The following is a 288,358-nucleotide window of genomic DNA, read 5'->3' on the forward strand; positions in this document are numbered from 1 at the left end:
TGTCTCTAAGAATAGAATTCCTCATGGCTGGGGACCAGACCATCTTCTGGCTATCTCCTCTCTATCTTTCAGTCCAGATGAAAGGTCTCAACCCAAAACATAAGCTGTCCATTTCCCTCACAGATGCTGCCTGACCTGTTGAGTTCCTCCAGCATCTTACTTGTTGTTCCAATTATTTCCAATGCTTCATTAATGATTTTCCCTCCATCTTGAAGTTTTTCAAATATTGCACAGCATTCAATTTCAATTCCTCAGGAAGGGAAGCAGACCTTGCCTACTTGCGATGCACATGGACAATATTCTGGCTTGGACTGACAAGGGGCGAACATTTTTTTTTGCTGTGTGAGTGCCCATCAATAGCTACGTTCTATGAGAAAAGTGTTCCTTTGAGTAGATATTTGCTGCTCCACAAAACTGGGTTGCCTGCAGCATTCCAGGAGAGAACCAGGGACCCATGGAAGTACTTGGAATTGAATAGATCAACAGAAACACCAGTTTACCAATAGTTTTGCACGCCACCAGTTTTTTCTTGATCTTCCACTGAATTACTTATTTCACAGAAGCACTGTCCCTAATCCATTTTTGCAAGGTCTTTATTTTGAATGACATGGAGCAAGGAAATGAAATGCTGATGTTTAAGATGATGGATGAAGTGAGAGTGATTTGTTTTGATTTTAAGATCATGTTTATCAGCAACTGGGATTCCTTGTACATTGAAATACAATGGGAATCAAGGGCAAAACTGTTGGTTGCAGTTGCATTTTGCACAGAGAGAGAGATGGTCAATTATTTGAGCCCCAGGACCTCTGCAACTGTTCCTTTAATCAGTGTCCTTGGTCCAACCAACTTCAGCAGCTGCCCCAATGACCTTTCCTCTGTCATCAGATCAGAAGTGAGGGTGTTCATTATTAACTACACGATGTTCAATTCCATTTGCACTTCAGGACGTGGAGTAACTATGTCTGTATGCAGAAAAACCTGGACAACATGCAGGCATAAGTAGTGAGAACTGACCATCTCTCAACAAGAATGAGTCTAATCACCTGCCTTTGGCATTAAGTAACATTATCATTATAAGGGCCCTACATTCAAAGTATTATGGTCATAACCAACCAGTAGTTTAATCAGCACTGCCTCTTATGTGCTGTTGTTACAAGGAGAATTTTGTGCTGAGTGACTCACCACCTGCCACCCCAAAGCCTTTCACTATCTACAAGGCATAAACCAGGAGTGCGGTGGAATAATCTGTACTTGCCTGGATGATTGCCGCTCCAATAATGGACATTGACCATAAAGGAGTGCATATTTGCTTGACACCTGGTCTGCCACCCTAAGCATTACATACCCTTTACCACCAGTATATTGTGACTGTTAGTGTTCACTAGCTACAAAATGCAATGTGGTAATTGCCAAGCTTTTTTGATGGTACTTCTCAAACCCAGACACACCACCACTTGAAAAACAAGCATAGTAGATAAACAGAGACTCCACCATCTCACTCCCTAACAGTGTGGGAGTTCCTTTAGTGCATGGACTCCAGTTCAAAAAGGTGGCTTATCAAGCAGGTATTAAATGCAAATCTCTTCAGCAACTTCCAGATTCCATGAATGAATAAAAACAGTCTAAGTAGCAATCAAAATTAGCCACAATTATTTGTTTATCCAAGTCAGTTGCTCATTTATGGAAGAGATTGTTGGGTCAAGTAGGACCCACCAACATGCTGTACAGTCACTAATGAGCATTCATGGGAAATTTAAGTGGCAATTAGCTTCTTGAGAACCCTCTAGGTTGCTGTTTCTATCATTGGCTTCATGTTGCTTTAGCAAGATAGTACCTTGCACTAAACACAGGCTTTCAGGTTAACTCACCAATATTGTTGTCCTAAGATGATCTTTTGCCCCTGGAAAGTTTTCCTCACTGCTCAGTTTGTGGATCTGTCTGTTATTAACAATGCAACTCCCTTGGTACATGACTTTGTGCTGATTTTCAGCGGGTTAGGCATTCTGAATGAAAAATGATCCCAACAATTTGACAGGAGATACTGGGACCAGCCATTGATGACGCTCATTGTCTCAGCCAACTTGAGAGAGTTTGTAATCATTTTCTCTGATTTGGTATTCTGCCCAATTTAATCCATAGTCTAAATAGTTTACTCATCCTTGGAAATTCACTTTTCTAAACTGATTCTGACATATCAACAATTTCAAACAAAATCCTATCTAGGCCAAAGAGATAAAAGTACTAAAATGTCACTGGAGGTTTGGAGGAAAACTGTGCATCAGTTTGCATGGTCTTACAGTCAATCTGAATACAACTTTGGTATTACCAGAAAGTTAAAAATATTATCCTTTACATGTTTGGAAATCCCTCAGTACGATCAAGAGCCTCACTCGAGTACAGTCAAAGGTTCCAATTAAAACCCTGGTGGCAGCTTGAAGTCCATGACAGTAAGTTCACCTGTCAACCAATTAGTTTACTCTCATCTTTGATTAGAAACCGCTACAACCTCTTGAAACCCTCCCTAATCAGGAAAAGTGCTTTCCTTGTCAAGTAAACAGCCAAAGAAAGAGGAATCACTACAAGTGTTCCCAGAGTCAAAGCTTACTTTTCACAGAGGCATGCACAGCACCAAGCCCACAAGCAACCTGCAATAAGAGTGTATCGATCACGTAAGAATAGTCTCATTACAGGGTTATAAAACCCTCCGGGGTCAAACTGGAATCTTGGACACTCACTAAGCATTACCTGATTAATATTTCCAATGCTATACCAAATGATATATGTAAATACTTCTGTGCCTATGACATTGAATTTTCCAAAAAATTAACTTTATTGTAGTATTTAACCCTGTAATGGTACAAATTACATTGCTAATATAATTACTGTCTGTTTCTGTATCTTTCTCGCCAGCTTCATCCTTGGTGACTGACAAATGTGAAGTACAATATACTTAGTGGTGTGTTGCAGTCATGCTGTGATTCATTTGGCTTTGTCACTTTATCAATATAATTTGAGATCTGTAAAACATTCCTAAAGTGAGTTAATTTAGAGACCTAATAAAACCAAAAGATAAACCTCAAAACAATGTACTGATGTGTATATTAGGAATTTAGTTTATACGTGGATTTTCAGATATATCAGTCTAGACTTTCTAATGTGATTTCACCGGAGAAATGTAACTGGAAACTGCACTTTGAGGTGTGAAACTCTAAACCTTGGGTGGAGTAAACCTTTGGTGGCACGGTAGCGTAGCAGTTAGCGCGACGCTATTACAGCGCCAGCGATCGGGGTTCAATTCCCGTCGCTGTCTGTAAGGAGTTTGTACGTTCTCCCGTGTCTGCGTGGGTTTCCTCCAGGTGCTCCGGTTTCCTCCCACATTGCAAAGACATACGGGTAGGTTAATTTGGGTTTAAAATGGGCAGCGCAGACTCATTGGGCTGGAAGGGCCTGTTACCACGCTGTAAATAAAATTTTAATTTTAATTTAAATGCATGATCCATCCACAAAATTTGCTCCTAAACAAATGCAGGGTCTCGATCCAAAACATCAACCAACCCTTTGCCTCCACAGATGCTGCTTGACCCTTAAACTGTTCCAGCAGTTCATGTTTTGCTCCAGATTCCAGCATCTGTAGTCTCTTGTGTCTGCTTACTTCTAATCAGTGTTTGAGTGCTAAATTTGCATGTGTCTATGTTAGCACCGCCAGGCATGTTTAACTCATGGTAATAATCAATCAGCTCCAAATTACAGCCTGAAGTCAGACTTTCAAACAGGCATGTATTATTGTCACAGCACCGCAGAGTGCCTATTTTCAACCTCCCGCTGGAATAACCCCCTTTGTTTCACTGTCTCTCCCTGAGGTTTCTGGCACTCAGTGAAAAGGATTGCAGTTTTATTTTGCTACTGTTCATGTTTCTGTTTCCACTTTATTCTATTAACAGCCTATGTTTTCTATGAAAACCACAAATAAATGACCTCATCATTCCTTTACCTACATATTCAATTTAAAAACTTTTTATTTTTTAAAGCCAAGAGCCACAGTACAAGAGAAGTAGCTTTAAATAGTGCTAGGGGAGGAGTCATGATCAGGAATTGAGTTTGGTGTGTGGTAGCACTGCAGGGTGAGTAGTGGTACAGTGGTTGCCTTTGGTTCTGAATTAGAGGTAACTGATGGGGCTGCTGTGGCTTTCAACCAGTCAAAGTCATTTATAATCAATGATTTGGATAAGAATGTACAAGGCATGGTTGGTAAGTTTGCAGATGACACTAAAATAGGTGGTATAGTGGACAATGAAGAAGGTTGGTATTGGTTTATTGTTGTCACTTGTACTGAGGTACAGTGAAAAGCTTGTCTTACAAACCGATCGTACAGGTCAATTCATTACACAGTGCAGTTACATTGAGTTAGTACAGAGTCTGTTGATGTAGTACAGGTAAAGACAATAACAGTACAGAGTAAAGTGTCACAGCTACAGAGAAAGTGCAGTGCAATAAGGTGCAAGGTCACAACAAGGTAGATCGTGAGGTCACAGTCCATCTCATTATATAAGGGAACCATTCAATAGTCTTATCACAGTGGGGTAGAAGCTGTCCTTAAGTCTGGTGGTACATGCCTTCAGGCTCCTGTATCTTCTACCTGATGGAAGAGGAGAGAAGAGAGAATGTCCCGGGTGGGTGGGGTCTTTGATTATGCTGGCTGCTTCACCAAGACAAGGAGAGGTAAAGACAGAGTCCAAGGAGGGGAGGCTGGTGTCCATGATGCGCTGGGCTGTGTACACAACTCTCTGCAGTTTCTTGCAGTCCTGGGCAGAGCAGTTGCCGTACCAAGCCATGATACATCCAGATAGGATGCTTTCTATGGTGCACTGGTAAAAGTTGGTGAGAGTCAAAGGGGACAAACCAAATCTCTTTAGCCTCCTGAGGAAGTAGAGGCGCTGGTGAGCTTTCTCAGCCATGGCTTCTACGTGATTTGACCAGGACAGGCTGTTGGTGATGCTCACTCCCAGGAACTTGAGGCTCTCAACCCTCTCATCCTCAGCACCATTGATGTAGACAGGTGCATGTACACCGCCCCCTTTCCTGAAGTCAATGACCGGCTCTTTTGTTTTGTTGACATTGAGGGAAAGGTTGTTGGCATGACACCATTCCACTAAGCTCTTTATCTCCTTCTTGTACTCCGACTCATCGCTGTTTGAGATACGGCCTACAACGGTGGTATCATCTGCAAACTTGTAGATAGAGTTAGAGCAGAGTCTGGCCACACAGTCATGAATGTATAGGGAGTAGAGTAGAGGGCTGTTATCAAAAATTAAAGGGGGATCTTGATCAGCTGAGTAAGTGGGCCACGGAATTGCAAATGAAGTTTAATTTGGATAAGTGCCAGGCGTTGCATTTTGGAAAGTCAAATCCAGGTAGGACTTTCACAGTGAATGGCAGGCCCCTGGGGAGTGTTGCAGAACAGAGGAACCTTGGAGTACAAGTACCTGGTTCACTGAAAGTGGAGTCACGGGTAGACAGGGTGGTAAAGAGCACTTTTAGCACGCTGGCCTTCATAAGTCAGGGCATTGAGTATAAAACTTGGGAGGTCATGGTGCAGTTGTACAGGACACTGGTGAGGCTGCAATTGGAGTATTGTGTTCAGTTCTGGTCACCCTGCTATTGGAAAGATTAAGCTGGAAAGAGTGCAGAAAAGATTTACAAGGATGCTGCCAGGACTTGAGGCACTGAGCTATAGGGAGAGGTTGGACAGGCTAGGACTTTATTCCTAAGAGAGTAGGAGACTAAGAGGTGATCTTATAGAGGTGTATAAAATCATGAGGGGCATAGATAGGGTGAATGCACTCAGTCTTTTTCCCCAGAGTTGAGGAATCAAGAACTAGAGGGCACAGGTTTAAGGTGAGAGGGGAAAGATTTAAGAGGAACTTGAGGGGCAACTTTTTGACACAAAGGATGGTATATATGTGGAATCAGCTGCCAGAGGAAGTGGTTGAGGCAGGTACAATAACAACTTTAAAAAAGCTTTTAGGCAGGTACATGGATTGGAAAGGTTTAGAAGGTTATGGGCTGAACAATGGCAAATGGGATGAGCTTAGATGGGATATCTTGGTAGGTATGAACCAGTTGGACTGAAGGGCCTGTTTCCGTGCTATATGACTGTATGAGTTTAAGAATTTGATGACACTGAAAGGTGGTCTCGGGCTTGGGAGAATCCCTGGGTGGTTCTGCAGTTGCATTACAGTGAACTGGAGCTGCTGAGCTTTGACAGACTGAGGTATGTAGGACCAGCAAGAGAGCACGTCTTGTGTTTGCCTGCACAGGAAGGAGGCCTTTGGAGTTTGGGATGTTAGAAAACTGATCATTCGTAAGGCCTGCCCAAGGGGATCTTGCAACATGATGACAGGGAGCAGGGAGTGCAGGGGGGTAAGGGTCCTGAGGTGGTTTGGATGGGGTGTGGGGCAGGTTGAAAGTTGGCAAGTGTTTTGTGGAAGAAACAATAGTTCGCATGGCACTGGATTCTGCCTGCCTTCTGTTCTCACCTCTCACCCACCCCCACTGGCCGAGGATGGGTACAGAGCGCCAATCAAACTGAACCTCATCCCCAGGAGGTCCAATCACCCAGACAGATGCACGGCTGGGGGTGGGGTCTCTGTCTATTACAGCTCTCGAGGCTCAGAGGGAGATTTTAAATGTCTGACAACGAAGGACCATTTATTAACATGACTTTAAATGATTAACAAAATCAAAATATTAAAAAAATAATTAGAATACCAAATGCCAATTTAAAACTGTGAAATAAAAACTGAGAATGCTGTAAGTACGGTAGCATAGTGGTTAGCGCGACGCTATTACAGCGCCAGCGATCGGGGTTCAATTCCCGTCGCTGTCTGTAAGGAGTTTGTACGTTCTCCCGTGTCTGCGTGGGTTTCCTCCGGGTGCTCCGGTTTCCTCCCACATTGCAAAGACGTACGGGTAGGTTAATTTGGGTTTAAAATGGGCGGCGCGGACTCATTGGGCCGGAAGGGCCTGTTACCACGCTGTAAAATAAAAAAATAAAATAAAAAAAATTAAAATAAAATTTAAAAAAAATTAAAAAATACTCCAAAGGTCAGGAAGTAGCTGTTGTACCAGCAACATTTGCAGAGTTCCAGCACCTGCAGCCATCTGTTTCCTGATTTAAAAACTGAGCTTCAGCTCACTTCATTCACCTTCTCCCGCCTGTCCGACAGGGCTGAATGAACGGGGAATCAGATCCTATGCCACATCCAGCAGCTGCCAGTGTAATGCCGGAAAATCCCATCGCGACTGGCCTCTGCACTGGATTCCACATCGAGTCCAACGGCAGAAGAGAGAGACGGATTTGCGGGCATCTGTCACACAGCATGTACCAAAATGATGGTGAGTCTGTGTAACTCTGGGACTAAAGTAGAATTGTGAAACTTCAGTGGTTCTTTTCACAACTGCCACTCATATCCAGCAATATATGGTTCACCGAAGTGAAATTTGTTGTTCTTTATATTGTCAGAAGCTTTTGGAAAGTAAATAACTAACAGGGCAAAATCCTAGATCTAATGACCTCCAGAAACTGATGTATAATAATACCTCTGGGGGGGAAAGACCACTGTGGTGGTAAGGTGAGCCATTGTTTGCCAGGACTTTTAGAAGAGTTTCTCCATTGTGCTCAGGGCAGTTGGGCAGCCACTGGAATCACATTATGTCGACTGGAAAAGGCTCAAATGCATCAGTCATATATTTCCAGATTGCTGATATCAACCCAATTCTTCCAAATAATGTTTTATCTTTCTAATGTTAAAACAATTGCAGTCCTAGCTTGACTTCAATGCAATTTCATTGGAGCATGAGCAGGAAAAAACCTGAGACCTAGCCCCCTAAAAAGTGATTAGAAAAGATCCAGAGCTGGATGGCACAGGTAGCCTGATGCCTTCACAAGACGTGAAGCTTTGCTTAAAGGGGACCTTCCCAGCCCCTGGATTCAGCACGGGGAACCCACCTCTATAAGCGACATAATTGCCTCTCATGGACTTTCCTCAACCCTCCAGCCTCAGTAATGATCCACATCCTGATTACCAGCCGTGCTTCACCAGCAGTTAATTGTGACCACCCCATAACCTTCAACTCTCAACTTGGGTCTGTGTCCTACTTGTCCTTCTTTGTACACTCGTACCTTGGCGTGTACACTGATGGTGGCATGACTAAATTCAGGAATTCAAAGCTCTTGAACTGTAGTGGGAGCAAAATCAACCAGTGGAGAGAGAGGAAAGAGTGGATGCAGAAAGATTCCAACAGAGGCACTTTTTCTGCTGCTGACCCTCAGTGGATCCTTCCAAAGATCACAACACATAACTTATATTGTCACTTCTGGCCACCCCATTATCTCCTGTCAGCTTTGACTGGCGGATTTTCCACTGGGTATGTTTTCTCCCAAGTTCCAGTGAAAATATTGTTGAGCAAAGAACAAACTGCTGGAGGAAACATTTAAAAGACTCTTGGATAGGCACATGGATGTAAGAAAAATGGAGAGTTATGGGCTGTGTAGGAGGGAAGGGTTAGATTGATCGTGGATTAGGTTTATATAGGTCAGCATAATATTGTGGGCTGGAGGGCCTGTACTGTGCTGTACTGTTCTATGAACTCAGTGAGTCAGGCAGTATCTGTGGAAGGAAATGGACAGTTGACGTTTCAAGTCGAGACCCTTCATCCATCGGAGTTTTGTTTTGCTCCAGAATCCACCATCTGCAGTTTCTTGTATCTCCAAAATATTGTTAGATTAGGCCCCTGGCTAACTTGAACACTGATGCTGAGAAGAGAGTAACCTCAGAAGGTTGTCAAATTACCAATGTTAACCACTTCAAGGTGCTATCCATGGGGCAGGGGGTTGGTGTGTGGATTGAGTTGTTAACATTGACTCCTCAGTCTCACCAGAAGATGTTGATGCAGAGTATAAAGGTTATTTCCTGAGGCCAAAGCACTTGCAGCTCCTTTTAGTCCCGTATGAACAACTTGCATAACCATTGAGGACCTGGTCAGGTGTATAAATTTGGTGTGGACTGCACGTTTTGACGTTACGCACAAAATTGTTGTCAGCATTTGAGGACCTTCAGGACCACACACTTAAGGCCTTAACCGAAGGATTGAGGCTTGATTTAGGCTTTGGTAAAAGGGGGCCTGACCCCACCTGCTCTTTCACCAGGGAGTCCAACTTCTTCCAGGTCAATTCTACTTTAAAACTTCTTTTTAGTCATTGCTTCCACACCTAATCTCTTATGACCCAGGATCATCTCTCTGACCAACCCCAAGCTCCCTGATCAAGTCACTGAATGTCACCTCAATCATACCTACACCCCAAGATCCTCTCTAATCCGCTCTCCTGTTATTCCAGTGATTTTCTTCTTGGAAGACTTTTGTGCACATTTAACTGAGCAAGGTCTGTTCTATTCTACACAGGGCCCTGGGTCATCCGTGAGATGGTATATTGCTGCTGGGTATGTGCAGACTCACACAACACTGGCACAGACAGCCCGCAGACTCCTCCCACCCCCCCCCCCCCACCCCCAGGCAGAACCATTTTAAAGCCCTTCTCAGTTACAGTACAACTTCCAGCACAGTTTTTCTTTAGATAAGTAAATAGCACAGTTGCATGATTTAGCACTCTCAGTTCTGCCTTTGCCTCTCTTGAAGAGCAAGCACGTGTGCCGATTTATTAACAAGAGCGTGAGAGGGAGAAGGTGAGTCTCCCCATTCATGGTCTCTGTGAAAGGACGCTCTTGACTACAATTATAAATTACATCATTGAACCTTCACTTTCCTAGGATAAAAGTCAAAATGTTATGCTTTGGATAAAATCCTATTCTGAGAATTTCTGCAGCGCAACGTATGAGCCTGAATGAACAGCACGAGTAACCAGTTTTAGGTGTTTATGCTCTATCTCTAAGAATTTGGTTGAATTCCCACCAAAATTAAACTCGTGTTACAGTAGAATCAGGAGTGATCTGGCCTCAGGTATTTATTATCAGGTGGAATAGAAACAATTCAAAGTCAGGCCAATTTCAGAAGAAAGCCCAACTATTTTATACAATGGATGATATTGATGTCAATTGGAGTAACGGAGACACAAGAGATTCTGCAGATGCTGGAATCTGTTGTAAGTTGTACACACTTCATTAAAATACAATTATTTATGGATATTTTCTTAGGCTTACCACATCCTGAGGCAACACTGAAGAAGCATGAAGAGCAATTGTGAGAAATTATTCTGAACTGCCAACGGTGTGAGAGGGAGTCAGAGCCAGATCTGTGACAAATAGTTTAATGATAATAACTATGCGATGTTACAAAATGGAAGATACAGCTGATAATTACCGTTGTCTGTTCTTTTATTTTTGGCACGGAGGAGAAAAACTATTAGACCCATCTTACTCATTTGTCAACAGCTCGTCCTTTGCCACATTCAAATGTTTCTTAAATGTTTTCACTTGTCTCCTCTCCTCACGTCAGCCTTTCTGAAGACCTTTCTGCTGTCAGCCCTCAGGTTCCTTTATGTTCCTTTGACCCTGTGACCCTTGATCTGTTGCCAGAGGCTCATTAAGAGCAGTGTTTGCCTTTTTGACACCATGTATGGATGCCTGATGTTTCTCTCAATCACTCTTCTCGAACAAAAGTTTGCATTTCTTTTGAAAACTTTTCTTAAAGGTCTGCATTTCCTTCTCATGATAGGATCAATTCCATGGCTCTTCTACAACTCATTGCAGGGTCTGAGTATCTCCCTCAAGTCTGAACAAATAGAACTGGACTCTGCACTTAACTGATCTGTACACTTTAACCTCTGATTCAACATCGCAGGTGTTTTAAAAACAGAAAGTGCTGGAAAAACTCAGCAAGTTAAAGGGAGCATTTGTGGAAAGGGATACGGTCAATGTTTTGCATCCATGTTGCACAGCTACTGCCTGACCTGCTGAGATTTTCTGCCTCAGAATTTTTTGTGCCTCAGAGATTTTCTGTTTTCTGTTTTTATTTAAGATTTCCAGCATTTGCAGTTTTTCGTTGATTTGCTTCAGCTGTTTTGTTGATTGCTGTTTCACTATTTGGACCTTTTGGCTCAGAAGTTTTGTGCAGTTGTGCAAACGGAGCATTACCAGTTTGGCAGCCTCAGAGACAAGCAAACTTACTTTCTTTTCTATTGACTTCACTTCGTGAAACACAACTTAAAACTGGCTGCCTATCACCTGTTTTCCACCCTGGTCAAAGGTACATGCTGTTCAGTGGTGAATCTACTGATGGCCCAACATTTCTCCAAATTCACTGATCACTACTTGTATTGGTGCATTTGTTTACACAGACAATTATTATTTGACATCCTCTTAAGTACTTACATAAAAGACTGACAAAAGTAACAAAAGCCCCAAGGTGCAGTTGCTACAAAATGCAGAATTCCTGCAGGGAGCCTCCTAACATTCATTTAACAATATAAGATTTCTTTATCAGTCACATGTACATCGAAACACACAGTGAAATGCATCTTTTTGCGTAGAGTGTTCTGGGGGCAGCCCGCAAGTGTCACCACGCTTCCGGCGCCAACAAAGCATGCCCACAACTTCCTAACCTGTACATCTTTGGAATGTGGGAGGAAACCGGAGCACCCGGAGGAAACCCACGCAGACACGGGGAGAATGTACAAACTTCTTACTGACAGTGACCGGAATTGAACCGGGGTCGCTGGCACTGTAAAGCATTACGCTAACCACTAAACTACCATGCAGGCAGCAGATACTTCAGTTCTTCACTATATACCTGCCTTTGCACCACAGTCTTAATGGATCTACTGTGTGGGGAGGGTATGTGATTTAAAGCCCTTGTTAATGGATATATGGCTTTTTCCAAAATTGAGAGGAATAGTTTAATGGTGAAGTAGCACAAAGGAGATGTACAAAATAGAAACAACATTAAAAATTCTCAAAATGCAAAGCTTAAAATACTTTCTAGAAATATACAGCAGGTCAATCAGCATATGTGAGATTTAATTTGATTGCTCACTTTACAGGAAATAGAATGCGTTTCCTCATAAACCAGAACAAGCTTTTAGAAATGAAATGATTTTATTTATTGATCGTGCCTTGTGCTGTGTTGTGGCAGGGAGACAAGAGGGACTAGACTTTAAAATGCCACTAAAGGCAAAGGATTAGCACATTCAGCAAAAAATGAACCGTTGAAGGTCAGTGGATCAGGCAGCGTCTGTGGAGGCAAAGGGATAGTTGATGTTTCAGATTGAGAACCTGCATCAGGACAGAGGGTATAGGGGGAAGATAGCCAACATAAAGAGGGAGAGGGAGAGGGAGAGGGAGGGGCGAGATGGGGGCCGGTAGGTGATAGGTGGAATCAGGTGAGGTGGGGGAATAATGGACAGGTGGAGCCAGGTGGGGGAAAGGGAGGTGGGGAGAGGCTGGTGAGTGACGGGTGGAAATAGATAAGGAAAAACAAATGGACAGATGGAACCGGGTAGGCGGAGAGGAGGGGGAGGGTAGAGACAGAGGCTGCAAGGTGATGTGCAATCTGATAAAGGAGAAATGGTGGGCAGATAGACCCGGTGAGGAGGGTAATGAATCTTGGTAATGGGGGGAGGGTGCAGAATGGAAAAGGTAAACAAAGGAAGAGAGACCCTCGAAGGAAGAGTGGATGGTAGGAGAGGGAAAGGAATGCAGGGGGGTTAGATTAACTGGAATAGGAGAATTCAATATTCATACCATTGGGTGTGGTAAAGGGAAGGGGTGTTGAAGTGACAGGCAACTGAAAGCTGGGGGCAGACCGCAGGTTCTCTGCAGATCAGTCGCATGATCGACCCTTGGTCTCGTCGATGCAGAGAGTCCCGTCCCTCCCCTCCCCCACCTGTCTCCATCTGCCCATCACCCACACCCCCCCCCCACCACCTCACCTGGTTCCACCTATCACCTACCAGCCCCCGTCTCACCCTGCCCTCTCACTTGTATATTCTGGCTATCTTCCCTCTGCACTCTCAGTCCTGATGCAGGGCTTTGACCTGAAACGTCGACATCACCTTCCCTCCGCAGATGCTGCCTGGACTGCTGAGTTCCTCAACTTGTTTTTTTGCTCCAGGTTCCAGCAACCGCAGTCTCTTGTGCCTCTGATTAGCATATGCATTTTGGCTTGCAATGCGTACAAGACAAGACAAGGCACCTTTATTAGTCACATGTACATCAAAACACACAGTGAAATGCACCTTTTGCGTAGTGTGCTGCGGGCAGCCCACAAGTGTCGCCACGCTTCCAGTGCCAACATAGCATGCCTACAACTTCCTAACCCGTACGTCTTGGGAATGTGGGAGGAAACCGGAGCACCCGGAGGAAACCCACGCAGGCACAGAGAGAAAGTACAAACTTCTTACAGATGGTGGCCGGAATTGAACCTGGGTCTCTGGCGCTGTAATAGCGTTATGCTAACTGCTACACTACCGTGCCTGCCCTTAGGAATAGTAAAGGGAAAAAATAACTGGTAGGACTTGTCTATAGGTCACCAAATAATAACATTACAGTGGCACAGGCAATAAACCAAGAAATAGATGTAGCAGAGGATGCGGAGAGTCTACAGAGAGATATAGATAGGTTAAGTGAGTGGGCAAGGGTCTGGCAGATGGGGTACAATGTTAGTAGATGCGAGGTCATCCACTTTTGAACTAGCTGAATGCAGTAGATGGAGCAGATTGACTCTTGTGTCAGCCTATTCATCATTATTGACGTGATATTGGCAGTCCACCAGCACAAAGTTCAGGGACACATGTCTCAAAACCCCAAAGCAGCAATATTATGGAGTCAACAAACAGTATGTCTTGCTGTGATGGCCCCATCACCCATGGTATTATTTTGTAGAGAATCCTTCTGATGACCACGCTGTCAAAGCTTTGATTCGTCTACTAAACCTAAGAAGAAGAACCTAAGGGGCAGGCACGGTAGTGTAGCAGTTAGTGTAATGCTATTACAGCGCCAGCGACCTGAGTTCAATTCCAGCCACTGTCTGTAAGGAGTTTGTACGTTCTCATCGCGTCTGCGTGGGTTTCCTCCGGGTGCTCCGATTTCCTCCCACATTCCAAAGACGTACTGGTTAGGAAGTTGTGGGTATGCTATGTTGGCGCCAGAAGAGTAGAGACACTGCGGGCTGCCCTCATTGTTAACACATAAAGAGCATTTCACTGTGTGTTTCAATGTACATGTGACTAATAAATATATATGATATGAGATCAAACTTGAATACTTTTAAACCCCAGTTTGTTAAATAACCGAGCATTCTTATTAACAAATTTAACTCTTACTGAATATTTTGACCTGGACTTTTTTTTGGGGGCAGTGACTCCTAGTTACCTCATTAATTATCAGTGACAGGCCCTTGTCCAATGAAGATGCATCTTAGCCACTCACCTCCTGGAGTTGGAGGTTTCATACCTGGATCAGTTGCCCTGGAAAAACCTTGCCTTGGTCCCCGGCATAAGTTACTGCATCTTCAGCAAAAGTGTTCAGCATTCTAATCCAGCAGCAGCCTGGACCACAGAGAATGCCCCTCAACCACCAGACACCCCTTCCTGCTGGGGTTAACTTTCTCACCGGCACAGTAGTGTAGCAGTTAGCGTAATGCTATTACGGCGCCAGTGACCTGGGTTCAATTCCCGATGCTGTCTGTAAGGAGTTTGTACATTTTCCTCAAGTCTGCGTGGGTTTCCTCTGGGTGCTCCGGTTTCCTCCCACATTCTAAAGACATACAGGTTAGGAAGTTGTGGGCACGCTATGTTGGTGCCGGAAGTGTGGCGACACTTGCGGGCGGCCCCCAGAACACTCTACACAAAAGATGCATTTCACTGTGTGTTTCGATGTACATGTGACTAATAAAGATAAAGATATCTCATCTCTCTCTCTCACTGGCCTTATATGGAGAGCTGGAGCCTCTGTCTCTCTCAAACTCCATGGCAACCCAGGAAGGTCTAGAACCCAACATACTCATGCTTGGGCCTGATTTATGCCATCTCTGACAAAGGATATTCCTTTGGGTCCTTCCTGTACATAAAGCATTCAAGCCTCTTGTTGTATTATAAGTGCCTGCCCAGCTTTCTAATCTTACCATAATTCAAGAGAGTTCCTTAACTGTGGTTCAAATTTCCATCCATCTGGGCAGAAGATACAAAGGCCTGAAAGCACGTACCACCAGGATCAAGGACAGCTTCTATCCCACTGTTGTAAGACTATTGAACGGTCCCCTAGTACGATAAGATGGACTCTTGACCTCACAATCTACCTTGTTATGGCCTTGCACCTTATTGTCTACCTGCACTGCACTTCCCTGTAGCTGTTACACTTTATTCTGCATTCTGTTATTGTGTTTACCCTGTACTACCTCAATGCACTGTGTGATGAATTGACCTGTATGATCGGTATGCATAAGACAAGTTCTTCACTGTACCTCGGTACATGTGACAATAATAAACCAATACCAATCACTACTTAGTCTTTCTACCATTCATCTTCTGCATCTCCCTCTCTCTTCTTGCCCACCATCCCCACCCTTACAGACATCTATTACTAACAAAACTATGGACCATACTTCTTCCCATGCTATTCTTTTGCGACATCATACTTTTCTCCCAGTTCATCCAACCCCCGTTCTTTAAAGATACCAACTCTGTAAGAGAAGTTGTGCCATCTCCTTGTACTACCACAATTGTAAGCATGAAGCATTTTGAGGCAGAAGGGTGTTGTCCAATAGGAGGACAACCATACTGTGAGCCTGTGAGTCGAACACAGGTATTGCACAACACATCAACAATCCACAGAATATAACAAGGAGTACTTTGCTGGCAGAAAGAATGAACTATGAACAGTTTAACAAAGCATGGTGCAAGAGAATGGTTTAAGCATATTGTATCAACTTTAATTGTTGTTTTGCTTGGAACACTACCTTACTTTTGAAAAACACCACACAGATCGATGTAGGAAGAAGTGTGTGAATGGTGAGGCTCGGCAGAGATAGATTTTGGATTCTTCTGCTGAAGTTTGGGTGCCAATGGCTGTGTGCCCCAATATAAGATAGACAAAGTCCCACCAAATAGCACACAGTATTCATGTGACTGAGGGACCAGTAACATCTGAGTCATGAGATTGAATCCAAGTGGAGTCATGAACAGGTCGTCCAACAAATCAAAGAGGAGGTGACAGCAGAGCCAGTGTTGTGCTGCTTCACTGACAGAAAAGAGCTGACTTGCTCAGAAATGAGTCCTGCTGCAGCTATCATTCAAGGAGGGCCAAACAATAGCGAGGGAATGGCGCTCTGACAGACACTGAGACACACTGCACTCAAATTGGAAAGGAGCCATTGACTCAAGGCTCCCACCAGTACATGTGCAAATTGGTCACAATCCCCCTGAAGTAATTGTATATAGAATCTCTACCAAGTCACACAGAGTTTACAAACAACTGGTTCTTTGCCTACAGACAAATAATACACAGATTATTTACCATCCATGCATAAAATATATATTGCAGACACACTGTTTTTTGTCTCTTCCTGCAGAAAAGACAGACGACAGACACACAGACTGGAGTGAGGGAATGTGCTGAAGGATCTGTAACAGCAAAGCCAATGATGAAGCAGCAGCAGCATATCAGTTGATACAACACAGCAAGAACTGTTCAGAGGGAATGTACAGGAGGGCCTTGCCCAGTCCTTCCACATTCCTGATGCGCTTGGCATGTGAGGAGTAGTATTTCGGAGGTGAAGGGGTGGTGGTATTAGAGTCTACAAGGAGAGAAATGCCAGATTACATACCTTCATCACATCTGGGAGAGAATGAATGGTTGGGGAGAGCTTGTGTTGCCGTGTACTGACCAGGAATGACCGGAAAGTCTTCACATAAGGATGTGGGAGATGCAGCAGTTTCACCATCTTGCAGCAGGCCTCAAGCAGCCTCACCATCCTAACTGCACAATGGGAGCTCAGTCAGCATAAATGAGTTAACCTGTTGCAAGAGTTGGGCACCACACTCACTCAGCTTTGAAGGAAGAGTGTTGAGTTTAATTACTTGAACCTGTTCCATCAATTACCTCACAGCCAAATTGAACTGGAGATTCATTTACCCGGCTTTCTTCCATTCTCAGTGACCAAAATCTCAGGCCTGACCCAGCACCCACAGCTCTGTGAGCAGTGAGTCCCAGATCCCCACCACTGTTCACTTGGAAACTGCTTTCTTACTTCATTCCTAAATCGTTTAGATCTAATTCTGAGATCGCATCCTCATTTTTTCTGGATTCCCCCTCCAGAGAATTACACATTAACATTAAACTATCCAAAGAAGTCTTAAGAAAAGAGGCGTAATTTTTCAGATGGTAGTATATTTTTACTCCATTCCCATCCCGTAGAGACTGACTAGAATTTACACAACTACTTTTAATTGTGTACAATTATGTAAAATTATGTTAAGTGTACAATTAGAGTGAAGTGAAATCATAACAAAGGTATTAGCTTTCAGAGTTGTTAATAAAAATAATTGAAACTACTTGAGCATTGTACATTTCTTGTTCAACATATATTATGATAAGAGAAATAAAACTAAATTTATACATTTCATTTTAAAAGGGTATTAATTCAAGTAATAAAGGATTTTGTTGTGAGGTCTCTTGCTAGATAATAAACCAGCACAATTGTACCAAAACTCCAGGCTAAAGACTGTGAAATATCACGATTCATCACATAAGCTGCTGTTAAATAATACCAGTGTACTACTTTGACAAATACAACATTTTACCTTAAATCTTGCTTCAGGTATTTATGAGGTCCTCAAAAGGAAGAAGACAGTTTACAGTTCTTGATCACATATGCAGGAGGTCCCGGGTTAAGTTTTGTTCTGTACTGAGGAGCTTACTCAGGTGTTGCAGCTGGTTTCCGCACCCTTTGGTCAGTGTACATTAAGTTCTGCTTCATGTATTTCATTATGCTAGTGGTATTACATTAAATACCGCTTCCAACCTCAGTTTGACCCTATCCAAATTTGCTTCTCACAGGCTATTTATACCTGAAAGGGAGTAAATATTTTAGCCCTTTTGATCCAGGTTCCCATTTGCTGCTGAATATACAATGTTTATGTAGGAGGAAATGCACTAACTTTTAAGGTTGCAGTACATGTATAGCTCAGAAACAGGCCATTCAACCCCATAGGTCAATGACTGTGTTGATGCTCCTCAAAAACCTCAATTTTTATCTGATTCAGCAATGTATCCTTCCAGTTATTTCTCACTCATATCATTATTGAGCTTCCCCTTGGATAAATTCAACTACTCCACATAAGTGCAAATTCCGCATTTTAACCACTGTGGTTAGAGGAGGTTTTTCCGAATTTATCCAGTGGAGTGACTGCCTTATTCTTATGGCCTTTATGCCATTATCCTAAGGCAGCATGTCACAGCATTGCAAATTGACTAAAAGAGTTATAATCTAGTTATGAGAAGATTATTGGCATACACAGTGAATGTTTTCCTGTTGATAGCATTGTTGGGTAACCAGTAGACTCTACAGATGTACCTTGCAGCATTTTCTCCATTCCTTTTTAGATGAAAACAAAAGTTTGAGTTACTAATTCAGTTCAGTAAGTACCCAGTGATTTTAATTTTTAGTAATTTATAGAATCATAAAAAGTACAACACAAAACAGGCCCTTTGGCCCACAATGTTGTACCAACATTTAAACCTCGCCTAAGACTATCTAACCCCTTCCTCCCACATATCCCTCTATTTTAAATTCCTCCATATGCTTATCGAGCAATCTCTTGAATTTGTACCTGCCACCACCACTGCCCCAGGCAGCATATTCCATGCACCTACCGCTCTCTGGGTGAAAAACCTCCCTCTGATATCTCCCTTGACCTCCCCCCCCCCCCCCATTACTTTAAAGCCATGCCCTTTTGTATTGAGCACTGGTGCCCTGGGAAATATGACTTAGAAGTATTTGAATGAATTAGAATTCAGAAAGTTTATTAATAGATTTATTTTTTTCTATTTAATGGAAGTGAGTTTTCACCATATTCAATATGTACATTAGCAGATTTGTTCGGGTACTATAAAAGATTCAAGAGTCCTATGTAGTACTACGTGTATTCTATAAAACTTCCTGGATGATTGCTTATTATGCACTTCTGCTAAATGTATGTGAGTTCAACTCCACCCATCAGCTGGGGAGAATGGGTATTGCTCTATAAAACGTGAGCTGTATTAGATACCAGCATTTAAAGAACAAGAGGTTTTGGGATAACAACATGAATTCCTTCTCAGGTAAATATTTGTTTTACACTTCTCTTCTTTACAGTGATTAAGAGACATTGAAAATTAGGAACAGTTCAAATGAATCTTCGTTCAGATGTTTTATTGTCTATTATTGTGCCTTTTTCTCCCCTTCAAAATTCAGTGCAATTCTGTCTGCCAAGTTATGTAAAGGTGTAAGCAGTAAAACACTGAACTAAAACAGATTTATTTCTGGATTTGTTTTTGCTTAATGCTCCTAAAAAGGAATACAGATTATTATGTTGCTGTAACGTTTCAAGATTAATACCTGAGGGCTAGAGATGATGTTAATCATGCAGAAGATACCAGTTAAGTCTACCTGTTACGTTTAGAATTTTATATGAGCACAGAGAAACACTGGATGAAGGATTCTGTCAGTGTTCAGTGTGGTTAGAGATTTGACTTACACAAACCATTAAGTGTAGACTAGCTTTACTCAAATTCTGTTCCCAAGGGGATTTATCTGCTTGTGTAGGTTTGCTGTAAATTGTGTAAACATTCTGTTTGCCATTGTTTTTAATAAAGGGAATGGAGACCTCACATAAATGATACTTTAGAAAATAGATAGATAAAACCGGGATAACAAATCATCTCATCATTACTGTGTCGGTTTCCGAAATACACATTTCAGCCTTGCCTGACATTCATCCTAAGGATTCCACACACAATTTTCCAGGTATTCTAAGTTACAAAGAGAGGGATATTTTAAGCAGCTGAGATTAGACTGGATTGGTTGCCTTATCTTCTGATGGGTGCTGGACCCTGCCTTTGGAACAGATTGGGACTGAATGGATATGGGAAAAGTATACAAGGTTTACAGGCACAAAACAAAAATACAGAACATCGGTGACGACTTCATTAGGGTCAATTTACTGCTGCATTTCTTTAAATATTTTTGTCATCTCATGACCCATTTTCTCACAATCTCACACACAAGCAGGCAGTTGTAGAATTTCCTAGATCATGCCTTCCATGCCATCTGTCTTTCACTTGCGTTGTAACCACATCAGAAGTACAATGGAACCCCATTTCCGTGGTGTAAGAAGATTCCTGGCCCTTATCCCTAGTTCCAAAGCCCAAACTTAGTAAAGACGTCGATCAGTAATCTATCCATTCAGCAATAAAGCCAACATTTCCGGACAGGTAATTACTCCTCTGAAGAGCAGTTCTGCTTCAAGTAGATTTCGAGCTGTGGCCGATTATATGCGCAATAAAGGGAAAGGTAAACTTGATTGCTGAGAGGATGCTCAGTGCCTATATAACTGCAATAATTAGTCAGTTCACAATGGGCTGATAATTGTTTTGTTCACTGGATTGCAATGGCAAGATTCAGTTAACACCCAAGGTGCCAAGTCCTACCAATCAGAGCTTGCATGTCCAAAGCTTTTCCTTCACATTCTTCACCAAGCTGGAATACATGAAGGAGACTGGGAAAATCCGGAGTTGCAAGGGAGACAGGACTGGTATGAAGGGCTAGGGATTGGACGGAGAGTCAGAGCTGATTGTTGGGTGGAGGTGTTGAGAAAGGGTTGGTCGTGTGGGGTATCTGGGAATGTTTAGCAGAAGTCAGGAGAAGAGAGGTTGTAACAGGGAGAACTAATGGGGCGTTAGTTAGAAGATAAGATAAGATATCTTTATTAGTCACATGCACATCGAAACACAGTGAAATGCATCTTTTCGCGTAGAGTGTTCTGGGGGCAGCCCACAACTGTCACCACGCTTCCGGCGCCAACATAGCATGCCCACAACTTCCTAACCCGTACGTCTTTGGAATGTGGGAGGAAACCAGAGCACCCGGAGGAAAATGTACAAACTTCTTACAGACAGTGGCCGGAATTGAACCTGGGTCACTGGCGCTGTAATAGCATTACGCTAACCGCTACACTAGTCCTGGGAGAAGTCACTAACTAGGTAAGGGTTTGACAGTTGGGGGTAGGATCAGTGGTCAGGAGAAGTTCTGGTGGTTGTTGGTGGGGTCAGTAATCAGGTAAGGCTTTGACTGTTGAAGTTGGAGTCAATAACCGGGGAGGTTTCAATAGTTGTGGCAGGCAGGGGTGGGATCAGTGGCCAAGAAGTTTGTGTAAGGTTGGCACATCTGTAGATGCATTGAATGGTTGGGGGACAGATCAGGTCAGTTAAGTAGGTTGGTGGGTGGGACTTGTGTTGGATAATGGTCATGTTCTGGGGGCAATAAGATTGCCATTTGGGTGGGGACGGGATGTGGATGGGGGGGGGGAGAGGCTGGGTAAATAAATTATTTAAGAGTGAACCCAGCTGATGTGGGTTCACCACAAGTAGATCTCCTTTAAGTCATGATGAGGCACTGTGATGACCTGCTGCTCCATGCGTGGCCATGTACAAGTGAATGGAAATTACAGAAGCAGTGTTCAGCCAGGCACTTGTACACCGTTGAATACCACTGTGTCCAACTGAGCTCCTCCCTGCAGTTGTGTATCAGATGCTTGAAGAACCTGACAGGAAAATCCTAGACTTCGTGCAACTCGAAGAAGATCACTGATTTTCCAACACATGGTGTTTTTCATTGAAGTTGAATCACATGGTGCACTAAAACATGGGGTTTCACAATCTAGGTTCCAGGCAAGTATCAACAACTGGCATTACATGGTGACTATAATGAAGAAAAATTTTCCCAAAGCCCAGTAAAGAGCCTTAGGAATTACAACAGAAATGACGGCTTAGTTAGTGGTTAGCTTACCTGACTGTGAGTCAGAAGGCCGTTCATTCAAGCTTCACACGAGGACGACCCACACACTGAAGCAGTTATTTTCATCTAGTGTTGAGGGAGTGCTGCCTTGTTAGATGCATCATTGGTTTAACGAAATGCTAAACCAAACCTGAGGATGTTGCAGATTCCATGGCAATGAGTGACGAAAACGAGGGAGTTCCTTGGGCTAACATTCCTTCCTTAACCAAAGTCACTGCAACAGATGACTGAGCTCTTCATCTCCTTATCTTACAATTATAGCTTAAACCTGTATTTTTGAGCAAAGGCTATTGCACCCCTTGACATAATTGTCAAAAAAAATGATTATATACATTAATTACTCTTTAAAATAAAAATTCCAGTGATAGGAAGGAAAGGCATAAGAGACAGGATCATATTCTTCAGAATATGATATTGAATTGGTTAGAAGGCTGGAGGAACGCCATATTTCTGTTTTATGAGGTAACTACACTGGGCTCAAACACAGATCCCTGCCAGGAGATGCACAAAGTAACACAGTTATTCTGCATGGTGATATTACCCTGCCATCAGATCACGGATCAGGAGTGTTGACTATTGAAGGCCACTCCGTGATGCTTGTCATCTGTTGGATGGCTCTGTGGAATTAGAGGATTAGCTTCTTCAATCCCATTTTCAGAAGGTGAAGCAGATGGGAAACCGAGCACAGTGAGGCCCAGGAAATAACAGCTCCCCAGTCTCCTGCTGAACCAGCAGGGGGCAGCTTCCAGGCATAGATGCACGGGACAGGATTGATGGGAAGCGGGAATCATGAAAGCAGAATGAGGACTTCCAGATAGCAGCGCCATGTAACGTGGAGCACTGTTTCTGCACCAAGCCCACAGAAGTAATTTGACAATTACCTTTAACAAGACCACTCTCTTCCAGTACCTACTGACTATGCAGGGATCTAAAATGGCAGTTGGGGTCCCACTTGTATCAGGATTATGATTCCCATTTTGAAAGCAGCCTTCACCCTTGAAACAGGTAAAAGTTTTGGAAACCCAGCAACAGGCAACATAAATTAGATTTGTATCATATTTTAGGATGCTGTATTGTGGTGTGAGTTGTAAATAACTGTAGCAAGACTGCAGGGTAAAGGCAGGCTTGATTCCCAAAGTAATCTGCCACTTCTGCATGGTGATATCTCCCTGCCATCAGATCACGGATCGGGAGTGTTAACTATTGAAGGCCACTCCGTGACGCTTGTCACCCGTTGTAGGCTAACTAATAAGCATTGATGCCACAAGTAGCCAATCTTGTGATTACTGGGAAGGTAGGAAGCGAACCGGATGGACTCTGGTCTTTATTCATCCTGCTTTTCCTCAGTTCCAATGTAGATCTGATCAGACTCCCAGGACACTGCTGCTAAAATTCATTTAGAGTTTGTTAGTGTCAGGCATGGCAAGTACTGCTTGCTCCCTTTAAATAATGAGAAGGGTTGCTCAGTAACCTTCGGCTATATCCAATGTGGGACTAAACAAATTCTTCAAAATGAAAACAGCAAAAAGATTATCATTCTTTTACAACAGTGGGGAATCTAAAATAACAAAAAAATCTAAAAAAATGCAGATTAGCACTTGGAATATTTTGGTAAAAGAATTACACCAGGAGATAAGTACTGACATGGGTGCAACCGCTGACAAGATTATGAAAGGGATATCTAATGTTCACCCACGTACATACCCCTCCCACATTCCTGGACTGTGTACACACCCCAATAACTTTTCATTAACCTCATTATTGCCCAGACAATCAAATGATGGTCTGTCTTGCAGACACTTTCAACACAATTATGTTTGCAACAGTCTGAACCATACAGTTTGAAGTAAAAATGGAAAATGCAGATCTATCAACATCTACAGTGAAGAGGAAGGTTAGATTAATACTTTTAGCACAGTTAGAACAAATTAAATCCATGTTTTTGGTGGCCAATATTATTCAGCTTGGATGTTGTGGACTACAGTGGTGAGTGAATGTAGCAGGTCTTAATTACGTTTTCATCTGTAGGGTTTTGTAGCACAAATTCCTAGGATCAGAAAGACATTTTGTATCTCCACCTTCCACTGAACGGGAACCTGGAGTCTTTGTGAGCTTCTGACTGTCGGCATTCTTGTACTCCTGACTGTCAAAAAAAAACAGGAAAACATGGGGGCCCGCTGTGGAGGGTGTGGGTGACTGGTTCTGGTAGAAGTGGCCTCTTCAGGGGGACCTAGCCGAGACTGGGGTCTGAACTCTCAAACAGAGGGGACCTTCTAAAAAATCTGACCTGCCCTCTTTAAAGGAGATTGTGAATGTGAGAGGGATGGTGAGGTGGGATCCAACATATTGGGATTGGTTTATTACTGTCACTTGTACCGAGGTCCAGTGAAAAACTTGTCTTGCATATCGTTCGTACAGGTCAATTCATTACACAGTGCAGTCACATTGGGTTAGTACAGGGTGCATTGATGTAGTACAGATAAAAACAATAACAGTACAGAGCAAAGTGTCACAGCTATAGAGAAAGTGCAGTGCCATAAGGTGCAAGGTCACAGCAAGGTAGATCGTGAGGTCCATCTCATCGTATAAGTGAACCGTTCAATCGTCTTATCACAGTGGGATAGAAGCTGTCCTTAAGACTATATATGTTTTCCAGAGGGAGATCAGTATCCCCATCCTTGCCTAGTCATGGCCTGAGATGACCTGGGAAGACAGGGTCACTTTTCACGGCTGTACCCTGCCCCTTTAAACTCCAGCAGGATTAGTGGTCATGATAGATGAAAGATGACTGCCCATTCATTTTCAGAAGTATAATCTCCTCGGTAGCAGCACAGAATTTGCTCTCTGTTTAAACACATTATCTACCCATTTATTTCATTGCTGCTTTTGGCAGCAGCAAGTTGGCTGCTGAATTTCCCATGTTCCAACAGCAAGTACAAAGGGAATGCTTCATTGCATGTGAGTTGCTTTGGGATGTTCAGAGATCACAAAAGATGCTTCTTATATGCATTTTTTTTACATTTCAGTTGTTGCTTCGGTTACCAACTTATGTCATCCACTGTCTCCATTCAGCGTTCCCACTCTTCATTTGTGTGATCAATTGCTTGACTTGTCATCAGTTGCTGGAGGTGACTCAACTTTTGAATCTGTTGACAAAGGATCATCAGAAGCAGAAGTCTTCTGATGTGCCTGATCTGCCATTTCCTGCGCTAACTTCACATCTCTTGTTTCCCTTAATACCTGAAAACTCATTAGTCTCTGCCTTGGACACGTTGAACAGCCGAGCCTCCACATCTCTCGAGGGCAGAGAATATTGGCTGAAGAAATTTCTCTTCAACTCTGTTCTGAATGGCTGGCCCTTATTTAAAGATGGTGACACCTCATTATAGCCGGGGAAACATCAGCTCTACATCTAACATGTCAACTCCCTTTTATATGATTTTATACATTTCAATGGACTCTTCTCTCAATCTTTTAAATTTGAGAGAGTTACTCACTGTTCTTTTTTCCAAAATCCCTCCTTTCTTTCTGCTTACATGTAGCTCACTTGTAGCTTGTAATTCTGTAGCTTGCTTCTTAAGGCCACGGTTCCTTCTCTAACCTCACCGAACATCAGGTGGTTTCCATGTCTCTGTACTGACATCCAAACCTGACCAGTCACTCACACTGTTGCCTGCCTTGTTTATAAATAGCCAACAGCAAACACATAAAGTTCCTTCTCCTGTGTGCCTTTCTTATGTTATTTCTCCAATTCTTTTCTTTCAGTTTTACTCTTTGTTTTGGTTTCCTCTACTAACCTGTGGACATGAAACTTGAAATCTGTATTGGTTCTCCAGCTCTAAGAGTCTTATATCCCAAGGTGACCAAGAGTACATCTACGCCTTGGTTTTCTGTTAAAGCAAGGAAATTAGTGCATATTCAGGAAATTTGCAATTGCCTTGGATGGATCAATCTGTAATGATCAACATTTTATGGTTTTGGCAAAGATACTCAATAGGCCAAGGAAATTAAAATGGAATATGAATAGTGAATACTCATTTCCCTTAACCTTTGGGTCTAAAATGGTTAAAGCTGAAAGTAATAGTACAAAAAAGAAGCAAAAGATGTGAATGGTGTAGGTGTAAATAGAGTAGCAGAAATCATTGAATTTGGTATTGAGTCCCATAACCTGTAGTATACTTAATTTGAAAGAACTTACTCTGAGTTTCAATGGAACTGTATCGAAGGATGAAGGTAGAGAGGTCACAGTGGTATAGGATGGAGAATTAAAGTGATAGGTGACCAGAAACTTGCTTGCAGATTGAACAAATTCTATTGTTCTATCGTTTACTTTCTCTATCCCTGCCCAATACTTGCTTAAAATGACTTTTTAATTCTCCACCTTCCTCAAAGATCACCAACCTGATACCTTAACTTTATGGCTCTCTCTGACATATAAGGACTCTGACCTACTAAGTATTTCAGTGTTGTATGGTCTTACAAATTTCCAAAATCTGTTGCCTTTTGGTCTTTAAATTGGTTCTGTTATCAGCTGTTGAGTGAGGTAAACGTGTGCCTCCTGTTGGGAAAACCTCCAAGATTCAGTCTCACAGCCTGATCATAGACTGATAAATTGTCTCCTCTCAAGGAGAAACTCCCTAAATTACACCGAATAAATTACACAAATTAGCAAGCTCTGTTCCTGCCCTATGGGTCTGTTGGTGTTAGTCCAGTGTGCTCCTGCTCGTTCAGTCAGAGTCCTTCTGTCAGAAGATAGAGAAACAGTTTAACCACATCATCATTTATAGACTGTCTGATCTGGCTGTAAAGAAATTAGATCCAAACCTGTGTTTTAAAGCTTTCCTTTATTCCAAAAATACATGCTGCTATGATGTGGCTTTTAGATGTTGGTGAGGAAACATTCACCGCTCCCCATAACTGTGCCTTTCTCTCTCTGGAAGGCAATTTACAGCAGTTCTACTGCTGACTTTAGCTGGGACAGAATACTCATTAATTCAGACCCAATGATTGTTTGAAACTGGTATTGAGATAAGAATGCAGGCTGTCACTTGGAACAGTTACCAGCTCAATCCTATTCACTGTGCAAATGTTGTCACTGTATTCCAAGCATTCTACAGAAGGGGCAGGGCGTGCCTGCTGGGGAGTGGGGAGGAGGTGGGGCGGAGGAGGTGGGCAGGTAGTTTGTGAGATGGCACACTCCTTCTGCTGCTTGCATGGGGGCTTCTGTATGCTGCCAATGCATGGGCTCGAGGTTCTCAGTACCATCCCGAATGCTCGTTCTCCACTTGAGAGGCCATGGGGAAAGAACCCGTGGGAATGTTGTATAGTTTCCTGCGACAGATCGTGGAACAGCGTCTGTTTTGGGAGTCTGGTGTTGAGCATTTGAATGATGTTGGGTTATTGAGTGTTAACTCCATGCTGGGGATGTTGGCATGAAAAAGGAAGGTGTTGTTGGAGGAAACATAAAATGAAGGTGAATTTCTGTCAGCAGCTAAATTTACGGAAGGTGTTCCACAGATCCACTTGAATGATGGCTTGAGTGAGGTTGAGAAAGGCCAAATATCATGGGTGGTCTTCTCCCTACCTTTTCCTTGGAGTTGTCGCATGGTGAAGATCACGTCCGCTGTGCCTTTGGGTGGATGGGATCCACACTGCGATTTGTGGAGCAGCTGGGGTAAGAAGGACCTGGCAATGACTTCTGCTGTGGCGAGAGCAGGGAGACTCCTCCATAGTTATTAAAGATGGACTCACTTGTTTCTTGAAGGTATACCTACAGCCCAGTAAACGCCTCTAACGGATCCAAGTTTAGTGATCGTGGTGTTACCAGTCCAGTCCCACTGTTGTCATCATAAAAAAAGGGTAGTACATAACAACATAAGGAATGGGAGCAGGAGGAGACCATCCAGCCCATCAAGCCTGCTCCGCCATTCAATAAGATCATGGCTGATCTGGACATGGACTCAGATCCACCTAACTGCCTTTTCCCCATCACCCATAATTCCCCTACTGTGCAAAAATCTACCTAACTGTATCTTAAATATATTTAATGAGGTAGCCTCCACTGCTTCCTTGGGCAGAGAATTCCACAGGTTCACTCCTCTCTGGGAAAAGCAGTTCATCCTCATTTCCATCATCAGCTTATACATCTCCAGATTATTTTTCTCATTTCATTCCCCCAATACTGAAACTTCAAAACTTCAAAATAAAAGGCAATGGAAGTTAAATGTGCATTACCTCTCCCAATACAACACATTCAAAGAAAATGATTCAAACTTGGACAATGTCCTCATATTGATTCACCATGTATGATTGACAGCTCCTTTGTAAACTTGTGTGGTGGCTTCTACACAGGAGCTCCCTTCCAGAAGAAAATAACAAAGAGCAGGAGTAGGTCAAACAGACCCTAAGCTTGCTCTGTCGGTAAATAAAATCATTGATCATCTTTCTTAATCTATGTACCTTCTCTATCCTCACATTCCTGAATTCCCTTGCTGCTCAAAAATCTATCAATCCTGGTCTTGAATATACACAACAAATGCAAGATTGTGGAACTTGAAAGGAAAGTCATGCTGGATGTGTTTAGTGTGAAATTTATTGTAGGACTGCAACAAATTGTTTGGTATACTACTAATCCATAAGCCTAGGCTGGAGGCACAGGTGGTACACATTGCCTGAGAAGACAAAATTATTTTGTGGATGGAAAATTTTATGTAACATTTTCAATAAAACAGAAATTATAAGAATGTAAGGTGGAACATGTACACATTTAGGAATTGATTATAAAGCAAGAATCCAGAGACTGAGGTGCAATTCAGACATGGTTATCACGGAGAACTTTTTTGTTATATTGTCAAAGTGCTTCAAATCTCGAGCATCGATCTGCATTCAAATAATGACATTGCACATATTAATAAATGATTACATTTTTATTCTTGTTGATCATTGGCATTTCAGAACCGAATCTCCATCCCTTATAACATGTTATTTTGGTTGTTTCCTGCCAGGGTTTTCCAGCTTCATGCTCTTTGTGTTCCTAATCCTGTTTTGCTCCAATGGTGTTATAACGCGCAGCATCCGGAAGCTCCAACGTGATAATAGGGATTTAAACAGTGAGTACTGAAGTAGTTTGCACATATCTTGTGGTACTGTAGCAAAAAAAAATTATAGTAAAGGATGCAAAAAAAGATTTACAAGGATGTTACTGTTACTGGAGGGCTTGAGTTACAATGAGAGGCTGGATACTCTTTTCTCTGGAGTATAGGAGACTGTGAGGGTGACCTTACAGAGGTTTACAAAATTCATGAGGTGCATACATAAGGTGAATAGCCACAGTCTTTTCTCCAGGGTAGGGGTGCCTAAAACTGGAGGGGAGAAAACTAAAGTGAGAGGGGAAAGACTTAAAAGGGAGCTGAGGGGCAACTTTTTCATGCAGAGGGTGGTGAGTATATGGAATGAGCTGCCAGAGGAAGTGGTAGAGGCGGGTACAGTATGGATAGGTGAAGTTGAGAGGGGTATGCGCCAAACACAGGCAAATGGGACTAGCTCAGTGAGGCAACTTGGTCAGCATGGACAAGTTGGGCCAAATGGCCTGTTTTCCATGCTATATAATTCTATGACTCTATGACTTACATCCAACATGGCAGCTTTGAAGAAACATTTGAGTGGACTGCATCTCAGGTTATAGTCCCTTTTATGTTAATTGTCAGACCAAGGCGTGGGAAGATTAATGATGCCAACACCAAGTGTGCTCACTTGGTACATGCTTGACATGAACTATGCTGGTGAAAATTAGCTTACTGAGTGAAGTAAAATTGTAAAAAATTACCAATAAAACCATTCACTGAAATGGGAGGTCTTAAGTTAACCAGAGTATCCTGGAGTGAATTGTAAAGGTTCTACACCAATGCCACTTGCCAGGAACTATACACTGGGGGAGATGTTTACAGGGCTCCAGATCCTGATGGAACCACCCAAACCAGAAAAATTGTACGTTCAGAACCAGATTTTTGGCTCCATTTTCCCTTTCCTTTCTCTTGTTTTTCTGTCTCATCGTCCTATTATAAACAACACATTACACAGACAAAGAAGCTTCATCTGATTATAACTGTCGCATCAGGTCACCTATGAGAGATATTCCCTTTGTTTCAACAGCCCCCCCCCCCTTCTCTGCTACAAAGTTAACTTGTTTTCTGTCTTTCCCAGGTCCTGGACCTGACATGTTAACAATTTCTCTTTCCACAGCTGCCTGACCTGCTGAGTGTTTCTGGCACTTTCTGTTTTTATTCCAAACTAGAGGTAGTCCACTGATCCTCCAGGTCAACAGTTCTAAATCTGGCACCCAACTAGATTGCAGAAATTTACATATATTGTGCAAGCAATCAGAAATGAGAGAATTTTATTTCAGATCTTCCTTTGCTAATGGCAACTGTGAATGTTAGAGTCTGCTGAATTTAAGGCAAGAAGTTGTGCTCAGGGACAATTAACTTGCTCTGGAAAGATGGCAGCAGATGATTATTTTTCCTCTGGAAAGTCAGAGAGGAAAAGCTCATTTAAAAATTGACTAAGAAAATTAGAGAGTTTAAGAAAAAAAATGAACCAGGCTGAAGAGATCAAATTTGACAGATCTGTCCTCAGAGATTCCATGGCATTATCATAAAGAACAAGAAGCTCTCCTAATGTAGTTTCCAACATCCCTCAGCCAACTGACATCTCAAAGAAACATATTATTATACATTTTGCTGTTATCTGTTTGATCTTACTGTATCAAAAAATAGTGCCTATGCATGCTATACATGAATCATTTCCAAGAAATATAACAAGATATCAAATAAATGCACAAGTTTCTTTTTAACAAGTTAACAAGGAAGCAAAAAGTAGATACTTTTAGCTGTGCTGAACTCATGTCACAGAAAACTTCTTCAAACTGGTTCACATTTTTTCTTATGACAAACTCCTTTTTAGATGCACCATTAGCAAAATCTTTAGCACGAGAATTTACTGATAGAACTGAAATAAATATTCTTCTTTTTCAATGGAAATCTATTTTTTGATGGGCTCCAAAACACCATGAGTCCCACACTACAGGCAAGAGTGCAGTGTAGTAAGACTACCATGCACCTGCGTCTAAACCCCTGAGGTCCACAGAGAAGAGATGGGGTAATTACCGTACATGAGGCAGGAGCGTCCACATCCACATCATGACTGAAAGGTGTCACATACTTAAAGGGATAAGGGTAAATTACAATATTTAATTCTGGATTGGAAAAGAAATGTGAGCCAATTAAGCTATTTCTGATATCAATAGTCTTTGCTGGTCTTTCCAAAGGTTCAGTATGGAACCCGTTGGGACCCTCCACTGGTGGACATCTCTCTAGCCTTAAAGAAATGGGTGTACTCCTAAACTAAGCTCAAATTTCTTAGTGAACGTAGGAAGGGTGTATGGCAGACTAAAGCAATCAGGGGAAGACGATGTATATGGGAAAACCCAGCTGATCCTCCAATGACTCCAACTTGCAGACCTTCTCCTGCCCTCCTTTTCTGTTCTTATACCCTAGAAGAACTCTGTCTATTATAAAGCGGATATTACTTATAATAAGTATCATTTAATTTGATGACAAATCAAGTTATTTCATAAAACTAATTTTGTTAATTGAGTCAACACTGGCAGTTTTCCTGAAGATTTGTTTTTAAAAGCCATATTACACAAGAACTAATCCCAGAATTTAACAGAACTGCATCTAAAAATGACCATTTTGGTAGTTTTGGCCTAGAAATTCTTGTGTTGCCATTGAATGTGCAGACTGAGGTAGGCCAAAACCTCACCACTGCTAACTTCTAACGTGGATGAGGATTAAGGTGATGTTCACAATAGAAAAGTCCTTGCTCATTTTATATACATAAAGGGCCTTTACACTGGCTCTTCCATTGTGGGTGAATTGTGGTTGGGGGCCCAACAGAAGCCAGAAGCGGGGGCAACTGCTTAGTAAGTGCCAAATGTCAAGGATTGGATTTCGTGGGGGAGGTTCCCTTGGCAGGGCGTAGCTCCCACTGTAAAGGTGTGGATGCAAGAATAAAGATCATGGAAGTGTTATCCAAATACACGTTAGATGGTCTAATGCATGTTTGGCTGGCCTCCTGTGTAGAGATGCCACAGTCATGAGGACCCTGAAGCAATTTGGTGTCGTTGCTCGAACGTACCTGATTGGTTTTAGCAACTGATTTTCTGATTAAGTTCTTTCAGATGATGCGCATAAATGTCGTGTTACATGATAGAATTTCTAGGCCATCACACTTCAATTTTTTTTCTCCTCAGTCAATTAAGATTTAATTAGATCGTGCTTTGCCAAATGAAAATAAATGTCCAATAATTAAAGTTTTCTGTGGAGAGCAATTCTGTCATTATATTGCTACATGATTAACAGTTTCTGCCACTTAAAGGACAAGGGGGAAAATAATGATAATGTTCTAACAATTATATTTGTAATTAAATAGATCGTCACCTTCCCACTTTCTTTGAATCAGTACCACAGTGCAGTAGAATGTACAACCAGTATGTGGTAAAAGCAGAAAAGGTCGTGAGGCCTTTGAAGTATCTTCCTTGGATAATGATGGGACCTTTGAAACACTCCGGAGTAAGGTAAAGTTTCTATAAACTGAAATTACCTTTGGTGGTATTAGTTGACAAGCATTTATCATATCCAAATGCCAATTTCCTGCTATTTTGCTGGAGGTGTAAAATTGATTAACAATACAATTAAATTGTTGGCAGAGAAACGTTAGAAGTATGTGTTCATTAGAAAATGTTACCTTTACTCTTATTTTCCCTATAAGATGGGTGATTTAATGTTTTTTCTTGAAAGTTCAATGCTCTGAATACCTGTTTCTAACAAAATACAAATATTTACAATTCAATACGCCACAGTTCAGAAATTTGTAGTACAGACCATACCTGGGTAATGAACGGGTTCTGCTTTTACAGATGTCCTCAGATCAGTTTTGTCCATAAGTCAGAAAATACACAAAAATCACTCTATATGGCAACCACACTTCCACAGTATTGTAATGAATGACATCAAAAGCACATAAGACTAATAAGAAAGTGCAATTACTAAAAATCAAGAGAGAGAGAGAGAGAGAGGAAACTAGTTCTGCTGTTCGTAGGAACAAATGTAGACACATACATTGAACTTCTGAATTTAATATTACGGAAGCTCGATCACAGGTAAGGGTGTCCATAAGTCAGAAATTCATAACCCATGGATGGCCTGTTTTGCCTCTAACCCCTGTGTGGAAAAAAAACCTTAATCATTTGGTTGTTTTTCCAGCCTGTTGTTGTAGGCTAATGTGCTGTGAACTTTGAACTTTCAAACTTATAAAACAGTTGTTCTTATTGGAGCATCTGGATTTGGCCTAATTATTCACAAGTTCCTGGCCCGGGTGTTGCCTCCTACTGGAGGACAAGTGCACATCTGGTACAGCTGTAACTCTTATCGGAGAGCAGTTGCAAATTAAAGGTGAGTTGGCATAAATTATAAAGCAGGTGATTCTTCTGTTCACTGAAGGGTGGTTCAACAGGTCAAATGGAGCTGTTCATCCATTGATGCTCCTACTGTCAGTAGATGAAAAAAGCAGATCTCCCTTTCTGTAACTGAAGGACCCGTTCCTCACAAAAACATAATGTAGACTGCAGAGAAAGAGATAACAGAAAAAGTGAATGCTATGCTCATGTGAAAAATGTTCAGATCAACTCATTCATGGTTTTCCACAGTGTGGGAAATTTAGCCCTATCACAAATTAAGTGCCACCTAGAAAGTAGCAGAGCAAACTTTGTAAATAATGCTCAAAAGAGGGGAGGCTATACTTTCCATTCTGATCTATTAGCTGCTGGATAGGTGTACCTTCCCTTAATACAGAGCAGGTAACTCACCAACCTATTTCTATGTGTTGAGCCTCCAAAATTCAGGCTTTGTTTGTGCTGATGAGATCAGTAAGTAGAGAGCATCATTTATACCTCACCTTCTGGAGGAATAGTGAAAATCTGAGACTTATTCAGTTTGTGTTGGCCAGTCTCAAAGACATTCCCAAATCAGATAAGGTTTCCAATAGTGGCTACAGTGCTTAGTTTCATAGACAGTCAGTTCAACCCACACGCAACCCTACTCCCAATCCAGGAGATATCCGAGTATAACATTAAAAGTGTAGAGATCTGGAAAACTGGATCAATGCTTGCGGTACTGAATTATGCTGTAGAGAAATTGTACATTACTGAAGTATTATCAAGTATTAAGTATCACTGGCTTGGGTAAATTTACCAAAGACATTTTAGTAAGGTAACATTGATAATACACTTAACAAAGGCTACTAATGCTGACAAATGAGCAGTAACAAGCTTCTGGCTCTATGATCCAGGGCTGAAACTTAGATCAGCGTAGATTTTGAATGGTATCAACCCTTTATTTTAATAACAGTTCAATATGAGCACAGAATATTTCATATTCTCACTGAACTGTGCTGGCAATATTGTGGAAGGTCTGTAGAAAAATGAAGGGAAGTTCTTTGAGGATGTGACAAAGTACATTGATGAAGGTAGAGCAGTGGATGTGGTGTACATGGATTTTAGTGAGGCATTTGATAAAGTTCCTCATGTAAGGCTCACTCAGAAAGTCAGGAGCATGGGATCCAGGGAAACCTGGCTGTGTGGATTCAGAATTGGCTCACCTCATAGAAGACAGAGGGTGGTCTGTCCACCACTCTCCTCAACCGCTGGGAGAAAGAATATTTTGCTTCTTCTACACCTTAAGTGGATGACCCCTTATTTTTAAATAGTGACACCTAGTTCTAGATTTTCCCACAAGAGGAAACATCCTCTCCACATCCCATCCAATCAAAACCCCCTGCATGTTTCAATCAAGTCACCTCTCTGAACTCCAGCAGACACAAGCATAACCTGGCCAAACTTTCCCTCATTAGAAACAGAACTTCCATATGTAAACTCACCAATACTCTAGATAATGAGATCCATACTGCAATGAGAAGATCAAAAACAATAACTTGCACTTATAAAGCACATTTACTGTGATTCATAGGACATAAATAATTAAAAATTGACCTCAGGAAATAATAGTACAGATGAGGGAGAGCTTGGTCAAAAAGATAGGACTTAAGGTATATCTTAAAGGAGCAGAGAAAGGGAGAGAGACAGAGCTGGAAAGAATTCCAGAACCTGTTCCCAGGCAGCTGTAATCATGGAGACACAAGAGATTCTGCAGATGGCAAAATCTGGAGCAGCACAAACAAAATGCTGGAGGAACTCAGCAGGTCAGGCAGCATCTATGGAGAGGAATAAACATTCAACATTTTGGGTTGAGACCCTTCATCAGGACTACATAGGCATTTATATATTGGAAAAGAATATAGGCATTTCTCCACATCTCCATCTGAATGTGCAACTCCTTATCCTGAGACAATTCCCCACTCCTGCCTCCCAAGTTCCAGATGTCCCAGGGAGAGAGAGCAGTCTCTTGGCATCTGCATTGTTAATCCTGCTCAGAATCTTGTATGTCACAATGAGAAGAACTCAGTAAGCATGAGGATGAGAGAACCAGAAGGTTATGTTGATAAACTAAGAGGAACTATGATGGTGAGTAGCTTATATAAGGTGCTTTAGTGCTTGGAATCCATCTTGACCATCCCTTCAGCACCTAACATGTTTGGTAACATTCGATTCTTCTATGCTTTATGAATCCTGCCAAAGGCGAAGTGATTTAATTGATATTGAATGCATCCTTCTTCCTAAAAGTCAAAAATAAACCTGCATATGACATAATGGCCAATTTTATAAATATGAGCCAATCACACCATTTACTGCTGTAAATTACAACAGGATATTGATAGAATACAGAGCTGGGCTGAGAAGTGGCAGATGGAGTTCAACCCAGATAAGTGTGAAGTGATACACTTCAGGAGATCGAATTGAAAGCAGAATACAAGGTTAGTGGCAGGACTCTTAGCAGTGTGGAGGAATAGAGGGATCTGGGGTCCACATCCAAAGATCCCTCAAGGTTGCCACACAGGTCAATAGGGTTGTTAAGAAGGTGTATGGAGTGTTGGCCTTCATTAGTCGGGGTATTGAGTTCAAGAGCCATGAAGTGATGTTGCAGCTCTATAGAACTCTGGTCAGACCACACTTGGAGTATTGTGTTCAGTTCTGGTTGCCTCATTATAGAAAGGATGTGGAAGCTTTAGAGAGGGTGCAGAGGACATTTACCAAGATGTTGCCTGGATTGGAGAGCATGTCCTTATGAGAATAGGTTGAGTGAGCTTGGGGCTTTCCTCTTTGGAGAGAAGGAAGATGAGAAGTGACTTGATAGAGATGTACAAGATGATAAGAGGCATAGATCGAGTGACAGTCAGAGACTTTTTCCCAGGGCGACAATGGCTAACACGAGGGGACATAATTTTAAGGGGATTGAAGGAAGGTATAAGGGGGATGTCAGGGGTAAGTTTTTTACACAGAGAGTGGTGGGTGTGTGGAACACACTGCCAGCAGAGGTTATGGGGGGGGGCAGGTACATTAGGGACATTTAAGAGACTCTTAGATAGACACATGAATGATAGAAAAATAGGGGTCTATGTGGGAGGGAAGGGTTTGATAGATCTTAGGGCAGGATAAAATGTTGGCACAATATTGTGGGCCGTAGGGCCTGTACTGTGCTGTAGTGTTCTAAGTTCTATGTTCTATGTTCTACACCAGATGCAGACTGGGAAACCAGAGGCATAATTCCCGAAATTTCCCAGTTTGCAATCTCAGCAGGAGAGATGTTTGGTGGTGAGTTTGCACTGTGGATTTGGTCATTATTATCTGCCTTTTATTGTCACTGCCATACATTGTTATATATATGTGCCCAATACTTTGTTTCTTTGCACTGATGCCAAAAATTGCTGTGTGTACCAACGTACCTCAGGGAGGAACATAGATGCTGTTTATTGGACTATTGGCTTTTCTACCTTAACAGTGTTTGTCTACAAGCCACTATGTAATTATCTAAACACCTTAATGCCTGTAATCAAAGGTAGCTCCTTTATATTTAATGTCTTTGCATTAGGTGTTTCCCTGTCTTGCTGAAGAAGTAATTTTGGTTGCACAATTAGCTGTTTACTGGCGTTCCACTTAGAGTATAAGACATAACAACGTGACACATGTCTTCCGGCATTGGGCCAGTTTGCACTTGACAGCATCTTACTTCGTGTTTGTCTGTGTGGAAAGCAAAGTTGTTACAAAACCAAGACGAAATGACTTGAGCTATGTCTCTCAAAATTATGGATGTTCCATGTTCAACAACAATTAAGATAAAATAAGCTAATGCTTAAGAAAAGAATATAGGCATTCTTTTTTCATTCAAGTGCAGTAACTAATGTGACAGTCTAGTTTTTGAACTGACTGCCCAGAATTTCTTAGTTGTGAAATGAACACTGAAAATCCTACTTTTAATAAATGGAACACACTTGGCTGATCTATTGGGAGACGAGGAATTGAATCTGAACTTGCAGTACAGGATGGGGATGAAGGGAATGCACAAGAAACTCTGGAATTTCTTTGATAAGTCTGTCAATGACTCTTTAATTCATGTTTTGAAATGATATTGAATTGAAAGACCAAGTAATGAACTGATTAGACCAACTATGAACTGATGATTCTCATGAACCTATTTCAGTTCTTTTCATTTGCAAGGATGAACGGCTAGAAAGATAAAGTTTAAATGTTGTTGGGCAGTCGATTGTTTTGTAATATTGTGCTCAAAGTGATACTGGGGTTACTAAAGCATGGAGGGATGTGTTATTTCCAGCTGACAGGGTAAGACCTGACTATCTGCCACAGATAGTGGAAAGATACCACCAAACCTGCTTCTGCAAAATCCTCTGGATTCACTGGAAGGATAAGTGAGCCGCCATCAGTGTCCTTCCCCAGGTCAACATCACCAGCATTGAGTCCCCAGATGTACTCATTCAGCTGCATTGGCAGTTATGGCATTCACATACATCACACCTGATTCTTGAAACAGATGCTCTGTCCCGAGTTCCGTCATGGAAAGAGATTGCTAGATGGAGAGAGAAAAAACACTCAAGAATGTGCTCAAAGCCACTTTGAAGGGATGCCGCATCCCCACTGACTCTTGGGAACCACTGGCCCACGACCACTCAAGTGGACAAAGGAGCATTCAGGATGGTATTGAGAACAACGAGTCCATGCATCGGGACTACACGGAAGCTAAAATCAGATGTGTCGGTATTATGGTTGAGTGAGGGTAACTACCGAGGCATGAGAGAGGAGTTGGCCAAAGTTGATTGGAAAGGGGACTCTAGGAGGGATGATGGTAGAACAGCAATGGCAGGAGTTTCTGGGAGTAATTCTGAAGATGCAGGATCAGTTCATCCCAAAGAAGAACATTCTAACGGGAGGATGAGGGTAACCGTGGTCTGACAAGAGAAGTCAAAGACGGTATAAAAGCAAAAGAGAGGGCATACATTATTTCAAAAATTAGTGGGAAGCTAGAGGATTAGGAAGCTTTTAAAAACAACAGAAGGCAACTAAAAAAGCAATAAGGGGAGAAAAAATGAAGTATGAAGGTAAGCGAGCCAATAATATAAAAGAGGATGCCAAAAGATTTTTTCCAGATATATAAAGAGTAAAAGAGAGGCAAAAGTGGACATCATACCACTGGAAAATGACGCTGAAGAGATAGTGATGGGGAACAAAGAAATCGCAGACAAGCTGTATAAGTATTTTGCATCAGTCTTCCCTGTGGAAGACACCAGCAACATGCCAGAAATTCGAGAGAGTCAGGGGCAGAAGTGAGTGTAGTCGCTATTACTAAGGAGAAGGTGCTTGGGAAGCTGAAAAGTCTGAAGGTAAGTGAGTCACTTGGACCAGAATGACTACACCCCAGGGTTCTGAAAGAGGTAGCTGAAGAGATTGTGGAGGCATTAGTCGTGATCTTTCAAGAATCACTGGATTCAGGAATGGTTCCAGAGGACTGGAAAATCGCAGATGTCACTCCACTCTCTAAGAAGGGAGGGAGGCAAAAGACGGGAAATTATAGGCCAGCTAGCCTGACTTCAGTGGTTGGCAAGATGTTAGAGTCCATTATTGAGGTTTCAGGGTGCTTGGGAGCTCATGATAAAATAGGCCAAAGTCAGCATGGTTTCCTTAAGGGGAGATCTTGCCTGACAAATCTGTTGGAATTCTTTGAAGAAGTAACAGGCAGGATAGACAAAGGAGAGTCAGTGGATGTTGTTTATTTGGATTTTCAGAAGGCCTTTGACAAGGTGCTGCACATGAAGCTGTTAAACAAGATAGGAGCCCATGGTGTTACAGGAAAGGTACTAGCATGGACAGAAGATTGGATGACTGGTAGAAGGCAAAAAGTGGGAATAAAGGGGGGCCTTTTCTGGTTGGCTGCTGGTGACTAGTGGTGTTCTGCAGAGGTCGGTATTGAGTCTGCTATTTTTCACATTATACGTTAATGATCTGGATGACCGAATTGATGGCTTTGTTCTGGCATGCTATGTTGGCGCCGGAAGCATGGTGACACTTGCGGGCTGCCCCCAGAACACTCGACACAAAAGATGCATTTCACTGTGTGTTTTGACGTACATGTGACTAATAAAGATATCTTATCTTATCTTAAGTGAACCTTGCAATGATAAGGATATCAGAGGAAATCTGGCCCATAAAATGCCTGCTGATGGTGGATTTGACACATCAGATTCCTCCTCCTTAAAAGTTACGAAGTTATCCATCAGCACAAAGCTTTTCACTGAAATGCCTCAGAAAAGCAGCTGCCAAGTTGCAATACATTGATAGATTTGCCTTTCAATTCTGCAGGACCCTTCCCTTGTCCTTACCTCAATTTTAGTAACAAGTGAAGCAAGGAGACCAGAGCAACCATAGCCATGCAACATTGCTCTAACTGTGTGATCAGTGTATTGAAGGTGGCTACCCAGCTCTCCAAAGGAGGATGTTCACATCAACCTGTGCTTGGGTTAAGTGCAGATGGAGGTTGGTGCATTGGAGGAAGCTTTCCGATACTTCAGCATGTTTAAGCCCCTTTTGAAACCACTTGCTGGATCACATTAATTTTAGGCCACAGAGCAGAAACATGATTCAGGTGGTGATCTATAAAAAGAAAAATCCAAGGTAGTGTATAAGGGTTAAGTACTACCACCTGATAATGCTCCTGTGAAATACCATGCATTCCTCTCCAGTACTTGGGATGCTAAACAAATTGTATTTGTTGTGTTGGTTTTGCATCGCCATTGAAGTCGAATTTTGCCAATCTTTAGTCAGGTAAACTTAAAAAACCCAAATCACCATCTCCATTTATAATTACCACCTACTTTACACATCTGGTTTTGGTCAATGTACAGATAGCAGTTTAATTTAACTTTTTCTCTCCAGTCCTCCTTGCTGGACATTTCTTCATTATTGGTATTGGTTTATTACTGTCACTTGTACAGAGGTACAGTGAAAAATTTGTCTTGCATACCATTCATACAGATCAATTCATTACACAGTGGAGATACATTGAGTTAGTACAGAGTGCATTGAAGTAGTACAGGTAAAAACAATAACAGAGTACAGAGTAAATGTCAGTTAATTTGCCATGGATGAGTCTTGATGTGAAATGTCACCAAGGTTATTTGACTGTGGGTAGAGATCCTTGGGTATATCTGACTCTGTCCCAGCATAATATTAATTGAATGGGTGAGCTGACTGACTGGCACTTTCCCAAACAAGAACTCCTGAGTCAGTTGTGATAATTCCATTACTGATGTCAGCTCACTTGAAAATCCAATTTTGTCAAGAAGACAAACTACTAAATGTTACTACTTTTACATCAAGAGCGATCTTAACATTTACAGATTTTCTTTCATGAAAAAAATGGTGACCCTTTATCATAAACCTTTTCAAAACCAAAACTGTCTGTTTTTTAGGGTCACTGTGGCAGGTGGACAAAATGTCTTATTCATAAGGGAGTAGAAATTCTTGCCAGGATTGGTAAATCTAAAACCGTGGTTGAGGACGCTAAACACTTGGCAAATGCATGGAAGGTATTTAACAATCTTTTTGTCGTGCTTTTATCAAAGAACACTCCATGTTCCAAAGATTTGGTCATGCAGGTGTCATGTCTTGGGCACGAACTTGCCCACTAAACTTTCATTTTTGTGGGCAGTAACAGTGCAAACTACTAACTTCTTCATAGCACTACAATGAGCACAATATTTCATAAATATTTTGCAGACAGGGGTGCATGTTAGAAATTTTTAAAGGCCAGAATAACTCGCTCAAACAAAGATCCTGCAAATCTTGTGATTTCCCCAGTGTTTCAGCCACCATGGATGGAATTCGTGGTGTAGAAGGTCCCAAACTTGCATGAAAGTAGAGCTGAGAAGAGCAGGAGTGCTATGGTCAACATATTACCTCCACTACCTCCTGATCCAACTGGTATGCAGTTTATAATCCAACTGCCCACACATTCATTTACCTGGGGGCTAATGTACCCATCAAGTGCTCAATCTTTAAGTATTCCGATGGTTCTTGCACAACAGTCTGGCTCCAATGAAATGAGAATCTGTGCCCAGTGGTGGTGTTGCCTCAGGCGTCACCATTAAAGTGCATGGATTATAAACTGCACACCTTCCCCACGTCCCCAACCTCCTAATATGCTTCTAAAAGTGGATGTTCTTGGAACCTTAAGCCCATAAATTCAAACTGCATGAAAATTTGGATTTAAATTTTTTTTGATAACTTTATTTTTGATTTATACTGTGTAGGTAGAGGAAGAAAGACCAGCATATAAAAGAAAAATGCTTGAATTATCCGTGCTTGTGGTGAAGATTATGATGTTTTAAACAGACAACTGTCACGACTGTACGGAAAGAATGATGGAGCTGGCTGGCACATCCTATTTTTAGGCTGTGATCTTTTTAAACCTCGTTTTGTAATCACCTAGTTGTTCGCTGACATCAAATCACACTGAGACTTTTGGTTATATTTTAAAATCTATTTATTTTTTCATAAATAATATACTTTATCAACCTTATTTTCTTGTCCTATTTCCTGCTTATTGTTATGAAGATATTTTAAATTAAAAACTTAACTATGAGAATAATATTTTGAATTCTAAAGTAAACGTGTATGGCATGCAACTAACTCTATTATATTTAAGCATTTTAAAGTTGGTTTAATCTGTGATTCAGAGTATGCAGAACAGAACACATTAATCCTTCTATCAAATGATACAGATCTTAGCAAAATAATGGAGACAAAAGAGGAACTTTGTCTTGCACTTCCTCTACTTGTGAACAAATCATTGGGTATTAGTCGATTTCCACAGGATTGAAGCAAGCAAGTATAAATTTTATATTTCAAAAAGCAGGAAGCTAATCAATCACTGAAAAACAAAGGACTGCAGATGCTGGCATCCAGATGAAAAAACAACAAGATGCTGGAGGAACTCAACAGGTCAGGCAGCATCCATGGAGAAAAGCAGACAGCCACCTATGCCTGCCTTTTTGTTGGCTACATTGAACAGTCTCTGTTCCAAGTCTACTCCGGCCCCATTCCTCAACTCTTTTTCCGCTATATCGACGACTGCATTGGTGCCACCTCTTGCACCAGTGCGGAACTCAACAGCTTCATAAATTCCGCCACCAATTTTCACCCAGCTCTCTAATTCACTTGGACTATCTCTGACACGTCTCTCCCCTTTCTCAATCTCTCCATCTCAGGAGATTCATTATCCACCAACATCTTCTACAAACCCACTGACGCCCACAGCTACCTTGATTACAGCTCCTCCCACCCTGTCTCTTGCAAGGACGCTATCCCTTTCTCATAATTTCTCTGCCTCCGTCGCATCTGCTCCCATGATGAGGCTTTCCACTCCAGGACATCTGACATGTCCAACTTCTTTACTAACTGTGGTTTCCCTCCTACTGTGGTCGAGAGAGCTCGCACCCGTATCTCTGCCATTTCCCGCACCTCTGCTCTCACCCCCACCCCTCCCATTCCCAATAGGGATAGGATCCCCCTTGTCCTCACATTTCATCCCACCAGCCTATGTATCCAACACATCATTCTCTGCCACTTCTGCCATCCCCAACGGGAGCCCACCACCAAGCATATCTTCCCCTCCCCAGCCCTTTCTGCCTTTCGCATGGACCGCTCTCTCCGCGACTCCCTAGTTCACTACTCCTCCCCCCCACCCATCCCGCTCCCACCCCAAGAACTTTCCACTGCCCCTGCCATAGGTGCAACACCTGCCCCTACACCACCTCCATCCAGGTACCCAAACAGTCCTTTCAGATGAGGCAGAGATTTACCTGCACCTCCCCTAATATCATCTACTACATTCGGTGCTCCAAGTGTGGCCTCCTCTACATTGGTGAGACCAAACACAGACTAGGTGACCGTTTCGTAGAACACGTACACTCCATCTGTAACCACGACCTGCATTTCCCTGTTGCCAGTCACTTCAACTCCCCCTCCCACTCCATCACTGATATGCCAGTCCTCGGCCTCCTCCACTACCGGGAGAAGTCCAAACGCAAACTGGAGGAACAGCACCTCATTTTCCGTCACGGGACCTTACAGCCAAACGGGATGAACATCGAATTCTCCTACTTTAAGTAAACCAACCCCCCCTGCCTCCCACCTTGCCTCTTTTCTTTACTTCCCTTTCCTAGCCTCTCTCTCTTTTTATTCTCCTCACCATTTTTTTCTCTCTCCTTTTCCTCTCCTCCCCTCCCCCCATGCCACCTGCCTCCATACTTCTGACCCATCCCCCAGTGGATCTGCTCTCCCCTCTTCCCCCACAACTACCTATCATTATCTCTTACCTGCATCTACCTATCACCACCTCGTGCCCACCCCGCCTCTCCTCTTTTGTCCACCTATCACTACTCTGTTTTACCACCCCACCCCCCCATACATTGGGCTTCACCTTATCCCATCTTCAGTCCTGAAGAAGGATCCTGACCCGAAATGTTGACTGCTTGCTTGCATCCACAGATGCTGCCTGGCCTGCTGAGTTCCTCCAGCATCTTTTTGTTTTTTCAATCAATGGATAAGAATTTTAATTCTGGGGCATATGTATACATATACTATAAAAAATAGCCAGCATCAATTTGTAGAATTATGATCATGTTTGGCAAAACTCCTTAACAATGAGCATTGAATATTTATTTAGATTGTCACATGTTCCTAACAAGGTTCCACATGGAGGATTTTTAGCAGTGTACAACATGTTGGTAGATTAAGTTAAAGAAACTGAGACCAACCTTGAGAGGTGTAATGCTGCGGGAGCTGCGAAGTGAAGGAAATAACAGGCCAATGACCAGATACCTGCTGTTTCTTATCTAATAAATGATTTAAATGCTGAAACTAGATGTGAGGTTCTTAAATTAAAGGTGAACAGTTGGTGCAAGAGACATAGTTAACACTTTATACAAGAACTTAGATCAGTTAGATAGCTGAATATGGAAATGCAATTTGATACTGGCAAAAGTAAAGTGAAAAATGAACAATATATCTTTACCACAAAATGAAGAGAATCAGCACAAAAGACTTAACAAGGAGCAAAGAAGTAGAATTAATCTAATCACTCGTAATTAAAAATACTCTGGATAAGAAAATAAAACAAATAGATTGTTAGGATACAGAACCAGTGTTCAGGAGGGTAAGGATGCAAGGTTATGTTATGGCTTTATAACATACAGACACAGGTTGTAAAATTAATATGTTAGAAGGAAAGATGATAGAGATACAAGTTTCACAATCTAGAGAAAGATTTAAAGAAGTGGAGCTGATCTCAACATGTAAGTTATTAAATAATAAGTAAGCTGAAGCCAAAATATTATCTCAAAATAAGTAAAAATGATGAGAGGATATAATTTTAAATTAGTAAAGATTAAGGTAAAATGAGATTTAATCAAGAATTTGGAACATTTTACCAACAGAGGTACGAGATTCAAGAACATGAGTATTCAAAATGGATCTAAATACAAGGTTTGAAAAGCTACCTAGCTTAGATAGGCTGAATAGTCTTTTCTGGTCCTCATCTCTTCCTTATTTTCTTATAACATGAGAGATCACCTGCTTGATCAAATTTACAGCTGCTAAGAATAAATATTAAACTAGGCTCATTGCTATCTGGACAGATATATTTTTAAGAATAACTGTTTGTTCTTTCTAAGGGATGATACAATCCAGTGAAAACATAAAAAGTTCAGAGAAACTAATATTTTGGCTATTCAAGTAAACTGCTGGTACGTTAGTACATCTGCATCACTCAGTATGATATATATAAAATCTGTTGTTCCATATGTATTAGTAAATTCTTATGGTCATTTCCTGCTGTCATGCTTACTTCTTCAGTTACTGGTGAAGATTCGCCTGATTTCTAAATCTAAATTCAATGGCAATCCCTAATCCACAGACTGTAAGGAATACAAGTCAGTTCTGATCTTATTAGGCCTGAATTTGTAGTTGTAATGAGGGGAAACTAACAGCTGTCAATACACTGTAAGGCACAATTAAATGGAGAATTCCAAAAGTTGCTGACAGTGATAGTTTGTTCCTTCACAGATTGTACTGTTACAACCTGTGCACATCTCTTCTACAATGAATCATACTAGATTCAATTTCTTATATTCTATTCTCTTGACTTAATAACAGTTTACTGAAATACTATTACTGCTGAACAACCTCTCTGATCCTGCAAGACCAATTAAGATGTATAGATTGTCATTTTATGAGATGCAGTATAATATTTAGAAATTCTTTTGTTTTAAAGAGAATAAAATCAATAAAAATTGTTTATGTTTCAGCTTTAGCTTTAATCCCGTGTGCATCTCTCAACTTTTAGTTCACTTTTCATAAAATGCTTAAGACATTATGAAAAATTTAGTGTTTTTTTTATTTTTAATCCTCAATCTGATTGGCTTGTCAGACAGATTGATAACATCCCTGTTGCTGGATACCACAGCTGCCTACAGAGAGCATCAGATGGTACACTATGCCTGGATGGGGGAAATCCATGCCATAGAAAATGATAAATATCTGTAGCCAGTTTTCCTCAAGGTCAATGCCAAGTGATACCTCCTTGTTGCTGACTGGTTTAATTTTCCAATCCATTTTTCACAAGGTGAGCACTCCAATACTGCACATAGTAATTAGTTCAAAACACATGAATCTCATTTATTGGCCAGCTATAAAAATAGATTTAGTCTGAATCAGAGTTTAGTTTTCCTCAATTTCAGCAGAAAGAATCAGTAAAATAAAACATTATTCTTTCCGACAGAGCAACTTATTGTTTAATATACTGACATCTTTCCTGACTGTACTTTGTATATAGATTCAGCAAGTAGAAGTATCAATTCTTTCCATCTTCTGAAATCACCACAGGGTTTGGCAGGTTAGCATTTGTTGCTTTTGATCCCAAAATTTGGACCCTGTCCACTGGATTTAAAACATGGGACATTTTTAGAATCTGTCCTGTACCTTACCATACAGACTTGAGATGAAGGACAGATTGTTGGGAGATGACAGAGTGTAAGCAGCCCAATTAGTGAGGTCTGAAACTATTCATCTTGTTGTTATGGTGCAAGTGAAAGCTCTTTTATTCTGCAAACTGTAACTTATTTGCAGTCTTATTTTTGGATACAAAGCCACAATGAAATTTTATTTTTCAGTTGTCAAAATTTGGCAATTTTATTTAAAATTTTACTAATGGGGACATAAAATTCATAAGTTTGATACATGAATCATTTGTGGTATTATAAAAGTACACAACAAATAAACAAGTTCAATGAATGTAAAAGGTGATATTTGTGCTACATTAAAATGTTACCAGCTCTCAAAGTATAAAAGAAAAGCCATGGATTCCTGTGTCCAATGAAGGAATCCATTACATGTACCCCTGTATGAGACAATGGCTTAGAAATGATAGTGCCTTCAGCACTATACATCATCATACAGTTAGAGTTTCAATTGCAGTCATAACATTAAAGTGCTCCTGACACAACATATTTAATTAAATTGCACGGTTTCATACAGGTTACAAGCACACAAAAATACGTATAGTACAGGTCCTCTGCAGATTACGAATGCCTGACTTACGGACAGCCCATACATATGAACGAGCGTTTGGGAGACCAGCGGGATGGATTTGCCGGCCACTGTTGGACTGCAGGCATCTTCTGCTGGGTGGGAACCCAGTCTGCAGCTCTGGATCACAGTACATGTTCTATCTTCATATAACATGAATGAAATAAACCAATCCTTTATTCCATCCAGAGCACTAATATTACCGTGTATGGATAATAATTTTCCAGCAACAATGATATCATTGCATCTTGCAGAGAAATCTTAATGATAGAGTCAAACACCCTGGTTTAACTACACTTTGTCCTTGGTTGGCTTATGCTTTTATTTAAATAGATTGCTGGGCAGCCTCTCTTCCCGTGTCCTCTCGCTCTCTTGTAACAGCTGTTTCTGTGATCTCCCATACACACTTTTTGTTCATTTCTGACTTACGAACTGTTCGTGTTGTGAACAGAACTCAGGAACAGAACCCAGTTGTAATGTGGGGAGGGCCTGTAGGTGCCTGGAAACGTCAAACCCTGGACAATACTAGTTTAACATCTTCCCAGGCAACCATTGTATAACATACGCACAAGAATCTATGCCTGATAGAAGGAAGAATTACATAGTACATAATAGATATCTTTATTAGTCACATGTACATCGAAACACACAGTAAAATGCATCTTTTGCATAGAGTGTTCTGGGGGGCAGCCTGCAAGTGTCGCCACGTTTCCAGTGCCAACATAGCATGCCCACGGCTTCCTAACCTGTATGTCTTTGGAATGTGGGAGGAAACTGGAGCACCCGGAGGAAACCCACACAAACACGGGGAGAACGTACAAGCTCCTTACAGACAGTGGTGGGAATTGAACCCAGGTCTCTGGCACTGTAAAGTGTTACGCTAACTGCTACACTACTGTGCCTGCCATTCAGTCCCTTAAGCCTTCTCTGTTGTTCAACAAGATCTTGGTTGATCTTCTATCTCAGATGTCACATTCCTGTCCTATTCCTGTGTCTCTTGATTGCTTTAATATCCAGAAATGTGTTTTAAATTCTAGTGAAGAGAATTCCCACACCCCGTTCTCTTTGAAGGGTGCTTAATGGTTTTCAGGTTTGTTGGGGATTGAGTTGGAAGGGGTGATTTCATTGCATTCAGCAAGGCTGTGGAGTAGTGCTGCGCAACTGTGAGCATTTGTGCTGAAGACTGAAGTATTGGTATTGGTATATTATTGTCACTTGTACTGAGGTGCAGTGAAAAACTTGCCTTGCATACCGATCGTACAGGTCAATTTATTACACAGTGCAGTTACATTGAGTTAGTACAGAGTGCATTGAGGTACTACAGGTAAAAACAATAACAGTACAGAGTAAAGTGTCACAGCTACAGAGAAAGTGCAGTGCAATAAAATGCAAGGTCACAACAAGGTAGATCGTGAGGTCATAGTCCATCTCATTGTACAAGGGAACCATTCAATAGTCTTATCACAGTAGGGTAGAACCTGTCCTTAAGTCTGGTGGTACGTGCCTTCAGGCTCCTGTATCTTCTACCCAATGGAAGAGGAGAGAAGACACAATGTCCCGGGTGGGTGGGGTCTTTGATTATGCTGGTTGCCTTGCCAAGTTTGTCAACAATTCGCAAAGTACAACAGAAAAGCCACCTCTTGAGCAGAAGCCAACAGTCAGCATGAGTGTGCAGTTCTAGCAGGATGTCAGCTTCTCAATACTTCAGGGACTGACGGATACAATTGAACATTGTTAAAACAAACTAATTAAACATATTTATCTAAACATTTCAAAAACTGTAAATTATTCATAATCTGTTACTGTTTAACGGTGTGATTAAGACTCCAAATAACTTTAGATTTCTGCACTGCAGTTATTTCTCAAAGCTACTTCAACAACAGAACTTGTGGCACAACTTGTGGAACTGCTGCCTCACAGCTCCAGTGACTGAGGTTCGATTCTGACTCCCGGTGCTGTCCGTGTGGAGTTTGCCTCTTCTCCCTGTGACTTTGTGAGTTTCCTTCAGCATCCACGCTGAAAGTGGTGTCGCAGGTAGACAGGGTGGTGAAGAAGGGTTTTGGCACGCTGGCCTTCATCAGGCAGGGCATTGAGTATAGAAGCTGGGATGTGATGTTGCAGTTGTACAAGAAGTTAGTGAGGCTGCATTTGGAATACTGTGTTCAGTTTTGGTCACCCTGCTGTGGGAAAGATGCCACTGTACTGGAAAGAGTGCAGAGGAGATTAATGAGAATGTTGCCAGGACTCAAGGGACTGAGTTATGAGAGAGGTTGAGCAAGCCTGGACTTTTTCAATGGAGCATAAAAGAATGAGGGGTGATCTTCAAGAGGTGTATAAATCATGAGGGGCTTAGATAGGGTCAATGTACACAGTCTTTTTCCCAGGGTTGGGGAAGCAAGAACAAGAGGCCGTAGGTTTGAGAGAAGAGATTTAACAGGAACCCGAGGGGCAACCTTTTCATCCAGAGGGTGGTCAGTATATGGAATGAGCTGCCAGAGGAAGTGGTTGAGGCAGCTATATGGAGAGGAAAGATTTAGAGGGATATGGGCCAAGTGCGGGTAACTGGGACTAGCTGAGATGGGATTCTTGGTCAGCGTGGACCATTTGGGCCAAAGGGCCCATTTCCATGCTGTATGATGCTCTGACTATGGCTCTATCCCAAAAATGTGTGGGTTGGTAGGTAAATTGGCCACTGTAAATTGCCCCCTAATATATTTGTGAATGGTAGAATCTGGGGGTTAATGGGTATGTAGGGAGGATAAAAAAGGGCTTAGAGTAGGGCCTGCTTCTGTGCTGCATGACTTTATGACCTCTCAAACTCACAACCTCCATCACCAGGGAGGCCAAGGGCAGCAGGCTCATCAGACACCACTGCTTGGAAATATTTCCCTGTTCTTTCGTCATCACTGGCTCTAAATCCTAGAACTCCTTACTCAGCAATGTTGTGGGAGGACCTTCAGCAGACGGACTGCAACAGCTCAAGACGGTGGCTCACCACCACAAATAGGGATGGGCAATAAATACTGGTCTTTCCTGTGATACTCAAATCCCCCAAAAATGAATAATTAAAATAATTAAAGCACAAATGCTCTGACTCCACTCATCCAGTGAGAGGGTTGCTCAAGTAGATCAGAGATAATCACACTGGGCTGCACTTCCTTTCATCAGTACTCTAGGTCAGAGAGTGTGAATGGATAATTCAGTCATTAGAATAGTGAATATGTTTTGTTTTTTGTGATTTATATCATTCATTTTATCTACAAGAGGAGAATGACTGTACTCAAAAATATTTTGGGCTTTCCTGTTAATGTGATGAAGTGCCGTGTAAACTAAAATTCACTCTTTCTTTACAATTTAAAGATTGACAATGATATAAAAACTCTATCTGAGTAGAGGGCAGACTCAAGAACACTCAGGCCAGGAAGTACAGATAAAGAGGTTAAAAGAGGAAAGAACAACTTTAGGTCAGTCAAAATGAGTGCTCAAGGTAAGTGGGGGAACCAGTAGCAGTGGTAGCAATGATAGTTACAGTGTCCTCATAATTAGAAATAAAACTAACCTGAGCCAATGAGGGTGAGCAAAATTTGCAATTGTTAAAGTATTTGAGAAAGATGGGGGAAGTGTGGATATTCCAATACCAGAATCTTCCTTATAGATATTATTCATATTTACTGGAAACCTGTTACTTTCCATATTTCCCATGCTCCGAACTGATCTTATACGTGAAGTCCAAAAGCAAAATAATGTAAATGCCTACAAAAGTACAGAAAATGTTGGACATACTCAGCAGATCAGGTAGCATCTGTGGCAGCATAATGGAGCTAGCAGTGACCTGACATAGACACCTTTTACCATTATGCTAGGAATTTGTAGAGGACAAATCCCAGATTGGTCAATGAACTATAATACTACAGAGGTTTGCACTAGAAATAGTTGAGTAATACAGATAAGGGGAAAAAGGCAATACAAGTTTTAACTGATCTTTAAACTGGCTGTGCTACAGCAATAAATATTTTCCTGTAGTAACTTTAGAATGGAGGGCTTGTGATGAAACATTTTGTGCAAATTTGAACCTCATCTGTCTTACAGAAAATTGAAAACTGAAGAAAATGGGCCAGCAGACTGTTAGTCTTTAACTTAATGTCTAAATTTGCATTTAAGGAAAATTCTTAATTAATCAAAAATTACATACTTTGATAAACTTTCTGTAGTGATAAATCTAGGAATAAAACAGATATGAACTCTGTAAATTAGTGCTGAACGATACATGACAAGATTGACTTAATTAGATTTAGATAGTTTATCCATGTGTTGCTTAGACTCATTGACCAAACAATTCATTTTTCAATCAACAGGGCTAAATCATGAGCACCAGCCTGAGGTGCATATTTAGTTTTGCCTGCCAGCTGTGAAATCACAACAAAGCTTGCTCTCCACAACGACAGCAGTTCTGGATTCCATTTTAAACATTCTAGTGCCTTGACTATGCTGGACCTTCATATGAAAATGAATTGAGTTAAAATGAAATGTACTATGTGTACTTCTGGTTGGGACAATAGTCGTCATTCCTTTAAGGATTGTGTCATGTATTCAACAGTTTCTGGACTGCAACAATATTTACAGAAGGTTCCGGGGCAGTCTGAATAATCCTTGTGCTTCGCACCCAGACGTCTGTACATTCTGCCACAGACTCCATTAGGGCACATTGGCAAAGGCAAAGAATCATGGCCACCAAAAGTGACAAAGTCTTCATGGACATGAAATGACCAGATGACTGATAGGGTGAATGTGAGTAACTCACGAAGGTTTGTGACAAATCTGAACTGCAAATTTGAGCATACGGGAAATAAACAAATGCCTGCAAATTTGTTATAAGTGAAGAGGCAAGCTTAGTAATTGTTGAAGTGGAAGACGGTTCAAAATGGCAATCCAGTCCCAGGATGGTTACGTTAAAAATCTTGGTAGTTATGACAAATCACAGGAGTTCTTCTGTTCAAGGACACCATCTTCAAATTAGATGGTGAGGTGAAAATAATCAGAATAAGGCCAAAAGCAATGAAAAAAGAAGTGATTTTATTCGTAGAAGCAATGCCAGATATTTATGTGATGATGGCAGCAGAAAGACTAATGTTCCATTTAACAAAATAATAGAAAAATTGTAAAATCACTTCAATGTGGCTCTGTTGAAAATTTGGAACCTTTAATCAGAAGTCAGAAGAGACAATAAGCAAGAATATAGTCATTATAAAAGATCTGCCGCAGCATTGCAACATCGATGCCTTCTAGAATAGCACACTGTCTGCTGAGCTTGTGTGAAGACTAACTGATGAGCATATCCAATTCAAGTTACCAAAGGTCCAATATTTGAATAAGCAGGAAAGACAGCTGTATGTATGGAAACAGCTCTAAAAATGCAAAGAAATTTGAGCCAGTATGGAATATCAGCGCAAATATGGTATATGACCAACTGTGGGTGCCATGGCTCTTTTGTTGAGTCTGGATCTCATGAGTATGAGCGGTGTGAAAAGAAGGTCTGATATGAAACCTTGTTACCATTGCCAAGGGAATCATTCAGCACAAGCGTGTTAATTCGGAGCAGCGTTGTTTCAGTGAGGATGCATTGTGTTTGTATGCAGGCCCGAATGGTGTATAGAAAGCTTGTGGTCAAAGAGTGTCCCATTGGAAAGGGGACCATACAGTGGTGTGCCACAGTACGAAGACTTACTGTACATAACATTGAGAAGGATGAGCACTGTGAGAGTGTGCTTCAAGTAGCATACTTGTGGTGTTAAAAAAACTCAGCAATTTCAAATCAAATATTAACAATCAAGACATTGATAAAAATAAATACACAACTATCCATTGCTCCATTATAGGAAGGGATAGGCATTACCAGAAGGCCAAAAGGTTATAAGATATGTATTTAATGTTGAATACCTATACTGGCAAGATACTGAGAATATTAGGACAAATGGAGCATATAGTACTCTATGATGTGAAAAAGGCAAGGCTTTTGATTATGGGGCTGATTATATGAATAAATCAACTCTGTCAGGAGAAGAGTGGTTGTATGTGTTGAGGATGGATTGCTAAAAGCATTATTAATGTACATAACAACTGTGTTTAAATCAGCTTCTGTGACAATATGAAAACATGTTTAAAGAGTCACACATTAGCATTAAAGGGTACCGTGCACATGTATGTATCAAAACATTGCCAAACTAATCTATACCAAGACCCATACCTCATACACTATAATCCTAGTTAGAAGAGTCAAGCAAATTGGAGCAACTTGAGGTATTGGTGAAAGTGTCACTGAGGGATTTTATATTGGTGGTACCTAAGGTAGGTAAGGCTGCCTGGCTCTGTGGAGACTATAAGGTGATCCTTAAAAGAGCGGTGGATGACAAACAATATACTCTGCCCACACTTCCAGATTTATATGCTGAAGTGGACAGGGTGAAGACCTTCACTAAACTATGCCTGTTCATGCCTATTCCCAACTTAATGCAAACAAAGTAAATCAACATCACTTCACAATTAACACGGTCCAGTACTCATATACCAAGCTACCACATAGGCTGAAATCATCACCAAAAGTATTATATATATAAAAAAATAAAAGGACAGCTTCTACCCCACAGTGATAAGACTATTGAACAGTTCCCTTATACAATGAGATGGAATATGACCTATGACCTCACGATCTACCTTGTTGTGACCTTGCACCTTATTGCACTGCACTTTCTCTGTAGCTGTGACACTTTATTCTGTACTGTTGTTGTTTTTTTCTACCTGTACTACATCAATGCACTCTGTACTAACTTGATGTAACTGCACTGCGTAATGAATTGACCTGTAAGATCGGTTCGTAAGACAAGTTTTTCACTGTACCTCGGCACAAGCGACAATAATAAACCAATACCAATATATTGCATGACCATGTGCTGCAAAGGGTCCAGCACAATGCAATCAAGATGATACTCCTGTGACCACCACAGAAGAGAAAAACATTTGAATACTTGAGGAATTGTTCAGATGACTTCATCAACAGAATGTTGCTTAATGCGCAGAGGGAAGTGATTTATTTTGATCTGTGAAAACAACCTGCAGCCTGTTGAAGAGAAAGTTGAGGCCATCATCTGAGCCAGAAGACTCGAAACCATTACTGAGCTGTGATCACTTCTTGGTACATTCCTACCACAAGGATTTCTATGTGACCTTGCCATAGTGTTCGCTTCACTTCAATGAAAGACAAATAATAGTAATAGGTTCAAGATTAGCAAAAGTAATATGATTTGTGTATGAAAGGCCTCAGTAGCAAATCCTTTGATACATCACATCAGCAAACTGTGTGCTTAAATTTGTTGCGCTGTTTCTGAATACACCATTGGGGCATGATTAGCCATGTCGTGGACGCTGGCAATGAAAAGTTTATTGCATGACACACAAAAATGAATAAAAAACCCTCAAATAGAGAAGGAGGTGCTGCAATAAATTTAAGGCTTCCTTGATTCTTCTTGGGAAGACCATTCATGTTAGTTACTGACCATTTGCTTTGCTGGCCATTCTGGGACTGAAGATTGCTATTTCCATGATGGCAGTATCATTGGAATCTAGATGAAAAACTCTATGATGCTGGAGGAACTCAGCAGGCCAGGCAGCATCCGTGGAGAAAAGCAGGTGGTCAACGTTTTGGGGTCAGGACCCTTCTTCAGGACTGAAGATCGGAAGAGGGGAAGCCCAATACAGAGGAGGGAAAAGCAGAGCAGTGATAGGTGGACAAAAGAGGGGAGGCGGGGTGGGCATGGGGTGGTGATAGGTAGATGCAGGTAAGAGATAGTGATAGGCAGGTGCGGGGGAGGAGGGGAGAGCAGATCCCCTGGGGGGTGGGTCAAAGTTAAGGAGGGAGAGGAAAAAAAGGCAGAAAAAAAGAGGCTGGGAAAGAGAAGAAGAGAAAAGCATGGTGGGGGGGTGTTTGTGGGGGGGGGTGTTTGTGGTGGGGGGGTGTTTGTGGGGGGGGGTGTTTGTGGTGGGGGGGTGTTTGTGGGTGGGGGGGTGTTTGTGGGGGGCGTGGTGTTTGTGGAGGTGGGGGGGGTTTGTGGGGGGGGGTGTTTGTGGTGGGGGGGGGTTGTGGGGGTGGGGGGGTGTTTGTGGGGGGGGGGGTGTTTGTGGAGGTGGGGGGGGGGGGTTGTGGGGAACGGGGTGGGGATTACTTCAAGTGGGAGAATTCAATGTTCATGCTGTTAGGCTGCAAGGTTCCAAGATGGAAAATGAGGTGCTGTTCCTCCAGAATGCAGAAGCCTCCTGTCTCAAAACAGCAACGAAGTTGAGTACAGAGCACTAAAAAATAGCTATGTCAGCTGCCTTGTGAGGACTTTCTTTTGAAGAAATCACGGCAGACAGAATATAACATTTATACTCTACAGGCAGAAGTTGATTTTGCTGTCTTAGCAGTAGAAATAGCTAGAGCAATGCAGAAGGTCCTGGTTTGAGGCATGTGTATGAACACATGTTCAGGGGATGCACTGATGCAAACATAGGTCTGAATGAAGACATGACCCTGTTTCATTGCAATGTTATTGCTTGTCTACCAGTCAAGGGTGCAAAACAAGGGAGGCACAGGGCGGTGATAGTGAAGGAACTGCAATGCCAAGTTACAATAAAATTCCATGCAGAATGACTGGTAAGTGAAGTCAACATGATAGCAAGGTCAGTTAGAAGTCCAGTGTGGTAGTATGAAGAGCAACAGAAATAAAACATAGTTTCACTTCTTACCACAGAGCTTCAAATGGGGAAGTGAAAAGGTCAGTTTGCATAGTAAAGGAGGTATTGAAGAAATAGTCAGTAGAAGGCTGATTGAACCTCACCATGAAATGTTGGCTTGTTCTTCTAACTATGAAACAATGCCATATTTCACAAATATACTCCAGAAGAAACAACAATGACAGGAGATTTAGGACATGGTTGAGTCTCGTTCAGCCCAATTTGGAAGCAAAAGTGGAGAAAAGACAGTTCAAACAGAAATAACCTGATGATACAAGCTGCAGGGAGAAGACTGTCAGTCTGCCTGATAGAGTTCCTCCATAGACAGCTCCCGGATGGTCAGAGGTGAAAAGATGGGACATTGGGGAATAGGAGGAGTAGATAGTTCTGCAAGTTATGTTGTGAAGTTTGGTGACAAAGACCGAAAAGTTCACAAAGACCACTCATTCCTAGCAGATGATGCCCAGGAGACTAACAGAGGAGATCAAAGACTTTCGGGGAGGAAGTGACACATCACATTTCCAGTGACAGTCAAGATAAGACAGTAAAAGTCCAGAGATGGATGATACTTGCAACAGCATTTCATGAATGTACCAGTTCAAAACCAATACCACTGGTGCTGTTAAGAGTGGGAACACCTGCACGGTTACATTTGTAAATATGTTAAATCATGTTATGTTTTCCTTATTTTTTCAAAAAAGTAGTGTAATATGTGTATCATTGGCTTTGAAAAATCATTGATACTTTAAGGCCATCATCCCTTTAAGGATTGTGTTATGTGACTTGCTCCCTCTGGGTTGCACAATATTTATAGATAACTTTAGATTCAGACTGCGAAGAAGCCTTAAATAAAATATATAAGCTACTTGTGTTAAATGTGCAAAGGTCTGTACATTCTTGAAGAGGTTCTGTAAGAGGTTAAGAACTCAATGAGCAACAAATATCTCCTGAAAATAGGCGGTAGATTCTGATGCAGAAAACTGTGCCCATTGCTTCCAATGCTGACAGCATACCAAATTTGTGCTGTCAATAGAAGTTAAGGTGATTGCTGTATGCAGCCTGTGCTAACCATATTGTTGAGTGCTTGCATCCCTCAATGCGGGAACCATTTAAAGCCAATCTGCGTCCATTAAAAGGGAAGACCTTGAAATTCTACCACATCACAGAGCTTCTTTGTGTCCAACACAATAGAATTGTGTCAAAAAATCTTGTAACTAAATGTGAATGTCATTTGAAAGGTGTGCAGGAAGGATGGCAAGCAAGGGTATGCGTCCAGCTTTGGGAACACCATGCACATGCTTCTTTAATATTGTGCTGTGGACGTGCGTGCATACATCCATGATCTTATGTCTTGATGGACAGTTGGGAGGGAGGGGCAATGTCACTACTTGTCCCTCTCGTGCACAAGCTATGATGGGAAAAGAAGTGGGACAGTTCAGGTGTTCAAATTAAGCAGTTCTCCTGACAATTTTTACTCATGCTTATTGTAAAAACGTTATTTTTCATGGATAAGCTCAGATTTCTTATGTACAAAAACCAGACCTGTGACAGACCCCAAGTGTACTCAGGGAATTTTAATACTACTGACATTTGCACTGAATCACAGAGGCATAACAAGTCAAGGCAAGTAGCTGGTGGTGTAGAAAACCATACTGCTTCCAGGTCCTGCCTGCGCATTGATGCACCTGGATATGCACAGTAGTGTCGCTGACTGAGAACCAATTTGTGCACATGTGACTCATGCAGAAGCAGGTTTTCACAGCCCATGATGAGGCCTCCTTCTGTGTAACTTAAAGTCGAACCAGGTTAGCTGATCTGTTACCATTGCTTTGATGTTTGGATTTTCTAGAAGATAAGTTATCCTTCAAGCAACCACAATTTATTGATGCACCATAGAAAGCATCCTACCTGGATGCATCAGGGCTTGGTACTGCAACTGCTCTGCCCAGGACTGCAAGGAACTGCAGAGAATTGAGGGCACAGCCCAGCGTGTCATGGAAACCAGCCTCCCCTCCTTGGACTCTGTCTTTACCTCTCGCTGCCGTGGTGAAGCAGCCAGCATTATCAAAGACCCCACCCACCCAGGTCATTCTCTCTTCTCTCCTCTTCGATCAGGTAGAAGATACAGGAGCCTGAGGGCACATTCCACCAGGCTTAAGGACAGCTTCTATCCCACTGTGATAAGACTATTGAGCGGTTCCCTTATATGATGAGATGGACTCTGAACTCACAATCTACCTTGTTGTGACTTTGCACCTTACTTTCTACCTGCACTGCACTTACTCTGTAGCTGTGACACTTTACTCTACTGTTATTGTTTTTACCTGTACTACCTCAATGCACTCTGTACTAACTCAAAGTAACTGCACTGTGTAATGAATTGACCTGTACAAGCGGTATGCAAGACAAGTTTTTCACTGTACCTTGGTACAAATGACAATAATAAACAAATACCAATACAGAGTCTCCATTGAGCCTCCCATTACTGTAACCAATCTGATCATGCCCTGAACATAGTTCCCCCATCCCAGTATTTGCAACCACCACTCATCTACCAACTGCAATTCCCCTTGCCCGATGCCCCAACATGACCTGTAAAACCCTAATCACCATCTGATTGTATCTGTGTTCTCCCTCACCCCAACACTACTGTCCACTATTATATACAACTTGAATTCTGCCACTAGCATAGGAATAGGGAGCAAGCAGAGGAAATTTCTTTCCCCATGTTTATTTTTGTAAGGAACATTCTATTCTCACAATGCCTTGGGCCGTTGCCACAGTGGAATCTTTTTCTTAGGCAGTTTCTCAGGGTCGAGGATGACTTTCTTTCCCTGCAGTTCTGTGGTTCTGAGGCAGCTGCTGAGTCTTATTCAGGATCTGCAGACCCTGCCACAGAATGAGGCAGGTGGAGCTTGACAGGGCCGGTGGATGGGTTCATTGCATTCCCAGATTCTGCTTCCACTGTTTCCACTTGGACCCCATATTCTCCTGTCAGAGAGACTTACGTGTTGGTGCTTCCCATATACATTCCTGACAGTCTGAGTATTTGCTGCGTCAAGGATTCTCTAGCATTGAACAGGATCAGAGTGCATGCTTTGGGAGTCTGGTGTCGGGTGTGCAGACTTATTTAATGCATCAGGCTGGTTGATCATGGCAAGGGCTGGAGTGCTGGGAATATTAGCCATGGGGAGGAAGCTGACTCCGGTCGACCTATCCTGCGGTAGATTTGGAGGATTTTGCGGAAACAGCGTTGGTGGTATTTCGTCAGTGCTTTGAGATGCCTGGTCTAAGTCGTCCTTATCTCTGACAAATACAGAAAGGTGGGGATTGCTGCTGCTCAGTTGACCGAGGTGCTGGATGTGAGGTCTCAGCTTTTAGACATTTTTCTCACAGGTGGCTGAATGTTGTGCTGGTACACTGGAGGCAGTGGTGTTGCCCTCACTGAAGGGTGGTTCACGATGAATGGAATCCATGTTTCTCAGGTTGTCACCCTGGGGTTTGATTGTGCAGTGAGTGTGGTTGCTGATGAACAGGTGGGGCAGGTTGGTGAAGGAGCTTGGCCTTCCAGATGTTTATATTAGTAACCGTCTTCTTCTAAGGTATAGTGAAGGAATCAACGACCATTCAACCTGCAAGAGTACATATATGTATATTCAGTGATACCTGCTTACTTTTAACTCCCTGGCTGCAGTTGCTTTAATTCGTTATATGTCCCGTTGTCTAACCCCAGGCAGGATTTTGCTGGCCCCCTATTCCTATGCTGGTGGCAGAATTTAAGTGGTATATAATAGTGGACAGTAGGGTTGGGGTGAGGGAGAACAGAGCTACAATCAGATGGTGACTGGGGTTTATATGGGTCATGTTGGGGCATCGGGCAAGGGGAATTGCAATTGGTAGACGGGTGGTGGTTACAAATACTGGGATGGGGGAATTATGCATCCAGCCAAACCCCAGCTTGCAGGGCAATCCATGAAACCCCGCCCCCAGGTCCGGCCCCTGTAGCTCCGCCCCCTGGGCCGGGCCCCTGTAGCTCCGCCCCCTGGCCGGGCCCCTGTAGCTCCGCCCCCTGGGCCGGCCCCTGTAGCTCCGCCCCCTGGTCGGGCCTCTGTAGCTCCGCCCCCTGGGCCGGGCCCCTGTAGCTCCGCCCCCTGGTCGGGCCCCTGTAGCTCCGCCCCTGCCCGTGCACACGCCCCGCCCCCCGCCAATGCCACGCACGTCATCAGAATCGTCTCTCCGCGCCTGCGGGAATAACTTCCGGGTCGCTGCCCGGACGAGGAGCGCGCGCCTGCGCAGTGTGCGGGGCCGGGTGTCGGGCGGTCCGCGGAGGCTGCGTTCCTGGGTGAAGGGGGGACCGGGACCGGGACCGGGACCGCGGCGGGGGCGGGCGATCCCCCGCGGGCTCTCGCCGCCCTTACCATGGCGATCAGCCAGCTCCGAGCGCTGAGAGTGTGCACCTGCTTCGCCTGGCTGCTCTCCCTCTTCAGGCGGCTCATCTGCAGGCAAGTCCGGCGCCTCCGCCCCCCCCCCCCCCCAACCGGCGGGCCGCTGCCCTCCCCCCCCCCCCGACCCGCTCCCTCCCCCGGCGGGCCGCTGCCCTCCCCACCCCGACCCGCTCTCTTCCCCTCCCCCCCCCGACCCGCTCTCTTCCCCTTCCCCCCCCCCCCCCACCCGCTCTCTTCCCCTCCCCGACCCGCTCACCCGGCGGGCTTCTCCCCCCCCCCCCCGCTTCTTCCGCTTCTTCCCCCCCCCGCTTCTTCCCCCCCGGGCGCACGGAAATGCACCGGCCCTCGTGGCAGCCGCCGGGAGTTACCCACCAGGTGTCTGTCCGCTGTTTATTCTTCAGTGAGCGCTCCTAGAGAGGGTTGTGAAGTGTGGTATCTTGCAGGCTGTGACCTGGCATCTGGGGTTTCTTTACTGAAACGACCAGTGCGTTTAATATCTGTTCTCAGTTTGGCTGTAAAACATTCAGGGGAACGTAAAGTATTCAACGTGAATACGTCTTACATAAGCAAGGTGAACAAGTTGCATTTGTCATCGTGACTTCCTCTCGCAACCTTTATATTTCAAAACTTTTTTTGTTCCAATATCCGTTTTGTTTGGTTGACATTAATGGTGCCCGTCCGATTAGTATTTAAAATCCGTATTTCTTGCTACTTTCGCGTTGACAGGCGATCAAAGTTTCAAACAAACTTTCAATTTTACCCGATGCTTTCCAGCGAAATTCACAGTTTGGCTCCTTAAAGCTTATTGTAGAGCCATGTTTATTACCACAGTTTCTGGGTTTTTGTCAGCAGTTTAGGATCAAATGTAAGACATTTTCAGAGGACAGTACTTCAGTGAACAAATGTTTTCTTTTCTAGTCGCATTTGATGTTGTTTGACTTGAGAAATGAATTCAGGTGTTGAGATCAGCAATTGTAATGGATGCTGTTAGTTTTGATTTGTATAAATCTGAAGCTAATGTTGTTACAAGCACCAGATGATTCATTCAGAACACTGCTCTATCATATTTAGGGCCTTCTGGTAATTAAGAATTTGATGTTAACAGCTGCTCATGCATAAATAAAACCTTTTTCAACCAAATTTGTCATTGAGTCATATGGTGTATTGTAATTATTGGTTTATTATTGTCACTTGTACCAAGGTACAGTAAAGAACTTGTCTCACAAACCGATCATACAGGTCAATTCATTACACAGTGCAGTTACATCAAGTTAGTATAGAGTGCATTGATGTAGAACAGGTTAAAAAAAAACAATAACATTACAGAGTAAAGTGTCACAGCTACAGAGTGCAGTGCAATAAAGTGCAAAGTCACAACAAGGTATTTCGTGAGGTCATAGGTCATAGTCCATCTCATTGTATAAGGGAGCTGTTCAATAGTCTTATCACTGTGGGGTAGAAGCTGGCCTTAAGTCTGGTGGTACGCGCCCTCAGGCTCCTGTATCTTCTACCTGATGGAAGAGGAGAGAAGAGAGAATGTCCCAGGTGGGTGGGGTCTTTGATTATGCTGGCTGCTACACCAAGACAACGAGAGGTAAAGACAGGGTCCAAGGAGGGGAGACTGGTGTCCGTAATGCGCTGGGCTGTGTCCACAACTCTCTGCAGCTTCTTGCGATCTTGGGCAGAGCAGTTGCCATACCAAGCTGTGATACATTCAGCTAGGATGCTTTCTATGGTGCATCGGTAAAAGTTGGTGAGAGTCAAAGGGGACAAACCAAATTTCTTTAGCCTCCTGAGGAAGTAGAGGCACTGGTGAGCTTTCTTGGTCATGGCATCCACGTGGTTTGTCCAGGACAGGTTGTTGGTGATGTTCACTCCCAGGAACTTGAAGCTGTCAACCCTCTCGACCTCAGCACCATTGATGTAGACAGGTGCATGTACACTGCCCCCTTTCCTGAAGTCAATGACCAGCTCTTTAGTTTTGTTGCCATTGAGGGAAAGGTTGTTGTCATGACACCATTCCAGTAAACTCTCTATCTCCTTCCTGTACTCCGATTCGTTGCTGTTTGAGATACAGCCTACAATGGTGGTATCATCTGCAAACTTGTGACCAAAATTATGACCAAAGGTTTGTTCAAAGAGGCTGGTTTCGAAGAACATGTTAAAGGAGCAAAGTGGAAAGTATTAGGGAATTCTAAAGCACATGGCATGAACAGTTAAAGGCAAGGTTGTAAACAGGAATAATTACATTTCTAAAGAGAACAAGGTTAGATTGAAGGAGAGTAGAGATTTTGGAGCTTTTTGGGATTTAATGAGATTATGGAGGGGCAAACTAATAATGGCAAAAAGGATGAGAATTTTAAATTAGTAGTGACTAGTTGAGGCTAAGGACAGGAGAGGTGAGTGGGTGTGTCTTGGTGCCTGGTAGTACATGGGCAGTGGTTTCAAATGAGCTTGATGGAAGATGGGAATCCACTGGAGAGTGTTGGATTGTAAAGTTGAGGCATGAAGGAAACTTTTGACAGCAGTTAAGATGAGCTGGTGGTGGGAAGAAGAAATTTACTGATGACACAGATGGGTAGTCAGAGGTGCACCTTGATGTGGATTTGATACCAAGTTTATGACCCTGGTTCAATGTTTGTTGTCAGGGAGAAGGATGGAGCTGGTGGCAAGAGAACTTATTTTGTGCTGGGTACCAAAGTAAATGGCTTCATACTTATGCATATTTAACTGAAGAAATCGATAGATGTGTCATGGGACTTTTGCTTTGAGCAAGTGATGAAGATGACAGATTTGAAGTGAAGACACAAGTGTACAAGGGAAGACAGGCTAATAATATCAGTTAATATCGGGGCCAGGACAGGAAGTTCTGTGGTTGGTAGTTTGGAGAACAGGTTAGGAAATGGGAAGTGAGATGAGTTTGAAGATGATGGATGGGCAGACTAGCAATGAGGGAAATTAGAGGAAGATGCATCTCGATCTTGATGACATTGATTTACTTCCAAAAGGGCATGAACCAAAGAAAGGAACTGACACTTACTCTCAGTTGGTTTGGTTGATAAGTAAAAAAAAAAAGGTGATCTGAATACTGGGGATAAAAGGCAATATATTGTGGATCAGACAAAAGTCTCTATCTTGCTGTAATATTCTAATACCAGCATGACTGGAAATTCTACACTACTGGTGAGCTTACAAATAAATTGTACTTCTATGTATATACTTCCGGTAGCTGGCTTTCCAGTGGGGTCACAGAATTGCCTCCTGTAATTTCCAAAGTGACGTCGGGGCCTAGCATTTCTCGTGCCTTTTGAGACTCATTCCTTCAGGAGTGTAAAATGTACTCTCAAATTTTTAGTTAATATTTGTAAATTATTTGGTCCCGACTGCATATTCGGGTAGAGAAATACTGTTTATTGATGCATCGACTTTAGTTGTGGAAAAATTGTTTAAGGTAGTTGATGGAGTCTCATTCAAATGGGCTGGATGTATAGAGTTACGTTGGAGCTAATATATTTGGGGATATTGGGATGGATAAGGTGGTTAGATAAAATAATAAAAGGTTGTTAATAGGATATTCTTCATTAGCCGAGATACAGAATCTAAAAACAGAAGTGTACTAGAACTTTATAAAGCACAGTTGGGGCACAGCTAGAATACTGTGCCTGGTCTGGTCACCGCAGTATAGCAAGAATGTGGTAGCGTTATAGAGGATGCAAAGATATGACGACGCTGGAAGAAGAAATTGTCTAGTTGTAGGCAAAGATTGACTAGGCTGGGTTTGTTTATATTAGGATGGAGAAAGTTCTCTTAAACAGGCTGCATAAAATTCTGTCTATACCTCTCTCTGATTTGGTGAAGCACCCACCCACCAGGGTCATTCTCTCTTCTCCCCTCTCCCATTAGGCAGAAGGTACAGGAGCCTGAGGGCACATACCACCAGGCTCAAGGACAGCTTCTATAAGACTATTGACTGGTTCCCTTATGCAATGAGATAGACTCTTGACCTCACAATCTACCTTGTTATGACCTTGCACCTTATTGTCTGCCTGCACTGCACTTCCCTGTAGCTGTGACACTTTACTCTGTATTCTGTTATTGTTTTTACCCTGTAGTACCTCAATGCACTGTGCAATGAATTGATCTGTATTAACGGTATGCAAGACAAGTTTTTCATCGTACGTGACAATAATAAACCAATATCAATTTATGAGAGGCCTAAATAGCAGGGAGATCAACCATTAGTGATTATAGACACAGAGTAGAAAGCTTAGAGGTGAGTTAAAAAGATTTTTTGCTTGATGGTTTGGAACTTGCTGACTAAAAGGGTGGTAAAGGAGAAACTTTCATCACGTTTACAGTGGACCTTGATGAACACTTGAATGTAATCTAACCTACAGGCTAGTTAGTGACTGAGAGCTGGGAAATAGTACATATAGGAATAGCTCCTTTTCTACTGGCATGGATAGATGGGACTCTTCCTGTACCATAAATCTGATTTTTGTGCTCCAGACAAGTGGAGAGTATTTCATTGTCATCTTTTGATTATTTTGTGAATGGTGGAAATCTATTAGCAGTGAGTCATTATGATTATTCTATATTTGAACTGTTCTTGTAACTGTACTATTCATCTGGCTCGTAGAGTTGGTTCCAGTCAATGATAATCCCCAGGGTGTTAATGTTGAAGAATAGGCTGATTATTTAATAGTGAGGGGGTGGTTAGATTTCATTTTGGATACAACCATTATCTGATGGCTATATGCTGTGAATTTTAACTTTCCACTTGACCCAAGTCTGGATATTGTCCAGCTTTTTCTTATTTGGGAAATTGTGAATGGAACAATGCAGTTCTCACCAAATGTTCCTACTTCTAGTCTTTCAATGGAGGGAAGTTTTTGAAGCAGCTGACTGCTTTGAGGAATGCTTGTCACATGAATGACCTGAGGCTGAGGTGAATGGCCTCCAGCCATCACAAGTTAGTTCTGACTCAAACCAGTGGCAGATTCTCATTTTCAATGTACCTTGACATTGAGTTTACTAGTGACAATTATCTTCTCTGTGGCAATCAGTTCTTTTAATGATGGGAGTAAAAAATCTGAGGTTAAATGTTCATAGGCCCAAAGTGAACAATATGAGTAAACACTTGATGCAACTGAAGACCCCCTCTATCACGCTTGTTCATTGAGAGTGGATTGATGCTGGATTGGATTTGTTCTCGTTTGTGGATGCAATAACTGGGTAACTTGCTGCTGTATTGGGTAGATGCTTGCAGCTGTTTGTGACAGTTAGGGTAGAGGTTCAGCCATTTCAGGAGCTCAAAACTTTAGCTGTCTGGCAGTGATGCTGTTGGGGCCCATATTCTTTTGCTATTTCTTGATTTCATGGAGTGAATCAAACTAGCTGGTGATTAGTTCCTGTGATGGTACAGATTTTGGGAAGAGGCTGGAAAAATCTGGCTGTGACTCCTTGCAAGTGTTTCGGCTTGCTCCTTCACATATTCGTTCTTGGCTCTTCATCTTCGTTCATCATTGAGGATGGGGATGTTGAATGATCCTCTTTCTGGCAATTTAATTGTCCTGTTCTATTCATGCCTAGATATGGTAGGATCTGGAAAATTTTGATCTGATCTATTCTTTGAGATTTGCTTAATTTTATCTATACCTTGCTGTTTCTGCAGTACAACACACATCATCTGGTGGTGTGACTTCACCAGAGTGGCATCTCTATGTTTCGATAGGTCTGGCTCTCTAATGCCTCTGAATCCTTCCTAAAGGATGTCATTCAGGAATGGCCACTATACTCCCACTGGTATCTAACATTACAAAATTTTAACTTTTCTTTAATGCCCGTTTATGAATACTGAATTATTGATTCTGTTTATAAAGCTGTGACTGGTGTATGATGTAGCTGATATAGATTTTGCACATTAAACTTTGCAATGGTTTTTATTAAAGCTATAGTTTAATTTGGAACGCCGGACATGAAACATTAGGCCCACATTATTTTGCATGCAAATGTGTTAATGTAATTTATTTTACCATGATGCAATCACCTAGCAGATTATTTTTTACTGAAACTTGAATGAACATCGTGTTCAACAAATTGAATTGCATACTGTAGTCATCCCATTTTGTGGAAAAAAAATGATGTTCTGTAATAATCTGTCAGTATATTTTTCATATACTTTTACTTTCTCCACCGGTATCAGTTATGACCATGTAGTACTAAATATCTCATGTTAATCAAATTTGGAAAAAGACTGTACGCAGCTGTACTGGATTCCTGTAACACTGCTCTCGTACGTTTTCCACTCCCTCGTCTGCTGTTTCCAAACCGTTTGTCATCTGGCAGTGGGGGAGTCCTTTAGCAGAGGGTCCTCTATATTGGGAGCCATTCCTGTTTCCTTTGGGGACCTGGGCAGAAAGTGTTGTAAAGAACAATCCTTTTTGTTTTGGAAAAATTAAACAAATTCGTGGATTCTAAGCAGCTTTGAATTTCTGCAGCCATGAGGAGTTTGCGCCATATCTACCTGTCTTGCAAGAGCCTGTTACTGTTCACTTGAGTATTTGAAGTACTGATGTTTTCCAAATTTTGATGTACTTCAGCTACAGACTCCTGATCTTTGGGTACCCAGGAAAAAAAAATGCCCATCTCTCCACTCACATTTCCTTCATTAAAAGCTCCTAACAGATTAAAGGTTAGGATGGATATTAATGATTAAAATATTATCCTACACACGATGATCTTGAGAGTTAATGTAATTTATAAAGTCAGGCATACAGCATGAAGGTTTGCTTGATTTAAGTTAGTGATTTCAGTGTTTTGCTGCCTTAACTTTCATCTTTAGTTCAAATGGTTGTGCTTTAAATCTCCCAACTATGCCAAAAGCAATTAGCAGTAATAGATCAATTGTGATAAACTGAAACATCCCCAAGTACCAGACAGAAGTGTAGTCAGACAAAAGTTCACATTAAACCAAAGTAGATGGGATCCAAAAGCATGGTCAAAGACCTAGTTTTTGAAGAGTATCTAAAAGTGGGAAAGAGAAAGGTTGATGTGTTTAGAAAGTGCATTGTCTCAAAGTGTGAAAGCCCACACATCAATAGGCAAAGCATTTTGCAGTCAGCATATTACCCATTACAAGTTGTCCTGACCTTCAGTTAAATACAATTCTTTAGTTTTCTTGGGTAGCTTTGTGATCTTGGAGTACTGCTGCTCCAGGCAGAATAATGTTAAATGGTAGGATTCCATATCAAAAAAATGTGTAACTAATTAGTTTGTATAATAACTTACCAGTTGTACTGGTGACAGTGACAATGATTAAATTACTGGACTAGTAATTCAGATATCTGAACTAACAGTTCAGGGTCATCAGTTCAAATTCTACTATGGCAGAAAGGGAATTTCAATTTAGTTAAATAATCTGGATTTTTTTATTTGGAAAAAGCTAGTAATGGTGACCATGAAATTACGAGATTGTCATCAAAACCCATCTAGTTCACTCATGCCCTGCACTGTGGAAATACGCCATCCCTGCCTGGACTGACCTTTATCTCACTGCAGAGCCATAGCAGTGTTGTTGATTTCTTACCAAAGGCTTTCTAAAATAGTAAAGCAAGCATATGGTTGTATCACAACTGCTGTTTAAGGCAGCTCATGGTCATCTTTACAAAAACTGTTGGAGAAAGGCATTAGATGCTGATCCTGACTGTGATATCAACCTCCTGAAAATGAATTTAAAAACAAATCCCCAGCTTTTATTCTCAACCTGCTAAAAGATGTAATTTGAATTTTGATTCACTGGATTATCTTCCCAAATCTGTGGATTACTTTATTGATAGCATAATTACTACTTCATTGTAGCTCAAGTCATGGCCTTGTTTTAGTTGGGAATACTTTACTATATTAAAGTTGCTATATTACTGCAAACAGTTGTTGTAGATATTTGGGAGATCTCAAGCACAGCCATTCGCAATATTGATGAAAGATTCAAGAAGGCAAAATTCTGTTTTCTAAGGCTTTATTTATCCATATTTGCAAGACCTATCAGTACCACACCTAATCTTTTTGAAATACTATATCCTTTGGGTCTTACTACTTTATATTCTTCCCTGTTGATTTTTTCCCCTCCTAATTGTCATTGACTCAGAATTGTCTGTATTAAGTTATTTCTTCTAATATGTGCAGTCATTCTGCCAGCCTGCATCTTCTCAAGCCATTCAACAGATATCTTTGCTATCTTCCAAATCTTCAGTTTTGTTTGTCATCAAATTTTGATAGCTTGTTCCATAAATCCAAATTCAAATCAATATCTAGACAATAAATGTGTACTTTACCTTTGACCCTCAGAGTGCAGCAGTTGCTGCCCTAAATTCTCTACTGTCATGTGGCTAATCTTTGATTTTACAGTTCCGGTTGTACGATGCATCTGAAATTTTGAATTGCAGCAATCACCTGAAAATCCATAAACCCATGGTTTCTCCAGTGAGACAGTATAAATTAATATTGGAGAAAGTAGTTTCTTTGGATCAACCAGTTAATCTAGTAAATAATTCATGCACAGGAGAATACCATATTTGATTACAACAATATTGGTTTGCTTATTTTGTATGGAGGGGCAGTAGGTACACTTGAGTTTGAGCGCAATCCTGAATTGGTAAAGGAAATAATGTCTCTGGATTAAAGGTGGGTTATTGGTGACCAGATGAACATTGGAGATAACAGGTACCCCTGGTACCTCATTCTTCTAAGTGCTAGGGGTCATAGGTTTGAAAAGTGATGCTGAAATATTCTTGGTAAGTTGCTGCAGGGCATCATGCTTCCATTAGGATAATTCTGGGCATCTTTTAAATAGTATTCACTACACTGATATTTGAATAGTAGTAGACATTTTGTTAAACTAGGTATTAGATTTCTGAGCAAGAGTATTTCTTTGTTCTAGTTGATGTCAAGCTTGGGTTGTTACAGTTAAACCCAGCAAGTAAGTGAAGGGGATTTGGGGGGTGCCATTAAGGGCAAGGTTGACATCAGCAATGGTCCAGGAACCAGGCCTGACATTGAAGGAAGAGGTCAATCTCACATGGGCGGATGGGTGATCCAATGTCTGAGACTGTGGCAGGTCAGATGTGGCCCCAGCAGATCTTGGAACCCACAGTTTGGGAAGATTGATAAACATACCAATGGGTAAATATAGGTCCTCTTATTGAACTCTTAATTGATATAGATTTATTTTTAAATAAATGAAACTTATTTTTTGTTCTAAAGATTATTGAGAAATGAGGTATGTGTATTTATCTGATCAAGCAGTGGGGCTTGTTCTCAAACTAAAATTGATAAATGGGTTGATCTTCATGATGTATTTCTGTTATAAAATAAACAGCTTTCTTTTGAAACCAGAAGGGATTACATTTTCCTTTTTGGGTCAAGAAAGTACTATTCAGTATTTTGCAGACACAGTTACTTCAATTCTGCACTGGTTTTCTCCTGAAGTAATGTTAATGGTTGGTGACATTCAGCAGGGAACTGGCAATCTGCAGGAAAGGGCTTTCAGCTCTAACTAGGTCACTGATTCTGAACCACTTTTAATTGACACCTGAGTTTGGAAATTTGGCAGAAATCATATGATTTGACAGCAGTGACACCTGTATGTTAGTGGCATGCTTTGTTTTAATTGTAACCAAATGATTAAGTGTTTAACCTAACGTGATGCTCAAATTAAGGTAAAAACTTTAGATTTTCTCTTGCTCCTCTTGTAGTGTAGCAGTTGTTTTCATTCTTCTGTTAGATTAACCTAAGCCACGATCCCAGAGGGCATCTCTTTCATGTTATGTTATTGAATACCAGTGGCTACCAGTCTTCTAGTTCTTTGCAAAACAAAAACATAGGAAGTTTATTGAAATAATAATTCTAAATACTTTTGAAGAGTATTATATGTTCCACATCATGGTATGCTAACATTGCATTATTTTTTCCTCAAGGTCTGGAAGGGGTAGGAAATTGAGTGGAGATCAAATAACCTTGCCAACAACGGTTGATTATTCATCTGTTCCTAAACAGGTATCCATTTTGAAAAATAGTCTCACCCTCAAGTAGTCAGTCTTAATGTATGGTTTATATTGCTGTTACTTGGTATAAGCTGATAGGAATTTGCAAGTTAATTTAAATTGACTTTTCATAGTAGAAAGTAATTGCTGTAGTTTACTGGTTAAATTTGGAAGCTTCTATAGAGCTAAACATTCCTTATTTTGGAATCTGTGGAATTGTAAATTTTTTTTATTAGTATGAATGGTAGTGAATCAATCTTTCAAAACTTAAAATCCAAGATAACCTGCATATTTTTTTGTGATCAAATTACCTTTGCTAAAATGCTTCAGTGAGCACACAGACATCCTAGAAATGTATAAATATATTTTGAGATTAATAGTCTGAAGTGAATAATGCAGATATTTGTACTCTAGCCCTTTCCCAGTCCTCTGAAATGGGATTGCCTTAATTTGCAAATGAACTGTTGTGTATGAACATTTATTCTGGAAAGGAAATCTGAGAATTGGATAAAAAGCAAAAAATAGTACTTCTTGTTTGAATATACTTGAGCTCTTCCTATACTATTTCTTTTATTTAACTGTATCTGGCTCTGTTACATTTTGCATTAGTGACTGTCTTGGATAAAGCTTTAAACTTTGGCTTTAAATAGTAAGTTATACGGCGCAGAAATGGGCTCTTCAGCCCAAATGTACTTGTCAACCGAAGTTGCTTACCTGAGCTAGTCCCATTTGCATGTGCTTGGCCCATATCCTCCTCAAAGCTTTCCTAACACGTACCTGTCCAAATGTCTTTTAAACGTTGTAAATTTACCTGCCTCTACCAGTTCCTCTGGCAGCTTGTTCCACATACCCACCATCCTTGCTATGGAAAAAGTTGCCCCTCAGGTCCCCTTTAAATCTATGCCCTCTAGTTTCAGACTCCTCTACCTTGGGGGAGGGAAATGTGGGGGAAGACTGCCCTTTCATTTTGTCTATGCCCCTCATGATTTGATATACCTCTATAAGATCATCCCTCGTCCTTGTCTGCTTTTTAGTGGACTAGCTCAGTGTTATTTACTGTTCTTTGCCCTTCATGATTGTGCATGAATATCTTAGCCAGTGCATGCATTGGTCCAGTGCCTCATTGAACTTAGAACCAAGTATTGAGGATAGGAGAATAACCATTGGAGCAGAGATGTCTCATTACTGTTGTACGTGCAAAGTGCTTACAATCACCAAGCTTGGAGTGATTGACTGGATTGGTGGGGTGGATTAAATGTCATAAAATGGGCAGAAGGGAACTATTTCGGTGGAAGCAATTCCGTGTTTCCTGGCACAGTATAGGTAAGTGCAGCTGTCAGTTACTTGGTCTTCAGCCTTTGCTGTTTGGAAAGCAAGAAAAGTTGGCTGGGGATAATCTTGTTGTAATAATATGCTATAGCATTTTAGATGCTGCTTTCACTATATTTGTCTCCATGCCTCCCATTCTGGAAATCTACTTTTTCTTTGCCCTTATGCTCACTCATTATAATCTCTCACTAACATCTTTTTTTGACATGCGCTTTATTTGTCACCTTTTGTATTAGTTTGCCTGCAGTTATTTTTTTCTCTCTTGTATACTTTCTGCTGGCCCAGTTGCCCTGAAGGGAATTGCTGCTTGTAGTTTCTCCATTCCTGTTCTTGCTCGGTCTGGATGTAGACAGCCCATTTGCTGGCTTGTAGCGTCCTGGATTTCAATTGATATGGTCTGGATGGCAGCAGGGCCTATGAGGCAATGAGAAAACCTTAAACCCTTGCTCTGCTGCCTGTCAAAATTGTAGGTTATTTAATACTAATTAAATTACTTTGTCCTTTTGAGACATGTAAAAACTATTAAAACTGAAAGAACAAAATTTAAAGACTTAGTTTTTAAAAAAAACTTGTAACATATGAAAATTAACAATTTATTTTGCTTTAGTTTGATATTTTTTAAACTGTTTACTTGAAACAACTTCTCCCTCGACCCCTAATTTCTAGCCCTAAATCTCCTTTGAAATCAATGGTTCTACCAATGCTGCACTTGTGCAAGTGTCGGGGAATTGCGACACAGCTGGGCTTTGCAGTGCACTAGATAAGAGGCCCAGTGACAGAGTGTTGCTCACAGATTTGGCATTCCAAGAATTCTGTTTTTGGATGCAGTAGATAAGTTTAACAGTGTATTTGCAATTAGCTTTGCTTTACCTGGTGTCACCTTTTTAGGAGTAATTTAAAAATAAGGGATGTGAAAATCTATGGAGTAAGCTGCTTTAATGAAGATTTTGATTAATGCCTGGCCTGCAAAACTTTCCACTTGTCAGCATAATTCAATTAACAGTTGATTGCAATGATATTTTATTGAACAAACATATTACTGTTTACCTCCCTCCAATAAATGTAACAATTCTTGGGAATAAAGCCATCAGAGCCCAAGTATCTCAATCAGTGTAGTTGCATTAGGCCACTTAACACTGCTCTGTGAAACTAGATGATAATGTCCTTTGGGGTTTGGTATAGATGGTGTAAGTTTTCTTTGGACACAGCTTCTAAAGAAGATATTGGTATTATCTGTCTTCTAAGTGTTGGAAGGTGAATGTTGATAATAGTTGCATAATTTCCTGGTACTTATTGTCTGATCCTTAATTTTTCCCTGTTTCTCAGAATTGTTTATTCATGTATTCAGGACTGGAGTTAAATAACATGTCCTTAACTAAAATTTGTCATTCTGTTTCTTTGGCATTCCTCAGCCAAATGGTATTTTTCAAAGGAGGCAAGTATCTTACAGAATCATCTGCAGGTGGGCTTTGCAGGGGCCAACAGATCAAGAGGTTGCAAGGGAAATGCATTTTGGAGAGAATAAATGCAACATTTTGTGATGTGAAGATCTGAAAGCCAGAATCAGTGACACTAAGTGTTCTTAGTACATAGGCTTAAGTTCAGTGAGTCCTTGTTTCTTCTGTCTGAGAAGGATATGGAGTCAATTTTCTTTTTAATTCGTGCTGTGTCTGAGAGCTTGTAATAGTTACGGGTCAATTTCCTGCTGTGTTGGTGATCAAAACAAAATTTCTCTGTGCAAACTTCTTAACAAGCCCCCTTAGCTGTTGCTTGTCTGGTGGAAAATACCTGATCTAATTTAGAGAGGTTTGAATAATTAAACTTGCTGGACAATAACTTTGTATTTGAGCTTGCTAATTTTGAATCTTTACATATATGATAAAGCTTTAATATATTTTATCATGCTGCCAATGCATTATTGGCTGCGTATTTGATTCATGTTGGGTCAAGGAATTCTGCTCAATAAGAGATTTGTATCTGTTCTGGACCTGACAGTTTTGGTGATGCCTTTGAATTCATTCTGCTCAGCGCAATAGTATAAAGTGCCCTTCTCAAATGTCAGAAATGTGTTTCTCCTACCCTCTAGTCTCTTAATGGTCCAGTCAGTCTTGACGGGTCTCACTTCCACAAGTTAACCATAAATTTTTCCAGCTGTGCTTATTGTTGATACCAGTGGTATATGTTGGGTTTTGACTAATGAGTTATTATCTGTACCACTCTCGCAAAGAACTACAAGTTCTAATTGAGTCTAGTGCTCCACAGCCCACCCCCAGACGAGTCCAGTTGCCACACAAAAAGCCACTATCCAGTCCCTCCATTGCTGCCACACTGACTGTGGAGCATATTGTCCTTACCCTTGGTTACAGGGCTACCTGCAGAAACTGAAGTATAAGTGTTCTTTTATCTTTGTGAAATTTGCCTGTTTCCCCAAAACTGTTGTAGGCTGAAGATGACTGTGAACAGCTAAGTATTTTGCTCTGCATGTAATGTATCAGAATTCCTTTGTTTGGGAAAATCTGACCTTTCATATGAACGCAACACAAAACACTGGAGGAACTCAGCAGGTCAGGCAGTATCTATGGAGGAAAATGGACAGTCGACATTTCAGGTCGAGACTCCTCATCTGGACTGAAAGATAAGGGGAGGTGGCCAGTATAATAAGGGTGGAGCCAGAGCTGGCAATGATAGGTGGATCCAGATGACAGGGTGATAGGCAGAGGGGGGAGAGTGGAATGGCGTCAGAAGCTGGGAGCTGATAGGAGATTATCCCAAGTTTTCACGTGAATGTGCCTATTACTGGTGATACAAAATTTTGCAGCATCTAATGTGTTAATCCAATTCTACTAGACCTAATCTTGTTTAATAGTCTGTTCTGTGGCATCTTTTCAATGGCTAAGTGCAAGTCCATATACACCACATCCACTGGTTCACCATCAACTCTACTGGTTATAATGTCGACACACTCTCTGACATATTTGTCAACCCTGATTTCCCTTTTCATAAGCCACTGTTACTCTGGCCTGATCCTATTATTTTCTTTTAAGTGACTGGTTACCTTTTTTGATTATTAGTGAAATATTGTAGCATTATCCTTTCTATTGATGTTGGGCTAATGATCTGAGGTTCCCCCGTTTTCTCTCTCTCCCTATTTTGAAGAGTGGAATTACATTTGTTACCTTCTATTATGTTCTGGACTTCATAGGATTTTGGAAGTTTAACATTGATTTTATTTTAATTCATTAATTTTTACAATTTTATCACTAATGCTAACTTTTTTCAGCTTCTCATTCTCTAGACCTGTCCTCCACTATTCCTGGAAGTTTCCTTGTCATTTCTCAGGAAGACAGGCACAAAATATTGGTTAATTTCTTATTTATAGGACAGTCAGTGACAATTTCCATCACATTAGCTGATGACTTGAGAGTCCTAGCTATATCATTGGTTTCCACATGGACCATGGCACCTGGTTCTCTTTCCAGCAAGCCTTTGAGACTTGGGTCTACAGCTTCAGAGACCCGGATCTATCCTTCTGCCTATATTGTCCTCTATCACTACTACATTCTTTCACTCTCCAACTTGAATAACACAGTGCTGTGGTCTGTTTGTTTATTCTCGCTGCAGTCTCTGCTTTCTCCCACACAGGCTGTAAGAATTTCTTACCTGTTGGACAAGTCAATCAGCACAGCTTTGTGGGTGGGAAATCATGTCTCACCAATTTGAGTTTTTTGAAGAGGTGATGAAGAGTGTTGATGAGGGCAGGGTGGTTGACATTGTCTACATGGGCTTTGACAAGGTCCCGCATGGCAGACTCTACTAGAAGAGTAGATCATATGGGATCCAGGGTGTGCTAGTCAATTTGATGCGAAATTAGCTTGGTGGAAGGAGTCAGAGGGTGGTAGTGGAGGGTTGTTTTTCGGATTGGAGGCCTATGACTGGTGGTGTGCCGTAGGGATGAGTGCTGTGTCCACTGTTTGCCAGCTATGGTAATGGTTGATCAACTGGGAAGTGGGCCAAAGAATGGCAGATGGAATTTAACTCTGACAAGTGTAAGGTGTTGCACTTTGGAAAGTTAAACCAGGGCAAGGCTTGCCCAGTAAATGGTAGGGCCCTGGAGAGTGCTATAGAACAGAGAGACCTATGGGCACAGGTACTTAGTTCCCTGAAAGTGAAGGCACAGGTAGACCGAGTGGTGAAGAAGGCTTGCCTTCATCAGTCAGGGCATTGAGTACTGGAGTTGAGATATCATGTTATAATTGTACAAGTTGTTGGTGAGACCACGTTTGGAGTATTGTGTGCCGTTCTGGTCACCCTGCTACACGAAGGATGTCATTTAAGCTGGAAAGGATGCAGAAAAGATTCATGATGTTACCGGGACTGGAGGGCTTGAGTTATAAAGAGAGGCTGGATAGGTTGGGGCTCTTTTTCCCTGGAGTGTAAGTGGCTGAGGGGTGACCTTCAGAGGTATGTAAAATCATGAGGGGCATAGATCAGGTGAATGATTGGTATCTTTCCCAGGGTAGAGGAGCCTAAAACTAGAAGGCATGGGTTTAAGGCGAGAGGGGAAAGGTTTAAAGGGGACACAGAGGGTGGTGGGTATATGGAATGAGCTGGCAGAAGAAATGGTCGAGGCAGGTACAATTACAACACCTAAAAGATATTTAGACAAGTACGTGAATAGGAGAGGGTTAGAGGACACCTTGGTTGGCGAGGATGAGTTTGGCTCTGTTTTCATGCTGTATAATGCTTCATCTCTAAGTGCAGAGCTGAGGCTCTTCCAAAGCTGCCCTTTGGATCCCCAATCTTGCCTCACTCGTAGTACCATCCGCTGTTCCTCTTGACCAGTTCTGCAGTACTTAATTCTAGGTGCGTTAAAGCTTCATGGAACAAAATGTCCAGTTAACTTTGTTCATCCCTATTGTACCTGAATCTAAAATTTGAGCTCATCATTTCTGGGCCAAAGTTGCTCAAGGTGTAGATACTTATTGTGGATATGATCACCGTCATTCACAGTGATCTTCCTCTGTTTACACACAATATAGCTGCAGCACATTACCTGTGAAGCCAAGCCTGTCTTAATTTTACTTAGTTTATATATTTTTTTTATTCCCAGGTACTACAAGTTATTACTTGGCTGTCATAAAATTCAGTTGATCAGATGTAGCTGGTTAATTAATTTTAACTAGGGGTCTGGCAGCTGCTTGTTCATTACTTTCTCCTACTTACCACTGCAAATGAAAATCAAAGGGTCAAGAAAATCTAATAGTAGAAGTAAAATAAACTTGAAAATGAAATCGCCTATTCATTCACCAGTATTAATAGTTGGGAAGCTGTGTTATAACCTGTATGGAAGGATAAGGCTAAGTCGTTGGAGACGTGGTACCAAGGATGAAGGATTTCAGTTATGTTGAAAAATTGGGGAGGGTGGGATTATTCTCCTTGAACCACAGAAGGGCAAAATAAGATAGAAAGGGAAAGAGATCTGAAATGAAAGGACACAAATTTGAGATGATTCACAAATGTCCAGAGGCTATATGAGGAAAATAAACTTAATGATGCTTTGTGATTTTGGAATGCACAGGTTGAAGGCAGAAGCAGATTCACTGATACCTATCCAAATTGCTTTTGAAAGTTAAAACTTTAACTGAAAACAAAATATAGAACGAGACATAGAATGAACAGGCTAAGCACAGTGGACCAAGTCGCTGCCTTCTAAATTAGTTGGTGATTTGACTTGATGAGCTTTATCATATTTTGTTATTAGCACCCCAACATACTAATCTAACAAAGATTGAGGTGGCACGGTTAATTAAAATGGGCCCATTTTAATTAACCGTGCCACCTCAATCTCTATTAGATTAGTGCCTAATCATAGATAACTAATTATTATCAATGTCTTTCCAATTTGAAAAATTCTTAGATTTTTGAGTTTTTGCATTAAGTTGCTCTCCCTTTCACCTTTGATATTTTGGTTTTGCTATTTGGGGAAAAATAATGGCAGTAGTGGTAACTTTGATTCCAAGATGTAGTTTTTTCCTATTACATTTAATTTGAATTAGGATGGGATGAAATGTTTAAAATTGATTTTGCTTTGGAACATTGGAAGAAGATTTATTCTTTTTGGAAGAGACTATAATCCGACGAGCAAGTCCACAATGTAATGCTGTTCCCTTATTAAAATATTGGATTAGATCTGCTATTCAAAGAGTTGATGTCTTTCCCAGTTAATCCTGTAACCCATTGCTATAATTGGTCCAATGATCCTGATTAGGCAAAGAGCAGGAGGAATATCAGGGCTTTTGGTTTTATAGGTGGGGTTAGAGGAATGAAGTAACTGAAGTTTTAAGTTACTGTTTCACTAAGCTAATTTGTCCCAACTTTTCAAGGCAGTGTTTCATTTATTGAAATTTGTGTGGAGTAACTATGCTCTCAACATTGCAAAGTCTTTGATCACGTGATAAGATGGAGGCTTATTTAGATTTTGTTTCTGTTAAATTTCAAATGTGTGCATTTTTTTTTGTATCTTCCAAGCCTGAAGTAGAAGAATGGAGTTCCTGGGATGAGGATGGTCCAACCAGTATTAAGATTGAAGGGGGCAATGGGAATCTGACAACCCAACAAAATGGCACTGGGGAGCCCGAAGAACCTGATTACTTTAAGGATATGACACCAAACATACGAAAACCTCAAAAGGTGAGTGTTAATAATAAATTTGAGTTATTGAAAAATAAACTGCATAAAATGTCCATGAAAATTGTTGTAAAATTTCAAACATTTACTTTTGGTAATTGGTTTATTATTGTCACATGTACTGAGAGTGGAAAAACTGTTTTGCATGCAAATGATCTATACAGATCATTCAGTACATCGAAGTAGTACAAGGGGAAAAGCGATAACAGAATGCAGAATATAGTGTCATAGTTAGTGCAATGCAAGTAGACAAATAAGATGCAAGGACCACAACGAGGTATATTAAGAGATCAAGAGTTCATCTTTATCGTACAAGAGGTCTGTTCAACAGTATTATAACAGCAGGATAGAAGCTGTCCTTGAGCCTGGTGGTGTGCATTTCCAAGCTTTTGTGTCTTCTTCCTGATGGAAGTGGGGAGAAGAGAACGACTGGGGTGGGAGGAGTCTTTGATTATCTTGGTCACTTTCCTGAGACAGTGGGAAGTGTAGACAGTCAATGGAAGAGAGGCTGGTTTTTGTGATAGACTGGGCTGCGTCTACAATTCTTTGCAATTTCTTGCAGTTTTGGGCAGAGCAGTTGTCATACCAAGCTGTGATGCATCCAGATAGGATGCTTTCTAGAACATAGAAAACCTACAGCACAATTCAGGCCCTTTGGCCCACAAAGTTGTGCCGAACGTATCACCTTTCTATGGTGCATCTATAAAAATTGGTGAAGGTCAACAGGGATATGCCAAATGTCCTTAGCCTTCTGAGGAAGTAAAGGTGCTGGTGTGCTTTCTTGGCCATAGTCTCTATGTGGTTGGATCAGGATCTGCTCTTGGTGACATTTACACCTGGGAACTTGAAGCTCTCAACCATCTCCACCTCAGCACCATTGATAGACAGGGTGTGTGTACTCTGCCCTGCTTCCTGAAGTCAATGACCAGCTCTTGTTTTGCTGATATTGAGGGAAAGCTTGTTGTCTTGACACCATGTCATTAGGCTCTCTATTTCCTTCCTGTAATGTTTGAGATCTGGCTCACTACAGTGGTGCCATCTGCAAACTTGTAGATGGAGCAGAATTTCTCACAATATTAAAAATGTAATCGAGTTGGATATCTTTTAAATATTTTGTTACTGAAGGTTGAAGTGAAGTTTTACTTTGAAAATGAACTACTGACTTTGGAGCTTCAGCAATTTTTATTATGCATTTAAAGATCTTCATTAAAGTGTGTATGTATTTTTTTAAAAAACTAAAAATCCTATCTTATTCAGTATTCTTGTGTTTAATCTAAACATTATTATTTTAGATTATTATTAAGAAGAAAGAACCTTTACACTTTGGAATCCCAGATGGCACCATAGGGTTTTCTAGTAGGTTGGCAGCTACGCAAGATATCCCATTCAATCAGCCATCAGTAAGTAATTCTAGGACCTTTTCACTTGCACTTTTTCCTAATATGTGTTACTAAGAAAAATTGAGCAGTTTTAGCATTATGCTTTAATGTTTAGAAGAGTAGACTTCACATTGCAGAATTTAAACCAATAGTTATTCTGCACAGGAGCATCCCAGTTGATGATTTTTCTTAACAATTTAAAGTCTTTTGTGTGTTTTGTCCTCTAGTGTTTCTAATTGCAGTAAAACAAAATCATTTGAATTAGAAGTGAAGTTCTTTAGTTGTCAGATAATCCAGATTTTTGAATAAAACAAGTTAGAGATGTATATTTTGAACTTTAGAAATAAATCCCTTCTCAAGTTATTATAATTTAATGTTATGACAAGTGGCCAATTGTTTCAAATTCAGTCCTGCTGAAAAGAGTATTTTAGACAGCGAGATGATGAATTGCAGCTTTTAATTGCACAAAAAGTTACTTGCATAATCTGCTACTTTTCTAGCCTGAACTGGGAGATTTTGACACTTGGCAAGAAAATACTAATGCATGGGAAGAGGAGGGAGATGCTACCTGGGAGGCAGAAGAAGTGCTGAGGTAACCAAATTTGTTTTTTTTTAATTCAATTGGAAGTTGGATGGAATAGTTTACAGTATTTTTTCCTAAACTTAGCACATAAGATATTAAACAGCAATGTGCATGCATAAACTGTATAGAGACAGATGCTAGAATCCAGAACAGAACAGTGCTGGAAGAACTTGGTGGGTCAAATGGCATCAGTGGAGGCAAAAGGTAGAAGTCAACATTTGGGGTCAAGACCCTGTATCAGGACTGAGAGAAGAAGAAAGATTGCCAGTGTAGAGTAGTACATTTTGGGGGGGGGGGAAGGAATATAGGTTGGGAGGTGATAAATGGAAGGGAATGATGAGCAGATGGAACCAGATGGGTGGAGAGAATGGGAGGGATGAACAAAAGGACAAGAAAACTAGGTGGACGTGTGTGTGTGAGGAGAACACTGGCAGTGTGGGTTACCTGAAATTGGAAAATTCAGTATTCATATCATTGGGTTGGAATATAAGATGCTGTTCTTCCAATTTGCTTGTGGCATCCCTGTAGCAATGGAAAAGTCTGAGGGCAGACTGGATAGTCTGGGAGTGGGAAGGATGGTTAAAATGATGACCAGAAGCTTGAGATGGCCATTGTTCTGCAGAGCACCTGTGCTCTGTCCACAGTCTCCTAGTCTACGCTTGGTTTCACCAGTGTAGAGGAGGCCACATTGCAAGCACTGAATGCAGTAAGACCAGGTTGGAAGAGGTGCAGATGTACCTCTGCCTCACCTGGAAGGGCTGTTCAGGTATCTGAATGATGGTGAGGGAGAAGGTGAAGTGTACATCTCCTTTGGTTCCAGGGTAAAATGCCAGGGGATGGGGAGGTGTGATAAGGAGAGTCCTGAAGAGAGTGGTCCCTATGGAAAGCTGAAAGGTGGGATTGCATTGGAGCTGGCGGAAAAGGCAGAGGATGAGGTGTTGGATGGGGAGGCTAGTGCGGTGAAAGGTGAGGACTAAGGGAACTCTATTGCTGTTCTGCCTGGGTAGGGAAATTCTCTTCCACTTTCTACAGGTCAAAGGGGTAGCTGTGGACACTTGCCTGGGCCCTGGCTATGCCTGTATTCTTGTTGGCTACAAGGAACAGATCTTGTTCGAGGCCTGTCCCAGCACTCCCAACTTTTTCTCCACCACTCGGTGACTGTATCGGTGCTGGGTTCCCGCACTCATGTAGAACTCGTCAATTTCATCACCCTCACCACCAACTTCCACCCTGCCCTTCAATTCACCTGGACCATCTCTGATACTCCTTCCTTTTCTGGGTCCGTCTCCATCTTAAGAGAGAGTCACTATTGATAGCTTCTATAAACCCACAGTTACCTTGACTGTACCTCCTCCCATAAGGATGCCATCCCCTTTTCTTAATTTCATCGTCTTGCATGTGTTCTCAAGGTGAGATCTTTTGCTGTGGATGTTCTGAAATATCCTCCTATCTGCAATAGTTGTTGGGGCCCTTGCAGGCTTTGCTTCCATTTTTTGCACCTCTGCTCTGAGCCCCCCTCTGTCCAGAGTGAACGGTAATAGAGTTTACTTGGTCCTTGCCTTTGAGCCCGCCAGCCTCTCTGCATTCAACACATGTCCTCTGCCTTTTCCACCAGCTCCAATGCAATCCCACTCCCAATCACATCTTCTCCTCAGTTCCCCCTCCCTTCACCACTACACCACTCCTTCTCCTTTCTGCCTTCCAAAAGAGTCCTCCCTGGTCCAATCATCCCTGCTCAGCCATCCCTCCCCATCCGCTGGCACTTTTCCCTGCAATCGAAAGAGATGTAACACCTATCCCTTCACGCACTCCCTCACCACCATCTAGGGACCTAAACACCCCTTCCAGGTGAGGCAGTGGTTCACCTGCACCTCTTTCAACCTGATCAACTGGATTCAGTGTTCACAATGTGCCCTCCTCTACATTGTTCTATGGTGAAACTAAGCATAGACTCAGCAACAGTTTTGGGGAGCAACTGTGCTCGGCCCACAGTGGCCATTTTGGGCTTCCAGTTGCATGTCACTTTAACTCCTTACCGCTCCCACACCACCCTGTCTGTCCTGTCTTTTCCATTGCCACAGAGGCCACATGCAGATTAGAAGAACAACATCTCAGTGGTTTGACTATTGAATCTCCCAGATTCGGGTAACTCGTACCCCCTGAGCTCTCTTCCCACACACCCAGGCCAGACACAGGTTGGAAGAACAACACCTTGTATTCCACCTTGGTAGTCTCCAACCTGACGGCCTCAACGTTGCTTTTCTCTAACTTCTAGTAACCCCTCCCCTCCCCCCCCCTTTTTTTTCCCTCCTTCCCCTGCCCTCATGAACTGCCCACCTCTTCCCCACCTTCCCTTTATTCCATGCTCCACTCCCCTCTCCTACTGGCTTCTTCCTCCTTCAGCCCCTTGGCCTCTTCCACCTATCACCTCTCAGCTTCTTGCATCTCGCCCCATCCACACCCTGCCCCCCCCCCCCCCCCCCCAACCCCATCACCCGGACTCGCCTATCACCTGCCAGCATGTGATCCTCCCTCTTCCCCAACCTTCTTATTCTGGCTTCTGCCCTCTTCCTTCTAGCCCCGATGAAGGGTCTCGGCCTGAAACGTCAATTGTTTATTTTGCCTCCATGGATGCTGCCTGACCTGCTAAGTTCCTCCAGCACTTCTTGTGTTGTGTGTGTGTTGTTCCCACACATCTAGTTTATCTGCCATCTAGTTTTTTTTGTTCATCCCTTCTTGCCCATCCCGTCTGGTTCCACCTATCACCCTCTATTCCAGCCTCCTATATACTGGCAATCTTTCCTGATGCAGCATCTCAATCCGAAATGTCAACTTGCACCTTTTGCCTCCACAGATGCTGCTTGACCCTCAGTTCTTCCAGCAATCTGTTTTTGTTTTAATGTGCATCTGTATGTTGTTTTCAACATTGTAAAATGCACCCACATTATATCATAGGAGCACTGTTCAACAAACATTCACATCAAGCCAAAGGTTTTCTTGGGTGGGTGTTGCCAATGTTGGAACAATGATACAGGACCAGAGTTAGAAAAACACTCGTTCTCAGTTTTTTTTTCCCACATTCATGCAATATTTTGATATCATTACAAGTTACCTCCCATGTGAATAATCAGTAAATGCTGGCTGTTTAAAATTTTCACATGTCAACCTTCATTTTGACCAGAATCTATTATTTTCCCCTTATTGGAGCTGTAGGCATGCTATGTTGGCGCTGGAAGAGTGGCGACACTTGTGGGCTGCCCCCAGAATATTCTCAGTAACGCAAAAAGACGCATTTTACTGTGTGTCTCAATGTACATGTGACTGATAAATAAATATCTTGTATCTTAATTTTATTGTGGTTTTTGTGTTGTGCTCTGGTACTTCGAAATTTTTTTCTTTGCACGCTACTATTTAGCTGTATTTTTTATTGCATGGATGTACTGGTCTAAATACCAACTGTTCTTCTTTGTTATGAACCATTTTAAAATAATTTCTTCTGCTCCTTCAGATATTGTACATCATTACCACTATCTAATTTTCCATACAGTGCACCTCATTTAGAATGCTGTTGCCTTGGTTCCTGGCCTCCTTTCACTTTAACATCCTTGTTCTTGCTTTCAAATATCAGCTTAGCAGTGGCTTACACTACTTGAGTGAAATTTTAAAAAGTTTAATGTTCTATGATGGGCTTCAAAAGCTGAATTGTTTGCATTCCACAGAACTTTTACTAAAGAAAGTAAATCCATTCTTAAATTATTAAGAATTACATTATTCAAAAAGTGGCTTCTGAACAATTCTAAGTAATATCTCATGTCTGGAGATTGTACCGTTCAGCTTATCTCCAGCACAACCATCAGTGATTTGACTTTCTTCATCACTAATGCATTAGAGGATTAGTAAAACTCATACAGGTTGAAACACTGATCTTGCATTCTGTCGTCTGGCAACTTCAGTGGTCTGGCATGTTTTGGATCTGTAGTACAGATCTGTACTAACTAATTATTCTAACTAAGATTTAATTATAATCTTAAAATAATGGAGGTCTGTACCTAATTAAACTACCAGTACAACTTTTGCAATCTCAGCTGGCAGCGGTTCCATCTTATGAAACTTTGGGTTAGCAATTAGTTCTTGAGATCAGAACCCTTGTGTAACCTGGGAAGTGTCCTGTACTTAATTTGTTTTTTAAATTCTCTGCCCCAAGGAAGATGATCGGGGCAACTTCTGTGGTCTAGTACCAGAGTTTCAACCTGTATATTGATTGAATGTGACTTCATTTAAAAAAAATTCATTAAAAAAAATAATTAGTAATTTTGTGAGTACGTGTGTATCTTGAATGCTAACTTGTGCTTGAATTTTTGATGCTCTAATGAGCATTGATATTGGCTGACTCAATGTAATATACTGTAATATAATATTTCACTATAGAGGTTTTCTCCTTGAGTTTTTTGCCAGTAAAGCCATTTTATTAGCTTTCCTTTTTCTGCTAAATAAGATGTTCATCTGTTTCTTGTGTAAATATATAATTCCTCCCTCCCTTTTCCTATTATTCCCCACCCCTCAGGCAGCAGAAACTTGCTGAGAGAGAGAAGAGGTCAGCTGAACAGCAAAGGAAAAAGATAGAAAAGGATGCACAAAGGTTACTGGAGAAAGGAACAGAACAAAATTGCTGTAAAACTTTCATAACTGTAAGTGATATGTGGACACGTCACTGTCAGGACAATTGCAGTATCTGTTACCTCCAGTGGTAACTATGACCAGTATATTTGGCGAAGAATGATTTTTAAGTAATTGCTACCGTTGTGCAGTTGATCAGTGCACCTACAGTTTTGTTTGTCACCACCTGATGCTTGGAAATCTTCCTAGATTACTGGAAATCATTGAGATAAAGGATTTTACAGTGTATACATTTTATTGTCAGCTGTCCAATCAGTGCATTGTTGGTGCAGTACTTTACTGTACCAGCTTCTGAAATCCAGGTAGATTATTTACAGTAGTCCTTCAGGGTTGAACATAGGAATATTTGTAGTTGTATGGCATAATTTATCTGTGTGTAAGATATCTTTCATTTGAAATTATATTTAAGCATTAAAAAAGTGGTCTGTTCCTTTGCTTGTCTGGATTTACTAGTCATCATTTAGTTCTGCTATTGTTAGACAATGAGATATTACCAATGAAATCAAGGAATTATCAAAAATATCAGAGTTTGTGTTGTATATATTTTTTAAACAGGTTCCTGAGAGAATGGTATGAAAACTAAATACATTTGTATGTATCTGGTAAAATATCTCCGAGTTGCTAGCTAGAAATTTAAATAGACCGTTACTGAAGCTCACTTTTAAAAAAAAATTCATTACTTTTGGCTTTCTGGAAGTTAGCATTTTGGTTGATTTACTGTACAGATTAAAATATGTCTGCAGGAGCAATGAAGAATGTAACTATTATTAAGCTTGATGTGTATCTATATTTGCATCTAGGTTAATTGACACTGCTTCAAAATTTGAAATTTTATGTATTTATTGTTCTGCAACATCAGGCCTTTTTTTTAGGAAGCCAGCAGAATTGGCTTGTTTATTTTTGTTAAGCTGTTTTGCATATTTCTTAACTGCTTTAAAATGACATGTTGCCTTGAATGCAGTTTGTACCTTAAATGAAAGTTATCCATATTCTGCTCTAAGTAGACAACCTATTGATAGTCTTATAAATTCTGTAATCTAAAGTGAAAAGAACATCTTTAATATTGTCCAAAATAAGATGAAACTGTTGCCTAATCCACAACTGGAACACATTTTTTTAAACTTTATGCTGTATTGCTATTCCTGCCCACATGTCTTGAAATGTGCTAATTAAAAGGTGCTTAGTCTACAACTAAAATTCAATTAACTGGCAATGAGCATACCTTTTTTTCCCATAAATAAGGTGCCTAGATATGTTTTACTATTCCATGCATTCAGGTTTTTTGGACAAAATTTCAAAGTAAAAATGTATTTTATGTGAAGGACTTTTAGTAATTAAAAATAATTTAACATGAACCATTAGTTAGACTTGACTCTGGTTCAAACAGGGTCTTTCCCTGCTGATTCTGCAAAGCTGTTCCCTTGGCTGTGGTTTCTCTAGATCAGAGTTAAGGACAGTGGGAACCTCACTCATCCATTCATGCCTGTCACTAATTACATAACAAGATATTTGGTTACTTTAATGTCTTTTAAGGTTTTTGCATAGCTTGTCTACACACATCTCTAGCAGAGCTAAAGGCCAGCACAGAAACTAGAGCAGAATCTACCAATGAGACATGTTGACCACCAGGAAACAATGGCTTGAGCAATGACCATTAATTAACTGATTATTATGTCATATGATATGTTTATTTTTAAAAAATGGTTTTATTACGAACAGTTGTTAAAAATTTACAAAAATTGCCCTATAGATGGAAATGCACTATATTAAATTATAAAATATCAATATTCATAGATTGTAAAACATCAATGTACCTTGGATAGCTGCCTTTTGTGATTGAAGAGGCAAAGCTATTGGAATACTTGACCTCTGGGCAGTTCACAAGTGAGTGATTTGAGAACAAATTTTCCTTGACACTGGTAACCAGACCAAATAATTCTACATTCATCACCTTTTAGCAAAACTGTTAAGATTGGTTCCATATTGGCGTGTTTGTGTGCTTTTTTCATAATGAGCAGCTCCCGAAAGGCGCTAACTGTGGTGACATCCACAAACAAGAATGCTGTTTTCTTTCTTAGAAATATTGATGATCCATACTGTCCCATTGCCAATGATCCTAGGGTGCTTAAAGATTGTCCAACCATACTTCGATATCTCCTTCCTGTCTTTTGATTCTCAGGATCTTTAGTGCAGGGCAGCAACCAGACAGGTGACCCAACAATTCAAGTGCTAGCCTGATGTGTCTACATGTTTTCTCATGTACTGGCATGCCCATGGCCAGATTACAAATGACCAGCTGTGTATTTTCAATAAAAATGAATTAATAAGATTAGACTGTTTAACTGTTCCATACCCTCTAATTCGGGTGTTACATTATTTTCAAAACATGAGATGTTTACACTCTGGTGAGGGAGCCTTGCCTACCTCAAATTCCTTGACTTTCCAATTCTGCGTAATTTTTGGTAGGCTCTTATTAACACTGTCATCACCAGAATCCTCGACGTTGGTTCCTTTTTGTGCTTTGACAGTGTTAACCCTCTTATCTCGTAATTGTAGCATCCAGATTTATGCATGCATAAGCAAAAGGAAGAGATAGCAGGTCATTTGCCTGTTTAAAACCTCTGCCGAATCTCAACAACAACAATGGGTTTCATCACCCTCATTGTTAACCATTCTAGCACGAGGGCTAAATCTTGATGATTTCTATAGTTTTAGGTTTGCTGTAGAAAATTATGAAGCTAATATAAGATAGTTCAGCCTTTGTATACGGGCTGAACTAACATATTAGCTTTTGTGTATGGGCTAAACTAACATATTAGCTTTATCATTACCCATCAACTGCCTAGCTTGAGCATTCTTCCCTGTACAGTTTTTGAATCACTAAATATTGACCTCCTGCATTTGGCATACCTTTTCTGGGCATCTGAGTTGTTACTGATTCACTAGTCCTGTTACCATCAAAACCTTTCCCTAGACTGATTTGTCAACACTCCTTGGTATCTTGTTCAACAACATCATAGAAATAGATGAAAGTAAGTCTAGATATTGTCTCCTATTATTCTTCTTACCAACCAGAATTGATGCTTTATTAACTAGCCGAACAAGAGATAGCCTATCACTATTCCACACCTACTGGTGGTTGCCTTAGCTAACTTTATTTCTAGCAAACTAGATGCTCCAATAACACCTATCAGCATCCTCCTAAGGCAATTCTTCAAATGCATTGACAGCTTCACTGGCCATATTCTCTACCATTCCCAATCTAAATTGAACTACGAGCAAAGAACTTGGCTATGTGACTCTTCTGATATTAGCCTTAGTAGTCAACTCACTTGATATCAATGTGTTTTGCATTTTTTCCTGCCTATAAACTTCTACAGTCACTTTTTTTAAACCCTCCTCGTCTGCCCAAACTAAGGAAGGTTTGCTCTCTTACTCAATCCAGCAGTCCTGGCTTTCAACCTATCAGCCTTTGTGCCCATGTAACATTGTGGACTGCAGGCTGGTCATATCTCGCACGCTGCCCTAAACCCACTGAGAAAGCAAAAGCTTCATTGAAATAACTGTGCTAAAGAAGTTCACTCAGCCTTGTTCCCTCAGTGCGATTGATGTTATTAAGGCCACCTTTACACTGGGAGAAGTAACATGTTAGTGTGTGGAACATTTCAAAGTTACCACACCTGGAGCTTAAAATATTAATTGATTTACAGATGCTTTCTATCCATATGCTTCACAAACTCATTCTAATTAGAAAGCTCTCCTTGCATATGTCAACTGTTTAAAAGGAGCCACAATCTCTCTATTTTGCTATCAGCATCCAGGACACTTGGGCTCCACTGGCCTCCTACAACCCTGTTCAATGTAAGACCCAGCATCCTTGCTATTACAATTACCATTACCTCCAGAACCCCTGCCACTAACATTACTTCCATCCCTACCCTCTCCATTTTTATTCACAACTGCATTTTCATGTCCTACACTTGTTTGTTCTATATTACCTAGGTTTCCACAGCCATACGTACCAACACTAAAAGACCTCAAAGTAACAAACCTAAATTCAAGTAGGCTAAAATGTCAAAATCTGTGTTTTAAAATATCCTGCATTTCAGCCAGGACCTTGAGCCTTGCACTGTCCTCACCAGCATCTTCTGCCTTAACATCATGGATAAACTCAGCTGGAGGAACTTGAATGTTCAGGGAAACTTTAAAAATACTAAAATAGTCATCCTCAGAAGTTTGTTTACCTGAAGTAGTAGCTACCCTAGCCAGTTTTGAGCAAGTCTTTCCACAGATGTCAAGAAAGAATCTTGTGTAGATCTCGGTGGGGTTATTGTTTGAGTTCCGTTGCATTTGAGAGTGCCACTGAGGAGGCCGCTCGCCATCAGTTCTTAATGTCAGGTAGGCAAAGTCACTCACTGCCCAGCAACCTCTTGCAGAACACATTAACTGGCAAAAGTCATTGCCCAAGAGGAATGCATGAAGGTGGAGCAGACGGCTATGAAGTTTGGTTTGCTGTGCCTTGTGGTAATCTGAATTGTGCTCAGTGGATGGTGTCATCACTTGTGCACACCTTGATTAATGCCCCCCATCTCAGTAATCTATTGTAAGTGATTTATTGAAAATCTCTTCTTTGGCTAGGTACGTAATCAGTTTGCAGCTAAACATCTTTTTCTGATTCAGTGGTACTTAAAAATATGCTAACCACTTGTATCAAATTTGGTGAAAGTATTGCAAAACTCATGAAATTATCCCTTGTATCCAGAGCTATTCAAAAGTTTTAGTGTTGGCTTTAGACTGTAAACCTAATACCTACATGGTCACATCAAATACCTTTGGCTATAATTATAATAATATAAATCACTTCTCAAGCTGGTAATCATTGATCCATAGAAATTGTTTTCTTTGCCATAAACAATTTTTTTCCTACATACTGCATTACTACTTTTAGCGACCTTTGTACTAAGTAATGTAAATTGTATAAATTTTTTATAAATCTGTAAAATACCTGTTTAAATTATTGTACAGTATTAAAGAGGGCAGTTGAAAACTCGTGGTCTTTTTGTTCTACTCCGACCCAATTTGAGCGCTAAAGGAAACTTGATTCAAGATGTTAAACATCTAACAAATGTCATCTGATCTTCCTGCGAAACTTGCCTATTTTGTTTTCCCCTTGGGGGCAACCGTCTGCATTTTGTGATGATTTCTTTGTGTTTGTTTGAATTTGCTGAGAAGTAAGATGTTGCTTTCTTTTGTACTAACTACATTGTGGATTTAACATAATCTCCATAAGCAATTTAAATGCACACTATTTATGTACTTTTAAGATGCAGTTTATCCTGGCACATCATGGGAAGGTTCTGAGATGCATTGAGGAGTAACTACACAAAGGAGCAGTTGCTTCTTTTGTAAAATAATCAGACATTTTAGCTGTGTCCCTAATGGGGTTGAGAGTTTATAACTGATTATTTGACTGGCTACGTCTGAATAAATACTGTTGGAACGGTATTTGTAAGAGGCACAAAAGTTTGATCCTGATGCTTTGGAACTGGCTCACTTACCAACATTGAGAAGCCTAAACAGCAGATGGTAGAAACCTGAACCAAAAACAAAGAATGGTGAAATACTCAGCACGTCAGACAGCATCTGTGGAGAGGGAAGCAGAATTAACATTTCCAATCGATCTACTGGTATCTGTTAAGTTTTTTTTATAGCCTGTTCTGATGAAAGAAACTTCAAGCAAAAGGAAAGGTGTGTGGGGAATGGCTGGGGTGAGAATGAGGTTGGATAATGTTAATGTCACAGCTGATTCGCCTGGCCCTTTAACACACTGGAATAGCTTCCCAAGTCCTGAGATGCTGGATTAATAGAGTTTTACTATATACTGGTAAGGATAAAGGAAATCATAAAAGGGAAGGTAAGTAAGTTTGAATAATGAGATGATCGATATGTAGATAGGATCCATCCTCAGCTCCTGATGGATTCTCAAATGGGAATAGCAGAATGTCTGCCCACAATCCTGCATTATTCTTTGGCAATCCTCCAGTCCTAATTCCAATGTTGCGCACACGCACACACACAGAGCAAAGGGATAAATCTGCTAACTGCAGATCCAATAGCTTGGGAAAACCACCAGAAGTCAATGTTAAGGACAAAATTAATACACATTTGATGAAGTAGGGGTTATTTAGGAACAGCCATTTTACGCTGGTTAGTGGCAAATCATATTAACCCAAGGAGCAAGGTGGTAGAGATTTAGTGATTTTTTTTGTTTCATATTCATGTACTAATCAGGAGCTGGAATAAGCCATTTTGTTATTTAATAAGACTGTGGCTGATCTAATTGTAACCACAGTCCCATTTATGCCACCCCCCCCCCCCCCAGTTTATTAAGCATTCATCTATCTTAGAATTACTGAAAGACTGCTTCCTCAGCCCTTTGAGGAAGAGAATTCCCAAGATTAACAATCCTCTGATAGAATAAAATTCACCTCATCTGTCTTAAATTGGCAACTTTTATTTTAAAACGGTGATCGCTGGTTCTAGATTCTAAAACTGGAAACAGCATTCCCTTTTCAATCCCCCTCAAGGTCTTGTTTCAATCAAGTCCCCTCTTACTGAAGCAGATACAAGTCAACCTTGTCCAACCTTACTTCATAAGACAGCTATTCTATCCAGGTGGTAGTCTAGTAAGTCTCTGAACTGTGTCCTGTGCAATTTTCCTTTTGATAAGGAAACCTAGACTGCACGTAGTGTTCCAAATGTGGTTTAACCAATTCCCCATGTACAACAGCAGCATTACCATTTTTATCATTTATTGCAAGGGAAATTGAATACCTCATCTCAATTACTCATAGTACCTGCATAATAGCCTTTTGTGAATATTGTAGTGTGACGTACTGAGAACTTTGCAGTTGCTCACCATTTAAAAGTTATGCTTTTTAAAAAAAAAAATTTCCAAAGTAGACAGTTCACATTTTCCCATTTTTGGAATCTGGGCATTGTTGAATTTATTGTCTGCCCTTAACTGCCTTGAGAAGGCAGTCACAAGCTGCCACTTTGAATATGCATGTAGATACAAACTTTCAAAAGGTACAACAGATTTATTCTGAAATTATATCTAAATGATTTAAAAGGTAAATGGTAATGGGTGGATTTGCACTGTTTCTGTGCTCAAGTTGGTTGATAACTTCATTGATTCTTGAGAAATGAAGCAGAGTGTAAATGAGAAACTCTTCCAGTCAGGCAAGTTGGGATGTAGAAGATACCATCAGACAAGTTGATGAAAGTTGATTTCATTGGAACTTCAGATGTTAAGGATTTGACAAGGACTAATTATTAGGGTGATGGGGAAAACATTGGAGGGGTGGACTAAATTGCTGTTTGAAAGACCTGGCTTAATTTCTTCTTGAAGTATTGTAAGTTCTATTGAGAAAGAACTGTCGCAACGTGGTGGAATTACACATGAGCACGTAGGAGCAGAAACCCATCCTTGGTCAAGGTGTTAAACATGCAGTGTGGTACTCTGTTTCCAAAATTCATTCATATTGGCTTCCATGGAGGCAAGTTTCTGGAGCATGTGCGTACAATCTGTTCAGCACATGTGATTCCAGCACGGGAACTAAACTAGTTACAGCTAAACCAGAGGCTAGCCTTGTGTTTCTTTGCCAGAACACCGACTGGCTGATGATAATTCAATGTGCAGAAATACACAGTAATGCATTTTGGTAGGAAGAATTAAGGGGATGAATAAAGCTTTATTTGGTGGGACTAAGAACAGAGCATTCCTTGATATTTATTTACAAATCGTGAAAGCTGATTGGACAGGTCAACAAAGCAGCTAATCAAATTTATGGGACACTGGGCTTCATAACAGGCACGGAGTGAAAAGAAAGCGAAGAACCTTTGCAGAATTGGCATTAAGGCACATGATTGGCCCCAGCAGGTGTATTATGGGCACAGCTTTAGAAGAGAGGCAAAGGTTCTGCAGAGGGTTTAGAAGAGATCTGTTCAGATTGTTCCAGGGAGGCAAAGTTACAGTTACATTGGACAGTCAACAGATGCTATGATTGTTCTCTTTAAAAAAAACAGAAGGTGAGGAGATTTGATAGAAGTTCAAAATCATGGAAGATTCAGTTCAATTGGATGGAAGCTGTTGAAGGCCAGAAAATGTGGATTTAAGGTGATTGGTGAAAGAACCAGAGGTGAAGTGAGGAAAAACTTCTTATGTAACAAGAGGTTTTTAGTTAAGTTGCACTTCTAGGGTTGTAGAAAGTGATTCGGGGTAGCTTTCAATAATTGAAGGAGTAAAACTTGCTGGGATACAGGGAAAGCACAGGAGGTAGGATTAACTGGATTACCTGCTGAAAGTGCCTGCATAGACTCAATGGAGGGAATAGTTGACTTCTGTGTTGTACTTTATCATCTCACAGGATTTCCAGTGTCCTTCATACTTATGCAGGCATACTTACCATCGGATGGAAAATTGGATGTTCTATGGGTTTGAAAATCCACTAAATGTGAAGTGCATATCTCTGCCTTTCCATGGGGTATTGGGAGGAAAATGTTGACCCCCAGAACCTCCAATAGCTTGAATGCTAAGAGTGTGCAGCACAGCGGTTAGTGCTGCTGCCTCTCCGCTCCAGCAACACTGGTTCATTGCTGACCTCCACTGCTGTCTCTGTGGAGTGTGTGACTACATGGGTTTCCTCCAGCTTGTCTGCTTACGCCCACATCCTCAAAGGTACGCTGGCAGGTTAAGTGGCTATTGTGAAAATTACCTCTAGGGAGGTAAGTGGCAAAAAATGGTGAGTTGATAGGCATGTGAGAGAAAATGGGTTGCAGGGAATTAAGATGAGGAATGAGACCGATGGGATTAGTCTTCTGGGAGCTGCTTGGACCCAATCGACTGGATGGCCGCCTTCTGTGTGATAGGTAAGTAAGGAAGCATATTTGAATTATGGAGCACCTTTAAAAGACTGGCTATCATGCTTGTCTCAAGGTGTCAGGTTAGCTATATATTATCCTTACTCATAAGACTGGCGAACACCTAGAAAGCTACCAAGCTAAGTCTAGCAATTTTAATAAAAGGTTGTTGACCTGAAATGTTAACTCTGCTTCTGTCTTTGCAGTTGCTGCCTGACCTGTTGAGTACTTCCAGCATTTTCTTATTTCAAATTTCCAGCATCTATAGTATTTGATTTGAAGCCTAGTTGATATAGTTCCACCTAAGGATGGTAAAATCAAATTCCAGAAGACCTTTAAAATGAAATTGAACATGCAATTAAAAGTGACCAACTTTGGATGGCCATGGGGAGAAGGCTAGGTTGTGTGCCAAAAACCTTATGGCTCATTCAAAGAGCTGGAAGAGGTGTGGTGGAGAGATTGATGCCCTTCTATATTGTACTAGATATGCATGTTGCAAAGATTTTGTATTTGTTTCAGATTTTGTTTTAACCTACAATTGAACTAAAGTTAGTACAACAAGCCACAGTCCCTGCTAAAAGTTAGTGACTTTTCAACATATTATCACAGAGTTAGAGAGTGATTATAGCATGGAAACAGTCCCTTTGACCCGATGAGACTGCACCGACCGTCAACCACCCATTTTATGTTAACTGTACATTAATCCCACATTCTCTTCAACACCCTTCCATATTCTACCACTCACCTACACTAGGGCCAATTAACCTCCCAACCCGCACATCTTTGGGACGTGGGTGGAAACTGAAGCACCTGGAGGAAACCCACATGGCCCACAGAGAGAACGTGCAAGCTCCACACAGACAGCACCTGAGGTCAGGATTGAACCTGGGTCTCTAGCGCTGTGAAGCAGTGGTTCCACCAGCTGCCCCGTTGCCTAGAGAATGTAGTTTATTTGAATAACCAAGCTTTTTCAAGGTTGTCTATCTTGATTTAAACAACACAGTATTAGAGTACATAAATGAAGGAAACTGCCTTCCCCTCCCCTTAGTTTACGGTAAAAAGCAACAAACCTAACCTCATTCAGGCAACTTAATATTAACTCATAGCTATTTAAACTAAAACTGTTTGCATTGAATTAATATTTGAGCACTGTATGAACACATGCATGCTTATGGCTATTATCCAGAAGGTAGCTGTGATACTCCCATTGTGCATGCCACACACGTCTGTACTGTTTGACAATGAAAAACTCAATGGATGATTCTTGGATTAGCCTGTGTAAATATGACTGTTATCCCTCAATCACAGAGCATTAAAACCTGCAAAGGTAAAAACAAAAGGTTCTTATTTAAAGTGTTTCTGATACAGTGAATTAAGAGTTGGTGTTAGTGGGGGAAAAAATGGCCACCAGGGGGACCTCTTACTTGTGTAGGTGATCTTCTGTTGCTTTACATCCCCAACCTGCCTGATTTCAAAGATAAAGAGACTTGATAATGAAGCAAATAAAAATGAAAGGCAGCTAGTATTTTTGTATAAATCGTGGGCATAACAGCCATAAGGAATATGCAAGGTTAGGCACCTTAGTGCATTGTGTTAGTTTCTCGTTTTAATGAGATCATTGCTGATCTGCACGTCAAATTGCCTTTATCCAAATTTGTTGAAATTGTTAATAAAATCTATTTCCAATTTTTTTTCTCTCTATTGAGCTTGGGGGTGGGGTGGGGATTTCCAGATTTCTGCTCTACATTTTGTGTGACAAAAAATCTTCCTGGCATTAACTTGGAACAGCCTAGCTCTGATTTTAAGATTATGCGTTGTTCTGGACTCAATCCTTTAAAAGAAGTAGTTGCAATCTATCCATCCATTAATTGTGTTAAATACCTCAATTAGATTACACCCTTAATCTGTTAATGGAACTTTGTTTTTCTGTTAAGGGAACATAATTATGAAGAGACATAGATACTTTAATCCTTTTAACATCCATATCATTCTGGTCAAGCTACTCTACACTCCTTCTTTCAAGGTCAATGTATCCTTCCTCAGAACCGAAGCAGTACTCTAAATGCCATTTAATTAGAACATTAAACAACAAGAACATAATTTCCTCCTTTTTTCTATTCCCTTGAGTTATTTAATGAAGCTCGTTTTTTTAAAGGAATCTCTTTGGTTCTTCTGAGGAGCAATCATTCCTCTATCTGGATGAGGTGTTGTGCTAAGCCTGAGAGGGTTCCCTACCATCCAAGTGGCCTCCCTCCTATTCGTGGCAAATTCTGCCTTAATTGAGGATATGAAGCAAACTTTTTTATTTCACATGTGTAGGCATGATAAATTTGTGTGTGTGTCAGCGTTGAAGAACGATATTTATAGTGCTGAAGAGGTCACCTTGACATATCTGGTGATATTATAATATTTTCTCTAGCTTTAGTCCAATATAAGTGGGTTCTCTCTCCCAGCCTGTATCACACTCCAGCACATCGACACCTCTCTCTTAGATATGCTGCTGCCCTCCATGCACTCTTCAGCCTCTCCTTCATGGTGGCTAAATGTGTGTTGCTGTTCCCTGGCTGCCATGTAGAGCATGTGTCTTTAAACACTGATGCCCTTCTCTGATGTCAGCGCAGTGAAGACGCAGCAGCTTGTGGTGAACTGTGAGTGCTCCAGTTCGGATCCACAGTGGTCACAAATCAACACATCTTTCTGGGTGGAAACAACACTTGCTCTCAGGCAGTTTCACAATCATTTTGGGGAATGTATGAAAACATGTTTTAGCATAGAAAAAAGGATGTAATGCCTTTTCTGGATAATTGAGCAACCTGCCCCATGGTTCAGTGCTGCAGTTTCTAACTAACATGAATAATCTGGATTCTAAAACAGTGAGAAATAGGCAAATTTGCTGGTAATACCAAACTGAGGGCATGTGGGATCAAAGATGTCACCTCAGGATCTATGAATTATAGCAAATTAAATTTAGTGGATGTAAAGTATTTCATTGACCCAGGAACTACATATATGATGGCTTAAGGCAGGAAGTAGGGAGTCCTGGTATGTGGCTGTTGTCAGACAAAGTGTGATGGACAGTGGTGTTCCACAGGACTCAGCATATTAACAACTTGGATGTGGGTGTAAAAGGCAAAATTTCAAAATCTGCAAAGGTATCAGATAGCTGTCATAATGGGCAATCAAATGGTAGATGAAATTAAGTGCAAAGTACTGTAAAGTAATACATCTTGGCGGAAAGGACAAGGAGAGAATGATGCATTTCTAAAGGGTGTGTAGGACCAAATGGACCCAGATACATATAAATGTATACATTTTTGGAGGTGGCAGTCAAGTTGAGAATAAGTTAGTAAAACAAGTGGAATCTTAGTTACATAAAAGAGGCACGGAAAACAAAAGCAGGAATGTTCTTTTAATCTGGTTGGCACATAATAGGGCTGATAATTCTGGTTGCCATACTTTTGAAAGGATGTAAAGTTGTAGCGACAATGAATGCGAGATTTACCAGAATTATTCGAGGGATCGATGTTAGACTGGAAAAGCTGGGGTGGTTGCCCTTGAAGCAAAGAAGGTTGTGGCGAGATTTGCTAATGGTCTGCAGGATCCTTGGAGCAAAAAACTGCAGATGATGGAAATCTCAACGAAAGCAAAAAATGGCAGAAGTGTTCAGCAAGTCAGGCATCTGGGGAGAGAGAAACTCGTTCAATGTTTCAGGTCAATGATCCTTCATCAGAACTGGAAGAGTGAGAAACAAGCTCGTTTTGTGCTGCAGAGCAGATGAGGGATGGAGAAAACAGAGAATGATGTGTTGGGTTCTAGACCAATGTTGTCAAGGAAACCATGACTTTAAGTAACAGCAGTTAGTGATATGAGACAACAAAGACAAAAGAATAAATTGCAACTGAAACAACCAACAAACACAAAAAAAGGGCTTGTTACTGGAAGTCATTGAATTCAGTGTCGAGTAGCAAGTGTTGCAACACGCCCAGACAGAAGATGAGGTGCTGTACCTTGCACATACGTTGGGCATCATCGGATCAATGTAAGAGCCCCAATGCAGAAAGGTCAGAGTGCGATTATGAATTAAAGTGACAGGACATGGAAACCCTGTGTAACTCTTGTAGTCTGAATGGAGGTTTCCGGCAAAGCTGCCACCCAATTTGTTTTATTTAAACTAGTGTTTGTTTTCTGTCTGCAACTGCTGATATTTGAGGTATTGGTTAAGAGGGATTTAGACAGATACATAAACAGGGATACAGACCAGGTGCAGGCTGATGAGATTAGTTAAATTGGCATCATGGCCAGCACAGAAATGGAGGGCCGAAGGGCCTATTCCTGTGCTGTACTGTTCTCTGTTACAATGACAACTTTGGTTTGCAACCTGCCGGAGAATTCCTCTGTTGTCTCCATCCCTCCCGATGCCTGCAGTTTAAAATACGCTTGTCATTTTTCAAGTTCTGTTGAAAGCTCATTGGCCTGAAACACTGGTTTCTTCTGTCCATGGAAGATGCCTGACCTGAGTGCTTCTGACATTTTCTATGTATAAGATCACGATGGTTCTGGACAGGGGTAAATAGAGAGCTGCTCCCACAAGCAGGAGGTTGGGACACGAATCTAATGACTAAAGATTATCTGGATCTCGCTACCTATAAGGTTGTTGGAAACAAAATCAAGGTTTTCATATGGACTTGAATAGGGTAGGAGGAAAAGTGAATTCAAGGCTCTGAGAAATGTGGAGGGAAATAGAATGGACCACAGTGCTATAAAGAGCCAGCTGGACTCAATGCGCCAAATTGCCTCCCAATGCTATGATTATTTGACTTTGAGTTAATGCAAGTAGCTTGGGACATTAAATTTCAAGCTATGATGGTTCATGAATGATGTCAGATATTTAATATTTTTATGTACTTACAAAAGTTCTTAATTTATATTTTAATATTTTCTCAACATAGTTTAATATTTTTTGCTGGGTCGGTTCTATTTTCTCCCTCATCAATTTTCAGGTCACCCTTTGCTACATTCCAAAAGCACCTTCAGCCTTAATTCTCTTTTGCAATTATTTCATGTATATTAGTAAATACATGAAATACAGTAAATAAGATTATTGAGCTGCAGATACAAAAAGGCACATGGGATTGGAGACCTTGCATAAAATAGGACAGGGTTGGATATTAAAGATTCCAGATGTTATTCAGGAAACACAGGTAAATATGAACTGCACAGTGGTGCAGCCAGTAGAATGGCTGCCTCACAGATCCAACAATCCAGGTTCGTTCCTGATCTCCCATACTTTCTGGGTTGATTTGCACGTTCTCCCTCTCACTGCATGGGTTTCCTCCCACAACCCAAAGGTGAGCGGGTTGTTAGATTAATCTGCCACTGTAAATCACCCTCAGTGTAGGTAGGTGATAAAATTGATGGGAATGCGGTGAGATTACTAGAGAATTCTAGCGGGGGAGTAGGATTGCTCTGTAAAGTGGCATAGACCCGAGGGCCAAATGGGCAGCGTTGTGGGGAACTATGGAAGGAAAAGGGATGGAATGGCAGTATGAAGGAGAATCTTGAAGTGCCTGAGGGAGAGGTGTCCTTGGATTGAGGGATAAATCCATATGGCTATAGATGCCAATACTCTTCTGGGTGCATTCTGTGGTTCACTATTTTATTTATCTTATAAATTATTTTAGAGAAATTATTTAGATGTTTAACGGGGTAGCTGTGGAAGGAGCATTTATGAATTTTCAAAGGTTAATTCAAAATTGTGCTGGACGTGATTGGCTGCTTAATGTGCCCACCCACCACGTATTTGCCTTTTCTGGCATGTGGAGGGTTGAGCTGACTCTCCGCACCAATGCTGTATCATACAAGTACTGTACTACTGGCCAAGAAACCAAAGTTGTCCCTGTTTTTTGGCCAATACTAATCCTTATCATCACAATGCTGTTTTGGGGATTTTTTGCTGTGCACATATTAGCTGTCACTGTACATTACAACAATAACCACTCTTCTAAAGTACTTGGAGACACAAGAGACTGCAGATGCTGGAACCTGGAGCAACCCCTCCTCCTCACCTCTTTATACTGGCTACCTACCCTCTACTCTTTCAGCCCAGGTGAAGGGGCTTGACCCTAAATGCCGACTGTCCATTTCCCTCCACAGATGCTGCCTGACCCACTGACTTCCTCCAGGAGCTCATTTATTGCTTCTAAAGTACTTCATAGGGTGTAAAGTACTTTGGGCAATCCTGAAGTCACAGAAGTCATTAAAAGGTAGAAATCTTCCTTCAGGTGATGCATTATTTTGCAGTTTGTAAAGCAATCTGAAAAAGCACAATATGTCTCCAAGTTTTCTTTCAGAAAAGTCTGCAACTATATTACAAGATATAATTGGTTTGCATGTCATGATTATATCTATTGTTTATGGACGATCGATTAAATTTTGTAAACATACTTACAGCTTGAAATCATTAACATTTGTGTTCACCATAAAATTTGCTACTATGTAATTAATTAATATATTTTGATTAAGGAATTATTATTGGTTAAGAAGTAAGGGGCAACACCCTTGCTGTTCTTCAGACTGGAGCCATTGGATCTTTTATGGCTCTCCAGAGGGAAGACAAGGCTTCAACTTAAAATCTCATCCAAAGGGGACCACCTTCATGGTGCAGAACCCTCTCAATACTGCGCTGAAGTGTTAACCTACACTGTGCTCCTGTGTTTGGAATGAGGCTTGAACCTGTAACCTGCATTAGGAGAAAATACTTGGATGGTGTAAAGAAAATTCAAAGATCAAGATTTTCGTACATTTAAAATATCCCCAGATACCTCTAATTATATGCTATAAAAATATACTGCAATGTATGGTTGCAAATTAACAATGATATCCTTAAGTATCAATTCCAAACACTTACAAGCTAACCAGACTTAGGAATACTACAGTACTAATCTTAATTAATTTATTAATGTTTACAGCCATGAATTGATACTAATTGCTAAACTCCGTTAAATACCTTTGAGTAGCCACTGTGGGAGATGGAAAAATCTGGGGCTGTTGCAGGATGTGAGAGTTCTCTTCAATGTTTGAGATTGAGATAAATTATGCAGCAGAGTACAAGTTTTTATTTGTAAATTTGACCATAAGCATTTGATAGGGACAACAGATTTCTGATATTAATAAGGATAACATTTAGACAAAAATGGTTTTAAAACTATATTTGGACACAAGGCAAGATAAAAGTTTAGAGGAGACACGAGAGACAAAAGTTCGGGTGACTTTTTGGCATGCGTTAATTTAATAAATTTATATCCTTTAATATAGAAACATCTTAAGTACAACGAAGAAAAGTTATTCCGCAATATTGCACATGGCTCGAAAACAACACATACATAATAAAAATGCTATTTTGTAAGTAGCAAATACAGAGAAGCATTTTGTTCACTACTTTTTAAAGCATGTCCATGGACTGTACATAGCCACACTCAGAACAGGTCACTGTCACATAAACTGCTCCAACTAGTTGATGCTTGTCTTGATGCAACACAACAGTTACAAGGGTCCGGAACACACTGACAGCAAAAGGCCAAGAAGTTTTGGTTGCACTCCATATTATCATAAACATAAAAATACAGCATAGCCATTAAACTGCAGCTCCTTAAACAGCGACAATATATACAGCTGAATCATAGCAAAAACTAAAGATGTTTGAGCCGATCGTGGAGCCAGCTGTCTTAGAAGGATGAATACTTCTGTTCAAACCTTGAAGGCAGCTTTCACTATTGAGAATTAACCTGTGCTTAAAATCGTACTTTAGTTATTGTAATAGTGTTTAAAATTGAATTCCAGCTTGTACACTTAAAAAGACTCCACTTTCCCATGCTTTTTGTGAAATATAACCTCTACAAAGTATTTTGCTACATTGCTCAGCAGTGGGTCAGCTTTGGCCACTTCCGTTTCTTTCTCTCCTTCATTCAATAGAAACATTCACATTTATAAATTAACCATTCTTCAAAAGCCACTTGCAACACTGTAAACTCACATCACCCGAAGTCAATATATCTATACTTATCAGCAGTGCAAATTAAATCTCACTGATGTGACGAAACACATCTAGCCACACACGAACACAACTCAGTAAGCTAATTCCAGTATTTTTTCAAGTGTCCTAAACTAAAATTTAAGTGCAATTAGTGGATTCATTTTTTTAAATGAGGGGGAAAACATTGTGTGTGCTGCATGCGCAAAGAGTGCAAGGCCACCAAACAGCACCCACGCAGCAGAGCCCCGATATTGTACAGTGCCCCTGATCCTCCTCTGCGTGTGGAAAATATCCATGCCAAGGTGGGCACTACAGGTGCAGCTACTGCCAACAAATCAACAATAAAATGCTTGCTCCAATAACTTCTCTGACACACTGGCTGATCCTCTGAGACACTAAATTCATTACTATCTGTTTGATCAAAGGCAGATGTAAAAGTAGGCTCCATCATACTAGGTTGGTATTGTGCTTGTTCATTGCAGGTGTGTGCCTGAGGGCTCTTGAAATGGTTAACAGATTCTAATCTAGATACCAGAATTGTGGTATTAGGATTGTTTGGAGTTAAATCCATCAAAGTATCAGTGGCTTTTGTTTCAAACTCTGATGCACATACTGCTTGGCCAATATCTGACACCCAGGTTGAAGATATTGGGCTGATTGGGCTATTATGTTGTGATTTTAGAATATGCAGAATGAGGCTCTGTACATCTGGACTATATGGTACTACATCAGTCTGAATAGCCTGTTCCCTGACGAGCCTATTATCATTCGTCATAAAGATAATACTTGGAGGAGAAATCTCAAAGGCTGCACTGTTGGCAAGGATTGCCTGCATTTCATTGGCTTGTGCCCAATTACCATCTCCGGAGCTACTATCAGTGGGTTTTGACTTCAGTAATTGGTCAAAGAGATCGGTTCTGCTTGCCATATCATCATTGGCAAGCAGACCACTATCAGCCATTTCTTCAACAGCTTGGTCTTCAAGGCCCATGGCGTCAGCCATTTTTGTGTAGGTTGTGCTACGGGCCAATGATTTCACAGGTGATGGACACATACAGTCCAATGATGAATCATCCCTTGAAGCACCATTCTGAGCCAACTCCATGCTCTGTAGCAAAGACTCAAGTTTTTTGTTTTGGATATTAATGTCAACAAAATATTTTTGAACCCCTTTATCCTTCTCTACCAAACTGTTCTTCATGGTGTCAATCACCTCACGGAGTTGTTTAATCTCCTTCCGAGCTTCCTTCAGTGCAAGCTGAGCTTCAACTCGGTGGCACTCTTCTTCAATCCAGTCTTCCCGCATGCGAGCAAGCTGGGATTTGAGATCTGCAACTTCAGATTCCCTATTAGAAAAGGCAATGATGCACATAAGTAACCTTTGGAATAGTTACATTTTCAAAGTAACATAGGCACGTTCAAAAAGTCTGGAGATTTGGATTGTCTGTAGTTTGTTTCTTTGGCACTCCCAAATTTAAACAATCAGCTGACAAATAGGGCAATTAAAAATCTTAGTAATTTGCATAAAAACATTTTAAAATTAAACAATTTGAAGCCTGTTAGCAGGCAGCAGCAAGTCTGCTCACTGCACCATAATGAAATTCTTTGCTCTGACTTTTGCAGAAGATAATGCTGAGCTGTATCAATATTCTGTAGTTAAACTAATTTTATTATTTCTGAAGCCTAAACATAGAGCTTTACATAAAAATAATTAATTGGTAATTAGTTTATTATTGTCACATGTATCGAGATACAGTGAAAAGCCTTGCTTGCATTATTCAAATTACCTAAACCTGTTCAAGTGCAACATTTTTCTCTGTCTTCCTCACTGATCAACCGCATAGTACGACACTCAAGCTTATGTTGAAACCAAAATTTCTATTCATTTACTTTTTAAATTTTGTAGAAATGCTTCAACTAATTGAAATTTCACCAGCTTATAAGTAATAACATTTTGTGTACACTTTAGGTTTATTTTACCTACAAGATTATGTTATCTACAAATACATATATCCCAAGGCGTCAGTGGACCAAAAATCGGCTTTCTAATCTCCTCGCCCAAAGGCAAAGGTTAGTAGTTGGAGCTAGGTTACATAGATTTGCTGCAGTTCCACTGAATCGCAGAACAAGCTTGCAGGGTTAGATAATCTCCATTGTTCTTATTTCAAATTCCTACTGTAGCCAGCATCACGGGCCTAAAGTTCCAATAGCATTCTGTTTTGATTTCTCCAACAAATAATTTTATGGCATCTATATTTTTTGGATGTGGATTTACATTGGTGCACACAGTATTCCACTTGTGGACCAGCATTTCCAATACTCCAGCCCAGTGAATACTATTGCCAGTACAAGCATATAAAACTTAACTGATTTGTTTGGCACACATTTGTGTACTACTTTAATGTGAGTATTAACTTATTGCAAATGGATGGATAACTACTTCTGCTGAAACAGCAGATTGATTTCAGATACTGGTGATAATTCAAGTGTTGTGCAATGCAACTGGAATTGATTCTTTCAATGTTTTGTTTGCCAGAATCATTGTACCACTGATAAATATGTTAACTCTTCCTAAAAGTAAATCCTTCATACTGAGGGTAGAAAGTAGAGTGGCATAATGGGGAGATTCAATACCTCTGCACACTGCAGTGCAAGCTACATCCAACAATCCGCTTAACCGAAAAACAACAATTAGTCCAATGTGCAGAATGTAATCTGCCCACACTTCTGTACCACAGAAAAAAGTTTACATGATCTGTGGTGATAAACACCATGATGAAACCACTGCAAATGTTATGATGGAAGGCATGCAGTTCAGGATTTTCATGAAGCTGCATAAACAACGATATTGCCAAATTTAAGGTGAGCTCAATCAAAGCAGAGATCTCAGGCACACTGTTCTGATCCCAGTTACTAATAAAGGTGATTGAAGCTACATGGAATTTTAGGTAGCAATCAACTGCTTCCAGCTTGATACTCTTCACAGCTCCAGAGTTCCAGATTCAACACTGAACAAGCAATCTTCATTTTGTCTTAACTGGCAAGGTGGAGCTGGAGTCAAACACACGCCAAAACCATTCTTATGCTGAAGGTCTAAGAGGCTACCAGAACCATGGCAGGTCTTCATGTTCCTAGGTTTCACACCGCTACTATTTGGCTTGCAACATCTTCAATTGTCCATTGACTTGCAAACAAGTCAGAATAAGACCCAGGAACAAAGCAAGTGCAGAAAATCATCCAGTCTGGGCGAGTGACGCAAGGCAGTGTAGAGTTGATGGCCTTCCTGGTGAAAGGTCTATTTCCCACAAGCCAATTACATTCTAACACATGCCTCTGATCAAGCAAAGATCTGGCACTGTTAATCCTTAATAAAGAAAGGTACCTCATTATGTATCTATTTAATGTAACCCATAATATATAATAATAGTGGACAGGAAGTCCTGAAGAAGTGGTCCTGACCCAAAACGTTGACTGCCTGCTTTTCTCCACGGATGCTGCCTGGCCTGCTGAGTTCCTCCAGCATCATTGTGTTTTTCATCCCACTCAATAGTATTTTCTACTTTACTGTTTCCAACCAACTTGTACTGCCGTGTCTACAGGTGGAAGCCATGGGAAAAAGATCAGGAATGTGAGCAGGCATTTACATTTGAACCTGTTTTGGGGTGGGGGGGGGGACTTTAAACTTGTGTGTACTATATGTATATGCACATGTCCTTAAATGCATTGGTTGTGATCTTTCAAAATTCCCTAGATTCTGGAAAGGTCCCAGTGGGAACCACACAAAAAATGCCCTGATTCAAAAAAAAGTAGGAAGACAGAAAACAACAAACTCTAGGCCAGTTAGCCCAACATCTGTCATTGGGAAAACGCTGGGAAATCCATCTTTTAGGGAACAGTACCAGGATATTTCCAAAATCATTAGACTGCTCACAGAACCAACATGGCTTTATGAAAGAGGAATCATGTTTGACTAATTCATTGTAATTCATCTAGGATGTAACAAGCAGGGTGGATAAAGGGGTACCTGTAGATTTAATGTATTTGCATTTCCAAAATGCATTTGATAAGGTGCCACATAAAATATTACAGCACAAGAGCTCATGGAGCTGGTGTAATAGATGGATACATGTTTAACTAACAGAAAACAGAGTCAAAATAAAAGGATCACTTTCATGTGGGCAAGTTGTAACTTGTGGGGTGTCACAGGGGTCAGTGCAGTCAACATTAATGACTTACTTAGTCCCTCTATCTACGTAGTAGACCGATTTACTGAGAATTATTGTGATAGGTGTAAAGGCAAGTTTTGTGAAAGCCACAAAGAGCCTGCAAAGGAATATAGACAGGTTAAGAAGCAGATGAAAATTTGGCAGATGAAAAATAATAAAGGGAAATTGAGGTTAAGAACAAAAGGAAAGCAGGATTTTTTTTTTAAGTAGGAAGGGAGCATATAATGCTGATGTACAGAGAGACCCAGGTGTTGTCATACTTGAACCACAGAAAGTTAGCAATGAAGGCACAGCAAGTAATTAGAAAGGCAAATGGAAAGTTGACTTTTATTGCAAAAGTAGGGATCTCTTGTTGCGTTTGTACAGGATATTGGTGAGACCACACTTGGAGTACTGCTTATTGTTTTGGTCTCCTTATTTGAAGAGGTTTATATTTGCATTGTAGACAGTTCATAGGTTCACTCGATTAATTCCTGGCATGAAGGGATGGTCTTGTAAGGAATGGATTGAGCAGATCGTATGAGCCACAAACTTATTTAATGGCAGGGCAGACTTCAAGGGTGGGACCGCCTACTCTTGCACTTATTTCTCCCATTCTTAATGTGTTTGATCATTGCTGTGAGTGCTCATGCCCATGCGGCTCGCTCGCTTCCTACACTCTGCAATGTCCCCAAGGAAAACAGAGGGAAAGAACGGGGGAAGACTTTAATAAAAACACAAATTTATTCTGTGAATGCAGCCACATTTTTAAATATGGCCAAAAACACAAAATCAACCGTTTAGGGAAAAAGACAGAAGTGAAAATGAGAGAAGAGCAGGGGTTCCTCAAGCTTAAGCAAAAATAATTAAAGAGCAACATGTATGTGATGAAGTAACACAGCAATACAAATGCTTGCTATCAGCACTCAGAATTTTTAATTAGTGCTAGTGCTAATATAGGACTAAATGGAGAAAAAAAATCTGCAATAAAAGTGGAAAGACCATGTCATTAGGCAATTGCTTTGCCAAACTGGTCTGTTCTATCCATGGAAGTGAAGACACTCTGGTACATATGTCAACTCTCCTCCCATCCTCCCTTCAGCTGCACCATCTCTGGTCACTGACAGCACTTTGATAAGATTCTGGTTATACAGTGAACCCAGACTTGTAAAACTGCAAAATCAGTACTGACCTGGGTATGGGTCAGGTGTGGCTTTGTCTGGAAGCTCAGGGGTCTGGCAGAACTTTGCAAACGTAATCATTCTGCTCAAAGGCAGGGGAAGCCAACTGAAATCAGTGAAGTCAATAAAACAAAACCCTGCATCTTAAAAATTCTGGTAGGGAGCAGGAAGCAAAAATATAGAGAAATTCACTTGTGTAGTGCCATTATTTTCACTGCTATGAGAAAGAAAATTGTGTATTCCAGAGTAAATGCAATGGCAGTAGTTTCCAGGTCATTCTGTGTCACTCAGAAAACTCGATGCTGCACTTCCCTTCAGAAGCTGCAGCTGTGCAGGTGGTAAGTTTACAGCAACAGATACACATCCGAGTACATCGCTGGATATATGGCACTGTTTTTAAATCACAGCTGCATTAGTCGTCGGTCATTGTCACCGTAATCCTATTTCAATCATAAGACCCAGACCACATTACTCAAAGAGCCACTCTTAAGTTCTATTACAACTTCTGCAGTCTGCAGAACTTTGCAGAAGTCTCCAACATTGGAGATTGAAGACCCAAAATGAAATTTTTTCCTATTGACCACAGGTGCTAGCCTGGCGCTCCCACTGGTTTTGCTTTTGCTGGATAGTTTCTAGCTGCAGAAGGACACTGCAGTGTCACATGCATGGTTTGGGGACTTCAAGTGACAAGGTACAGATATGCACATATTCACAGACCATATCTGCAAAAGCATCTACAGGGACCCACGCTGCAGTCTCAATCTCCCTGAGCAGCAAAATCTCCGAGGCTAAGGTTTACCACAGCTGTCATCTCAAAGATTTGTGACCTTTTGCCGGCAGACCTAAGGTATTGCACCTGTGCCTAGACTGCTTTGTCAGTTGTTATCTTTGGAATAAGCATATTGTCATTGTTAAGATCATACACTTATAGTAATTTGATTAATGCTTCTATCAAATTTCCCAATAAAATGATACTGATTCATGCAACAACGAAGTATTTTAAGTTTTATTGAGTCATAAATTTTAAATAAGAATTTTTTTTGTACAATTTAAACATCAGTACGTAACCTCCTGTGTTGCATGAGTCGGTTTGACAAATCTGGATGCTTATGCTGTTCCTTTCTTTAAATTTTTCAAGTCTATTTTTGTTTTTAACGTTATTTAATTTTTTTTCACATTTGGCCACAATATGCTTAAGTCTGAAAACCAACAATGACCACAGGATGCCCACAGAATCTACTGTCAAATTTTCAAGTACTTTTCACACCTTATGCTCACCATAGGACTTTACTCAGGAAAGGATATGCAAATCTGACAGCAAAATCTAAGTTGGATGTAAACAACTTTTTAGTTGTTAGAATTAAAATAATTACCACCTCTCTTGAAGGTTGCTTTCAGAATCCTTTAGTTTTGTCCTCAGATGTCTAATGGTAACCTCCTTTTGCTGCAGTGGGGTCAAGTACTGCTCCGGGTTTGGGGGTTTAATGCCATGATTATCACTGCAAGAGGTGTATTTACCAGACCGCCTGGAAAATGCAGATAATGAGAGTAAAAGGAAAGAAAAGAGTGAGTTATTGAAGCCTAGGCGAACAGAACAACTGAGGGATTCTAAAGAGGAAATCTCACAGTCAGTGAACTAAATAAAAAGTAATTACTAATTGCAAAGAGTCCTTATATTCCCTTTTTCATGTCCATTTTTTATAATCTGTGTGATTGCCAGTGGTATTAGGGAAAATCTTTTGGTAAAATTTGAAACTTGTTATAATTTACAGTAATGAGCAGTAGTCTGCAATTCACAGTCATTCTCCAGTCCTGTTACATGTTGAACAACACGTGTTCACATGGTTAAGATTAGTATTCTGTTAGAGCCAAATGTTCCCATTGGTTTTAATGCAGGCAAAACTTCCCATTTGGTGTTTTATTCACCCAGAAGTTGAGTTTCGATTTATTTTGAACAATTTCCTCTGAAATTGACAGTGGAAAGAGAGGAAAAGGAAAAAAAAGAGAATAAAATGATTGCAAGGAAGACTCTGTGCACAGCAATTTTAAAAAGATACAAGCCACAGATTTCTATCGTAACCACATAAACGGTTCGACACAGCAAATTAAGTAAACTACTTCAGACAAGTAATGTTCAAAGATTAATCTGAAGTGACTTTCACAAACAGCTACGTCCATCATCAGCATCCTAACCTTGCATTACTTTATTCTAGGTTCCTTAAATTTAATTTTATCTTTTTGTATCAATCTATAAATGTACAAAACATCATATTTTCTGCTCTATAATCAACAAGAGCATTTTATCTTTATTTACACACTGGCAGACTGCCTTTTTGAAGCAAAAACATACTATTTTGATAATGGTGATTAAAAAACAGACTATTTAGTATTAAGGACAGTGGTCAGGTATTCTTCCTTGAAGATCTTCTCTCTTTGATGCTTAATCAATCAATACCGATTTCTGTCTGGAATGAGAAGAATGGGGAAGAAAATGTTCGTAGATCTTAATCAATAACATTCTGTAACCACAGTGCTGTATCCGCAACAAAGGAATATTTTATTATTCTTTTTGCTCCATTCTTCATAAGTTCTGCTCACCCAAAACGCTGTTGCCTATATTCTAACCCATGCCAACTCTCACTTACCTGTGTACTCTTGGCACCACTGGTTCCTGCACCAAGTGCTCAGATGAGAATGCTGAAATCCTTCCTTGGCTTTGGTTTACCCCAGTTTTGTTTTCTTCTGCATGCTACAATTCTCTCAAGGTGTCTGCTCATCCTCATCTCAGGCCTCTTGGCCGATCTTCATGGTCCCACCACAGACCTTCAGCCTTTTTTTCCACCTCTCTCCCCTTTCAAGCCTTACCTCTTTCACTATGATTTTAGGAATGTGTCTATTTAGTTTTCTACATTAGAGGTTCTGTAGGTAAGTGCAAAGCTTCACCCAACATCCCTTGTGGTATAGTAGAGAGGATACATGAAAATACATTTATAATAACACCATGACATTTTACACTCAGGAAAATATTAAAATGGTATGTGTGAAGTTCTCAATGGGACCATACCAATAGGCAGTGGAGAGCACAAGCCACAAACCACCTCAAGAGAAAGTGTATTGTTAAACGCCAGGTACGCTCATGGACAGTGTTAAATTGTAATTACCAGGTCCCTTTGATTTCATACACAGTCTCATTACCATCTCTGTTGCTGTGCACTATAATGGTGTTTTGACCAGAGCTTACAAGTGCAACTGTCTTCAGTAGCTATCAGGACAGACCACCTGTTTATCCCTCCTGAGAAGAGATGGATGTGGAAGAGGAGGGGTCACAAGAGGGAGGAGGAGGAGAAGATGGCTGGTGATGAAGAACACAGTGCATCAATGCACCCGATATTTCACAGCACCTCCTCAGAGTCTGGCACACAAAAGGATGACGAAATTAGGTCAGAGGGACACATGAAGTAGAAAAATACCAGGCAATAGTAAGTTAAGGTCTGGCATGGGGAATCTTTGGTGTGGGGGTTCGTCAGTGGCTCTGCATCCGTAACACCCTAGGGATTCAGAAGAAGAGGATCATGTCTGATGCACAGCAAGATGGTTAGTAGGTTATTGGGTCTGCCCCACCGAATGCAGCAGATGACAAGAACTATGGAAGAGTATGTCTCCAAGCTCTCAGAGAAGACTGCGAAGAGCTAGGAGACCATGACCTCTAGTCTTCTTTGCTGGGTACCAACAACAACCTCATCAAAGTGGTCAGTGTTACAGGTAGCAGCTGTTTGGATGCACAGACAGAGGTCAAAGTCTTCCTGCTTCCATGCAGTTTCAGGCTGATCTGTCAAGAGGTCTGGTCTCAGCTACACTAGGGCAGCTTGGATGTTAAAGGAACAGCAATCTGCTAACAGGAAACAGATGTCTCGCTGGGCAAACAGAGATGGCACTGATGAGTAGATCACTTCCTCAATGAACAATGAGATGCCACTTGTGAGCAGAGAGCTGCTGTCAATATCCATAAGCAGCTCACCCGTAAACAGGAGCAAAAAGATAATACAGATTAATTGCCCACTAACACAAAGCGATTTCAAATAAGCTTATAAAATTTAATTATAAATATCATGCATTACAAGTTTTCAGAAGCCATAGTAAGTGTTTACTTTCGCTAAAAGTGCTTACCCAAGTGATCTTTAAAAATGAATGCCCTTAAATCATCAGAAGTACTGATTTGCTAGTGGAATGCTCAATAAACTATTATAAGCTATATATTCCTATTATAAAAGTGACTAAAATCAAGCCCACAATGCGTGCCACATTTTCAAGTGCTTCAATGTATCAAACACATTTTGTTCTTTCAACAACGTGTGCTATACTTCAAGTTGTATTTATCCTCCCAGTCCAAAGTGAAACCGCTTGCACTATTGAACACAGACTTGTATCTTAAGCTTAAAGTTTGAGAGAAAAAGAGAATCAGTGTGTTTGCGGGAGCTCTGCTGCACAAAATGAGTAACAGGAGTGTGGCCTCATCTCCTGGTGTTAGGAAATCAAATTCAATCAAGACTTTCACATAAAACTACACAGCTCTTCAGAAAGTACAAGATACAGTATATTAGAAGCATTTTGCTACCTTGTCACAGAATAAACTTGGCAGAAGGAGCCCAGTTAATAATGGAAAGATTTAAACCAAAAATAAATTAGAATTAAAATACAAGCAAAGTGTCTGATAAACAGCAGTCAAAATGAAAATTAATTCTGGGCAGTCCCAAGTTCAAGGAGTTGTTAAGGAGTTGATGACAGCAAGTCATGTGATGTCAGCATTTTGCACTATATATAGAACATACAACGGGGAATAGGAAATATTCAGACATCACAGAAAAAGCCAGCAGTTGCCAGTGCAACATAGAATCATGAGTTAAATCATCAGGGATTAGCTGACTTTGCAGCAAATGTGAATGGAAAGAAGGACGGCTTTTTTTGCTTGAAGATTTAATTAAAATCAGCTGTAACCAAAGCCATAACTGGTGTTTGACAGGAACTAAAGGCTGTGCAGAAAGGGCCATGATGAATCACTGAAGCAATTCCTTCCAGACATTAATTAGGCTTTTTTTCATCACAGTGTCCACCCTGAAAGAAAGCCTGAAACCATTAATTTTGATAATTTGTGATTATGATGCATTTTTAAATTGAAAATTTTTAAACAAAATTATAGAAGTACAAAATTCCTCACCTGAAATCTGTACTTCTCATCCACATTTTTACCTAATACCTGCCTTTACTGTATTAATTATTGGTGATTCCAAACCAGAAATGTATTCATAGTTCCATGACATTAGTTTTTAAAAATTATCCCTCTCTCCTTATGTTCTCTGATCATACTCCACCCTGATAGCTGTTTTTACTACCTCAGAGTTTATCATTATCATCAATTACAGCTATTTGAGTTGACTTTTCTCCTCGGAGACACTGTAAGGGCTATTGATGCTGGGATTGGAGTAACTAATGTTTTGAGTGTCCAGTCAACATTCCAAGATTATCACGGCATGGCACAGTTAGACGCTCAACACCATCCTGGAAAAGCACCTTCACCAATAGTATTCTTCTAATCTTCGTGCAAACTACAAAGTTAAAATCATCAAATAGGTACTATTACGAACAGTTTTCTCCTTGGGTCATTGTGTATTATTAACTGGATGGAGAGTTTATGAGCCTATTTTGCATAAGATTCATGCAATAAAGAGCGAAGCATGACATCTCTCCTTCTGGGCTACATTGGAATTTTGATTCCTGACATGAAGAATTCATATCTAGCCTCGGCAGAGCCTAATCTTTTCATACATACGTTATGTAACAATTGTATAATGCTCTGTAATATTCTTTCCTCCAAAAAGGATACCAAATCAAATTTACTAGAAGTCTTATTTTTTTCTTATTTGCTGTTTTACATTTGTATTACTTGAACCATTACCATTTTCAGCTTGACTGTATGTACATCAACGTCAAATGTCAGAAGTATTACGATTTAAAAACATGTACTTATGTTAGAATTCAAAATAATTCAAGCTAAATTCAAGACTATAAAATAAGAGCAGGGGAGTACAGCTAATTTCAAAGATCTTTCATGGACACATGAGACTGCAGATGCTAGAAATCTAGAGCAAAAATAAACTGCTGGAAGTCTATCAGCAGGTCAGGCAATATCTGTGGAGGCAAAGGAATGGTTGGCGTTTCAGGTTGGCACCCCATTATCAGGACAGAGTGTAGAGGGAGGATAGCCAGTATTAAGAGGTGAGAAGGAGTGAGGCAGGGGCTGGTAGGAGGTAGGTGGAACCAGGTGAGGTGGGGATGAGGGCAGATGAAAGTGGTGGGGGGGAGGGGAGAGTTTAGAGACGGAGGCTGGTGGGTGATAAGTGAAAACAGATAAGGAAAAAAATTAGACAGGTGGAGCAGGTGGGGGAAGGAGAAGGAAAGAAGGGACATAGGCTGGCAACTGATAAGTGGAACCAGATAAGAGAGGGATGATGGGAAATTGGAACCAGGAGGGTAGATCTTTCACAGATTCTGCATACGAACTTTTGTCAAAATGACTTTCTTTTGCACAATTTTACATTCGCCTATTAATTCTCCTATAATGACCTCTGTTTATGAAGTGACCCAATGGCAATGATTTGGCGATCAGAGGACCACCATTCTATATCAGAATCAGGTTTATTATCACTGACTTATATAACATGAAACTTGTTGTTCTGTGGCAGCAGTACAGTGAAAAGACATAAGAATTACTATAAATTACAAAATAAATAAATAGAGCAAAACAGCAATAACTATAACAATATCAACATTATAACAATATCATTATTGCTCTCTGTTTGCACTTTCTGTTTATTCTGCTGATATAGCTGCCACTTTTGACAGTTAAAAACAGCAAAACATAATTTTTAAACACAAGTGATCCTATGACAGACTATCAAGGCTGCAGAGTCTTCAATCTTCAGTTGACCTTTATTCTACACAAATCAAAGCAGAAAAGCATAGTTTTATTAGTTTCGGGGAAGCCACCTGCCCAGTAGGAATGCACATTATTGTAGGCAGTGGTCTCCCATACCTTTACCATTTAACCCCAGAGTTAAAGGCACAAACAAAAGGAATGCTTTCCCAGGACCACAAGAACATCCTGGGCCATTACTGCCACCACTTCCCCCAAATCACCACTCTACAATCATTCTTCCCCAGGACATGCCCTCCTGACTGGTCCAATATAATTCAGAAGAATCCTGCTAAAAATCCCCTTTAATTCGATAACCTTCAATTAGAACATAGAACAATTACAGCACAATTCAGGCCCTTCAGCCCACAAAGCTGTGCCAAACGTGTCCCTGCCCTAGAAGTTACTAGGCTTACCCACAGCTCTCTATTTTACTCAGCTCCATATACCGATCTAACAGTCTCTTGAAAGACCCTATCGTATCAGCCTCCACCACCGCTGCCGGCAGCCCATTCCACGCACTCACCACTCTCTGAGTAAAAAACTTACCCCTGACATCTCCTCTATATCTACTCCCCAGCACCTTAAACCTGTGTCTTCTTGTGGCCACCAATTCAGCCCTGGGGAAAAGCCTCTGACTACCTACCCTGTCAATACCTCTCATCATCTTATACACTTATAATTATTGATAACAATGCTATCGTGCACCTAGCAGTACCCTTTACGAATCCGTAAGTGTAACCTGTGTCACCTCTTGTTTATGTCATCAAAATACTCCATTACTCCACAAATCTGTACTATCTTTATATTTTTAATTCTTACTTAACAAAGTGATAATTTTGTTGGTGCAATTTTAACTCTGAATGTTTCCCCACGAACACCATTGGGCTGACTATTTGTGGTTGCTGGGCTTATTCTTCTTCCTGGACAGGTGTGCAACATTTGCAATCCTTCAGTCCTGTGGGACCATTCACATCCTTCGAGAAAACTGAAACATTGTTTGAATCTCCATCCACAGTTTCTTCAGCTACCTGAGATGCATGACATCCAAGCCCGATGACATTTCTATTTTGAATGTTCCAAATTTAAGAACTTCCTATTTTATCTCTTTTCATTCCATCTAATTTTCCTGCCTCCTCCTCCTGCACCAAATCACGACAGTTTCTCTTACTTTGGTGATGACAGATGCAAAGTATTTAATTACTCCCTTTGGCATGGGCTTTACATCTATAAGAAGGTCTTTCAGTCCATACCTTTCCTTTGATCAGCTTTTTAAGAATTACATGTTTGTATCAGACTTTTGGGTCCCCTTTTGCTAATTTATCCTTATGCACTTGCTTTGTCCCTCTTATTTCCATTTCAGTTATATATTGAACTTCCTGTATCCAGCCTGGTTCTCTGCAGTAATGAGGCTAATATAACTCCTTTTCTGTTTAGTTTTATTCCTGATATCATTAATTATCTAGTGAATTATCCAATTATCCACCTCTTGTTAAAAAGGCAAACCCAGAGTTTTGTTGTCGGCAGCATCCTTTTGTCTGTCGGAGATGATGGATACAACATCCTAAGTGTCTCTTGTGACTAATAGTCCAATTATAGCTTAAGTACCCTTTTAACACCACAGTAATTCTCAAATAGTCCCAGGCAGCCTTTCTAGCACTGAAAATTTACAACAATATGTAGACTCAAACTTTCATAGAACCATAGAACAATACAGCACAATACAGGCCCTTCGGCCCACCATGTTGTGCTGACCTTTAAACCACGCCTAAGACTATCTAACCCCTTCCTCCCACATATTGCCCTATTTTAAATTCCCCCATATGCTTATCTAACAATCTCTTGAACTTGACCAACGTATCTTCCCCCACCACTACCCCAGGCAGCGCATTCCATGCACCAACCACTCTCTGGGTGAAAAACCTCCCTCTGATATCTCCCTTGAAATTCCCACCCATTACTTTAAAGACATGCCCTCTTGTATTGAGCACTGGTGCCCTGGGAAAGAGGCGCTGGCTGTCCACTCTATCTATTCCTCTTAATATTTTGTACACCTCTATCATGTCTCCCCTCATCCTCCTTCTCTCCAGTGAGTAAAGCCCTAGCTCCCTTAGTCTCTCCTCATAATCCTTACTCTCTAATCCAGGCAGCATCCTGGTAAATCTCCTCTGCACCCTCTCCAATGCTTGCACATCCTTCCTATAATGAGGCGACCAGAACGGGACACAGTCCTCCAAGTGTGGTCTAACCAGAGTTTTGTAGAGCTGCATCGTTACCTCGCAGCTCTTATTATCATTGAAGATTTATGGAAAAATAAAAAATTAAAACATTTGTGTCTGTTTTCTGATCAAGCCAGTAATGGTTCATTTTCATTTACTTCATTTGTAAAAATGTAACATAATTAGCAGGGAAGGAGTTAATAGGACCATGCTCCATCTATAGAGTGACTATATTCTGGCTCAGCACGACTTATATGTTATCATAAAATGAAACTTGGTTAGCGAGGGCTTTTCTCCCCCCTAAATCGAAGTACTGAAATTTAAATTCTTCAAGCAAAATGCAACCATAAAATATGCAGAAGGCAGGTACAGAGAATAAATTGTGAACTTTTGATAGCAAGATGAAAGGTAGCCTTTTGGTCAATTCTCACCAGCTTTCTTTGCCATACCTGATAGTTGGACTGCTGTCACTGCCTTTGTATGAACCAGAGTTACTGCTGCTGCTTCGAGATGAAGCTCCATAAACATCACGGATGTTGGCTGTACTTTTATACACTGCTGACACTGGATCTTTCTCCCGAGTAAGAGTTGGGCTCCCCGACTGTTTGTGCCCACTAGAAGTACTACTTCTTCCATGTACACCACGGCTGGCATTGAAAGAAACATATAATATAAAGAAGTTATTATGATGCCCATACCACATAACCATAAAATATGCACTCTCAAAAAGTAATCTCTCCATTGTCAAAAATATGTATATTAATAAATCCTATATAAATTTTAATTTGTAGTATAGTAAAATAAAGATGAATGTATGTACATCTATTTAAAAGCCTGTAAGATCTATTTTGTACAAATATTGTGAAAGAATACCACAACACAAGACAATTTTCTCAGGAATCAAGCTACAGAAACATTTTTGCATAGTGTGAAGACCAAAAGCTTCAAAGAGTTAAAACATTATGACTGCATTCCATTGAAAAAATTCAGGAAGCTTGTGAAATCTGCCTCCAAGCAATTGAAAGCATTTTCCATGTTGACAAGGAGTTAGGTTTGTAAATAATACCCAAGGTTAGAATTGCTTTAAATAGGAAAATTCTACATCTTAAAGACATTAGAATAATCAGCATTTAGAAACTATCCTCTTGGGGGAAAAAAACTCTTCCAGATACTTTCAAGACAAATCTACTTTCATAAAATATCCTTCTGTCTCACTTGTCAAATAAAAATGAATGTAATGCTGATAATGCAGAGCAGATCCATCCATCTAGAGAAATAGACATAGCAATATTTCAAGTGCAGACCTTTTCTTATGTTCTGAACAGATCTAATACCCAAATCATTAATCTCTCTTCCTTTATGATTGGCTATATATCCATAGCACATACCATTTAATTGATAATGATCATGTAGCCCTTCCGTGACATAATAAATGGGAAAGGTACCACACAGGCAATATTTCCATTTATGTTGTTACCAGAGTGAATGTTTATCATGCTGCATCTGGGTAAATTATTGGTGTAATATCTACTTCCAGGCAGCCTCAGACACATAAAACAGGGTAAAACTTAATAAGCTGGGCACATTGATAACCTTTCAGACAATTCCAATGGCAAGTTAACAAATTAAGGGACAGTTCAAAAGCATGTGCTTGCTTTTAAGAGGCTTGAAAAATTCAATGTTTCAGAATATATTACTGTAATAATTACGTCACTTTAACAAAGTCTGAGTCAATTTGGTTTTCACCTGTCAGAATACTCATTCCCTTATTTAGTCATTATACATAAAGAGTTAAGTGCCAAATTCTTTGCTTTTTATATTTCATTTGCTTCATAACTGATTCAGAAAGTAAACTGATCCTCTGTTATGAATAAATCACTTGAATCTTGAATTCACTGAAATTACTCACAAAAAAACAAATGAGTGTGTGAATATTTTAATGAGCTTAGTAAATCAAGAAATGAATATCTATTTTACTCTTCAGTGGCATTATGAATCTGTTGTCCTTATATTGCTTATTGAAATTTTCCTCTGGATCGTGCCTTGCAATGCCAGTTTTATGTGGCGACAGAAGTTGAAAATTACTCGTGGACAATCAAAAAATTAAAAGTGGATTCAATTGGAAAAAATGCTACTAGAGTGATGGGGTGGAAAGGAAGTTTCACTGCAGAGTTTTTAGGATTTTGGAATTTATTTTTGAAAAGCAGCGGATAGACAGGGAATGGGACAGAACAGACTTAGAGTATTTTGCACCTCTTGTTTCCCAAGCAATATGCCTGAAAAATGCACTAGTTAAACAGGAAACAGCAGTGGCTGGATACTCTGCTGCATGAAGAGAACAGACAAAACTCTGAATAGCGAGATATGAAGAACTTACTTCAAGTCAAATTGCACAAAGCAAGCCCTTTGGCCTACTGAGTTCATGTCGACCAGCAAGCACCTGTTTATACTAATCCTATTTTATTCTCTCCACATTCCATTCAACTCTCCCCAGATTCTACTTCTCAACTATATACTCGGGGCAATTTACAATGGCCAATTAACCTATCAATTTGCATGTCTTCGGAACGTGGGAGGAAACAGGACACCCATGCAGTTGCAGGTAGAATGTGCAAAGTGCACACAGTCAGCATCAAAAGTCAGGATTGAATCCAGGTTGCTGGAGCTATGTGGCAGCAGCACTACTGGCTGCATCACTGCTGCTTATCAATTGTCTCTAAGTTAAACTGTGCAGTATCTTCAAGGTGTCCTAAAAGGGGAAGAATACAAATCAACTTGCCTCTTAAGTAGGCTTTATTTGGTTATCAAAAGTTTAGGAATTATCCATTTAAAGACCTTACTATAACCAGCCTCCCCTCCATGGACTCTGTCTATACTTCTCGCTGCCTCGGTAAAGCAGCCAGCATAATCAAAGGCCCCCCACCCCCCCGGATATTCTCTCTTCTCCCACCTCCCATTGGGTAGAAGATACAAAAGCCTGAAAGCACGTACCACCAGGCTCAAGGACAGCTTCTACCCCACTGTTATAAGACTATTGAATGTTCCTAGTACGATAAGATGAGGACTCTTGACCTCACTATCTACCTTGTTATGACCTTGCACCTTATTGTCTACCTGCACTGCACTTTCTCTGTAACTGTAACACTTTATTCTGCACTCTGTTATTGTTTTACCTTGTACTACCTCAATGCACTGTTGTAATGAATTGATCTGTATGAACGGTATGCAAGACAAGTTTTTCACTGTACCTCCGTACACGTGACAATAATAAATGGATTTATCAAATTTATTGAGCAGCCAAGTTTTCATAAGTTTATAATTAAAATGAATGCTTGCTACATGACTGAATTTCCATCTGATTGTTGCAAGCATATTTATTTTTCAATGCCAATAGACCTATGATGCCTGGATCACTGCTTAGTTTTTAACAGGAAAGCAGAGCCTACCTGCGAGAAGCCGAGCTTCGCTTGCTCCCTGAACTGGACATAAGACCTTCAGGTGCTGAAATGCTGCCTGTGCTGCTGGATGAACTAAAGTCAGCTTCACTCCCTGCACAAAGGAACAAAAAGGTATTCATGCAAAAAAAAATCACTGGCGACATGATCGCACAAATACAATCTCCCACCATCACAAATGATGCAGCTGACTTCTCCGCATTTGGGGAAATCGCAGGTAGCAATATATCAGTGGTGCAACAGGTTACCCTGTATCTCAGTGACTCTGTATCGACAAAGCCAAAAATAGTGCTTCAGAGCAATCTGCAGTAAGACAAAAGTAAATTTGCATGTACTAAATCAGTTTAAAACTGAAATAAATTATTTTATCTTTTAGACAATTAAACTAAAACTAATTAAATTATACACATACACCCTCTGTAGCACAGAGCTGCACAATCAGTTTACATTTGTACTCAGTCATAAACAAAGCCGACCACGTCTCTTCAGATCATTCAGTGAAAGCTGCTTTGACTTAATCTGACAATTGTGGTTTGTCATCAAGATGACTGCGAGACACAATCAATCCCACTTAGTGGAGACCCGCTCTAATTACATAAATGGATCAGATTCAAGTATACCCTTTACTGTGAGTAATTGCTTGCATTGGTCCAGCACATGCTCTGTTACAGCACTAACATTGCCGTCAGCCATTCCACAGTCAGGCTTGCTGAAGCTTAGACTTGATGAGATTATTTTCCTACAGCCTTCTGAAGCAGCTTCTTACTGTTGCCCGCAGCAGAGATCAAGAAAACCGCACCTAATGTAAGTCAAGGAACCTGCTTGGTCCAATTCTAAACCCCACTCCCAAAAAGCTGCTTTCAAAAATTAAATTAGTAATTCAAATTGCAACATGGATGCTGCTACAAACCCAGAATCCGCGAGAACCAACCTCCTTAATATTGTTTGCAGAACATGTCCCTACATGCAAACTATCCTCCAGGGATGGGCTTTATGCTGGAATAGTGCCAGCTACAATTTTACCAAGAGGTAGGGCATTAGGAAGGGTGGCAGTGTGGAAGAGGAGAGGAAAAGATGTTAGATTTCACTTTCTCATTACTGCCTATCGCTTGTGGTATAGACAGCTTTATACACTAAAGCCACTTTTTGTGCTGGTTTAAATCAGACATTCACAAAGCAATACCATATAAAACACACACACACACACACAAACACATGAACTTGCATTCCTATAACAGTTTCCATGACATCGGAACTTCTGAAAAACCGTTTGCAGCCAGTGAAATCCTTCTAAAGTGTAGTCACTGAAACAGTGTAGGAAACAGGGCAGCCAACTTGTATACAGCAAGGGCTTCAAAGTGACCATGTGCTAAACAGCAATGTGACATTAATCAGACAATCGGTTTTAGTGATGTTTAGCGAGAGATAAACACTGACCAGGACACTTATGAAATAGTGCTAGGGCATTACAAGAATAAACATGGCCTTAGTTCAATGTCTCAGCTGAAAGGTAGCATATAAGCAGCACTAAACTCCTTTAGTAGTGCACAGCTATGCAGATCTAATTTTTGTCCTTAAGTCTCTAATGGGAATTGAATCCATTTGGATCAGAAGCAGTTACAGCAAAAGTTACGCAGCCCTTCAATGTTCCAGCTCCAATGACAGAGGTGCTCCAGAAATGGCCCTGCCTTTAATCAGCTGTTCCAGAATGGCATTATCTGCATCAGCAAAGGTACTTATTCAACTGAGCTAAAAATTGGCCAAGTATGCTGTGTTCATAAAAGATGAATAAATCCAGTCTAGTTAATCTGTCTAAGCTTGTTCATCTGGAAAGTGAGAGCAGCAGTGCTACCAAAATGGTTTTACTTACCAATAGCTGATGTAGTCTGAGTTCCATCATGACTTCCGAACTCCAGTTCTCAATTAGATCTGGGTTCAGGATCAGAATCAGGTTTATTATCACTGACTTATATGTTGTGAAATTTGTTGTTTTGCGGCAGCAGTACACTGCAAAGGCATAAAATTATTATAAATAACAAAATAAATAAATAGTGCAAAAAAAATGGAAGAACGAGGTAGTGTTCATGGGTTCATGGACCGTTCAGAAATCTGATGGTGGAGAGGCAGAAGTTGTTCCTAAATCATTGAGTGTGGGTCTTCAGGCTCCTGTACCTCCCGCCGATGGTAGTAACGAGAAGAGAGCATGTCCTGGATAGTGAGTGTCCTTAGTGATGGATGCTGCCTTCTTGAGGCACCGTCTCTCAAAGATGTCCTCGATGGTGGGGAGGGTTGTGCCGGTGATGGAGCTGGCTGAGTCTACAACCCTCTGTAGCCTCTTGTGATCCTGCATGTTGGAGCCTCCTTACTAGGCTGTGATGCAACCAGTCAGAATGCTCTCCACCGCACATCTATAGAAATTTGCAAGCGTCTTTGGTGACATACCAAACCTCCTCAAACTCCTAATGAAGTAGAGCCACTGGCATGCCCTTCTTCGTGGATTGTAACAAGAACTGAAGAATTAAATTCCAGAAATAAGGTAAGAGCGAGTTCCCTTGGCATGAAACCAAGTGTGAAATCAAGAAGCCTCAGTAAAACTGAAGTTAATGGGAATCAGGGAGAAACTTGATCAAGAAGAAATCTCTCCACTGACTGGAGACAAGTCAGTATGAATGAAAATTGTGGCACTGCTGGTGGACAATCATGGTCCAATTACTGCAGATATTTCTCACCTTGAAGCTCCAAGCCTTACCTACCTCATCTGCAAGGGACTTCAGGAATATGATACCATACACTCCAATCAGCTGGATGACTGCAGCTGCAACAACGCTCAAACTTTGACAGCTTGCAACTTGAAAGACAACGTGAAAAATGCTCTTATCTACCAAGTTAAACATTGATTGCCTCAATAAACCTCGACCATCAACAAGATGAATTGTAGCAACTCACTGAACCCTTTTTGACAGCACCATCTGACATGCATCTTCTAGATGGACAAAGGCAACTGAAGCACCTGCAAGTTCCCCAAGTTACAGACCATCCTGACTTGAAAGTATATCGTCATCCCCTCAAGATCACTGTCAAAATACCGGAGCTCCATATTTTGCTGGAGGCATTTTTTTAAACATTTAATGCAACAGTGCAAAATGCCAACTTACCACCACCTTCTTCAGGGCAATAAGCACTGGCCCTGGTCACAGGATGTGGCACCACATCCCACCAATAAACAAAAATAGAGGCAGGAGAACTAGCACTCAAGCCTTGGCTGACACTAATTGCGAACAAATTGCCGCACACAGAAAATGTCTCTCCAATCCACGAAAATGTTGCATCTGTAAATTTCCTCTCAGACAAAGGGAAAGGCTCCTTTGTCTGAGAAGAAGTTTACAGACCATTGGTTTACATAGCCTGGTCTCTGGTAATCCAAAGAAAGGTAGGACTATTGCAGAAGCAGCTTTCAGTTAGCTTAAAGAACATTGTCAGCAATTGTGAAAGCCAACGAAAACACACATATAATATAAATGAAGAGTGATGCAGATGACACAACTAAAGGCAAATTATTTTGAAGCCCTGTTCCAACAATAAAATAAGGAACATCTATGTTGAAAGATCTTCTTAAAAAAAACTGAAGCAATACAAAATGGTATTGCATGATACATAAATTTATTCCCCAACTTCAAACAAAGCAATTCACACTGTACCAGTGAAAACTTGATGTAGCTTCAAATTTGTGCTCAACTGTCACACGGATTTACATCTGATGACCAGCAAGAGCAGTCTTTTTCCAAGTTCAAGCAATTCAAAAGATTAAAACCAATCTGCACTTCATTGCTGGTTCACTGAACTCAGTCTGGGTGGCTGAAAATTACATCCTGCTAGCAGCAGCATCAATGGAAATGCTTTTTCTTCTCATTTCATCATGGAATAGATGTATCCTTGTCCTGTGTGTAAACGTTTAATTCTACCTGCCAAATGAGGCATGGAATTAGTATAATAATTTAATGATACATGGATTGTAGTATTAGTTGGTCAAAATATTTTCTGAAAGGATTTCATTTTGAAATTAGGATAATTAACCAAGTATCCTTTGTTTGAAGTATGACTCAGCTGAAGATTGTACAATGTCATTGACAATGACTATACAAAAGTTACTGATCCACAACATCCTACCCTCCCATAAAGTAGGAAGTGGTATAGACAACATCTGATGATTTTCATTTAAATAGAGAAATTATGCAAAGGAGAATAACATTTCAAAAGATTTTTAAAGCAGAATATTACACTGAATGCTTTCACTGATTTAGATTTAGCAGCAGCAAAATGGATGCCAAATCCGAAAAGACTCTGATGAAACGTTTGCTGATTCCCTCTCCACAGATGTTTCCTGACATGCTGTGTATTTCTAGCATTTTCTTGTTTGAAGGGTATCAGAAAATTATCTGTGCATCTTGGCACTAAATTTCCTGTACTTAGTGGCTAGAAATCACGCTCCCTTACTGAGCATTCTAATAGATGTCACTGATAGAAGAAATACTGATACTGATACCTCCCAAAACAATTTACAACATATAGAACTATATAAATGCAACACACATTATACTCCTACTGTAAACAAGGAATTCTGTTTTAAGTAAAAATCTAATTAATCAGTAACTCAAGATTTTACTGATAGTTCAGTGAGAATTCGGCGACTTTATAGATAAACAATGAAGACCATTGAATTTTGTAGAATTACACAGCATGGTACATTACTATCCACATTTATAGACATCCTCCATACAAGCAATCTCAATCCCATAGGCCTGACCTGTTCCCTTGATCACTTTATCTCTCAAGTTGATCACTTTATCCTTCAACTACATTCCAATTTTATTCCTTTACAACTTGGTGGTTATTTCATGGTGATTATGGCAAAGAGATGCTTGGAAGGGGTGGTGAGGTGGTTTGAGATGCTGGGGGGCAGGAATGGGAGGATGGTTGCAAATGCAGTTGTCTGCTTAGGTTTTAGGTCTTTGTAATCCTCATTTAAACCTATGTTCTGTCCAGAAAGGACAGAAACAAGGTGCAAAGTATTGGCAGACAGGAAACGATTACCCCTTGATAATCTGACAGCTATCAGGTTAGTTACTGATGGAGGTTTTGGAAGGGTCTCGCACACGATAAGTCATCTGCATCAATATGGTTGGTTTGTACAGTCTTAGGGTCATTCATAAAGAAAAAAGGTTACATTGTCTTCTGGAATATGCCAAATACACAATGAACTCATCACAAGAGATAGAGAGAAACAAAAAGGAAGGGGGGGTGGGGAATGGTGGTGAGGGAGAACTCCCTCAAGGACAACCACCCCCGCTTCCTGGCAGTGTAGTCCCCTGTGCACAAGTGGTGAGGTCTGAGTAGCCCTGAGCCTCAGACCTCACCATCACTGTGGGGAAAAAAGTAAACTCTCCATGATTGGGCTGCAACTGGCTGCTCCCCCATTTTAACTTTAATATTTTCATTTCTTTATTTTTATCATTAATCTGGATATGCCTGGGGTATAATCTACAAATTTGCAGATGGCACAAAGATTTGCAAACATCGTGTCGCAGTAGAAGAAATTTGACTGCTTCAGCTGGATATTGATGTGTTAGAATCATTACTGTGAAATTATATTTAATTTGGATAAGTCAGTGGTTCACAAAGTACTTGAGGGGGGTAGAGGGTAAAATTAATAGCTCAAAACACTCCGTTAAAACATGTTTCACATAAATGGATGTAGTGTACTGTCTAACTTTTTCCCCTATATAACTCTCTCTCATGCACTCCTATTTGGACAGAAACATTACACAGGCGAGTGTCATGTGAGGGTGGTGTGTTCTATACCATTAGAAAAAATGCACTGATAGATATGTTGGCAGGATTAAAGTTCAACATTCAATCATCCTTTACTGAACATCGTTAGAGGTGGAAGACAGATCTGATCATCCTAGTGTATCGATCATTAAGCAGCAAGAGCAATTGCTTGATAAAACAGAGTTGGGGTACATTCATCAGAAGATGAGGCCTTGCACAAAACCTGCTTCAAGTTTCATCTGGAATACTGCATGCAGTTTTAGACTCCTCATTTTAGTAACATTACACCTTTCGTGCAGACAAATGACACCAATTCACTTCCCAGTAAATGCATCTTAATTGTTAAAAAAACACTGAAAAGATGGTACTCTGAGCTACATAGAATGAGGGATGTTCCGATTTGCGGTTCAGAAGATGACAAAGGGGGTAGGTTGTACTCCACGTGATTTTGTTACAACAGGATTACTATCTAAATTGTATAAAATGCAGATTATGGATGTCTGAAACCTATTGCCATTTTGTGCCACACATTCTGATTTGCTGAATTTTTTCAAGCTACAGCTAGGTGTGTTTCTGGTTGCGATGTGCATCACTCCTTTCAAGATCTTATTTCAAGTAATTCGAAGTTTTTGATCACATATTGCTCCTGCATTACCAATTACTGATAGAGAAATAAATTAATACAAAAATTTCTGATGTGATCAGTAACATGATAAAAGAATGACTTCACAATTGGTGGCTTCCCACTGTACAATGTTTTTTCCCAACCATCAGGTGTCAACAGGCTAAATCTAATGACTCTTCTCTCTACAGTTCATAATGGGGGCAAACACATCCTTCATAAACTGATTTGAATGCAGATCAGAAAAGTTGACCCAATATATTTCTAAAATTTAGCATTATGAAAGCCGGTAAGTAGGTGACTAAGCTACATCAACAAGCAGGGAGAGATTCACATTCATTTTCAAATGTCAATAAGATGCAATCTTACTAGTCAATCAACACAGCTTTTACCTGGTCTACAATTATAACACCAAACTGAGCCTGCTATCTTGGAGCATTTCCTTGCAAACAGAAGATCTATCGAGAGATATTTCATAACGTCAGATTAACGTACTTCGAATTCTTACCCCAGAATTTACCAAAATTATTTTTTCAAAATGGCTAAATTAGCTCATTATAATCCTATTTAAAATTAAATAATTTTTCTTTACAGCGTGGGTTCCCAATCCTTAGCATTTATCACCAACAGCACTGGCTAGCATGAGAAGAAAATCCTACACAAACATATAGATATTCACTTACTGTATATTAGGCTTTGAGGAATTCCTATATTTCAAGGAATTATACTTGCCTGATTTTCAATTTCCCATCATTTCTGCATTTGAGTATAAATTATAATATAGATATTAATTTATAAAAAGGGCAGAATAATTGTATTTAAATGAGGACCGAATTTGCGCAATACTGCAGAAAATTGATTGATATTAAACTAGTGTGAAGCTTACAATGTTTAATTGCAGACAAAAGTATACAAATTACATCTCAAAGCAGTTAAATCAGGAGTTCATGTACTAACCTTGAGTTTATGAGACTTAAGAGAACGCTATGGACCAACAATTGTTTCACAAATTAATTTTGCTTGAATATTTAAAAGAAACTTAGCATTATAGAAATAAATCTTTCAACCCTCAGTATTAAAGAACTAAATATATCAGAAGGCCATTACTGCTACAGTAATTAAAATGTTAGCAGATCTTAACTTCACTGCTCTAAAGAGAACAATGCCAGCTTCTCTTGTCTCTCTACTTTTTTCCCCCCAGGGAAAGGGAATCGAGAACTAGAGGGCATAGGTTTAAGGCAGGAGGGGAACATTTTAAAAGGGACCTGAGCAGCAACTCCTTCACACAGAGGCTGGTCCACATATGGAAAGAACTGCCAGAAGAAGTGGCTGAGGCAGGTGCAATATCAACACTTAAAAGACATTTGGATTAGTACAAGGGTAGGAAAGGTTTAGGGGGTTGTTGGCATATGGAACTAGCTCAGGTGGCACCTTGGCTGGCATGGACGGATTGGGCTGAAGGGCCTGTTTCCGTGCTGTATTACTCTATGACTACTCTACGACTATCTCAGCAATGTAACTGTAAAACTGTACCTACTGTTCTTTAATCATATCAAATGTATCATTCTTCTAACACGAGTGAGGCCAATTCTATGCAAAAGTGAACCGTGATGAATCTTACATTTCTGGGACAAATACTGAAAGACATTGAACTAGAAGAAATTAAGGATATATGAGTGGTGAGAGAAAGAAAAGGAAGTGGTTGGAGATGAATTTGTCTGTGTTCAAGAAATAGTAGTAAAGAAGTCACTAGAGATGGCCATATCAACAGAGTAGTTATGAATATGCATAGAGGAGTTTATATGCAGAAAGGCAGAGCTTAAGGGAGGGCGTGAGCGCAGTAAACACAGGAGAGAGAGGAATTGGGATGAAAATTTGAATCAAGGGTGAGTCATTGCCAAATATAATCCTGTTATAGATAATCTCAGTGAGAAACGTGGGGTGAATCATAACTTACAAAAACCATAATAATAGGGTGAGGTTAGGGAATAAACTTACAAAGTCTGAAACCTTCAAAATAACTAAAAGAGGAACACTTGCATTTATGTAGTGCCTTTCACCTCCCTTTGAAAATGTCCCAAATAGAAGAACTTTTGAAGTGCAGCCACCACTACAATGGAGAAAATGAAGATGCAACTTGCACAGAGCAAGCTCCACATAAAGCAATGTGAAAATGACTGGTTAATCTGTTTTGTCTTGTTGACATTGAGAGATAAATATTGGCCAGGACTTTGGAAAATAAACATTTTCACCTTATTCTGTACCAAGATGAGATAACTGAACACTAATCAAATAGAAGACTTTTTCTATTAAATTAGATGAAGGATAGAAGGAGACTGAATGCCACATGAATATGCTTTATGTCTTGTGCTTTACCAGGCAGTGAAAGTTTAGTGTCCTCCTTTCTACTAGGAATGCAAATGCATTTTCCCTGGCATTTGTCACCTGTTTGGCACACTAACTAGTTGATCTTGTAGACATGGCCTGTCATGTTTGGTATCTTCTGAAGGAAAATAGGTCAAATGCTTTGCTTAGACTGAATTGGACGGCATGGCTCTGAACAGTTTTGCTCATAGAGATGGGAAGATGGGTTCTCTATCATGCCTGTAAGTGTGTGCCTTAATGAACGCTTTCCAAATAATAATTGACATGAGCATATTCTCTCAAGTGTCAACATTACAACAAATATTTTCCAAACCCCCAAGAATTCAAAAAATGGTGAGCTCTACAGAAACAAAACTAATCCAGTAAGCAGAATAAAATTAAATATTAAAGTTCACTAGAAAAATAAATCACAGAACTTTCTGCAATCAATCCAAGTCAGTTACATTGCCTTGATCCCTCTCATTGTTGGGGAACTTGATGATTCAATTGGTTAGAGCAACACATTTCTTATGATTAATTTACATCAATTTTTTTTATTGAGAAAGTTTAGAAATGGCCATCAATTTAGATATATCACACAGCCCATGGTAAAGTTGATGGAGATACACAACCCTGCATGGAAATTAAATATCATTCATATAGAAGACACCACACTGAGTCTGGATGCTGTGAGAGTAGCTGGATGTGAATCTGGGCATCTGTGGAATTTAAAAATAGCTCATTTTGGTATCAAATTATTTCCTCCCATATTGTCCATATATCCTAACAGATTTATAATGCCAAATCTTCTAAGGAATGCTTGAGGTGAATAATTTATGTATTTTACTCATGGGTACTATATATATAGCCATATAATATATATATAGCTAAAATCTAGTGCATTTCAATGCGGAAAGTCAGTGCTTAGTTACTAAAGTAGAAAGCACAAGTGCAAATGTAATGCATCTTACGTAGATAAACTGATGTAAAATATATTTCATAATTCTGAGCATGGGTAAGTACTTGGAACTATGACATGGTGGCCATTACAGAGACTTGGCTGTCGCAAGGGCAGGAATGGCTGCTGGATATTCCAGTGTTTAGATGTTTCAAAAGGGATAGGATGGAGGTAAAAGAGGTGGGGGAGTGGCTTTGCAGATCAGGGACAGTGTCACAGCTGTAGAAAGGGAGGATGTCCTGGAGGGATCATTTACTGAGTCAGTGTGGGTGGAAGTCAGAAACAGGAAGGGAGCCATCACTCTATTGGGAGTACTCTACAGACCCCCAATAGCAGCAGAGACGCTGAGGAGCAGATCGGGAGGCAGATTTTGGAGAGGTGCAAAAATAACAGGGTTGTTGTCATGGGTGATTTCAACTTCCTTAATATTGCTTGGCACCTCCTTAGTGTAAAGGGGATAGATGGGGCGGAGTTTGTTAGGTGTGTCCAGGAAGGATTCCTGACACAGTATGTGGACAGGCTGACTAGAGGAGAGGCCATTCTGGACCTGGTACTAGGCCTAATCAGGTTTCAGATCTCTCGGTGGGAGAACATTTTGGAGATAGTGACCATAACTCCTTGACCTTTATCATAGCCTTGGAGAGGGACAGGGGCAGATGATATGGGGAAGTATTTAACTGGGAGAGGGGAATTATGATGCTATTAGGCAGGAACTTGGGAGCGTAAATTGGGAACAGATGTTCTTGGGGAAGTGCACAGCGGAAATGTGGAGATTGTTTAGGGAGTACTTGCATTGGGTTCTGGATAGGGCTGTCCCATTGAGGCAGGGTAAGGATAGTAGAGTGAAGGAACCGTGGTTGACAAGAGCTCTTGTTAAGAGGAAGAAAGAAGCAGAAAGCACGGATCAGACAGGGTTCTGGAGAGTTACAAGGTAGCCAGGAGGGAGCTTAAGAATGGACTTAGGAGAGCTAGAAGGGGGCATGAGAAGGCCTTGGCGAGTAGGATTAAGGAAAACCCCAAGGTGTTCTATGCGTATGTGAAAAATAGGAGGATGACTAGAGTGAGGGTAGGACCGATCAGGGATAAAAGAGGAAACATGTGCCTAGAGTTGGAAGAGGTAGGGGAGGTCCTTAATGAATACTTTGCTTGAGTATTCACCAGTGAGAGAGACCTTGATGTTTGTGAGGATGGCGTACAACAGGCTGATATGCTGGGGCATGTCAATGTGAGGAAAGAGGATGTGCTGGAACTTTTGAAAAATATTAGGATACATAAGTCACCGGGGCCGGACAGGATATATCCAAGGTTATTACGGGAAGCGAGGGAAGAGATTGCTGCGCCTTTGGCGATGATCTTTGCGTCCTCACTGGCCACAGGAGTAGTGCCAGATGATTGGAGGGTGGCAAATGTTGTTCCTTTGTTTAAGAAAGGGATTAGGGATAACCCTGGGAATTACAGACCAGTGAGTCTTACTTCAGTGGTGGGCAAATTACTGGAGAAGATTCTTACAGACAGGATTTATGGATTTACAGACAGATTTACAGCCTATGGAGAAGCATAGGCTGATTAGGGACAGTCAGCATGGCTTTGTGAGGGGCAGGTTGTGCTTCATGAGCCTGAGTGAATTCTCTGAGGATGTGACAAAGCACATTGATGAAGGTCGAGCAGTGGATGTGGTGTACATGGATTTTAGTAAGGTGTTTAATAAGGATCCTCATGGAAGGCTCATTCAGAAAGTCAGGAGGCATGCGATCCAGGGAAACTTGACTGTGTGGATTCAGAATTGGCTCACCCATAGAAGACAGAGGGTGGTGGTAGATGGAACGTATTCTGCCTGGAGGTTGGTGACCAATGGTGTTCTGCAGGGATATGTTCTGGGACCCCCGCTCTTTGTGATTTTTATAAATGACTTGGATAAGGTTGTGCAAAGGTTAGTAAGTTTACTGATGATACAAAGGTTGGTGGTGTTGTTGGTCGTGTAGAAGGTTGCTGTATATTACAACAGGATATTGATAGAATGCAGACCTGGGCTGACAAGTAGCAGATGGAGTTCAACCTGGATAAGTGTGAAGTGATACACTTCGGGAGATCAAATTTGAAGGCAGGATACAAGGTTAATGGCAGGACTCTTTGCAATGTGGAGGAACGGAGGGATCTTGGGGTCCACGTCCATAGATCCCTCAAGGTTGCCGCACAGGTCGATAGGGTTGTTAAGGAGGAGTATGGTGTGTTGGCCTTCATTAGTCAGGGTATTGAGTTCAAGAGCCATCAGGTAATGTTGAATATAGAACTCTGGTTAGACCACACTTGGAGTATTGTGTTCAGTTCTGGTCGCCTCATTATAGGAAGGATGTGGAAGCTTTAGAGAGATTGCAAAGGAAATGTACCAGGATGCTGCCTGGATTGGAGAGGATAGGTTGTCTTATGAGGATAGGCTGAGTGAGCTAAGGCTTTTCTCTTTGGAGAGGAGGATGAGAGGTGACTTGATAGGAGTGTACAAGATGATAAGAGGCATAGATCGAATGGACAGTCAGGGACTTTTTCCCTGGGTGACAATGGCTAACACGAGGGGGCATAATTTTAAGGTGATTGGAGGAAGGTATAAGGGGGATGTCAGAGGTAAGTATTTTTTTTGTACACAGAGAGTGCCGGGTGTGTGGAATGCACTGCCGGCAGAGGTCGTGGGGGCAGATACATTTGGGACATTTAAGAGACTCTTAGATAGCCACATGAATGATAGGAAGGGTTATATAGATATTAGAGCAGGATAAAATGTCAGTACAACATCGTAGGTCAAAGGGCCTGTACTGTGCTGTAATGTTCTATGTTCTATAATAAATACTATGAACAAATGTAGGACTGAATCTCCATTTATAAATTATAATGTTCAAGTTGAATCTCTTGTAACATTCAGCCAACTGACTCCTGTCACTTTAACATTTGTTTTCTGATCTCTTGATTTTAAAATCAGAATGCAAAAAGATAAAAACCAGAGAGAAGGAAACAAACTCTCATCTAACTCAATAATTACACGGGGCAATTTTCACCCACACTAGGCACATCAACTCCTGAGGATAGCATCTGACCTTGGGTCTGTGTTGAACACTACTTGTATTGAATACTTATGGGATAGTGCTTCATTACACAAAAGCAAGTTGCAATTGTCACGCTTAGTTTCTCTCTGTAATAAATTTCCATTGTATGCGAGCACTGCTCCCTGCATTATATACTGTATGTCTGTTTGGGAATTAAATGCTATAAATAGCTAGTTAAATAACTTCTTTGTATTCACTAAAATTAGAGGGCGATCACCATGCTCAAGATCAAAGGCAGGATTGTCAAAGGCTTCAACTGCACATTAATGAAAATAATTCTGTGCTGGGTAAATAAGATTACATGAACCCTGAATACACATCAGACTGAAGAACTTCCCAATATAGGATTGGTAACTGAGCTCCAGAGAATATTGATCCACTCAGCTTCTCCTCATAAGACATCCTCTTCTTTCAGGATTCAATCTTTGAACATTTATGTACCTACTATAAGGCAAATACATCCTTCTTTTGGAAGGAATTCAAAGCAGCCTGTGGTCCCAAAGCCCTTTTAATTGTATGAAGACTTCCAGATTCTTATATTTCAATCCCCTTGCAATAAAAGGTGAACATGATGTTTGCTTTCCTGACTGCATACTGGACCAGAACTGTAACACTGTGATCCTTTCACAAGAATAACCAAATTTCTCTGCGTATTAACACTTACTTATCTCCTATTACCAGAGGATAATTTTGCATTTCCTCACGTTATGCCACCTGCCAGCTTCTTGTCAATCACTCAGTCAGCCGACATTCCTTTGCACCTTGCTTTCCCAACTAAATCTGCATTATTGGCAAACGTGTATACATTACAGTTAGTCCCATATCTCAATCACTGAGAAGGTTTAAAGCTATAGCTCAGAACCATACAGGCAATAAACTTGTGCAGATATTTCAGCCTAGAAATTGGACCTATTTGCACTCAGTTTTATGCATAAAGCGTGAATAATAATCAACATGCACATCTTTTAATGAGTGCACAATCTTTTAATGTCCAGTGGAAACCTTGCCTAATGGGAAGGCATTTCTGGTCTTGACTCACCCTAGGATGGGTGTCATTTCTATGGTCTCACTTGCATATAATTATGTTATTAATATGATTCTCCTTTCTGCCCTTCCAACAGAAACTGAAGCGAGAGTGTGTTGCCACAACCTGTGTTTTTGGCTCCCAGTAAAACAAGAAGTGAACCTGTCAGAAAGTTAACAAGCAGGCATCATGAAAGTGCTCTACTGGACTCCGCTGCTTTGATTCAAACAAGCGCCTGACTGAGATGGGACCCCCCCCCCCCCCTTACGTTGAAAATAGTTGCGGTGCCTCATTATGGCAAATGTTCATAATCACATTACATAAACGTGATCACTACAAGCTTATGAGCTTGTTCTTCACAGGGGCGATAGGCCACTCATGATACAGGATATATTCCATGGCACCCCCTTTTTCTTACAGCTACTGTAGCTACCACCAAGATTCTCTTTGAAGGTTCTGACCCACTTCCCATTGATCTTGGCAGCAATAAAGTGGCAGCTACAATGTCTGCAGGCAACTGCTGCAGTGAATAATGCACGTCATGTTTTAGAACACTAAAATGGGGAAAAACTGCCCTAGTGACTTTTTTTTCCCCAAAGAAAGGTGAATTTTTCTAATTTAGTAATTTGAAATAGGTCCTATAATTGGGCATTTAGGCTAAATGTAGCACACGTTTATCACATCAGCATTGGGTGAAATCCAATTTCTAAACATCCTTTAAAGACAGATCATCAGGCACAGCATGCCGAGCTGCTGCCTTACAGTGTCAGCCACCTGGGTTCAATCCTGATCTTGGGTGCTTTCTACGTGGTGTTTGCATGTTTTCCCTGTGACCGTGTGAATTTCCTCTGGATACTCTGGTTTCTTCCCATATCCCAAACAAGTACGAGTTGGTAGGTTAATTGGCCATCGTAAATTGCTCCTAGTGCCGGTGAGTGGTAGAACCTGGGGGAGTTGAAAGCATGGCACTTTGTTGGGTTTGTGTGACGTTACCATAACTAAAATTACATGAAAGTCGACTTCCTATGCATATTTAAAAAATGTACTAAATACCTCAATACGGTAGTGTAGCAGTTAGCGTAACGCTATTACAGCACCAGCAACCTGGTTTCAATTCCGGCCACTGCCTGTAAGGAGTCTGTACATTCTCCCTGTGTCCGCATGGGTTTCCACCCACATTCCAAAGACGTACGGGTTAGGAAGTTGTGGGTGTGCTATGCTGGTGCTGGAAGCGTGGCGACACTTGTGGGCTGCCCCCAGAACACTCTATGCAAAAGATGCATTTCACTGTGTGTTTCGATGTACATGTGACTAATAAAGAGATCTTGTATCTTATATCAATATAGATATTGCCACTTCAAGTAATTAAAATTCACAATCCCCTCTAATATGCAAATGAAAGGACAGTAATGGAAGAAGTCTGACCGCAAATTTTACATAAGGAACTGCTTCTCCACTGGATGCACAACTGTAAACTTCACCAATGCAATATGTAGATATCAGCTAAATTACAGGAAAGTCAGGAATTTCTGAACTGATTAAAATAATATTTTAATTTTCTTTCTTAAAAGATTTTTCATATTTCAGTTTCTACCTTAATTTCATGAGCAAGATCCATCTTTATTTTGCTGTAAGTTATATATATATTATTTTCTGGCCTGCTGTCTGTGAGAAGGTTTCAATGTGATTGGCTGCCTAGCCTGCTTGATGATGTCATTGTTGCTAGACACCACAAATCCTCTGCAGGAGATGTAAAACAGCAGCACTTGTCATGTGAGAAGAAATCTGCAGCTCACAGCTCACTGAAGCATTTTGGACATGTTGAGGATAGTGACAAGCACCATTCCTTTACTGCTGATGGCTTGGGTTTTTAAACCTGCCAATTTTTAAATGGTCATTCTACTAATAAATAAACAAGTTGAATAATGATTAAAGCCAAACAAGGCAACCTTTAAGAGAAGATATCTTTATTAGTCACACATACATCGAAACACACAGTGAAATGCATCTTTTTGCGTAGATTGTTCTGGGGGCAGCCCACAAGTGTCGCCATGCTTCCCACGCCAACATAGCATGCCCACAACTTCCTAACCCGTACGTCTTTGGAATGTGGGAGGAAACCGGAGCACCCAGAGGAATACTGGATTAAATTCAGATTGAGTCAAAACTAACTATGGAGAACAAGTTTCTACTTCTTTATTTTACCACCATTGTTTTCTATGAGCATCATAATTACATTCAAACTGTGCAAGGTCCTTCCTGTTCTTTTCCTTCCAGCCAATTCACAATACTTTGCTGTTATCCAGAGAAAAGCTCTTCAATATTTTAACCATACGATTTGCCATGACAACAGAAAATGAAAGGGAAAAAATGAGCCTATCGGAAAAAGGCCAGCTCTTGAGGGAATGCAGCTGATAAACAGCTCTGTTCATGCACAGCAACAGATTACTGTGGTCCTAGCTAAACCAATATTGAGGAGGTAGATCCCTGTTGTATCAATGTTCAGTTTTCATTTTGATCATCATTACCTATATTACATTGCTGATAATATTGAGGTTTTTGTCTGAATTCTTTTTCTTTCCTAATTCATTAAACTCCTATAAGTGAACAAATTGCCTGAAAATATAATAAACTGAAGATAAAAATATATTGATTTATTTCCCATAATTAGATTTGATTTATTTGATGGATTGGCATGGATTACTCCACATTTGCAAATCTTCCAATAGGGATTGTGACCCAGCATGTTCTACTATTGAACAAAACAGCTGAACTTTATCAAAAGCCACAGAAGTTCAACCTTAGAAATATCAACATGCCTCACCCACAGTGATGTAAATTATAACCAGATAAATAGGAGAAATTTCAGGGCTACGGTTTTTAGCCTTTGCTCCCAATGCTGACACATTATCCAAATCCCTTTTCACTAAAGACTTTCAGCTGATCCTAAATACATATTGACTTCAGCAATTTGTTTGATTTAAATCTTGGTGTAATTATCTTTCTACTATACAATAGACAAACACTTTAAAAAATGATGGACATTTTAATATTTGCCATACTAATCATTTGATCATACAGTGTATCATTATTTACATTAATGTTCACATACAAACAGGCTGTGTAAACATGTAATATTTAATAATAATGATGATGATAATAATAATAATAATAATAATAATAATAATAGAGGATTCCTGTTTCGGGTATGTAAGATTTCATCTCCTTGTAAGACAAAGTTAATCTCAAGTATCACCAAGCACTTGTGAAAAAACATACGCACCTGGGTGCAAAATTGGGCAAATTGAACCGCTGTCAGGATCCCAAGAGAATGCCCCCAGCATGCTAATTGCTCAGGCAGTGGAATAACAGTTGGGAAAATGAAAAGCAGCTTGATAAGAGAGACCGTAGGTTTAACAGTCATGCTCCTGCCCCTAGCTGCTGTTCTTAGCAAGTTCTAGCTGGCAGCAAAGCTCAACTATAATCTCCTGGGCCTGAGGGAAAACTAACAGAGTGAATGTTGATGATGCCAGAAGTGCCTGATCTGCATGTTTAAAGAGGATTCTGCCCAGCCTGGGGTTTGAGCCCTTCCTTCAATACAAAATGCAGTTGGAATGGGAAAGGCGGCCATGCCCACACTCCATTTTAACTACACTCCTGCCAACTTATACTCACCACAGAGGAAATTAAAACCAAACGCTTTTGGTTGTCTGCAACAGAAAATAGCAAGATCCAGTGCAGGAATTATACAGGGAGACAAAACTTTATGGACCCATCTTCAAATAGAAGCTGCTGCAACAACAACACTGTAATGTGCAGTCACCTCATTCAATGCCAGGGAGGATGCAAATTTTATCAGGGAATATTGAAAATGTTGAAAACAAAGTATTTACACTCATAAAATCCATATTGACCAATAAACTGACCATCAAACAAACCCCTGGAAATGCCGAAATTATTACAAAATAGAAATCAAAATTCTGTCAATCTTACTTGGTTTGTCTGCACAAACTCAATGATAGGCAACTGCCATTAAGTTCATTACCACAGAGGTGTACGTTCTTCCTGTGACCTCTGGGTTTCCCCTGGGTGCTCCGGTTTTCTGTTACATCCCAAAGACGTGGGTCGGCATATTGATCAGCCACTGTAAATTGCCCCCAGTGTGTAGGTGAGTGGAAGAATCTGGGGGGAGAGTTGATGAGAACATGAGGAGAAAAAAAGGTATTAATGTAGAATTAATGTAAATGGATTGTTAATGATCAAATGGCCTGTTTCCATGCTGCTTCCCTCTATGACTCCATGGCTGGGCCAGTGTCCTGGTGAATTGAATAACTTGGACTGTAGATGAGGTCTTAAACTAAGTAGTAAGGAGGAGGGTTCAGGTGAGGGGAAATTTAAAAAGGTAAAGAGAAAGAATAGGGTAATATTCCAGGAAATAGGAAATTATAACACGAGTGTGAAAATCAATTATTGAAGAGGAAGGTAAGCAATTTGGGCTGGTACTACTTGGGGTTTAGCTGGTCTTATTGAGGCAGACACTTTTGAGGGATGTTGACAAGGTAGCTCTGGAGGAATCCAGAATGAGGAGGATTAATTACCGAACTTGTCAGAGGAAGTAGTTGAGGCAGGTACAATAGTATCATTTGAGAAACACTTGGATACGTACATGGAGGAATGAGGCTTGGAGGGATCTGGGCCGAACACAGGAAATTGGGACGAGCTGGGTGGGCACCGTGGTCGGCATGGACTGATTGGGCCGAAGGGCCTGTATCCATGCTGTATTGTTCTATGACTCTGAGAGGAATTTTTTGGCTGGGAGAGCTGTGCAGCCAAGCAAAGAGAGGAGGCGGCAACAACTTCCACTGCATCTCCGTGCTGAGCAGTTGCAAAATCCACCTGAGTCTGTCCTACACCATCCCCCAGAGGCAGCGTCTTCACATTGAGCCAAGGGATGATTCACTGCTGAATTTGCAGCAGGGTTCTCAGCACAGTAGTGCACAGCTTCTCTCTATATAATGAGTAATGACTCTCTTAGTGCTGATTCCATTACAACTCACATTCCTGGGAATACATCCCAAGCACTATGTGAGATACAAAGTTGGAACACTTTGATAAGGTGCAATTTACCTATTGAACACTTATCATTCAGTGCCTTATAACCATGAATAGTGTCATAAGAACTTCACTAATTAATACACAGAAAGAGGCAAAGTGCAGTAATAATGCTTTGCAGCAGTTGTAAATGAATCTCAAGTTTGTGGAGCATAAAATCTGTTCTTGGTTGCTTCTGCTAAACATATAAAGTAGTAGCAGCTATGCAATGTACTCCTTTGAAACTGAATTTTGGAACTGGGATGCAAGTTGCAGCCACATCATTTAGTTCAAGTGAAAGGAAGTTATGATAAGATATCTTTATTGGTCACATGTACATCGAAACACACAGTGAAATGCATCTTTTGCGTAGAGTGTTCTGGGGGGCAGCCCGCAAGTGTTGCCACGCTTCCGGCGCCAACATAGCATGCCCACAACTTCCTGACCCGTACGTCTTTGGAATGTGGCAGGAAACCAGAGCACCCGGAAGAAACCCATGCAGACACAGGGAGAATGTACAAACTCCTTACAGACAGTGGCCGGAATTGAACTCAGGTCGCTGGCGCTGTAATAGTGTTACGCTAACCGCTACACTTGCACCAGGTTTTTCAACTGCAACATAAAACTGACAAGGACTGTCCAACCGGTAATGCTATATGATTAAACGACAATTAAGACTGGATAACTTTACTTGCAACAAATAGAAATTCTGGCCTTAAAACAGAAAAGCCACCTTCCCCACAACTGCACTGAAGCAGCAAGAAATACATGAATTGTGCATTTTTTATTTAATAAGTTTGCCTCCAGCAATCAACACACTATTGGATTCTTCGTGAGCAATGACCTGAGAGATCATAGCTGTATACTATAAAAATAGTGTCCTCCATACTTTGGACATCACACTTTATATATGCAAGTATTTGAAATATGAACAGATCAAATAATATCAACAAATCAGACTATGTGCAGTGAGGAACTTCTTCCAAAAGATGAACCACAATCACCTGAACAAGAAATCAGCTTTATACAAAAAGTACCAAAATCACCCTACTAACAATTTGCTTTCAGTAGGAATTATCTTTGAAAACCTTAGCGACAGGGTCCTTGAATGGATTCCCAAAATCATGAAGAACATAACACATTCCTATCCTTCGCAGGGCACTGCACCCAGCTCAGACCTGGTATATTCCTTACTCATCTTTTCATTCATTCATTACAATGCCATGCAAGTCCAAAATTATACCTTCATTCCACTCCTGTTTAAAACCACTCATACATCAAATCTTCAACTATTCCCACCTGCGCAGAACCTCGTTTAGTACTCAGGATGCAGACCGAGGAAGGCGAACCTTAATGGAGTCAGTACTAGATAGGGTCATTATAACATCAAACATACAGATATAATACTGACAATGCTGCTGTGCTGGGAGCCTGGTTGATGAGTCAGTCATCCACTGGTGCTCCCGCAACAGATAGATAAACCAACTGCCTCATGGCCTGGTGTGGAGAGAGCCACCAAGGCAATATACAGAGGCTTGCTATGGTTTTTAGGCAGACTGGGGTTGGCAAAGCTGCCACTCGGCACTGAGATGAAGAGCTCAGGGCTGCACCTTTGCTGATGTGTGCAGTTGCACTGAAATGACAGCATTTTGAAGGTATAATTTTGGATTTGGATGCCGTTTGTTAACAGACTGCTTGGATCCTACAGCCTCTCTCATCAGCTCATGTTGTATGCAATGGAAGCAGCTGTTTTCACCTCCTTGCTTTGCTGCGTTGCTCTCCCAGTCAAGGAGTCTTCGAGATAGAAAGCTCAACAACCAGCTACTGCCAGTGCATTGCTGGGTGAATGCCACATGTCCTTCTCTCCTCACCACTCCACCCACCCCTTCCAAGTACAGTGAGGTTTGTACCTGCAAATGTTCAGACTCCATGACCAAGAACAGTATAGTGAATCAGCACTCTGTGGAGTAGCACTAGGCGGGATACCAGTGTATAATCATCCAAGGACTCCCCAGAACCCATGGCCTCTCTTTCAGCTCCAATGATATGCTAAAAACTATCCAAGTTCCAGACTCCCTTCTCACCACACTCCCTCTCAGTCCACTGCCACTTCAGAACTCCTAAATTTCAAACCTTTAACATCACTTACAGTTTATCCATCCCTCTCCATAACTTGAATTTATATTTTTATTTACTTTTGTTTTCACCTGTCATCCAAATCATGACTCCACTATCTCAACTCAGCCACTACCTGGAACCTTACCTCCCATATCCCCTACTAAGTAATTTCAGATTTCGGGATTTCCCTGTTATGTAGCTGTCTTGCAACATCTCATGTCTAATACTCCGATAGCATCTTCCTCATTTCTCCCACATCCAAATTTCTCACACACCTAGATTCCTGTGCTTGTCCTTCTAGGTGGTCAGTTTGGAAGGTACTGTCAAAGCACACTTGGTGAATTGCTGTACAGCACGTTGTCGCTAGTACATACAGCAGCTGCAGTGGAACAGTGCTGCCAGGAGTGAATGATTAAGTTGCTGGACAGTGTTAAGCAAGCTGGCTCTTTTGTCCTGGGTGATATCATGATGTTAAGCCTTTTGAATGTTGCGGGAGCAACATTCCTGCAGGCAACTAAATGGAATTCCATCATTCACCTGATGCTTGAAGGGCTTTGGGGAAATCAGGAGATGAGTTACTTTTTGCCGAATACCAAGCTGTTGGTCTGTTTTTGCACCACAGTAATCACGTGGCTTTTCCGGTTATGTTTCTGATTAATTTCACTTGCACTAGTTTGTTAACAATGGGAGTTTTGACCAATGTCGAGGGCCAGCTGTTAAGCTAGCTTTCACTGGAGATGAAATTTGCCTCATATATGTGGGTGACTGTTGTTTGCTACTTTCAAACCCATTTCTGACAGTGGTCTCAGGTGAGATATGGGGACACACTGGCTCATTTGCAGAGAAATGGAGATTCTACCCAGTCCTGTCTAACTGAAAGTATATGGTAGGGAAGAGAAATACATTCTTTATTATATCAGGCCTTTTGTTCCGATGGCATGTCAGGAATTGATCAAAATGCAACTAGAAGGATATTAATGCGCACATTTGTTTGCAACACAATATTAACTTCACAGTAAATCATCATATTCTTTTCACTGGCACTTGATCCTTAATTTGCTCTCTTTCTGCAGACTAAAAGCTACAGTCCGATGTCTTGCTCCCAGATACTCTTTTCAAATGGACTCCAGTCCAGAAACCTTCCTTCAAATGCTGCAATAATGCTGCTGGTCTGAAAGCTCAACTGTGCGCTGTGCTGTCATATGACGTGACCAGGATAAACCCAATTTACAAGAGCCCCTTAAAAGAAATAATTATTCATACAAAACATTTTTCCAGTTTAAGTAAACATTATCACAATCATCATGCTTTGTAATGATCAAAATTTAAAGTTATCACTACTCCACAATGTCATCATACTTATTTAAAATATATGATAGAGATCTAGATTTATAATGCCAAGCATCCAATTGTACAAAGCTCCCATGACAGCTCTAAATCAAAAGAACAGCACCAATACTTAAAGTATTTTCACATTCTCACCTATGAAATTATAAGCCATTGTTTTAAAAATAAACTTCAAAAGCAGTTCCTTACCTGGCTGCACCAGGCATGACTTCTGCTCCCTCTTATGTCTAATGTGCTGGATGTTCCAATCAGTTACAGTTCCAGAGTGAACTTTCCTTCCACTCTCTTCTTCATTCACCGTAGGAATGGTTAACAGAATACTGGCCAATTTTGAAGGGGATTTCACTGGGGACACCGACTGGCTGCTGGGACATCCAGTATCATCTGCTCAACAAGGTCAACAAAGAACATAATTATATTGAAGAATATAACAAGCAGAAAATGAAGGATATAAAGAAAGAGTAATTTTTTTTAAAGACATTTATAGTCCTGACTTTAACTGCCTCTTCAGTCAGAAATAAGTGACATTGGAATTAAAAGAGGTCAAATCACTTACTCTGTGCTTTACTGCCTTCCCATTAAAGAGAAGATTAATCTTCTCTTTAAAGAGGCAAGGAAGACAATGATCACAAAGGAAGCAAGTTCAAACTGGATTTTCAATCTGAACCTTGGCGAGTGGCAAGAGACTGGAGGGATGGGGGCTGGCACAGTGGTGACTGCTCCATCGAGTCATCCCATTGGGAGTCAACCTGGGGTGTAGGAGGACCAGACGTTGTGTAAAGGGTTTATTTTGGTTTCCTTGTGTGCTTCAGATATCCCACCTCCATTGTCACCCAGCCTCCTCCACCAGGATTCACTCAATGACTGCCATCGCCTGTCACAAATTCTTACATCTTTTAGTCAGGACGCTAATCTGTCCAGTTGACAGCACACTTTATTTAAATGAGGTTCAGCTTCAGGGCTTCTGTGGAACCACTGCCTAGGTTGCTCCCATACACCTTTCCATCCTTTGATAACTGACACCATTACCCTCTCAGGTTTTTTGTGAGATGACTTCAGGACAATCCTGAATTGTCCTGGGGAACTTACACCCAGGAATCGCTGCTTTACTTTTCAAAGGGCCGTCAACCACTCAAAAGAAAGCCAGTATTGCAGTAATTGCAGGAAACTTGATTTGTTGGTATGTTACAAAGATGTTCAAAGTCACTAAACACTGAAAAAAAAAGAATATTCTGATAGGTTCTCTAAAATTGTAAAGTCTATGGACTGGAGTTTGAAATATGAAAATCACAAAAGGAGAACTATATTAGAAAGGTTATGCACGTGAGTATATAACGAGATAATAAAATGTTCATTTACTTCCATTATTATCATCTATTTGGAACATCAGATTTGCAGCTTTAATTTTGAGTCACAAAACTTAAATGTTTGTGTAATTCAATGGCACTTTGAATACATCAAAGTAATTTTTGAAATAGTCTCTTTGGAGCTTGCAGAGTGCAAATGCAGCATTTGAATTGAACTGCTGTTTATAATGTAGTAACTTTGGTACTTTCATCAATTTGAGTCTTGCTCTGTCTTCTGAAGTGTAAGCTGCTGAATACAGGGTTGAGAAACTGTGCAAATAAATTTCTACTTTAACATCACTGAGCAAATACTTTCTTGGTTTTTACTGCTGGTGTGCATGTTCTACCTGCTTTACTCTTCTTACTGTGCTCAAAATGGAAGTCCAACATTTTGTGCTCACTCCAACTCTATGGTATATTCACTAATTCCACTTGACAAAACTCCACAGAACTTCTGACAAATATATCGGGGTTATCTTGGGTTCATGAATAATGAGGTTTGGCATCTGGATCTTAAAGTATTAGGCTACTATATCAAAAGATCAAAGTAGAATAATTTGGATAGATATAAGAATAAATTGGATAGATACATGGACGGGAGAGGTCTGGAGGGTTATGGACTGGGTGCAGGTAAATGGGACTAGCGGAATAAAGTTTCGGCACAGACTAGAAGGGCCGAATGGCCTGTTTTCTGTGCTGTAGTTCTATTTCTATGGTTCTAGTTCAGAACTAGATTTTTCAAGTGACAAATGACATGAAGATGGCAACTCAGAAAAAAATGAGAACCCAGGAGATGAGTAGGACATCAACAAATAAAAATTAAAAGATTAATCAATTAAAAGGCATCTTATACTTAATAATTAACTCAAAAGAGGAAACCACCTTCTGTCTACAGGAGACAACAATAACTTGGGTTCAAAAAGGAAACTGGTAGGTTTCTCTTTCAACTTGGTGTCCTAGGGAGGCACGGTGAAGAATTAAAATGTAGAGGCACATGAATTAGATAGGCCAAATAGACCATTGTTCTTTCTGACGTATATTAATAACCTTAACTTGAATATCCAGGACATAATTTCAAAGTCTGCAAATGATATGAAATTTGGAAATGTAGTAAACAATGAAAATAGTAACTGACTTGAGGAATACCTGGTCAGGCAAGCAAAATAAACACTTTCTGATAGATGAAGTGTGAACTAATATATTTTGATTGGAAGAAGGAGGAGAAAGAATATAAACTAGGTAGGACAATTTTAAAAAGGGTAGGAACAGAAGGACTGATGTAATTTGCGTTTTCAAGTATTTAAAGGAGGCAGGAAAAATTGAGGTGTTTAAAACATGTGGAACCCTAGATTTTACAAATGCAGCACAAAAGCAAGGATGTTGTGCTTGACCTCCATAAATAAATGCTAGATAAATCTCAGCTGAAGTATTGTGTTCAGCTCTGGACCCCATCCTTTAGGCAGGATGTCAAGGCCTTAGAAAGTATGTAAAAGAGATTTATTAAAATGGTACCATAGATGAAGGAGCCAATTTCAAGGAATGATTTGAAAAGCTGGGGCTCTCCTTGTCAGAGGAAATTTATTGGAGACAATCATGAGATGCTTTGATAGGATATACAAGGAGAATCTGTTTCCAGTACCGGAAGGGCCAGTAAAATGACAAGGCAGGCTTAAAGTAATCAGCAAAAGAACCAAATGTGAAATGAGGGATGGTTATCTACACAGCAAGTTGTTGGGAAATGGAATTCACTGTTTAGAAGCATGGAGGAAGTAGATTCAAAAGTAAAATTGAAATTTGAATAAACACAATGGGAAAATTTTCACTGAGCTATGGGGAAAGAGCAGAGGAGTGGGACCATGATGGACCAACCAGCTCTGTTCCATGCCATGTTATTCTATAACTTTACTTCCCTTAATGCCCCTTGCTATCATATACATAAGAATGATACTGTCACCAAATTGGCTGAAGAAAAATTAATTAAAATTAGATTATACAAGAATAACTCACCAACTTTCAAATTATTGAATTTTATTAATTCACAAAGTTCCTAAATGTTTATTTAAAATAGTATTATGTAGATGAGAAAGATAATCTCCTCTTCTTGTCATTTAGCAATATAGTAGCTTTCTCAAGTTCCTCTGCAGAGCAGAATTATAATAAGAACAAAAAATGTCTAGGAAGCCAATGCCTTTCATGTAATTTTGCTTATCAATGTTTTATATTTATAGAGTAACTTAACACTGGAACTATTCATATATGAATACTGATGCCAACTGAGTTATTTCAGCACAACCATTGATGTACAATGGGACATTGTTTTCATGAATGACATAATAACTGTTGTTATTTTGCATATTTTGTTTATCGTGTAAAACTGAGGTCTATTTAAAATGTTTAACTATTTTTCTTTAGTGAGGAGACTGATCCCCAAATAACAGAAGTAACATCTTGAGCTGTGTGAGTCTGAAAGAGTTGTAGATAGTGAGAGAAATCAAGGGAGGAACAAGGTTAGAGAAAACACCAGGAGACTGGTACCACGTGGGAACAATACTGCACTGGGTCATGGCAGTACGAAATATATATGTTATTAATTTCAGAAATAATTCATCGCAAAGGTACCAGTCCACTGATTTCTCATCTGCACTAAAATCTTAAGTATTAACTATTTCATTTACATAATCATAAACTATATCCTTATTTTAAAAAAATCTTTGACCTACAAATTGATAAAATTGTTAATTAGTTAACAAGTTAATGTTGCACCTAGCACCAATCTCATATTTAATTATGTGCAAATGAGCTAATACCACCAGATCAATAAGATAACCTATCTCCATCATTTATTGAGCGTGAAAATGCCAGGAATTGTTTCTGTATGTATGCGTGTTTACACGTGAGAGCGAGGCATAGTTTAGAATGAGAAATGGCTGGTGCTAGCGGAGTATAAATAAGGCAAGGACCTAAGAAAGAGAAGCAGCAGCAGGCCATTTGTTACCTCATGCTTGTTCAGCCATTCAGTAAGATCATGGTTGATCTGTTATCTTAGTACACAAAGCCTATATGCCTTGATTCTTTTAACTTACAAAAGCCTTTGATCTCCATATTGAATATGTTTGGTGACTGACCTACAGACCCTCCAGATGCATCTTGCATAGAGAATTGCAAGGACTTTCTTCTCACCTCAATCTTGAATGGCCAACTCCTTATTTTAAGACTGTGATTCATGGTTCCAGACACATTATCCTCGCATTTATTCAGCCAAACACCATAAGAATTTTGTGTGTTCGAACGAGATCAGCTCTTATTCTTCTAAATTCCAGTATAGGCCTAGTCTGCTTAATCACTCCTCATTAGAAGACTTCCCCATCGCAGGTGCCTCATTCCCACTCTCCACAGCTATTCCAGAAGCTTGTCCGCTCCTGCACCATTTTGAGGCATTCTCGACACTACACTGAAGCCTGGGATTTAATGGGTGCACGTGTGCAAGCTTTCAGGTTCCTTTTTTCTTTCTGGGTCCCACTGGAGCACTTGCACCACAGATAAGACATGGGCCATAGACCCTGTGCACAATTTTGTAGACAGGTCCCCAAAAGCATTAATGGTTAAAAACCAATTTTAACACTTGGAGGGTAATCTGACCACTATAGAACACTCCTGGCTTCAATTCTATTACAAATGTCTTAAAGTTGGCAGGAACATAAACACAATCTAGAAACAGTTTCCAGCCACAGAATCTGTTACCTAATTAACTGGCTGATTTTCAACCAGTTCAGATTTAGCCTGCATAGTTTTGCAGTTTCTCTAGTCAGATTTTTGCTAGTTGGATTTTGTAATCCTGAAATCAAAAATTAGTAAACAAAGCAGGAAGGATATGTGAATTTGCTATTACTGTAGGCACCTTCCTTGTTAGGAATGCACACTCATCTGAGATTTCACACACTGCAAATTTCATGAGAACAGGAGGAGTTGCTTCACACACAGTAGTTCAGAGGCACATGTGGGGGAGGGATGCAATCTGTGGCAAAATAACTTCCAATCTCTAGTTAATGATTATCTTTGTTTTAGGTCTGGGACATAGGGTCCTCATATAACCTCTTAAACAGGGAATATCATTTTCTTCAGGATGATGGTGGGGAGAGGAAACAGCTGAGTAGAACACAAATGTATGTTAAAATGGAGAAGGACTTTTGTTTTCTCATTGGTCTCTCAACATGCATTTTTAATCTGTGTTTTGCCTGGAAAATATTGATAAATAATTTAACATTTTAATTGAGATATAAAAACTCAAAAAAGACTAAGTTAAAAACATTCTTTAGCTGGAAACCCTGGAGAGAATTCTGCATAAAAACACTTAAGTATGATCCACTCTTATTTTTTTACTGTACCACAACAGTCTTATTTGGCCAAACGGACACCCTTAAATATCTTCTTGTCATCATCAGCCTTACCTGGTTCAATGTATCTGTACCTGCTAAGAAGTTACAATCATAAGCCAATGATCTATTTTTTAATAAATATTATTTAATGGAAAAGCTCAGAACATTATGCAAGTGACACTTCAACTAAAAATTTCTAAATATTACTTCTTGATTCCAAAACAATGAGGCTATTTAAAAAAAACACACACATAGTAATTAGGTTCCTTGCTTGCTAACCTCTGATATTGTGCAAATAACAGGTACTGCTGGGATGCAAATGGGTCCAATGTCCAATAACCATTTTGGGATTTACACTCTTCCCATCCAGGTTTCACAGTAATTTCTGCAACTTAACATTTATCAAGTGACTGATATCACCAAAATACAGCTTTACTCTGATTTCCCAATATTTAAAACTAGCTTTTTGTTAAGATTGCATGTCATTAAGCTTTCTCAATTCATATACCTAAGACCATCACTTAATACTTATTAAACATATTACACAGTGCACGGTATATAATTGAGCCAATGTCACCTTAATTAATTATGCAATATAGCTGTGAAAAAATAAGCATTAGTTCTGAAGTGTTGGCATTGATAAAACTAAAACCCAATAAGTTCCAGTTCAAAAAGGCACCTAAACATAATGGGCAAGTTTCCAGTAGAAAAATGATTCAGTTGCATTCAAAATACTAGTGTAGAACAAATACTTCAACTTCTGGACCCATAAGCACAACTCCTTGAACTTACTTGTTTTAATTTGAACTTGTTTTGTGATATTGAGTAACACCACTTCAAACATATTAGGACATTCCGAGACAATAGACATAATATTGCTTTCATTTCCCTAGGCCAGCCAAAAATTACAACCTTTGATTGAGATAATAATTCTGAGGAAAATAATCGGTTCCTACACCTGAATAAACCAGCAAAATACAAGGCCACAGAGTAAAATGGTGTTCCGGATCTAATTTTGCACATAGCTGAAACAATGATCTGTAGGGAAGAACATATTATTTGTATTTTACAATGAAAGTGGAGATCTTCATATTGTAAAAGAGGCTTGCCCTTTTCTTCCATTTTGAAAGCCAGACCAGTTACAACATGGCATGACAATGTAAAGGAACAAAAGTTGATTAAATCAAATCAGAATTACAGTTTATATTTACGTGCATGGTGGATTCCAAAGAAATAACACCATAGTTTGGGGATTTGTGGGGGTTGGGACGCCGCCGGTTTAAATAGTTAAAGCTGGAATCGCAACCAATAATATTTTGCTTCCGAATTCCTCCCTCTTTCGAAGTGGTTCCATCGTTTTATCTGATACCACATTATCTTGACCTTGACAGTGATGCTCTGGACTGCAGTGACCGCAGTCATAAAACGTTACGTGAGAAAGTCTTTTACCAAACCAAATAATAGGTAAACACCTCCCACCCCCAATAAAATCAAACGCCTATCATTTGCAATTAACAAGTAGGTAATATCATCGGCGATGTAAATCTTGGCACAGAAAATCAACAATCCTTCATCATCAGAGGTACCTGAACAGAAACTGATGCTACTGACGGTGGTTGTGGATCTCCGTGACTGGCCAGAGCTCAGGTCGTAATCGCGGCTCTCTTCCTCGGACAAGGGGGATTCAGACGAAGGCGATCCCTTCTGGATGTGAGAATAAGGGCGGAGAACCAGTCTGGGGATGCGACTGCGTGGACTTCGCTTCTCTCGCACCTTCTGATCCTACCCAAAAGAAAGCATGCATGGTTATCGATCTCGATCCTGCCCCCAACCAATTAAACACCCCCCGACAGCAAACAAAACAAAAACACCAAAAATGTTAGCTAAACGTAGAAGGATACCTGTTCCATTCCGGAGACGCTTGCATCTGGATGCCAACTAGGTCTGTCTAGAGCGGTGTCTGCAGCTGTCAGCTTCACGGTTAGACATTGCGGGAATAGCAAGGTGCAATTCTGCGCACAGCCCAAAAGGCGACACCAGCACTAGTTTCACTCACCACCGTCCTGAATACAAATGCTTTCCGCCCCTGGCGATTGCATCTCCCAAACCCGCAGGAGAAGCTGCTATTTCATGACCTCAGTAGCTGCGCAGCGCGGTTGCTGCCCAAACAAGTCATCTGGCCCACAAAATGACATTTAGAGACACATGATGTTCTTAGCAACGCGCTGTATTTAACGTTACACTTGCAAAGCAAAATCCACCAAATGACTGCACTGTCTGATCGCCTTTTCACTTGCAACTTATCCCCCAGTTTGCATTTAATTATCCCAGTCACGTCAGCTCCCCGAAATTAGGCGGAATGTTAAAGCGATGTTACCTTGTGATATTCATTAAACGGTCCCATCCCGCCTCTTCCTCCTGGAACCTGTCATTTGGGATGAAAAGAGATACATTAGGCGCATGCGTGTTGCTGCAGCAGGGGCAGCACACGTGGCAGGGTGCAGCCAGGTCTGACCGGCAAACGGAGCTCACGGCAGGTTACATTCACCTGCAGGACACATTCACCCAGCTTCTTATCAGAGTCACCCACGTTCAGTCAACGCCGCGCCCACTGTGCAATGCTGATGTCAGTCCCGCCTACTTTCACACATCCGATCCCTTGCAAATACAACTTTGTACTTAACCCAAGCAACATATATTTTCAGTTTGACTTAAAACTAAAATAGATTCATTTTCAAAACGTCTACCCTTGGATAAGTGAAGCGAGTTATAATAAAATTACTGGAAGCACAGAATGAGCCAGTGTTGGCATGTACCCAATTCAACTGATTAGGGACTGTATCTCATGCCAATACTCTGAGCATCCACGCTGTAAGTATTTAAACATGTCGCCGGAATGAACCAGCAAACTCCCAGTCAGCTTGGAATAAGAAAACATGGAACTGTTAATACTTTTCAGCACCTTTCCCCATTCTGCACCAGCTTGGATCAGGTCAGGTTTATGGCTATTTTGCCTTTGAAGGCACAGATTCAAGCTGCACTTGAGGATTTGTGCACATCATTTAGTTCAGATGTTGGCTTTCAGATGAGATGATGATCAGAGACTTGATCTATTTCTCTAGCTGGATGTAAAGGATCCCATTGCTCTCAGGGAGTTGTACGATACAGAAACAGGCTCTTGGTCCACCACGTGAATACTGCCCTTTTCTCCCCATCTACACAGATCCTATTTGCTCTCATTACGACGACATCCTTCTACGCCTGTCTAAATGCCTCTTAACTGTAGTAATTGTATCTGATTCCACCACCTCCTCTGGCAGACATCAACCATTCTGTGTAAAAAAAAACTACCCCTAAGATCTCCTACCTTTCACCTTAAAATTATGCCCTCTTGTTTCTGATACCCCTACCTTGAAAAAAAATTACCTACCCTATCTATGCCTCTCTTAATCTTATATACTTAGGTCACTCCTCAGCTGCCTTTGCTCCAGGGAAAACAACCACATAACTGAAGTCCTCCAGTGCAGGGAACATCGTGGTTAATCCTCTCTGCACTCTCTCCAGCGCAATCACATCCTTGCTAGAGTGTGGCAACCAGAACTTCACACAACGCTGCACACAATACTCCAAGTGCGGCCTAACCAGTATTTTGTAAAGTTGCAACATTATGTCCCAACTTTTAAATTCTTTGTCCCAACCTATGAAGGCAAGCACACCAGATGCCTTCTTCACCACCCTATCAACCTGTGTTGCCTCTTTCAAAGAACAACGGACCTGGACCCTTAGGTCTCTTTGTTCATCAACATTCTTTAGTTTCCTGTATAGGTCCTACACTTATTTGGCTTCCCAAAATGCATCACCTCACACTCATCGGGATTAAATTCCATCTGCCAATGCTTCGCCCAACTTTCCAATTGATTATAACCTGCTGTAGTCTCAGACAACCTTCCTTGCTAGTCACAGCTCCACAAATTTTCGTGTCTTTCACAAATGTCACAATTAGCTAGCTTGTCTTGGATCCCATTTGCCTCAACTCTCTGGACCAGCCTACCATGCAGGACTTTGTCAAATGCCTTACTAAAGTCTATTTAGACAACATCTACCACCACGCCTTAATCAATCTTCTTTGTTACCTCTTCAAAGAGCTCCATAAAGTTATTAAGAAAGGATTTCCCCTCACAAAGCTATGCCACCTAAACCTAATTGGTCCCTGCCTTTCTAAATGTATGTAAATTCTGTTCCTCAGAATTTTCTACAGTAATTACTACTAACATAAGGCTCACTGCTTACTTTGCTTATGCCTACTGACCTTCTTAAATAAAAGAACAACATTAGCTATCTTCCAGTCTTCTGCTGCTATGCCTGTGGCTAACAAAAATGCAAACATCTCTATCAGGGCCCCACCAATCTCCTCCCTTGTTTCCCACAGCATTGGTTTACTTCGAAAATCCTGAAGGTTCTGTGGACCCTGACCCAATATATATTCCTAAAACAGTCCTGGAAAAAAAATCTGTGAGAGACTATTTTGGAATAAAGAATATTGCAGAAAAAAGTGAGAGGTCAGACTGGGGGATAAATCAAGACAGACTATGACAGGTTTTGGGTATATGTGTGTAAATTTTCAGAGCATTGAACTTGGGAGACGCAGAATATATGGGATTATGGTCCAGTGAAAATAATAGAAATGTAGATCAAACGAGGGCAGAATGGGAATTAAATATTCCTAAAACAAGAACAGAAAATCCTGGAAATACTCAGCAGGTCGGGATGTATCTGGGGGAAAAGAAACAGAGTCAATGTTTCAGGTCAGAAACCCTTCTTCAGAACTGAAAAGGAGATAAAAGAAGCTTCTTAGGGTGGGGGAAGGGAATATCAGGGTGACCATCAGGATAAACTGTACCAGGTTATCTGGTCAATGAGTGAATGGGAGCAGTTAGAGTGTGAGGACATAGGCATAAGAACCCAGACAGAAGAACATGGGAGTTTCGAAATGCAGAGCAGGGGGACAAGCCCGGCGGTCAGAGTGGGCACGTCCTCCATTCCCAGAGAAAAAAGAAAGGAAAAAAGAAACAAGTTGAGCTCAAATTACAGATTCAGACCGAGAACTTGAGATACTAAAGTTGTAGAATTCAATATTAAAAATTCCAGGCTATAGTATTTGAGCCATTCAGGAGAAATGGGGAAACAAAAGAGGAGAGGGTAGTATTGTAGATCATCCCCTTCAATAACCTTTGAATATAGAGGAGTGGAGCTGATGACATAAGAATGTGTTTTTTTTAAATTGAAGAAATATCAGTCCAGTTTTTTTTTCTTTGAAGTTTTTGGCTTGCTTTTGTTTAATATTATACATTTTTTTGATTTGGGGGTTTTCTCTTCATATAATTAAATTTCTTTTCAATTTTTTTTCCCATCATGTACACTTAGCAAGAGTGTGGGAGGTCTAGATTATATATTTTACTCCTTGTGAGTATAAATATTAACTGTCATTATTGTTATCCTGATCTCTTTGTATCACATATATAATTATTAATATTATGTACATCAATTTGAATCAATTTGAAATTCAATAAAAAGATTGAAAAAGAAAAGTATTGTAGATCACATTTATTGTCACAATTCTGGAAAATATTGTGAAGAACTGAAAGACAGAATCTCTCTGAATGGATTTAAGGAAGAGAAGGGGAGTTGTTATGTTGCAGGGTTTATGCTACAGGGCATCAAATTGTGGGAGGAAGATGGAGAAGCAAATCTGTACGAAAACCTGAAAGATACAAAAAAAAGCAATAATGGGAGACTTGAGTTATTCATAACAGATTAGGACAAAAAAAGAGAGAAGAACAAGATATGGATGGATTTCCTGAAATCTGTAGGGGAGAGCTTTCTTGGTCAAAATGTATCCAGCTCATCTAAGAAAGAAGCAAATGCTGGATATTGTTCTGGGAACTCATGTTTGTTCATGTTTCAGGAGGTGGGCATTGCTGGCAAGCTACTATTTGTCACCCAAACTTGATTGCCCTTGGCGAATCAACTCATTAAACCATCAAAGTTGTTGTGGTAGGAAGTACTTCCATAATGCTGCTAAGAAAGAATTTATACCAAGCAACAATGAAGAAACAATATATTTTGAAGTCAGAATGGTATGCAACTGGGAGGAGAACCTCCAGGTGGTGATGTGGAGCACATTTCAGCACTTATCACAATATTAAATTGGTTGAGAATAATTATGTAAAAAGACAAGGAATCGTCAAAAGTGAAGACACAAAATGGAAGAGCATTAACAGCATATATTTGAAAATGGATCTGGCCATGAAAAAATAGAAACAAACACCTTCTGGTAAAATACAGGCAATTGGAGCAAATTCAGAAGTTCATCTATGTAGTTCATCTACAAACTAGATGCATTTCTAATGGGCTGAAAAGAAAGAGCATCCAAAGGTAGAGGTCCTTCGATGACCAAAGAAATTGAAAATAAAAGGAGCTTTATAATAAATTACAGGTTCATCGCATGATGGGGAATTGAGGAGAATAGAAAAAAAAATCAGGGAACTGGAATGGAATCAGTGTCAAAGAATTTAACATAAAATATTTATAATAAAACTCTGGTAATCTGGGATGCTCAGGACTGAGGTAATGTCAGACTAGCAGATTTTCCAGACTATCAACTTTTATTAATACTCCAACACACTTCATCCTTTTTCAATGTTACACAGCAGAATAACACATTTTCCAGTGAACTTGTTAAATTTAAAGGGAGCATGGGAAATAAGACACTGGTAAGTTTAAAGGGTGGTTAAGAAACAGAACCAGGTGACTTAAAAGGGAACAAGAGAATCAAGACCCCATTGAATGGATGGGAAGTGTGGCAAATATTAACTGGTGAGTCAGATACTGAACGATCAGAATTTTCAAATAGTTGGAAAGTAGATTATTGTAGTTTCACTGCACTGAGTAACTTAAAAAAGAATAATAAAATATTGTACGAATGTATACAGAATGGTCAAAAGGTATATGGGGCTAGATAGCTTCTTCTGAGAGCTGAACTACTAAATAAGTAGTCTTCACCTATCTTCTATCTTTTTTATATTCTTTGACATCAGATTTTATTGCACATTCCTCATTGCCCTTTGTAACGTAAACCTTGTTGGGCCATTCTAGAGGGCAGTTAAAGGTCAGACCAGGTAAAAACAGCAGCTTTTTGAATCCAAAGGACATCATTGAACCAGACAGGTTTTATAACAGTCTGGTTATTTCATGGTCACCATTACCAATAGTACATATTTATTCCAGATTATTTAATTAACTAAATCCAAACTCCCAACCTGTCATGGTGGAATTTGAACCTTTATTAATCCAGGTCTCTGAAATGTTAATTAACATGGTGCCACACCATTTAAAGAAGAATATACTACACTCTATCCAGTAAGGGAGGAGTAATAGAACATAGAACATTACAGCACAGTACAGGCCTTTTGGCCCACGATGTTGTCCCAACATTTTATCCTGCTCTAAGAACTATCTAACCCTTCTCTCCCACATAGACCTCCATTTCTCTATCATTCATGTGGCTATCTAAGAGTCTCTTAAATGTCCGTAATGTATCTACCCCCACCACCTCTGCCAGCAGTGCATTCCACCCACCCATCACTCTCTGTGTAAAAATGTTACCTCTGACATCCCCTTGTACCTTCCTCCAATCACCTTAAAATTATGTTCCCTCGTGTTAGCCATTTTTGCCCTGGGAAAAAGTCTCTGACTGTCCACTCGAACTATGCCTCTTATCATCTTGTACACCTCTATCAAGTCACCTCTCATCTACCATCTCTCCAAAGAGAAAAGCCCTACCTCACTCAACCTATCCTCAAAAGACATGCTCTCCAATCCATGCAGCATCCTGGTAAATCTCCTCTGCACCCTCTCTAAAGCCTCCACCTCCTTCCTATAATGAGGCAACCAGTACTGAACACAATATTCCAAGTGTAGTGTGGTCTAATCAGAGTTCTCTAGAGCTGCAACATTACCTCGTGGCTCTAGAACTCAAAACCCCGACTAATGAAGGCCGACACACCATACACCTTCTTAACAACCCTATCAACCTGCACGGTAACCTTGAGGGATCTATGGACGTGGACCCCAAGATCCCACTGTTCTTCCACATTGCTAAGAGTCCTGCTATGAACCTTGTATTCTGCCTTCAAATTCAATCTTCCAAAGTGTAGAAATGTAGAAATTGGATGGAATGATAGCAAAATCTTTGCCCACATCTTTCAAACCTTTGATATGGAAATACTTCCAGAGGACTTGAGAGCCAGAACTGGTCAAAGCCCTGTTTCAAATGTCAGAACCTATCATAATTTTGATCCGCCTGGTATGGAGGCTCCGATGCGCAGGATCAAAAGATGCTGCAGAGGGTTGCAGATTCAGCCAGCTCCATCACGGATATAACCCTCCTGGCCATTCGGGTCATCTTTAAGAGACGGTGCCTCATGAAGGCGGCATCCGTCATTAAGGACCCTCACCACTGGGACATGCTCTCTTCATGTTACTACCACCAGGGAGGAGATACAGGAGCCTGAAGACCCACACTCAACGTTTCAGGAACAACTCCTCCCCCTCTGCCATCAGATTTCTGAATGGTCTATGAACCCATGAATACTACCTCGTTATTCCTCTTTTGCACTATTTACTTATTTTTGTAACTTATAATAATTTTTATGTCTTTATGCCTTGCACTGTACTACTGCTGCAAAACAACACATTCCATGACACATCAGTGATAATAAACCTGATTCTGATTATATCTTTCTACAACCATTTTACAAAGCATTTCCCAGCTTCTGTCATCTCTCTCGCATCCTTGGAACTATTTTGATAAATCTTTGTTGCATCCCCTCCAAGTGGGGAAAATTCTAGAATGATAATTTGTGAAAAACAAAGCGTCATTTGGAAGAACATAAGTTAATGCATAACATCCAACATGGATTTACTAAAAGTAAACCCTGTTTGACAAACTGGTTTAAATGCTTTAATGAAATAACAGGGAGTGTTGATGAAAGTTGATTTTGAAATGAAAAAAAAATCAGACTTAAAAACTACCAAACAGACCCTTTGTAAAATAGAGGTCTTTGGGATTAAAGGAGGGAGTGGCAGCATGGATACAACATTAGCAAGGAGACAGAAAATAATGAATGACAATTAACAGTTATTTCTCAGATTGTATGAAAAAATATAATGATCTTGGCATTTGAATTCTTGCTTTTTTTGGCATGTACAAGTGTTCTCTTTATAGAAATACCTGGCATAATATTGAAGTTTACACATGACACAATGCATGGAAATTAACAAACCATAAGATAGATGACAGCAACATTTAGGAGTCTATTAATAGTGTCGAAATGGATTGTAATAGCTGGCCAAAGGAATGAATTAGGTGATGTTGTATCTTGGAAATAAAGTTAGTAGGAACAATATAAGTTAAATGGTACAATTTTAGAGAGCTCCATGAACAAAGAGACCTTGGGATTCACAAATGCAAATCTTTGAAGGTGACAGGACAAATTGATAAGATTGCTCAAAGATCATACAGGAAAGTTGAGCTTACAATGAGGGAAAAAGTGCAAAACAAGTAAGTTATTGCAAGCTTGTATTAATCACTGGCTGTTCCTCATCTGGAATACATTATCTGATTCTGGGCACTATGGATTTGGGAGGATGTCATACACTTGAAAAGAGTGCAAAGATCTATCACAATAGTATCAAAGCTTAAATTATGTGAAGAGATCAGAGAAAATGGGATCGTGCTTCCGAGAGCAAAATTGTGAGGGGTTTTGACAGAGTAAATTGAGAGATATTGTTTCCATTGGCAAGAGGGTCCGCAAATACACATCAAAGATTTAAGATATTTGACAAAACATCCACAGGAATGACAAAGAGAATAGCTTGCAGCAAACATCCATGTATTCCCTGAAAGAGTGGTAGAAGCAAATTCAAGAACATCAACAAGGAATTGAATATAAATCCAAAGAGGAAAAACTAGCAGTGCTACTTGGAAAGAGCAGGGAAATGGGACCAATGTGAGAGCCCTTTCTGAAAGGCACAAACATGAAGATTCAAAGAGCTTCCTTTTGCACAGCCTGAGTTAGCATTGTTGAAAGGGGAAATAATTAGTACTAATAAACGTTAAGATGGTTTTGAAGGAAACTAAGGGGATGTTTTATTAAAATGTACATAAACATTGTCAGGAAACATGAAAATAAGATACTTTGCTTATAATTGTAGTTCTGATTGTTTTGAAGGGTAATCGTTTACATTTGATTAATAGCCATAAGAGAGAATGATCATTTATTGAAATGTAGGAAAGCACATTCAAATTGTGGCCATTTTTGCCTGTAATCAAATTGCAACTTACAGTCTGAGCTGCCCTGTCTGTGGGCTAACATGAGTCTCCATAACATGCAGTGACAGTGATCTTTTGTTCCTTGCTACATAAGAACAGAAGAAATAGATGCAGGATACACCATTGAGTCCTTTGAGCCTACTCCGCCATTCATAAAGTCACGGTGAAATTCAACCTCGGTGTCAATTTTCAACACCTTTATTTGTTCAATGTCCAGACCCCATTGTTTACCAAAAAGTAATCATGAAGTAGAGCAGTGTAGATTATGAACAGTTTTCTAATGGCAGCATTAACTCTCTACCAAAGTACACAAAACTTTTAACATCATCATTACAAATATGTGTAATGTAAAGGACTTTATAACACTGCTATTTGGTCTCCATGTAGCCCCAAATTGGAAATCTGGAGTCTTCAAAATACACAGCACTCCATCACAATTGACATCATGAAGTAATGTCTCTGAGAAGTCATAAAGTAATACAGCATGGAAACAGACCCTTTGGCTCAATTTGTCCACGCCAACCATGGTGCCCACCAAGCTAGTCCCATTTGCCTGCATTGGGTCCATATCCCTCTAAACCCCTCCTATCCATGTTCTTATCCAAATGTCTTTTGAATGTTGTTATTGTACCTGTCTCAACCACTTTCTCTGGCAGCTCATTCCATATGCTCACCACCCTCTGTGTGAAGAAGTTGCCCTTCAGATCCCTTTTAAATCTTTCACCTTAAACCTATGACCTCTAGTTTTTAGTTGCCCTTCCCTGGGAGTAAAGAATATGTATGTTCCTGTTTGGACCAAGACTGTGATAAGGTCTGGATCTGAGTTATCCTGGTGAAGCCCAAACTGGGCATTGGCAAACTGATTATTAGTAGCAAATGCCAGTTGATATCACTGTCAGTTGCAGCCCCAGCACTTTGCTGATGATTGAGACGAGACAGGACAATAGTTAGCTGGATTAGGTTTGCCTGGCTTTTTGAAAACTAGGCATACCTATGCAATTTTTCACATTGTCGGATAGATGCCCTTATTTTAACCATACTGGGACAGCTTAGCTGGAGGTACAGTTAGTACAAGTTTTGAGTACTATAGCTGGGATGTTGTCTGGTCCTATGGCCTTTGCTCTTTCTAGGACTCTCAAACATTTCTTGGCTTGAATCAAATTAGCTGAAGACTAGCTTCAGTGATGGTGGGTCTCTGAGCAGAAAGTGAGACAGATCAACCAATCTGTACTTTTGGCTGAATGTGATTGCAAATATATCAACCTGCCTTTAGCATGTACATGCTGGTTTCACCATTGTTGAGGTTTGAGATTTTCTTGAAGCATCTTCTTCCCGTTAGTTTTCTTAATAGTCTCCCACTACTCATGGTTAGATGTGGCAGGAATGCAGAACTGATTCATTAGTTATGAAATTGCTTTTCCCCAGCTTGATAATAATGGTATAGTAAGAGAGTCGCCAGGTCATGAGGATAAAGACTGGAATGGTTTATATTTCTGCTGCTGATGGTCCACAGCCAGTCTTGGATGTCTAGTTTTGAGCTGTTGGATCTGTTCTGATTCTGTGGAGCACACATGTAATAAAAGCGAAGAACAATTATTCCGTGTTACTACTTTTGTGATTATGTTGCATTACTGGAACATATGTTAAAGAAAAAGAAGATTTGGTTATGGAATCTACCTTTCTATAAATTCTGCAATAAAGGAAATTAGCTGGCATATCCACTAAACCTGATATATATTCATAATTATGTTATGTAAAGATTCCAAGTATAAAGACACTTCTGTATATTCTTTGTTAATAATAACTGTCAATGAGCTGATATACTTGTCAGTAGTTTTGTTATTTTTATGTTTGGGGCAGTAGCAAGTAATCATATATTTCACATTGCTTGAGCTCCTTTTCAGACTGAGCAACTTAATTCATGAATATCATTGATCAAAAGTACTGCACAAATTAATTAAGAGCTTTGCTAAGTTCTTGTTATCTATTAAGCTGCATTTTATATCCTTTTGCAGGGAAGTTGTGGAGCTGCTATACCACATTGGATTACAAGAATCGAGTAATAAATATGAAAGGTTTAAGAGATACATTTTCTAATAGAAATTCTGTAAGATTATTAGATAGGAAAGAATATTGTCAAATATTGAACTAAGCCTTTATTACACTAAGTAGTGGTTAGCATAATGCTTTACAGCGCCAGTGACCTGGGTTCAAATCTGGCCACTGTCTGCAAGGAGCTTGTACATTCTCCCCGTGTCTGCGTGGGTTTCCTCCCACATTCCAAAGGTGTACGGGTTAGGAAGTTGTGGGCATGCTATGTTGGCGCCGGAAGCATGGCGAAACTTGTGAGCCACCCCCAGAACACTATGCAAAAAGATGTATTTCACTGTGTGTTTCGATGTACATGTGACTAATAAAGATATCCTATCTTAATATTTTCTCTTTTCATTTAAGGATTTTTCATGCAGTAAATAAACATTCCAAATTGATGTACATCATAATTTTTTTATTCCTATTTGTAAGACTTCTGAGAGAATATATTAGCTGAATAAGATCACTCAGTTTCACTGAGTTGAATTGCAGGCTGACAGAAAGTAATAAGGGGGCAGTACAAAAAAAGCAGTGTCACAAGTAGCTGTGTCAACATCTACAGTGTTGACTGTGCATCCAGCACAGCATGGATTTGAAAACATGTAATTATATAAAGATTTCAGTTTGCCACAAAGCAAATCCCTGCAGAAAGCTTACTATTTCTTTACATTTTTAACAGCAGAGCCTACTGAAAGAATTTGAATATGAATAACACTATTGTATTTTTGTTATGGCAAGTGATCATCTTATATTGCATTATTAATTCACAGAATCACTGAATCGTGTGTTGAATGACCAAACTTCAAAACTACTTGATCTAAGCTTTTAATTAACATTGGAAATATTTAATTAAAACTGTATAACTTTATGGCTGTCGAAATATTCTTCATTTGCTGTACTTCTTATTGTCCAATGTGAATGATTAGCAACGCATGTGTATATAACAGAACCTCTCACGCTGGATCAGTGCTCCTCTTCCAATTCTTTTGAACTATTTTTCCTCCAGAGATTACTCTTGCTTTTAAAATTGCATGGATATGACTTTAACCCTGCTCAACCAGAAGCAACAGACCAGACAGCTCATGTGTTGCTGGCTTATTTGAATTTTGCTGCCTTTAATCTTAACCTTCCTATCTGAACAGGTGGTAAAGACAATCCCTGAAGCTGCTGGATCCTTGTTAATTATGACATTACCAGGTTTTGATCTCCATTTTAATTTTTGGCCAAAGAGATGAAACCACTTTCTCACCAGCTGTTGTTACCACAAAAGAGGATTAGTAAGTGAGAATTCTGATAAAAAGATGTTGACCCGAAATGTTAATTCTGTTTCTCTCTTTCCAGAAGTATTGCTTTTATTTAAGCTTTCCTGCAGTTACAGAATTTTGCTTCAGTAACAGAGACCTCATGAGGTTGGGTTAGTAATTTGACCAGGACCAGGGCGCGCAGACTTAATTCTATCTGCATTTTACTGAGATAGATTCTATCCTTATTTTTATACTTCCATAAGAAATTATATCCACGCAGATTTTGGAACCTGCCTATTTAAAAAAAAATCCTGTAATTACATCCTCCAAGTAATGGGTACTCTGTAGTAGCTCCACATTGAAAGGATATGATTATAGCATGACAATTTCAAAAAGGAATTTGTATGATACATGTGGTTACAGAAATTTATCATGGTAAAAGTTGTCACGAGATACAAAAAACAAAAAGCAGCACTGTAATTACAAAAAAATAAAACTGCGAATAAGAGGGTGGTGTTTATACTGGCAGCAACACTAAGCAGAAATACTAGGAGCTGATCTTAAAGAAAGTTCAAAGAATAGGATTGCAACTTAGAAAATAAAAGTGAGGCATGAGGGGGAATATTTTATTGCATGTGGTATTTAAGATTTAACCATTTGCCTAATAATGTAGAAGTCATTGCTGAAATACAGAAACTACAAATTAAAACAAATTCATTTTTGACTTGAAAAACATTTTCCCTGTGCCATACATGACTGGAACCTGGTCCAACATTATGTAATGCTATAACTGGTTTGAGAAATACAATGGCAGAGAAATTTGATCGCATGGTGCATTACATTTCAGCAATACACCATTGATAATGCACGTTAGCGGGAGTGAAATGTGATAACAGCCATTTCTGAAGGTTGTGTGCTACTCTGGAAATTCCACCAGGCTTTAGACTAAATAAGAGCTTGGGGGAGCAGTGGAGGGGGGGGGGGGCTTCTGTGAAAGGAAACATAGAATGCTACAGAAAAAAAATGCAGTGCAGGAAAGGGATTAGTGTAAGGATGAGCTAAAGGAGGAAAAGAGAAAACAGGGAACTATAGACTGGTCAGCATTAGTAGTCAGGAAAATGCTAGTGGCTGTCTTAAAAGATGTGATAACAGGACACTTAGAAAATATCAGTGGGATTAGAAAAAGCCAGCATGGATTTATGAAAGGGAAATCGTGTTTGACAAACTTAATGGAGTTTTTTTTTAGAGAGAGAACTAGTAGATGTGATTTACTTGGATTTTCAGGAGGACTTTGATTAAGTCCCATAGAAGATGTTAGTGCGCAAAATTAAAGCAGATAGGATTGGGAACAAAATACTGGCATAGATTGAAAATTGATTGACAGACAGAAAATAGATTAAGTGTAAATTAGCAACCTTTGGGGTGGGACATAGTAACTGCCTCAATTGATAAAACAGCTTTTCTGAATGTACATCAATAATTTGGGTAAGAGAACGGAATACAATATATGACCCAAAGCTAGGTGGCATTGTGAGTTGTGAGGAGGACACAAAGAGGCTTTGAGGTAATTTTTACAGATGGGATGTGTGGGGAAATACACAGTAAATACACCACAATGTGGATAAATGTTAAGCTTTTCACCTTGGTCGGAAAAAACAGTGATAGATTAGTATGAAGGGATCTGGGTGTTCTTGCACAGCAGTCACTTAAAGCAAACACATGGGTTCAATAAGCAATTAAGAAAGTAAATAATATATTGGCCTAACATGACAAACATTTTTGAGTACAGAAGCAAGGATGTCTTAGCTCAATTGTACAGGGGACGATGAGGCCACTACTGGAGGATTGTGTCCAGTTTTGGTCTCCTTACCTGAAAAAAAATATACTTGGCACAGAGGGAGTTTAACAAAAGTTCACCAGACTTATTTTTGGGATGTGGAACTGTTCTTTGAAGAAAGATGGGGTCAACTAGGCTTGTATTCATTAAAGTTTAAAAGATTAAGAGGAGAGCTTATTGCAACATATTAAATTCTGACAGGGTCAGAAAGACTGGAAGTGGTGAAGATGATTCCTGAGCTGGAGGGTGTAAAACAACCTTGACCTTAAATATTCACTCTCCCTGCTAGTGCACTGCAATCGCAATGCAGATCTGCAAGGTGCACTGCAACAACTCAAAACTATTGAGTAGAGAATAAAGAATTGAGTAGAGGCACTTTCAGCAGCACCTCCCAAATCCACAAGCTCCTTTAGATATAGATCCATGTAATAGGCATGGGAGAAAGGGAGAAAGCACGCAATCATTTCCTTTAACTTGTATTATCCTGACTTGCAAATGTCTTGTCACAGTCACTGGATCAAAATTCTGGGACTCTGCACCATAAGATTCTAAGATGCCTTCTACTAGGAACAGCAGCAGTTCCTTATTGTCACACTAAATGCTGGCCTTGCCAACAAAGCTCACGTACTGGATATGGGATAAAATATTTAGGATTGATATGAGGAGCAATTTCTGCATGAAGAGGGTGGTGGATCTGTGGAAATCTCCACCAGGGAAAGTGGTGGAAGCCAAGTTGCTGAATGTATTTAAGAAGGAGGTAGGTCGATTTCTAGATGCAAAGGCATCAAGGGGTCTGGGGTGAATATGGAATTGAGATAGGGAACCTGCCCTAAATGTGTTGACAGAGCAGGCTCACAGGGCCAAATTGTCTGCTCCAGTTCCTATTTTTCTTTCTTTCTCATTTTGAGTTGCGTTTGGGCGGCTGATGCGAGTTTCATGTCAGACACACATCAGGTGACATCATTCCTCTTGCAATGTGACCAAGTTGCTCTATGGATGACAGCGGGGAGCATTCACCAGAACAATTAAATTTCGCCATCTCTGCAGCAGACCGTGACCCATCCATACTTGGTCACATTGCACGAGGAATGATGTCACCTGATGTGCGCCTGACATGAAAATCACATCAGATGCCCAAGCACAACTCAAAATGAGAAAGAAAGAAAAACAGGACCTGGAGCAGACAATTTGGCCTGCTCCACCAACACATTTAGGGCAGATTCCCTATCTCAATACCATATTCACCCCATACCCCTTGATGCATTTTACATCTAGAAATCTAGCTACCTCCTTCAGCAACTTGGCTTCCACCACCTTCTCTGATGGAGAATTCCACAGATCCACCACTTTTCTTCTTTCTTTGAGGACTTAGACTGGTGGGGGCTTTGGGATCAGCACATCTCCTTTGACACCTCTGTTCATGCGTGGTTCTGACCTTTCAACCCCCGACGGACCCAAGCTTCTAACCGCTACTCAGTCAGCAACTTCCCAATACTCAATGGCCCCTTCTCCATCACACCAAGCCTGAGGTCTGATCCTCTAATGGTAACCTGTCACAATTTACCATCCCCGATCTCGCAGCATGAGAAGGAAAACAGGTACTGCTGGTTCTGTGGCATTCAAGCCCTGTGGGCTCACAGCCAACTGATTGTTGTTGCACCATGCAAAACTACATTATCATCGCTTGTGGCTCACCTAAATCTTAGGCCAACAAGTTTAATTGAGTAATAATTATGCCACTAAAAACAGACACAACTTCATATTTTGTATGTTATGGATGTAACCTAAGAGAATTGGCTGTTGTTAACTTGTTAACACAATTGGGTTATGCAATTAAAGTGAAATTAGGAATTGTAGGAAAAACTTCACAGAAGTACTAAATAAATCAGAACTATTATTTTGAATAGAACAGTGCTTTGCTTTATGGTTAAGTTTGTTAAAAAACAAGATTTAAATTTTAATTAAAATAAAATCCTATATTTCCATATTTTTTTTCTCCTGGAGGAAGCAGACGCATTGTATTGGTTCTTTGATTAGTACAATACAACACAACATGAGAAGCTATACCCAGCTGGAGCTTAATGACAAAGTGAACATACTCTGTAACTAATTTGTGAGGTAGCTTCCAACACCGTCAAATGCTTTGCACAACCACTAACCAAACACCAACTTATATCAGCATTAATCAGTTAATTTATTACAGAGTTCCAATGATTTAGCATTTTTCTGTTACTTATATCAGCATTAATTCAGGTAATTCATTATATAGCTCCAGAAATTCAGTATGTTTATTTATTCATCCCTGAGTTCAACCAGATAGTTAATTAAATAGAAAAACAAATATGTTATTGCTGACAAACCCAGAGCATTCAACATGAATGATTTTATAGACTCCAAAATAAAACTGTCACAAGTAGTATTTCCTCAAATAATTTGCACAATTTGAAGATGCAGTTGGTTTACAATGCCAGAAAATTAATCTGCCAACTCTCTAGGATTGTCAAATCATTCATTGTGTTTTATTTGGCCATTTGTGTGGAACAAATATATTCAAATTTTGCATTATTGTTTCCATATGAAAATTTGACTGATGTGGGTTTCAATTTTGGAATTGGAATTGGGTTTATTATTGTCACTTGTACTGAGGTACAGTGAAAAACTTGTCTTGCATACTGTTCATACAGATCAATTCATTACACAGTGCATTGAGGTAGTACAGGGTAAAACAATAACTGAATGCAGAATAAAGTGTAACAGTTACAGAGAAAGTGCAGCGCAGGTAGACAATAAAGTGCAAGGTCATAACAAGGTAGATTGTATCGTACTAGGGAAGCATTTAATAGTCTTATAACAGCAGGGTAAAAGCTGTCCTTGAGCCTGGGGGTACGTGTTTTCAGACTTTTGTATGTTCTGTCTGATGGGAGAAGGGGAAAAGAGAGAATGTCCGGGCAGGGTGGGGTCTTTGACTATGCTGGCTGCTTTACCGAGGCAGCAAAAAGTATAGACAAGAGCCCATGGAGGGGAGTCTGTTTTCCATGATGTGCTGAGCTGTGTCCACAACTCTCTGCAGTTTCTTGCAGTCATGGGCCATACCATACCAAGCCGTGGTGCATTTGGATAGGATGCTTTCTATGGTGCGTCAATAAAAATTGACGAGGATTGATGGGGCATGCTAAATTTCTTTAGCCTCCTGAGGAAGTAGAGGTGCTGGTGAGCTTTCTTGGCTGTGATGTTTACGTGATTGGACCAGGACAGGCGATGGGTGATGTTCACTCCTAGGAACTTGAAGCTCTCAACTCTCTTGATCTCTGTTGATGTAGATAGGTGCATGTGCACCACCCCCCTTCCTGAAGTCACTGACCAGCTCTTTTGTTTTGCTGACATTAAGGCAAAGGTTGTTGTCATGATACCTTGTCACTAAGCTCTCTATCTCCTTCCTGTACTCCGTCTCATCGTTACTTGAGATATGGCCCACTATGCAAACTTGTAGATGGAGTTAGAGCAGAATCTGGCCACACAGTCATGAGTACATAGAGAGTAGAGTAGGGGGCTGAGGGCGCAGCCTTGTGGGGCACTAGTGTTGAGAATAATCATGGTGGAGGTGTTGCTGCCTATCCTTACTGATTGCGGTCTGTTGGTCAGGAAGTCAAGGATCCAGTTGCAGCGGGAGGTGTTGACTCCCAGGTCTCGGAGTCTGGTGATGAGTTTGCTTGGAATTATAGTATTGAAGGCGGAGCTGCAGTCAATAAACAATAATCTAACATAGGTGTCTTTACAGTCCAGATGCTCCAGAGATGAGCGTAGGACCAGGGAGATGGAGTCCACCGTAGAATTTTTTTGGCAGTAGGTGAATTGCAGAGGGTCAAGGTTGTCTGGGAGGCTGGAGTTAATGTGTGCCATGGCCAGCCTCTCAAAGCATTTCATGTTTTCCCCAAATGATAAGTAAATATTAATACAGCCTGGTATATAAATCAATAAAATCTCCAGTGCAGCCATTTCCTGGTCCTCAGCATTCAAAACTTACTTGCCTACATTGCTCTGAAGATGCCAGTGCAAGTGAAGTTGGAAGCAGCATAAACAGTCCAATATTTTGATGAAGTCACTGAATAATATAGCAGAGGGGTTCATTCAGTCCATCTTGTTCAGCTCTTCAAAATAACAACCCATCACCACTATTCCCCTGCCCATTCCTAATAATCTGCAAATGATTATCCTTGAATTGTTTATGTAATAATTTGTGTGAAGTTACTATTCAATTGGTTTCCACCACCCTATCAGGCAATATATTCAGGTCATAAGTATTTTCTGTATGGATCAGTTCCTCTGATTTTAGACTTTATTTCTTTATTTAAACATTTTGTATGTCTTTGTACTCTGTCACTATTAAAGAAGTCAAGGATCCTATTTACTTTTATAACAACCATCTCCACTTGTTCAGCACATTTTAAAGATTGTTTTACATATAATCTTCCAGGCTTCTCTATTCCTGCATTGCCCTTAAAACTCCACCACTTGACTCATAATTCTCCTCAGACTTCCTATCAAAATATATCACTTCACACTTTTTCACTCTAAATTACTTAAGCATTTACCTGCTTACTTCAACAAACTGCTTGGGATATGACAACATTATACTAATATTTGCTCCATTTCTAATTTTCCTGTTATCCCAGACATTGGTCTTACATCTTGTGTATCCAAGTTTTGATAATTAATATTTATCTAGAAGAGCACTGGTTCCAATGCAGTCTCCTGAAGGATAACAGCTAGCTCCAGTCTGACAAAAACAGTCATTCATCCTTACTTTTTGCCCTCTTTCTCTTTGGCAATTTTATATTCATGCTGCCACTGTCCGTGTGACTCATGGGCATTAATTTAGTAAATATGTTAATGATGTGGTATTTTACCATACAATTTTGGAAATGAACTGCTTGACGTTCATCATGAACTGCCTGACGTTCATCAACTATCTTTGTTACTTCACCAAAGAACTCAGCTAAATCAGTTAAATGTAATTATAAGCAGTGCTAAGCTCACTGCTCTACTCTCTCTACCCTCATGACTGTGTGGCTAGGCACAGCTCAAACACCATCTGTAAATTCGCCAATGACACCACTGTTGTTGGCAGGATCTCAGATGATGATGAGGTGGTGTACAGGAGTGAGATAGATCGGCTGGTTGAGTGGTGTCGCAACAACAACCTCACGCTCAACATCAGCAAGACTAAGGAATTGATTGTGGACTTCAGGAAGGTGAAATTGGGAGAACACACACCAGTCCTCATTGAGGGGTCAGTGGTGGAAAGTGTGAGCAGCTTCAAGTTCCTGAGCATCAACATCTCAGAGGATCTATCTTGGGCCCAACATATTGATGCAATCACGAAGAAGGCATGCCCGTGGCTCTACTTCGTTAGGGCTTTGAGAAGATTTGGTATGTCACCACTCTTGCAAATTTCTACAGATGTACATTGGAGAGCATTCTGACTGGTTGCATCACCTGCTGGTATGGAGGCTCCAATGTGCAGGATCGAAAGAGCCTGCATAGGGTTGTCGACTCAGCCAGCTCCATCGCGGGCACAACCTTCCCCGTCATCGAGGACATCTTCAAGAGGCAGTGCCTCAAGAAGGTGGCATCCACCATTAAGTACCCTCACCATCCGGGACATGCCCTCTTCACATTACAACCATCGGACAGGAAGCACAGGAGCCTGAAGACCCACACTCAACATTTCATGAACAGCTTCTTCCCCTCCACCATCAGATTTCTGAATGGTCCATGAACCCATGAACATTATCTTGTTATTCTTCTTTTGTGCTATTTATTTATTTTTGTAACTTATAGTAATTTTTATGCCTTTATGTCTCGCACTGTACTGCTGCTGCAAAACAAATTTTACGACATATAAGTCAGTGATAATAAACCTGATTCTGATTCTGAATTTAATATCAGAAACTATTGGAAATAGCAGGACAGACAGAAAGGAACAGATTGAATATTTCGGGACAATTATCTTTTCTCATAACTGAGAAAACGTAGAAATCAAATATATTTTAAGTTGCAGAGGTGTCATGATGTAACTGGTATGAAATTAGATAAGGGGAGAAAAAATACAGTCAAGGTAGGAAGAAATAAGTTCTGTGGAACATGAAATGGATAAAATGATGGGTCTACCAGAACAGTGCTGTTTGTGGACCTTACAGAGGAGGTAAAGGAAGATATGTGTGATGTGAGGACTATGAGCCTGAAGGTCCAGTGGAAATGAGATTATTGACTCTCTGGGAGACAATGGCCCGATATGTAGTGGTGGACTCATGGTTTGGAGGGAGGTGTCACAGAGCTGGTGTTCAACCTCTGAATGGTAGAGGTAAATTTGCCAAATACCAACAACATTGGCTTTGTCCGCAGGTTTGACAGAAATGAAGAGGTCAGTCCTCAATGAAAGGAATGTTGCAAGTTCAGAGCAGGGTAAGTTAGAGACAATCAATATCATATTGGCAATTCTGAAACTAGATCTAGAGGACAGAGGGAAAGGTCAAAGTGAATAAGGAATTCTGAAGATGGAAGAAGGAGTCCTTAGTCTGGGATGAAGAAATGGCCAAGGAAATGGGAAAAAGGCAAAAATGGGAGAAGAGCTTTACATCATGTTGGGCTGCGAATTCATTGAGATGAGAAGATAGGGGGATGAAGCAGAGGCTTTTGCTGAGGATACACCATTCAGGATGCAAGAGGGGAAGGTTAGAAGTGATAATGAAAAATGTAAGAATAAGACTTGGGTCGAAAGGACAAAGTGAGCAGATGGGGTTAGAGGAAAGTGAAGGGGAAGAACTGTCTCTAGATCCCTAGTGTATTTGAAGTCAAGGGTTGTTAATGTTTGTTATCCTTGATACCAGCAATTTTGCTTTTTATTTCAGACTTGCAGCGTTTTTTGGGCATCTTTTTGATCAGTTAAACATGATTTGCCTTAAAAAATCCACGCCAGCTGCAACTTATTAAGTTATATTTCGTCAAGTAATAGTTCAGTTTGTGATCTGTTATTGTCTCTAAATTTCCTTGTAACTAGCATACATATTACTGGCTGGCCAGAGGTTATAGGTTTATCCATTCTTTTAAAAAAAACGTTCTAATTGTTGCAATCCTCCACTCCTCGGACAATGCATCCATCTGTACAGAGGCTTCAAAGTATGTCACCAGACCATTTACTAATTCCACCTCTACCCTCCTTCGCATCCATCCACACCAGTGACATTTCACTTCAGGCCCTGTGAACCTTTTAAGTGCCTTTGGATATTGGTCTATTTTATTCTATTTACATGGAAGTCTTTTCTCCAAGGGAGACTTGAAACTGCGAGGAAGTCTTAAAAACAGCAGTTTTTGAAAGAAGTGTTTATTTTTAAAATTTACTCAATGATCTATATGTTCAAACTTGTCATCTTTACTCTCATCACACAGGAGCAACTGAGAAATCAGCGTTCTTTCCATAAATCAATTCTACCTTTGATGAATAACATTTTGTTAAACAACTTAAAGCCCACTTATCAGATGGCATTGAACTGCTACTTTCCTAATATTTAAAAAATCTATTGACCCATCAGCAATATATGACAATCCATCTTAAGACAATGGAAATAAATAGTGCGTTGGATAGCTTATTTCACTTCAAAGTAACTGCCTCTCTCTATGTTCTGCAATTTGCATTTGTACTTCGGAATCTATTCAGTTTCATTCAATGAGTTCCAGATATGGTGTTAGTATAATCGTGCACTGTCTGTCCAGAAGCCTTAACCAGAATCTGAGCTTTGGATCATTGCTCACTTTCTAGCCAGAGGTTGCCCATTTCCTGAAGGTCCATGTGATCTTTCCACTGCCCATACCAAACTCACTTCTCCAGTTCCGGAAATCCACTTTGCCCATTATTTCACTCAGTGCTATGGCATCAGATACACTAAAGCAACTCAGGGGCCAGTGACGGAGCTGCAGCTTTGCTCTGTTCAGAAATCTGAGGCACGAACTTGGGACATGCTCATGTAAAAGAAATCCCCAAAGAGTTTTGATGAACGTCAAAGATCTGTACTGTTAACAATGTTTTTCCCTCACCACGGATATTATCTTTAGTATTTTCAGTACATTCTGTTTTAAGTGATATTGGTTGAAGATGGCATGTTGGCCATAACACTTCAAATGCTGCCATAGGACTGTTAATATTCTCCATAACAGACAAATCAAATCTTGCTTTAACATCTCACTCAACAATACAACAACATAGCATTTCTGCTCTGATACATTAGCTAGATTATACAAACTGTCCCTTGTTGTGAAACTTTAGAAATGGGAGTGCTTATACCTGAACCAAGTAATCACACAAATTATTAAGTGCGTACCTACAATGATGAGTCAGCCTCAGCTCTATGTCAGTGTGGGTGCTTTATCCACTCCTATAGATGACACATAACACAGACTGATTCAGCTAGCGTGTCTCCTTGAAGTTAATGCTTATCCTTTAATAAACACCACTGAAACATCTCATTGTTATTTGGGGAATTCTGCGATGTGCAAATTACAAGTCACATTTCCCTGTGTTGTAATATTGGCTATGCTTTAGCAGTGTTTAATTTATCTGTAAAGGAATTTGGGACTTCCTAGTGTTGTGAAAGGTGCTTTTTAGTTCAACACTGACTGAACTGAATAGAAGATAAACTTGCTGGCCTGCTTGACTCCATGCTTAACTTCAAGCTATACAGTATATATTTTTTCATCACCAAGTCTTCTTGTGTCAACCACAGCAACATTATTTGCTTCTGCATTTATATCAGTACCACATTTACTAAAACCTTAATACGTTCTTTCATTAGATCCAGATTGAACATATCAAGTGTCATACTCCAATAACAATTAAAACTCAGTAATATTTGGCTCCATGCCCTAATCTCATTGGCTTCCATTTAGTTTACTCTTCCTGATGCAACAAAATTTAACTCTTCATAGAGTCGTAGAGCAATACAGCACAGATGCAGGACCTTCAGCCCAACAAGTCCATGCCAACCACGGTGCCCACCCAGCTAGTCCCAATTTCCAGTGTTCGGCCCATATTCCTCAAAGCTCCACCCCTGCATGAACTTATCCAAGTGCTTCTTAAATGATACTATTGTACCTGCCTCAAACACTTCCTCTGGCAGCTCATTCCATACACTCACCACCCTCTGCGTGAAAAAGTTGCCCCACAGATCCCTTTTAAATCTTTCCCCTCTCACCTTAAAGCTATGCCCCCTAGTTTTGGACTCCCCTACCCTGGGGAAAAGACTGCTACCGTCCACCTTATCTATGCCTCTCATAATTTCGAATACATCTATAAGGTCGCCCCTCATTCTCCTATGTTCCAAGGAATAGAGACCTAGCCTGGCCAACCTCTCCCTATAACTCAGGCCCTCTAGTCCTGGCAACATCCTTGTAAACCTTTTCTGCACTCTTTCCAGATTAACCACATCTTTCCTATAACAGGGTGACCAAAACTGTATACAGTACTCCAAGTGTGGCCTCACCAATGACTTATACCCCTACAACATAATGTCCCAACTTCTATACTCAGTGCCCTGACTGATGAAGACCAGTGTGCTAAATGCCTTTTTCACCACCCTGTCTACCTGTGATGCTGCTTTCAATGAACTATGCACGTACTCATAGGTCCCTCTGTTCCATTACACTCCCTAGTGCCCTTCCGTTCTTAGTGTAAGTCCTACACTGGTTTGACTTTCCAAAATGCATCACCTCACACTTATCTGTATTGAAATCCATTTGTCACTCCTCAGCCCACTTCCCCAACTGATCAAGATCCCTCTGTAATCTACGATAACCTTCTTCACTATCAACAACACCTCCTAATTTTGTGTCATCCGCAAACTTACCGATCAAGCCTTGTGCATTTGTATCCAAATCATTTATATAAATAACGAATAACAAGGGTCCCAACACCGACCCCTGCGGCACACCACTAGTCATCGGCCTCCATTCCGAGAAACAACCTTCAACCACCACCTCTGCTTCCTACCTCCCAGCCAATTTTGAATCCACCTAACTAGCTCTCCCTGGATTCCATGGGACCTAACCTTCCAGACCAGCCTACCATGCAGGACCTTGTCGAAGGCCTTGCTAAAGTCCAAATAGACAGCATCCACTGCCCTACCCTCATCTACCCTTTTGGTTGCCTCAAAGATTTATCAAACAAGACTTTCCATGCACAAAGCCATACTGACTCCTCCTAATCAGACTGTCTATCCAATGCTGGTAGATCCTGTTCCTCAGAATTCCCTCCAGTAACTTCCCACCACTAATGTCAGGTTGACCAGCTTGTAGTTTCCTGGCTTGTCCTTGCTACCCTTCTTAAACAACGGAACAATATTAGCCATTGCATTCGCTCTTACATATCAATATATCAAATTCTAAATCTTTGTCCTTGTTTATAAATTCCTTTATTAATTCGCATCACGTCACAGGTCGTCCCCAGGTTATGGTAGGGTTCTGTTCCTGTGAACTGTTCATAACCCAGACAGTTCGCAAATTGGAAATGCGGCTGCAAACTGAGTTTCCAGGTAGCAGAAGCTGCCTGCAGCCCCTCAGCAGCCAGCAAATCCACACAGCTGGTCTTCCAGAAGCTCATTTGTATATATGAGCAGTACATAAGTTGGGTGTTCATAACCTACGGAGGACTTGTATACTTTCTCAGCATATTTCCCAGCCTGAGCCCCTTAGTCATTCAGCTCTTGTACTTTCTTTCATCCTTTCATTCTGTCGTCATTGAGATTAATGTTCACCATGACTGTATTGAATAACAGAGCTGGATTGAAGGGCCAAATGGCCCACTTCTTCATCTACTTTCTATGTTTCTGTGGCAGGGTTTGGTCTCTGAAACTCCCTCTATAAACCATGCACATTTTACAACTCCTTACCATGTTTTTAAAGTCTTTGAAAATATCTCTTCAGACCTGCTTCTGCTCAATCTTTCTTAACTCTTCTACATTCGTGTAATTTATTCTCTGTTAAACCCCTAAGGATATTTACTACATAAAAGCAAAGCTACTTTTAAAAACAGCCTATTTACTATACACTAACTTTTTTTAATTATAAATTTTGTTCATTTACTTCTCAGTATTTAAAAGTGCAAATTAAAACAGTCTTGCATTCTTAAATTGGTGATAATTGAAGATACTGTGGCATAATTGTAAATAAAACACATTTCAAGTTAGAAAGCCTGCCCTTAGCAGGAAAGTGGGAAGATTTGTAACAGTCAGGAGGATTGGAAAGCAAGGGGAGCCCAAATCATTTCAATTTCTTCCCAATTTGTTAATCCTTGCAAAAATATTTATTGGTTCCCTGTGGCCTCTGATGACTCTTTAAATCATTTCATCTTGGGCCTAATAAGTGCTTTGAACTCCCCTTCTAAGGAAGCACTAAAACGCCAGAACACTAGGATTTGACAAAGGGTTACAGCAAAATCAAAGCAACGAAAATAAGTCCCACCCATTTATGCTTATGCCATGTTGTCCATGTACATTGTTCAAAGGAGTTGTTGAAAATTCAAAAAAAACTCAGTCAAAGTGACCTTGACCTAGCAGTCAATAACAAATACCATAATTTCTCAAAATTTCCTCCAGCGTTGTCAAGTTCTTCCATTAAAGATTGAAATTGACCTAACATTACAATGTTATCTGAAATTACAGGTTGTAAGCCTATTGCAGCATTGCTCATTTGTAACATCTGAATCTCCCAACCAGTTATAGACTTTTAAAAATGCACAAATGTGTGAAATACTGAATGGAGAAAGATACCCCATTTTTGCTGTGTTTTACAGTTTTGAATCTCCAAAGTCATCAGTTTTCAATGACACTACATGCAACACTTCAGGCAATATTAAGATTTAACATGGAAAGCCAATGATGTTGTTACCAGTTCAGCAATCTGCCATAGGGTGCATGGTACTGCTATAAAACACAGCAAAAAAATGTTACCTATTACCACACAAGGAACAGGTAAGCCTTTAATGATGAGCTACAGCATCATTTCTGCCCAGCAAACTCTTCGATATTTCCAAAGCCAATTTCATATTCAACTGTAATTTCCTCGGCTAAATATTTTATTTTGGAGGAAGGTTATTTATGTTTAAGCTTCTGATTTAATTGTGTGTGGATGTTCCAATCTGTAAAATTATCTTTCTTCTTTCCTGGTTTGTGAGAATTCCTCAATGTGATTAGTTGTTAAGCCAGCATGATGTCATTACAGTTCCTGTTCATCTGGAATTTTTGAATTAAAGCCTGTCAGAAATTGACAGCAATTAACCAGAAGACAGAAGTCGATGCAATAAACCCTTATAGGCTGCTTTCTTCAAGGTCAGGGGTGAGACCATAAAATCTAAACCTCTGAATGGTGTGATCCAATAAAATACCAATAAAATTGGTTTCCCATTAACTGTAAAATCCAGGCGTATTCTCTAAAAAAATCGTCCTTGCTACCTGCATATCAGTGCTCTGCCATTCTTCATTCTGAGTTTGTTTCTGGATTCCTATCAATATTCTAAACAATCCTTCACAGTTCGTTGACCTAAAAATATAACAGCTTTCCTGCTCTCTATTGGAAAAAGGTGGTTAGGGAAAGCTTTTGGGGTGTAGGGCCAATTTTTCACTCATGGCATGGTGGAGCTGTTCTATTATCTGCAGTCTGAATTATGAGAGACAAGAGAGGAATTGGTAGACTTAGAGCAATAAGATTTGAATGGAAGATTGCCAGCAGTACCAAATACAGACCTATACATTTATCCCAGCCATTTGAAGATGGCTTTTATCTTACATTTTCACACTACATAGGAATTACGCTATGTTTGAATATAAAGTATATTTTGAGCAGCAATTTACTTTCATGAAATCAAGTCCACAATCCACATATATTTCATTTTTGTTTGTAGAATTGTAAACCAAAGCAGGTTAGGCATTTTAGCTCTGGAATACGAATCCAAACCCAGCACAAAAATGATGACATAAATGTTCTCCTGTCCTCCCAGGCAGTCTGAATCCAGCCAGTGTGCACAGACCCTGGCACAATAATTGCATAAATCTGACTAAAATAGGAAAACTCAGAGAGGCCACAGATTGGAAGGAATGAGAAATGGAAAATCTGATACTGCCAAGTAATGGGTTGTGCCTTTTTGAGGTTGAGATTTAGGCACATTTCTGGATGTAGTTAGAGGCAGCTTTACTTTGTAAAATCTATTCTGTGCACAATTTAGATGTGCCTGATAATGGTACTGGTTGCCAGGAATGTGCATCATGGCATTCCACAACATTTGCAAAAAGCAAGATAAAAAAACATTTTCTTATAAATTTAGGTTTAAATTTTAATGGTTCAACTCACGGAAGACAGAATTCACATTTCCTTCAGTCCACTGATCATAATGAGTGATTCACATGAGCTTAGACCAACTTTCATGCTGCCAATATTTTTGCACTCTGTTCACTGAGGTCCACCCCAAACAATAGAACCTGCTGATATTGTTTGGCAGAGTGTGAACACGAACCCTCTGATACTTCCTCATAAACTTCCCTGGATCATGACACTACCACCAAACAACCTATCATTTCCCAGACAATCATTACTTGTGGAGACCTTCCCTCATATCTAGGTGGGATTCTGACTCAATGGCATTCAATCATAATTCCACAAACAGTAGCTTCATCCCATTGGCTTCTCAGCCAAGCACATAAACCAAATGTCTGAATCTCTGGTTCCTCTCTTAATGAGCAGGATTATTTTTGCAGCTTCAACGAATCTCACCTGTGAATAATATTAGAAGGGATATGTCTGCATTTTATGATGCCATTTGCACAACCGGCATACAGTCCCAACGATCCTGTAAATCTAACATGCCGAAAAGGACCCATTTTTTAAGGCCCTTTATCAATGTACTCTATAAACTGAATCATTCATAAATGCAGAAATCAACTTCCTCCAAGCTAAAATTGCAATGCTTATCAGTGGATCAAAATGTAGGGTTACCCCTTCTGACATTTTAACTCCAGCAATTGAATCAACAGCAAAAATTTCAGTATTTTCAATTTTGTCTGGACTCATTAATAATATTCCTGAATTATAGTCCATCGTCAATTGGAAAAGCTTCTTGAACAGACCAGTTTAAATTTTCTAACAAGGCAGTATGACTTCACAACACAATGCTGCAATTCTGCGCAGCCTGAGAAACATGCATGATACATGATCAAAATTTTGAGGCTTTTTTTCAATAAGGTGTAAGATTCACGGCTGATGGAAAAAAAACCAGAAATGCTAGAATTCTAAACTAAAAACCGAAAATGCTGGAAACACCCAGCAGATCAGACAGCATCTATGGAAAGAGAAATGGAGTTTACCTTTCAGATCAAAACCCTTCTAGCTAACTTCCCTTCCCTATCCTTTCCGAGCTAACTTGTTTTCTCTGATTCCCAGTTCTGACAAAGGATCTTCAAGCTGAAATGTTGACTGTCTTTCTCTTTCCACAGATGCTGCCTGACCTGCTGAAAGTTTCCAGAATATTCTGTTTTTGTTTTCCTTTTGAGTCCATGGCTATGTGATTCTACCATAAGCTTTTCCACCGCACATTGGACATGCTGGGCTTAATTTCTGAACACATAACCTTGACAATGGCTTTATAGTCAAAGTGAAAAAAAACTCAATCCCAACACATTTGATAATGGAACACATCAGTTCTTAAAACATTTTATAATCAAATCTACAAATTAATTTGCCATGCAAATGACACTTTTTCCTACTCTGTCCACTGGCAAAAATACCAAGGAAGATAGCAAAACATAATTTAACGCAATGGGGTACCTCACTGACAGTTGAAAATAACATTTGCAGGGAGAACCATTTACTATCAGAAATGCTCAGTTTCCGGAACATTCAGCGCAAATTTATGATACTTACTAAAACGTACTGAGTGCAAAAATCTCCAGGGTTTTTCTAGCAGTGACAGACCACTTGCAAGTAACCTGAGAGCATGAACCTCAGTGTAAATAGAAACAAGCAAACCAGGCTGGATTCACGTCTAAAGCATCAGTGTTGTGTTTTGGCCGGTGTGAAGGACAGGATCATCCACGACCACTTCACCCGCAGGCACACACGGCTGAAGGGATCTATGTTTCTGGCTCAGACAAGGGGAGCACCACAACTTCTGCACAACATTAAAATAAAAGGCCCCCCCCCCCCCCACCACCAAAAAAAAGACCGGAAACAAATAAAAAACGCTGATATTTTCATATCTTCACCCATCTCATTAAAAACAAAGGTTGTTTGCCGTGTTCACATGATCAAGTTCTTACCGAGAAAACCCAACAGACGGGAGCGAGCGGAGCTGATAAACAAACCACTTGCCTTCAGAAGAAGAAATGCGCCGTCGCCGCCTAGTCCGAAAGGTGGTGAATCCCTGATCTCGGGAGAGAGATCGCCACACGACAACAACAACAACACAGAATCCAGCAAAGTTTCAATTTTAAAAAAAAGTCTGTTTAAAAATGGGCAAAATGACAAGAAGGGGTAAGAGGCGAGCGGGCGGCTGGTGCGGGAGGGACAACCTCGGGTGTTCAGGCGGGAGCAGGGAGCGAACCACGGCCGCTTCCTCCTCACCGCAAGTCTCCAGCCTCCTGATGAGCCGAGGCGGGCTGGAAGCAACCGCGGGGGCTTTGCGAGCGTCAACAGTTGAGTGGGGGAATTGCTGAGAGGCGGGCTGTCAGGATTGTTTAACCCAAAATATTTAGGCAGTATTGCTGCCCGAGCAACCTGGCTATTCTGTCTCTCGTATTGCATCGGAGGACGTTTGCAACCGGGTGAACAAATATATATGGATTATGTAATATAGTTCATTTTCTTTCCTGAATGAAACGGATTCTGCCATAGTCAGATCTCACCATCTGAGGTCTTGAATCATATGCACCATTCTGTCAATGCATTTCCTGACGCCTGTCAATCCACAATTCTGACGCCTGCTCACACCTGGTGGAAAGTTGCCAGGAAGGCAGGAATGTCTAAAACGCACCCTTCCCCTTGTTAGTCAAATTCAGAAAGTCGGAAACGTGACCAGAAGATACTGCAAATGCTCTGCAGTCCGGGCGGCATCTGTGGAGAAAGGTGTTTGCTTTTGGCGGGTGAGGGGGAATAAATGAATGCAGCATTCCTTCCTTCTTGTCACATCCACGATGGACCTCAGCGGGTGCCTGGGGGTCTTCCTCCTCTCCTGTCCTTGCTCTAAGGCAAGCTCGTATAGACGTCCATCAAAGTTAGATAGGCAACTTGGTGAAAGGGAGACCAATAGTCCATCTGCTTAACGTTTTAGTAAATAATTAGGATGGAGAGTAATAAGTGAAGATATGTGCTCCAGAACAACTGCACATTTAGCCATATTTGAGCAACAGCTAGATCTGGAGCATAGGTCTGACAACACTGTCATCTTCTTGAAAATATTGAAATTCCCTGGGTACATTCCATGCACAGAAAAGCAGGACAAATCCAATCTGCCTAATTACCATCCAATCAATCTACCCTCAATCATCAGCAGAGTGATGGAAGCTGTCATTGATGGTGCTATTAAGCAGCACTTATTCACCAATAACCTGTTTGGATTTTGCCAGGACCACTTGGTTTCAAACCTCATCATAGCCCTCATCCAAATGTGGACTTAAGAGCCGAATTCTAGAATTGAGATCAGAATCAGGTTTATTACCACTGATATATGTCGTGAAATTTGTTTTGCTGTTTTACTATAAGTTACAAAAATAAATAAATAGTGCAAAAAAGGAATAACGAGGTAGTGTTCATGAGTTCATGGACTGTTCAGAAATCTGATGATGGAGGTGAAGAAGCTGCTCCTAAAACGTTGAATGTGGGTCTTCAGGCTCCTGTACCTCCTCCCTGATGGTAGTAACGTGAAGAGGGCATGTCCCGGATGGTGAGGGTCCTTAATGATGGATACCACCTTCTTGAGGCACTGCTTCTTGGAGTTGTCCTCGATGGTGGGGAAGGTTGTGCTTGTGATGGAACTGGCTGAGTCTACAACGCTCTGCAGCCTCTTTTGATCTTGCACATTGGTGTCTCCATACCAGGCGGTGATGTAACCAGTCATAATACTCTCCACCGTACATCTGTAGAAATTTGCAAGAGTCTTTGGTGACACATCAAATCTTTTCAAACTCCTAATGAAGTAGAACTGCTGGTGTGCCTTCTTTGTGATCTCATCAATGTGTTGGGCCCAAGATAGATCCTCTGAGATGTTGATGCCCAGGAACTTGAAGGTGCTCACCCTTTCCACCGCTGACCCTTCAATGAAGACTGGTGTGTGTTCTCCCGACTTCCCCTTCCTGAAGTCCACAATCAATTCCTTGGTCTTGCTGACGTTGAGTGTGAGGCTGTTGTTACGACACCACTCAATCAACCGATGTATCTCACTCCTGTATGCCTCTTCATCACCAAATGAGAGTGACTGCCCTTGACATCGAGGCAACATTTGACTGAGTGTAGCATCAAGGAGCCCTGATAAAACTGAAGTCAATGGGCATCAAAGGGAAAACAACCCAATAGTTGGAGTCATATCTCACACAAAGAAAGATAGTTGAGTTTATTGGAAGTCAATCATTTAACCCCAGGGTATAATTGCAGGAATTCTTCAGTCCTACCATCTTCAGCTGCTTCATCAACTCCTCAGCAAATGAAGTAGTCCTATGTTTGCATGGTGCAGAATCTAGATAACATTTAACAATGTAGTGATGTTGAGATGGTGCTGTTGCAGAGAGAATTCAACAGTACACATGTGCCAACACTTCAGCATGACTGATAAGTGGTAGGTACGTTTGTGCCACAAAAATGCCAGGCAATGACCATCTCCAACAAAATAGTTTCTAGCCATCTGCCCATGACATTCAATGGCATTACCATTGTTGGGTGCGCCACCATCAACATCCTGGGGTGACCATTGACCAGAGACTCAACTGGACCATTCACATAAATGTCATAGCTCCAGATCAAGCAGAGGTCGGTGGTGGGGGGGGGCGTCCTTTGGTAAGTTAATTAACTGACACCCACAAAGTTTTCCATTGTCTACAAGGTACATGCCAATGGCATGAGATACTTTCCACTTGCCTGGATGAGTGCAGCTCCAACAACTCTCAGGAACATAATCCCCATCTGCGTCAAGTGAGCCCACTTGACTGGCACCCTATCCACCACAAATGATCATTCTCTCCACCCGTGGCATTCAATGGCAGCAGCGCGTACCATCTACAAAATGCCCTGCAGTTATCTGGCCAGATATTGGTCTAACTCCCACCAAGTTTCCTATCTGAATTCAATGGGCCTCTGTATAAGTTTACCTCAGGGCAAGAATGGGAGAGGAGAAAAAAACTCCAGGCGCATGATGAGGTTGATCACGGATCTCACAACTAAGAAGGGATGCTGCGTTAATTTATTCCAATAGCACCTCTCACTTCCTTGTCAGCCATGAAAAAGGACAGTGACAGCAGGCAGATAGAAATGCCATACCTGCAGGTCCCCCTGCAAGTCATATACCATCCTGACTAGGGAATATATTGCCAGTCCTTCATTGTCAATGGATCTAAATCCTGGAACTTCTTGTTCAACCCATTGGAGGACTACCTTCACCGGAAGTACTGCAGTGATTCAAGAAGGCGGTTCATCATCACCTTCTTAAGGACAGTTAAGGATGGACAACAAATGCTGGTCCTGTCAGTGATATCTTGATCCTGGAAAATGAATTTTAAAAAACCTCAAAGGACAGGGAAAATGGGACAATTAAGTGAAACTGAGACCCAGAACCAGAAAGGAAAATAGAATTAAGAGGGAGAGAAAAGAATCAAAAAAGACGAGCTAGGCAAAATGTAAGGAATTAAAACCCTCTGGGAACACTTGCCTTCCTACAGGAGCTCAGGTGTTCCTTAATTGAAGGTTGTGTCCCGTTAGATGAAAATGAACAGCATTGTGATTTACCATAACTTTGATTTTACTTTCATGATAGCGACAGTGTTCTCAACTGTATCTGTTCCATTTCCCACATTTCTGCTCCCAACCCCTGTCCTGCTACCCAGAACGAGGATAGGATTCCCATTATTCTCATCTTGCATCCCACCAGCCTCCACATGCAAACTGATGTCATCACTGGACACGCTGTCCCTTCCCCTTTCAACATTTCAAGGCGAGTATTCCCCTTGCAACAGTCTGGTCCCATCTTCCATTTTCATCAACACCACTTCCTTTCTCATAACACAGTTCTGCACTGTTGCAGAAGATACACCAATTGCCCTTTTTACCTCTTCCTTGCTCACCAACTCTCCTACCATATGAGACAGATATTCACATGTACCTCTTCCAATGTCGTGTACTGCATTCAGTACTCTCAATGTGGTCTCTTCCACATTGGGGAAAACAAAACAAATGTAGATTGGCTTTGCAGAACACCAACGTCCAGTCTACAAGAGTAACCTGAGCATCCAGTTTCATTTCACTTTAATTCTCCACCCCACTCCCAGTCTAATTTCTCTGTCTTTGGCCTCTTACACTGTTCAAATGGAGTCCAATGTAAGTTCAAGGGCCAGCATCTCTTCTTCTAACTATGCACATTACAGTCCCCAGAAGTCAACACTGAATGCAGCAATTTCAGACACTTTGTGTTAGAACTGACTAGTTCTGGTGAAAAGTCAACAACTTGAAACATTAACTTTACTTTTTCTCTCCATAGATGCCGTTTGACCTACTGAAAGCATCCAGCATTCTGTTTTTATTTCAGATTTCCAGAATTTGTATGTTTGGTCTCCCTGGTGTTTTGTATTTCATAGTAATAGCACTTTATTCATTTCCCTCATTTGGTTTCATTCATCTTCTTCTGACATGTTAGTTGAAGTTGAGTTTTACAATCTATTATCTACAATTTACAAGTCTTCACCAACCCCAGCACACCCATCATGCATGTCATTGATGTCCATCCTATCACAGACATTCTCTTTCTTTTCTCCATCCCTCCCACTTCTCTACAAGTTTAAACATGGTTGACTTCTACCTTCTCTCAGTTCTGGTGAAAAGTCATTGACTTGAAATATTAACTCTGTCTAAAACACTGCCTGACCTGCTATTTGAAGCATTCTCTCTTTTACGATTAACTTAGTGTCTCCAACTCAAAGGTCCTAATTTTTAACCCCATGCTGATTGTTGTTCATTATCAATGCTTTCCATAAATTCCATGAAATGGAATTTCATAAACAAAGATATGGCATTGATTATAGGAGAATAGAAATTATGGTTTGGGCACTGGCAGGTGAAGAGAAATAGTAAGTATTCACAAAACTGTGAAAAAGTTCCTGAATTTCTCTCCCATATGATATACGATGTGGGATGCCTGAGGAGCATAAATACAGCACAGACCTGTAAGAGCAAGGGAAACTTTCATTGAGTACCTTTAAGACAGGAATATTCTTCCCAACTCTACCATTATTTGAACCAGCTCTCTGTTACTGCACCTGCAGCTCCCCAATCTCATCAACTATGCTGCCTACATTTATGCATTTACCCTTCTAACCTATTCCAGGCTGCCTCATGTTTGAATACTCCTATTTCTGAACTATTCTGCTATTTGTCTCTACCACTCCTTTTCAATTCCACATCCCACTCCCACACTGACATGTCTATCCATGGCCTCCGTACTGCCACGTTGAGGCCAAACGCAGGTTGGAGGAACAACACCTCATATTCCGCCTTGGGAGTCTCCAACCTGATGGCCTCAACATCGATTTCTCTAACTTCTGGTAACCCCTCCCTTTCTTTTTCTTCCCCCTTCCCCCACTCCTTTGCCTTCTCTTATTCCTGTGGCTCCCTTCCCCTACCTTGATGACCTGCCCATCTCCTCTCCTCCCCTCCTCCATCCTTTATACCATGGTCCACTGCCCTCTCCTGGCAGATTCCTTTTTCTTCAGCCCTTTACCTCTTCTACCTATCACCTCTCAGTTTATTACATCTTCTCCCCCTCCCCCTCCCCCACCCACCTACCACCCCTCTCTCACCTGGACTCGCCTACCACCTGAACTCACCTACCACCTGCCTGTGTGTGCTCCTCCCCACCTTCTTATTCTGGTTTCTGGCCTCTTCCTTTCCAGTCCTGATGAAGGGTCTCAGCCCGAAACATAGACTGTTTATTTCCCTCCATAGATGCTGCCTGACCTGCTGAGTTCCTCCAGCACTTTTTGTGTATTGCTTTGTTGTACCTGTCTCTAATGGTTCAGCCGGGTCTGCATCCCCAACTAAATCAGTTTAAGTTCTCTGCAAAGCACAAATTGTCTTCCCCACATAGACTCTAGTTTTAGCTGCTGAGTTATGAAACAACAATTTTGAATAGGTACCTCTTGCTCCATAACTGACCCCTATGCCCTCAGAATGTAAGGTCTTTCCACCTACTCTGTTTTCCAGCCATTCTACCATCAGCATGCTCCATTGTGAAGTTTGGAACTGATGTGGAGATTACTACTTCTTGAAAAACAGAATTGATACACCAGGAAAGGTCAGGTTTCACATCACTAAGATCCCTTATCTCTCAGAATATCCTGGTAAGTCTCTTCTCGATTATCCCCAAAGTCTTGAGATCCATTCTGTGATATGGTGTTCCACAGGGTAGAAATTTTGTGTCTGTGGGCATGGTATTGTAATGATTATGCATTGAGTTTTTCTTCTGAAATTTGCTTGCATTGAAATGAATGGAATGAACTATGAAAAGTGAAATACAAAATGCAGAGTTGTGGACACAGCCCAGCACATCACAGAAACCAGCCTTCCCTCCATGGACTCTGTCTATACCTCTCGCTGTCTTGGTGAAGCAGCCAGCATAATCAAAGACCCCACCCACCCGGATCATTCTTTCTTTTCCCCTCTCCCATCAGGCAGGAGATACAGGAGCCTGAGGGCACATACCACCAGGCTCAAGGACAGCTTCTATCCCACCGTTATAAGACTATTGAATGGTTCCCTTGTACGATGAGATGGACTCTTGACCTCATAATCTACCTTGTTATCACCTTGCACCTTATTGTCTACCTGCACTGCACTTCCTATGTAGCTGTGACACTTTACCCTGTATTCTGTTATTATTTTTAACCCTGTGTTACCTCAATGCACTGTGTAATGAATTGATCTGTACAAACGGTATGCAAGAAAAGTTTTTCACTGTATCTCGGTACAAGTGACAATAATAAACCAATACTAATACCAATACCATACCACATGTTGTGAAATTATACATTTAATGCATGCAGCAGAGGAAACAATTTCTACCTGTATCTTTACTTATATAGCCATGGAATTTATAAGGTTTCTTTCAAGAAATTATCATCTTGTTTGACCACCTTAAAAAAATTGTGCATCTAAAGCCCCCAGGATTCTCTCCTATCACCACATCTACAATGTGTCTGCCTGTTTTACTATTTGTAACTTTAACATGTACTCTTGTACTTGTTAGCATTGGTGAAAATGCTTTATTAATTTTATAAAGTTGTCACACTTCTGTTGGTGAGTGTGAATAACAGCTGTATCCAAGACAATTTACCCTGCAAAGTTGATTCGCATTTAAGACAAATTGTAACTGGTGTTAAATAATACATAACTATGAAACAGTCGATTTAAATTGGTGAGCCACACTTAATTCCCAAACACTGTGGTATGAGGTATTAATGCAAGATGACTGAATCAGCTTTTTGTGGGTTTATATATTTCCTTTGGGAGCAGAATCAGCAACAGAATTGCGGAAGAGACTGTTATTTATGACAGGAATCGTACTGATCTTTCTATAAGCAACCTTTGAAAATCATACCCTGAAAACATTGATGTTAGGATCGTGGAAAAAGGACCAAGTTACTAAAAATATATTCTGAGACAAAATAAAACACAACAAAATACATTGTTACATTTAACATTATTAATTAAATTTTAATGACACTCTTTTTCTACCTCAACAGAGATGTGAAATTCCTTGCTTTCATGTTGCTGTGCAGATTTCTAGACCTGCCTGCTGCTCAGTAGAAGCATTTCAAATGGTGCATCCTATTTCACAAAAATGTGAAGAATATTTCCCTGAGGTGAAGGGATTTCCAGTGAAGAGTATGCAGGCTATCTGAAGAACTGAAGTGAGAATTCTCTCAGAAGACTTGTTCTAATGCACTTCCAATGAAACTGCTCCAGTGAAGCAAGTGTGCCTGTGTCCTGGATCCTAATGTTGGAATGCTTCAAATGGGGAATGATCAGCAAAAGACCCATGGGCCAAATCTGCCCCAAAAAGCTCCACTGGTTCCTTCAATTATTGCCCACCTGTGTGTTTAGCAAACTTATACTTCAGAGAATAACTTCCAGCTTTAGCAGAGGCAAAGACGAATTAAAAAATGGTTGGGGTGTGTCATGGACAACCAATCTAACACAGTCATTTTCCTGTCCTAAATCCCAACCCCAGCTTAAGCAACTTTTGCAACATGACGTGGAAATTCCTACTTATTCATTGACTTGAATCAATTTAGTAAGAGCAATCAGGAATTAATCCACAACCTCTAGGGCTAAGTAGTTTAAAAAGTCGAGAGCAAAGTATATTGTTAAATTCTAATTGAAGCAAAGGAAATAGAAATGAAAATTGGAGGCTAAAAATTTGTCCTTGGTCACATGCGCTAAATAAGTGCTGTGGTAGTGTATACCCAAGTACACCACGTGTGAATTTTAGTTCCGTGCAATGATCTTAATCACAAATGAATGAGTGGTTTTATTGTTAATCTTATCCCATTCATGTTGCACTTATGTTCTGAGTTGAATTTATGGCTATAGGAATGGGACAGATAAATGGAAGTCTCAACGAGTTGGACAACAGAGGAGAGGGAACAAGGGAAGGTCATGTGATCAGTTGTATTGAAAACTGTGAACAAGCTGCAGATCAAAAGATTCAGACAAGTACAAATTACATGGCCCCAGTACTGTGAGCAGAATATAAATTAAACAGTGGGGCCTTCAACACCACAGAACTTGGAGGTGATATCACTTTCTAGGACTTTGGAGAAGGGGAATAAGGAGACTGGAGATGGGATGGTAATTGAAGATGGTGAATTGACAAAGGGTACTGTTCATGATGGTGGTTTTGAAAGGAGGAAGAAAAACTGGGGCTATTAACAAAGCTGATTAGAAATATTAATTATGTGATTACACTTTGGTTTGGCGTTGATGGAACAGCAAGTGAATCTCAGGAGGAAGCTTTGGAGAGGGCAGGGGGAAATGTTTCAAAATGAGATGAGTCAGTATCTATGAAATCATATCAAAGACCATCTTCGAAGATAAAGGGGAAATCTAAATTTAGATGTAGATTAAATGCAAAAAGAGAAGTGAGAGACTGAAGAATAAAATCAATAGGAATAAGTATTAAATTATGGCCTTGCTAGCATTCCAGTGTCTTGTGAGTGAACAGAAAATACAGTGAATCCTGTCATGTCAGTGGATGATGAAATTATTTTAATGTTCATGTTTTGCTCAAGGCGAATTTAAATTTAAAAAATAACTTGAGAAGCACTGACCTAGATTTTACATTCACGGTTTGGTGCCTTTTAACTATACTGTGGTCTGATAATTATGCTTCAAATTCATAAAAAAAATTATATGATGTTAAATTGCGATGTTACGTAAATGTATTTTTCCAATAAATTATAGAAAATGTTCTTACCATTAATACATATCAAAATGAATGTAAAAGAACATGCAATTTTTTTTCAATAAAAAAATTAGTCCTAAATGTTATGGCTAAATGAAATAACCCTACATAGGGAATAATAACTTTCAGTCAGTGTCACAAATTTCCCCTTTAGCTCTCCTGGATTGGAATTATTCCATGACAGATCCTTCAGAGGAGGGACATGGTTTGGGGAAAAGTGGGTTGGTCGGTGAAATGGCCTCAGGATCTCTCAGCATTGTCTCCAGATTACATGAAGTCTCAATGGTTCTATGCCAAACATGAGCAAGGAATGTTCTTGCTGATTATCACTTACTGCTCTCATTCATCTGGTGGTTAGCATTCCTCCATATTGAATAACATTTGGGGAAACTTTGAGCGTGGCAAAACTCAAGGTGGGGAATTCAATATCTATTGATAAGAATGGCTCAGTAGCAGCCTTATCCCTTGGTCTCTCTCATTTCTTCTTCCTTCAACTTCTGTTCTGCTATGTTACCAGGAATTCCACACTGAGACAACCATTCTGCCACCATAGCTGGGTGACAATTGCAGAATTCTTTCTTAACGGTGGATCTGAGAACAGATTTTTTCAGTCAAAGGTGATAACTTGAATTTTAAGACACAACTGACCATTTCCTAATCTGAAAAGTTAATTTTGGTGTAAATGTTAAAATTTCTTGGGCAACTGATGTTGCCTTTCTCAACTGGTCACTTGGATACACTCAGGACTTTGTGGATGGTTGCATCTTTAACCAACCATCTATTCTGCTGGAATTTAGTTTGTATTTTTGAATGAGTGCAACCCTGGTATTTCAATGTATTCCTTGTGCTTGGACAAGTGACTGTCGTCTCAAGAAAATTGTGGAAGTATGGACTTTAACATTTTGTAATTAAGAAATATATATTTGGTATTTACTGTTTGCATGCTAGATGTTGTCTGAGAGAAGCAGAGAATAATTTGGCCAGGATGATCCCATTCCTGTGGAAAGGCAGACTTGATTTTCCTTCCATTTAAGGGAATGAGAGGGAGAATAGAACTGTAGCTATAATAAGATATCAGACCTAGCCTTCTAGTTTTCCAATCTGCACTCTGCCTATCTTGCCACAACATCTAAACAGTGTGGTCCAAAATCCGCCATTGAAACTTTGGGTTGAATTTTCATATTTCTGTGTTCTGCAACTCAGTAAAAGAACAACTAAACACTTAAAGAAAGGCAGTGGAAATGCTGATTGGAAATATTTCCAGGGTTTCTACTTCATTGACTAGAGTTCTCTTATGATTACATACAAGAGAAACATAGTAAAAATTTACACTATTTCTTTACAAGCAATGATATAAAAACTATTATTTATATGTATACATAAATATATAGTATACACTATCTTAACATTTCCTAATAATTAGCTAAAAGTAATTCTGTTTCATAAATTTGTTTTAATTTCATTGCACAATTTATTCTGAACACCATCATGCTTGAACAACAAGAAGCACCATGATGGTTTTTGTCAGCACTCTCAGCTGCTATTGGCAAACAAGCAATTTTATCTCAATCCAGCATGTTGAGAAGTAAAACTGTAGCTGTGCAGGTAATAACAAAATTGTCAAACAAATAATTATGGAGACACAAAAAATTCTGCAGATGCTGGAATCTGGAGCAATACAAAAAAAGTGCTGGAGGAACTCAGCAGGTCAGGCAGCATCTGTGGAGGGAAATAAACAGTCGATGTATCAGGTCGAGACCCTTCATCAGGATTGGAAAGGAAGAGGGCAGAAGCCAGAATAAGAAGGTGGGGGGAGGGGGAGGAGTCGTCTCCTACTGGATTCCTTCTTCTTCAGCCCTTTACCTCTTCTACCTCTCACCTTTCAGCTTATTACATCTTCTCCCCCAACCACCGATTTACCTTCCCCCTCTCACCTGGACTCACCTATCACCCGAACTCACCTATCCCCTGCCTGCGTTTGCTCCTCCCCCTCCCCCCACCTTCTTATTCTGGCTTCTGCCCTCTTCCTTTCCAGTCCTGATGAACAGTCTCGGCCCGAAACATCGACCGTTTACTTCCCTCCATGGATGCTGTGTGACCTGCTGAGTTCCTCCAGCACTTCTTATGTGTTGGAACAAATAATTATGTCAAGGGGCAATCTAATTGCAAACTTCTTTCAGGTTTATGTCATATAAATTGTTTGACTAAAGTGCTGATAGGCTTTTGTTATTGCCTAAAGAAATCGAAATATTTTTCTTGATTTTTCTTTCACCTATCCTGTGAGCAATGTCTTTTGTTGGGCAAGGTTTCAGAGTATCCTGTCGTACACTGAACTACTTTTCACTAGTGAACTGAGGTGGTAACCATGTAGACCAGCTGACCCGAATCTTGTCCCAATCCAAGCTACATTGTGGACCTTTCTAATAGAAAAACAACAGTCAGCGGATGCTCAGCAGGGCTGAGTGTCCTCAGCATTTTCTGCTTTTGTTTTGAATGTTTCCAGCAGTCACCACCATATGGCAGTCAGAACGACCTCTGACCATGTTGCTTCTCAGCTGTCACTTCAGCTAAAAACAGCTACTACAGCATGAGGGCCAAAGCCACAACTTCCCTAATTTTAGGGTCAGTGGATTTTCACAGATAACCACTAGCGAGTCTTAGAGGATAATTTGATTTTATGCTAGTTAATGTTTATACAAATTTCCCTAACAGGAATGTGTGTGACATATGATAAAAAACTTAGGGAAAAGGCAAAGTACCCCGGGTTTCCCTTTGATCTAGTTTAGAGATAGAAACATAGAAACATAGAAAACCTACAGCACAATACAGGACCTTCGGCCCACAAAGTTGTGCCAAACAGTGTTCAGTTTTGGTCGCCGCATTATAGGAAGGATGTGGAGGCGTTGGAGAGGGTGCAGAGGAGATTTACCAGGATGCTGCCTGGATTAGAGCGTATGGAATATGAGGAGAGGCTTAAGGTGCTAGGGGTTTATTCACTGGAAAGGAGGAGGATGAGAGGAGACATGATAGAGGTATATAAAATATTGAGAGGAATAGATAGAGTAGACAGCCAGCGCCTCCTTCCCAGGGCACCAATGCTCAAGACAAGAGGGCATGGCTTTAAGGTTATGGGTGGGAGGTTCGGGGGAGATGTCAGGGGGAGGTTTTTCACCCAGAGAGTGGTTGGTGCATGGAATGCACTACCTGGGGTGGTGGTGGAGGCAGATACATTGGACAGGTTCAAGAGTTTGTTGGATAGGCATATGGAGGAATGTGAGATAGAGGGATATGCGGGAGGAAAGGGTTAGATAGCGTGAGGGTGGTTTGATGGACGGCACAACATGGTGGGCCGAAGGGCCTGTTTTGTGCTGTATGGTTCTATGGTTCTATGGTTCTACCTTAGAAATTACTAGGCTTACCCATAGCCCTCTATTTTTCTAAGCTCTATATACCTATCCAGAAGTCTCTTAAAAGACCCTATTGTATCCACCTCCAGCACCGTTGCTGGCAGCCCATTCCACACACTCACCACTCTCTGAGTAAAAAACTTACCCCTGACGTCTCCTCTATACCTACTCCCCAGCACCTTAAACCTGTGCCCTCTTGTGGCAACCATTTCAGCCCTGGGAAAAAGCCTCTGACTATCCACATGATCAATGCCTCTCATCATCTTATACACCTCTATCAGGTCACCTCTGATCCTCCATCAGAAGGGTGGGGAAGGTGGCATTGGAATGCATTGACCTTTTCTCATTGCTTCCAGAAATATTCATAAGTAAGGAAGAGTCATTTCCTTAAAACAGGAAGAGGCAACCGTAGTCTCCCCATCCTTAATTCAATTATGAATATTTGCTTTTTCCTCAGTTTTGGAAAATCCTGATAAGAGATGGCAACTTTCCTCAGACAGAAGTAGGATTTATATCATCCTTGAAGTGTTCTGAAGAATAACAGTGAGCAAAGATTTTGGTTTTTGGTAATCGTTCTCCTGCTTTCTCAAAGGTTAAACTTCATCTGGTTGGTGATCTTCATTCTCAGCTGAAAGATTCTGATTACAGATGCCTTACTGTTAGCCCCCAGCTAGCCTTCATCTTCCAAGCTAATTTACTGGTACTAAATCCTGCCAGGGACTAGGTCGATCCTCTCAGGCCTGACAGAAAATTAGTTGATACTAAGGTGCTGCTGCAGAATGAAAAATATAGAGAATTCAGGAAAATTATGTTCTATCTTTACTGAAATTGTAAAAACAGCTTAGAGTGGTGGGTGGACACTTCTGTGGCATTTAGTGTACAAATTCTGTAATGTCTTCGCTAATATAATGATTATATCCAAAGAGGTAATGGTTTACCTGCAAGCAGCCCACTTAAACTAAGTACATGTTGATTCTTAATTTGTTGAAGCAAACTAAGTGTTTCAGACTGTCTGTGTCAATATTACGTTGGTGCGAAAGAGGAACATCACATGATTTTTCTGTCCAATATGGACATAAACATATACAGATTAGAGGACTACTTAGGCATAAAATTAAAGCCCACCCAACCTGATCCCTAATGTTTTGGTAGAATATAATATAGTATTTCTTTATTAGTCACATGTACATCAAAACACACAGTGAAATGCATCTATTTTGTGTGGAGTATTTTCGGGGCAGCCCGCAAATGTCGCCACGGTTCTGGTGCCAACGTAGCATGCCCACAACTTCCTAACCCGTACGTCTTTGGAATGTGGGAGGAAACCGGAGAACCCCGAGGACCCAACATGATACACCCAACATGACTTGTACCTGGCACATACACCTAGATTTAGTCAGACTTTGATTGTACAGCCAGGAACTGATATAAATAAAACATCATATTCATGCTTTAAAGATTCATGCTTTCCATCTTTTTAAAATCACTATACACATTCAATGAAGAACAATTATAAGTTTTTAGGGTTTTCCTGATCTTATTCCAGGTTTTGGTGTTGAGTCAACTTTTGGACTGATTTTTTCCAGACCTGAACACAATGAAGGTTTTATTTCTGAATCAGACTTTCTTTGATTTACTTCTTCATTCCTGAAATCTGTATTGGATCCAACTCAGACACAATTTCATGATCAAGTCGTTCGCTATCCACTCTTGATTCATTTCTAGCAGATCTACAATGAACACTTCAGATTTTATCACCCATTTGAAGTACAAACCACTGTTGTGGATTCTAACTCTCATTTGTGTGAACTAGAGTTGTTGGGGGCCAGGGATATAAATATCTTTGTTTTCATGAAATGATGTTCCTTCTGCTTAGTGCCACAGTGATGTTTTTGACTCAACTGTGTCTGTTCAACTGAGGAAGCTAAATTTGGTTGAACAAGTGTGTTCGCAATCTTCTCATCAAGAGTTCTGCAGATATATAACCCCATGGTAATGTGGAGTTATTTTGTACCTCAGCACAAAATTGGCCTAACGATGTCTCCTGCTGAATTCTGAATATCTCTGCAACACTCTCTTCTTGAGAACTTCCTTATCCCTCTTGACTAACCTCTTAGCTCCTCCATTTGAAGCCCAATTACATGAAGGAAGGAGAATATATGTCAGACCATTACATTTCATAAAAATTGTAAACAGAGCAAATTGACAGTAAGAACCTTTGTCAAAAATGAAATCTTCAGCTAAGTTATGAAACGCACACATTGACCTCAACTCGCTTATGGTATATTTGTAGCGGTTGCTACCGCGAAATAAAACAAGACGCTAGTCGGAGGATTGTCGAACAAGAACTGGTTTATTTTCCCGCCTTGTGCGGGCCCTTTAAGGGAGACTGTTCCCACCCAATCCAACCGGCAATGACGTAAGTACTACGTCATCAAGACTTTCCCGCGCGCGGGTTCTCCCCGTTGCCTGGGAAAGACGAGGCCCACCGCCATCTTGGGCCTCATCGCTCCGACGCCACTCGACCCGACTGCCGAGCCGGTTCGACCGACTAAACGGTGAGTCGCCACACAACCCCCCCCAGAACCGGCGATACAGTCCCCAAGGTCCGTGGGCTGTGCCAGCTGCCGCTTAGGGGGCCGGCCTCTGCGTCGCAGCGTTGCAACCTCGACAGGTTGCTGCAGATCCAAATGGGCCGGTTTGAGGCGGTCCGTCGTGAAAACCTGTTCCCTGCCTCCAATGTCCAAAATAAAGGTGGATCCATTATTCCTTATGACTCGGAACGGTCCCTCATATGGTCGTTGCAACGGCGCCCGAGGTGTGCCCCTGCGAACAAAAACAAACTTACAGTCCCATAGATCCTTGGGCTGGCAGGATGAGGCTTGACCGTGCCGTGAGGTGGGAATTGGGGCCAAGTTGCCAAGCTTCTCACGCAGTCTTTGTAGGACTGCTGGGGGTTGTTCCCCTTGATCCCGAAGGGCAGGTGTGAAATCCCTGGGGACAACTAGGGGCACCCCGTACACAAGCTCAGCTGACGAAATGCGGAGGTCTTCTTTGGGGGCAGTGCGTATGCCGAGCAGGACCCAAGGCAGCTCGTCAACCCAGTTAGGACCCTTCAGGCGGGCCATCAAGGCTGATTTCAGATGGCAGTGAAAACGTTCCACCAACCCGTTTGATTGAGGATGGTAGGCCGTGGTGGTGTGCAGCTGCGTCCCTAGCAGGTTCGCTAATGCAGTCCAGAGACTGGAAGTGAATTGGGTACCTCTGTCTGAAGTGATGTGGGCCGGAACACCAAAACGTGAGACCCAAGTTGTGAGCAGCGCCCGGGTGCAGGAATCAGTTGTGATGTCAGTCAGGGGGGTTGGCTCAGGCCACCTCGTGAACTGGTCCACGATGGTAAGGAGGTACCTGGCTCCTCTTGAAACCGGCAGAGGGCCCACGAGGTCGACGTGTATGTGGTCGAACCTCCTACGGGTAGGCTCGAACTGCTGTGGCGGGACCTTGGTGTGTCGCTGGATTTTTGACGTCTGGCAGTGCGGACAAGTCCGGGCCCACTCACTGACCTGTTTGCGCAGGCCATGCCAGACAAACTTGCTGGCGACCAGTTGGACAGTTGATCTGATGGACGGGTGCACCAACCCATGTACCGAGTCAAAAACGCGTCTCCGCCAGGCTGCAGGGACTATAGGGCGGGGCTGACAAGTCACAACGTCGCAAAGTAGGGTCCGCTGACCTGGACCAACCAAGAAATCTCGGAGCTGCAGGCCCGAGACTGCGGTTCTGTAGCTGGGCAGTTCGTCGTCGGCCTGCTGTGCGTCAGCTAGGGCCGTGTAGTCGACACCCAAGGATAGGTTGTGGATGGTCGGTCTGGAAAGTGCATCAGCAACGACATTATCCTTTCTGGAGACATGTTGGATGTCAGTTGTGAATTCGGAAATGTAGGATAAATGTCTCTGCTGCCGAGCGGACCAGGGATCGGAGACTTTGGAGAAGGCAAAGGACAAAGGCTTATGATCGGTGAAAGCAGTGAAAGGCCTGCCTTCTAGAAAGTATCGGAAATGCCGGACCACCAGATACAGTGCTAGAAGTTCCCAATCAAAAGCGCTGTACTTCAGTTCGGGCAGTCTAAGGTGCTTGCTGAAAAATGCCAAGGGTTGCCAGCGGCCTTCGAGTAGCTGTTCCAGTACTCCACCCACCGCGGTGTTGGACGCGTCTACTGTGAGGGCGGTTGGGACATCAGCCCTAGGGTGTACAAGTATCGTGGCGTCTGCCAGGGCGTCTTTGGCCTTAACAAAAGCAGCTGCAGTCTCGTCAGTCCAGGTGATGTCCTTGCCCTTACCAGCCAGCAGCGAGAACAGAGGGTGCATGATACGGGCTGCTGCAGGGATGAACCGATGGTAAAAGTTGACCATCCCAAGGAATTCCTGTAGGCCTTTGACTGTGTCGGGGCGGGCAAAATGGCGGATAGCGTCCACCTTGGCGGGTAAGGGTGTTGCCCCGTCGCTGGTGATTTTGTGGCCGAGGAAATCGATAGAGTCAAGTCTGAATTGGCACTTGGACGGGTTGATCGTGAGGCCGAAATTGCGGAGGCGGGAATACAGCTGGCGGAGGTGGGAAAGGTGTTCCTGGCGGTTACGGCTGGCGATCAGTATGTCGTCTAAGTAAATGAACACGAAGTCCAGGTCTCGGCCTACCGCGTCCAACAGCCGCTGGAAGGTCTGCGCAGCGTTCTTAAGGCCGAACGGCATCCGAAGGAATTCGAACAGGCCAAATGGGGTGATAATCGCAGTCTTGGGGATGTCATCTGGATAGACCGGGATTTGGTGGTATCCCCGAATGAGGTCCACTTTGGAAAAGATGCGGGCCCCGTATAAGTTCGCTGCGAAGTCCTGGATGTGAGGGATGGGATAGCAGTCCGGGGTGGTGGCGTCATTCAGCCTGCGGTAGTCACCGCAGGGCCTCCACCCTCCGGTGGCTTTGGGGACCATGTGCAGGGGGGAGGCCCAGGGGCTGTCTGACCTGCGAACAATCCCCAGCTCCTCCATGTGATGGAACTCTTCCTTTGCCAGGCGGAGCTTGTCTGGAGGTAATCGTCGTGCTCGGGCATGAAGGGGTGGCCCTGTAGTAATGATGTGGTGTCGTACCCCGTGTTTGGGCCTAGAATTCGTAAACGAAGGTGCCAAAACTGATGGGAATTCGGCTAGGAGCTTGGCAAAATCGTCGCCAGTAGGGGAAGGAGTCCAGGCGCGGGGCTGGTGTGCTGATTTCTCCCAGGGGATAGGTCTGGAAGGTGCTAGAGTGGACTAACTGCTTCCCTCGCAGGTCGACTAACAGGTTGTGGGCCCGAAGGAAATCGGCCCCTAGGAGTGGTCGGGCGACGGTGGCAAGAGTAAAGGTCCAGGTAAAACGGCTGCCGCCGAATTGTAATTGAAGTGTACGGGTGCCGAAAGACCGTATCGTTGTACCGTTGGCGGCATTGAGTAGAGGACCGGGTGGCCTGTTATGAGTGTCGCGGCCGGTCAGGGGCAAAATACTGACCTCCGCTCCAGTATCAACGAGGAAACGCTGTCCAGATTTCTTGTCCTGAACGAATAGGAGGCTCTGTCGGCGGCCAGCCGCCGTAGCCATCAGCGGCGGCTGGCCCTGGCGTTTCCCTGAAACTTGCAGGGTGGGCGGCAGCGACGGGCCTCCGCGCCCCACCCCTGATGGTAGAAGCACAACTGGTCACCCGTGTCGTCGTCTGCGTTCCTGGGGTGTGGTTGCTCGGTTGCTGGGGCTGGGCGAGGCGGGCGTTGGGCTTGCGGCCTGGTGATTTGACTGACGGACGAACCGCTCTCACGCTTGGCCCTCCACAGGACATCTGCCCGGGTGGCCACCTCACGGGGGTTGCTGAAGTCGGCGTCAGCTAACAACAGGTGGATGTCATCGGGGAGCTGTTCGAGGAAGGCCTGTTCGAACATCAGGCATGGCTTGTGTCCCTCGGCCAATGCCAGCATCTCATTCATTAGGGCGGATGGGGATCTGTCCCCCAGGCTGTCCAGATGAAGCAGGCAGGCGGCACGCTCACGACGGGAGAGGCCGAAGGTCCAGATCAAAAGGTCTTTGAAAGCCGGGTACTTATCTTCCTCTGGAGGCGACTGGATGAAGTCTCCAACCTGGGCAGCTGTCTCTTGGTCCAGAGAGCTAACCACATGGTAGTACTTCGTGGAGTCGGAGGTGATCTGCCGAAGGTGGAATTGCGCTTCGGCCTGGTCAAACCAGACGCTGGGCCGAAGTGTCCAAAAGTTGGGCAGCTTGAGGGCCACTGCGTTGGCTGCTGCACTGTCGGCCATTGCGCGGGTCCAAAATCCGTTTGGACCGTCGGGGTCACCAATGTAGCTGTTGCTACCGCGAAATAAAACAAGACGCTAGTCGGAGGATTGTCGAACAAGAACTGGTTTATTTTCCCGCCTTGCGCGGGCCCTTTAAGGGAGACTGTTCCCGCCCAATCCAACCGGCAATGACGTAAGTACTACGTCATCAAGACTTGCCCGCGCGCGGGTTCTCCCCGTCGCTCGGGAAAGATGAGGCCCGCTGCCATCTTGGGCCTCGTCGCTCCGACGCCACTCGACCCGACTGCTGAGCCGGTTCGACTGACTAAACGGTGAGTCGCCACATATTCAGTAGTGATGCATGACCCCATGTGCTTCACTTCAATTCACTTTGTACCAAGAAATTAACATTCCCTTTTTTCACTTCCAAGCTGTGACCATGACTGGAAAGTACTTTTATGACTGATTCCTACAAATTTGGCAAATTCTGTAATGTCAAAGTTATTGCCTAAACAGGGCTAGTTAAGAAAGCTTCTTGCTGTCACTTTCATATTCACTATTTCTGTGCGATCAATTTGAAGTCTGGCCAATATTTGGTACTCAAATTAGTAGGTATTACCTCTCTGTGATCCAACATGATGCAGCTCCTGCTCACATGTACAAGTTATTGTGATGATTACAAACTGGTTTCAGTTCCTAATCTGCATATTAGTCAAGTTCTGTCCATCCTTTCCATAGTTGTTTACAGACCCCCTTCAACACTGAGTATTTCTGAGTCTTGTCTGGGATTTTGGATGTAGCTCCTTGAGAGTCCTCACTTAAATTCTATATTAATACAAAGAACACATTCCACTTCCAACTTTAGGATTCTCATGTGGTGGCTGTAAGAGAACATTCACAATGGCATTTGTGATTAGAAATCCTGCACTTGCTTATATTGATATACAGTAATAGAAGGATTGCTTATCCTTGTATCCTTTATGAAAGGTTTTGCTGAAGTGGGACCTTATATCACTAAAGTGGCTTATAATTTGTTACCAGATAAATTTATTGACTGAATTTCAGAATCAGAATCAGATTTATTATCACTGACATATGATGTGAAATTTGTTGTTTTGCAACAGTAGTAAAAATCTATAAATGACAAAAATCAATAAATAGTGCAAAAGAAAAGGAACAATGAGGTAGTGTTCATGCAATCTGATGGTGGAGGGGAAGAAACTGTTGCTGAATCGTTGAGTTTGGGGCTTCAGGCTCCTGTACCTCCTCCCTGATGGTAGAAATGAGAAGAGGGCATGTCCTGGATGGTGAGGTCCTGAATGATAGATGCCACCTTCTTGAAGCACCATCTCTTGAAGACGTCCTCGATGCTGGGGAGGGTTGTGTTCTTGATTCCAGCTGTTTTCTTCACAATTGCTGCACATTGTGCTCAAACACCTGCTGTTATCTTTGATCTTAAGATTATAAAAATTCGATGCACATTGAATTCAGTGAGATTCTCCAAGACAGGTTCCATTGGAATGCCTGCCTGTCTTGCTGAATAACATCTACATTCACATCTACAGCTCCAGTCTCCATGTGGCTCATTCAATGTCGCAAGAGTCTCCACACAGCCTTGCTGTTCTGTCTGCCTTAGGTACAGTCAGTTTCTCAGGCACATTATTTTGTTCTAACCAGTCCTTTCCATCTGAGCTTGACTCAGTAGAAGAGTGGTGCACAAGTCTTTTTGTGGAGACGGCCAGATTGGCAATCAAAACCATTTCCAGAACCACTAACCGGAAGCAGTTACTGATGCTGTTGAAAGCACAAATGCCGTAGTTATTGATGCTTTCTCACCATCACCTTGCTGCTCCATTCACTTCTTCCTCACTATTCTGCTCATCTCCTCCTGACTGCCAGACTCAATGCTTTCTTGCTTCTTCACTCATAGCCTCTCACTGGTTTACTTACATAACCAGTACTCCTTTCTGCCTTGTTAGACCTATAACCAGCAATGTACCTATTTCTCATGCCCACCAGTATTTCACAACTGCGTTGAGAGATGGATATGGCCTTGGAGGTGGACTTAGGTCCAGAAGATTGGACCAGCCCTTTGGAACCTTTCAGATCAGAGTCTGATGTTAGGTGGGCTGCAAGGACAGTGAATACAGGCTGGCTGGATCTATCCCTGGGGTCAGATTTGGCCTATGGGCCATATGTTGTGAGCTGGGACTTTAGAGCATTTTGCAGTGGACCTTTCCTACATTTGGTTTAATACCAATATGCGCATTGTATGCTGTCCTGCAAGTGTAGCTGTCTGTGAACATATCGTCATTCCTTTCCAACAATATGCCAACAAGGGACTTTGAAGCACCAGTGCTGAATGCATTCTTCCAGTCGAGCTTGAGTTGCCTCAATGATTTCTTTGCCAATAATGTTGGCCTGTTTTCATAGTTTGCTCTGACGATAGGTAGCTGTACTTGCTGGTTATTGTGTTGCACTGTACGTTCCATTTGCCTTAATATCTGTAAAATAAGATAGGTTTTCATTTTGATGGTGGTTTCCATCAATCAATGGTATCTGGATGAACTTGCTAGAGAAAGTATCTTGACTTATTATCGTACAGTCTACTGCCGTATACAATCAGCCCTGTTAATGCCCACATCTACTCAAAAGTCTGTTTGTTTGTTCCCATTGCTGCTTGAGGCTCAGAAGTTGTACAATCTCAGTTTCTTACTGTTTGAATGAACTTCCAAGCTAGAAAGTTTTTCTTTCCATTGTCATTTCAAATTGGCGCTAACATCGGTTTTGTTGCTTGTCTTAGCCTTGGATCAACAGGCTGTTGAAATGTGACCTTTCTTTTGACAACTGAAGCACTTGGTTGAACTAAACTGACAAAACTGTAATGAATGATGGGCATTGAAACAATGCTAACAGATTGAGCTGGATTCACCAACACACTTCAGAGTTATTTTGATAGTCTTGGACTTTACTGCAGCTCTCTGCCTGTGTACTACTGCTATGCTAGTTGTTTGTGATACAACAAATTTGCCAGCATTCTTAGCTGCTATTTCATTCACACAACAATTTTACATGCAAGTTTGAATATTGAGCTCTAACTGAATTTGTTCATGTACCACTCTGCATACAAACCTATTAGACAAAGCACACAAAAATTGCAATGTAACAATAGAACAATACACACACTAATGATCTCATCCTGCTTCTTGATCTTTTTATGGGCTCACAGTTTACAGCCATTTCTAATTATTTCTAAGAGTCCTATTATAGTAATCTTTCAGTTTCTGCACAACATGTGACATCTTTACCATGTCTATACATTCAATAAATAAGCTGAACGATACTTAAGTTTGGTCATAGTTACTATAGCTTCCAATATTTGGCCAATATGATCAAACTCAATATGATCAAATCATTCCCAATAAGGGTAGTGACATTGTTCTCTTTCCATCCAACAGTGGCATAACTAAACTATATGTAATTGTCCAGTGATGAGTTAAATCTGCTACCCCCTGCCACTATGATTTTCCATGTTACATATTCTTCTTGGTATACGCAGAGGCCTTTGATAAACAAGATTCCATGTTATGACAAGTTCACCCAGAATTTTCCAAGCAAAAAATCATCCATGTCCTTCAGTGTTCCCAAAGAAAAACTACTATCTTTTTGTCAATTTATAATATCCTCATAGATACATTGAGACACAGCTCATAAAACTCCAAAGAGGTAATACTTCATTCGCAAGGCAACACACCCTAATCACCACTACAGTTTAGCAACACTATGACCACTTTGCACTAAAATTGACTTGTTTTTTTTTGTTCTAATTGTGTTTTTTTCTTGTAAAAATTGTGTGTTATTTATATTTAATTTATGCTTTTCTTGTGAATGCTGCTTATATTATGCTATGTGCCTGTGATGCTGCTGCAAGAAGGCTTTTCATTGCACCTGTGAATACATGTACTTGTGCATATGACAATAAACTCGACTTGGACTTCGTTGAGTTTTTAGGCTGGAATGTGGTGGCCAATTCTCTTACTTATCTCACCACATCCATTGCCTCAACTCAACATCACACCTCTATCGTGGGAAGTTAGGATCAGCAAAATGACCTTTCTGTTATCTTCCCTTTCATGTCTTATTCTTGCAAAATTACTACCTCATTCCTGACTTTGTTACTTCTTCTGAAGGATCTGCTAACTGACTTGCTACACATATTATGGCGTTTTGCCTTTTATTTTGACTTTCTAGCTTTTGTGGGTTTTTTTTTCCCTCAATCATCTTATTACTGCAAGAGAGGTTTACAGAAGGTCACTGCATTGAGTTGCAGGAATGAGGGTGTCAGTAAACATTAATATATTGCTACTGCTGTCTTGTCACTATCCATTCCAATTTAGCAGTTACGCTTATTTAGACATGAGATGTAGCTTGTATGCCTGAATGCAGTTCCTAAGGGCAGAAGCATGAAGCATGTTGCAATGAAACATGGCAAATGAATACATATGCCTGCTTAATAATGTAACAAAGGACTCAAAGTGCAAAAGATACAGCAATAAAAAAGATTGACTTTCACAAACAGCTTTCTTCATATTAATATCCAAAATTTTCAGTGGCCTCTGATAAGTGCTGTTCCAAGTGTAAATTCTGACTGTATATGCCCTTTCATAGTAATGTGGACTGATAGATATTTGAAGTTAATACAGATGGATAGCTCATGCAGTTTCTTATAGCCAATACTACTGATTTGTGGTTTTCTTGTAAAAACAAACAGATTCACGATGTACAAACCTTTAAACAGTGAAAAATCTGCAATCCCTTTGCATCAAAGCAGAATTGATTCTGACATCACAAGTTTGGTCCCGAAAGATGAAGAAAATATTATTAAAATAGAATTTGATTTATTCAGTGCCTGTGAGAAGGATGACATGCTTTAGGGTTCAAAGGTAAAATCTGTTTGAGTGGAGTCTTGGAGCCGAGTATTTATACTGCTGGCGATGAATAACAGGTCAAATCATGAGGAGACAGAAGAGTGAATTTAAACAAAATGTGAAAACTGTAGAGATTTAGTTGTTTATTTACCTAATAATGAAAAATACAGCAAAGGGCAGGCATAGATAAGAATTCCTTAAATATGTACAGCAAACCTTTCTTGTTTCTCATCCAATGAATAAGAGAATAATGCTGGATGTAGTTCTGGGGTGTGAAATAGTACAAGTGAAGCATGACTCAATAGAAAGCATTTGGGAAAGAGTGATCATAATATCATTAGGTTCAGAGGAGCTGGATGAAGAAATTCAATTGGAAGAGGGGTAATTTCAGTCAGTTGATGGGAAACAACTAACCTAGGCAGATGAGTGATAAGAGGCTTTCAAGGAGGAGATTGCATATAAACTGGAGACCTTCCTATTTTAGAGGTTAAGGAATGGGGGATTGGGCATGGGGAGGGATTTGAAGGAAAGGTATGTAAAGCTGGAGCTCCTCAGATGAGCAAGTTAAACTGATGAAACAAATTAAAATGCACAGGCAATAGAGGCTTATGATAAATAATATGCCATCAAATCAAATGAATTTAGAAGTGAATGTCGAAATTGGGGAAGAAAACAGAAAAAAATAAAAAGAATAGTAAGGAAGTCATTTGGGAAAATATTAGTGAGTATTACAAGGAAACCTGATTTTTTTTTATAAGCATATAAAAGAACACTCAAAGATGGTACAGATTAAGCATCTCACTTGTTAAGGCAGAGGATGCAGATGAGGTACTTAGTGATTTCTTTCTGTCTACCTTTACTAAAGAAAAGGATGCAGCTAGTGTAGAGGAGGAGTGTAGAATAAAAAACTGACAGAATAAACTTAGGCTAGAGGATGCGCTAAAAAAAAATTCAGTACTCCAAGTAAAAAGTCATCCGCTCCAGATACAATACATCCCAGTAATTGAGGGAAGGAGGATTCGAAATGGTAGAGGCTTTAAGTGCTCCATGGAACAGATATGGTACAGAAGAAAGTAGGGTTGTAAATATTATACCTTTTCTCACAAAAATAGAGAGTGACAGAGTAAACACAAAGTGAGCTGCAGTCCAGAGGTTGAAAATTGCCCCCAAAATAATCTAGAATAAAAATATTGGTATTGGTATTGGTACTGGTATTGGTTTATTATTGTCACTCGTACTGAGGTACAGTGAAAAGCTTGTCTTACAAACCGATTGTACAGGTCAATCTTCTCCGTGGATTGTCACCTTGTCGTGGTGGAGAAGCTTGTGTGGTCCTGAGATCCCGAGAGTGATGCCGTCTGCAGCTATGCTCCTGGTAGGGTCACCCATGGCAGTAAGGTCGGTGGTGAGGTCCCCGACAAAGAACAAACCAACCAAGACCTCAACGGTGGAACAGGCGGATGAAGTTATTTCAAAATCAACGGCTGTGAAGGCAGATGAAGGCTGCAACAAATCCATCGGCTCCAATCGTTGTGGTTTCCATGCCATTGGAATCAGTTGGTTGAATTGTGAAGTATCGTGTGCTTTTTGCAGTGCAACATCAAGTACATGTTAAACAAATACACGCACAGGCGTCTTCAGCTACAGAGAAAGTGCAATGCAATAAGGTGCAAGGTCACAACAAGGTAGATTGTGATTGTCACTTTAAAGAACTAGGTAGTAAATGACAGGTATTGAAGGGGTAATGTATCTGACTGAGGACAATTATTCATTTAGAAATGAGAGGCTAGCTAAAGGTAAATAAAGAAAGACAGGTACTTATAAACAATTTATATTGTGTAAAGTTTCTTATGATAGGTTTTGATACACATTTTCTTCCAATTTCTGTACTGAAATACTACAGCTACTTACACAGGGAGCAGCTGGTCACAAGCTGCAATTCTTACTGTACTACCAACCAATATTACTAATACTGTTTCTTTCCCTTGATATAGAAAAAAAAGGAAAAATAAATTAAGTCTCTGTGTGCATTATTTTAGCAGCAGGACTTTCAGATATTTGGATTAATGAACTGCTCTTCCCATTTAGATCCTTCCTAATCAGTCCTGATGCAGTCTTGACCCAAAACATCGACAATTCCTTCCCCCCCCATAGATGATGCTTGACCCACTGTTCCCCCAGCAGATTGTTTGCTGCTTCAGATTTCAGCATGTGCAGTCTCTTGTGCCTCCAGGTCCTATGTTTAGGATATCTTCCTTTTGTATGTGGTGGTCAGTATCGCCTTCTACCACGTCTTGCATTGGTCTGACGTGGACCTGATCCTCACCATGCTTCCAACTTTTAGTTGGCGATGTCTGACAATGTCTGATAAGATTGTTTGCACTGAAATAATGTTCATGACCTGTCGAATTGTAACCATTCCTTTCCCATCTGTTGGACTGTACTATTTCCAAGTAGCGGTGTGATATCTGGCTTGTCTAAATAATGAAATCAACATCATACTTCTATTGAATCTTTCGGTTCATCACTTTCAAAAAGCATTTCCCAGCAGGCTTGTAGTCTTGTTATACATTGACATCAGGTGACCCATTGGTTTTAACTGAAATTCTCGGTTGCACTGGAAGGGCATTACACATTGCTGCTGACTGAAGCTGAAATGTCACTTGTTGTCCTTGTACTAACACCTTAGTGTCGAAACAGCCATAGTGGGTTTTCCTTCCGCATAGTTGAGCTCACTTGGCATCAGGTACATGCTTTCAACTGTTGTCTGAATCTGACCCTGTCTTTGTTCCTATACAGTCAATCTCAACCACTCTATACACTTTTGATGTCCTCTTTATTGTGCACTGTTTGTAGGAATAACCTTCCAAACCCAAATGTGAACACCTTTCCCCATTAACAGAATTTCTTTATCAGTTCTTCATGTTGCTGCCTGTAATAGCTGTAATGCCTCAGCAATTTTGACAGGTACTTTCTCTTTTCTGCCATTTGTTTCCCGTTCTTCATCATCTGTACTTTTGTTTGTTGGCCACTCAACATTTGTAGCCTGGCTTTGGGCAGTTTTGCATGTCGCATGCCCTTTTCTTGAGTTAAGTCTGTATTGCGCAGCAGTTATTCTCTGAGGCTGGAATCCCAGATTACAAAACAAAAATCTGATCTCTGACAAGTTAAATCTGTAAAGGTCTAATTATCTGTTACCAATTTTGGCTTTGTTAAGTAACAACAAATTATTCCTGGTCATATTTTCATTTAAACTCCTGTTTCTGGTAACTGTTTCAGGTTGTCATGTGCTTGTAATGCATCTGATGCATTCTGTAGGGTCTCATCTGAGGGATTTTTGATATGGTACAATTCTATCCTGTGATGAACAATAAGAGCCAATAACATTTTTACTTGCATCTGGTTATCTGCAATAGCCAGATCTATGTATTGTGTAAAGTCTTCCCTCCTTTGCTTTCATTCATTAAACAAGTCACTTGCCTGGAAATCCAACAGTTTGGATGACTTTACTTTTCCATCATTACTAATCTCGATGGAAACATACAAATTGCTATCTCACTGTATACATTCATGTGTTATCCCTATTGAGAGGGATTATGCTTGACATTCGGTTTTCTCATTCAGACACTGGGTCCAAATTTCATAATTTTATCAACTAGCACTTCTGACACCACCTCTTAGCATCTTCCTCTCATTCACTCACTAAGAATCTAGAGGAGAGCTGGTTCTCTAAGATAACAAAGTTATTTATAAAATGTGCTGCTGATAGATTCAGAATAACTTTCAACTGGGAATTGGATCTCAGAATAGAAAATGGATTCATAAAACAGGGAAAGAACAGAGGAAGCTCACACATTTATCTGCAGTTCTGGCCATTTCTATCGTTATACACCCTCTATCTCTCTCTTTCTCACTATCCTACATTAGGAAGCTTCTTGACACTTACCTCTTTGACCAAATGTATAATTACCTCACTTGTATTTCAGTGGCTGGGTGTCAAATTTCACCTGATAAAGCTAATGTGAAGTTTTTTAGGATATGTTAACCTGTTAAAAACACTATATAAGTGCAAGATCTTGTTGTACTATTTTATGATTTGATGAAATCATGGTGACTGCTCATGACGTCATGGTTTTGACAATTTTATAAAATTTGTAATTCACGATAAGGTGAAGTTTATGAATACCTTTATTCTTATTCCAAAACTTAAAGGATAAAATAAAACATGGTGCATTGATAATCTTAATCAAGTTCCTGACTTCCTTAAGATCTGATATTTGTCGTATAGCATTTTCTTTATCAATGCTTCTGAAATTATCTTTCCATTTGCTCACGATTCTTTGCCTCATTCTTTCCATCATTCTTTTCATTACCGCTCTATTTCTCAGCCCACAGAACTGACCCCAGTGAAGCTGCCCCACATCTATTGATGTCAACAATGAGAAGAGTAACCCTGAATGAGAGCTGGAGACTCCAGAGTCACACCTGATGCGCATCTTTCAAAACTGACCTTACAACCTGCAAGTACACGTGATCTTTTGTTTTCACATAATTGCACATGAGAGCTAAGTCCAAAGTAGTGAACAACCTTTTCCATGGGTCAGATGAAAAGTCGGCACATTGACACACAATCCTCACTGTTCTGGCTCCCTTAGGTGATGCAAGTGAACAGCTGCTATGTTTTTACTTACACAGTTAAGTAGGTTTCCCTGCAGGGAAAGCATCTATGTTTTTGTTGCAGAAAAATGTTATAAGGTGCTTTATTGCGTCCAGTGATATTATCAATTACAATTTTAACATCAGATCATCTAAAGTGGGATTAAGACAGAAGGTAAAAGTTTGCTTAAAGACATATTTTTCAGAGCCTGTTAACTTCTTTGAAGAATTTCTTTATTCACTCATACCTCGGTGTCTATCTTTGGTTTTCAGTGTTTCAAGTCTCCATTTTCAGTATTGCAGTGTCTGACAGTAGCAAATTAACCAGGAGGAGAATCATTAACGTCCTTCATGGAAGCCTGTGAGGACTCCGGCATGAAATAATGGCCTTTCTGGAAAATTTATGGCATTTGGAGGAAGGAAGCACTTGCTTTATATGCAGATTCTATGACTCACAGGGTCTCGGAGGAGTTGATAAAGCACGATGATCAGACCAGAGCCAGCAAAATATGGAATTCCTCATGCTCTTCCTTTCCTCCATATGCCCTATTCTTGCAAAACAGCACTCACACACACCAGACTCCACGGCTTAAAACACTTGGACACCCAGTGCTTTCTAAATACATATCTTCACAGTTCCACTAACACATAGTTTTAACAAGAACTGTTCCCAAATGTACTGATTCAACTTGGCAGTACTATTATATCATGTGACACACAATGGATAACCTCCGGCATGACCTATGTTCTCTCCACAAGACAGGTTGATGTCAGAAGAAGGAGAAACACTGATGGAAACATATCCACCATCAAAACACAAGCATCCTTGAAGAAAAGGTCACCAACCATGATCTTGCAATACTGCAGTGGCTGAAATGAAAGCTGAGGTCAGCAGTATCATGACTTGTTATCCCTTTGTGTCAGCCCTTTGAATCCAATATAGAGCCCCTGCCTTCCATCCCTTATGATGGAGATTACACTCTCAGGGTGACATGCACATCTATTCCAACCTTTCCTTCCTAACGACACAACAACCAAGTGAGGAGGAGATGGAGGGAAAGGAGATGGAAGGAAGAGAGCCAGAACCTTCACTTTCCCAAAGCTTCCATGAAAGACGGATGGATTTGGATTTTTATAATGCATTCCATGATAGTTTAAAACATCTTACAGCCAGTGAAATACTTCTGAAGTCATCACTTAAAAGGAGTCATCACATAGAAAGCATCCTATCTGGATGCATCGTGGCTTGGTATGGCAATTACTCTGCCTGGGACCGCAAAAATCTGCAAAGAGTTGTGGACACAGCTCAGCACATTATGGAAACCAGCCTCCCCTCCATGAACTCTGTCTATACCTCTCGCTGGCTTGGTGAAGCAACCAGCATAATCAAAGACCTCCAACCACCCAGGTCATTCTCTCTTCTCTCCTCTCCCATCAGGCAGGAGCCTGAGGGCACATACCACCAGGCTCAAGGACAGCTTCTATCCTACTGTTATAAGACTATTGAATGGTTCCCTTGTACGATAAAGTGGACTCTTGACCTCACAATCTACATTGTTATGACCTTGCACCTTATTGTCTACCTGCAATGCACTTCCCTGTAGCTGTGACACTTTACTCTGTATTCTGTTATTGTTTTTACACTGTACTCCCTCAATGCACTGTGTAATTAATTGATCTGTATGTATGATATGCAAGACAAATTTTTCACTGTAGAAGTGACAATAATAAATCAATACCAATACCAATACTGTTATCGTTCAGGAAACGCAGCAGAAAATTTACATACAGGAAACTCCAACAGACAATAATTTAATAACAATCAAGAAGTGAGTTTTAATAATTCCATTTGAAGGATAAATATTGGCCACAATACTGGCAATAGTTCCAGCTCTTGTTCAGAATAGAGCTGTGGAATTTTCTAAATCCACCTAAAATGACAGACAGGACCTCAATCTAACTGCTCATCAGAAGGATAGTGGATAGCACAGTTTTACCCCATTTCTGCACTACATTGCCAGGCTGAAACATGTGCTCCAATTTCTATTATGGGACTTGAACCTGCAACTGTCTGACTGAGAGGTGAGAATGCCATTAACTGAGTCACACTTAACAGTAACTATGAGGAAGATAGTGCACATGCATAGTAGAAAACTATTCGTTTGTCCTCATCAGAGAACACATCTTCCTTGCCTTCCAGTCCTTCCATCTCACAATAACATCATCTTAATCATTAGTTCCAGGCATCAGAGCAGAGATAGACCTCCAGCAACTGGGTGGAGTGAGGGAAGTTTACTGGCTGTGCGGGTAGGAGGTGCAACACAAGGGCAGGGGCGAAGTTGGCCAAAAATCAAGCAGCTTAGGATCTGGATCTTACTATTTTTGTTTGAGGGCGTATTTTTGAGTAACATAAAAGGTTTTTTAGTGTCCTGAAGACAACCCTGCAAAATTTGGGCCGATTCACAGAACCCAAAGCACAATCTGAAGGCAACACCAAGGAGCTCGGGACCCAGCCTGTGTGGGTTGGTACAGTAAGTGGCCTTTGGAGGCTGCTGTAGATCCGCAGGCAGGAGAACTTCAGTCTCCATCCACAGAGAACCTAAGGCTGCAGCTCAGAAAGCAGAGGACTGATTGGAGAGAACCGTCAATTATGTCTTCAAATGCCTCAGGGTTTCCAACAGGTAGTGGCTGCCACCGCAGCAGCCATCAGGGCCACTGATCTGGAGACAAAAGCAATGTGGTGGCCTCACTCCAAGGGTCTCTCGCTGTTGATTCTCAACACCAGAAAGCTCCAGCCCATGGTAGGCAGGACCAGGCTGCACTTATCTCCTTGATACACCCTGGAACACCCATCAGCATTTGCTACATATGTGGCATAGTACTCAGAATGTGGGATATATTCAGTCAACAGCAAAGGCGATAATTTGGTACAGGTGAAAGAAACCTGTGCCAGGTGGGTAATCAGCAATGGGGAGAATCAGCAGGTGGATGTATCGCTTCTGTGAGGTCACTACGAATTTCCCATTTTCTGAGTTAGCATTTCTTAGGGAGATTCTCTATATCAAAAATAAGTGGTATCAGAAAGGATGGATGTTCGTATAACTTGGACATTAGTGATATTATTATTGGAAACAATAGAGGAAAGCAGTCCTTTCTGCATTGAACTTTTTCTCTCTCTGGTACACCTATCATATCCCTGATTAATTGAGTCAAATGAAAAGAACTGTAATGAAACGTAAAGGAAATTAATATTAGTAAAAAAATAATGAGACTGAAACCTGATAAATCCCCAGCATTTGATAATCTGTATTCCAGAGTATTTAATAAGGTAGCCTTGGAAATACCAAATGCATTGATTGTCGTCTTCCAAAATTCTGTAGATTATGGAACAGTTCCTGCAGATTGGAGGGTGGGAAATTTAATCCTACTGTTTGAAAATGGAGATAGGGAAAAAACAGTGAACTACAAAGCGACAAGCCCAACGTTAGTAGCAGGGAAATATTTACACTATAAAAAGGATGCTAAGAAAATATCAATGGGATTAAATAAAGTCGACATGGATTTATGAAAGGGAAGGTGTGTTTTACAAACCTGCTTAGGTGTTTGAGGATGTTACTGATAGAATAATTAAGGGGAAACAATGGATGTAGTGTAGTTGGATTTTTGGAAGGCTTTCGATAGGGTCACACAAGAGCTTGATTAACAAGACCACAAACAGAAGTTCTGGAAGAACTCAGTCAGTCAAGCAGCATCTGTGGAAAGAGACACCAATCAATGTTTCAGTTCTGAGGAACGATTATTGACCCAAGGCATTGACTGGTTTAATTTCCCACAGATGCTGCTTGATTAGCTGAGTTCTTCCAGCACTTCTGTTTTCATTTCAGGTTCCAGCATCTGCAGTTTTATTTGTTTTCCAGAGGACGTGGTACCAGAAATAATACACTGACATGGATAGACAGTTGGAATAAACAGATCCTTCTCAGGTTGACAGCCTGTGACTAATGGGGGGCTGCAGCGAGTGGTGCTTAGACCTCAGCTATTCCCAGGCGATGTCAATGATTTGGCTGATGTCACATTTTCGAGAGAAACAAATGAGGCCTGAGTGAATAGGCCAACCAACAAGGTAGTTGCAGATGATACTAAACTAGGGGAGATTGTGAGTATGGCAGAGAAGGTAAAAATAGAGATATGTACTACAGTGGGCGAGAACATGGAAGAGGGAATATACAGCGACCCCTGCTTTATGGCTGTTAGGGTACTGGAAATTCACCCTTACAGAATTCAGAAATCACTACCCAAAAATTTGAGAGACAGAATAAAATTCACTCTTGCAGAATTTATGTGAAAAGAAGTATACAAATAAACACAAAATGTATAATTTTTCAACACGCATTCCTTGACGCCTGCATAGATGATGTGTTGTCAATTAAACCAAGTTAAATGCAGCAGATGACAAACCACTCCAGGCAATGACTTTGCTTATTTACTGTATTTTTTTTTATTAATCATGATTAGTTCAAGCAGCTCAAAGATTCACTTTGTGGTACTAAAACAAACTTCATTAACTCTTTGGTTACACAACTCTTTTAGCACTTTCACAGCCTCCAAAACTCATCAAGTCCATGCAGACATTATCTGCTAGGTGAACCAGCTGGGGTTTGATGTGGCGAGTTCCCCTCCAAGTCAGAGACTTGGGTCTTCTGCAGTTGTTGGTCTCTGGAGTTATTGCTATTGATCATCTGATGAGACACCTTTTTATACATTTCTTTGTAAACTTTTCAGACATTGTTTTGATTTCATAGCCTATTATATGTCTAAAGTTGACCCCTTTTCCATATATGTACTTCTTGTTTGAAACTTTTAAATTCTGGCTGGTTCCCATAATAACCTAAGCCTAAGGTCTGCAGTTATCAGAGTTTAGAACTGTACAATACTGTCTCTGGTTGACAGTAACTCGAAATTGTCTGTCTCTCGATATCAGGAATAGTGAGAGAAAGCACAGCACTATAAAATTGTCTCAGGTGGAAAATTACTGCAGGTATGTTCCCACACTGACACAAACCAAATGCTCAAATGTCAGCGTGACCCCACTTCACACCATCTCTCCAGCTTCATACTGACCAAGTCTCTTCTGTTGTTTTCAATTCTCCCAGTTAACTCCTTCCTCTCTCCTCAGCTGTCTACACATGGCTTTGCATTATGGAAAATCATGATATGGACCCTTTATTTAGGAATGCACCCTCCCCTCCCCAAATGCGGAGGTCACCTGTAATATGAGGTAAGCCACTTTGAAGGATGTGACAGAAAGGCAGAATATTTGTTAAATGGTGAGAGGTTGGGTCATGTCATTGTACAAGGGACCTGGCTGTGCTCATACACAACTCACTAAGAACCAACATGCAGGTGCAGAAGGAGACTAAGAAGGCAAATGATATGTTAGTCTTTACAACAAGAATGCTTGATTACAAGAGTAAAGAAATCTTATGGGAATTGCTTAAGGCTTTGGTGGAGTACTGTGTAAATTTGTCTCATCTAAGAAAGAAAATACATTTTATCTGAGAAATTTGTCTCCTTATCCCTTCCCCACAAACCCCCCCCCCAACTATGCTTCTTCTCTTCTTCCCTTTCCTGGCCTTTATCGCTCTCTCTTCTTACCTTTGACCCATCCCCTGGTGGATCCGCTCTCCCCTCCTCCCCCGCACCTGCCTATCACTATCTCTTACCTGCATCCACCTATCACCACCCTGTGTCCACCCTGCTTCCCCTCTTTTGTCCACCTATCACTGCTCTGCTTTTCCCTCTTGTATATTGGGCTTCCCCTTTTCCTATCTTCAGTCCTGAAGAAGAGTCCTGACCCGAAACGTTAACTGCCTGCTTTTCTCCACGGATGCTGCCTGGCCTGCTGAGTTCCTCCAGCATCATTGTGTTTTTCATCCAGATTCCAGCATCTGCAGTCCTTTGTTTCTCTAAGATGTACTTGCTAGAGAGGGAGTCCAGCAAAGATTAACTAGGCTGGTTTCAGCAAGGAGGCAAATTGTCATATGAAGTGAGATTGCGTCAGCTGGGCCTGTATTTTCTAAACTGTGGGGAATTGTGAGGAAGTCTGACAAACATACAAAATTCTGACAGGGCTTGATAGGCTGGATGTAAGGAAGATGATTATTCTGTCTGGGAGGTCTACAGCCAAGGGTCAGCTTACAGGGCAAGAGGTTTGGAACTAAAGCGAGGAGAAATTTCTTCATTCAGAGGTGGTGAACCTTTGGAAATTTTTACTGCAGAGTTCTATACAGGCCAAGTCACTGAATATATTTGAGGAGGAGTTGGACAAACTTGAAGATGAAAGGGGGCATGAGGAAACAGTGGGAATCTGGTATTGAAGTCAAGGATTTTGTTGAATGGTGGAGCAGGCTTGATGGGCTGAATGGCCTATTCTGCTCCTATTTTCTATGCTTTTCTACCAGTTTCCTGACAACAGTATCTAGTGGAGAAGTTTCAAATTGCCATAATACGTAGCTCTTGGGAAAAATTCCAGTACTGATTTTTCAGCATAAACTAATTCCCAGGAAGTTTGGGATCGATGTGCACCTCTCTATTTGCTGACATATTGGCTAAATTATACATCTGTTATCCATCACGACTGTGTGGCCAGGCACAGTTCAAATGCCATCTATAAGTTTGCCGATGACACCACTGTTGTTGGCAGAATCTCAGATGGCAACGAGGAGGTGTACAGAAGTGAGATAGATTGGCTGGTTGTGTGGTGTCACAACAACAACCTCGCATTCACCGTCAGCAAGACCAAGGAATTGGTCATGAACTTCAGGAAGGGGAAGTCTGGAGACCACACACCAGTCCTCATTGAGAGGTCAGCAGTGGAAAGGGTGAGCAGCTTCAAGTTCCTGGGTGTCAGCATCTCAGAGGATCTATCCTGGGCCCAACACGTTGATGCAATCATGAAGAAGGCACAACAGTGGTTCTACTTCATTAGGAGTTTGAGGAGATTTGGTATGTCACCAAAGACTCCTGCAAATTTCTATAGATGTACGGTGGAGAGCATTCTGACTGGTTGCATCACAGCCTGGTATGGAGGCTCTGCCATCAGTTTTCTGAGTGGTCCATGAACCCATCAACTCTACCGCATTATTCCTCTTTTGCACTATTGTATTTATTTATTTTTTGGTAACTTAGTAATTTTTATGTCTTGCACTGTACTACTGCCGCAAAACAACAAATTTCACGACATGTCAGTGATAATAAACCTGATTCTGAACACCAGAACTGAAGGGGTGTCATGATTTCTCAAACATATGTGAATGCTTTTTCTCTGAAAATCTGTAAAAAATTAAAATATCAGAACTGATTTTTTTTAAAAGAACATCATAATTAAGAAAAAATAGATTTCTGGTCAATTTCTGATGTCAGATTTTCACTTGTTTTCCTTCTGACCACTTTATCATAACCCTAATCCACTCATAATGAATTCGACAATCACAATGTCACGTATATAGAGGGCAGTAGAGGATTACAAAAGATCTGAGAGTTCTTCATGATACAACAGTGCACCCTGGTGTAACTCTCCGACATTGCCAGATTTATTTACTGTATCTCCATCGTCTGCTTTTGTAGTTTTGATACTGCATATTGGACTGTGATAATTTAGAATTATGAGATAATGTACACGTCTGAAATGTACAATGCTTTTTCAAATCTCAACATTTCATTCATTATATGAATTCAAGTAAGGAAAACAATAGAACTTTTTTCTTTCTAGTCCAACATCACAGGGAATCCTGAAAATTGGGCTTTATAGTGTTTATTGTTTGGTCGTCAATTTATCTTCCATATTATGTACAATGTACTCATGTAATTCTTTTAGTACATTTATTTGGTACAAAAGCTACATTGGTAAGGATGGTAGTATCAGGATCAGGTTTATTATCACTGACATATGTTGTGAAATGTGTTGGTTTGCAGCAGCAGTACTTTGCAAGACATAAAAATTACTATAAGTTACAAAAATAAACAAATAGTGCAAAAGAGGAATAATGAGGTAGTGTTCATGGACCGTTCGGAAATCTGATTGTGAAGGGGAAGAAGCTGTTCCTGAAACATTGAGTGTGGGTCTTCTGGCTCCTGCACCTCCTCCTCGATGGTAGTAATGTGAGGAAGGTATGTCCCGGGTGGTGAGGGTCCTTAACGATGGATGCCGCCTTCTTGAGGCACCGCCTTTTGAAGATGTCCTCGATGGCAGGGAGGGCTGTGCCCGTGATAGAGCTGGCTAGGTCTATGACCCTCTGCAGCCTTTTTCGATTCTGCGCATTGGAGCTTCCATATCAGGTGGTGATGCGACCAGTATGACACTCTTGCAGCCCAAAAATATGCAAAGTAAGTGGAGTGTGATGTTTGTTCTCATGCAATGGGTCTGCTGTAACAGGCAATTTCATGGTCTCTCCCACCGGTTAGTCTAGTTGATGGTTGGCATAGACTTAGTGGCCTGAAGGCTTGTTTCTGTGATATTTTTCTCTATGACTCTGTGACTCTATCAATAGTTCTTCATCCTTCAGTTTAAAAACCTTCAGACTATTTTTTTCTGAAAGTGCCAATCTAGTTAATTGAGAGAAACAAATGAGGCCTAAGTGAATAGGCCAACCAACAAGGTAGTGCTTTAGTCAGTTGAAGATTGGGGAATATACAGGAAGGGCTAAGAAGGTAGGTGAATTGAAATGGGAAGAAATGCGGTGACAAATCATACACAGTAAGACAAATAAAGGGGAAGAATGAATGAAGTAAGAGATTAAAAAAAGGAGACAAAAGGATAACTATGCAAAAATTGTCAAATTTAATTCTTGAAAAATTTGAAACTGTTCTCTTGGATGACTTCAAGCTTATCAAAGGTAGAGTGAAAGAGGCTGGTGGAACAGTCAAATATAGAGGCAGGAAAAAGATGCGGCTGAGAATCACGATGTGGTTCATCAGCAGATGAGCTGAGGTAAGAGGGAGTCAGACATGTTACAGAGGTGGAAATCAGTGGCCCTAGTGATGTTGCGGGTAATGGCCCAAAGCTCATCTTCAGGTGAACTGGAGTGGCCAGCAAGAGGGATGGAATCAGTGGCTAAGGAACTGAGGACAATAATAATTTGGAGGAAATGTCTGCTCGTCCATTGCTGAATGTCCATAAAAAACTTTAATCTAGAGATGTGTGGTGAGAAATACTGGTGAGGTAGAGCTGGGTGTCGCCGGTCTACATGTTGATACTCTATTTTCAGATGATGTTCACAAGGGAGAAGCGTGTGGATGAGAAATAGCAGGAGGGAGAGAACTGATTTCTGAGGGACACCAGAGAATATAGTGGAGAAGAAGGAAGAGGAGCTATTACAGGTGATTTCATGACTGTGACAGGATAGATAAAAATGGAACCAGGCACATCTGGTGCCAGGTAGATAAAGGTGGAGAGGTGTTGGAGGGGAATGGTGTGGTCATCCATGTTCAAGGCTCCAAGAGGTGCAGAACAGAAAAAATGAAAGGATAGATTACCTTTGCCCCATTCACATAATGTATCCTTTGATAAGAGGCATTTGATGCTTTTGAAGGCCAGAAACATGTATGAAAGGATTTAAATATGGAGCTCTGTGAAGGATGGGTAAATATTTGGAGGCAACAGCACAGTCAATGACTTATGAGAGAAAAGGAGGTTGGAAATAGGATGGTATTTGCAAAGTTGGAGAGGATCAAGGGAGAGGTATGATAATGGCAGACTGAGAGGAGAGGTGGAGTGTTCCTGAAGAGGAACAACTATTATGGTATGGTAGCATGGAGATGATGTCACTGAACAAGCAATCCAGAGACCTGAAACTAATGATCCAAAGCCATGAGTTTAATTCCAGTTAATTAAATAATTCTAGAATTTAACACAAATGATGACAATGAAACCAGCAGATTGTTGCAACACCCATTTGGTTCACTTATGTCCTTCTGGGGTGAACTCAGCTGTCCTCATACTTCTGGCTTATAAGTGAATCCAGATAAGGCTGGATCTTAACTAATCTTAAAATGGTCTAGTGAATCATGCAGTTTGTGGGTTAAGGATGGTCAATGAATGCCAACCTTGCTAGTGTCACATTTATTTTGTGAATGAATAAATACATGCATTTATTTACCTTTAATTATTGGCATGCACCATTAGTTTTGCCCTTATTGTAAAAGTTATTCTGGCCTACAATATATTACACTAATCAAGCTTATTTACTTTTATGCATTGCAATTGGCAATATTTTGATATGCACTGAAAATAGAAGGCCACTCTAATATTTCATACAAAGTACAATCAAAACAGATAGCTTGGAGCTCAAACAAGTATAGTTTTGGAAGAAATTATACCAAACATGCTGTATATCGATGTATTTTGAAATTGGGGGTCGAAAAAATTCCATTGAATAATTCTAAATAGCATCAAGATTTCTGTTTAAATAATGATGATGAATGTCGTCCATAGAAAAAAATTATAAGATAAGAATTCATAAAGTCACCTTAAACTTTTAACTGAAGTTTTGGCCCTTGAGTTCAATTTTACGAACAACTATAGTGGATGACCATGCTGCTGCAAGGGAGGTATTGAAGATACAAAACTTACCTTCCAGGGGAAATCCTCTACACCATGTTGAACTTTAATTGGCACATTTCACAGCATTTTATTGTTTGATTAAATTGCTTGCCTTGTGCTTTACCTTTCAGCTTTGCATTTGGTCCAGATTGTACTGGATCCAACCAGACCCTCACACTTGTCTCTTGCGGGATGTCCATGGTGGCATGTATCCTTTGGTGGATGTGTGGCTCCAGACCCTTGTGTCAGCCTCACATTGTGGCCAATCTGTGAGTTGCAGTGGAGTAAGCTGCGGGAGGTGGAAGCTAGCATTCTGCCCATGGATCACCTCAGTGGAACAGGCTGTGATGTGGTGGGGGTACTAGCCCTTTGCACCTGGAAAAGACAAGTGTGGGCAGCCGGAGATCAAGCACTGTAGGTCCAGGCAACAGCAGGGACCATGACTGCTCAGCTCATTTTTATTAGTTCAATACAATTAGGTGGTTGGTGATGGCATGGTGAAGAAGCTTAAACATCATATGTGTGAATAGTCAGGGCATACCCTGGTTAACAGGTAGGGGAGCTGAACCATTGACTTCAAAGAGAAGATGATGTAATCTGTATTGCAGTTGACACAAACTTTTGCTTGAAGGGAAATTTATTTTTACTAAAATGGCTGTCTCATTGCCTTAATTAACTTCTGCAAAGTTTTCATTCAATATCCACATTGGTGAGGTCATATGTAGAATATTGGGTACAGTTTTGGTCACCACAGTATAGAACATAGAACAATACAGCACAGTACAGGCCCTTCAGCCCACAATGTTGTGCTGACCTATATAAACTTACTCTATGATCAATCTAACCCTTCCCTCCTACACAGCCCATAACCCTCCATTTTCCTTACATCCATGTGCCTATCTAAGAGTCTTTTAAATGTTCCTATTGTATCAGCCTCTACCACCATCCCCAGCAGTGGGTTCCAGGCACCCACCACTCTCTATGTAAAGAAACTACCTCTGACATCCCTCCTAAACTTTCCTCCTCTGACCTTAAACTGGAGTCCTCTGGTATTGGCCATTGCCACCCTGGGAAAAGGGTGCTGGCTGTCCACTCTATGCCTCTCATAATTTTATACACCTCTATCAAGTCGCCTCTCATCCTGCATTGCTCCAAAGAGGAAAGCCCCAGCTCGCTCAACCTTTCCTCATAAGATATGTTCTCTAATCCAGGCATCATCCCGGTAAATCTCCTTTGCATCCTCTCTAAAGCTTCCACATCCTTCCTATAAGGAGGTGACTAGAACTGAGCACAATACTCTAAGTGCAGTCTAACCAGAGTTCTATAGAGCTGCAACATTACCTCACGGCTCTTAAACTCACTGCCCTGACTAAAGAAGGCCAGCACACCATATGCCTTCTTAACCATCTTATCAACGCATGGCAATTTTGAAGGATCTATGGACTTGGACCCCAAGGTCCCTCTGTTCCTCCACACTGCTAAGAATAGAAAGGATGTGACTGCTCTGGAGATGGTGCAGAGGAGCTTCACTTGGATGTTGCTTGGAATGGAGTATCTCAGTTACGAGCAGAGTCTGGATTGTCTGGGTTTGCTCTCCTTGGAATCAAGGCGGCTCAGGGATGGGTGACACGATAGATCTGTGAGGGGCATAGATAAGGTAGATAATAGTAACTCTTTCCTCACAGCAAAGGTGTCTGTAACCAGATGGCATGGGATTAAAGTAAGAAGCAAGAGATTTAGAAGGGATATAAAGAAGAATTCTTCGACCTAGAAGGCGGTTGGCATTTGGAACACACTGCCTGTAAGGGTAATGGAGGCAGAGACTCTTATGGCATCTAAGAATTATCCGGACGAGCACTTGAATCACCAAGTCACAGAAGGCTGCAGACCAAGTGCTGGTCAATGGAATTAGTTAAATGGAGAGAATAGATAGTCTGGGCTTGTTTACCCTGGAGCAAAGGAAGCTGAGGAGTGACCTGACAGAAGTATATAAAATTATGGCGTATAGACAGGGTAGATAGTCAGAATCTTTTTCCTGTGGTTGGAGTATCAAAAACAAGAGCCAGGTTTAAGGCAAGAGGAAGAAGCTTTAAAGGAGATCTAAGGGGAACGTTTTCTTGCACAGAGAGTGGTTGATATCTGGAACTTGCTGTCGGAGGTGATGATGGAATCAGGTACAATCACTATGTTTAAGAGACATTTAGACAGACACCTAAATTGGCAAGGCATAGAAGGATATAGCCCTAATGTTGGCAAATGAGGTTTGTGTAGATGGGCAAAAAGGTCGGCATGGACGTAGTGGGTTGAAGGGCCCATCTCTGTGCTGTAAAAGTGAATGACTCTGTGATTCTATGATGACTTAACTAAAGTTTTAATATTTAAAAAAAAATGAAAACTGATAGAATGAAACTGCAAAAATGATAATTTAAATTTCAGTGCCAAGGAGGTTTACTGGCACAAAATGGCACTTCATTTTGCTGCTAAAGGGCTATATGGACTGAAATAGGCCAGACCTAGGCATCAGACACAAATTTAGCTTAAATATGTGATACAAGTACAGGAACATCACACTGTGCAGTGCAATCTGAATGGCAAGCCGATCTGTGAGATGGTGTTTTTACAAAGGTAATTGTGGAATGGGACATCTTGTACAGCAACACATTCAATGCCCTCATTTAATTCTGCATCTGCTCTTGCTTGAAAATTCTCTGGTGCTTTTACACATCAATAACTGGAAGTACTATCTTTCTCACCTTTATTTTGACAGCACATCACAGGCTTATACTCCCCTCCACAGTTTGTTTTTCTTTGTCTTTTGCATTTTGTTTCTCTCTTCCCTAGTTCAAGGTTCTCTTTTCAAACTCCCCAAATCTATATCTAACAGTTTGTGATCTCACTCTCTCTATTTTCTATAAGACAAGATAAGATCTTTATTAGTCACATGTACATCGAAACACACAGTGAAATGCATCGTTTGTGTAGAGTGTTCTGGGTGCAGCCTGCAAGTGTCGCCACACTTCCAGCATCAACATAGCATGCCCACAACTTCCTAACCTGTACGTCTCTGGAATGTGGGAGGAAACCCACACAGACACAGGGAGAACGTACAAACTCCTTACAGACAGCGGCGGGAATTGAACCCAGGTCCCTGGTGCTGTAATAGCGTTATGCTAACCACTACACTGGTTTTACTGTTGTTTTAGAACTCTCAGACTTTCCAGGTTACATCCATTGGCCCAATTTCCATTATCCACAAGAAACAATGCATTCTGTATAGAGAAGCCAGGCAACATGTTATGGTTGCAAGCTATAATAAACAGATTGTTTTACATGCATGAGTCATGCACGCAAGGATTAGTTGTCTCTAGCCATTGATGGCAGTTCTTTATCTAGGTAATCAGAGCTGACAGAGGAAGGGCTGGAAATCATTGGCCAAGAAACTTTTTGCTGTAAGTTCAAAATAAAATGTTGTGGAGTTCAAAATCTGGGATAGGGCAATACTGCTTTTTTTCTGAGCATCTTAGTGCCTTCAATTTTTTTTATTAAAAACAGGTACAGAATTTTGAAATATTTCTCAAAGAAAGTGATAATCCATAAATATATTTATTTTTTACAGTCAGAGAGGTTGTTAAAGCAGTAATTCTACTTCCATTAGTATTCCATTGGAAAGCCAGTTCCATGTGATGCAACATAGCAGAATCATTTGTGAGTTCTCCTTTATAGCCAGAATTATCTTTAATGTCCAGGCATGGAAATTCTCTTGTGTTTGCAAATTGCACATAATCGCCAGTCACCAAATTAGTTTCCCCTCTTTACCCACCCTTCTGTCCTTGGAAAGAATTTCACTTTGTCACTTTATCAAAATCCTTCATGATTATTAACACCACTATAAAATCTACCTTTGCCTTTTGTGCTGCAGGAAAATAATCTCAGCTTCTCCAGCATCTCAATGCCATTAAAGTCCTTCAGTTTTGGCATAATTCTTGGAAAGCACCTCTGCAATTCTCTTCACAGACTGTTGCTGACACAGAGCAGCTATTGTACCTGTTTGTTAAACACATCGACTTTGGATTTTAAAGAGGGTGAAAACCCTGCTCTGTTGTGAACTATTCACTTCTCATCGATACGTAATAACTTAAATAATAATTCAAAACAATAGTAAGTGATTGTTTACCTCTCCAATGCGTGATTCATTGGCAGGTATTCAATACAAAAATCAGACAGCTGATTAAGATATGTGATATACTTTAGAGCAGAGTTGGATCACCATATTCAGTTTTGGGCATAGCAAGACCATTAACAACATTAACATCATTGACACAATTGAAGGGATATAATCAATATTGAGAGGATATGGTTATAACACACTATTTGAAAAACAAGGAACAAGAGTGTTGGGTTCTGAAAAATAATTAGTCAATGAGCAATGAGAAATGATAAATGTAAAGCAAAAAAAAACAAGCATCTACAGTATGTCCTGACTTGCTTTACTGTTAACCAAATACTTTTTCATTTTGTAATCACTAGTACGGCAACTGTTACAAGAAGCATCGAAGAGGAAACGACAAGAAGCACTTTTTCATTGTTACATTACAGAAGGCATTAACACCCAGCTATTCCTGCCGAGTAAGTCTTGGCATTTAAGAAGGAAATGGAAAATTTGGAGGCAAAAGCAAACAACTACAGATGCTATCAAGACCAGCAAATGCTGAAAATACTCAGCAGCCCATGCAGCATCTGTAGAGAAAGAAACAGAATTAAAGTTTCAGGTCCATTAAAGATGTAGGTTGAGATCATGGACGCGGTGGCACAAGGGAAGAGTATGGACTTCAGAATGCGGCACGAATAGTGGATCAAGAAACAATGGTTGAGTTTGCACTGACCCTGGCCTGCACCTCAGTCACCACCCACCCTAGCCCCACAGCCACACTGGCTTCCCAACACCCTGAACATTGTTGGTGCCACCTCAGTCCTTGCACGATGCAGCAGGCCAGGAGTAGTGACTAGGCTGCAGGCTGTTGGAACAAAGGTCCCGCCTATAGACCATGCCAGTAGCTGTGCAGTCAAAGACCTTTTCCACTGTTTCTAAATATTTCTGATGTGAAATTCTGAAATTAAGCAGTTGAATAAATATGTACAACCACACTTAACCACATAACTACTGCAATTAGTTAAAGCATGTAATACAATAATATAACCATATACAAGTTTACCTAAACTCATCTTTTAACTGAGGATCACCGACCCCATTCAAAAAAATGTGGGTGTGTTGGATCCACCATGAAGTTGAGGGGGCCAGATATGAAATGTTTCTGAATCCTCAGCTCAGCAACCTATGATATTCCTTTGAGGATCAATGATGAATCCAGAAGCAGAGTCCAAGACCGGAAACATGTGACCTTCAGATGGCTCCCGACTTCTGGACTGTTGGAAACAGGCAAGGTAGTCTGTGTGCACCGGTGCAAGTCTTGTGGGTTCATTGTCAGTGTGTTCCAGCCCACTGGATATCTTGGAAATATCTGTAAATATAGGCAGGTCCACAACATCAGGGGTTGAACTTAATCTGGAATTTATGTGGAGTAGTGTAGCGGTTAGCATAATGCTTTACAGTGTCAGCGACCCTGGTTCCATTCTGGCCACTGTCTGTAAGGAGTTTGTATGTTCTCCCCGTGTCTGCGTGGGTTTCCTCTGGGTGCTCCGGTTTCCTCCGGGTGCTCCGGTTTCCTCCCACATTCCAAAGATGTACAGGTTAGGAGTTGTGGGCATGCTATGTTGGCGCCGGAAGTGTGGCGACACTTGCGGGCTGCCCGCAGAACACTATGCAAAGGATGCATTTCACTGTGTGTTTCGATGTACATGTGACTAATAAAGATATCTTATCTTACTTTTGTGTCAGAGGCAGTTGCTGAAGGAAGAGTTGAGTTGTGAAGGTGAATTTTAATGTTTATCTGACGACACAAAGGGAAAAGCAGAACAATGGAGACAAAGTAAAAGTCACAGATGGATGTCCAGACAGTGAGAAGGACAGAAATCCTTTCACTAATTTCTTTAAGGAAGTGTGATGGAATGCACACTGAAAGAGCTATTAATTTATGAAAGAATTTGTATGTTATCTAAAAAGTCAGCTTTCAGTAGACATTTATTGTTGGTTCATAAAATCTGCCAGCTATTCAATTCATGTAATATCAGAATTATATTACACACAATAGAACAGGTATGATATAAAAATAAACAATTTGCTGTATAATAATTTGTCAGTGAGCAATATTTCAGCCAAGACTGTGGCCTGAAAGATCTTGGGCTGAACACAGTTGAACACATCCCAGGTACATTCAAAGTATACACTCAGATGCCTTACAGTGAGATCAGAAAATTGGTTCACATGTGGTGTGATTGGCATGTTTCAGTGGATAGGAAGGTAATTATAGGTCAATGGTTGACCAACTAAATGCCTAAGGAAGAATGACCTAGATATCCTGTGGGTTTCATTCTTTTTTTTTAAAGGAACATTCACCAGCAACATTTTCCTCATGAACTGTAATGGTAAATTTTGCATGTTCATGCATTTCTGTGTTGTTCTCCCAAGGACCGGTGATGTGTACTGGAAGTGAACATTCTAAAAACTTCATTGCCTCTCTCACCCAAACAGTATAACAAAAATAATATTCATGAGGCTGCCTTGAGTTGCTTCATAGAAGAAAAAAGGAAAATCTGGTAAGCTTCAGTGGCAAAGTTATTGGGATTCTTGAAGAATGAGAGAAAAAAGGTCCCAGGGTGTGGAGAGGTAGAGAATTAGGGAAGGAGGAAGGAACTCACTGGGTCAGAGGACATGGTGCCATGTAATGGGATGAATACGAAGAGAGGTCTTTGGAGTAAATGGAAGCATGAACGAATTTGCAGGTGATACCAGGTGTTTCATTTTGATTTGTTGAACGATGGGAAGCCAGTCTGCTCCAACAATGTCGGGAATAATGGATTTGGTCCAGCGTAGAAAGAGAGCAGAGAGGTTTTGGTTAATTTGAATTTGAGGAGGCTTGTCAACATTGGAACAATCGAGCGCAGAGGAAGTAAAACCCTCATTCATCCTTTCCAAGCAAGATAATTCATTTATACTGCACTGTTTGTTACATCATTTATATTGCATTGTTTGTAGAAGGTTAAATAGCATTAATTGCCATTTATCTAATTCTGTTTGTAGAAAATTGCAAACATGGAACGGCTGATGCACTTGTTGTTTAACCAATATATCATTCTAAAAATAGTTCACAGTGTGCAGCAATTTGAGGTATTTTTACTCATGGAATACAGCAAAACTGCAAATATTAGTACTTTACAGGTTAAGATTCCCCACCATTATGAATGTCATTGTCAGACTGTCTCTGAAATGTAGAACTGTCTTGACCATACTTCATGTTACCTCAACATATTCAAGAAAATTAACATCACCTCTTCAGTGTTAACATTCAAGTGACTGAAAGGTTAAAATATTCAGGAAACATACAAAGAGAAACATAACCGCAGCGTGATTCAGCCAGTATAATAATTTTACAAAACAGTCATGAAAATAAGAACTATACGCATTGATTAAAACTTCATGTTCCATTTGTTGTTGAGGACTGCCATTTTTTGTATGTGAACAGAAAAAGCAATTTGACACTATAAGACCTTTGTCTAGGTTCTATAGATTGCTAATTGATTATTTTTTTCTCCACAAAACTAATAACTGATGGATTAACACTGGTGTTTATTTTGATGTAATTTCTGAAATACATGAAGATGCTTGCACAACCGGGAGCCGAAGTATATCCACATTCAGATAGGATAAAATTACACAATTATTTAATGTAAGTGACCATCAACATCAATCCTTCCTTTGCCCTCATTCTGAAATATCAAAAGTTATTTTGTAACAGATGCTGAAAATGGCTTTTGAGTCTTAGAGAGTTTTTAAAAAAAATCCTGATATCCTCACATAATCAGCTGAGAATTCAGCCATACTGTCATGATGGGGTAAAGGCTTGTGTTAGGGAATAGCAAACATAATCAGGGTATCATGTCGTAGGCATAAATACACTTGAAAATCAGCCTTCAAATCATTTCCAAGTTCAACCAATAAGCAGTAACTAGTTTTGAAATGACAAGGAGAGCTGGGCTAAGAGACCAGACCACCGCTGACAACGGGAGGTCACTTTACAGGTTTGCTGAACAAAAACAGAAAATGCTGGAAATACTCGACAGATCAAGCTGCATCTCTGGGAAGAGAAACAGAATCAACGTCTCAAATTGGGAAACCCTTCGTCGGAGCTGAAAAGGAGACAAAAGAAGCTTGTAAAGCTGCAGGGAAGATGGGGAAGGGAAGTCTCTGCTAGGGTGAAACCATGGGAATAATTGATAATTTTCACTAATAGGTATGCTAGTTTGTCACTTAACATGTTCAGGTTCATCGATACTTGTGACATTCGTGTGTCCAGAGAGCCACCCTTCACAATAATGTGGTAGAAGAAAGATGTTTTGTGTGTCTGGGGGATATGTCTTCAAAAACTTTTAGACTCTCCATGTGAACTACTTTGTCACAACAAGATTGTTTGAATATTCAGCTGGCCTTATCAGTTAAGATTGTTCCCATTGGAAATATGCAATTCTACACCCAAAATATTAGAACAAACTATGCAATTGTAACTGTTGAAATTGTAGTTAATTATGTGCTGCTATCTTTGTACTAAAGAGTATTCTCAATATGCTGTGTGTTCAGGGATATCCTTCCACCAGATTATCCCACCTCACATCTGCGTGTGGTGAATAACGGCCTGGTACATGTACAGCCCTGGTCCCGATGTGGCTCATTAAGTCACAATTGGCATAGTTGGCAGGATACATTTGTGACCCCTTAGATTGCTGGGGTCACTGGCAACTTAAGGGGTGAGTATTTTTAAGTGCATCACCCCACTGTTAGATCTGTTTGGGCAGCAGATCACGAGTTTGCTACGTATCAATAAGAACAGAGTGGAAAGCTGGAGAGCCAGATGTGAAGTGTCATTATGTGCCTGGGTGTATGTGTAAGGTACTAACTACCAGACACCTCTGGATAGTTTGGTGCAACAGGGTCAGCAGTTGTGGAATGTGGTTACTCACCATTTAGGACGCTGGCAGGCATGTATGTTTGTTCAATGGGCATTCACAACTGAGGGTGGACCTCTGTGTCACTATGGACTGGCTACTGAGGACGTGTGGGTGCTACTGTTCAGGACACCAGGGGAGTGTGTATACTCCTGCAGGAGTCTATGGGTGAGTTGTAGAATCAGGAAATCTTGGTGGTAATGTGGGTGAAAGACAATATGATTAGTGTGGGGTTAGTGTAAATGATGACTGGCATGGACTTGGTGGGCCAAAAGGCCTGTTTCCGTGCTGTATGACTCTATGACTTAATGTGTTTGTTTGTAAAAGAGTGTGTAAAAGAAAATCTTTGAACTAAGGCCCATCATCCATAAACATTTCACCACTGGGGAAAAGCAGAGCAGTTCAGATATGCTGCCCTCTCTTGGATGCCCTATCTTCTGGCATAAATTAGAGGAGATGATTGAAATCCATCAGATTACCCCCAAGTTGTGCACATTCTGGTTATAACAAAATGCCTGTGGGACAGTGAAACCCAAGGTGTGCAGGATGGTACACGGAGAACTAGCGAGAATGCTTGCACTGAGAAGTATCCTAACTTTAAGGGGAAAGTGAGATAGTGACCTGGAAGAGATGAGAGTAACTGGGCAATGATATTGGCTGTAGTTCAAAGAGCTGATGAGCCCACCATGGACTATGCAGAGGGAAAACACCAGGCCTATGAGGGGTAGTCAGAGGCAGATGGTCCTGGTCGGCATGATCTAATCTTCCTGAATGTGCCCAAAGAAGACCTGAGCTCAACCCACTGGGAAGTCTTGGACGTGGGAAGTGTTGTAGGATCCATCCATTCTGCAGTGGTATCATGAGCCGGGGAGATAGACTGGAAGAGAGTGAAGAAAGGTCACAAGGTGGCTGCAGTAGATGTAGCCACTATTACGAGTCACCAATCAAGCCAGATAGAAACCATAGCAGAATCTAAACCTCCACACACATATCAGAGACATAAGTGGAAGAAAGGATGGTCCTGGAAGGAGATGTTTTAATCATTGAAAAATGGCCAGGAATGTAGGAGAGACAAATCTTATGACCCAAGTCATATCACAGATCAGAGCTTAGATTGTGAGAAAGCTTGGAAGTTGTTGGAACTTTGGTTAATGACGGGCTGTTTGAATGTTTGTTTGTGCATGAGTCACCGATTTTCCTTGTTTGCAATGGAGAAGGCTGTAAACAGAGCATCTTGTGGGAGACATTTGAATTATGAACAGCAACTTTGGGATTTCTGGGTGAAACCCTGCATAGTTGCTGTCAAAGTGGAATGATAGTGAAAGTTTCACACACTTTTATTAGAAGTGCAAAATACTCGCATTATTTGATTTTAATATCAGTATTTTATTGTGACTGAAAAAAGCCCAGTGAAATCTGGGAAGTTCAGTAAACGGTTAATTCAATTCCGAATTAATTTTTTTCAACCTTGAAATATATGTTCGTGGAAAAATCATTAAAATACTTTCCATTGTCTTAATTTGCCTTGCTAATTTTGCATCTGATAATTTCAGGGTAGTATTAGAATTTCAATTTTGATTTTATCATGCACATTTTCTTCTTTTGTTATTACTACCAGTCAGGATATTTTATCCATTCCAAATCCGTGATTTGAGTGTCTAATGGCCCTATTTTTAGCTACACATTGTAACATTAAGTAGTTAATGTAATCATAAGGGACTGGGCATTTTGTTAGCTGCTGTTTAAAATCTTCTGACATCTAATAATACATGATGTTGCTCATCTGTAGTCCAGAACCTGATGTTTACCATGACTTTGCTGTAACCTAAACCTTCTTTTCTTGGATAATACAGAAAATTTGCTGAAGCAATATATCACAAGACTCATAAACATCCCCTTCCACTCTGAGGACAAACATCTGTCTTCCTCGGTAACAAAATTAAACTTCATCATAAATGAAGATGTTAGCTCCAAATGTTTAATTTATAACACTAACTGATGGGGAATTCAAAATACTTTTTAATTTTGTTATTGCTTGCACCTCACTGCAAGTTTCTGTACTTTTTTGATTGGTGGCCAAGCAACTTCTGTAAAGATGGTAAGCTTAATTCAAGCAAAATGTAAACCATGGGTGGGATCTGGGGTATCTTAATATGGGTGACCATGTGGGTTTATAGTAAGTGGGGGTTTAAATTGGGAATAGTTCCAAAAAACATAAACTAGTTAGATCTAATCCACCAACTTCAGAGTTTAATGTAGCAGCCAACTTGCTACTAGAAGGGTTATTAGCATTTGAAACGCCTTAATGAAGCTGGTAGTCTTTGATACGCTGATCTACGGCTGTTCCCAGCGACGCTTATGGAAAAAGACATCAAGTACTGCTGGAAGATCATCAACTCAGCGAAAGATGCTCTTTGGTCTGCCTGAAACTTATTGGTCTCCCAGTACAACGAGATGTCAGTAAGGGAATGCTACCATTCTGAAGCTTGGTGCAGCCTTTGTGGGGAAGGACTGCAATCTGTTGTTCTGCCACTGGATACTGAAAGGGCTAAGCCATGTCTAAAAGCCTCACAAACACTTGAAGTGTGTATCATCCAAAGAAGCCACATGGGTGGCAATGGTGCCTTATGCATTGAACATGCTAACACTACAAATGTATAGACCCAATAACATTATGAATGTATAGACTGGATGACATTATCAGTGTAAAGAAACCTACACAGCTTTTGTACTTCTTGTATATTTTTTTGTGAAAAAGGATTATTTTTGAACTAAAAACAACAAATGCACTAAAGTTGGATTTTCTCCCTGATTTTGTGGATTGAATCTAGCTGGCCTTTTGGTCAGAATGCTCCCCACAAGACTGTAACCCTAGCCTGCCAATCCATCTGAGCTGTAGACAGGAAATCTCTCGGGGCCAAATATCCTGCATTGTGCCAGTAAAACACAACATGTGAAGAAATACAAAACTCTGACCTAAAACTCTACACTCTTGCCTACATATCTTCACTGTGTTAAATAACCAAACATACAATTATTGTAATATCTCTCTCTTATACACAGCAACTGAATTAATCAGCACTCAAGTCTCAGGTGATATTTCAAACTCAAGTTCTAGCCACTGGTAAGAAGGCTGATGCTCTTATGAACATAAATCATTCTTTTCAAATTTGGTCATCAATGTTTCGGTGTCTTTCTTTCTGTTGTGGGATTAAAAAGTAACGTCACCCTTAAAAAAGCGTGCAAGTTTATTTTGACACAAGACTATAGAAATGGTTGGTTGTCCAAACCATTGTCAAGTTGTTCAATTCAGTTTAATGAGATTGATTTAATTTGCTGTATGATTAGCAGCAGTGAGGAGGATTCTCTATTTTTTCCCTGTTCATATCACCAGTTACTGAAATATATCCCAGTGAAGGCACTCAGTGTCACATAGGGGAAAAGAGCACATCTATCGGAATATATGAACTTGCATTCTTTCCAAAACTTAAGAGGTCAAATGCCAAAATAATAGCACATGGTTCATCATTATAAACTCTAGCCATTAACTTCCACAGAAAGAAGTCGAGCTTGTATTATGCATCTATTTAGTACACAGCAAGTCCCAATTCTTACATTGGTCTGAATTATGCTATTGTTAAACTATGAGCAAACCACTGCCAACCCCAGTTGCATGGAACCCAACAAGTCTCTGCTTACCTTAATCCACACACCCACAATTCCCCTTAAAGCTAAAACTGACATTTTAATTTCTGTTCACTTTTCTATAAATTCAAAGACAGCCCTACGTTAAGGTATACATCTGTTTCTTAGTGATATTCCTTGAACATTCCTCTTGTCTCACACCATTTTGCTGTTGAGAGCTTGTATAGCTTTGCAAAACATATTGGGCAGGGATTGTATCACAGATCAATATCTCACTACTCTGTGGTGAACCATTTATGAGCACTAACATGATGTGCTGCAGTGTTATAAGGCTGACATCAGTTAATGGGAATTGATTGAACAAATACCTTCCTTTAAAGAATCATTTTCATGTGTACCTAATGAATTTAAATCAATTCTGATGAGTTTTGCGTAAAAAGCATGAGTTGCTAGATGGACTAATTTAATTTCTAATTAAAGCCACAGATGGACATGTCTTCCATATCATTATCTCACATATTTGTGAACATATTTCTCTACATCTCTGAACTTCACCACTATTGAATTCTCCATAGTTTTCGAACTTTGTAGAAGACTTACACATTTTATATAAAATGGCATTTTGGTGTGGCTTCCACACAACTGCCTTAACCTTAACCAAACTCATTAAGCTTTAAAGATAGTTATGAGTAAGGATACAATTGGATCTTGCGAGAAGGTACTAAGCTGAGAGAGGGCAAATTATGACAGGATAAGACAGGAGCCAAGGGGCATTGATTGAGAGCGGCTGCTATTGAACACGTCCACTTCTGACATGTGGGAGTTGTTTAAAGACCAGCTGATCAGAGTTCAGGATCAGCACATTCTGGTAGGGAGTAAGGACAAGGATGGTAAGGTAAGGGAAGCTTGGATGACCTGCGAGGTCCTAAATTTACTCAAGAAGAAAAAGGAAGCATACGTAAGATTTAGGAAGCTAAAATCAGACTGAGCCCTTGTGGAATTAAAGGCAACAGGAAGTGCTCAAACAGGTGATTGGGAAGGCCAAAAGGGGCCATGAAATGTCCTTGGCAAGCAGGATCAAAGAGAATCCCAAGGCATTTTATACTTATGTTGAGAAAATGAGGAAAACTAAGGAGAGGGTAGGTCCACTCATGGATAAAGAGAAATTTGTGCTTGGAGTCAGAACAAGTGGCTGAGGTACTCAATGAGTACTTTGCGTCAGTGTTTACCAAGGAGAAAGATTTGAAGGATAGTGAAAACACAGTGGGGAATGCTAATGGTGCTGGGACATTTTGAGATTAAGGAGGAGGGTAGTGCTGGTCTTCTGAAAAGCGTTAAGGTGGATGAGTCCCCAGGGTCTGATGGCATATATCCCAGGATATTGAAAGAAGCAAGTGAGAGATTTGCTGGGGCTTTGACAATGATCTTTGTGTCCTCGCTAGCAACAGGCGAGGTCCCAGAGGACTGGAGAGTAGCAAATGTTGTTCCTTTGTTCAAGAAGGGAAATAAGGATAATCCAAGTAACTATAGGCCAGTGAGCCTCATGTCAGTGGTAGGAAAGCTATTGGAGAGGGTACTGGGGGTTAGGATTTGTGTGCATTTGGAGAGGCGTGGCCTGCTTAGGGACAGTCAGCATGGCTTTGTGTGGGGCAGGTCATGCCTTACAAACTTGATTGAATTTTTTGAGGAGGTGACAAAGGTGCTCGATGAGGGTAAAGTAGTGGACGTTATCTACATGGACATTAGTAAGGCATTTGATAAGGTCCCTCATGGTAGGTTGACTCAGAAGATAAAGATGCATAGGATTCGGGGTGATTTGCAAGTTTGGCTTGCACATAGAAGACAGAGCGAAGGGGTGGAAGGTTGTTATTCTGGCTGGAGGTCTGTGACCAGTAGTGTTCCACAAGGATCAATGCTGGGACCTCTGTTGTTTGTGATATATATCAATGATTTGGATGAAAATGTAGATGGGTGGATTAGCAAGTTTGTGGATGACACCAAGATCGGTGGAGTTATGGACAGTGTAAAGAACTATCACAGCAGGATATAGATCAGTTACAGATATGGGCAGAGAAGTGGCAGATGGAGTTTAATCTGGGCAAGTGTGAGGTGTTGCACTTTGGGAGGTCAAATGAAAGGAGAAAGTATACAGTTAATGGTAGGCCCCTTAAAAGCATTGAGGTACTGAGGGATCTTGGGGTCCAGGTCCATAGTTCACTGAAAGCAGCGACGCAAGAGGATAAGGTGGTAAAGAAGGTATATATGGCATGCTTGCTTTCATGGTAGGGTGTTGAGTACAAGAGTAAGGAAGTCATGCTGCAGCTAGATAAAACTTTAGTCAGACCACACTTGGAGTATTGTGTGCAGTTCTGGCCGCCCCATTATAGGAAGGATGTGGAGACTGGAGAGGGTGCAGAAGAGGTTTACCAGGATGCCGCCTGGATTAGAGGGTATGAGGTATAAGGAAAGGCTGGACAAACTTGGGTTGCTCTCCCTTGAGCATTGGAGGCTGAGGGGAGACATGATAAAGGTTTTGAAAATTATGAGAGGCCTGAGTTACAAGGAGAGGTTGCAAAGAGTAGGACTATTCCTTGGAACATAGGAGATTGAGGAGAGACCTGACAGAGGTATATAAGATCATGAGGGGCATAGACAGGGTGAAAGCACACAGTCTTTTTCCCAGGGAGGGGTTGCAAAAAACAAGAGGACATAGGCTTAAGATCAGAGGTGAGAGATTTAAAAGGGACATCAGGGGTAGCTTCTTCATGCAAAGGGTGGTGCGTATTTGGAATGAGCTGCCAGAAATAGTGGTTGGGACGGGCATATTAGCAATGTTTAAAAGCCTCTTGTTAAGTACATGGATAGGAGAGGCTTAGAGGCTCTGGGCCAAACACAGGCAGATGAGATTAGATCCCTGGGCAACACAGTCGGCATGGATGAGTTGGGCTGAAGGGCCTGTTTCCATGCTGTATGACTCTATGACTGTATGACCTTGAGGCACTGCAGCTTTGTCCAACTTAGCAGAGTGGGGCAGTGTAGGTCCTCCACTGTTGTTCCAGTCTCCGTTACCCGCTCTTGTTCACATGTGATGTGTGAGTCACTAGATGACAAAACAACCAGGAGAAGAAAGATGAAAGGCAGAAGGCAGGAAACTACCAACCAGTTAGCCTATGATACAAACATAGGTGGAAGGGCATGTTGTGACGAGGATACAATGATTCTGCAAAGGGATTTTGACAGCTTAGTGAGTGGGCAAAAGACTGGAAGATGGAGTTTAATGTGGGGAAGTGTGAAGTCATACACTTTGGTAAGGTAAAGTAAAATGTAGATTATTATCTAAATGGAAAGAGACTGAAAGTGAGTGAAGTGCAGAGGAATATAAGTGTTCTAGTGTATGAATCTCAAAAAGCTAGAAGGCAGGTCCAACAAGTAGTTAAGGTGGCAAACGGCATTTTGGCCTTCATTGCTAAGGGGTTAGAGTTTAAAAATAGAGAGATTTTGTTGCAATTGTACAGGGTGTTGGTGAGCTCTCACCCGGAATACTGTGGACAGTTTTGGTCCCCTTACCAAAAAAATGGATAAAGGAACATTGGAGGCAGTCCATAGGAGCTTCATCAGGGTAATTTCTGGGATGACCTACCAAGGGTTAGGAAGATTGTCCTACCAAGAAAGATGAAATAAATTGGGTCTGTATTCGGTGGAGTTTAGACAATTGGTAAATTGGTTTATTATTGTCACATGCACCGAGGTACAATGAAAAACTTGACTTCCATACTGTTTATACAGATCAATTCATTACAACAGTGCATTGAGGTAGTACAAGGGAAAACAATACAGAATGCGGAATAAAGTGTAACAGCTACAGAGAAAGTGCAGTGCCAATAGATGATAAGGTGCAAGGTCATAGATGAATGAGAAGAACAAGGGATGACCGTATTCAAACATATAAGGTTCCAAGGGGGCTGGACAGGAATGTTTTTATTAGTAAGAGAGTCCCAAACAAAGTTTCGTACGTACAAGATAAGGAGCTGGTCATTTAAAACTGAGGTACGTGGAAATTTCTTCTCACAAAGTGTGGTGAATCTCTGGAATTCTCTTCCCAGGCAGGTGGTGGAAGCTGGATCATTAGAAGTATTTATCATGGAGATGGATTGACGTTTGATAGATTGAGGAGAAATGGGACAGAAGAGGAGCTGAGGTCACCATAGATCAAACATATTAAATGGTGGGGCAGGTGTGAAGGGTCTGATGGCCTATCTTTCTCCGATTTGCTTGTGTTCTCTTTATCAAGCTCACTGAGGTAAGAGTACTTGAACTAATGAATGAGCTGCATGAGTTCTGTGTCAGTGCATCTTCCGAGTGACGTCTGCTGATGGTCCTTATTGTGCCATATCTTATGTGACACTTGAAGACCTTGTGGGAGGTTATACATTAGAATTATCAATGTAAGTATTTGTTATACATGACCAGCTTTCACTTACTGGTGACTTCAAGTCTACATAAGCGAGTGTTTTCTGTAATAAGGATGAGATGATATTGGATACTGTCACAGGTGCTGTGGGGCTCCTGCTCCCCTGTTTCTGATGGCAAAAGACTCCAACAGAACAAGGTTTTCTGGAGGTGAGTATAACAAGATGGATGGAGGACTGCCTCTGATTAATTTGCGATGTCTTCTCTGCAAAGCAGGAAAGGAGAGATCAGAAAGTCATGAGTTAATTGGAAAGACAGAGAGTTATGTTGGGGGTGACTATGAGGTGGTGTATAGTGAGGGATTGATGGATGGGGTGAGGAAGTGCATTGGCAGAAGCTAATGGGTGTATTTACAAGATGAGTTGATTGAGGAATCATGTGGTTGAAGAACCTTAAGAAGGCAGAATGAGTGGTTTCGGGATGACACTGGCACCACACTCAAGCCGCTAACATATGAGGCAATTTCCAGCCACTCCTTCTTGGCATCACTGGCAGGTTTCCTCCTCCTGTCAGCAACAACAGTATCTCCCTGCTTGCCCTTATAGCCCAGCATTGCACTCAGGGTGACATCATTAAAGCGAGATCCAGAGTTTTAGCATCTGGACCCCATCTACGTACTTTTTGCAATTTAGGAATCTATCAAATGGAGAGTTACAGTGGTCTCTAAAGTAGGATGTTAAAGTGAACTCATGTGCATTGTCATTGTACCACAGTGCAGCTGCTACATGAAGGCTCTAGAGGAGTAAATATTTAGGCCGATTGATGGGGTACCAAACAAGTGATGGCTGGGTAATGGAGATGTGTTAATGCAGTCAAGGGCTGAATAGCTGAATATTTCATTGCACTGTGCCTTATAGATGGTGGGAAGGCTTTAGGAAGTCAAGAGGTGAACCACTTACTGTAGAAAACCCAGCCTCTGACCTGTTACACTAAGCATGGCATTTATAAGGTTGGTTCCATTCTGGCCAGTAGTGACCATCCAGATTATTTGTAATTGGGGACAGAGGCGGCAAAATCGTTGATAGTTAGAAGGAGGAGGTTTGACTTGCTTATGTTGGAGATGGTCATTTCCTGGTACTTGTGTGACATTAATGGTACTTGCTGTTTATCAGCCTATGTTGAGATATTGGCCAATATATTTGCATACATGCATAAACTATTTTATTATTGGAGGAACTGTGAAACAGCCTGCAGTGTTCACTTCTGACCTTATGATGAGAGGGACATTACTAGAGTGCTTTCTGCACAGCATATTTACAGGGTGAATTTGTTCATCTCCTCTACCAGCCATCTTGTAACCTAACCTGGCAAGCTTACTAGCCTGGTGGTGTGTTTTTGTTGCCGGATATCATGGGGACAGAGACTTTGATAAAAATAAAATAAGAGCAGAACAAAGCAATGAATAAGTATTAATCATACTTCATTGTAACAGGTTGAAGTTAAGTGGGAATTTTGGTGGTAGCATTTCTTTTATAATTCACTTAATATTTTATGAATCAAGATTGGGTCTATAAATAATGACAATAGCAGTTTTGGATCCATTCACAGCTTTCAACCTGTGATGTTATAGAGCTAACAATAGTAAAAATTTGCCCTATAAAAAGTGGCATCACATCAGTGTTATGACAGTGCTCTTGTGACAACATCCATTGTGTAAATTCTACTCAGGGCTGCTCTGTGATCTGTCAGTAAATTTGGCTTGAGAATTAAGCTAAAATTGAATGCCTTTTTGCAGTAATATTCCAAGTGTATTTATTCAAACATTTTCAGACTTTGAAAGAACCAAACTTTACCCACTGACACTTCTGTGATAAAAATTACTGTTGGCGTTTTTTGAAACACTTATTAAGTGGTAAATCTTGCCATCTGTAGCTAAAAGTAGGTCAGGCACATTAAACTAAAATTAATAACCACAAGGATCATCAAGAGAATTAAATTAAATTAGTAAATGAAGGATGATATCAAAATGGAACTGACAGGTTCTCAAAGGAATAACTTATAACCTTTTTGTTGTAACACAGAGCACCACAGTTTGTTAGTTGGAGGCATTTAGGGAGCCTTCATAATGGATAATAATATGATTTTCAACCTGATATTACCACCATTAAAGAAACAAGTTATCAGATCAAGATTACCTAAGCTGGACAGTGACAAGTTAAGTAAATGTTTGCATTGGTTACTCAGATAGTAATGCCGTGCCCAGACATTTCCTGCTGTTATGCTACAACCACATTCTGGGTATGTTATAATATAGGTGCAGATGCTCCATCTGCCATCTGATTCATGTGTAGATGTAAAGGTTAATTGTTTAAAGGCTTGGATAATAACTATGAGATGGAATGGGATAAGGTGTGGTATTTCATATTCAGGAAAGCTGGAAGTATGTTTTTTAGGAGGATCTTCCACATTTACTGAGATTACGCGATAGAATCCTCTTGTATGGTTTTCGTAGTTATAGCCCCCAGGTTGACACAAGGAGGGAAGAGGGAAAGGCTGATGAGGTAGTGGAAGGAGATCCAGGGGCTGTGATGAGATGGGAGTTGGCAAGGGAGGAGTGGAAGGTGTGCAGAATCATGGGGTGGAGAAGAAAGCCTGCGCAGGGGTGAGAGATTGGTTGCTGGTAAGGGGAGGCCAGAGGTTCATGGAGGCAGGTGGGGACAAGAGTCATGGGAAGATCAGAATGGCCAAGTGAAGGAGGATAGTGGGTGAATGATCTTGGATGGATACAAGGTGGTGGGAGGGATTGGAAGCCAATATCATCCATCTCACATATGGATTCAAATCGACTCTAGAACGTATGTTATTCTCCTCAGACACACATCAATATGGAAGAAGAGTCTGCAAAGATGAGTAGAATAAGTAAAATTAATCAGCACAATCACATACTTTCCTATGCATAGAACAAGCCTTTTGAAGTCCTTTTAGAGGAGCTTTATGTTTGAAGGCTGGTATTTGATTCCTGTGTGACCTTTCACACAAAGATCACAAGCCTTGCTTCACTGCCAGACAGGCTTGCTGTTGCTATGGAAGTCTTCACTGACCTGTAATTATTCTTCTTCAAAAGCTTTGGAAGTGTGATTGTGAATCTGTGCAATGTTAACCAGGAGTCAGTCCCTTTCTTCTGAAGGGTTTGCAGATTTTCCTGTGAAACATTCACAGCTCTTTGATGAAATATCCCCCTGTAATTTGGTTTCTGGTAATAGCTAGCTTGCCCCTGCACAGGATTCCAGTGAGTTCTCTGATGAAATCAGAATTAATTCCAATTGGAAACAAAGGTCACTTTCCAGCATTATTTCAGCAATTTTGACTCAACAGATAAAATAATCTGACAAATGCCAGATAAAAATTCCAATATGAGGTTCAGATTCCCAAACAATTAGATAAGATAAGATATCTTTATTAGTCACATGCACATCGGAACACACAGTGAAATACATTTTTTTGCATAGAGTGTTCTGGGGGCAGCCCACAAGTGTCACCACGCTTCTGGCGCCAACATAGCATGCCCACAACTTCCTAACCTGTACGTTTTTGGAATGTGGGAGGAAACCGGAGCACCCGGAGGAAAACCACACAGACACAGGGAGAACGTACAAACTCCTTACAGACAGTGGCCGGAATCGAACCCTGGTCTCTGGTGCTGTAATAGCGTTACGCTAACCGCTACACTACCGTGCCTGCATTATTAAGCAATCTCCTTGGAACACGGCGTAGTTGAGGAATGAGGGGCACAGCCTGCAGCTACAAAAGAAGGTGAAAGAGGAAAGAGAACAAATTCCTTGGCAGGAGACCATACCCACTCTAGGCATTCAGGAGCAATTCTCCTACCTGTGTTCTGTCAACAAAATGTGTGAAACATCTCAGCTTCAATAAGGATGTCCTCACTAAAGTCTGCAAACTGTTCTAAAGAGGGTACAGACCACATTGCTGGTGGCTTTCCAGCTCACCGTGGGCTAGAATTGGAGATGTATGCAACATTCCACACTTTGACATCTACAGTTACTGGTGATCTCTATTGAAAGGGAGCTGACCAGATTTCATTCTTTCTTGCCCAAGTATAGGGTTGACCAAGAACAACCTCTGCAAGGATTTCAGACTGAATATAGTACAGGCTGTAATTGACTGCACACTTTGAATCCATTGCATGCTAACTCTGAGATGCATCGCAACCAAAAGGTCTACCTGGTTCATGACCATATCCAATGTGTCATGCCGGTTAATATCGGGTATCCTGGAGGCAGTCCTGATCACACCATCCAAATTTCAAATTCATACCCAAAACCAAAAAAACAGCTTTTTATCAGAAGACCGTGTTTTCTTAACTGGATCCACCTTCCATATTTTTCGTTGCTGACCAACAGTTCCACTTATGAACTCTTCCTCGAACGTGACAAGGCATCGTCCCTTTTTCATTGCAGAATCATTAAAATTTGCAAGTTTAGGTGAGTAGTAAAAGGATCCGGGTGGAATTGGTGGGTATGTGATGGAAAATGAATTACAGGGAAATGTAGGAGAATAGGACTGTTCTGAGAGCTGGTGTAGACTCGAATGGGTTGAATGGCCTCCTTCTACATTGTATGGCAATCTGATAAATATGAGCATTCTTCTGAATACAATGATTCATTAAAGTGCCCTTGGTCCTGGAGTCTAAACACTCACATGTATGGACTCCCCTGTACTTTAAAACAGACATCCACTTGTCCAGGAACCAGGAAGCCCTGCAGCAATCGTGATGGCAGCCATTGAGCTTGTTACCATGGAGATGCCTCTAGGCTGGGGGGAGCCAATCAGCCATGTAAAGGGAGAGGGAGACAGCAGCTTTCATTGCATCAAACAGGTGTTGATGAGAAAAACTGTGGGATCTGGGTGGTCTGTCAACTCCTGGACTAAGTGCTGTCAGTCCCCAGCAATGGCCCACTCACTGTGCTGAGCTGGGTGGAGTCCTGATCCCACGTCTCAGCTCTGAGTGGCCCCTACACTGACCTTGGCTCATGCAACACCAGCACTTTGCGCATTGTCTCAGTGGCTCACTCCATACTGAGGCATGCAATGATGAGATCAGTCATAGTTGCATCACAGCCTGGTATGGAGGCTCCAATGCATGAGGCAGCAGAGGGTCATAAACTCAGCCAGATCCACTGTGGGCACAAGCCTCCCCGCCATCGAGGACATCTTCAAGAGGTGGAGCCTCAAGAAGGCAGCATCTATCATTAAGGAACCTCACCATCTGGGACTCGCCCTCTTCCCATTACTGCCATGGGGGAGGAGGTACAGGAGCCTGAAGACCCACACTCAGTGATTCAGAAACAGCTTCTTCCCCTCCGCTATCAGATTTCTGAACGATCCATGAACCCATGAACTCTACCTCATTATTCCTTTTATATTGCCATATTTATTTATTTTTGTAATTTATAGATTTTTATGTCTTTACACTGCATTGCTGCTGCAAAACAATAAATTTCACGTCATATCTCAGAGATAATAAACCTGATTCTGGTTCTGAGACTCATAGAGCCATGGAGTCAGACAGCATGGAAATAGGCCTTCCAGCCCACCGTCTGCACACACCACCTGGCACCCATTTTTCTCTAATCCTACACTCATCCCATTTTATTCTCTCCACCTTCCCCTCAACTCTGACAGCTCCTACACTTACTTATACATCAGGACCATTTTATAGTGGCCAATCAACCTACTAACCTGCATGTCTTTTGGATGTGGAAGAAAACCAGAGATTCCTAGAGGAAATCAACATAGGGAGCATAAATAGGACATCAAGTGGGAGTCGTTGGCCTGGGTGCAGACAGTGACATTCATTCATTTATCCTTCCTGCAGATTTGGAGGAGTTTGCCGTATCAGTATTGCAGGTACCTCTCCAGTGCTTTGAGGAATCTACTCCACATAGAGAGCACCAGAGGTTTGGATTGGATCTGCATCACTGGGGTTGTGTATCAGGAGATCCACTAGCTGCAACACTGTGCCGCCCATCAATTTAATTGTTGCATCGCCGCAGGAGCCACTGTAGAGGGCTGAGCCCTCAAACAGGTTCCTGTCACAGCAGCGCTGTAAGTATTGCAACTATACTGTACATTATACATAAAATGCTCTAATGACCCTTTCATTGCTGATTCTATTGGTATCTCATTCCTAAGAATACATCCTGAGTACGAAATAAGGTATCAGTACATCGTTTCTTCTTTGCCTCTTCTTCCTTCTTGTCTTTTTACTACTCATTTTAAATCTCTGAGCTCTGGTTATTGATTAACAAGTCAAGAGAAATGATTTATTCTCATCCACTCTGGCAAAATCTTTCATCATCTTGAAAATCTTCTTGTTAGCTCTTAATTTTCAGTTTAAAAGGGAGCGATCCAAACTCTCCTTCTAACTTCAGTCCCTCATCCCATTGGGCATGTGAGTGGAGTTGACTGATGTAAGGAAAGAGTTAAATTAGCCAAAAGTCATTTCTGATTCCTCCTTAGCATGTGCAGTAGTGTGTAACACAAAATGGTGTCCACTCGGACTGCAGGAATGTTTTGGGAACTTATGGGAGTACAGATGCACATCCTTGATCACATCCTTGAGATTAGATACCGGTGAAGGATGTTTTCTTCTTTACAGACCTGTTGTCTGTTTCTAAGTTAGGTGTTTAGGCCGAAGGTCGCGAGTGATAAGAAGGTACAGGCTGGTACCACTAAGGAATGGAAAAGTACTGGGGTAAAAGTTATGTTAAATTTTTGAGGGGTATAAAAGGGGGCACCTTCTTTGAGCAAACCAGGACCTTCCCTTCGGCTGGTTCGTGACTGGTGTTAAGACACAGACAGAAGGCTGTCACACACATGAGGTTCCCTCCGGCATTATACAGATCAGTTCATTGATTGGTTGATAAGTATTATTTTGCTTCCTTCTGTACCTTAGGTATTCTTCTTCCTTTCTGTATTTTATTCTTCATATAACTCTAATAAAGTAGTTTCTATAACCTTTAACATGTGTACAGTGCCTCCTTTGTTTGCGAATATCTCTTGCTGCTGAATCAGGAAAGAACAAAGAATGAATTTTAAAATATTTTCGTTACAACTGAGCATAAACAGGACATCAAGGTGGGAGTGGTTGGCCTGGGTGAGGACATTGACATTGGTTTACTTATTCTTCCTGTAGGAGTGGAGGAGTTTGCAAATCAGTATTACTGGTAGCTTACCAATGCCTTGAGGAATCTACTGTAGGTAGTCCAGGTCTCAGAAGAATATAAAAGGACATGAATCACTGGTGCTTGGTAGACCATGAGTTTTGTACAAGGTTTGAGGTTTTAATCCTTAAAATTTCTTCTACTCAATCGACCGATTGCTACGTGGATGCATTGAAGGTGATGTTGTACTTTACCAGTTGTTGAAAGGTGACTTTCAAGATGTAAGAAATGGTCAAGTTTTTCCATTTCTGCTCTGAACCTTTATTGTTGGAAAGCAATATTCTACAGCGGGGTAAAATTGGTAGAGGATCTTATCTTGTGGATGTTGAGTGTAAGGCCATCCTCTAATATGCATCAGTGAATAAATCAATGATGGCTTTACGTGCATTGCAGCTCATCTGCTGAGGTTGAGATGAGATGACATTGGTTCTGGAGTATAGTCTCCGTTGGTTGAGCAATTCCCATTAGTTCTGAAGATTAGCTGAACTCTTGCAGGAGGTTCGTTGAAGGTGAGGTGAGATGTTGAGGTGGGGAAGATTGAAAAATATGTTGGGGCAATGATGCAGCCTTGTTTGACACAGCTCATCATTGACATTCACTCTGCTGTAGACCCATTGGTTAGGTTCATATGATCATGAGGCAACATAAGGTCAATCCAAATTTTTGTGGGCAACTGAGTTTGAGGAGATTGCTCCACAGTCCCTCATGGAAAAGAACAGTGGAGAAACAATTAGCAAAGCATTTTGCTTTGTAATAAGACTATTTATTTAAACTAATACAAATTTAATCTTTAACATGGCTTACAAACCATAAACTTGCCATTCTAATGTCATTTGTTATTGTGTCTTAAAAATAAATTGATAGAATAGAACTTTCATTAAGGTTTCGTATCACTTCTTTTAATATGATCTTTATGCTGGGATTTATGGATTGGCTTTACTGATTTATTAGATGCAGCTTTCTTAAGTGCTTTTCACATCCATTAACAGATAGTTGGATTTGAAATTACTCATTTAAAAAATAAAACTTTATTAAAGTAAAAGTAATTGGAACTAAATAATCATTGTCTGCTTATGATTCATTTTTTACTGTTGTATTTGATATTGTAGACACAAAAATACTTTTATTAAGAATAATTAGTTGCAAGAATTATACTTCAGGCATAGAGGAGATTAGTTACATGATGTAAATAGATTGATTGTATACTTTTCACAGTGTTGGTATTGCAGTGACATTGTTAACAGATAAAATGAATCCTGGCCTTTCGAATCATCTAAAAGCAGCTCATAATAGAAGGATGATGACTTTGAATCAAATGGATATCTACAGCAATAAATATTGGCAGAGGCGATGAATTTAAAGAGAACTCTTCATGTATCACGTAAAGCAGATTTATGGATTTTGGGTGAAAGAAAAAATGAAAAGTTGGGAAACGGTAAAGGAATTCAGATGGAATGCTGCATTAAATGTAAATAGTGAATGAAATTTTCAATACTCAGAAGACAAGAGCTAGACACAGAATAATACCTTGCTGAGAAGCATCTGAGACAGTAAAGGCCATTTATCCCCTCAATCCTGTTCTATAATTCACTTAGGTCATGACTAATCCGTATCTTTACTCTAACCAGCTACCTTGTTTCCATAATCTTCAATACCTTTATCAACTAAAATGTATAGTTTTCCTGTAGTCTCAACAGCCTTTTGGAGAAGAGAGTTCTGTTGATTCATACAAATACCAGCTACTGGCTAAATACGTGAGGGCTCTGCTGTATTGGACACTGAGGGGCTGGGTTCTGTGTATTGGCCTCTCAAGCACTTCAAGGATGTATTATTTAAAGAGGAAACAAGAATGACATAGACACCTTGTAGCAGAATGCAATGATTTAATAGTGCAATGAATGTAGAGAAACATGTGTGCTGATTGCATTGTACTTATGGCTATTATTTTTATGAATAAATGTGAATAAATATGAATTGGCAAATGTAAGGGTCCTTGCATCTACCAACATCCCAACATTACTTATCTCCTTAGAGACTAAAGCAATAAACATGAGAAGGGAGCCGAGCAGCTTGGGAGAAGAGGACTGAAAATTCGATTTTCTGAGTCTCTCTATGGAAGCAATGATTAGCTGTCAGCACAAAGACAGTAGGGGGCTAGAGGTCTCGCACTAGTTTGTTCTCATTATTCCTTTCTTATTCTCATGTTGACACACAGTGACACTGTAGAGAGTGCAGCTGTCTCACAGCTAGAGTGACTGGGTTTTGATTCTGACCTCCAGTGCTGTCTGTGTGGAGTCTGCACATTCTCCCTGTGACTATATTAAGAGCAAAAGGGTGGATAGGGAGAGAGTAGGTTCCCTTAGAGATCAGCAGGGCTGCCTATGTTTCAAGCCACAGGAGATAGGTGGGATTTTTAAGAGTATTTCTCCTTGGTGCTTACCAGGGAGAAGATCATGGTTGCTCAAGAGATAAGGGAAACAAGTGGAGATATTTTGGAGAACATTCATATTACCAGGGAGGAGGTATTTTCAGCCTTACAGTGCATTAAGATGGATAAATCCCCAGGACCTGACTGAGTGCATCCTCGGACTTTGTGGGAGGCTAGAGAAGAAATTGCAGAGGCCCTTGCAGAGATATTTGCTTCGTCATTAGCCACTGGGGAAGTTCCCAAAGCCTGGAAGGTGGCTAATGTTGTTCCGTTGTTTAAGAAGGGTAGCAAGGACAAGCCAGGGAACTATAGGACTGTCAGCCTGACATCAGTGGTGGGGAAGTTACTGGAGGGAATTCTGAGGGACAGGATCTACCATCATTTGGATAGACAATCTGATTAGGAGGAGTCAGCATGGCTTTGTGGGTGGGAAGTCATGTTTGATGAACCTTTTAGAGTTCTTTGAAGAGGTAACCAAAAGGGTAGATGAGGGTAGGGCAGATGTTGTTTATTTGGACTTTTGCAAGGCCTTTGACAAGGTCCTGCATGGTAGGCTGGTCTGGAAGGTTAGGTCCCATGGAATCCAGGGATAGCTAGTTTGGTGGATACAAAATTGGCTCGGGGTAGGAAGCAGAGGGCGGTGGTTGAAGGTTGTTTCTTGGAATGGAGACCAGTGATTAGAAGTGAGTCACAAGGGCTGGTGTTGGGACCCATTTTATTCATTATTTATATAAATGATTTGGATACAAATGCACAAGGCTTGATCGGTGAGTTTGTGGATGACATAAAATTAGGAGGTGTTGTTGATAGTGAAGAAGGTTATAGTAGATTACAGGGGGATCTTGATCAGTTGGGGAAGTGGGCTGAGGAGTGGCAAATGGATTTCAATACAGATAAGTGTGAGGTGATGCATTTTGGAAAGTCAAACCAGTGTAGGACTTACACTATGAATGGTAATGTAGGGAGTGTAATGGAACAGAGGGACCAAGTGCATCGTTTGTTGAAAGCGGCATCACAGATAAAAGGATGGTGAAAAAGGCATTTAGCACGCTGACCTCCATCAGTCAGGGCACTGAATAAAGGAGTTGGGACATTGTGTTGCATTTGTATAAGTCGTTGATGAGGCTGCACTTGGAGTATTGTGTACAGTTTTGGCCACCCTGTTATAGGAAAGATGTGTTTACACTGGAATGAGGGCCGAAAAGACTTATGAGGATGTTGCCAGGACTGGAGGGCCTGAGTTTTAGGTAAAGGTTGGCCAGGCTAGGAGAATGAGGGACGATCTTACAGAAGTGTTTAAAATTATTAGAAGCATTGATAAGGTGGATGGTAACAGCCTTTTCCCCAGGGTAGGGCAGTCCAAAACTAGGGGGCATAGATTTAGGGTGAGAGGGGAAAGATTTAAAAGGGAGCAGAGGGGCAACTTTTTCACACAGAGGGTGTTGAGTGTATGGAATGAGCTGCCAGAGGAAGTGGTTGCAGGTACAGAGGTATCATTTAAGAATCATTTGGATAGGTACATGGAGGGGAGGGTCCTGGAGGGATATGGGCCGAACACAGGAAAGTGGGACTAGCTGGGTTGACAATGTGGTCGGCATGGCCTCTTTGGGCCGTAGGGCCTGTATCTGTGCTGTATTACTCTATGACTGCATGGGTTTCTCCTGTTGTCTCTAGTTTCCTATCACATCCCAAAGAAATGCTGGTTGTTAGATTGATTGAGCATGGTAAGTTGCCCTGGCGTAGCTGGGTGGTAGAAGTATTGCGGGGGGGGGGGGGTGGTGGGGAGAGGGTGAATGGGCATTTTGCAGGGCAATAAATGGGGGAGTGGAATTCATGGGAATGTGCTGAATGCCAGTGTAGACTGAATGGCCTCATTCAGAAAAATGATCTAATATGAAACGTATCAAGGCACCTTCTTCGCATAAGGCTTTTTGCCATGTTGTACTATTTGAAAGAGTCCTTTTTGCATGCACTCCAACATTTGTTGTTTATTTTTGTACCAAGATGTTTCAAAATCCAAGTCATCAAAGAAGCCAGCCTACAGCATTCTGCACCCCCACCTGCTCTCATACATTGGGCCCATGGAAACACCAAAATAGGTCCATCCATTCAGGGAAATCTGGGTAGTAAGCCAATCATTCAACACATATAACTTTGGAGTAAATACTTGTGACAGAGGAAGAACAGAAACTTGTTGTCAAGACACCAATTTTGTACTTGCTCAGCTGAATGAAGTTAGATTTCAGTATCTGCTTTTGATGTATGTTTAGTATTTGAATATGACCATCTTGTGGAATAGCTTGAAGCTTCAATTAAATATCTGGTGATACCTGTGAATTCCAGTGTGTGGACTTGTAGGTAGGATTGTTGGCAGTTCTGTTCAGATATGGTAACTCAATTGGCACTTTTAATGGAAGCCTCACCAGAAATGACCCTAAGTAGAAATAGTCTCATTGCAGCTATGGAAGCTAGAAAGATTTTTCATCATAAAGAACAACATGTTCTCCTGTTTGGTTGCAGTTTTCTGTGGTGTTAAATGAAGAGAGCTGCAACATAGGCTGCACTGAATAAGATCCCTCGATTTCCACGTGTAAGGAGACTGCTCCATTTAATAAATTAATATTGTGCTTTATTATTACTCTGGTAAGTGCATGGGGCTTGTTGTACTTTAAACCTGTGTGTGATGCTACAGGATATGTTATTTGGCAAGCAAGTGAAAGGAAGCTATGGTTTCCAGTCTTGTTCCCAGCTTTCATTTACTTGCAATAAAGCCGAAGGGTTGGCATCAATGAAGGGTCATACATAAGGGGCCAATACTGTGCCCAGTGAGATTGGTCCTGATGAGCTGCAAATTATGCAAGACATGAATGGGAACATTGGTGTTATCAATGACTCCTTAGATGTTGCAATAGAAGTAAAGGGTGGTGTTAATACAATTCAGTGGGAAATTTGGGAAATGTATATCCATGGCTATCACTTGATAAGGGGAAGGGGCAACAAATTTGTTCATTTAGTGTAATTTTAAATAAAATATTCCTGAATATGAAGTTCTCTTAAGAGGTACATTCAAAGTCAATGTCAAAGTCAAATTTCCCCTGACTAATATAACCATGATAACAAAATAGTACATTAAAACTCCCCAATAAACATTTTTCACACTTGAAAACAAATGAAAACCCCTCTGAAGAAGTATTTAGTTGTCACTCTAGACCTGGTGGGAATTAAATGATTTCATCCACTGCAGCACAGTCCTAATTAAAATTATAGTGTTTTAAATTGGATTTTATCAGTATCATGTGCCTGAGACATTGAGCAGTAAATGCTTCAAAGACTAGAGGACAAGCTAAGAAAATCACTACCAGATGCTTTTAATTTAGCAGTAATAAATAACCTACATAAACTATGCAATGATTCTGATAGTTACAATGAAAGTTAGTAAAATGCAACTTTAAGTTCACTAACTTTGTCTTAGGCTATAGTTAAAAGCATCTTGCTTCTGAGAAGCATGACTAGTGTTTTAGCCCTGTCTCAAACTGTGGTCCCTCCAAGCTGAGTTCCCATCGGAAACAGATTGATAAGTCTATCCTTTAATTTCCTTTCACGTGTAAATGTTGAAAATGGTATGTGTAAGATATGGAATCATGGTAACCACATACATCCAGAAGTGCCCAATGGATGCCCTACCTTGGCTTTCTTCTGGGATCCGCACCATCACAGAAGCCAGTCTCTAGCCAATTTGATGCACTCCACATAATAACAGGAAATCGCTGAAGCAAATGTTAAGGGACCAGGCTACATCCCAAATCAAATACTGAAGATCAGCACTCTAGAACAAATTGTGCCTTTAGTCAAGCTGTTCCGGTACAGTTTACAATACTGGCATCTATGTGGCAAAATACAAAGTTGCCAGTGTAGGTTCTGTTCACAAAAAGCAGGTCAAATCCAATCAATCTACTCTCAACCATTAGCAAAGTGATGGAAAATGTCATCATCAGTGCTATCAAGTGGGATTTACTCACCAATAACTTGCTCGCAGATGCGCAGTTTAGGTTTTGCTGGGACCATCAGTTCCAGACCACATCATGGCAAAGGTCCAAACATGGAGCAAAGACCTGAATCTCAGATGAAGTGACCACCTAGTTGCATCACTGCCTGGTACGGGGGCTCCAATGCGTGGGATCGAAAGAGGCTGCAGGAGGTTGTAGACTCCGTCAGCTCCACCATGGTCACAACCCTCCCCGTCATCAAGGACATCTTCAAGAGGTGGTACCCGAAGAACGTGGCATCGATCATTAAGGAGCATCACCATCCCGGACATGCCCTCTTCTTGTTACTGCAATTAGGGAGGAGGTACAGGAGCCTGAAGACCCAAACTCAATGATTCAGAAACAGCTTCTTCCTCTCCACCACAAGATTGCCGAATGATCCATGAACATGACCTCATTATTCCTTTTTTTTGCACTATTTATTTATTTTAGTAATTTATAGATTTTTATATCTTTGCATTGTACTACTGCCACAAAACATCAAATTTTACCACATATGTTAGTGATAATAAACCTGATTCTGATTCTGACTCTGACGGTGACTGCCCTTGACATCAGTTTGACTGAATTTGGCATCAAGGACCGGTAAAAATTAAGTCAATGGACATCAGAAGGAAAACAATCCAATGGCTGGCGTCTTTACTCACAGAAAGAAAGGTGGTTGTGGTTTTTGGGAGATCAATCATATTAACATCACTGTATCATCTACATCCTGGGAGTCACCATTGATCTGAATCCCAACAGGACCAGCCACATAAATACCATGGCTACAGGGGCAGTCAGAAGTTGGGTATCCTGCAGGAAGTGACTGGACTCTTGACACCCCAAAGCCTTCCCACACATGTTCAGAGTACTCTGCACTTGGCAACACCAACAATTCTCAAGATGCTTGCCGCCATCCAGGACAAAGCAGCTTGCTTTAATCGGTACCCTTTCTATCGTTCTAAGCATTCACTCTTTCCAACCCCAGTGCACAGTGGCTGCAGTGTGTACCAAAGGCAAAAAGCACTGTGGTTACTCACCCAGGATACTCTGATAGCACCTTCTAAACCTGTGACTTCGAGAGGAAAAAGGGAACGCTACCATCTGCAGGTTGGTGAGAGCTAAATGAATGTTTAAGAGGAGGGATCAATATATTTTGCTTTATGAAGGATTTTTAAAGGAGGGAGATGAAGTGGAAGCGATTAACAGCTTCCTCAGAGGCAAAACAAGGGCCTAGGAGCAGCATCCAATCTTCATCCCAGAGGTAATGGTAGGTCTCTACAAACAGTCGTAGCCCCTTGGCAGAGGGAGAGGAAAATGAGCAAGAGTTCCCTTTCAATTTAAATCATAGCCATCTGCAATCCTGCCACAGCTAGCCCTGCATGGCACCTTACAACTGAGGAACTAACAAGAGGTGGAAGCTCCTTAAACATTCCTATCCTAATAGTGGCAGAGCTGAGCACATATACTAAAAGCCTAAGAACTGATTGATAAGCATCCAACTTGGCATCCTCCTGAGATCATAACTATTACTGAAGAAAGTCACGAGGCAACAATTCACTCGGCATGATCTCGAAAAACAGTTGAATACATTTAATACAACAAAGTTGCATGACCGCAAAACATCTGGCTGTTATGATGCTCAAAAAGCAGCTGCCTCTTGAGCCAGACGAGCTAGTACAGGTACAACGTTAACTGACAATGTGGAAAGTTGCCCATTTGGCACTGGTTCACAAAAAGCACGTACAATAAATCCAATCTGACTAATTGCTGCTGCATCAGCCTGCTCTCAATCATTAACAAAGTGTTGAAGAGTGGCATCAAATGCCCTTCACCAATAACTTGATCACTGATACTTATTTTGAGCTTTGCCAGTACAACCCCACTCTAGCCTCATTACAGTCTTGGTCCAAATATAGAACAAAGTATTTTAATTCCAGAGGTGAATTGAAAGTACTTGATCAAATGTGGTATCGATCCCAGCGAAAGTGAAGTCAATGAGATTTCAAGGGGAAAATCTTCACCAACAGAAAGGAAGATAAATGTGCTCAGGAATCTGAAACAATAACAGAAAATACTGGAGCTGTGAGTTAACAGAATTATGGATTCAAGTCTATGATCCATCATAATTGTGGTCATTAACATCTCAGTTACTGGACATTACTGGAAGAGTCAGGGTAGTGTCGTAGGCCCAACCATCTTCAACTGCTTCATCAATGGCATGCACTCAACTAGAGGTCAGAAGTGGAAGATGTTTGCTGATAATTGCACAATATTCATTTCCACGCCCAACTCCTGAAACAATGAAGAAATCCATGCCCACATGCAGCAAAACCTGGACAATGTTCAGCTATGGGCCGATAAGTGGCAGGTAATGGTTGTCATGCCATACAATGCCCTTCATTGACTATCTCCAACAGGGAGTGTCAATCTGCCACCCCTTGATACTCAAAAAACTCTGCAGATGCTGGAATCTAGAGCAATACACAAAAAGCGCTAGAGGAAATCAGCAGGTCAGGCAGTGTCCATCAGGACTCAACAGTCGACGTTTCGGGCCGAGTCCCTTCATGATGAAGGGTCTCGGACTGAAACATCGACTGTTTATTTCCCTCCATGGATGCTGCCTGACCTACTGAGTTCCTCCAGCACTTTTTGTGTATTACCCCTTGATACTCGACCAGATAAAGCACTAAATCCCTTCATTTTAATATCCTAAGGTTATCATTGACCTGAAAGTTAACTGGAGCAGCTACGTAACTACAATCGGAGGGCAGATCCTAGTGTTCTGTGGTGGGTGAGTCACCACCTGACCCACAAAGTTTTCCACCACATACAAAAGCTTGAAAGCACATACCACCAGACTGAAGGACAGCTGCTATCCCACTATCAGACTCTTGAATGGACCTCTCATACGCTGAACTCTTGATCTCCCAATTCACCTCTTTGTGGCCCTTTGTCTACATGCACTACACGTTCTCTGTACCTGTCGCTATATTCTGCATTATGCTTTCGTTTTTACTACCTTGATATACATGATCTGTTTGGACAACGTGCAAAACAAAAGCATTTTGCTGTATCTTAATACATGTGACAATAAGAAACCCAATTCCAACTCCACCTTCAACAAAGAACATTGGGAATATGATGGAATATGGCTGATTTCATAAAGTGCAAAGAGCTGCCTAGGTCCTGATCTGTTTTGGTTTAAGAATGGGCCAGACATTGATCAATCTGACCCGCCGCCCGTACACCAGCACTCAGCCTTTTTTGACTGCATGGCTGCCCTTGTCCTTGAGGTTCCACAAAGTGCAGTGGGTCCCAACTGGTGACAAGATGTCTTGACATGACCTCTCAAGGCTCCAATCCCGGAACAACTTGCGCTCCTAAAAGCTGTTTCTGTTTTTAAATGTCTCTGGTAATTGGACAAAAGTAAAAAAAAATTCATATAAATAATAATGAATGTTAAAATATTAAATAATAATATATTTATTTTAAATAGTTTAAAGCATGAATATACAGTGAAACGAAGAAAAATAAACAAAAGAATTGCCTTCTTAATTAAGACTGGTGACCTCATTCAAAAGAATGGGAATTTAAATGGCGTTTAACTGAGAATTTAAATGTGATGACACTTTTGTGGATTGGAAGTTAGCCACCACTTACCAGAAATGACCTAGAGTTGAGGAGTCAAATGCAAAATGTATCTGGCTCATTACGTTATGGAAATCCACTGGACTCAGTGGTAAGTCCAGGAACAGAATAAGAGACACCTGGAACTGACCAGTGCATTCTGTCCTTCTGTGCTGCGCTGTGCCCACACGAATGTCCAAAATGTGCTAACTAGGGCAATGCAGGTGGCCAGCAGTTCTCTTTAGATTTTTTTTTCCATTTGCACAATTTGGCCTGGAAGCCTTTCAGTTTTTCTGAGCGCAAGTTGTTAAAGATTGTCAAACACTCTGGCTCTTTGAAAGATTCTGTACCCTTTCACATTTAGCAGCACTTACGGCTGCTTAGTTGTTCTTCAGTAAATGCTCACAAGGTATTGTAGTGGCTGAGTAACTGAACTATTAATCTTGAGAATGTCAAGTTAAGTCTTGTCGCTTTGTAAATATGACTTCAGTTTACAAAATAAAAAGCCAGAATCCATCAGATGAAGCTGCCAATTATCATATAAATGGAATTGTTTCACCGTGTCCTTTAAGGAGAGAAATCTGTTATTCATGTCTGGTAGAGCATTTCCTCCAGTTCAGTGTTGAGTTATTTGTTTAATTCAATTCTTTTAGTAAAGTTAGACTGGAATAATTAAGACGAAATCATGTTTTTCAATATTGAACTGTTTTGATATCATTAAATCCTCACATGCTGGCTGGAAAACCAAATGAAAAATGAATTTGTTCGTCTTGATCCTAATGATTGTTATTTGCAAAATAATTTTTCACCTGAATCTATTGGCTTGAGATGTTAATGCTGATTTTCTCTTCATGGATTTTCCCTGACCCGCTGAGTGTTTACAGCATTTTTTGTCTTTATTTCATAACTTGACCACCTGAGGAATTTGGTTATCCTTCAGAAACAGGAAATTGGGAAGAAAAGCCAGAAAATCCCATTTGGCCCTTCAAGCTTGTCCTACCATTCATCATAATGGCTGTCTTCCTCTGCAACATTTTCCTGAACTACCCCCATATCCCTTAACGTATTCACATTTCTTGTTGGAAGTTACTCAAGATAGATATATGAAAAAGCCACTAACTTATGCAAAATTGAGATTACGACAGTGTGATGCAGGAGAGCTTCAATTCAAAAGCAGACCTTATTGGAACAATAGTGTCTGATATGCACTTAAGTGAGCACCTGGGTGTTGGGGAGTAATGCCTCCCTCTTGAATTTCACTTTATTCATGAGGATCTCCAAATTCATCAGGAAACTAGGTTGCAGCTTCCTGACTTATTTCAACTGAAGTTGTTCATGAATATACAAGGAATGAAATCCTGACTTGAGCAGGAGGATACACTTAGAAATTGCATCGATGCAGAGGATGGCATGCCCACATTTGTTGTTGAGGGCAGGCTGTCCCAACCTTCAAGTATTAATGAAACCAATAGGTAAAATGGCCCAAAACTTACATCAACAACATCTCAGAGGCTTTGTCGTTTATCCACCTCCATGATTCCCACCCCAATTTAAAAGTGATGTTCACCTGTTCTGCTGCAGATAATGACAAATAACCTGGTCCTTCTTGGATTAGGTGAAGAAAATTAGCCCAATTTTCTTTGAGAATCCAAAGAGGCTCCCTGAAGAAGGGCCCTGACCCGAAACGTTGATCGTCTGTTTTTCTCCACTGATGCTGCCTGACCTGTTGAGTTTCCTCTCCGGCATCTTGTTGTTTTTTCAGCCCATCTTCCCTCATTGTTTTCACTTTTACCTATCTCTCAATTCATATTTTTAGAATGTTCCAAAATTTGGACTTAGTTCATCAGTCCGTCCTTTTTCCTTGGACGACCAATAGAACAAATGGAGGAAATGTTAAGCATGTATAATTTGACATTCAATTTGTTTCTCTGTATGTTTACCTTCTCAATTGAAGCTGGACCCAGTTTCACAGGACAATCATGATTTTGGTCTTCTTGATGATGAGATGTACTTTAGAAAATTATTAGGTAAAGATAAGATAGCTGTAATGTATGATAGTTTTATTTTGAGAAGCAATTTTGCATATTTTATATTTTCCAAAAAGAGGATTAGTTTGGAAGACATCATTGAGACCATCTCTAAAAACCTTTTTAGGCAAATTCATTAAATTTAATTAAAAATGCCTTTAAAAGTTGATGTAAGCATGAAGGAATCTTTAAAGCTTGCTTTATATTCAGAACAAGATGTTCCAGATAGGAGGCAAAACAAAAAAAGAGCTTAACTTGTAAAAATCAGCTTACAGGTCAGATAACCAACTAAAGAAATAACTGATATAAACATGAGGCTAATAAATGATTAATAATAAGGAATGTTTTAAAGAAGTTAAAATAAAACAGTGGTGATAGAACCCATTATTTGTATTACTACTGGTGAAAAATTCATAGCCTGAGTAACAGATGCTAAGCAGAGACTCACAAAAATATGATAACAAATGGACCCAGAGAATATTACATTGTTAGGCATGAGACATCAGCTCCATTTTCAGGCAAAGCTCCTCAATAAACAATGAGAAACATATGGGACTGGATTTTCCATTTGGCAGGTGGTAGAAGTGTTTCTTGGAAGTGATTCAGCAATAAATGTTTCTGAAGTATCAATGTTATGATTTTGCAGAATTCTCCATCAGTGATGGAGTTGTAAATTTCACCAGATTTCCAAATTCTAACTCAAAGTACACGACTGAGAAGTTAATCAGTATTTTCACCTGAATAGAACAGTTCTTGCTGTGCTTTCACCAGTAAAGAGAAATAGTGCTTGAAATTCAGCAGTGGGAATTTAAAGAGTGCAAGTGAGGCTTGCTTATACATCAGATTGCAAAATGCTGAATAATATTCCATTACTGCTCTAATTAATACCAGATACAAATGACAATTTTAGTATCTATTGTATATTCTTAATTTGCCAACAGAAAAGTTTAATCAATATATTTCATAAAAGTAAATTAATTCCATTATAGCTGCATTTCTATACCACTTTCAGGAAACTCCTCAAAAGCAAACTTCAGCTTTTCTGGCTCTCAATGAGAATTTGACATCTTCTGTAAATGATTCTGAGCAGCAGGCAGGCTGTCAGCCAATCATATTAGAGAACTCTCACAAATAGTACATAAGGAAATAAAAAAGACATGACATAAATCATACATAAATCATTGTGATATGAAATTGTAAACTAAACATGGATTTAAAGGATGAGAAGACAGATCAAATCAAAAAGAATTTTCAAGATTATTCTTTAATAGTCGGCTGAATGTATGAATTTTCCACCAGGACCACATGGCTCCAGACCTCAACACAGCTTCGGTCCAGACAAGCTGAATTCCAGAGGTGAGGTGAGAGTGACTGTCCTTGCCGTCAGGACGACCTTGTCTGAGTGTGGTACCAAGGACCCAGGTAAGACCGATTAATCAACATCAAAAGACAAAACACTCCAATGGATGGAGTTACACTTTGCACAAAGGAAGGTGGTTGTAGTGTTTGGAGACGAAATCGTCCAGCCCCAAGACATTTTGCAGGAGTTTCTTGGGGCAGTTTACTAGGCAGAACCATCCTTTATCAGTGACATTCCTTCTTTTTATTACAAGGCTAGAAATGGGAACGTCTGCTGATGATTGCACAATAATCAATTTCATTTGCATCTCTTCAGCCAATGAAGGCAACTCAAGCTTGCATGTGGCAAGTACCAAGACAGCACTTAACACTTAACATAAGTGGCAATTAACATTTATGCACCAAAAGTACCAGACAATGACCACCTCTTCTTGTTATTCAGTGACATTACCATCACTGAGACCCCCCACCGTTTAACATTCCTGAGAGTCAACATTGACTAGATGCCCAACTGGATCAGCAACATAAACACTGTAGCTATAAGAGCAGGCCAGAGGCTGACACCTTTGCAACGAGTAACACACCTTCTGACGACCACAAAGTCTTTCTATTATTTACAAGGTGGCAACTCAAGAGTGTGATGGGAATACTCTCTCCTCTCGCCTGAATGAGTGCAGCACCAACAGCTCTTGAGATCCTCAATGCCGTTCAGGATAAAAGGAGCTTGTTTGGCATCCATTTCCCCACCCTGAAACATTCATCCCCCCAATATTGCTTCTACTTCATCAGGAATTTGAGGAGATTTGGTATGTCACCAAAGACTCTTGCAAATTTCGAAGAGTGTACAGCGGAGAGCATTCTGACGGGTTCATCACCACCCTGGTACGGAGGCTCCAATGCGCAGGAACAAAAGAGGCTTGCAGAGGGTTGTAGACTCAGCCTGTTCCGTCACAGGCACAACCACTCCTCGTCATCAAGGACGTCTTCAAGAGGCGGAGCCATCAAGAAGGCGGCATCCATCATTAATGACCCTCACCATCCGGGACATGCCTTCTTCACCTTACTACCATCGGGGGAGAAGGTACAGGAGCCTGAAGACCCACACTCAATGTTTCAGGAAAAGTTCCTTTCCCCTCCGCCATCAGATTTCTGAACGATCCATGAAACCAATTATTATTATAATATTAACCCATTACGTGAACCCTGTTATTCCTCTTTACACTATTTTGTTATTTTTGTAACTTATAGTGATTTTTATGTCTTGCACTGTACTGCTACCACAAAACAACAAATTTCACGACTTATGTCAGGGATAATAAACCTGATTCTGATTCTGATACTGACACCATAGTGCTGCTGCATGGCGTACAATGTACAAAATACATCGCAGGTACTCCCCCAGGCTATTTCAAGCAACACCTCTCCAAATCTGTGACCACTTCCACCAAGAATGATAAAAGCACCAGGCACCACCACCACCTGCAGTTTCCTTTTTCAAGTTACACACCATGCTGATTTGGAAACATATTGCTGATCCTTCATTGTACTTGGTTTTACTATGCTCTAACTTCCTACCCAACAGTACCAGGAAGTTTTGAATGTTTTTCAAGAAAGCTGTTCAAGGGCAATTAGGGATAGTAAATAAATGCCTGTCTTGCTAGTATCACCAAGTCTCAAGAAATGGATATATAAATTGAAAAATGTACATGTCACGGCTAGGTAAGTTTATTCATCAGTAATTACAAATGGGTGTTTTGTTTAAAGTAAAACTTAGTTACCTCTTGAATGAACACAGCTTAACTTCATCATTACTCCATATGGATGGAATATTGTATAACAGAGTGGAAGGTCATGATGAATCAATAATTTTCTAGCTGTGAAGCCGGGAACTATGCATCCAATGAAGGAGCAGGATATCACTGACAACAACTTCCACATCCCTTGCTCCAATCCATGCATACACAAGTGATGTGCCAAGGGGATGCTACCAGTTTTAGATAGTAATAAAAATAAGTACTGACTACCTTGTAATTTTTGGACAATTATGGTAACTAATCTATTCATTGTGAACAGTATAATTGGATTATTTTACTTTTAAGGTTAGATGAAAAATAGCTGATAAAATGACCATCTTGTTCCTTTCCAAATCTATCATTAACTCAACAAAATATGTACAGTTGTTACCTGGTTGTAAACTGGTATTATATGGATAAATTCCCAGAGCCTGAGTATTATCTGTTTCTCTCTGCACTTGCTACGGAAGTGCGGCACGGTGGTGCAGCGGGTAGTGCTGCTGCCTCTCAGCCCTAGTGACTTGGGTTCAGTCCTGGCCTCCAGTGCTGTCTTGTTGGAGTTTGCACTTTTTCCAGGTGGCTGTGTGGGTTTCACCTGGGGACTCTTCCCACATCCCAAAGATAGTCAGGTTGGGAGGTTAACTGGCCACTGTAAGTTCCCATTGGAGTAAGTGAGTGGTAGGAGAATCAGAGGGAAATTAATGGGCATCTGAGAGAGAGGTTATGGGGGAATGGTTAACGGGATCGCTGAAAGCCAACATAGAATCAACAGTGGCCTCCTTCGATGCTGTAAATATAAGGTCAGAAGCTTCATTGCTTCATTAATTTTCATTTAGTTCAGGCTGGTAAAAATCTACAGCAATGAATGATTTAATCTTGAGTCATTGAAGAATTCCAGGTATGAAATAATGGAATAGGCAAAGACAGTAACCTGGGAAGTCTACAATCTGAATTTAAACATTTGAATTTATATTTGTATGACCATTTCACCTTGTGGATTACTGAATGCTAAGTGGACCTTTTACTTTTTGCAAAGTGTTGAGCTATTTTATTATATTCACTCGAACCAACAGACACATCCTTTGTTTGATATTTAATGCTGCTCTATCAGTGCAGTAGTGTCCGGGTCTGAAATTATATGGCTCCAGCCTAGCATGGAGCATGAATTTACGCGCCTTGTGACTCTACTAATAAAATGATGCATGGTCTGTAAGACATTTTCATTTGGCCAGCTTCTTGAACAGTGAGGAACTGCATCTGCATCTCCTTGACTTACACTCTGCCTGGAGCAAGTTTCCGAAGCTGGCCCCTGATTTATGAGGGTCAGTGCAATGCAAGAGTTTCCTACTATAACAGCCTGAAATGCTTTCTACTGGTTAAAGCCCAGTGAGATGGAATGTCTCTGACATTAATAAACATGGGCAACTTCATTAATCTGACATGCTCAGGACTTTGGAGGTGTCAGACTGGCACGCTTTACGGACTATTGGATTCTATTGAATCAATACTTCAACATACATTTAAATCTTTTTTTTGAAGATGTTATACACGTATAATAAAATTTCAAGTGAATCTGGTAAGTGTCAAGGAAGCACAGAAGGCAGCAGAAACCTGAGGTTTTAAAGGGAGCATAGAAAATGTCACCTTGGTGTATTAAAGGGAGTGTGGGAACTGGGGCCTCGATGTGTTAAAGGGATGGTGGGAGCTGGGGCCCAGGTGTGTTAAAGGGGAGCATGGGAACAAGGGCCCAGCAGTGTCAAAGGGAGCACAGAAACCAGGGCCCTGGTATGTTAAAGGCAGTGGGGAATCTAGGACCCTGTGTGTTGGAGGGAGTGTCTGAATGGGGGCCCCGGTGTGTTAAATGGAATACAGAACCCCGGGCCCCTGTGTGTTAGAGGGAGCATGGGAACTGGAAAAGGGAGAGGGAGAGTAGGGGCCCTGGCGTGTGAAAGGGAGGGTGGGAACCAGCACTTGAGCTGGATGTCAATCCGTCGTGCTTTCCTAATGATGAGATAATGGATTATTGGAATTTGCAAAAACTTTAAGAAAAAATTAATCATTCTATTGTGAAAACAAATTACTACAAATTTAAAAAATAAAACAAAAAACACTAGAAAAAGAATTAAAACAGTTAGATTTTATAACAATATGATACATTTAAGGTAACTCAATTAATTAAAAGAAGTGTAAGTTACCTGACACTTACCTATTTCATTTGGAGCTATTCCCCTTTAAAATTAATGAAGCCATTAAACCAGCTTCATCACTTAGATTTCCAGCATAACAGCTGGGAAACTGCAGGAAGCTGGTGCTCTGTCACTGGACTCCATCACATTTATCTTAGTGGCATTGAGCTACAATGTTAATTCCCTTTTGATACTTGTGTCAGTGTCATACCAATGAATATGTGTACTGCCTTGCCGTGGCATGGAGCTGGATAAACATGAATAGGTCCCTGGTGTGTTTTTTAATTGTCGGTACACGGTTAATCTTTTACAGTGAGAGTAGAGCTGCATAATTAACCCCAGTAGTCCTTCTCCAAGAGTAGGAAAAAACAGCTAAGATTCCAGTACCTTTTTGCCATCCTGTCTGCATGTTTGAATGTTATATCAGAGAAGGTGAGCAGCCTGTTGAACTCACTAGTCAGGTTTCTATATGAACAATGTCCGGTCAGGTGATCCTGCTGCAGGTACCCCACTTCACCAGCTGCTAGCCAAAAGGCACATGGAAAGCACATCAGGGGTAAAGTGGGAGCTGGGGAATACTTCTTAATGTTTTGAGGCATTTCCATGACATTGCTTTTCCCCTACATTTGGGCTAGCTCTACATTTTCTGCTAGACAGCTGTAGATATTAAAAGAGTCAAAATGTTTACATGAGCTGAGAGTTTTGTATCTATTGCTAAATTCTTTAAATAAATATAAGATTAAACAGGACTGATCTGTGTATTCATGCAGCCTGAGAATACTTTCTACAAAGGGAATAGATTCAGCTTCTCACAGTTTAAAATGTTTCTGCGCAATGCAGCCTGACTCACTGTCATACCTACCAAGAGTAAGAGTATGATTAAAGAAGAAATATTATGAAGCAGCAAATGTGTGCATTTTTCTATTTATGTTTGAATGGCTTTAAATAATTTTAAGACAATTGTGTAATCAGAGGCATGTCAAAGAATAAGCCAAGAAATGCCACCAGCCAACTACCTAGGAGTGAATTACTTCCAAGTTCTGATGAACTAAGAAACAGTATTTACTAATTTTCTCTTAACTTACACCCGTCTATGTGGGTGTTCCTTAGGCTCTAACCCCCCAATACTTCCTATTCATCTCCAACCCAGCTAGAAAATGGGCAATAACAATCTCCCTCCCCTAATCCCCTCAGCAGCAGCAAATCCTCACCCTGGCACTTCACCCCTATCTATGGGCCTTGCTCCTCTGTGACTCCACACTCTGACCTGCCACAGTCCTGGACAACAGATTCCCTTTTGCACTCTCTACACTGGAAAAGCAGGCGAAAGGAAGGCCTGACCTCATGTAGGGACGCTCAATGATGTCTGACACTGTTGAACATCCAAACAGCAGGTCCTTGACCAAACCTGTCATTGATTGCCGCATGTGGACTGTTTGACATGCCTCTGGAGGTGTTGAAGGCATTGGAGAAAAGTATCTGTGCTTTATAGTCAACAATGTAGCTTGAGAAATTTATTGCACTCACTGCTGGCTTTTAGTTGTAACTAATCAGCACAATAACTGCTTACAATAGCTTGTCTCCTGTACTTGTATTTGAAAACGGGCCTTCACAAGGGTCCTTGACTGTTCTTCACCCAGGTGAATTTCTGGAATTTTTTATCCAAGTTCTCTGTGGAGACTTAGGAACAGAGGATATTTAAGGGAGCAATGCACAGATTAATAGATATTAATCAAGCTATGTGCAGTTAGTATAGGAATGTAGTGCTGAGGTAAATGATCAACTGTGATCTTACTGAATGGGGAGACAGATACGAGGAGCCAAATGGCCTAATCCTACTTCTATTTCTTATGTTCATATTCTTCTGAGAGAAGCTCAAAGCATGCAGCTGCATGAATTGTTCTGATAATGGTTTTAAATACAGGTCACTGCGAGGATAATTTGACTGACAAAGAAAAATCACTGCCTTCACTTTCAGCGTCACTGTATCATGAAGTATCACATTGTCCCTTTTACAAAAAGCACAAACTAAAAACAACCTGAGAAGGCACATGGCAATCAACATTTATAGAGTGAATCTGTATGCGACGTTTCCAAAAATAAGCCAATCAGCTGAGTGTACTCCTTCAGAAACGCCCTTCACTTGCCTTTGTCTGTCCCAGGGCCCTTTACCAGGTGCTTCCTCATTGGTTGCAGTATGTGAAGTGGAAAGCTGTTGAGCTGCAAATGAGGAGTCTGAACAAGGCCCAGACCTTTGTGGGGGCTGCAGCAGTTCTGGTTGGATGGTTGACACACAGCAGTAAAGGTACTGGCAGAGAACCAAGAACTTGAAAGCATCCACTTCAAGAAGGGGCAAACTTCGTGTTCCAAGTAGCCTCTGCTTCCCTCCTTGGTCAGTACTGAGCAATCCTCCTGATATTTTGGGGAAGAGGTTGGTTGGCTTTTGTAACCCACTTTGGAAGTTCCTTTCATTAGTTACGTCCAGAGCAATGATGGTGTCAGCCATAGTCAGCAATACTGTCTACCCTTCCATCATAACATTCAGCCTCTGGCAGTTGTAGTACTGTAATTGGAGTCGCAGTGGGTTTAAACAGATGTACTGATGAAGGTGACCACCTGTTCCATATTGAAAAGGCTGAGCTTCAAGTCCTGCGCAAAACCCTGTGATAAGCTCACCTCCTCCAGCGCAGGCTTTTTGGGAAGTTTCCAGCATTCCTAATATTTTGTTATGGGCAGCCATTGGTTTTCTTCTTTAGGCTGGCCCATTAGTGTTCTCATTTGACTCTTCTTCAAAACTAATGCATGACATTAAGAACCATTCGGTTCTTGCACTAATTGGCAAAACCCTAACCACTACAGTTTAGCAACACTATGACCACTTTAATCACTTTGCACTAAAATGTACTTCGTTATTTTTGTTCTAATTGTGTTCCTTCTTGTAAAAATTGTGTATAACTTATATTTAATTTATGTTTTTCTTCTGAATGCTGCTTATATGATGCGATGTGCCTGTGATGCTGCTGCAAGTAAGCTTTTCATTGCACGGGTACTTGTGCATATGATAATAAACTCCACTTGGACTTTGACTTTGACATTGTCCTCTGGCAAGCTAGCACCTGCCCCATCCTTTCCCTTGCCCTGTGTGTCATACACTTGCAGTTCCCAGTTTTAACCTATGCTCCAAATGATCTCAGTACCGGACCTGGTGTGAGATTGAGTTTTGATCTGACTTCATCATCAATCCCATCTTGCTACCTGGGAAGACTGCAGTTCTTGCATGTATGAAATGTAAAAGATACAAAGATTAGGTTGCTGTGAGTGGAGAGGGGGAAGGAAGAAGTGCTTGTTTACACCGTCCAGAGCTTGTAAGTTAGCAGACCGTCAGGTATGAGGAAGAAGTGGAAAGTGAAGAGGAGCATTAGGCATGGGGATGCTGTCATCTTAATGCCTTCAATTCCACCAACAGCCACGGCCTCAGCAATTCTCCATCCCATTGAGACCAGTCGGTAATGCAATCAGTCAGAATGCTCTCCACCGTACATCTGTAGAAATTTGCAAGAGTCTTTGGCGACATGCCAAATCTCCTCAAACTCCTAAAGAAGTAGAGCCGCTGGCCTTTATCCCATTTTCATTTTGTACAAGAAGAAGTCAAGGGGAGCAGATGGATCCAGAGGTAAATGCCACGCCAGTGAATGGTAGAAGGCGACCTGAGCGGTTGGAGTGCCTTGGGGAAATCTCCTCACATGGGTGGCCAAGAACAATGGACACATTTTTACCAAGTGTACGACCAGTTTCACTCTGCTCAATGTACCACTTGCAGGAAAAGAAGGCACAAAACCAAAGGCAGCTGCAACTAACTTGGGGGAAGGAGTTCTCCTGCATGTTCTAACCTCAAGGAGGCGTTTCCACTGCCTTCAATTTCACCAACAGCCACGGCCTCAGCAATTCTCCATCCCATTGTGACCAGTAGGGACACCTCCTTGAGGTTAGAACATGCAGGAGAACTCCTTACCCCAAGTTAGTTGCAGCTGCCTTTGGTTTTGTGCTTTCTTTTCCTGCAAGTGGTACATTGAGCAGTGTGAAACTGGTCGTACAATTGGTAAAAATGCGTCCACTAATCTTCACCACCCATGTGAGGAGATTTCCCCAAGGCACTCCAACTGCTTGGGCTGCCTCCTACCATTCACTGGTGTGGCATTTACCTCTGGATCCATTCTCTCTTCTCTCCTCTCCCATCAGACAGAAGATACAGGAGCCTGAGGGCACATACCACCAGGCTCAAGGACAGCTCCTATCCCATGGTGATAAGACTATTGAACGGTTCCCTTATACGATGAGATAGACTCTTGACCTCACAATCTACCTTGTTTGAACTTGCATCTTATTGTCTACCTGCAATGCACTTTCTCTGTAGCTGTGACACTTTACTCTGTATTCTGTTATTGTTTTGACCCTGTACTCCCTCAATGCACTGTGTAATGAATTGATCTGTACAAACAGTATGCAAGACATTTTTCATTGTATGTCAGTACAAGTGACAATAATAAACCGATATCAAGTCTGGTTCAATATAAAATATCATCCAGATTTGACTCAATTATAATAGCACTCAAGGTGTTGTGGATTGAATTCAGTAAAACTTCTTTAGCTATTTTTAAAAATCAAAATATCAGTCTTCTGCAGATTTCTGATTGACAGAGTCACTCACTGTTTGCAGTGATAGATGTTTAGATTCAAAGGTAACACCACTGGGCTGAGGTCACAGAAGCAGGAAGAGCACTGAGTAGCTGTATTCTTCTGGGGGAATGACTGAATCTCTGGCCAGCTTTATTGTGATGTATCTGTGCATATTTTTCTAAATGTCAAATGATTGGGTGATGTCGTGACATCATCTCCTACCTACGTAGAGGGAGCTCCTTGCTGCCAGAGTTATTGTAAGTATCCTCATTTGAACCTTTAATCTACAGAACTGTTATTTTATGCCTAACTTAACACCACGCCAGCAATATACAATTGCACCAAAAGGATAAATTGCAATATTGGTTTCAATTTACGTCCAATTTGTTGTGCAAGTTGCATATGCAGAGTTTCACTGTGACTCACACAAACTGGGAAACTGGGTAGACCACGCACCACCTACGTAAGCCAGGAGCATGTGGAGTAGGGTGACTCTGATCCAATGCCAGCCATGCCAAACTAGACCAGGAAAATCCAACTAACCAGAACCTAGCATTTAATGGCGGGAAGGATCCAAACAATCTGCACTATCCCACAATTAATTACATATTTTTTGTGGATTGATTGAAAATAGAGTTAGTTGGATAGACATGTGGTAGACAGAATAGTTAAAATCTTTCTCTGACGAATACTGTAGCTGAAGCTTGGATTATACCTTCCACTATTATCTTCAGCCATTGCCTTTACCTGTCAAGAAAGGATACATTTGTGCCCAGGCTTTCAACATGATAAGGAGAGAAGGACAACCTGATGAACTAAAAGGAGAAAGAGTGAGAGGAAGGGACAAAGGTTCAGTGGGAGACTCCATCCCTAACACTTGTTCAAGGAGTAGTTCTCCTTTGTGCACCATTGAGGAGACTAATTCATTTGAGATGTGGTGACAGAGACCGTTCACTCCACTGTAGCAGAGCCAGGAGAGCCCCACTTTATCCGGGTACAAAAATTGCTGTGGTTCTCAATCTAAATTTCAAGGTCCAACCAGGCTGGTTTTAGAGACATTAACTACATGTCACAATTTGAAGTACACCCTGCATTAAAGAGTTGATGGACGTTCTCTGATGGAAGTCATGTCCCAGATGGTGAGGGTCCTTAATGATGGATGCCACCTTCTTGAGGCACCACCTCTTGAAGACGTCCTCGAGTGAATCTGTGGAATTCTCTGCCCAAGGAAGCAGTGGAGGCTACTTCATTAAATATATTTAAAACACACTTAGATAGATTTTTGACAGTAGGAGAATTAAGGGTTATGGGGAAAAGGCAGGTAGGTGGATCTGAGTCCACGGCCAGATCAGCCATGATCTTATTGAATAGTGGAGCAGGCTTGATGGGCTAATGGTCTCCTCCTGCTCCTATTTCTTATGCCCTTATGTTCTTCTTGAGGAGTGAGGAATGAACATGCTTCTCATTGGGTGAGGTCTGCATCATTGTAGAGAAAAAGGAATAGGACATTGGGGGTTTCCCGATGGCACTAGTTACTGTCCCCTAAACCTTCAAAGACTTTACCAGAAAATGTTGAAACAATGAGTACAATGAGAGGCACCTGCAAGGGGATTTTTATTCCTTCAATGCACAACTGGTCTGTAAGCCTATGGATCAAGTCTTGATGGTCAGTACTAGGTACCCAGAGTCACATACCAGCTTACTGTGTCATCAACCTTGCAGGCACCATGCCAGACTAATAGAAGTGAAAACTATCTACTTTCCTCCTGGGTCTTCTCCCCATTAAAGACATTGTGCACAAGGGAGAGAATGCTTCTACTATGAGAGGCATACTGTTACCCATCATGTCAGTGAGCAGGTCATTAGCACCTGAACAATGTTTCTGCTCTTTGGACCACTCTGGGACACACTACAGCACTCTCCGGAGAGGGTTTCATCATTCACTGTTGTATCCCCCATGACCTAGGAATGATGTTTGGTCTCATCAAGCACCAGCAGCAGAAAGAGGAACAAGGGGGGACCAACTCCAAGAAACCACTTCTAGTCCCTAGGACAGGGAGAGGCTGATTTCATTACGTTTTTGGAAGCCAGAGTTGAATCAGTCCACAGACAGTGGTGCAGTCTGTGCCCTTGTACATCTACATTTAACCACATTGAAGCAATGGCTGATATATGACAAGTGTTATTGAGCTCTAGTGTCACACAGCATGGAAACAGGCCTTTCAGCCCACAGAGACTATGCTGACCATTTACACTAATCCTATATTGATCCCATTTAGTTATTTTTTAAATTCAACCCACATTCACATCCACTAAACCTAGATTCCAGAATTCATGTATATGCAAAGGTTAATTTACAGTGGCCAATTAACCTTATAAACAGCATGTCTTTGGGATCTCTTCAATATCCTACTTCGTTAGGAGTTTGAGGAGATTTGGTATGTCACCAAATACTCTTACAAATTTCTATAGCTGTACAGTGGAGAGCATTCTGATTGGTTGCATCACAGCCTGTATGGAGGCTCCAATGCACAGCCAGCTCCATCACGGGTACAACCCTCACCGCCATTGAGGACATCTTCAAGAGGCGGTGCCTCAAAAAGGCTGCATTCATCACTAAGGTCCCTCACCACCTAGGACGTGCCCTCTTCTTGCTACTGCCATCAGGGTGGAGGGACAGGAGCCTGAAGACCCACACTCAACGATTCAGAAACAGCTTCTTCCCCTCCGCCATCAGATTTCTTGTCCATGAACCTATGAACACTACCTTGTTATTCCTTTATATTGCATTATTTATTTATTTTTGTAACTTACAGCGATTTTTATGTCTTTGTCCTGTACTGTTACCGCAAAATAACAAATTTCATGTCGTATGAGTCTGTGATAATACATCTGATTCGGATTCTGAATCTGATTCTGATATAGGAGGAAAGTGGAGGACCCAAAGGAAATCTAGGTGGTCACAGGAGGAATGTGCAAACTCCACACAGACAGCACCCATGGTTAGGATTGATTGACCCCTGTGAGGAAGACGCTGTACTGGGCATGGTGTTACCCAAATGCAAAGTAATAAATATTTTCAGCAAGGGTGAGCCTTAACATCATCCCCTTGACTTCCCAATGGTCTTCCCAATGCCAAATTCTCAATGAACATCCTGAAACATGACTAGACCAGTTCACAATTACTGTGTCCGCAAGACAACATCAGATGTTTTCCATTGTTACCCACCCACTTCCGTCTGCTCTCTTCCTCCCTCCTTCAAATTGTGGAGAGATTATTAAATCTAACACTAAAATCTGTGTCTGTGCGCAGTGTAACAGCTGTAGATTTTATTATATGTGCTTTTCAGTAATGTTCCTGAATGTTATTCTTAAATAAAAATACAGAATACTGATCCAAGCACTATATCTCCAAACTGAACTGAGGCCGTTGCTTTGCCTCCCATGCTACATCTTCTGTCTTCCCCTCATTAACATCCTTCCAAGGATTCTTGTGTTGCATGGAATATTGTAGCACAGTTTAAATCTAACCCTTAGCTAGGTGAGCTTTCAAACAGGCAGGGTGGACGAGAGCCACACCCGCCCAGCGTTATTAGCTCGAGGCCAGACCTATTCCACTCCTAGGCTTCATTTGCTTTCGAACAGGCCCGAGGAAAAGGTGGGAGTAGCAGATGGCCAGGTTTGGGTGGTTGACAATGGTGGGGTCTGCAGCATGCCCTCCAACACCAAGGGCTGTTGTGGGAGAGGGATTGGGGATCTTCTGCAGGTGGGAAGTGGATGTTTGAAGGGCAGCAAATGCCTAAAGTTATTTGTGGGGCTTTGAAGATCCATTTGTCTCCTGGCTCCCCACAGTTACTATGGCTGCAGGACCATGTCAGATATTTTCCAGTGTCCCCGTTTCCTTCCCTGTGCTCTCTCTCTCCCTCTTCCTCTTCCCTGCCAAATTTTACCAAATGGGATGCAAGGTGCTGTTAGCATGCTTGTGAAGTCCTAATGACACCATAGGACTTTGATTTGCATATATTGCTGAAGCTTCTGCCCATGTCATGCAAGCTGCTGTGTATGTGTAAAGATGCACTTAACTAGAGTGGTTGGAGGGAGTAGCATAAACAAAGCACATATGTTTTGGCTCTCTCATGAGTGTCATAGAGTTGTACAGCACAGAGCCCTTTGGCTCGTACTTGTCCATGCCGACCAAGATGTATGTTCAAGCTAATCCCATTTCCCAACACTTGGCCAATAACCCTTTAGACTCTTGACATCCATATACCTGCCCACATACCACTTAAATGTATCTAATGTACTTGCCTCAACCACTTCCTCTGGCAGCTGGTTCCATATATCTACCACCCACTGTGATAAAAAAGTTGCCCCTACGTTCTTATTAAACCTTCCACCTCTAACCTTAAAGCTAAGCCCTCTAGTTTTCAAATCCCCAACCCTGGAAAAAAGACCGCTCACCCTATCTATGCCCCTCATGATTTTCTATACCTCTATGAGATCACCCCTCAGTCTCCTATGCTCCAAGGAACAAAGACCCAGCCTGTCTAACCTCTCCCTATAACTCAGTGTCTCAAGTCCTGGCAACATCCTTTTGTGTTTATTGCACTCTTTCCAGTTTAAGCACATCCTTCCTGTAACAGGGTGACCAAAAAAACACTATACCAAGTGTGGCCTTGCCAAGATCTTGTACAATTGCAACGTAGCCTTCCAACTTCTGTATTCAATGCCCTGACTGACGAAGGCCAGCATGCCAAAAGCCTTCTTCACTGCCCTGTTTATCTGTGACTACTTTAAGGGAACGCTGCACCTGTACTCCAAAGTCCCTCTGTTCTACAACAGCACCCATGGCCCTTCCGTTCAATGTAAAAGTCCAACCTTGAATTGTCCTTCCAAAATGTAACACTTTGCACTTATCTGAATTAAATTCCATTTGTTGTTCCTCAGCCCACCTACCCAGCCGATCAAGATCCTGCTGCAATTCTTGATATTCCTCTTCACTGTCTGCGATACCACCTATTTTAGCATCATCTGAAAACTTACTAACTATTCCTTGTATATTCTCATCCGAATCATTAATATGGATGACAAATAACAATGGACCCAACACTGACTGCTGGGAGACACCAGCGGTCACAGATCTCCAGTCTGAGAAACATCCTTTCACCACTACCCTCTGTTTCCGACCATCCAGCCAATTTTGTATCCAGTTTGCTAGCTCTCCTTGGATGCTATGCGATCTATCCTTCCAGAGCAGCCTACCATGAGGAATCTTATCAACAGCTTTACTGAAAGATAGTATATATGGTTTTCTGTCTATTGCCCTCCCCTCGTCAACCTTCCTTATCACTGTAACAAAAAACTCAATCAGATTCGTAAGACAAGATCTCCCATGCACAAAATCAACTGTTCACCCCTAATCAACTCTTGCCTTTCCAAATGTAAGTATATCTTATCCCTCAGAATGCCTTCCAGCATTTTGCCTACCACAGACGTTAGCCTAATGGGTCTATAGTTATCAGGTCTATCCTTGCAGCTCTTCTTAAATAAAGGCACAATATTTGATATTCTCCGGTCTTCTGGCACCTTGCCAGAGGACAGCAACATTGCAAATATCTCAGCGAGGGCTCCCGCAATTTCTTCTCTAGCTTTCCATAGTGTTCTTGGATATACCTCGTCCAGACCTGGAGATTTGTCTACCTTCATACATCTTAACACATGCCACCCCTCATCTACTGTAATATGGACTGCTCCCCAAACATCTTCATTAACTTTTCCAGTTCCCAAGTCTTCACATCTTACTCCATGGTAAAAACAGAGGAGAAATAATCATTGAGAACTCTGCCCATCTCCAGGGGCTACACACATAGATTTCTGTCTTGGTCTTTGAGGGGCCCTGTTTTCTCCTTAGTCACTGTTTTTCCACTAATATACTTAAAAAATCTCTCAGGATTCTCCTTAACTCTATTGGAGAAGAGTGAGGCTATGCTGGTGTGCTGTGGCTTTGCATGTGTGTGCACAGTGGGATAAGGGAACTTCTGACATACCCATCAATGCTGGCAGACAATTCAATTGGCAACGAAACAATGGGAAACTTTACAAATGCTAGTGTGATGTTATCAGTCTGGGTGTCAACAGAATCACAAGAAGAAGATAATTTGCAATCTCAGACTCAAACTGGTTACCTTGGCAGCCATGGCGGACGTGATCATACGTGTGAACATTTTAGCTTATACCTAGAAAAGGTGAAAACGATTTCTGGAGAAAATAACACAGTGGGAATTGTTTCCAACAGTGAGGAAACACCTGCATAAAACAATATTATAAGGAATGCAGCACAGCTACTGTGCACTTGTACAATGACAGGAGTTCAGAAACATCTGGGTATGTTAGCAAATCTTTTAAAATGACAAAAGGTGAAACATGTTTCATTTAGTGAAATACAGTAAAACTCCAATAATCTAGTATCTGATTGTTTGGGAAACCCATGGCTCGGCATCTGACCCATTAGGTTTTGTTTCCTGCGCTCCCTTTTGAACTTTCAGGGCCCTGTTTCTCGTGCTCGTTTTAAATTCACCAGATCCACTGGAAAAATGATTATACTACTGTGTAATATTTATAAAAGGTAAGTCAAGAGTGTATTTGGGTGTTAACGGTAGTGTAGCGGCTAGCGAAATGCTTATTACAGCGCCAGTGACAGGGGTTCAATTCCAGCCGCTGTCTGTAAGGAGTTTGTACGTTCTCCCCGTTTCTGCATGGGTTTCCTCTGGGTGCTCTGGTTTCCTCCCACATTCCAAAGATGTATGGGTTAGGAAGTTGTGGGCATGCTATGTTGGCGCTGGAAGTGTGGTGACACTTGTGGGTTGCCCCCAGAACACTCTACGCAAAAGATGCATTTCACTCTGTGTTTCAACGTATATGTGACTAATAAAGATTAAAGTAAGATATCTTATCTAATATCCAATTGTATGGAAAATCTTCTTGTCCATAATCACCAAAGTTTTGAGGGGGCTGGATTGTCAGAGTTTTATTGTAGTGCAGAAGTTGCAGGACCGAAGTAATCCAAAACACTCAGAAATTCTAGAGAATTCTAGATGAGAGGCGTTGATCATGTGGATAGTCAGAGGCTTTTTCCCAGGGCTGAAATGGTTGTCACAAGAGGACACAGGTTTAAGGTGCAGAGGAGATGTCAGGGGTAAGTTTTTTACTCAGGGAGTGGTGAGTGCATGGAATGGGCTGCCGGCAACGGTGGTGGAGGCGGATACGATAGGGTCTTTTAAGAGTCTTTTGGATAGGTACATGGAGCTTAGAAAAATAGAGGGCTATGGGTAAGCCTAGTAATTTCTAAGGAAGGGACATGTTCGGCACAACTTTGTGGGCCGAAGGGCCTGTATGTGCTGTAAGTTTTCTATGTTTCTATGTAACTACAGATTTGTTACTGGCAATCAGAAGTCAGGTGAGACGATCAGTGATTATATGGTCTGACTGAAGAACCTGCCTTTGCGTGGTGCCTTCGACATTTTCTTAAACACTGGGCTAGTGAAAAATTAGTCGGTGGTTTAATTAGTGAGAAACTTTTATTGAAATTATTAAACATAGAGAAATCACATTTGACCTTCGATCCAATGTTGCAACATCTGTAGAGATGGCATTGAGGAACGCTATACAATTCAATCCACCACAAGCAGAACAACAGTTGAATGTGACAACAAAGGCTAGAATTCCAAAGCAGAACCTGAAGGACACAGGTGAGGCTGGTGTGAATTTCTGTTATGGATGAAACAGGAGCCACCTATGGTGTAGATATTAACTGAAAATGGCAGATGTTTTAACTGCCAGAAAAAAAGGGCATTTAACCTCAGCAAACTAGTCTAAAGCCAAGGTAGCTTGCCAAGTAGAGCACTTTCTTTATAGAAGGAAAGTTTTCACTGTAAAAGAAATCAGAGAGAAAGCCTTTGCAGTGAGAAGAATGGAGAATTGGGCCTACACAGAACTTATGACAATAGTGGCAATGCTGGAAAGCAGAATGATTTCAAGACAAATGTATGTACATCACTATGAGCATTGATGTGGCAGTGGGTTACTCAGTTATGGGTTAGCACACACAAATGAGTAAGGTCAGCCAAGTTCTACTGGTGAAGAACAGCACTGTTAGGGCAAAGATTGTCTCAGAGAATTGAAGATTCTGGAACGAAATGTTCAGCTTGGATGTTTTAAAACCACACTCAGTCATCCCATTGGAAAATATGCAGCAATGTCCCAGGATACCTATCCAGCTATGACAGGTTGTGATGTCCATATTTGTATCAAGCCAGAGATAAAACCAATCTTCAGCCAGCCTGAACTTGTTCCATGTGCACCGAAGAACCAGGTGGAGGAAAAGAAAAATAGAGTGAAATGGAGATCTTCTGAGGATAAGCCAGAGTGACTGCCAATTGTAGAACTGCCTCAAGTGCCCAATACTATATGACTGTGTGGTGATTACAAGGTGATATTGGATCAAACAACTGTCAATGAACAGTATGCATTTGCTACTTTGTATGATATACACGCAGAGTTAGCAGGAACCAATGTTTTCACCAGACTAGATGTCCCCTGCATATGCATGGTTGAATATAGATGAAGAGAGTCAGCAATATTTGATGCTTAAAGCGCATGAAAGTTTTATTCATGCACAAAATCACCCAATGATGTGAACTGATTACTGAAGGTCTTTCAAGCTGTGACAGAAAGGTTTTGATCTTTGCCTTTGCCATCAAGATGATGTACTAATAGGCAAGTACTGACTGAAGAAGAAGGATTAGAAACTTACAGCTGTTCAGATGACTGACCCCAGTAAAGCTCTAAACAAGCAACAGTCCATTTGTGCAGAAATAACTTTGGACTAAAGGTACATGTGAATGCATGGTAACCGGTTAAAGGAAAAGCAGAAACAAGAACTAAGCCAGCAAAGGCAATTTCAAAGAGCTGGAAATGTCAAAGAGACATTTCCAAAGAGTATACATTGATTCTTGTGAGAGAAGGAATGGTAACTTCATAGACAGTTACTCAAAATGTATCATGGTGACATTTGTTGTGAAATCATTTTTTCACATAATGGTTTACCAGAAGAGGTCAGCTAAGATAACTGTCACGAGTCTCCTTCATTTCTATTTCAGTGCCTTCTGAAAGAAAATGACATTAAGCACATGCTTATTTCGTGATATCATCCAACATCAAATAGTGTGATGCAGGGATCACTGAGAAGTATCAATATTGCAAGGGTATTCAAGTTTAAGATTGAGGCAATGATTAGCAAACTTTATGCTAAACTACAGAACAATGTTACATTGCACCCTTGTTGTACTCCTGGTGTGTTACTAATGCATGGAAGACTCAGAATATAATTGAGCACAACTTAGCCAAATCTTGAGGGGTCAGTGGAAGAGAAGCAGTTGAAACAAAAACAAAATTACTATTCAAGTTATGGAGAGAAATGTTTAAAACACTGTGACAGAATTCATTTCTTACATTTGGAAAGACGACATTGAAATGACAGAGGATGTGCTCAGTAAAAAGAGATGCCTTGTGAAAATAGGAGACAGAATTAGCCCACATAAACTACTTAATTTCTCTGAGAGATAAGCAAGAGAACATTGAAAAATTATGTGATAATGAATGTATTTTAGAATTTAATGCTGTGGAAGAAATAGCACAAAATGCCACTGAATAGGGTCAAGATGCAACAACTTTCTTAAGCCAAGAAGGGAATACAATGCCAACAAAATAAGTTCCTTTGAGAAGATCAAAGTTAAATTTAACAGCAAAAGTATTCATTCTCTCCAGCTTTCCAGAAGTCAATCATGGTCACTCACCATGTTTTTCACAATTATTTCCAAGTACTTTTACTGATGATGTGAATCTCTCTCCTACTCCTGTGACCATATTTCAGGCTTCTCCCTGTAGCAGCATAATCTTTGCATTACTCCATCTACACATAAGGGAATTACCAAATTGTATAGAAGTTCTGAGTGTGTCACATACCACATAGATTCATAGAGTCATAGGGTCATACAGCATGGAAACCGGCCCTTTGGCCCAACCTGTCCATGCTGACCAAGATGTCCATCTAAATTAGTCCCATTTGCCAGTGTTTGGCCCATATCCCTCTAAACCTTTCCCATCCATGTAACTGTCCAAGCCCCTTTTAAATATTGTTACTGTACCCATCTCAACCACTTCCTCTGGCACCTCGTTCCATATGAACACATCATCCTCTGCATGAAGAAGTTACCCTTAGGCCCCTTCTTAATCATTTCCCTCTCACCTTACACCTATACCCTCTGGTAATGGATTTCCTTTTCCTGGGAAAAAGACTGTGTGCATTTACTCTATCTATGCCCATCATGATTTTATACACCTCTATAAGGGCACCTCAGTCTCCTACATACACTCCAAGGAAAAATGTCTTAGCCTGCCCAACCTCTCCCTGTAACTCAGGCCCTCGAATCCCGGCCACATTCTCATAAACCTTCCTTGCACTCTTTCCAGCTTAATGACGTCTTTCCTATAACAGGGTAACCAAAACTGTACAATAGATGTAGCCTCACCAACATCTTTCACAACTGCAAAATAACATCCCAACTCCTATTCTCAACATCCTGACTGATGAAGGCCAGTGTGCCAAATGCTTTCTTCACATCCTTGTCTTTCAGGGAACCATGCGCTTGTACTCCTAGGTCCTCTGTTCTACAACACCCCCCATGGCCCTGCTATTTACTGTGAAAGTCCTACCCTGTTTTGGAATGCAACATGCACGGAACGCAAAATGCAACACCCCCCATTTACGATTGAAGGCTTTTTACCATTCCTCAGCCCACTTACCGAGCTGATCAAGATCCCCATGTAATATTTGATAACCTCCACTGCCAGAATGAGAGAAAACACTGACCTTGATTGTATTTTTCCAGTGCCTTGAGGTTACTGCTGTACATCATTCAGGTCTCAGAAATATATAAGAGGGCAGGGTTCTCTGGTGCCCACTAGATTAGGAGGTTTGTGCCAGGTTTGAGGTCTTGATCTTGAAACAGCCTTTGCCTCAATCAACCAATGGTTCATTTGAGGTGGTGGCGAATTTCATCATTGATGGCTGCCTTTGCTGACAGGTGGCTCTAGAGATATGTAGACTGGTCTGCCTTCTCTAGTAACTCAACCCTAAATTGGTAAATTGGTTTATTATTGTCACATGTACCGAGGTACAGTGAAAAACTTTTTGCATGATATTCATACGGATCGTTTCATTACAACAGTGCATTGGCATAGCACAAGGGAAAACAATAACAGAATGCAAAAGAAATGTTACAGTTACAGAGAAAGTTCAGTGCAGGCAGACAATAAGCTGCGAGGCCAGAATGAGGCAGATTGTGAGGTCAAGGGTCTTATTGTACTAGGGGACTGTCCAATAGTCTTCTAGCAGGAGGATATAAGCTGTCCTTGAGCCTGGTGGTACGTACTTTCAGGCTTTTGTATCATCTGCCCAATGGGAGGGGGGAGAAGAGAGAATGTCCGGGTTGGGTGGCTATTTTACCGAGGCAGTGAGAAGTGTGGACAGAGTCCATGGAGAAAAGGCTGGTTTCCAATGGTGTGCTGAGCTGTGTCCACAACTTGCAGTTTCATGCATTCAGGGGCAGAGCAGTTGCCATACCAAACTGTGATGCATCTGGATAGGATGCTTTCTATGGTGCATTGATAAAAATTGGTGAGAGTCAAAGGGAACATGCCAAATTTCTTTAGTCTCCTGAGGAAGTAGAGGTGCTGGTGAGCTTTCTTGGTCATAGCGTCCACATGAATGGACCAGGACAGGCTATTGATGATGTTCACTCCTAGGAACTTGAATCTCTCAACCCTCTCAACCTCAGCGTTTTTGACGTAAGCAAATCCAAAACTAGAGGGTATAGGTTTAAGGTGACGTAAACAACTCTATTGTCAGAGGACTGTATTGTGCACTGGGGCAGGTTGGTAGAGGAACTTGGTCTTGTGGATCAAAAAACAAACTGCTGGAGGAACTCAGTGGATCAGGCAGCATCAGTGGAGGCTAAGAGATAGCAAACGTCTCAGGTTGAGACCGTGCGTCAGGACTAGGATTTCAAAGGGAGATAGCCAGTATATAGAGGTGAAGGAGAGGGGTGAGGCAGGAGCTGGTGAGTGATAGGTGGCTCCAGGTGAGGAGGGGTTGATGGGCAGATGGAGCCGGGCGGGGGATGTAAGGGTGGAGATAGTGACCGAGGTTGGGAGGTGAGAGTGGAGACAACAGAGGGCCGCAGGTTATGGAATCTGATAAGAAAGGAAGGTGAGTGGCCAAGATAAGGGAGGGGTCCTGAGCATAGGGAAAACAGTGGGGGAGGGGATAGGTGACCAAGTGGGTGGAGTGTGTAGGTAATAGGCAGATCAGGTGGGGGAGAGGAAAGAAACTGGGAAACCGAGGGCTTGGGAGCTGTGTGCAAGGGGACTTGGGTGGATCAGAAAGGGAGAGAAAGGAACAGAGGGGGCATGGGTTTATCTGAAATCTCAGAATTCATTGTTCATACCATTGGGTTGTCGACTGCCCGTGGGGTGTTGCTCCTCTTGTTTGCGCTTGACCTCACCCTGGTGGCGGAGGAGGCCAAGAACAGACAGGTTGGTGTGGGAATGGGGAGGGGAGTTGAAACGGCTTGCAAATGGGAACTCAGGATGACCATTGCGGACAGGGTGCGGGTGATTGGAAAAGCAGTTGCCCAGTGGGTGTCGAGTACAATGCCCATACTGTCATACACTTCAGTGAAAGTGTTGACAATGTCCTGGCGCTCAGCCTCCAAGTGTGCATGAACGCAAGCATAACCTGTACCCTGCAGCTCAGCTACTGAGAGTTGGATGACTTTGGTTCTGGAGTGTCATTGCTGTTTCCCATTAGTTCTGAAGATTAGCTGCATTCCCATGGGAGGCTTGTTGCAGGTGAGGTACAGAATTGCAGGGAGAAGATTGGAAGAAACTATGGGGACAAAGATGCAGCCTTGTTTTACATTAGTCTTTACTGAGGTTGGTTCTGTTGTGTACCTTTTGCTTAGGATCATGGTTTACATGCCATTGTGAAGCAAGCCTAAAATGGAGATGAATATCTACAGGCAGCTGAATTTGTGGTGAGTGCCCCACCGTCTTTCTTGAATGAGGAAGTCAGAGGTTTCAGTGAGGCTGAAAGAGTGCTGAATGCTGCTTACTGCAGTTCTATTGGAATTGCTGTGGAGTGAAGATTATATCCATCGTATCTCTAAAATGGACAAAACTATGAAACCCCACAGCAATTTGAGCACACACACACACACAAACAATCATGCACACGCACACATACACACACACACACACATACACAGACATGCGCACACACAAACATGCATACACATGCACACATGCACACGCACACACAGACATGTACAAACATGTGCACACACATACACAGACACATGCACACACACATATGCACTGTCACAAACCAGCAACAAAAGAAACACACTGAGCATGATTCAGTGTTAAAAACTATTTTATTAATCACTACTTATGACCATACGTAAAATAAAAGTAAAAATGTTAGTATGTTAGAATTCAAAAAAAAATGTTAAACCTTGAACGTTAACCCCAAAACTAAACTCTTCGTGTGTGTGTGTGGCAAAGTCCCAAACTCCAAGTTCAGGAATGGTTCTTAAAGTTCAGTTCCGCAAGCCATAAGGTGAAACATGAGCAAGGGCTTCTTCAACAACCACTGTTGTCTGAAGATAAGACGTAGATGTAGACAAACAGAGAGAGAGTAATTATGAAGTCCAAATGTTTCACGATGGAACCCAAACGACACTTCAGTGTTTACTCGGTAGTGACTTCCTCACCCCGAAAAGCATCCGAATCGTGGTCGTCCACACACAAATACCTGTTTCCTTCTACTGGTCAGCAACAAAGTGAACTCCACCGGATTACTTCCAATTTCCATACATGGATTTCAGTGGCAGACACAGTTATTTATTCTCATCCATCGATAGAGAAAACTGGCAGGCTGGTGTCTCTCTCCCTTCTCTCTCTCTTCTTCTGACTTCTTCAACAACGTCATTACGTCCTTTATCTTCTATTGACGTAAGCATGCCCCACACACACACACACACACACATGCACACACACACACACACACACGCACTCTATCTAAAAGGGACATTCACTGAGTCCGTAACAGCACACACAGACACGCACACGCGCATGCACACACACATATGCACACACACAGACACATGCGTACGCACATGCACACACACACACAAACACTCATGCACATGCACACATACACGCACACATACACAGACATGCGCACACACAAACATCCATACACATGCACACATGCACACACACATACACACACATGCACACGCACACACAGACATGTACAAACATGTGCACACACATACACAGACACATGCACATAGACATGCACACACACATATGCACACACATATGCACACACAGACACGCACACGCGCATGCACACACACATATGCACACACACAGACACATGCATACGCACATGCACACACACACACAAACACTCATGCACATGCACACATACACACACATACACAGACACATGCACATAGACATGCACACACACATATGCACACACAGACACACATGCGTACACACATGCACACACACACACACACACAAACACACACACAAACACACCTACACAAAGACACAGACGCATGCACACACCCACACACACACACAATTACAATCATTTTAACTAACAAGGAAATTGAACAATATTTACCTTCTTCCAACAGGCATTTTGTCCCATTGGTCTGAAGGGGTCTGATAAACTTACACCAGATAAACCTGGCTTGAAAACAGCATTCACATTTCCCGATCTGACTGCTGAGAAATTGATCGAAGCTTCTGCTGACCTGTTAGACTTCACGAAAAGCAGCATAGAGGGCCCACAGCCTAAATGTTATGCGGGGGTTGGCTGCATTGTACCTCCAGGTTGGTTAGTGCTCTGGTACCGGCATGTCTGCTGGCAGGCCCATTGTGGATCTTGTGGAAAATTTGCCCATGTGAGTTATCATTGCCTCCTCCACTTCTTTACCAACTCCTTGCATCACCACCCCTTCACCTCAGAGGGCAGCTTACAAGTTCAAAAACCCTTGGCTTGAAAGAAGGTCCCCATTTAAGATGGTTGCAGCCAGGAAAGAGTCAGGGAGTAAGGATCAGAGAAAGGTCTATACAAGTCTCTGCTTGGTTGTTTTAAACCCTTCTTTCCAGATGAACTGTTCTTAAATATCCTCCCTTTACCTTTCAGTTCTGTTCTAAAGCAGATTTATATTTGTACAGGAGATAACTGTACAATTTTTGGTACTTTTTTGACAATGTATTTCTATATGTTCACTGCATTGTGGGAGATGGTCATCTTCAATTATTGGTCTCATTTGAATGTTGCTAATTTTAAATCTGTTCTCCAGTTCTGCCCTGACATCTCACCTACAGTATATTACTTCTGGGTTGAAGCCAGAGCAAATGATGCCTAGCATTGATTTGCAATATTATCATACATCCAGCAGTTTGGATATTTTGGCAATTATGAAATATAATCTCCCATCAGGTTCCACACAAACTACTGATTAACCCATTTGTAAATTATTAAAGAAATTAGACCACAAAGTCCTGTACTGTAATTGTTCATTAATCTTAGCATCATGGCTATCAGAACGTAGAAACTTGAAAATTAAGACAGGTAGGCTAGAGGAGGTGACAAACTCTCAGAGTATAAAACCTGAAAGCTTTTAACCCACTGAACCTTATCTGAATGCTTGGGGACTTAACATTGCTTGAAGCCAGCAGGGACGGATCATGTCATTCTACAGCATAGCTAGAATGAGCACTCTGTATCATTATGTGATAGCATATCTGTAGAGATTGCAAGGCAGCTGGGCTGGCACTAATACTTGATCAGAGTAAATATTTATCACTAAGATAGATAGATCAGTGGATTCATGCATTAAATGGTCCAGGGCTGGGCCATACTGACCAGGCGATTCCTTGGATAAACAGAGAACAAATCAGTCTATATTCCTGCCACAGTGACAAGGGGAAGTAGACAACCTTGGCTGTGATGCCCCCAATTCCCCTCCTCACTGCAGTCCTCCACCGACCATTTAATTTTCTGCCAAAGTTAGCAAGTTATTGAAGTCTCCCAGTACTCAAGGGATTATGAGCAGTCTGCGCTATTGACTTCAAGAGAAAAGAAAATAGTAAGGGAACATTTTTATGTGCTTAATATAAAATGCAAATAGATTTAAAATAATGCAATTTTTATATTTAATGTAGTTTAAGTTTTACATTCAATTCAATGTACAATTTCTTCAAAGTAGAAAGACAAAGAAAAACAAATAAAATGAAAAAATTATCTTTTACTGTGTTACACACACACACACACACACACACACACACACACACACACACACACATCATGAGATAGGGTGTTTTTCATCGGGGTCAGCTTAGAAAGGTTGTGAGTTCTTGCTCTTTATTTAATGGATGACAATAAGACACAGATTGGCTTTCCTAGTGCTTAAATATTAAGAGAGACTTTGGATTAAAAGATGGATGACAAAAGTGTTCAGTACCAAATCCTTCATTTCATTTGTTATTTGTAAAGGTGAAAATACCTTCAGTGATTATGACATTTGAGAACCTATACAGGATATCAGGTCAGAAATGTCAGAAATCATGTCTGGTCCTTTGAGTTTCCTATTCCCTGCTTTGTGTTCTTTAAACCTCCTGCTCTTTGACTAACTTCTGAGGTGCATTTATATATCAAATGGAACTCAAAGGATGCTCAAAGGAGCAGACATGATTTCTGACATTTTGATTCAGATGCAATACTGAAATGTCAGAGGGAAGGAACTGCACGCTGCTCCCCAGGACAATAGAACAAAGAAAACAGAAATCAAACCATTGTGAAATTTGAATGTATATATATTGCTGATTTATTTTGGATGAAATCAATGCACCTCAGAGATGACACTTACATAATTAATTATTCCTGCAATTACTCTTTCTTTTAACATGAGTAGGCTGTAGGAACTTTTGAGCCTTTGAAAAAGTAGCTAATATCCAACACAGATCAAAAGCTACAATAATTAGGAATGCCTGCAGTTAATTAATGAAGGGGAATATTTACGTTTCATTTGATCAGCAATATTTTAATCTTCATTTGAAAATGTGTGAATCTAAACAAACATCCTCTATTCTGAAAAGGTACTGCATGTACTTACAAATGGTCTTTCTGTGTTATTCAGAACAAAATGTTTTAAAATAATTGACGTTCATACAGAGGGGTGTTTTAATATTTGGTTATTGGTTATGGAGTCCAGAACAAAGAGAAGTAACCATAAAATTAAAGTTAGGGCATTCAATGAGGAAGTTAGGAAACACTTCTTCATGCAGATGACAGAAGTGTGGAACTTTTTCCCATGAAAACAAAGTTAATTCAGCTAATTTAAAATCAGATCAATGGATTTTTGCTAATCTATTCAGCCATGTGAATAGATGGTGTTAGGATAAAGATCAGCTTGTCTTCATTGGTCGGGGTATTGGTTTGCTGTTGGTTTATTATTGTCACTTGTACCAAAGTACAGTGAAACAATTGTCTTGCACACCGTTCATACAGATCAATTCATTACACAGTGCATTGAGGTAGTACAGGGTAAAAACAATAACAGAATACAGAGTAAAGTGCAACAGCTACAGAGGAAGAGCAGTGCATTGAGACATTAAGGTGTAAGGTCATAACAAGGTAGATTGTGAGGTCAGAAGTCCATCTCATCATATAAATGAACTGTTCAATAGTTTTATAACAGTGATAGAAGCTGTCCTTGAGCCTGGTGGTATGTGCCCTCAGACTCCTGATGAGAGAGAGGAGAACAGAGGAGGAGTCTTTGATTATGCTGGCTGCTTTATCAAGGCAGCAAGAGGTATAGACAGAGTCCTTGGAGGGTATTGAGCACAATATTGAGTGAGACGTCATGTTTCAGCTGTACAAGACGTTGGTGAGACCGCATCTGGCATACTGCGTGCAGTTCTCGTCGACATACTATAGGAAGGATGTGATTGTGCTAGAGGGGGTGCAGAAAAGGTTCACAAAGGTGTTGCCGAAATGGCAGGCTTGAGTTACGAGAGACTGGATAGGCTGGAACTGTTTTCCCTGGAGTAAAGGAGGCTGAGGGGTGACCTAATAGAGATGTATAAAATCATGAGGGACATAGAAAAGGTGGATGGCCACAGTCTTTTTCCCAGGGCAGGGGAGTCTAAAACTAGAGGGCATAGGTTTAGGGTGAGAGGAGAGAGATTTAAAGTGTGCCAGAGGGGCAAGTGGTGGGTATATGGAGTGAGCTGCCTAGAGGAAGTGGTAGAAGTGGGTACAATTACACCATTTAAAAGACGTTTGGACTGGTTTAAGGACAGAACATAGAACATAGAAAACCTACAGCACAATTCAGGCCCTTCAGCCCACAAAGCTGTGGGAAAAGTTTAGGAACTTCTCTAAACTTTTTTAGTGACAGGAAAAGTTTAAAAGGATGTGGGACAGATGCAGTCAAATGGGACTAGCTGAGGTGGGTACATTGTTCGGCGTGGACAAGTTGGGTGGGAGGGTCTGTTTCTCTGCTGTAGAACTGTGTGAGTCTGTGATCTCACTGATGCTGGAAGGTGCTCAAGGAAAGGAATGGCCTATATTTCTGTGTTCTTGAAAAAATTGTTGAACATATTTAGTTCCCATTATACCTCATGTCTTAAGTGAATAATAAATTAGAAGCTAAATTAACTTTTATACCATAGGGTTAGAAGTAATAGAATAGGTTGGTGGAGTTAACATTAGAGTGATGTAAGTAATTTAGATGTGACAGTCAATGGCTGTCTTCTGTGTTGTGAACTACAATGTATCTGTGGCTTTAGTTGATGAAAACAAACCAGCATTTATTTTTCCCATTTGTTTCTTGACTTTCTAGATCCATTCCACCAAGACACATGCTGGAAATGTTCTGTAACTCCTCTTTTTTTCTTTAAGTGAGAGTGACAGGCATTCAATTTATGTATAAAATGATTTTAAGATAAGATAAGGTAAGATATCTTTATTAGTCACGTGTACATCGAAATACACAGTGAAATGCATCTTTTTAGGTAGTGTTCTGGGAGGCAGCCCACAAATGTCGCCATGCTTCCAGCGCCGACATAGCATGCTCACAACTTCCTAACCTATACTTCTTTGGAATGTGGGAGGAAACCCACGCAGTCACAGGGAGAACGTACAAACTCCTTACAGACGGCGGCCAGAATTGAACCCAGGTCGCTGGCGCTGTAAAGTGTTATGCTAAATGCTTCACTACCGTGCCTGCCAGTTTCTGGCATACCTTAGGTGCAGCAGTGGTTCCAATGAGCTTCCGTGTTGTAATCTCCAGTGGTGTGGGCAATAGCCGAATTATGGTTTGACTGGTTAATCTTGCATTATTGATCAAAACGTGAATCACGCTCAAAGAAGCAAACTGTTCTAGATGCTTATGTCTCTTTTGTTTAAGAGGCATATCAAGGAACTTCCTCCGAGTTGATTAAGGCTATGAAGAATTATCTACTACAATAGACATGTGTTATAGTATGTTGTTTACAGTGGTAAAAATAATGGGCTCTTCCAATAAAAAAAGATTATTTATTTCCTCCAGTGAGAAAATAATCTTGGTGATTATTGCTCCAAGGCCTGTTAGTCAAAGTGAGTAAATAAGTGACATAATGTGGATGTAATTACAGAAGGAATGCAGATGATGCTCACATACTGGATATGACCAATTGCAACAACATGTTGTCAACTCTGATCCTGCATCACGTAAGTCCTAATTTAATTGATCTGGGGGCAAATTAATGTGATTGCTTGGAATACTGAGATGGCAGTTGTGTTTCTGAATAGACAGTTAGAGAGAAAGATCACTGTTTTGAAAGGCTTGTGATAAAGGCCTCAATTTTTTATTATTAATTAAATTCACACACTTGTAAGATATTTCCACTGTTCCTCTGCTTAAAGTCTCAATTGAATGACCAGGTGGCATTAATTTCTTTTCAGATGGAGGGAACATAAAAGATTAATTTGTATTAGACTGTTTCCACAGGATTAAGATAGACATACAGCAAACATCACCGTAGGACTAAATGCAAGCAAACTTTTATACAAAAGTGAGTAACAGTCAAAAGTAATATGCCAGTCAGGACTACACCAAACCTTCTACAAAGAACATATCTAGTATGTTATAAACTTCTTCATGTTCCATTTTATACAGTATTGCTGGATATTCTCCTTCATATAATGTGCTTAATACTGATCAAAAGCCAAGGACATCACATGCTGGAAATATAAAAGTCAGGCTGCAGCTGTGGGAAGAGAAACTGACCCTAGTTCTGACGAAGGGTTTTTGAACTGAAACGTTAGCTCTGTTTTCCTTCCCACAGATGCGTCCTGACCCGCTGGGTATTTCCAGCATTTTCTGTTTTTATTTTGCAATTGCTGGAAGTCTGAAATAAAAGGAATGATGGAAATATCCAATTGGTTAGACAGCATCTGTGGAGAGAGAAGAGCTGAGTTTACATTTGTAGTGGGAGACAAGATGTCAAGTATCCCATCAGGCTTTGGAAGGACACTCTCACTAGAAAGAGATGTGGGGAACTACAGAACAAAGAGCACAGTGAAGGACAACACACACAAAATGCTGGAGGAACCCAGCAGGTCAGGCAGCACCTATGGAGGGAAATAAACAGTCAATGTTTCTTGACCTGAAACACCGACTGTTTATTTCCCTCCATGGATGCTGCCTGACCTGCTGAGTTCCTCCAGCATTTTGTGTGTGTTGCTCCAGATTCCAGCATCTGCAGTCTCTTGTGGCACAGTGAAGGAAAGCCACTTGGTCAACAGCTGGTCAGTAAATATGAAAATATAGAGTTGTGCCAACACAGAATTGATGCTGGGTACAGCACAATTAAATAAGAATGTTTTGGGAACTGCCATCCTGTAAAAGAAATAGTTTAATGTATTATAACAGTACAAAGAGCCTCCTTATAATTAAGGAACCGAATGGTTGAGGTCATGGTAGACTGGCCCCAGCAGGAATTTGAAGGGGTTAAAAGAAACACATACTCATGTGGATTAGGGAGTGGATACATGACTAACAAAACCTTTAGAATCTATGGGAGGATGAACAACTAGATGCAGTCAGAAGAGAAACAGATGAATCATGTTTAGTCCTTGAATGAATGACAGCTTGAATGATTGACTTTAGAATAGTTGAGAATCCAGGGCTGAAGTAAGAGCGAAGAAGCCTTAAGAAAGTTGGAAGAAAAATCTCCGATAAAAGAAGGGCTGTCTGAGACAGTAGCAACAACCTGGGAACAGCCATCTCAAGAAGGAGGGCCCTGAGTTCAGAACTCAGAGAAGGCTACCTGTTGGAGTGAACGTGGCCAGTTCTATTTCACATGGGAAGTATTTAAGTCAAAGCTGTGAGTCTTGTGATTTGTATATGTGTATGTGTGTGCGTATAGGTGTGTGTGTTTGTGTTTGTGTGTATGTGTGCTTGTGTGTGGATGTGTGTGTGCATGTGTCTGTGTATTTGTGTGTGCTTGTGTGTGTATGTGTGTGTATTCGTGTTTGTGTATGTGTGTTTGTGTGTATGTGTGTGTTTGTGTGTGTATGTGTGTGTATTTGTGTTTGTGTGTGTGTGTGTGTATTTGTGTTTGTGTATGTGTGTTTGTGTGTGTTTGTGTTTGTATGCATGTGTGTGTGTATGTGTGTGTGCATGCGTCTGTGTATTTGTGTATGTGTGGTTTGTGTGTGTGTTTGTGTGTGTATGTGTGTGTGCATGTGTCTGTGTATTTGTGTGTGCTTGTGTGTGTATGTGTGTGTATTCGTGTTTGTGTATGTGTGTTTGTGTGTATGTGTGTGTTTGTGTGTGTATGTGTGTGTATTTGTGTTTGTGTGTGTGTGTGTGTATTTGTGTTTGTGTGTGTTTGTGTGTGTTTGTGTTTGTATGCATGTGTGTGTGTATGTGTGTGTGCATGCGTCTGTGTATTTGTGTATGTGTGTGTGTGCATGTGTTTGTGTGTGTATGTGTGTGTGCATGTGTTTGTGGATTTGTGTATTTGTGTATGTGTGTGTAAGTGTGCATGTGAGCATGTGCATGTGTGTCTAGGTCCCCCTTGCCGTTGGACCAAGCTATTTGTGAAGCCCTTATAGTAACGAAGGTGCAACAGCAACCCCACATTAAAAGGAGTCACATGCAGGCAAATTCAACTCACCATATTCACTGCAGGTCCTGGTATGTCAGGACCCTCAGGGACATCCCAAAGGCAGCAGAACTTGAATATCACTCTACTTTCATGACTCAGGAACTCCTATTTTTTGACATCATCATTGCCTCAATGAGTGAGATGCCGGCCAGTTTAATGAACAAGGCGGAGGGTACGCTTTCTTCTGGGGAGGCAAACCGTCTTCACAGAGTGAACTTTGCCATCAAGAGTGAACTAGTCTGGCACCTCGGTGACTCCCCTGTGGAATTAGTGAACACTTCCACAGGGTTCTGCATAAGTAGCTGAAGCAACCACACCACCTCACAAACTGCCCACCTGCCAACACTGTCAGCCACCTGCTGTGCTGCAGGTAGTGCAGCTGCCCCTCAGCTCCACTGACCTGGGTTCAGTCCCGACCTCCGCAGCTGTCCATGTGAGTTTGCATGCTCTCCGTGTGATCACATGGGTCTCCCTGGGTGCCCTCCCTTCTCGCCACATCCCAAATACGTGCTGGTCGGGAGGTTAATTGATTACTGTAAATTACCCCCGAAGTAGGTGAGTGGCAGAAGAATCAGGAAGGAGTTGCCAGGCGTGAGAGTGAATGGGTTATCGGAAGGTAAGTGGGGCAATGAGATTGATGGGTTGTTCTGAGGACCAGCATAGACTCAATCGACTAAACCGCTTCCTTCACTGCTGTAAGGAAAATAAAAGAAGTAAGTATATGTTTATGAATCTGAAGAAGAGTCTGCAGTTCCCATATCGCTCTGTGCTCTGAACGCACAAACCTGGAGTGGAATCAAGTCATCCTCGATCCTAAGAGACTGCTCAATAGATGAAGGAATGATGTAATCATTCAATATCACTTTCTATGAGAAACCCTTAGCATAACAACCACATGATGCAAACAGTATAGTTCATTGTGCCTTTAACTA

At 41.0% G+C, this 288,358-nt stretch overlaps 2 protein-coding genes and 2 long non-coding RNA genes across 9 annotated transcripts; 3 read left to right on the top strand and 1 right to left on the bottom strand.

The window, feature by feature from the left end:
• The first annotated feature begins 19,258 nt into the window (after positions 1 to 19,258).
• LOC127574416 (uncharacterized) lies at positions 19,259 to 45,868 on the top strand. Its single transcript, XR_007956911.1, has 5 exons — positions 19,259 to 19,331; positions 29,070 to 29,174; positions 32,557 to 32,701; positions 41,059 to 41,175; positions 41,899 to 45,868. It is a non-coding gene; the product is annotated as an uncharacterized LOC127574416 (long non-coding RNA).
• A 14,369-nt stretch (positions 45,869 to 60,237) lies between these two features.
• On the top strand, positions 60,238 to 90,189 carry ebag9 (estrogen receptor binding site associated antigen 9). Its single transcript, XM_052022711.1, is given in 7 exon segments — positions 60,238 to 60,501; positions 70,419 to 70,497; positions 78,342 to 78,503; positions 79,793 to 79,900; positions 80,380 to 80,471; positions 85,027 to 85,108; positions 85,110 to 90,189. Coding segments are annotated over 7 exon segments (645 nt in total). The 5' UTR covers positions 60,238 to 60,418; the 3' UTR covers positions 85,149 to 90,189.
• An 11,065-nt stretch (positions 90,190 to 101,254) lies between these two features.
• sybu (syntabulin (syntaxin-interacting)) lies at positions 101,255 to 179,774 on the bottom strand. 6 transcript variants are annotated; one of them, XM_052022705.1, is made up of 8 exons: positions 179,267 to 179,772; positions 150,671 to 150,718; positions 149,880 to 150,075; positions 142,761 to 142,955; positions 120,115 to 120,217; positions 117,118 to 117,315; positions 108,856 to 109,005; positions 101,255 to 103,439 (listed from the first exon to the last, which is right to left on the bottom strand). In XM_052022705.1, the coding sequence occupies exons 1-8, from the start codon at positions 179,696 to 179,698 to the stop codon at positions 102,251 to 102,253; spliced, it is 2,511 nt and encodes an 836-aa protein (XP_051878665.1). In that variant the 5' UTR covers positions 179,699 to 179,772; the 3' UTR covers positions 101,255 to 102,250. The 6 variants fall into 6 exon arrangements, with proteins under 6 accessions (XP_051878665.1, XP_051878664.1, XP_051878669.1 ...); XM_052022704.1 differs by having other exon boundaries at positions 108,853 to 109,005; positions 179,267 to 179,767; XM_052022709.1 differs by having other exon boundaries at positions 108,853 to 109,005; positions 179,215 to 179,304.
• LOC127574069 (uncharacterized) lies at positions 179,301 to 186,935 on the top strand. Its single transcript, XR_007956860.1, has 3 exons — positions 179,301 to 179,428; positions 185,354 to 185,490; positions 186,892 to 186,935. It is a non-coding gene; the product is annotated as an uncharacterized LOC127574069 (long non-coding RNA).
• Positions 186,936 to 288,358: the final 101,423 nt, after the last annotated feature.

Source organism: Pristis pectinata, chromosome 9 (assembly GCF_009764475.1).
Source record: "Pristis pectinata isolate sPriPec2 chromosome 9, sPriPec2.1.pri, whole genome shotgun sequence".
In the NCBI taxonomy this organism is placed as follows: domain Eukaryota; kingdom Metazoa; phylum Chordata; class Chondrichthyes; order Rhinopristiformes; family Pristidae; genus Pristis; species Pristis pectinata.

What these genes read in the sequence shown, in the direction of transcription:
- sybu (XM_052022704.1), bottom strand. Translation starts at nt 179,698, where the DNA reads ATGCAATACGAGAGACAGAATAGCCAGGTTGCTCGGGCAGCAATACTG. An exon ending in TAGCATCAGTTTCTGTTCAG is followed by an intron (nt 142,956 to 149,879) that starts GTACCTCTGATG and finishes CTTGTTGAGCAG; the next exon opens with ATGATACTGGATGTCCCAGC. An exon ending in CGAAGCTCGGCTTCTCGCAG is followed by an intron (nt 117,316 to 120,114) that starts GTAGGCTCTGCT and finishes TTTCAATGCCAG; the next exon opens with CCGTGGTGTACATGGAAGAA.